Genomic DNA, 242749 nt, shown 5'->3' with positions numbered 1-242749 from the left:
TATTCCTGCCACCTCTTCTTGATGTCTTCTGCTTCTGTGAGGTCCCTCCCATTTTTGTCCTTTATTAAGTCCATCTTTGCGCAAAATGTTCCTTTAATAGCTCCAGTTTTCTTGAACAGATCTCTATTTTTTCCCTTTCTATTAATTTTCCTTTATTTCTTTGCACTGCTCATTTAAGAAGGCTCTCTTGTCTCTCCTTGTTAGTCTTTTGGAAGTAAGGGAAATCCTTACCCCACTATATCAGGAGTCCCCCCCATTCCACCTGGTGCCTGAATGGGCCCTTTCCCTCCCCAAAAAAGTCTCTCCCCCCCATCTGTTGCGTGAGGCACTTTTCCCCACCCTGCCCCGTCCTGCCCCACTTTGCCCGTATCTCGCTGGGATGACTCCACCATTGACCTCCCTGGCCCCCCACCCCGTCCCCTGATTCAGTCTGGATTTAAAAGGGTGGGGGTATATTATGGAGTGTGGGCAAAGAGGTCTTGGGGAGGGCAGGCCACGCCCTCTCCTCTAACCAGGCGCGTAGGCTAGCAGACTGGGCGCGTGAGAGCGGCAGTTGGGCCGCTGGATAGGGGAGGGGCACAGTGGGTATAGAAGGCCCCGCCCTTCTTTAGCTAGGAGCGAATGGAAGGAGTCGCTTTGGCAACGGAGGCGCCTCTGTTGCGATTCTGCCGTTGCTGTTGGTTCTTGCGTCTGATCGTTTGTGTGTGGCGGGTGTTAGACGGGCTCCCGCCTCGCCCCCCCCCCATAGAGGAAGGACAGGCAACAAGGCTTCTGCCCTTTTAAAGGCTTCGTGGCGGACGTTCAACAGGCTGTGGGAGAGCAACCGGAGGGGGCACCTTCACCCTATCGCGTCATTAGTATAGCATTGTTGTTGCTGCCTCTGTTGTGCGTAATAGAGATAAGAATTTACAGGTCAGGGCTTGACCTTCATCAAGTACCTGAACACCACAAAGGAGATTAAAATGTCTACATTTATTAAACAGGAAAAAGAGACACATTACCTAAATAAGAATCAACGAGGAAGAAAAAACACACACACTGAAGGACACGGGTGCAGCATGGACAGAGGCTGCCCTGTGTCTGCCTCTCTTCTCCCAAAGAATTTCTCTCTTCTCCCACAATATGTTTTTTTTTTTTACTATGGGTGCTCCCTATTAATCTCATTCACTGCCCCTTTAGGACACTAAGCTTTTATTTATTAAAAAAAACTCGCAGAGTCTTTGTATGTCTCTCCGCCTGCCTGCAAAATTTTCATCGCCATTCTTACACCTTAAAAGTCATCCCATGAGACTGGGACTAAATCTTCTTCGTCATGGCCTTAGAACTGCAGAACTGGAATGTATTTAACCCCCCCCCCCCCACATACATACATATAAAGTTTATTGTTTCTAGCCATACACCTTTACAATGTGCTGACTACTGTAGCATATAAAATCCAATTAAAACAGGTAATTACCTTAAAACCATTAAAACCCGGTCTAAGAATATTGTCATAACGCACAGTGGTGCCCCGCTTGACGATGATAATCCATTCCAACAAAATCGCTGTAGAGTGAAATCGTCAAGTGAAAAAAAAAAACCCATTGAAATGCATTGAAAACCGGTCAATGTGTTCCAATGGGGGGAAAACCTCACTGTCCAGCGAAGATCCTCCATAGGGCAGCCATTTTCTGATCCATGTCTTGCAAAGAATCCGTCCTGAACACAGCAGGGAGCCATTTTGCAACCCGCCGATCAGCTGTTTTGAATCTTTGTTAAGCAAAAAATCAGTTCCCGAAGCAGGGAACCAATCGTCATAAAGCGAAAAACCCTTGAATCATTTTGCGATCGCTATAGCGATTGTAAACTCATTGTGCTGCGGATTTGTCGTCAAGCGGGGTAATCGTCTAGTGGGGCACCACTGTATGTCAGTCCACTGTATTCAGCGTTTATGTGGCATTATGACCCTTGACAAATTGCAGCCTCAGGTTCTTAGCTGCTAGTGCAAATTGTGCTACAGAATATGTAATGTGCAACTATGTACAGTATCAGCAAGCAATCCTACTACTGTTTCAGTAGTGGTACAGTTAAAATATATCTGAATGATGGGTAACAGAAATCTTTCTCTAGAATTCTTATAGAGAGAACAGTAGATAATGAGTTAGAGCAGTGGTTCTTAACGTGGGCGATAATGCCCCCCAGGGGGCGATTTCATTTTTCAGGGGGGCGGTAGAATGAAAAGGGGCGGTGTGGGGGCGGTAGAGCAGAAGGGGGGCGGTAGGGGGCACTGGAGCAAGCCAAATCTGTGAAGATGGCTGCAGCCTTTTTACAATGTGCATGAATATATATTTTCCTCCAATCTTAATTTAGTTTCAGAGTTTTCATCTTGAAATTTTTAGTTCCTGCATTGCGGGGGGGTTTTATGCCCTTTTTATATTTCTTTTTGCGTCTTAAAATTCGCTTGCAACTAAATCATTAAATGTTACTTTTGGGGGGCTGTTCATTTTCTTGGAATTGAATTTTGTTTTCAGGGGTCATTGGATTTAAGTGTCTTAAATAAGTAAGTAAGTAAGTAAGTAAGTAAGTAAGTAAATAAATAAATAAATAGGATATCATCACCGCAGGGGGGGGCGATGATAACTTCTTCAATGGCTCAAGGGGGCGTTTCTTTCAAAAAGGTTAAAAACCACTGAGTTAGAGCCTCAATATGGATCCCCCCCCCCACGTAGTACCATGAAATGCCACAGTTCATGCCTCCTCTATCAGGAAATGCAAAATGGAACCTGAAGGGCACAATCCAGATCCTCTCTCCTTTAGTTTGGTCTGTGAATCAAAATAAGATGCCCAGGCATCACCTATATGTAACAAACACTGACTTCTGCAAGATACTCTTTTTCTCCTCTGGAGATATTAATCTTACAAAATTAATGTGCATATAAAGGACAAAATAAGTATGGATACCTCAGAGCATGAGGTATCTTGCTGTGGAGCCAGAGATTAGGGGTTCAGTTCTTGCCTCCTGCAAACAGAAGTTGCCTGTGTAGCTGTGGACAAGCTGCACGGCCCCAGGGCACCCACAAGGGAAAGTAAACTACTTCCGAGTACTTTCTATTGAGAAAATCATGGAAAGGATCAGCGTAAATTGGAATCAGCTTAATTACACACATTATTATATGGAAGCAACAGGAAAACATCTACAACTGTTTTTTTTAAAATTGTGTTTGGAAGCTGAAAAATAAGAGAATAGAACATTGTTAGATAATCTTTTTTATTTTAAACATTTGGAATAAATGGAAAAATGAATTAATAAAATATCCCCACTAATTCAATTTACACTAATCCCAAATTTTCAGATAAGATAGAAAGATATCAAATGGAAAGAAAAGGTAATTTACGGAACAGGAGATCTTTATGAGAATGGAACTTTTCTTACTTCAGTAGAATTAAAAGAAAAATTGTGGGGAGCAGAAATGTATTGCCTTCTACATCAACTCTATTACCATATTACAAATCCCAACGTAACACAAAGTTCAACGAGGACTATGACAAATTCTGAATGCATTTTAATAGAGCATCTGACTAACACAAAATGATTAATTTCTAAAATATATTCCCATTTAATTGAAATATATACAAGTCATGTCATATGGATTTAAAATGTTAAGGGAAGATGATATTGGGATAAAAATAAAACATATGGAACAAACTATGGGTGACTCCATCAAGGAAGACTATAATCAACTATCCTTAGGCAAAATTCTGCAAAAATTACTACAATGATATATTTCATCAGTACACCTTGTTAGAAGTAATACAAGCAGTACAAAGTGTCAGAGAAAAAGCAATGAGGAAGGTGTATACATTCACATATTATGGTCACATCCTTTAATGTCATCATTATGGTTTTTTTTATTTTTTATTTTTACAAAAATGGCAAATAGCACACATCAAACTATACATGCTACATCAGCACTGGCATTATTAACAATCTGAGAGGAACAAAATGAAAAAATGATCAGTGGTATTTGTTGATGACAGCCCGCAGGGTAATAGCAAAAGGCGGGAAACCATTGACCTCTTTTGCCATGGCAGAAAATCTGACAGATCAATTTAGAGAAGTTAAAGGTAAAACCCAAAATACCAGAATTCTATAAAACAGAACATGGCTTTATTTTACATATAGATCAAAAAGCTACTCGGCATATATTGAAGCCTTTCCTCAGATTATGGAAAAAGAATTCAAGGCAAATGATAACAAACTATGATAAAGAAAATCTACAAGTTATCAATGAAGCCCTCTTATATATATAATCACAAAATAAATTGGAAAAAAAGTCTTAAATATTGAGCCGTCAATAATTAAGACTGCGGTTTATGCATTTGTCTGGCGCTCTGGCATTTGTCTTTTTTTTTTAAGGGTGTGCCCATGTTGTGTTTCTTTGTTTTGGATCTAGTTTTTGCATTCGAAAAATTTCACGGAACGATTTGTTTAAAAACAAAGCAAAATGTTAAGACGCAGAGCCACCAAATTCTCATTCCCCTTTCAAAACAGAAACGGGAAGCTGGGGTGAACACGGAGAAACTAGTTTTGCATGAAAGGCGGCAGTGGGACACATCGATGGATCCTAAGATCACAGTTTTTGCCCCTGGGATCCTTCAGGAGCTGCATGGACCACAAAAGGAGGCAAAAACGGACTGGATATTCATTTCTAGTATTTTAAAACACGTTTTGGGGTAATAAACCCTGCAGTGGGACCATGTGAATTATTTAAAATGTGAAACAAAGTTCATTCCCCTCCTATGGGGAGAAGCATGCAGTAAATGAGCTTATGACCCACAAAAACTGACGACCCACTTTCTTCTGTCACATGGGGGTGGGTGGGAATCCTTTCCAAAGGCACACAGGAGTAACTATAGGTGAAAAACATGCCTGATTACTCAATCATTTTAGCAGGAAGGCCCACAACACTTTTTTAAAAAACAACATTCCTTATGTCTCAATTTCAGTTCGTACTTTGTCTACTCATATTTCATTCCAGGCCACAAAAAACCAGTTCCTCTGCTTGGAATTGGTAGCAAGACTTCCTCCTCTTGTCCACCGCCACCACTTTTTCCTGAGAAAGTGGGTTAAATCAAAATAAGGCCAAGTAGTAACCGAGCATTAGTTAATGGTTTAATTTTTAAGGTCAGGGTAAGGTAAAGATTCCCCTTGACAATTTTTGTACAGTCGTGTTTGACTCTAGGGGATGGTGCTCATCCCTGTTTCCAAGCCACAGAGCCAGGGTTTTGCCCGAAGACAATCTTCCGTGGTCACATGGCCAGTGCGACTTAGACACGGAACGCTGTTACCTTCCCACCTTGGTGGTCCCTATTTATCTACTCGCATTTGCATGCTTTCGAACCACTAGGTTGGTGGAAGCTGGGACAACTGATGGGCACTCACTCTGTCATGTGGGTTCGATCTTACAGCTGACGATCTACAGACCTTACAGCACAGAGGCTTCTGCAGTTTAACTCGCAGTGCCACCACAGTCCTAAGTTAGGGTAGAGAGCTATATTTGTCATGGTAGCCACCTGGGACCAAACTGGTGGCCTGAAGAATGCCACACTGTGTGGGCTCCTGCCTTAAGCCTGCCCCTCTTTGGCCATCAACTGACCCCCATTTTGACCTCTTCATGCAGAAAGAGGCATGGTGTCTTTTCCTTGAATCTGTGAGGCAAAGGATCTTGTTCTTTCCAAGCAGGATTAAGAGGGGCATTTCCCAAACCTTTTGCATTCCCAGCCTCTGACCTGAGATGCAGGGAACATTGTGGGCTCTTCCCACCCAGTTCAGGATCCCGCCCCTCCTCCGGACAAATGAACCTCAAATCACCGATAACTACAAGATTCCTCTGCATTTGTAGTTTTCCTATGGAAAGCTGAGAGGCACGGGGTGTGTGTGTGGAGTAGCCAAATCTGGGGATCTCTTGTGGGGTACTCTGGACAACTGGCAGGCTGAAACTAGACCACACAGAAGCTGGATTAGACTCACAAGCTCTAGGCTCACCTCCTGGGTTTTAGCTGGAGATAATCAAGGGTCAGTAACATATACTTAACTGGTTTAGACCTCTGGCTGCAGGGCCACAGCTGGGAATTTGATTCCCACTGTGCCTCTTGTGAGTAGAGCCAGCCTGTACAGCCTTGGACAACCTGCACAGACACAGGGCACCTCCCAGAAGAAGGGAAGGGGAAACCACTTCTCTGCCTAGAAAACCCTACAAAGGGTTGCCATAAGCACAGGGTTATCTATATATACTCCTTGGAAGAGGAAGAGCCCATGATTCTAATCTGTCTCGCTAAGGATCTGGATTGAGCCAAATTCCTCTGATGCTTTGAGCCTTTCCATTTGGCATGAGTGGGAGTAGGCTGGCGGTGATGAATTATGCCATATACCATATATGCCGGCGTACAAGATGACTTTTGGGGGCCCCAAAACATGCCTCCAAGTGGGGGGCCCGTCTTGTACGCCGGGTGCTAGGAAGGAGCCGCTGCTGCCGCTGAGTGAGTGACGCGGGGCGAGCTGCCCGGGGAGGAAGGCAGTCGGGCAGGCAGGCAGTCGGTCAGGATGGATGGAGGGAAGCAAAGCCTGCCATGCTCGCCCGCCACCCTGCGCCGCTGATCCAGCGGCGCACGCACTCGCCACCACCCACCCGGTTCCTTTTCCTCCTCCTCCCCCTGCCGCCGCCCCCAACAGCCTCTTCCTTGCCCTCCTCTTTTTGGGAGGTCGTCTTGTACAGTCGGTCGTGTTATACACCGGCATATACGGTATTTGCGAAGGCTTTCACAGCTGGGATCTAATGGTTGTTCTGGGTTTTTCAGGCTCTTTGGCCGTGTTCTGAAGGCTGTTCTTCCTGACGAAGGAAGAACAACCTTCAGAACACGGCCAAAGAGCCCGAAAAACCCAGAACAATAATTATGCCATAGTTCTCTCGGATCTTGGAACAATTTCTAATCTTCATGTCACCTCTGGTAGAAAAGATTGGGGCAAACAGGCTTGACCAGCAAGTAACAAGGACTCTTTGCTACATCGGCATCTTGGTTCTGTAATAATCTCCTTCAATTTCTCAATTTTAATTGAAAAAAAAAACCTGCTTTAAAAATTGCTCGACCTGTTGATGAGTGTTTGTGTATGTGGTTATTGTCAGATTCCCAGACTTTTTCTTTTAAGAGCATTAAATGTTTAAAATGTAACATGAAAACATAAAGTACAAACGGCATGCCTTCAGAATGTCTGAGTAAGGAAAATTTCTACCCACAACCTGCTTTTAAGTCTGCAATACATTTTCTCAAGAGAAACTGCTCCTGCTTTTCCAAAGCAGGAGTTGGTGATGCTGAGGGCAAACACTGAAACACACTAAGCAGGATTTGGGAAAGGGGTTAAGAAGGGCCTTCTGACCAAGAGTCACTCCCCTTCCTTTTATATCAAGAGTGGAGCAGAAGAGAAAACAGGTGCTTGAATATCCAGCAGGCCACTCCATTTTTGCCTTCAGGAAACAGGAGCCACAGACAAAAGAATCCTGATGTGAAGCAACACTGGACTCAAGAAGACAGAGAAGTATTCAATATTATTCTGTTCAATGAAAGTGCTCTGCCCATTTTGGCCATCACGAAGAAATCAGCACTATGTCTTCAACCCAGAATGTCAAGGAACAAATCAACGACAACATAAGGATCCACCAGGTGAAGTTTTTACTCTAATCCAAGGTGTTGTTGAAAGCCCTTCCCCACTCTGAGCACTGAAAAGGATCGCTCGTGTGAATCTAGCTTTTAAAGTGTGCAGTCTCTCTTTCCACACTCAAGAACATTTATACGGCTTCTCCTCAGCGTGAATTCTTTGATGGTTTTTAAGGTGTGCAATTTGGTTGAAACTCTTTCCACACTGCAAGCATTCATACGGCTTCTCCCCTGTGTGAATTCTTTGATGGTTTTTAAGATGAGCAGTTTGACTAAAGCTCTTTCCGCATACGGCACATTTATATGGTTTCTCCCCTGTGTGAATCCGTCGATGGTTTTTAAGGTGTGCGCTTTGATTGAAACTCTTTCCACATTCTGGGCATTTGTACGGCTTCTCTCCTGTGTGAGTTCTCTGGTGGTTCTTTAGGTGTGCACTTTGATTGAAGCTCTTTCCGCACTCGGAGCACTGATACGGCCTCTCTCCTGTGTGAATTCTCTGATGATTTATTAGGTGTGCCGTTTGATTGAAGCTCTTGCCACATGCTGAGCAAGAACAGGGCACGGATGGGCTTCTCATCTGGGTCAGTATTTTCTGGCAATCTAAGACTGACGGTCCTTCCATGGCCAAAGCTCTTATAAATTGACCTTTTGTCAATCCTTTAATGTCTCAGGTCTCTACACCCTTTCTGCACACTGTGAATTCTGTGATGATTCCTCAGGTCGCCTTTTCCACATTCTGAACAGTTAGTTTCTCACCATTCTTAATGTTCTTTTTGCTTCCTTCCTCGCACAGGTCTGTCCCTTCAAAAGCAACCCAAATGTCTGTTTTCCTTTTCTGGTGCTCCTTTTACTTTAGCACTTCCACACACATGGACTGAAAGAATCAAAGGAGAAATCCGATTAGGGTGGGACCAGAAAGAAAGTGAATGACTTGTTACTTTGCAGAACAGATTGAAAAATAACTAGCAGAAAGGCAGAATGTTACAAATTTGTCACAAAGATTGTAACAACCAAGAGAAGTAAAAACTAGGTATTTATAGAGATTTTTTTCCTGACCAAATGAACACTAGCATTAATACTTATTCTGTCCAAATGAAGGCGTGAAATATCTAGCAGTGTGAAATACAGTTAGCGTGTGATTTAAAGCAGTGGCCCCCAGCCTTTTCTGAACTGTGGACCGGTTGTGGGGGATGGGGTCTGTGTGTGGGGAGACACTCCGATGCTCACAGAGAGGTGGGGTGTGCTCGTGCACATGTGCAGAGGGGAGGGGAGCGCTCACAGAGGGGCGAGGCACCCGTATGTGTGGCAGGCTGTGTGTGAGGGGGCGGGGGGGGGGCAGGAGATCTGTCTCCACGGCCCAGTCCTGCCATGGCCACGGACTGCCACCAGGCCACGGACCGGGGGTTGGGAACCTCTGATTTAAAGGACAGAAAGGCCATAAAAGAACTCTGAAAAACAGAAATGTCTCACAAACGGACTTCCGTAGTGGAGGGGCCACAAGTGAAAAGGCCCTGCTTTTGCCATGCATACCAAGCTTCCTTATCTGAACACTGGGGTGGTAAAAAAAAGGGGAGGGGCATCATCAACTACATCCTCAAAGCATGGAGAGGCTCATGCTGGTACAGGCATTCCCTCTAGCAAACAAGACCCCAAAATTGTTTAAGTCACTAAGCTCATCACCTGGACTCTGAATGCCCTGACATTGGCCCTACCTCCCAATCCCTATAAGGATGCAGAAGAATCCTGGCAGGGTGGAGAGGGGTTTGTGTCCAAATTTGTTCAGAAGCACCCCTGAGATCCTAAAGAGCAGATTCCAGATTAGCTCCCATGACAATTTATCTGAGGGCCATAACAAATAACGTAAGTTATATATATAAATGCACATACACTGCACAGTGGCGTAATTGGAAATAAAAATACTTCAAATGAAAAAGAGCACACAACTATAATGGATAATTTTAAAACTTAGCAGTGGCTTGTTATTGTTTTTCTCCCAATAATAACCATGTCCTGTCAGGCCAGTTCAGACTTATTGTGACCTTTTTCAGGGGGTCTGAGACAGAAAGTAATCAGAGATGGTTTCCCATTTCCCTTTTCTGGAGGCCCTCTGGGATCCTGCAGCTGATTCAAGGCCACACAGGCTGGCTCTTCTGGAGTACACAACGGGGATCAAACTCCTTCCTTCTACCTCTGCAGCCAGGTACCTACCTTCCCTTCCCAAAATCCCACAGGCAGCATGATGATACCCGCTGGGGATTGACATCACAAACTCTCTCCCCCTCAAAGCATCTTTTCCCACCTCCTGCAAAAAAGAGTGTTTCATCTTCTCCAGCTTCCAGCATGAGAAAGGAGGAAAGATGCAGTTCAGCCCATCTCTCTCTCCCCCTCGCCTACCCCATGTCCTTTCCTCCCCCTAGAGAGGTAAAATTTCCCCAAAGGTCCATGTTTTCTTGAAAAAAACAACAGCAAATGGAAATTTCCAGAAAGTTTACATCTCTAGAGAGAACCTAAATACATAAAAGTCTCAGAAGTCTATCATGAAAGTCTTCATATCGTATAGTTTGAATACCGTGGCACAGACATATTATTTATCATCGTAAAAAACATAATCCACTCCCCATTCCCCCCCCCATTTTCCGGGGGGGGAAATCAAAAACCGACCTGGGCTGGTTGAAATGGGAAAAAAAGAGAAAACACTATGTTCCCTCCAATGTTTCCAATCGTCGTCCCCCTCCCCAACCAGGCCTTCCCATCGTGACACACACACCCCGACCCGCCCCTGCTCCCACCCCTTCCCACCCCGGTGTTCCCACCCTCCTGGGCGTTGGAGCGGCTGCCCTTTGCACCCAGATCTCCCTGCCTTGCCCTCCCATCGCCATTTCCACCCCCGGGGAACAAAGGCCTTGCTCTGCCAAGGACGCTTGCAACGCAATGGTTGGGAGTTTGCTGCTTATGGGGAGCCTGTGCATTCATCCCGGGGGGGGGCGCTTAACTCCCTCCCTCCCCACCCCCGGTTTTTTTTTCCTTGCCTTGAATCCCCGGCACCGGCCAGGAACCCCTTCTTCCAAGACCTTCGACGATGGGGCGCCGGAAAAGGGAGAGAGATCCCTCCTCTCTCTCTCTCCTCCCCCACCCCGCCCGCGTCCCACTTCCGGTTCCGGTTCCCCTTTGGGACAAGGCCCGGAGCAGCGCGATGCTTGGGGCTCCGCCTCCTGGAGCGCCACCGAGGCTTCCTTACCCCGGGGCGCGAAGGAAAAAGGCACCGGATTGGGCCGAACGGGGGAGACCGGGGAGGGTTCTAGAGCATTCGTAGCTCTATGTTTTCCTCCCGCCTCGCGGAGCTCCTCGCTTCCGTTGCTTGAGGCGGAAGCACTGCTGGAAACCGGAAGTGGTGCTTGCTTGGTGAATTTGTACTCTGTGTGTGTGTGTGTGTGTGTGTGTGTGTGTGTGTGTGTGTGTGTGTGTGTGTGTGTGTGTGTGAGTGAGAGAGAGAGAGAGAGAGTGAGAGAGAGGGCGTGAGTGAGTGAGTGTGTGTGTGTGTGTGTGAGAGAGAGGGAGGGAGTGTGTGTGTGAGAGGGAGGGAGTGTGTATGTGTGTGTGTGTGTTTAGAGAAGGAGGGAGGGAGTGTGTGTGTGTGTGTTTAGAGAGGGAGTGTGTGTGTGTTTTTAGAGAGGGAGGGAGTGTGTGTGTGTATGTGTGAGAGAGAGCTGCTACCCAGCCGTAAAAAAATGGGGTGCAAAGAGCAGCACCCCTCATTTGCAGGATCCTCTTTGCACTGCTTCTAGCAGGGCCACCAATTCTTTGCAGGAAAGAAAGGGAGAAAAAGGGGTCTCTACCCCCTCTTGCTGAGAAATCAAGTGTCATCCTGCTGCCCAGGGCCCCCTCTCCCCCTTGCATTGCACCAGCACCCTCACCCCTATTTCTTCAAGGAGGTCTATATGGTCTCCATAGGACTTGGGGGGAGGAGAGAAGAGAAGGATGCTACCCCCTTCAAAGGAAATAGTCTTTCAGGAAGGCTTGAGGAGGGGAGGGGTTAGTCCTGTATTCCGGCTGGAGGAGAAGATGGCCTGTGGGCTGTTTGCCCAGTTTGCTCCTCGGAGGAAGGAAAATGCGAAGAAAAATGAAGTGAGTAGATGTATTCATTCTCACAAATGAACTTTCACAGGAGTTTGACAATGGCCTTGTAAGGGAGGGAGGGTTGCTCTTCAGGCTTCCATCTCCTCCACCAGCTGTTCACAGGTGAGTGATATCTGCCTGTAGGAACTAGGAAGGGTGGCCAGCAGTTTCCCCAACAGTGGTGAGATGCATTTATAGGATGCTTAACAAGAAGGGGCTTCGCATTTCATCTCAAGTTTTTTTTTAATAATGATTTGGGATGCTAGACAAGTAAAACGATAAAAAAATGCAAGCCATTCCTGCAGCAGGTTCCCTTTTTGGCCCTCTGGTCTTCGGAACCACCTCCTTCAGCAGGACACACAAAAATTCGGCTCAAGCCACATTTTAGAATGAATGATCTGTCTGAAATAAGGGTATGTGTTGATGTTTATTGGTCGGGTCCATCTCTCAATTAAACAAAAGAGTTTACTTCTTTGTTTTTCTCCCCTTACAGGCAGTACCATGGAGGCACAATCTGGCTCCTCTCATCTTAATGCAGAGGAGGAAGGAGACCCAGTTCAGCGTCGGCAGGTAAGAGAGGGATCATAAATGCAGAGGGGCAGCCTGTCTCCTTGTATAGTACTTTTACCGTTAGACCTCTAGATGTCCAGGAATCTCAGCAAGAAGGCTGTCCTTACTTTTTTTTTTTTGAAGCTTTGAATCCACCAAAATAATAATAGAAAGGAAACACACATACAAAGAAACTCTGCTGTTTTGCAAACAGGGAACGAATGAATGTGCGGCAATCGTCTTTTTTTCTTTTCTTTTTCAGCTCCGAGTCTCTTTTGAGGAGATGACCATATATTTCTCCAGATTGTCCAGTGGGACCTCCTGAATCAGGGCCAAAGAGTTCTCAACAAGGAAATCAAGATGGAAATTTATGAGAATGTTTTCTCTCTAGGTAAGGGTCCCTTTGCCATTAGAGAATGGGGGCTAAAAACAAATGGATTTATGTTGTTAGCATTGCCATCTGCATTGCCCGGATGCAGTCTGGAGTGGGTCGCTAGACTGTATGCCCTCTTGTGCCACCCCATGCCAGTTTGGCTGGTCCCCCTTCAAATGCAACAGTGCCTGGTGTATGGATAAATCTTAGTTTTAGCTCTATTTTGGCCCAGGTCTCAGAAATGGCATCAGGTGAGGGTATATATTACAGATATTTAAACCATGGAATTTAATCCTCCACTTAAATGTGCCTATCTGCAATTAAAAGTGCTTCCTGGGGAGATGATTTCTGATTTGGTGGTCTCTCAGATGTGATAAGTGTGTGTATGTGTGTGAACGTTTCCTTTCATGTGGGTTTCACAGAAGAGGCATCCAAAACCGTAGACCCCCTTCATTTGCTGTTTGAAATGGTTCCGGTGTATCATTGGTTTCTTATTCCACCTGCATGCTTGTCTCTATTCAATCTTTTAACTTGTTTGTTGATGGGATAACCATGGCTCAGCCTGTATCCACTGCGTATATGTGTGAAAGAGAAGGAGAAAGAAAAGCTTTAATATGGGTTGAGACTTAGGAGTAGTTTTGGGTACAAGAGAGGATTTTTGTGTGAGCTAATTCTGGTTCTGAAGCTGAAGGACGACACTGCCCACAGGACAGCAGAACCCTGCATTTCTTGGTTCTAAAGAAAGATTGACAGTAAAGGGTAGGTTTTGAATGCCTCGGAAATTTGCGAAGAAAAGTAACTCACATCTTTGTTTCTGTGGAAGATTTCCCCAAACCAGACCTCATCTCCTTGCTGGAAGAAGGACACACAATCCATCTCTCCAGGGTTCTGAGGAACAAGAAAGATGGTCAGGTACCGGCTCAGATGGATGGTGGGAACATCCTGTGTTTCATGGTTAATCTCACTGAGGACAGGCCAGTCCATCAGGCCATGATTTCTCCTGGTGGGCTTCACCCTCCTACCTTATTTATTTATTTAAAATATTTTTATCCTTATTTATTTATTTATTTATTTATTTACTTACTTACTTACTTACTTACTTACTTACTTACTTACTTACTTACTTACTTACTTACTTACTTACTTACTTACTTACTTACTTACTTACTTATTTAACTTATACGCTGCCCACATTACCTGAAGGTCTCTGGGCAGCTTACAACAATTAAAATACAATTAAAAAGATAAAACAAATAAAATACAATTAAAATATATACTCTAAAAATTGCCATCAGGACCCACAGTTGATATTATTTCAATTAAATAAGACATAAGACATAAGAAATTTATTGTCATTGCACTCACTAGTGGGTGCAACGAAATGAGGTGCTCTTCCCCAAGGTAAAACTGGACAACACCACTACAAAAAAAAGTTAAAATATACACTACACTCACCATACCAATATAGATACCCCATTTCTCCCAGCAATTAAAATTCCACCAAAAACTTATGACCCCGCATTTAAACTCAATACTGCACTTGAACAAGAAGGTTTTGACCTGGCGCCGATGCCAGATGAATCTCAATTGGGATGGTGTTCCATAGTTTGGGGGCAGCTGCCGAGAAGGCCCTTTGTCTACAAGCCATCCCTCTTACCTCCTTGAGGGATGGCTCTTTCAAAAGGGCCCCCTGGCTAGATCTTAACTGCCGGGTAGGTTCATATGGAGGTTCAAAAGGACACAAGGTCACTTACATCAGTAAAAGACAATATTTAAAAACTAAAAACAGTGATTATACAAATATTTTAAGAGAATCAAACAAATATGACACTAAAAAAACCATATTCAAATCAAGGAAGCACAACAATCCATTTAAACACCTCTAAGGGAAAACCTGCCTAAAGAGAAAGGAGTTTGCTTCTGGAAGGATGGCAAAGATGGGGCTAGCCTAGCCTCCAGTGGGAGGGAGTTCCAGAGTTTGCCAATTGCATTTTAACTGACCAGGAGCACACCAGTCTTGTCTGGATTAAGTTTCAGTTTATTCATCCTCATCCACTCTATTACTGACACCAGACATTGATCTAGAGCTGGAACCGATTCCTTGGATTTAGATGGAAATGCTAGATAGAGGTGAGTGTCATCTGTGTACTGGGACACTGAACCACAAAACTCTGGACAACCTCTCCCAGCAGTTTCATGTAGATGTCAGAAAGCCTAGCTTATTTCTGTTTGGCCATTTGCTATCTTACCCCCCTCTCTTCCAAGAGTTATTTGCTTAGATTGAACCTTAAATGAGAGGTGGTGGAGGAAATGATTTGCCTTGTGTTTATTTCATTCATTCATTTAGTGCCCAGAATCCTGCTGGAATTCACACATAGGTGTCTGGGTAACTTGCCATGCCTAATTTTGGTTAATTGATGAGCTACTAATTCACATTTGTGTTGCATATCTGGTCACATGCCTGACTATATAGTCAAGATAACACCTGTTCAGTTAGCTGCAATTAACTGCTACAAGTTATGCAGACCTTACATGAATACTAGTAACCCTCCTGACATTCTATTGATGTCCCAGCTTTCTCCAAATAAAGAGACCCATATCCTGTTAACACTTTCATAACCATAAAAAGTAATTGGGGATACCATAAGACAGATGATTTTCACATTGGTCTTCCTGAAAACATCCTTATGCTTGAAGATCTTCCTTCCCACCTTCCCCCCCCCCCAAGCTTCCCTCGTCATTTGATTTCTGCTGCAGTTTCCATTTGTATTAATGATTGAAATAAAGTACACAAAATCTTCAGTGTCTACATGAGAGATCGTGAGAGATGTGTAGTTTTTCAGTCATCATGATTTTTGTTTTCTTAATGTTCATCTTTATTCAGCTATTTGGTTCCATGGTTGTATCTCAGGAGGAAAAGAATCACACTTATCTCTCACTTTTAAAATAAAATGGGAAATAGGCCAGAATGACATTTCTGTTGTTGGCTGAACATAAATGCCCTGCTGGGCCAGGCCAAGAGCCCATCTAATCCAGCTTCCTGTGTCTCACAGTGGCCTCACCAGATTCCTCTGGGAACACATGAGAGACCTGTCTCCTAATACCCACCTGGCTTTTTGAGGTACCTTCCTTTGAAAGCCTGGAGATTATACATCCCCATCATGGCTTGTAACCTGTTTTGGACTTTTCCTCCAGAAATCTGTCCAATTCACCTTTTAAAGGCCAGATGCCATCACCACATCTGGTGGCAAGCAGTTCCACAAATGAACAACATGCTGAGTAAAGAAAGATTTTCTTTTCTCTGTTCTCTCTCCTAACACTCAGTTGGAGTAGATGTGCCCTAGTTCTGGTGTTGCGTGAGAGGGAAAAAAGCTTCCCTCTATCCACATAACCCACTCCCTGCCTAATTTTATATGTCTCAATTGTGTCCCCCATTGGGCGCCTTTTCTCTAGACTCAAGAGCCCCAATTTAGTTGCACTCTTCTGCACCTTTTCCAGTTCCACTCTGGCTTTTTCTTGAGGTGCGGTGATCAGAACTGAACACAATACTCCAGGTGTGGCCTTCCCAGCATTTTATAAAATGGCATTATCATGTTGGTTGTTTTATTGATTAAATCCTTTAGCTCCACCTTTATTTCTTTATTTTTTCTTTCTTTCACTATATGCAGATGATGGGGAGCAAAATGAATATCCACAGCTACCTGCTGTGTCATTGAAGGAACACAAGCATGAGGAAGGAAGAAAATCAAAGATATCCATGTAGAGGAAAAACCATATAAATGCAAGGAATGTGGAAAGATTTACAGTAATAGAGGATTCCTTAAGAGTCATCAAAGAAGCCATATGGATAACTTGTATAAATGTACTGAGTGTGGAAAGAGCTTCAGCAGGAGTGGAGGCCTTAGGACACATCCATTAATCCACACAGGGCAGAAACCATTTACATTCAGGGAGTGTGGGAAAAGCTTCAGTGATACAGGAACACTCGTTAAACATGAAATAATCCACACAGCAAAGAGGCCATATTAATGTTTTCAGTGTGGGAAAAGCTTCAGTTATAGTGGAAGTTTGAACAGACATCATACAAGCCACACAGGGGAGAAACTTTATAATTGTAGGAAGTGTGGGAAGAACCTAATTTATCAGTTCACCCTCACTGTGCATTTAAAAACTTGCAGGGGACAGAAACCCTTGAAATATGAGGAGCATGGAAGGCCTGAGGTCAGCTCTCATACATCTGACATTCATGCATTGGGTTTTCCTATTGTCTTTGTGATATTGCCCACTAACATTCTGAATATGAAGTAATGCTACATAAATGTTAAAATACAGTTAAGGAAATACTGAAAATTTTGTCTGAAAAATGAAAGCACATTTAAAATTGTAGCTTGGCAATAGTTTACTATAGTCTTTGCAAAACATTTTCTAAGTGTACCGAAACAATTAACCAGCTCCAGCTGAGCAAGTTCACTGAATCATTATTCAATTGAATAATGTTCTGCTACAGCTTGGAGATGATGCATGCATCTCTCTCTCTATACATCCAATACTTTGTGCTGCAGTGTTTGAGTCTCCTAATAATTTAGTATTTTCAGACCTTTTATGCTTTTAAGGATCTGCAAAAATTGTTAATCAAATAAAAATCATCAGTATAATGGCAGCTCACTAGATTGTAAATTACGATTAGAGGTATATTCAACAGCAATACAGTTTCCCATTGAAATATGTATTTTTTGGATATTTAAGCATGGGAAATTATGAGACCTATGAAAAAGCCTTTTGTATATAGGGAAAAGAACAAAATAAATAGAATTTAAATAAATTTATTAAGTAAATAATAAATACTGAGAGATAAGACACACAAACTGGCATTCATCACATTTATTTGAAATATTTATATGCCATCTTTTTCAGTATCATCACAGACAGCAATATTCACCATGAGCTTTCCTCCATAAATTCAAATATTACTTAATTTTATAATACTTGTTACTTTTAAGAACTTCCATATTTTAAGAGATGTATTTATTTATTTATTTATTGTATTTATATCCCACCCATCTGATCAATTGACCACTCTTTGATGTACTCTTTGTCTTTCAGTTTCAATGTGCCACATTTTCAAATGTGCCTCTTTTAGGCTATAAACTATTTTTGCATGAATTTGTTTCTGCCTACAACTTAAGTTTTGTATTTGCGTGCAACTTCTCATACTTGTAATAAGTTGCAAGGAAATATTTTTAAGTATTTATGCTTACTTTTTTTCATAGCTGTAAGCCGTTTTTATCTTCCAAAACAACTCTGAAGAATGTTCCAGCTGCCAGAGAAATCAGCATTTAGAGCCAATATAGCAAAAGGAGCTGGAAGTTTTCTTTCTGACTGTGAAAAAAAAGATAGAGAATGGTTCATGCTTTTACAGGCAAGTGCTTCTGACTGAAAATACGTGGAGATAATTAAGAATAGAAAATGAAAAATTGTGAACTGGTTGGAGAACGAGAGGAATGTGCTGAACTTTAAATAAGCTTGGGGGGGGGCAATTCCCTCTTAAGACACACATTATATGCTCAGAGATTTAAAAACAAGGTAAGAAAGGAGGCAAAAAGGAAGAGAACTAGTAAATGTTTCTGATATAACAGACGATAGAGAACATTAGAGGGGAAGAAAACGCCATTTAGTGGTCCAGAGGACAATTGTATTTTATGATTATTTATATTTTATATTGTCCTATTTTATGTTGTAAGCCGCCCCGAGTAGACATGGTCTAGAGTGGCAGGGTATAAATTAAATAAATAAATAAATAAATAAATAAATAAATAGCAGGTGAAAAGCTAAAAGGACTCTGCTAATACAGACTGGGTGATTTGTGTATGTATTTATTTTATTTATACCCCACCTATCTGGTCCTATGACCACTCTAGGCTGCTTGCAACACAACATAAACAACATAAAAATAACAGACAATTTGTTACATAAAATATCTACCAATAACAATTTAACAAAGCAGGGAGATAGAGTAAAAATTAAATAAAGAAAAATAAATAAAGAAAAAAAAGGTCAGGTATCGACTGGAGGGAAGGCATGAATAAACATCCATGTTTTTAGTTGGTTTTTAAACAAACTCAGCGTAGGGGCCACGCGAATCTCGAGGGAGGTTGTTCCAAAGGCGAGGAGCTTCTGCCAAGAAGGCCTGGTTTTGTGTTTTTTTCCTTCTGGGCCTCTCTTGGCGTCAAGCTCCTCAGCCTCACCTCCTGACTTGCTCGGGTGATCCGGGTAGAGCTTGGTGGGAGTAGGCATTCCACCAAATATTGAGGTCCTAAACAGTTTAGGGCTTTGTAAGTAAGCATTAAAACTTTGAAGTCAATGTGGAACTGAATGGGCTGCCAATGCAATGTGGCCAGAATAGGAGAAATATGCTGGTACAGTGGTGCCTCGCTTAGCGAGCGCTCTGTTTTGTGACGAAATCACTTTGCGACAAACTTTTTGCAATTGCAAAACGATGTTTCCTATGGGGGAATTTCGCTCTGCGATGATCAGTTCCCTGCTTCGGGAACCGATCTTCGCAAAGCAACGATTTTAAAACAGCTGATCCGCGGTTTCAAAATGGCCACCGGGTAAACAAAATGGACGCATGCTGTTTTCTGGGATGGATTCCTCGCTCTACAGCCACCGAAAATGGCCGCGCTATGGAGGATCTTTGCTGAACTGTGAGTTTGAAGCCCATAGGAACGCATTAATCATGTTTTAATGTGTTTCTATGGGCTTTTTAATATCGCATTACGACGTTTTCGTTCAACAGCGATTTTGCTGGAACGAATTAACGTCGCAGTGCAAGGCACCACACTATTTTCTCAAAGGCAGCCTCATGTAGAGCACATTACAGTGGTCTAATCTTGAGACTACAAGTGCATGCACCAAGATAGTGAGCGCCCCCGTGTCGAGATAGGGTCGCAGCTGGGCTATCCACCAGAGATGGAAAGAGTAATTTCTATGAATAGAATGTTAACTTTATATTTTATTTTATAAATATATGTATTAATATTAATACATTAATTTAACCCAACTCCGGGAGGCAGTGGAGAATAGGGGGCCTGAGTTAACTTAATTATTGGGATAACTGTCAGTTGTGACAAACAGAGGCTTCTGATCCCCCCCAAGGTCTAATGCAGTTTTGTAGGACTCTTGCGAAGGATCAAGTATCAGTAATCTGATCTAACATATTGTACAGTACTTAATTTGGAAAAAAAAAAAACAGGTGTGTGTCCATCGTTTTGCGATGGGGGAAGGGTAGTGCTGGCAAGAGAAGCGTCAGAGTAAAAAGCTGAGGAAGGAGGGATGGAGAGAGGAAGAGGATGATGAAGAGGCAAAGGAAGAAAGGTGTAAATGACGGAAAGGGGGCAGAATTGGAAAAAGGAAGCCTGGAAAGACAGATGGAGGGGTAATCAGCAACAAGACAACACATAAAATGAGTGCCTAGCTTGCGCGGGGTGGGGCAATGTGTAGCCTGCATAATTAACTTTTAAACCCCCCAGAGAGTGCTTGAAGCGCTATGGGGCGGTATATAAGCAGCGCACTTTGAAAATGATTAAAATGTGCAGGTAATGAGAAGGTACGGGCAAGAGACTTCAACTTCTGCCTGCCATGAATCCTTCAAAGGGCAAGAAAAAGCTGCCCCGCTCCCTCCTCGTGAGAACGCGTTAAGGATAAAGAATAACGTGAGTTATTAATTTCAGGAGGCGCCTCAGTTGCCCAGAGAAACCGCCTGGTCCCGCCTGAGGCGAAAAGCCTCGTCCCCACACACCGCCGGTTCTTCTCTGCGCAGGCGCAACGGTTCCCCAAGTCCTTTCTCTCCCCCGTCCCCCTCGTGCGAGCTGTTCACGTTCTGAAGGCGAGCGAGCGGGCACAACGCAGGAGCGCGTTCTGACGCGACAGTGGTCTCTTGGGCGGAAGGAGAGGAAAGGAGGGCTGGCTTGTTTCTGAGGCGCGGGTTCCCTCTCTGTCCCAGCCTGAAGTTCGAGGCAGGAGCTGGCCCTGAGGGGAAATACCGCGGCCCGCCTTTTCTTTTTCTTTCCAGCCCCTTCCTTCCCTCTTTCTTGGACTGCCATCCCATCCCCCTCCTCTTCTCTGTCCCTCGTCATCCAGCCGCGGCCTCCCGACCAGCCTCCTCAGGCGGCCGCTCGGTTGCCAAGCAACGCCTCAGAGAAGCGGCACCAGGGAAACCGCCCCCCCCCCCGCGCACTTTGGAAGTTTTCTGAGGCAGTTCGGGCCTCTGGCCGCCTGGAGACGCCGAGGAAAGTGAGCGGAAGGAGAGTCGGCCTCGCAGTTCAGCCTCTGAAAGCCCGAAGGCATTTTCTGCCGCTGCTCGCCCCCCCCCCCGCCCCACATTTTGGAAAAAAAACCAGACCAAACAGGGCCTTCCCTTTTTAGCTCGGCAAAGGCTGACCCTACCAAGCTCTGCTCTGCCTTCCCACCTTCGGAAGCAGTTTGGGAGTGAAAATTCGTGAGTCCTTGGCAAACCTGGAAGCCAATCTTGCACCTCAGCCTTCTGTTTCTCTCCCCCCCCCACACACACACACACATTGCTGTAGACATCATATATCTTGACTTTAGCAAAATCTTTGACAAAGTGCCCCATTATATTCTGATTAACAAGCTGGGTTTGGGCTGAACAAGCTGAGTTTGGGCTGAATAACACAACTGTCAGATGGATACACAATTGGTTACCGAATTATACTCAGAGACTGATTATTTCCTTCTCAAGTAGGGTGCCACAAGGCTTAGTCCCAGGCCCTGTACTCTTCCACAATTTTGTTAATGAAATTTAACAGTGGTGAGTCCAAAGTTCTACACCTTGTGGGGTGGGGAACAGTTACAGGATGGGGGCTACTTGGCTCATTAACACTTTGGACAAGAAGGATCTTGGATTGTTGTGGATTACAAGCTAAATATGAGCCAACAGCGTAATGTGGCTGCAAAAAAAAAAAAAAGGCTTATGCTATTTCCTGTGAAATACTAGTTCCCCTACTTTCAGCACTAGTTAGGCCTTATCTTGAATACTGTTTAGGATATTGCACTTTCAAGAATGATGCCAAAAGATCTGGAGCAGTTTCAAAGGAGGGCAACAAGCGTGATCAGGGAACTGGAAACCAGGCCCATGAGGAAAGACTGAAATAAAGGATATGTTTAGTTTTGAGAAAAGAAGACAGAAGAGGGATATGATAGTATTTTTTTCAAATATTTGATAGATTGTCATACAGAGAAGAGGCAGGATTAGTTCTCAATCATCCCGGAGTACAGGATACACAACAGTGGGCTCTAGCTACAGGAAGGCAGATTCAGATGACTATCAAAAACTTCTTGTTAGAGTGGTGAGTACTCCAGCTCTGGAAGCATACAAGAGAAAATTAGGGAACCATCTGTCAGATCTACTTGGATATGGATTCCTGCATTGAGCAGAGAGTTGGACTTGATGGTCTTTTATGCATGCCCCCCCCAACTCCATTATTTTAAGATTCAAATGTCTTGTCTGCTTAAAGAGCTTTCCACACACTAAGCAGTTAAGCAGTGTCACCGCATATCCCTGTACTCATTGATGGGAAGCAAAGTCTGTGACCTGACGGAAGCCCTTTCTGAATTTCCTGATTTAAAAGATTTGTTCCCAACGTGAATTCTCATGTGAGATCTCATATGAGACGTAAGGTGTCCAGTCTGACGGAAGGTCTTTCCGCACTGTAAGCATTTAAAAGGTTTCTCTCCTGTGTGGATTCTCATATGGGAAGCAATTTTTCCACTTTGACTGAAGCTCTTTCCACATTCCAAGCATTTAAATGGTTTCTCTCCTGTGTGGATCCTCATATGGGAATCAAGGTTTGTGCTTCGACTGAAGGTATTTCCACATTCTAAACACTTAAATGGTTTCTCCCCTGTGTGAATTCTCATATGGGAAGCAAGATGTGTATTCTGACTGAAGCTCTTTCCACATTCTAAACACTTAAATGGTTTCTCTCCTGTGTGGATCCTCATATGGGAAGAAAGGTTTGCACTCTGACTGAAGCTCTTTCCACATTCCAAACACTTATATGGTTTCTCTCCTGTGTGGATTCTCATATGGCAAGCAAGGTGTGTGCTCTGACTGAAGTTCTTTCGGCATTTGGGGCATTTAAATGGTTTCTCACCTGTGTGGATTCTCATATGAGAAGCAAGAGTTGTGTTGTGACTGAAGGTCTTTCCACATTCCAAGCATTTAAATGGTTTTTCCCCTGTGTGGATTCTCATATGGGAATCAAGGACTGTGCTTCGGCTGAAGCTCTTTCTACATGCCATGCATTTAAACGGCTTCTCCCCGGTGTGAATTCTCAAATGGCAAGCAAGTTTTCCCCTCTGACGGAAGCTCTTTCCACATTCTGAACATTTAAAAGGTTTCTCCCCACTGTGGATTTTCATATGGGAAGCAAGGTCTGCAGTCTGACTGAAACTCTTTCCACATTCAAGACACTTAAAAGGTTTCTCCCCTGTGTGGATTCTCATATGGGAAACAAGTTTTCCACTCTGACGAAAGTTCTTTCCACATTCCGAACATTTAAAGGGTTTCTCCCCTGTGTGGATCCTCATATGGGAAGCAAGTTTTCCATTCTGACTGAAGCTCTTTCCACATTCCAAGCATTTAAATGGTTTCTCCCCTGTGTGGATCCTCATATGACGAGCAAAGTTTGAGCTGTGACGGATGTTCTTTCCACATTCCAAACATTTCAGTGGCTTTGCTGTGTGGAGGTTACTTCTACTAATGAAGCTTTTACTGTGCTCTAAGTATTGTTTCTGCTTTTTATCAATGGCTTTTCCCGAGGATATGCTCCCTTCTCCTTCTTCAGTTCTCTTCTCTCTCTTATTAGTAACTGAAAGAAGATGACAAAATGGAAAATTAGAGTCTCAGGTCAGGGATCAAAACTAACCGAATGTAAGAGAAAATACAATATTTACAGAATACAGTTGAGGTAAGAACTGTCATGCATGTGGCCTACCATCTTGAGTTTCAGTTGAATAATTGGTTTCACCAACCAAGGGTGGGGGGGCGGGGAGCCAAGCTTACCCAAAGAGATCAGACAGGCTAAATTTTCCTCCATGACCTCCTGATGCAAAGCCCTTTGGCCTGGATCCAGCACAGCCCACTCCTCCTCCATGAAACAAACAGCAATATCCTCACAGGTCAAAACTACACCCTAAGAGAAGAAGAAATGTTTTGATTTCATACAGCATGCTGTGATTCTATCACTATTAGAGGTGGGCATGAACCAGTTTGTCCCAATTTGTTCCGGTTCGTAAAGGCACTAGCAGAGGTGCTGCTGTTCCCCTCTCCAGCCAATCTAGCCACTCATGAAGCCTGGTTTGCTTGCTTTTCCCACCTCCTCAGCTAATCTCCCAGTAGAGCCCAGACTTCTCTACCCCACCCTTTTGTCTAAGTGGGAGATCAGCCAAGAGGACGAAGCAGAGAAGTCTGAGCTGTTGCTGGGACTGGAAAATCAGTTGAGGAGGTGTAGGAAGCTAGCACAGGCCTGGGGAGTGGCTGATTGATCCACAGGAATCAGGGCAGGGGAGCAGCACCACATCTGGCTCTGCCTTTATGAATTGGGACGAACCGGTTCCTGCCCATCTCTAATTACAATTCACTACTAGACAGAAGAAAATGGGGCAATGGCTGTTAGTGATGCTAAGATTAAGGGTTCAACCCACCACAGACAACATCTTAGCTTCCCTCATGGGCAATTCATACAAAAACAGAGGACAGATACCTTCAGGTTCAGAGAGAGGGCCAAGGGACAGACGCACACAGCACCTCTCCACTGCTTTGTACAAACTGAATCCAGTTGTGTAGAAGCTGTTTCCACTCCTTCAGAAAGAAGAGAAGACCAAGGATATGTTCCCACCATCATCTGAATGACTGCAAGGAAAAATAAAAGGGATGGGAAGGTATCTTCATTTTCATGAACTTTTTATATTGCACATAGGAAAGAGAGCTCTTTTCCTCTTTTTGACTACGCAACACTCCATATCTATATGCATGGAATGGGGCTAGGGCACCTCAGACAATATTCCCTGTCTGGGTGAAACGAGAAACTTATATCAGTTGAAGGAGATGAACACCCGCCACCTTCTCAGTTGGCAAGGTGCCTGCTCTGCTCTTTCCCAGGCTGTTCAACAGCAGTGGTGGCCAACCTTGAGTAACCCAAGTGTTCCTGGAGTACAGTTCCCAGAAACCCCAGCCAGCAGAGCTGGTGGTGAATTCTTCTGGGAACTGTAGTCTAAGAGCACCTGGGTTACCCAAGGTTGGGAACCACTGTATTACAGGAATGGGAGCTTCTGGCCTCTGTGCAGCTGAGCCCTTGCTGTTCTGTGCAGAAAAACAGGGGCTAATTCTTGAGGCCTTTGCACAGGAAACAGCAAAACCTGGGCACAGATATAAGAAAATGAATTACAAAACCCAAGATACAGCAAATGGCATCCAATGTAAGGAGAAGGAGACAGGCTTTGCTCTGGGCACGTTCAGAATGATGCCAACCCCTTGGGATGGGCCGCACATAAATCTCTTGGCATCAGCGGCATCGGGAGCAGCTTTTCCTCCTTTGCTTTGCTTAAGAGGAAACGTTCTGCCAGGGACACTAGCTGGGATATGACTTCACGTCTACATTTTCTGACCCTTCTCTCCATCTTAGGTGGAAGGAGAGCCCAAAACTGTTGGAGGATGATCAAGTCTAGGATTCCGGTCTTGGTGTGTTTAATGGCTTGAACTACTCATTTTTTTATTTTTTTTATTTTTTATTAAAAGAATACAAAATACACCTACTCTACAGAAAAAAAACCCTATAAAATACAAAACAAAACAGTACAATTACCCATGTGCACCCATCACCTTCAGGACTAGCATTACACTTCATTCCATCCATTTTCACTCCAAAATTTCATTGTTTCTTCCCTCGGTGTAAACCCTCTCCCTCTCCAAAATACATGTTCTAAAAATACATTCCATATTTTCTTAAAAACATTATTTTTCATTTGGCCTCTACTTATTTTCATATCACATGTCAGTTTATCATTAATAGCCATGTCCCATAATTCTCTATTTAAAATTTTTTATACTATTTTATGCTGTTAGCCGCCTAGAGTGGTCTTAACCGACCAGATAGGCGGGATATAAAATAAATAAAATAAATAAATAAAAATATACCATTCCTCCAGGTTAAATTGATTTTCATTTCTCCAATTCCTTGCCATAATTATCCTTGCTGCCGTTATCATTATTACTATGAAATCCTTATTTTCATTCGCCAGTTGATCTTTAATCATATTCAATAAAGCTATTATTGGAGACATTGGAGGCTTGAACCACTCATAGCAAAGATTAGAAAAGGTGGCTACCAATGTTTCAGGACAGTACATTCTTCCAGCACCAGAATCGTTTAACAAACTGGTGTCATACATCTGAGGCGCAGCCCTCCCTTACAGTTGTTTGTATAGTTCTTTCCCAGAATTTCTCCCTGCTCCCTATTGAGATGTCATTGGGTTCTTTCCTGGTTTCAGGACTTCCTGAGCCTTTCATTTTCCTCTCCAACCAGGGGTGCCTCCAAACAACCAAAAAGGATTGCAACAAACAAGTCTTTTGATTGTAAGGAGGGGGGGAAGCAAAGTATGCTGCTTATATGCCACCCCATAGCACTTAAAGTACTCTCTGGGTGGTTTACAAGTTAACTATGCAGGTTACACATTGCCTGCCTGCCCCCAGCGAGCTAAGCCACAACATATTTTATTTCTTTTTACACCTGTTATACTTCACAAAGTCATAAAAAGTGAAACACAACCCATTTCTGCCAGACAACTGATTTGGGGTGCAACTTATTAATTGGTTTTTATCAAGTAAACCTTAGTATCCCTCTTGTGTGCACACTTTAACAAGGTCAGAAGGTTTGAGTGTGTCAGAGAAGCTGATAACAATGCCATCAGGAAACTACACTCCATTACATGTCTGGACTTCTAGCAGAGTCTGTCAAGGTGGAATGGTCAAAGCTGAGATACCAGACAAAGATGCATCCACCTGTTCAGGAGGAACAGTGTCACCAGGAGATGAGAATTCATAGTTCCAATGGTAATGGGGGTGGAGAAACTCCAGAGGTACTGGGTTGCTGCCTAGCAGACACCAGCAGTGATACTCACTTTAACTTTTGTTATTAATGCACCAAAGAAGGAAACAATAAACCGCTTCGAAATATGTCATACCTTTAAAACCCTATGTTGAGACAAATAAAAATGAAACAAAAGATAATGTTGGAAGATGAGTCTCCGAGCTCAAAAGGCAAAGACTCTCAGGTCGGAAGGCACTCGGGAGGGCAAAGGACAAGTACAAACAGTACTGTTGCTAATCAAGCAACTGATTTAAATCCTAAAGGGCATCCGTTCCTAATGTTCACAGGGACCAAAGGAGTGTCCCTTCCTACAAATATTGCTAGAATGTAGAACCTGAGAAGTATGAATCCAGGTAAATTCAATACTGTAAAAGCAAGAAATGGAACTTTTCAATACTGCAGTATTTGGTGTGAACGAACTGAAGTGGACTGGAATAAGTCAAATAATAACAAAGTGATTTACCCTTGAAATAGCAAAACTCCAAGGGCTGCTGATGCGAGTGATCTTTTTGACATCTCTAATTCACAGGGTTGTCATAGGTCGGAAAGGACAGCACACGACCACATACTCTTCAAGAGTAACACTGTGACCTTGAAGGGTCACAATCTGGTTCTTCAGACACATGGATCTTGTGGATTGTAATCCGTAAAAGCAGAAAGTGAAATAAATCAGTAGATCTTAAAGTGCCACAATACTTCAGAGCCGGTTTTGCTTTGTCTTGTTTCTTATTCCTGCTGAAAAAAAAGACTGGAACGACTACCACTGTGAAAATGGCTCCAACAGAATGGATAAGAAAGCTTACCCAGAGACATCGTGTGGGCCCAATTCTCCTCCATGACTTCCCAGTGCAGAGCCTTTTGGCCCGGGTCCAGCAGGGCCCACTCTTCCTCGGAGAAAAGCACTGCAAGATCCTCAAAGGCTACAGGACCCTGAAATCAAAGGGAGCTTTTAAAATCCTCCTGGGCACCACAATTTTTCTACCATTTAAAAGTTTAGTCCAGAAGAAAATGGCATCAATGGGGTAGATGAGGGTAAGAGCACAGGATTCGTCTTGTCGTAGCCTGAGCCTTCTGATAGGGAGTAGTTTTGACAAAATAAAATGGAAGGTGGAAGTTTGGGGGGGGGGGCTCAAGGAAGTGGACAAGGAAGAGAAACACACATTCCTCCATTCCCCATTCATTCTCCTCTACCTGTTCTGGCTGCACAGATGCTGTGGCCATTCTTCCATCGAAAAGAGACGAGCAAGGGTGTGTTCCTTGTTGATTTCCAAGGTCTGCAAGGGGGATCAAGCGCATGAAAAAAACACTTATTTTTCAGATCGTTTTGTCCTTTATTTGTGTGAAAACAGCCTCACTCTCTTCTTGTTTTGGTTGAGATTCACCACCTACATGGATGGATGGATACATATCCAATATCATTCATCAAAAGGGGAAAGATACAGCAAAAGGGGGATCCAGGAAAAATAGATCGATCAGTTCCTTACCTATAAAGACAGCTTCTTCTTCCTTCCCTTGTGTGTTCCTCAGGAGGAGAGGCCGGTGTCCTGGGTGAGCAAATTCCGAGGTGACCAGTTCTGAAGACTCCTGCACCCAAAATTTGGACATTTATAACACAGCAAGGAACAAATTGACAAGACTAAAAATTACAGAAATGCGGATGAACGGTGGTCATGCTTCGCTCATACAATTTTTGTAAAAGAGTGGGCACTTTCTTGGCCCTTTGGGATGACAGGAACTCTCACCAGCTGCCCTTTCTTCTTGCCATCTGTTGCCAGGCTCAAGAGGAAAGCTTCTGCCAGGGATACCGCCTGAGACGTGGACTCCGGCTTACGTTTTCTGACCCAGCTCCCCATCGTTGGTGGAAGGACAGTGAGGAACTGTTCGAGGACTATCAGGTCCAGCATCTCTGTCTTGGTGTGTTTTTCTGGCTTCAGCCACTGATGGCAAAGACTGCGAAGGTGGTTACAGACTGCTCTGGGCCCCTTGTGCTCCTGGTAGCAGAACTCCCGGAAATGCTGGCGCTGGACGTCTGGGCTGAGAGAATCTCTGTCGAGGTTGGTCTGTGCAGCTCTTCCCAGGCATTCTTCAGTGCCCCAAACCTCCATGTCCCCAGGCTGCTTACCCAGCTTCAGAACCGCCAAACCCTTCCACTTTCCTCTCATTCAAAAGAGCCAACGCAACAAAACTAAATGGGTGCTCTTCTCTCTATAGAAAAGAAAAAAAACATGGGCGAAATTTAAGATTTGGGAAGGTTCTGTCATGGCTCCCAGTCTAGAGATACTTCTGGTTGACAACTGCCAGGGTTCTGCCCCTGATCTCTCTTACCTCTCTATATGCTTTCCCTGCCTTTTCAAGCATCTGCACCCCTGCTTCCAGAAATCACTTTCTCCATAATGCATATCTGGTTTACAAACAGAAACAGTTTCAAAGATGGTGGTCTGTCTCAAACAGACAAGGATTTCCAGAGAGGGAGAACACACTTCTCTTCGACCTATAGCAGGCAGGATTTCCCACCCTGAAAGCACCTCAGCCCACCAGGATTCCACCTGAGTAGGAAGAAATGTTTCTACCTGTCTTTCAGCAATGCAGAACCCTGTGATTTCCATCAGAGGTGGATCTGATCCTACTGTGTAGATGGAGAAAGAAATGCTTTAAATCCAGAGTAAGAGAAGTAGGGAGGGAGGGAGGAGAAAGAAGAAAGGAGAGAGAAACATAGCCTTGGAAAATACTGAACTAAAAAGAGGGGAGATGGATTAAGAATTAGGCTTAAAACTAAAAGTACATTTTACTGGAACTATAGGCTCATCTACACTGCTACTGCTGGCTAAATAGGGTTCCTTGAGATTGAATGGAGATGTAACATGCCATTTGGTGCAATCCTTGAATGCAAATGGCATCTCGGAGCTCAAGCAATCCTATATGGTTCAGCTCCTTCTGGTTTGAATTTCTAATACCATGACATGGCTTTATAAATAAGCCACTTCAGGATACTTAAGCAGAGGATACTTCCTCTGCTCTTCGGCAGAGGGGCAGGGGAAGTGTATTCCCCCCCAGGCTCTGTTATACCACTGCTGATGTGCTGTATTATTTATAAAGAAAGTTTAAATATATCTTTTTCTATTTGTTGTGTCTTAAGGGATTGATCAAGTAACTGCCCACATTGAAATCCATGAATTTGGTGGCAGGCAGTTTCTTGATAATACAAGGCAAAGAAAATTTTAAAATACTGCTTTATAGATGATGCAGAGCATCAGTGATGGTATACCAAAACCTGAAAAAAATCACTTCCTCTGCTCCTCCACTAAGCAGAGGAAGTGTTCAATTAGCCAACATCCTGAAGTGGCTCACTTATTCAGCCACTTCATGATATTGGAAACTCAAAATGGAAGGAGCCTTGACAGCGGAAGGTTCATTTTTGGTCCATTCCCAGTAATCACACATGCTGGAAAGAACCCAAAACAGAGTGATCCTATTCACACCAAAAGCGTAGAAGCCCCTGCCAGGGGCTCAGAAAGGTGTGGGAAGGGATGCTCTGAGGATGATTTGCTTTGCTCCAACAATTACATTGTGTTACACCAGAAAAATGAGCAAACCAACCCATCCCCACAGCAGAGCACAGACAGGGACAAGCACCCATCTGACTGCAATCCATTTCTGCAATAAAAGCTGCTTAATTTAGTTCAAGCCAAGAGGTGGATTGTGTTGAATACCTGAGAGTTGGCTATTCGGAGAGAATAGAAAATGCCAGAGAGAGGGGGGCATTAACTGACACATAGGAGCAACAAACGGTTGGTGGTAGTGACCGGTGGACCTTGTAAAAGAAAAGAACTTCAAAATATATGATTATTCTTGTGAGTTGTGGGCAAACCCCGTCTAACAGTTCAAGTGAAAGGTTAAAGAGTGAAGAGCAACATAAACCAAGCTTCTGATGTGACAGTCATCAGAGGTCAGAAGAAACCTGATAGTACCTGTTAAGATTCATTGCCCGAAGAGCATAAGAGTGGGGTGGGGGGGCAGATGCCCCAGCAAATCCGATGGGAATAGCTTTTGTAAGAACCTGGGAATGTCTCATGGAAAGACATTTTTTATGATCTTCCTTGTGGGATGGGAGGGAGACGGGAACTCTTGAAGGGGAAGACACGGGTTATAAATAAATATGGAGGTGTGCTTGCAGGAGGCTAATTTCAAAAAACATTACCACTTAGCCTATGTTTAACTGACAACAGTTGTATCTGTACATAATCATGTCCCCTGATTACCAAATTTATTATTGCATTTCATTGATTGCATTTCTTTCTCTGCATCTCTTAGGGCAGGATATCTTGAACAAGAGGGAAGGCATTTCCTTCCATCTGCTAGCAAAACCTTGTTAAAAAATACCCACCCACCCCAAAGGAATCGCCTTTCTTTACATGGAGAAGGGCAACAATCCTTTGCTTTTTTCGGTCTGACCCAGATAAACCCACGTGGATCCTCCAGGAAGGTCACCCCCTTTATCTCTGCAGACGGACGATGGGGGTCGCTTTCCTTAGCCCCCCTCCTCTTTCCACGCTACAGAGGCCTTTCCCTAAGTCCAACCCCCACGGATGCCGATGTGTCAAGCACTGGGAAAGCTGGGTGAACGGGGGAGGGGGCTCTCCCAGGTCAATGTGGGGCATGAGGGGGAAATCCGTGGGGAGGGGCTGGGCTTTGCAGGCTGGAAGGGAGGAGCCCCCCCCCCTCCATGGACTTTGGAGAGGAAGCAAGGAAGAAAGGAAGGGGCGCCCGGCTCTACCAAGGACTCCCCGCCTGGGCAGCCTCCCCCTCCCCCACCGCCACCTCTCCCCACAATCCAAGTTCCCCCCCCCCCCCATCATTTCAAGCTCACCTGCTCGCCCGAGAAGGCAGCAGCAGCCCCGCCCGGACCCTCCAAGAGGGGACTCGGAGGGAAAGAAATCAGCGGGACACCTTAGCTGCGGAAGCAGGAAGTGGGTGATCGCCCTCCCTTCTTTTCGTCCTGAGCGGCTCTCTAGGACTCGCTGCTTGATGACTTTGATTCTTGAGGGTTAAAACCGAACTTGGGAAGAGGTGCGTCAGAAGCCCAGGGGGCTCCAATGTCAAGCTGGGTTTTACCTTGATGTAAAATACTTACCCGTGACATGAGCTTTCCAGGGAGAGTTGATGCAATTTTAAAGCTCATTTTGCTTTTAATTCAGCTTTTTCACATAACGACATCAGCATACAAATGCAGAGCTGGAAGGGGAACCCTGTGGATCATCTAGTCCAGCCCCTTTCAAGGAGACACGGTGGGGGAATTGAACTCCCAACCTCTGGCTCCAGAGACCTAAATCACTGAGCTGTGCAGTAGCTCACCCAGTGTGGAGCAGTGGATAAAGAACAGGTTTCAAATCCCTCCTTAGCCACAGAAACTCAATGACAGTGGAACTGATTGGTTCTGATTTGACAACACATAATAACAACATCCAGTGGTTTGTTATTTTCTCTCGTATACACTGACTGAGTCCCCTGAGTCCTGCGTAAGTGGGGGCAACACAAATAAAGAAGATAAACCACCATTATATTATTTATTTCAGTCTCTCTCTCTCTCTCTCTCTCTCTCTCTCTCTTGTTTCTTTGTTTCTTTGTTTATTGTGTTAGAAGGTTCCTTGAGCCATGCGATTGCAAGGCAAGGAAAGAAGTCTGCCATTTTATTGAGTGAACTCCACAATTCCATCTATTTCTTTTTTTTTTCCTGGCTGTTTCTTGGAGGTGCCTCAAAAGTGACAGCAAAGGTATTGGGGTGAGAAATTGCCACTTCGATGTCTGTGATTGAAGGTTCCACTTTTGCTATCTTCAAAATCGTTGGGGGAAAAGCAAGGAGGTAGAGAAGAAACACTGGTGGAACAAGGCTGTATATTGTCACCCTGCTTATTTAACTTATATGCAGAATACATCATGCGAAAGGCTGGACTGGAGGAATCCCAAACTGGAATTAAGATTGCCAGAAGAAATACCAACAACCTCAGATATGCAAATGATACCACTCTGATGGCAGAAAGTGAGAAGGAATTAAAGAACCTTGTAATAAGGGCGAAAGAGGAGAGTGCAAAAAACGTTCTGAAACTCAACATCAAAAAAACTAAGATCATGGCCACTGGTCTCATCACCTCTTGGCAAATAGAAGGGGAAGATATGGAGGCAGTGACAGATTTTACTTTCTTGGGCTCCATGATCACTGCAGATGGTGGCAGTAGCAATGAAATTAAAAAGACACCTGCTTCTTGGGAGGAAAGCAATGACAAACCTAGACAGCATCCTAAAAAGCAGAGACATCACCTTGCCGACAAAGGTCCGAATAGTCAAAGCTATGACTTTTCCAGTGAGAGGTGGACCATAAAGAAGATTGACTGCCGAAGAATTGATGCTTTTGAATTGTGGTGCTGGAGGAGACTCTTGAGAGTCCCCTGGACTGCAAGGAGAGCAAACCTATCAATTCTAAAGGAAATCAACCCTGAGTGCTCACTGGAAGGACAGATCCTGAAGCTGAGGCTCCAATACTTTGGACATCTCATGAGAAGAGAAGACTCCCTGGAAAAGACCCTGATGTTAGGAAAGTGTGAAGGCAAGAGAAGAAGGGGACGTCAGAGGACAAGATGGTTGGACAGTGTCATCGAAGCTACCAACATGAATTTGACCCAACTCCAGGAGGCAGTGGAAGGCAGGAGGGCCTGGCGTGCTCTGGTCCATGGGATCACAAATAGTCGGACATAACTTAATGACTAAAGAACAAAAGGGAAGAAACCCATGGTGCCACAACAACAATTTGCGACAACCTGATACAAAGTGCTTTGTGCCCATCTGTGCAATAGCCTCTTGTACGTGCCTCTGCTCCCTCAACCACTTTTTAAGAGGAGAAGGACCCTGAGAGTCAGAGGAAGACAGTCGATATGCATCTTACAATTCTTTATTATTTTAATCTTCCTCTGGTTTATAGGAGGAAAAGAAACATCACAGACACTGGGTACATCCTGTTAAAAATTGCTAGGAAAAGCACAGAAGATTGTTCTTTAGATGATGATACCAATTCCTGTGACTTAGGAAAGCAGCTTCTAGGCATGAGGGGATCAGGGGTGGGGAAAGGCTGGTCCTCCTGAAACTGTTGTGCCTATAACTGCTTCTGGTCCTAACTGATGGTGGAGGATAATGGAAACTGTAGTCCAGCAATATCACAGGGGCTACATGTTCACTGTTAACTGCAGCAGACTTTATTAATTTATAAATGTATATATTTATTGTCATTGTAAGTATATACACAGTATATACATTCAACAAAATTCACACATCCAGAGACCAGACCCACATGCACACACATAAAAAAATCCTCAAACTCTCCCCACCCACTAAAAATCCCCCACTAAGAACACAAACATCTGCACTGCAGGCTAAATAACACTGTCCAACTGTTCACTGCTGGTGGCCTTTAAGTTCATTATTGAGTGCAATTATAGCTCTGATAAAAATTATTCAGAAAACGTGTGGTCCGAGTCTTAATTGTTCCTGTATCTTTTGCCAGACGGCAACAGTTCAAAAAAGTTGTGAGCAGGATGGGAAAAATCTTTAAGGATTTACACAGCAATGTTAGATCAAGCTCACCTGCTGATGTCTGCCTCATAATCCCGCCCCCCCAGTGTACATTTCTTTCCCTGAGGTATCTCATGCACTATTTATTTCTTTATTGTATTCGCGAAGGCTTTCACAGCCGGGATCTAATGGTTGTTGTGGGTTTTTCGGGCTCTTTGGCCATGTTCTGAAGGTTATTCTTCCTGACATTTCGCCAGTCTCTGTGGCCGGCATCTTCAGAGGACAGAGCACAATTTGCTGTCCTCTGAAGATGCTGGCCAGAGACTGGCGAAACGTCATGAAGAACAACCTTCAGAACACGGCCAAAGAGCCCAAAAAACCCCACAACAACCATTATTTCTTTATTTATTATATTTACAGTATACACTCTTCGTAGTGCACCTGGTACAATCACACTTCCCCAAAAGCCATCTCTCTCTCTCTCTCCCCCTCCCTCCCTTCCTCACTCACTCTCTCATATTTAAGCACACATCACACTCTGAGAGAACCACAACAGGCAACAAAAGAGGAATTCTGTTTATGGATCAGCAGACAGGTACTGAAGAATGGAGGGGAAGGCCGGCACCCCTCCAGAAGGCAAAGGAGCTGCCCTGTGGTGCCCAGATGAAAAAAGGATAGTGCACGCAGTGAGGAAGTAATGAAGCTGTGGAGCAGGCAAGGCAAGCATTCCCATTTCTTGCCTCTCAGCAAAGCAGTTACCCAGGAGCAGAGCAGCTTCTCTTTAAAGCACATTGAGTTGGACTTCCTTGGAAGACACTGGATTCTCTGTAGCCGTTTCTGTAAGGAAAGGGAAGGAAACTGGGAATTGCAGTGATACTCAAATGGAGTCTGTTAGGTGCTGGTTAGGATGAATTTAAAAGAGATGTTTTTCAGGAGCTTGTTGTACAGAGTTGTTTGCCTAATTCATGAGGTCGGACCATCCAGGAAAAGGAGAGGAAACAACAAACTGCTAAACTGAAGGAGAGAAGACACCTGGAGCCTGGACCATGAGAATTTTGGGCAGTGATTGGAGTGTTCTGAATTACTGTACACCTATTTGGACTTAATTGGTTGACAGCTTGAAAATGTAGTGAAGAAGGTGGTCCGAGAGAGATGTAAAATGAGAGGGTTTGTGTATTTAAAAGGGAAATTTGGTAAATGCTGTGGAATGTGAAACCTAGCAGCTTGTTTTTCTTTTAAAGAAGGGGGTGGGGAATAGCCCAGTTTCTAAATGCCAACATGTAGGGTCATAGAGCAAAGATGATGACCTAGCTGTTTTTATTTTAATTAGAAATCGTAAGTTTATTTAAACATTGTAACAGATGGATACCCTCAATGCTTATGCTTTAAAGCTACAACTGTGTTCTAATGAATCTACTTAATTTTCTTAATAAAAATATATATAATTCTTTAACAGAGGACTACTTGAGTATGTTGGTGTGTATTCTAAGGAAACACTTAGCCTATGTTTTATGGCTTTGGAAGCAATCAAGAAGATCCCGGCCGTGAAAGCCTTAAACATCAATCAAGAAGAGTTAATTTTTAAGGTTCAGGCTTCTCTATCGGCCGTGAACTATGCACTGCTGGGGTTTAGAGGATTTACCTCAGGGGATAAAGTGGTTTTGGGATAAAGTGGTTTTGGGCCCAGCGGGACTCCCTGACCGGGATCTTTGTGTCTTTAGGGAGAGCGGCTCTTTACAGTTTCTTCCTCCTTACAGCAGGTCTTGAAGGAGCTGGCCCCCCTCTGCTCAGACCCCCCCCCACATGGAGCAGACCCACAGGCTCATGCGGTTTCTTAAACCCCCTGTGATGGGGTCCAGGTTTCATCTTGGACGGTTCCCCTTTTTACTGTTTAACAAAAGGGGTCAGTCGGTGCCCTCAACCCCCCCCCCGTTTTTCTGCAGTTCCCCCGCCGGAGGGGAAGGGGGAGGAACATAAAGCTACGAAAACGAGGGAAGAGCTCCTCTCCTTGACTCAACCCGGAAGCGGGGATCGCTGCGCCTGCCTCTTCCCCTTCGGCCCAAGAAAGGCGCCTGGAGGAGAGAAGCGGGGCTTTTGGGGCGCCTCCCGGATCGGGACCTGGACGGAGGTGGGCGCTGGAGGGGGGGACAGGTCGGGGGTGGGGGAGAGGTGAGATTTGCAGCGAGGGGCGAGATGGCCAGCTCCCCGCCAGTCTCGGGGGAAAAAAATGGCGGCTCTCCAGGCATTGCCGATAGTGCCCCGTTGTGGCTTGACCTGCTCGACCTTTGTGCAAGGCAATCTTTTCCGCTGAGTCTCCTCTGGAGGAAAGGGGGGGGGGTTCAGAGGATCTCTGGGGTCCAGATCCCACCCCCAGGGGCAGGGAGACTAACGCCCCATGCCACCTCCCTGCAAGGCCCTAGGGCTTCAACAGCCTCTATTTGTGTGTTTGTGCTGTGTGTAGGTCTTTTTTCCTTCTCTCTGTGTGTAGGGCGGGGTTTGTCCTCTGCAAGGGGACCCTGCCCTCCCCCCCAAGGAACGAGAGAAAATAACTTGCCTTCCTTCTCACCCCCTCATTCCCCTCCTCGCTAATGACGAGGGCTTTGGAAGTATCTGTAAACAAACACATAAACACACACACAAACAAAAGCACACCTTGGCCAAAGCCCGGAAAGGCTCCCTTAAAGAAAAAAAGTCCCAGGTGGGGCCGGAGAGGCAAAGGGGGCGGCGATGGGGGGAACAGGCGGGAGGTGGAGGAGCCGCCAGGGCGACTTGGGGGGGGGGAGGAGAAATGGGGTTTGCGAGGCAGGGGGTCCTCCCTGCACCTTCCCTCTGAGGGGGAATATATGCCAGACCTCTCGCTCTTTTCTACACACCAGTGTGTGTGTGTGTGTGCGTGTGTGCGCGCGCGCGCCTGTATTTGTCTTTTCCTGGATGATCTGGCAGCGAGGAGGGCTAACCGGATCCCTCTCAAGACCAGATCCTGAGCTGAGGATCAACCGCTTGGCGGCTTCCTTGTTGTGCTGCTTGTGAACACAGACCGTCTTTTTCTGAAAGGGAGGCAGGAGAGAAAGCAGGAGAGAAGAAGGTGACGGACTTAAGTTCATTATTAAGTGCAATTATAGCTCTAGGATAAAAACTATTCAGAAAACGTGGGGGGTTGCAAGAGGGCAGGCGGTAAAAGTCCTGAGACCTGAACTCGGCCCGTCTTGGGTTGGCAACCCCACAGCACAGGGCCCTTGGCAAGGAGGCCGAGGAGCACCTTTGGAGACGCCCCTGCATTGGCATCCTTGGGGTGACAAAAATAACGGTGCTGTGACAAGAGGGCCTGGTCCAACCCTCGATCCCCTACATCACACAGGCTGTGGTGTTTTCTAGAGGATGATTTTGTTTACTATTTTTAGTGTAGCATTGGTTATCCCTAACCCCTTTTAAGGTTTATAGACTTGCTGTTTTAAACTTTTAAATGATGCTTTTTGGTGATGAAAGTAAGCTGCCTTGAGTCCTTTTAAAGGAGAAAGGCGGGGCAAATCAATGGTCCCCAACTGTTTTTAGACCATGGACCGGTTGGGGGTGTGTGGGCTCTGTGCACAAGGGGGCTGGACTGGGGGGGGTTTGCACTTCAGACCAATGGTGACCCTTAAGAGGGATCTGTGAGAGAAGTGAGATGGTTAGGGAGGTTTTCACCCTTGCTAGCCCACCCCCATGAGTTTCCTTGGTTGAGAGGACATTTGAACCCAGGTCCCAACCCTGCACATTTTATAAAGGACACTACCTTGCCCCTCATAAGAAGGCTCTTGAAGTATGTGAGCTGTTCAAGGAGGGGTTCACCCTTCTTCCCAACTCTCAAGTCGGCTTCCGTGACTGCAGAGATTTGAACCCAGGTCCAACCCTCAGTCCACTACATCACACAGGCTGTGGTGTATTTATTTATTTATTTATTTATTTATTTATTTATTTATTTATTTATTTATTTATACCCCGCTCCTCTGACCATGTCCACTTGGGGCGGCTTACATAAAGAAAACAGAACAATATAAAATATATAAAATCAAAAATTAAAATTAAATCAGTTAATTAGAAGAATACATTACCAAGATGGCATGGCTCAAAAGGGGAGAAAAACAAGAATCACTTAACTGACTGGGGGGGGGGGAGGCCTGCTTGAATAGCCAAGTTTTTAGCTGGCTTTTGAAAACACATTGATTTTTGTCTAGTATTTTTAGTGTAGCATTGTTTTTTTTTTCTTTTTAAGGTTTCTAGACTTCTGTTTTTAACTTTTTCAATGTTGGCTTTTCATGATGAAGGTAAGCTGTCTTGAGTTCTTTTTTAGGAGAAAGGTGGTGTAAAATTATTTTAAATAAATACAGTGGTGCCTCGCTTAGCGAGGTTAATCCGTTCCGGATTAACCCTCGCTCAGCGAATCCATCGTTAAGTGAAACAAAAAAGTCCATAGGAACGTATTAAAACTGACTTAATACGTTCCTATGGACTTAAAGCTCACCGTTCTGCGAGTTTTCTCCATTGCGGCGGCCATTTTGGATGCCTCGTTAGAGAGGCAAAACAGCGGTCGCCATTTTGTTTTAGCGGCGGCCATTTTGGAACCGCCGATCAGCTGTTCGCTATGCTTTGATCGCGTCCGCGCGGTCATCGCATAGCGAAAAAAGCCCATAGGGGCCATCGCTGAGCGAACGCTCCAGCGATGGCCCGGGACCCATCGTTGTGCAGTTTCATCGCATAGCGAAGCGTTCGCTATGAGAGGCACCACTGTAATGGGAAAAATACCATCTTGTATGCTGATGCTTTCATCGCATGTGTCAGCAGGAAACATGTCCTGTTGCTCTCTGGTTCTCTGCTGTTGCCCCCACCTCACTGGGATTGGGGGAGCTTTTATCTCTGATCCTGGCCTGAGATATGCCTGCCAGCTGCCTGCTTTTGTGTTCCCCTTGTTGTTCTGCTGCCTGAAGATGAGAGAAAGATGGGGATGGAGCCCCGTTCGATTGAAACATAATGAAGGCACATCCCGCAAGGAAACGTTTTTGATTTCCCTTATCCATGAAGCCTCAAGGCTGATCTTCTTTTTCTTTTCTGCTAGGAAGAGGGTGAGACTGACCTGATTTCTCTTTGCTGTTTTGGGGACCAAAAACAAAGAACCAAATCCCAGATACTTCCAACATTTGCACGGTAAGTAAGATTTCAAGAGGTGGCTTAAGTAGCCTTGCCACACACACTCTCTCCTCTCAGTTTCCTTGGCCCAGCAAGGGATTTGAATCCAGGCTTCCTGGTTTCCAGTCTGGTACTCCATCCACTACACCAGGGGTCCCCAACTCCCTGTCCGCGGCCTGGTGCCGATCCATGGACTTCCTCCAACTGGGCTGCGGAGTGGGATCTTCACACACACCCCGCACGCATGGTGGGTGTGTTGCACCTGCGGAGGGGAGTGTCATGCTTGTAGAGGGGTGTGTTATTCTCACGCACCCGTGAGCAGAACACGCCCCTCTGTGAGCAGGACACGCCCCTCTGCCTGCACTCCCCAACTGGTCCGCAGTCCCGAAAAGGTTGGGGACTGATGTACCACACCACATTTCTTCTTTGAACATGTGCAAAGTGTTGCTATTTTAGGTTATTGTTTTCTTTGTAGTTTATTTAAAAAAGATCTCAATACTGCTCACCCCAAACCCCATGCTCACCAAGGGTAGGTTCTCTTGATAAGAGGCAAACCTTTGTCATCCTTATTTGAGAGGTGGGAGTTCTTCTTCAAGGCTCCCTTCTTGTTACCCCTGAACAGACAAGCCAGACGGGGGAATTTTGCTTTGCACCATCCACCTGTACTTTGGACTCTTATGATAATTGATTAACAGGTAACATCATTTCTGTTCCCACTTTCTCCTGCAATCAGAGGATAAAAGGGACAATAGACTAAGGATGAACTCATGGGAATCCTCCAACTGGGTCCCCCTGATATCTCTGATTTGGGTGGTTCCCAACACACGCTGGGCATTCTTCTGGAGGCAACACTGTCAATGGACAACCAGATAGCACCCGTGCTCTGATCTCCCTACTTCCTTCTTAGACAGATTCTGCAGCTAACTTCAGAGTTTGTTGCAAGGAATTCATTAAATTGTCTATGTACTGGATCACTGTCTCTGGGTATTCTCCCTGTTGTTTTTCCCAATTTTGTCTGCATAAATCCAAGGGTCCCCGCACTTTCCGTCCAAATAGTTCAAATGGACTGAACTCAGACCTGTATGCACTCAGACCTGTATGCATATAACAAGGGTTGTATTTTGTAATCACAATCATTAGGGTTTTCAGCTGTATAAACTCTGATCATTTGCATTTGGGTCCCATTAAATTTCTCCCCTAATCCATTTGTATGAGTATGGTATGGGGATGATGTAATATGAGCTATGCCACAGCCTTTTCATGAGTGAGTGCTGTTCCCCTTCTAGTTACTTTAGGTAATGGTCCCACAATGCCTATGCATTGAAATAGGATAGATATAATTGGTAAAGGGCACAATTTAGCTTTAGTTTTGTCATTGCCAGTACCCTGCCTCTGACATATGTCATAGCTTTGACAATATGACCTTACAGTGGTGCCTCGCTTAGCGACGTTAATGCGTGCAGGAAAAAAGTTGCTAAGCGATTTTATCGCTAAGCGATTTTTAAAAGCTCATAGAAACGCATTAAAACGCGTTTAATGCATTCCTATGGGCTTAAAAACTCACCTGTAAGCGAAAATCCTCCATGGGGCGGCCATTTTCGGTGCCTCTAAAGCGAGGAAACACAGCGGGTGGCCATTTTGTTTTCCCGGCGGGCATTTTGAAACCACCGATCAGCTGGCCGAAAATGGGGGCTTTGCGATGATCGCTTCCCCGTGATCATCGCAAACTGAAATTTCCCCATAGGGACCATCGCAAAGCGATCGCTTTTGCGATGGCAAAAAGTCCATCGCTAAGCAATTTCGTCGCTCAACGGAGTGACCACTAAGCGAGGCACCACTGTATTTGCTTCCCCATCCCAGGCCAGTAAAAATTTTGTGCTATCCTCTGCTTTGTACGTGCGATCCCCAAATGTGCAGCAACAGTGTCCGTATGTCCCTTTTCTATTATCTTTTCTCTGTACTTAAAAGGGATGACCAGTTCTCTGTGGATGCTTTCCCCTCCCCTCTTTGGATTTAACAGGACCTTCCTATATAACAGGTATCTGTCCACAAAGTATCTTTCAGGGTACTCAGGGGTTATTGGTCCTTCTCTGGCCAGTTTAAAGCATTGTTGTAAAGTATAATCCTGTCTTTGTTATTATTTAAAACTGTTTTCATGAGGATTTCTTATATTCACTACCTCAGCTAGTTCATTTGCTTCATTTTCTCCTATTTCTTCATCAGATACCTCACATTTTCCTTCAGATGTTTCTATCTTTTCTATCTGGGAGCGAGTAGTTATCAAAACACTCTTAAAATGATCAGATAAATGTAACCCTATCAAACAAGGGGTAGGAATTTGATTTGTGATGGCTACCTTCCACATTCCATTCCACCCTTGATATTTTCCTCTTATTAGCACATATGCAAGAAATCTGCCCCATATATCATAAAATTTACTCTTTTCCTCTCCTTAACCTTTAAGTTACAGGCTAACTTATCATTATAGCAATGTTCCATATTTCATCACACCATTCTTCTATTTGAAATTCAGACTTTGATTTCCAATTCCCAGCTATTATTAATCTGGCTGATATTAATAAATTGGTAATCAACTCTCTAGTCGTCATATCATATTCCACATTCTCGAATATTGATAACAAGGCTATCTCAGGATTACATTCTATATCTTTTTCACATATGCCATTTAATTCTTTAAAGATTAGTTTCCAAAATTTTTGTACATTTTTACATTCTGTGAAGGAGCAGAATGTACTGAGCCGTCCGTGATAATAGAGGCCATAGAAGGAGGTGAAAAGGAGAAAAGGGAGGTAGAACAAAAAGATGAAGACTGATGAAGACAAAAAGACCATTATGAAAGACGCAAGAGAAATAGAATCAAAAGAAAAGGCGGGAAAGACGGAGGTTTGTCTAGCTGAAGAAGTGAGAGGGGAAAAGGGGTGGAGCAAGAAGTGACAGTTTGGGAGGAAGATATAAATGAGGAAGGGGTGCGCTGGTTCTGTTCAGTGGTGGCAGATTATGAGCGAAAGAGAGCTGAAACCCAAAGGATGGAGTTTGAAAGGATTTGAACCCAAGAACTGTTAAGAGACTTCCCTAACTTGAGGATTGGTGGATTGCTGCCCAAACCCAACTCCGGCGATCCAAAGCCGACAAGGTAGATGACAAAGGAATGGACAGTGATAGTGGCACCTCGTGAGCTGGAGTTACGAAGAGAGGCGGAGATAGCCTACAACAGGTTTTATGACAAACCATACGAAAGAGGCTGGACAAGGCAGGCATGCTGTGGGACGATCTGTGCCCTCCGAAGTACTCCTCTCCCAAGACCGGAATACAGGGAATGGTGCAGGGGACATCCCTGTTGAGTTCATGGGACTATGACAAGAGTTTCAGTTCTGTTAGTGGTGACCTGTTACTGGAGTTGAGTTTTTGATCCCATAAGTAATGTGCTGGAGGAGATAAGTGTTAATAAAGACGAAACTTTGAAAGTTATAAAGACGTCTCCGCTGTTATTTTTCGCCAAAGAAGGGTTGCCCCCCCAAATTAGAAGAACCCACTCACACATTCCCACCACATATGAAAGTATGTACCAATTTCCTTCTCACATTGCCAACAGACGTTCAGATAACTAGCGTTAATTTTATTCAATTTTCTCAGTGTCAAGTACCATCTTAAGCTCAATTTGAAAAAAAAGTTTTATTCTCACTGACAAATGGTAAAACCCTTATTTTCCACATCTTCCTTCATTCTTCGTCATTTATTCTTTTTCCTAAGTCTTGTTCCCACACTAACTTCGGTCCTTCTTTCTCAGTCTCTTTCTTATAGATCTAGCAGGAATCTTTAAATTTTATTCACTGCACCCTTTACTGAATCAGTTATCTGAATATCTTCGTATGATAATAGAAATTGTTCATTCTTTGTATATTCTCTACCTTTATTATACTTCTTTACCCATTCATTAGTCCATTTTATTAATTGCATATAAAAGATGTGTGTGTCCATCCCGTTGCGATGGGGGGAGGGAAGTGCTGGTGAGAGAAGCAGAAAAGTAAAATGCTGAGGAAGGAGGGATGGAGAGAGGAAGAAGATGATGAAGAGGAAAAGAAAGAAGGGTATAACTGACGAAAAGGGAGCAGAATTTTAAAGAGAAAGCCTGGAAAGATAGATGGAGGGGTAATCAGCAACAAGACAACCCAAATGATTAAAATGTGCAGGTAATGAGAAGATACCGGCAGGAGCCTTCAACTTCTGTCTGCCATGAAGCCTTCAAAGGGCAAAAATAGCTGCCCCGCTACCTCCTGCAGAAGTGAGAAAAAGTTAAGGATAAAGAATAACGTGAATCCGAAGCAGAATCTCAGGAGGCGCCTCCGTTGCCCAGAGAAACTGCCTCGTCCCTCCTGAGGGAAAAAGCCTCGTCCCCGCCCACAGCTGCTTCTCCTATGCGCAGGCGCAACGGTTCCCCAAGTCCTTTCTCTCCCCCGTCCCCCCACGTTCTGGAGGCGAGAGAGCGGGCACACGTAGGCGCGCGTTCTGACGCAACAACGGTCTCTTGAGAGAGAGTTGGGTGGAAGGAGAGGACAGGAGAGCGTTCTTCCCGGCTCGGGAGTTTGTGAGGCGAGGGTTCCCTCTCTGTCCTTCTCCAGCGCCCCCACCTGCCCTCCTGAGGCTGGAACTAGCCCTGAGGGGAACAACGGCGGCCCGCCTTTTCTTCTTCTTTCCAGCCCCTTCGTTCCCTTTCGTGGACCCCCATCCCACCCCCCTCCTCTTCTCTGCCCCTCGTCATCCAGCCGTGGCCTCCCGCCTAACCTCCTCAGCCGGCAGCCAAGCAACGCCTCAGAGAAGCGGCGCCAGGACCTGGAAGGACGGAGAAAGGGGGGGGAGTTTCCACGCAGGAAACCGCCCCCCCAACACGCAGATACTTTGGAAGTTTTCTGAGGCCTCTCAGAAGGTGGGGGGTGGGGGGAAAGGAGAGATGGACTCGCAGTTCAGCCTCCGAGAGCCTGGAGGCATTTTCTGCCGCCACCGCCCCTGCCCCACATTTTGGAAAACACCCAAACCAAACGAGGCCTCCTTCCCTTCTTAGCTCGGCAAAGGCTGAATCCTACCATGCTCTGCCTTCCCACCTTCGGAAGCAGTTTGGGGGTGAAACTTGTGAGCCCTTGCCAAACCTGGAAGCCAATCTTGCACCTCAGCCTTCTGTTTCTCTGCAGATGGCCATTCAAGAATGGAGAACAAAACATTGGGAGGGTGGCATTTTCTCTGTTCATGAAGTCCTTGTAGAGGGTGCCTCAAAAATGATTTATCATGTGCAGTTGGGTGCATGGCCAGACATATGATGATGCATCCCAGCAAATGGCAATTAATCCTGGCAGTTTTTGCTAAACGTATCCAAAGATCAATAAAGTTCTGGCCATTAAAAAAAGAGAGAGGCCGATTTACCCCTTCCTTGAAAATGCAGAGTTGATGGACTCTTCCTTCAAGACTTTGTTCTTGTAATGCCCAGCTCTCCCTAAAGAGAGTATGGGGTTTGAATAGGGAGTCACTTTGGACACAAATCCACCACCTTTCTCTGAGACGAGTCCTTCAATCATCTGAAGTGTGTGAGATCTGTTCCATGGACAAGCCTGACCTTAAAAGAACACTTCACTTTCCTTTTAAAGTATTTAAGCACAGGTTTTGTGTTTCCTGAGAACACACAACAGCTCCGTAAGGTAGGGCTTTTCAATGGTAGGAAGTTAAGTGACCTATTCCAATCCTCTGGATTTAAGTGCAACCTTGCTGTTCAAGAGACTAGTCCTCAGTTAAGTTTAAGAAAATATAGATTCATAGAAAGTTTGTTTGCAAAAGCAGTAGCATAAAATGTGTCCAAAGATTCCAATAGTTAAATAAAGCTGCTATTTCTTATTAAAATAAATACTAAGTTCTAAGCTATGGTGGGCTATGCCCACCTCCTCCTCCTTTCCATGTTACATTCTGTAAGCATTTCCTCACACAGCACAATCCATTCCGAAAACTCCCCAAAAGCTTGGGAAGCTAAGAGAAGCTTAAACACATCCCATCATCCATCTTTATCTTACATTCCTAACACCTTCTTCCTGACACTTCATAGCTGTAAAGCAATTAACTTCAAAGAGGCCTAACACAACTCTCCACCCTGAATTCTCATGATGTTCCAGGTGCCTTAACTTCTCCCAATTAGGATGGTATGCATGTTTGGTCTTCTAGGGCCTCCTCGTCCTTGCATGCTTATCTGAGTCCTCTCTGTACCAGGCAAATAGTGAACTGGAAAAAAAGTCTCACGGCCTATCACATTCCAATGCCTTTCAATTCATGTTACACAGAACCTGACTGAATCCATTTTCTCTGACTACAAATCTCACTCTCCTTCAGATCATCTCACACCTCCCCTTAAAATTCAAAAATCCAGGTTTACATTCTGCAGTCCCCCCCTTTGTGTAGGAGGGGAAGGGGAGGAACCTAGAGCTATGAAGGGGAGGGAAGAGCTCCTTCCCTTGACGCCCTCTGAACGGGAGCCGGAAGTGGGATTGCTGTGTCTGCCTCTTCCCCTTCTCAAGAAGGCACCTGGAGAGAAGGAGGACTCTTGGGGTGCCCCCAGGATCGGGATCTGGCTGGAGGTGGGTGTTGGAGGGGTAGATCAGGGGTGGGGTGAGAGATGAGATTTGCAGTGTGGGGTGACATGCCCAGTTCTCTGCCAGTCTCGGGGGAGGGGGGCTGCTTCTCCAGGCATTGCTGGTGGTGCCCCGTTGTGGTTTGCGCTGCTCGACCTTTGTGCAAGGCAATCTTTTCCTCTGAGTCTCCTCTGGAGGAAAGGGGGAGGGGGGTTCAAAGGGGAGAGAGGATCTCTGGGGTCCAGATCCCACCCCCAGGGGCAGGGAGACTAATGCCTCACACCACCTCCCAGCAAGGCCCTAGGGCTTCATCATCCTCTCTGTGTGTATTTGTGAGTGTAGGGTTTCCCCCCTTATCTCTGACTGTAGGGCAGGGTTCATCCCCTGCAAAGAGACCCTGTCTTCCCCCAAGGAACGTGAGAAAATAATTTGCCTTCCCTACCCCCCTCCCTTCCCCTCCCCATTAATGGGCTCTGGAACTAATTCTTAAACACACAAACACACACACAAACAAAAGCACACCTTCACCAAAGTCCGGAAAGGCTCTCATAAAGGGCCAAAGTCCCAAGTGAGAGGAAAAGGGGTGGCACAGGGGGAAGGTGGGAGGTGGGGGAGCCCCCTGGCGACTTATGGGGCAGGCAGGAGAAATAGGGTAGGTGAGGGAGGGGATCCTCCCTGCACTTTCCCTGCGAGGGTGAACAACTGCCTGACCTCTTACTCTTTTGTACACACCAGTCTCTCTCTCTTTCTCTCTGTATTTATGTTTGTCTTTTCCTGGATGATCTAGCAGAGAGGAGGGCTAACCTGATCCCTCTCAGGACCAGATCCTGAGCTGAGGATCAACTGCAGGATAACTCCCTCCCCCACCCCCACTTGGCGGCTTCCTTGTTTTGTTGCTTGTGAACACAGACCATGTTTTTCGGAAAGGCAGGCAGGAGAGAGAAGGGGGTGGACTTTCCTCCCTGGGATGTTTCCTAGCAGAGGCTGAAGGGGAGATCTCCCCAGGAAGGGTCTCCTGGTGGACGTTGTTCTTCTTCCTGCAGGGTCAAAACCGTTCTGGTCTTTGGGTCCTGAAGGGACAATTCAGGGCCATTGGCTCTGCAAAAGACCTGCCCCTCGCTCCTCCTTCCTAGGGATTCTCCCTCCTGCCTCCAATCCAGGCTCTCCATGGGGTGGAGCAAAGGGGCTTTGGAAAGAGGCTGAAGGAGCTCCGGTCCTTCCACATGGAGGGCAGCAAGAAGGGACTGGAAGTCAACCCAGCCCCAACTTCTGGGCCGTTCCCTCTCCCAGCAGGTCTTTTGTGGAGTGAATGGCTCTGAAGGGTCCGTTCCAGACGAAGTGATCATGACAAGCTTTGCTTTCCAGGAGGGCCAGCCAACACCACAACCCCTTCCCTCGGTTGCTGCCCCTCTAAGCCCCCTGTGAGGTTTGGAGTGAGTTCAAAGGGAAGAGCAAAGCCTGAGCAAGGTTGGGGGTTGGAAGACAGCAGGTGAGAAAAGTCCTGAGACCTGAACTTTGCCTGTCTTGGGTTGGCAACCCCATGGCACAGGGCACCTGGCACGGAGACCGAGGAGTGTCTTTGGAGATGCATGCTGTGTTAGAATCCTTGAAGTGACAAATGAGAACAGGGGGCCTGGTCCAACCGTAGGTGCAGTACATCAGCGTGTTGCACTTGTGGAGGGAAGTGAGATGGTTAATCAGATTTTCACCCTTGCTAGCCCAGCCCGATGTGTTTCCTTAGTTGAGAGGACATTTGAACCCAGGTCCCAACCCTGCACACTTTATATAGGACAGTACGTTGCTCTTGAAGTATGTGAGCTGTTCAAGGAGGTGTTCACCCTGGTTCCCAGCCTTCAAGTTAACTTCCATGACTGCAGAGATTTGAACCCAGGTCTCCCAGTGCCTAGTCCAACCCTCGGTCCACTACATCACACAGCCTCTGGTGTATTCTAGATGTTGATTTTGTCTACTATTTTTAGTGTAGCATTGGTTTGATTCTTTTTAAGGTTTCTAGACTTCTGTTTCTAACTTTTCAATGTTGGCCTTTCATGATGAAAGTCAGCTGCCTTTGGTCCTTATTTATTTATTTATTTATTTATTTATTTATTTATTTATTTATTTATTTATTTGCTTGCTTGCTTGCTTGCTTGCTTGCTTGCTTGCTTGCTTGCTTGCTTGCTTGCTTGCTTGCTTGCTTGCTTGCTTCCCACTCTACCCAAAGGTCTCTGGGTGGCTTACAACAATTAAAATGCAATTAAAATACTCTAAAAATTGCCATCAGGACCCACAATATTATTTCAATTAAAAGCCTGGAACAGGAAGGTTTTGACCTGGCACCGAAATGTCATCAGTGTCGATGCCAGACGAATCTCAGTCGGGAGGGTGTTCCATAGTTTGGGGGCAGCTGCCGAAAAGGCTTTTTGTCTACAAGCCATCCTTCTTACCTCCTTGAGGGACGGCTCTTTCAAAAGGGCCCCCTGGTTAGATCTTAACTGCCGGGTAGGCTCATATGGAAGGAGGTGGTCCTTCAAGTATCCAGGGCCCAAGCCGTTTAGGGCTTTATATGTCAAAACAAGCACTTTGAATTGGGCCCGGGCAGCAACTGGTAACCAATGTAAATTCAACAGAATCGGCTTGATGTGATCTCTAGCGGCTCCACCACTCACCAGCCACGCAGCTCGATTCTGGACCAGTTGCCGGACCGTCTTCAAAGGCAGCCCCACATAGAGCGCATTGCAATCTATGTGAGATGTTACCAGTGCGTATGTAACTGTCATGAGACTCTGCTCTTCCCGGTAGGGCCGTATCTGGTACAGTTTCCTCAGCTGAAGGAAGGTGCCCTTGGCCACCGAATCCACCTGGGCTTCCAGAGTTAGACTGGGGTCCAGGAGCACCCCAAGATGAGGACCCTGTCCATTAGGGGGAGTGTAAGCCATTCAGGGCAGGGAAATGGCCCTCTAGCCTGTCCGGCGAAGCATCCACTAACAGCACTTCCATCTTGTCTGGACTGAGTTTCAGTTTATTAACCCTCATCCGGTCCATTATCAGTTCCAGACATGAGTTCAGCACAGAAACTGCTTCACCTGGATTGGTGGAAAACGAGAGGTAGAGCTGAGTGTCGTCAGCATATTGCTGAGTCCTCAGCCCGAATGTCCTGATGACCTCTCCCAGCAGTTCCATGTAGATGTTAAACAGCATGGGAGACAGTATCGAGCTCTGAGTAACCCCATGGCATTTATATCAGAGCAACTTTCCCCCAGCACCACCCTCTGGACACAGTCAGCCAGGAAGGAGCGGAACCACCGTAAAGCGGTGCCCCCAACTCCCAACCCAGCCAGCCTATCCAGAAGAACACCATAGTCGATGGTGTCAAAAACCACTGAGAGGTCCAGGGGCATCAACAGGATCACACTCCCCATCTCTCTCCTGGCAAAGGTCATTGTACAGGGCGATATGCAATCATAAGATCTTTGAAATCAACGTGGAAACGAATGGGCAACCAATGCAAGGCAGCCAGCATGGGGGAAATATAATGGTAGCTTTACACCCCAGTTAGAAGTCTGGCCACCGCAATTTGAAATTTCCGCATCAGTCGCAAAGGCAGCCCCATGTAGAGCACATCACAGTAGTTTAATCTTGAGATTACAAGCGCATAGACCAAAGTGGTGAGCACCCCCACATCAAGATAGGGACGCAGGTGTGCAATCTGCCGAAGATGGAAATGTGTGGAATGGACCACTGACAACACCTGGTTCTCCATAGTGAGCGCCAGATCCAGATGTACACCCAAGCTGCGAACCTCACTTTTGGTGGTAAGAGTCACTCCCCCTAAAGGAAAGGGAGTTTCACAGACCACTGATGTCTGGGACACCCACCCAAAGGACCTCCGTCTTGCCCAGATTCAGCCTCAGTCTGTTCACCTGCATCGGTTGCTGAACAGCCCCTAGGCAGTGCTCAAGGGACGAGACAGCATCCACTGTTTTTGAGGAAAAAAAGGAAATGTAGAGCTGACGACACGAATCCCCACATATCATGATGACCCCTCCCAGCGGCCTCATATAGATGTTAAACAGCATTGGAGAGATAATCGAGCCCTATGGAACCCCAAAACTGAGGCTCCATGGGGCCGAGAAACTCTCCAATCTGCACTCTCTGGGAACGGTCCTCCAAGAAGGAACAGAGCCAGGCAAACGCCTGGCCACCGATTCCCAACTTGGATAGCCCCCCCAGGAGAATACCATGGTCGACAGTATCAAAGGTGGCTGAGATATTAAGGGGGACCAGCAGAGACATGTTGCCCCTGTCGGCCTCCGTCAGCAGGTCATCAAACAGGGCGACCAAGGCTGTTGCCGTGCTGTGGCACGGCCTGAAGCCCGACTGGAATGGATCAGGGGCATTGGTTTTTGGAGACAGGTGATGTAAAATTGTTTTAAATAAATTGTGGGAGAAATACCATCTTGTATGCTGATGCTTTCATCGCATGTGTTAGCAGGAAGCATGTCCTGTTGCTCTCTGGTTCTCTACTGTTGCCCCCACCTCACTGGCATGGGGGGAGCTTTTATTCTACCCTGACATACGCCTGCCTGCCTGCTTTTGTGTTCGTCTTGTTCTGCTGCCAGAAGATGAGAGAGAAATGGGGATGGAGCCCCATTCGATTGAAACATGACGAAGGCACATCCCATAAAGAAACGCTTTTGATTTGCCTTATCCATAAAGCCTCCAGGCTGATCTTTTTCTTTTCTGCTAGGAAGGGGTGAGACTGAGCTGATTTCTCTTCGCTGTTTTTTGGACCAAAAACGAAGAATCAAATCCCAGATCCCTCCAACATTTGCAAGGTAAGTGAGATTTCAAGAGGAGGCTTAAGTAGCCTTGCCACACATAATCCTCTCAGATTTGAATCCAAGTCTCCTGGTTTCCAGTCTGGTACTCCATCCACTACACCAGGGCTCCCCAACCCCCAGTCTGCGGCCCGGTACCAACTGGGCCGCAGAGTGGGATCTTCTCCCCCCACACACACGCACGGTGGGTATGTTGCACCTGCGGAAGGGAGTGTCATGCTTGCAGAGGGGCATGTTATTCTCATACACCTGTGAGCACAACACGCCCCTCTGTGAGCATGACATGCCTCACTTGCCTGCACCCCCCAACTGGCCTGCAGTCCTAAAAAGGTTGGGGACTGCTGTAGGACACCATACGTCTTCTTTGAACATGTGCAAAGTGTTGCTATTTGAGGTTATTGTTTTCTTTGCATTTTAAGTGTTTTTAAAAAATATCTCAATCCTGCTCACCCCAACCCCATGCTCCCCAAGGGCAGGTTCTCTTGATAAGAGGCTAACTTTGGTCATCCTGATTTGGGCTGTGGGGTTCCCCTTCAAGTCTCCCTTCTTGTTCTCCCTTAACGGACAAGCCAGACTGGGGATTTTGCTTTGCACCATCCACCTGTGTTTCGGACTCCTATGATAATTGATTAACAGGTAACATCATTTCTGTTCCCACCTTCTCCTTCAATGGGAGGATGAAAGGAACAATAGACTAAGGCTTGATCCCAAACAAGACTGGGTTCCTCCAGCTGGGTGCCCCTGATGTCTCTGATTTGGTTCCTAACACACGTTGGGGGTTCTTTTGGAGCCATTGCTGTCTATCGACAGCCAGATAGCGCCCATGCTCTGACCTGCCTACTTCCCAGATTACACAGCTGTGCCCCAGAATGCAATTGTCACTCCCCGGATTGGTCCAAGAATGGAGTACAGTATTTCTTTGTCTTCCATACCATCTTATTACATTTCTTTTGCCAGATTTTGTGTTCCTTTTTATTTTCCTCCTTTGGGAAAGCTTTGCATATACAGAGGTACCCCTCTTTTCCCTTTAAAGCCTCTGTAATTCAACCATGCTCGCACCTCCTTCGACTTAGCTGAGCCCCTCTTTCTTTGCGGTATACACTTACACTGGGCCTCTACTACCATTGTTTTAAAATGATTCCATGCACTCTGGACAGATTCCCCCCCCCCCCCCCCGTTCCCTTCCAACTTCTGTTTAACTAGTTTCTTCATCTGAGGGAAGTCCTCCCTTCAGAAATCAATGGTTTTTGTGTCTGGAGATTTGTTTGACACTCTCCCCCAAACCTGCAGGGCGAAAGAGATGGCAGCATGATCACTATTCCCTAGCGATTCTGTGACATTCATGTCCCTAACCAGATCCTGATTACCACAAAATTTTAAACCCAGAGTCACTTGTCCTCTCTTGGGCTCCATGAGAAATTGTTCCAAGGCACAATCCTTTAGCATGTCAAGAAGCCCGGCCTCTCTTTCTTGACCTGAGCACGCATTGACCCAGTCAACGTGAGGATAATTTTGGTTCCCCATGATTACAGTCCTGTCCCTCTTGGACTCCTCCCTGATTTCTCTCCACATTTCAAGGTCCCTCTCAAGTTTTTGATCTGGAGGATGATAGTACCCCCTCCCCACTATCACATTGCTCCTTGGCCTGGCAGTTTAACCCAGAGTGATTCTATGATGGAGTAAGGCTCTCTATCCATCTCCATTCTGCTGGATTCTACCCCTTCTTTGACCTAGATGGCCTCCCCACCTCCAACATGCCTCTTCCTATCCTTCCTCTAGAGTTTGTAGTCTGGGATTGCGGCATCCCACTATTTCTTTCAGTTCCACCAGAATTCTGTTATGGCCACTATATCAGTGTTTTCCTTAGCCACCAAATGTTCCAGCTGTCCCTTTTTTGCTCAGACACTTTGGGCATTTGCCTAGAAGCACCTGTGTATGGGGGTCCCCCACAAAGGGCTGCTTGTTTGCTTCTCCTTCCAGTGGACCAACAATCCCATCCCATCACACTCTCAGTCCTAATTCCTACACTGTCATCACTTTGTGGTTCTCTCCCCTCTCCACCCTCATTCCACAGGGATGAGGAGTCCCGAAATGAACGCCGCTCGGCTCCTGTCGGCTTTCCTTCAGGATTCAATTCAAAAGCTGCTCTTTTTAACTTTACACACCAGCAGTCTGGTTCCATGTTTGTTCAAGTGAAGCCCGTCCCTCTTGTACAAGCCCGGCTTGTCCCAAAACATTAATGAGTGCCAAAGGAATCTAAACGCCTCCCCTTGACACCACCATCTCATCCACAGGTTGAGACCCCTGAGCTCCGCCTGCCTAGCTGGACCTGCGCGTAGCACTTCTGAGAATGCTATCTTTGAGGTCCTGGCTTTGAGCTTCCTCCCTAACAACTGAAATTTGACCTCCAGGACTGCTCGGCTGCATTTCCCCATGTCGTTCATGCCGACATGCACCACCACTTGTCCCCAGCACTCTTTATCGGTGTAGTGTCTACAACCTTTGCACCAGGCAGGGAAGTCACGTCCATAAATCAACTCACAGAATGAAGTCCAGTGTCAAAGTCCAGGGTCCGATATACAGTGCAGTTCAGGATCAGAGTCCAGAATCCAATACCAGCGTAATCCAGAGCCAAAGTCCAGAGTTCAATACCAGCGTAGTCCAGGGTCAAAGTCCAGAGTTCAGAGACAGGAACATGATTCAAGAAGCATGGATGCAAGCCAAGGTTTTGACTCTTTGCTTCCACGAAGTTTCTGGCTTCACTGGAAACTGTTTTATAGTTTTATCGACTTCAAAGTCTTGATGCTTACTTACAAAGCCCTAAACGGTTTAGGACCTCGATACTTGATGGAACGCCTTCTCCCACCAAGATCTACCCGTGTCACTCGTGCAAGCCAGGAGGTGAGGCTGAGGAGCCTAACGCCGAGAGAGGCCTGGAAGGAAAAGACCAGAAATAGGGCCTTCTCGGCGGTGGCTCCTCGCCTCTGGAACAACTTACCTCCTGAGATTCGCGCGGCTCCCTCGCTGGGCATGTTCAAGAAACAACTAAAAACGCTATTGTATAAGCGGGCCTTTCCAACAGAAAACTCCTGACGATTTTCTCTCTATATCTTTTTAATTTCTATCTTTCTTAAATTGTAATGTTTTAAAATTTTGCTGTTGTTGTTTGTTGTAAGCCGCCTAGAGTGGTCTAGTACGACCAGATAGGCGGGATAGAAATAAAATAAATAAATAAATAAATAAATACTCAGGACTAGATGAATGTAAGTCTGTGGAAAGCCTTTGAGCGATCCTCTGATATTCTTGTCCTAAGTCTTTCCCGAAGCCTGGCCCGAAGCCTGTCTGCTGTGGAAGGAGAATCTGGAGGCGGTTCAGGTGTTTCTGATCTCTCCATATTCTCTTCAGCCACAATTAACCCTTCGGTTCCAGGTCTTCGGAAGCACTCATGACACTATCCCCCTCTCCAGGACTCCCCCCTTCAGATGGGCCGGGTCGATTGGGGTAAGTAGCATGGAACTGCTGTATCAAATCAGGGGCCTGTAGATTACTGGCGGGTTCCCACGATCGATCCTCAGGACCGTAACCCTCCCAATCCACAAAATACTGAAGGCCCCCTCGGTGGATTCGGGAGTCCAGGACCTGATGGGCCTCATATTCTTCCTCACCATCAATCAGAACAGGTGGAGGTGGAGCCGGGGGCGAGGGTCAAACAGGGTCCGGGGTTGAGACAGGAATAAGGAGGGATCAATGGAAAACGGGGTGGACATGGAGAGTATCTGGGAGTTGTAGCCGGAAGGCAACAGGGTTGATTTGTTCCATGATTACATAGGGTCCTATAAACTGAGGGTCCAACTTATGGGTTCGGCCAGGTCGGCGAAGGTGACGGGTGGAAAGCCAGACCTGGTCTCCTGGTTTCAGAGGTGGCCCTTCTTGTCGCTTCCGGTTGGCCTTTGTTTTATACGCTTCTTTAGCCTGCTGAAGCTGTTCCCGGAGTAAGTCTTGGAGGGCCTGCAATTCGCATATATGGGCATCGGCAGCAGGAACCATGGTCGAGGGTATAGTAGCCAGAAAAAAGCGAGGATGGTACCCATAGTTGGCTTCAAAGGGTGTCTGTTTATTTATTTATTTATTTATTTATTTGATTTCTATCCCGCCTATCTGGTCTTATTCGACCACTCTAGGCGGCTTACAATTCAACAACAATAGTTTTTAAAAACATTACATTACAAGTTAGCAAAGGCAAAGATCAAAGGAATATAAGAAGAAAAAAGATCGTCAGGGATAAGCTGTTAGGAAGGCCTGCCTATACATGAGTGTTTTTACTTGTTTCTTAAAAATACCCAGCGAGGGAGCCGCGCGAATCTCAGGAGGTAAGTTGTTCCACAGGCGAAGAGCCACCGCCGAGAAGGCCCGATTTCTAGTCTTTTCATTCCGGGCCTCTCTCGGCGTCAGGCTCCTCAGCCTCACCTCCTGGCTCGCACAAGTGACATGGGTAGATCTTAGTGGGAGAAGGCGTTCCACCAGGTATTGAGGTCCCTAAACCGTTTAGGGCTTTATAAGTAAGCATCAATACTTTGAAGTCGATGCGGAATCGGATGGGCAGCCAATGCAATGCGGCCAGAGTGGGGGAGATATGTTGATATTTTCTCACTCCACTGAGTAATCTGGCCGCAGCATTCTGCACCACCTGTAGTTTCCGCAGCAGCCTCAAAGGTAGCCCCATGTAGAGCGCATTACAGTGGTCTAATCTTGAGATTACAAGCGCATGTACCTCGCTGGGAGGGCAGGCCCCCCATACCATGACGAAAGAAAGAGTAAAAGGAAAAGAAAGAAAGGAGAGCTAATAACTTAATACAAATATACTAAAAAAAAGAGAAAATTATACAGTACAAAATTAAATTACAAAATTAAATTACCATACAAAATTAAATTAAATACATCAATACAAAATTACATCAATAAAAACATATAACTCAACAGTATCAAACCTAACAAAATTAAATAAAGTAGTCAAATAATCAAAATAATAATCAAAGTAATAAAATATAAAATAAGTAAAAAATCAATTAGAATACTAATAACAGCAAATCATAATAGCTATCCCCCCCCCCATATAGTCAGGTTTTTCAATCTTCCACCCTTTAGCCTTATCGTTAGTCTCAGTGTCTATAGAGCCTGTGTCCTAAGCACACTCCTGTACTGTAGTGAGTCCTGGACCATTTGTACACGGCAGGAGAGGAAGCTGAACACCTTCCATATGCGTTGCCTCCGACGGATTTTTGGTATCACCTGGCAGGACAAAGTTCCAAACAGAGTAGTCCTAGAACGAGCTGGAATTTTCAGCATGAACACATTACTGAAACAGCGACGTCTACGTTGGCTTGGGCACGTCGTGAGAATGGCTGATGGTCGGATTCCAAAGGATCTCCTCTATGGAGAATTAGTGCAGGGAAATCGCCCCAGAGGGAGACCACAGCTGCGATACAAGGATATCTGCAAGCGAGATCTGAAGGCCTTAGGAATGGACCTCAACAGATGGGAAACCCTGACATCTGAGCGTTCAGCCTGGAGGCATGCATTGCATCATGGCCTCTCCCAATTTGAAGCGACCCTTGCCCAGCAGGCTGAGGCAAAGAGGAAGTCACAAAAGCAGCAAAACCAGGGAGCTGGACAGGGGACCGATTGGATTTGTCTTCAGTGTGGAAGAGACTGTCACTCTCGAATCGGCCTCCTCAGCCACACTAGGCGCTGTTCCAAGTCCTCCATACAGAGCACGGTACCATAGTCTTTCGAGACTGAAGGATGCCTAAGTGAAGTCTCAGTGGTGGGGCTGATTTGTAGTTCTTGTTCATGGGGTGAGACTTACAGATTTTAACTATTATCTCTGAGCCCACGTTGATGTATTTTCCAAGCCTGGACTGAAACGCCAGAAGCCAAGGTGGCGAAAGTTTAGACCCTGTCGTTCCCGGCGCTTGAGAATCAGTTTGGTGAGCGCCTTTGTTGGATGTAGAGTAACAAGCGGGAAGACCAAACATAAGAGAGAGAACCGCCAACATGGCGCCAGGTCGCAAGAGCTCTAGCGTCTTAGCGAAAACCTGGTTCTCCCTAACTCCCAGGATGATGCCGAATTTTGCTTGGCTCCGGCCAGCTCTGATCCCCTTCTCCTCTGCTCGTTTGGGATCCCGTCGGCCTCCAGACCCCCGCAAGAAAGCACCACCAGATCTTCCAGAGCCGAGTAAAGGCAAACAGGGACCTCCAACTGCGGCAAGCCCGCGCCCGAGGTCCAGTCGCCACTGGCCTCCATCGGTCCGCTGGGCTCCAACCGCACCAGCCACTCCACAAGACCGGCTCCACCAGGCAGGAACAGGCTTCCCAGCTCCCAAACAGGCTTCCCAGCTCCCGAACCCTCCAGCGACAAACCGGCTGCGATCCGCTGCGGCTCCGCACCTCCTCGCCTCAAGCTTGCAGCCGCTCTGCATCCCGAACCACAGCCACCTCGCATCCAAGGGTCGAAGCAGCACAGCCCCACACTCCGCGATTCTCCCGGTGAGTTTTAGTGTCGGGAGGCACACGGAGACACCACAGGCATTCAGGGGGAGAGGAGGGGGAAAAAGAAAGGAAGAAAGAAGAAAGAAAGAAAGAAAAAGAATGAGAAGAAAAGAAAAAGTCCCAAGGGCGAACTGGGTCGGAGAGAGATAAACGCTAGTCGCCCAACTCCAGCGCCATCTTGTTCCACACACAGCTGGACTTAACCAGCTGTAGATGTGTGTACCGCGTTGTAAGCAAATTCTGCCAGGGGTAACAAGGTAGCCCAATTATCTTGTTGATAGCAGGTGTAGCAATGGAGATACTGTTCCAGGGTGGCATTGGTGTGTTCGGTCTGTCCATCTGTTTGAGGGTGATATGCGGATGACAAGTGCACTTGGGTACCCAAACTGGAGTGTAAGGCTTGCCAGAACCGGGAAGTGAACTGAGAACCACGATCAGAAATTGGGTGCATCGGGAGACCATGTAGGCGGAAAACATGCTGGAGGTACAGTTGGGCGGTGTCAGAAGCTGTGGGAGGTTTGGAACATGGGACAAAATGAGCCATCTTAGTAAACAGGTCCACTATTACCAAGATACAGGTATACCCTTGTGACCGTGGGAGATCTGTGATGAAATCCAAGGATACTGTGTCCCAAGGGCTGGCCGGTACAGGTAATGGTTGTAGCAGACCTGAAGGTTTAGCTGGTACGTCCTTGGCTCGATGACAAACTTCACAGGAGCCAACATATCGGGCGACGTCAGCTCGAACCTGGGTCCACCGAATTCTCGTGTGAGCAAGTGCAGAGTTTTGTATTGACCAAAATATCCTGCAGGAGGGGAGTCATGAGTCAGATGGAGGACCTGGGCTCGGAGGGGCCCCGGAGGAATATATACATGTCCACGATGTAATAGGAGGCCCTGGTGGTTGTAAAGTCATTGACCGAGCCCTCTTGAAGTTCCTGCAGACGTTGCTTGGCCCAGGAATCTCGAGCTTGGCTGGCTCGAATCTCTTCAGCCAGGGAGTGAGTGGTTATGGCTGCAAAGACTAAAGGAGGTATGAACTGATGGTAATAGTTTGCGAAGCCGAGGAACTGTTGCACATCCTTACGATCCCTAGGTTTCTGCCAGTCCAGTACCGTCTCAATCTTCTTCAGGTCCATCTGGATTCCTTGGGGAGATACAATGTGACCCAGGAACTCGACTTCTCGCAGGTTAAATTCACATTTCTCCAGCTTGGCGTAGAGTCGATGTTCTCATAACTGTTGTAGAACCTGGCGAACATGTTCCGTATGCCGAGTGGGGTCTCTGGAATAAATCAAAATGTCATCCAGGTAAACGATTACAAAGTGATTGAGCAAGTACCGAAAGATGACATTCGTGAATCGCTGGATCATCGCTGGAACGTTGGTTAATCCGAAAGGCATGACTAGATATTCATACTGGCCATAACATGTTCCAAAAGCCGTCTTCCACTCATCGCCATCACGAATTTGCACCAAATTATAGGCGCCACGGAGATCCAACTTGGTGTAGACTTGGGCCCCTTTAAGGTGATCCAGAAGCTCGCCGATCAAGGGTAGAGGGTAGCGGTCTCTAATAGTTATTTTGTTCAAATCTCTATAGTCATTGCAGGGGCGGAGCTCCCCACCCTTCTTTTTAACAAAGATGACAGGGGCAGACAGAGGTGACGTAGATGGCCTGATGAATCCCCGTTTCAGATTTTTATCCAGAAAGGCCCTCAAGGCTGCGAGTTCGGGTTCCGACATAGGGTAAATCCGTGCCACAGGAAGGGGTGCCCCAGACACCAAATTCATAGCACAGTCAAAGGGTCGGTGCAGAGGTAGTTGGTCAGCCCCCTTCTCGGAGACATCAGCAAAGTCCTCATACTCCAAGAGTATTACAGACTTGTCCGTTGACCCTGCTGCTGCCAAGGTAGCTGGCGGCTCCGGATGCGGACACAGGTCCCTGAAACTTAACTCTCCTTGTGCCCAGTCCCTTAGGGGGTTATGGGTTCGGAGCCAGGAAAGTCCCAAAATAAGTGGAAAACGGGGCATGCGGGCGATGTTGAACTGTAGTTGTTCTTGATGCTGTTGAACCTGAGGATGACCGGTTGGGTTTCTTGGGTCACAGGACCGGAGCAGAGGAGACATCCATCTTTATCCTGTACAGTGGGGTCTCTACTTAAGAACTTAATCCATATTGGAAGGTGGTTCTCAAGTTGAAAAGTTCTTATGTTGAATCTGCATTTCCCATAGGAATGCATTGAAAACCATTTAATCCGTATCTGCTCTTTTCCGTCCATAGAAACTACAGTGGAACCTCTACTTAAGAACTTAATCCATTTTGGAATGGTGTTCTTAAGTTGAAACGTTCTTAAGTTGAAGCAAGATTTCCCATAGGAATGGACTGAAAACCAATTAATCCGTTCTGGCTGTTTTTTTGTTATGTAGAGGTGCTTTCGTACATTGAAGCATTAGTTCCCATAGGAACTAATGCAAGGCTGGTTAATACGTACTCTACCACTAGGGGGAGAATTTTTTTTTTTAACCTAAGATGACCTAAGGTTAAAAAAAGAGCAGGAAAGGTTTTTTTCCCTGTTCTTATCTTGGATTTCTGTTCTCAAGTAGAAGAAAAATTTAGCAAATGGAGCTGTTCTTAAGTTGGATTGTTCTTAAGTAGAGACGTTCTTAAGTAGAGACCCCACTGTACAGGGATCCGGTGCTGTTTCACAAAAGCGGTGTCGATGAAACAGCGATCTGCCCCAGAGTCAACCATGGCATGGACAAACAACCAACATCCATATGGCAGGCAGAGTTTAATGGGTACAAGGAATGGTCCCGGGATGCTAAGGTATGGTTCAGGTGACCCAGCTAAGTGCCCCACATCTGAGGGTCCATTCAGACATGGGGCAGTTCTTTTACTGGCAACAGTTTCCTAGAGTCAAGGTTACGCCGCATCACCAAACAGCCAGAAGCAAAGTGTCCTGCTCCCCCACAATACAGACAAAGATTCTGCGAGCGGCATCGTGTTTTTTCCTCAGGGCTGAGGCGGGGCCGAGCTGCTCCCAATTGCATAGGTTCGGAATCCTCTAGTCTGATATTGGGGACTGGCAAGGGTGACTGCAGAAGGCGGGATCCGCCCTGTGCTAAACGTCGGCTCTCCAAGCGACCATCAATGCGTAAGCATAGAGTGATTAGCTCTTGCAGCGTGTTAGGTCGGTCTACATGTGCCAGCTCATCCAAGATCCCATCAGCTAACCCCTCCATATATTGGTCCATAAGAGCTGCCTCATTCCAGAGTAAATCTTGAGCCAAGAGTCTGAACTCGGTAGAATACTGGGAGACTGAAGCCTTTCCCTGTTTTAGAGCCCGAATCTTTCTGTTAGCTGTGGCAGCTTGCAAGGGGTTAGCAAACGCGGCTGAGATATGTTCCAGAAAACCCTGGTAATTATTTAGCAGGGGTGAAGGAGCAAGGAGCAGAGGAGTAGCCCATTTAGCTGCCTGACCCTTGAGTAAGCTGATTATAAAGCATACCTTGGTTTTGTCTGTGAGAAAGTCTCTGGTGCGCAGCTCAATGTACAGCTTACACTGTGCCAAGAATGCTGGAAACTCCTCCACACTTCAAATTTTTCAGGAGGAAGCACAGGACACTTAGCTTGAGAAGTAGCATCGGCTTGTAATGTATTTGTTGCTGTTGAAGCTGGCCAACTGTCTGAGTAAGAAACTGCACCTGAGCAAGCACAGCATTCAGCGGACCTGAGTGTTTGCTTTTCCCTCCACGTTGGGAAAAGTGTAGGGGTGGAAGCAATCTGTCACGTTCCCAGGGGTTACAATAGCCAAAGTCCGATAAGCCAGTCCAGGGTCAGGGATATCAAGAATGCAAAGCCAATGTCCATAAATCAACTCACAGAATGAAGTCCAGGGTCCAGTACACAGTGTAGTTCAGGATCAGAGTCCAGAGTCTAATACTAGCGTAGTCCAGCTCCAAAGTCCAGAGTTCAATACCAGCGTAGTCCAGGGTCAAAGTCCACAGTTCAGAGACAGGAACACGATTCAAGAAGCGTGGATGCAAGCCATTTTCCCCCTTTATTCAAAGTAAACGTCATTTCAGATTTATTCCAGTTCATTTTGTCCTTTCCACACTGATTATAACTACTGCTGATAATTGTGATTTCTCCTTAAGATGCATCTAGGGCAGTGTTTCCCAACCTTTTTTGAGTCATGACCCACTTGTATAATTGCTAAGTGATCTGTAATTCTCCCTGCCAAATTTTAATTTAAAAGGCATTTTAATGGGATAATGAAATCACATAAAAATAGACTTTTCAGAATAAGATTGTACCCTAATAATTAAAGGAGGGTTGTAAATCTGCCTCTACCAAATTAAATTCAAGAAGAAGAAAAATGAATATACTTTGAGTTTGACTTACTTTTTTGGGTGTGGAAATGATCTTCCCTCCATGATTCCTCCCCCCCAAAAGGTCCTCACTGAAGAGCCCTTCCAACCTCAAGCCCGAAAGAAAACTCTCTGCTCCGGACTCATCTCCTCCTCACCTTCTTTGCCTGTCTTTCTTTCCTGCTCTGTGACTCAGGTGGAGACTGAATGCATCTTTCCTTATCCCTACAGTGTTTGTTTCTCTTCTTTTTTAATCTACCAGATGATGAACAAGAGAAGAGGAATTACCCAGCAACATCTGGAGCAACCTGGGCAGCAACTCAAAAGCAAGCAGTAAAAAAGAGAATTGAAAATTCAAGTCGGCAGGAATAGATGTCAAATGAAAGAACTCACGCAGGGAAGAAACCACATAAATGCATGTCACCTCAGTAGACATCACAGAACGTGTGCAGGGAAGGGACTGTATCCATATATGGAATGTGCAAAGAGCTTCAGTCACAAGAAGAGCCTCCATATACACGATAGAACTCACACTGGGGAGAAACCGTATAAATGTATGGAATGTGGAAAGAGCTTTAGTCAGAGTAGTGAACTTAGGTCACATCAAAGAACTCATACTGGGGAGAAACCATATAAATGTATGGAATGTGGAAGGAGCTTTAGTCAGAGTTCTAACTTAAGGTCGCATCAAAGAACCCACACTGGAGAGAAACCGTATAAATGCATGGAATGTGGAAAGAGCTTTAGTCAGAGTGCTCACCTTAGTACACATCAAAGAACTCACACTGGGGAAAAACCTTATAAATGTATGGAATGTGGAAAGAGCTTTAGTCGCAACAACATGCTCCGTATACATCAAAGTACTCACACTGGGGAGAAACCGTATAAATGCATGGAATGTGGAAAGAGCTTTAGTCAAAGAGCTCACCTTAGTAGACATCAAAGAACTCACACTGGGGAGAAACCGTATAAATGCGTGGAATGTGAAAAGAGCTTTAGTCAGAGTGCTAAACTTAAGTCACATCAAAGAACTCACACTGGGGAGAAACCGTATGAATGCATGATATGTGAAAAGAGCTTTAGTCAGACTAGTGAACTAAGGTCACATCAAAGAACTCACACTGGCGAGAAACCGTATAAATGTATGGAATGTGGAAAGAGCTTTAGTCAGAGTTGTAACCTAAGGTCACATCAAAGAACTCATACTGGGGAGAAACCATATAAATGTATGGAATGTAGAAAGAGCTTTAGCCAGAGTGGTGACCTCAGGTCACATCAAAGAACTCACACTGGGGAGAAACCGTATAAATGCATGGAATGTGGAAAGAGCTTCAATCTGAATGCTCACCTTAGGTCACATCAAAGTACTCACACTGGAGAGAAACCGTATAAATGCATGGAATGTGGAAAGAGCTTTACTCAGCGTGCTAACCTTCGGTCACATCAAAGAACCCACACTGGAGAGAAACCGTATAAATGCATGTTATGTGAAAAGAGCTTCAATCTGAATGCTCACCTTAGGTCACATCAAAGTACTCACACTGGGGAGAAACCGTATAAATGCATGGAATGTGGAAAGAGCTTTAGTCAGAGTGCTAACCTTTGGTCACATCAAAGAACCCACACTGGAGAGAAACCGTATAAATGCATGATATGTGAAAAGAGCTTTAGTCGGAGTAGTGTACTATGGTCACATCAAAGAACCCACACTGGATAGAAACCGTATAAATGCATGCAATGTGAAAAGAGCTTTAGTCAGAGTAGTGAACTAAGGTCACATCAAAGAAGCAACACTGGGGAGAAACCTTATAAATGCATGGAATGTGATAAGAGCTTTAGTCAGAGTGCTCACCTTAGCAGACATCAGAGAACTCACACTGGGAAGAAACCCCATAAATGAATGGAACGTGGAAAGAGTTTCAGTAGGAGCAGTTACAGTGGTACCTCAACTTGAGAACGTCCCTACATAAGAACAATTTGAGTTAAGAATGGCTGCGTTCGAAAAAAGTTGCTTCGACATGAGAACGGAGCCTCGACTTAAGAACAGAAAGAAAAAGAAAAAAAATCCTGCTCTTTTTTTGACCTAAGTTCACCTTATGTCAAAAGAAGAATAAATAAATAAATAAATAAATGACCCCCTAGTGATAGATACGGATTAACCAGTTTTGGATTACTGATGCTTCGATTTAAGAACAGCACCTTGATTTAAGAACGAAAAACAGCAGATACGGATTAATCAGTTTTCAATGCATTCCTATGGGAAATGGTGCTTTGACTTAAGAACGCAGACCCAATACGGATTAAGTTCTTAAGTCGAGGTACCACTGCATCTTTCTTCATATCAAATGCATCCTAATACATCAAATATGGAAAGCTTGAACTAGACCAATAGCCCGAGTTCTCATCAAAGAACTCAGATGTAGGAGAAAGTAAAGAAATGATTGAGCTTCAGTAAAAGAGATAATCTTAGTTGGGTGAACTATGTAAAAAAATTAACTTTATGGGATGCAGATTTTTTGTAACTAAAAATGAAAACTGCTTTTCTAGAGGTCCTTTAGAGGTGTATTAAAAGTGAAAGCTTTTAGTAAAATTGCAGCTGGGGATATAGTTTACATTGCAGCCCCTTGTTTTAGTAGAAAAGTTTGTTGTTGTTTAGTCATTAAATTGTGAACAGCTCTCCTTTATTAAAAAAAGCACTTTTGCAAAACTGGATGTCCTAACCAGGTATGCACACCAATCAAGACTGAGAGCTCAATATTTCTTCCCTCTTCCCGGCCGCAGGGTCCCTCCCTTGTTTTCCCAGTATTAGGTACTCCAAGGTGTTGTTGTTGTTTAGTCGTTAAGTTGTGTCCGATTCTTCGTGACCCCATGGACCGCAGCACGCCAGGCCATCCTCTCTTCCACTGCTCCCTGGAGATGGGTCAAATTCATGTTGGTAGCTTTGGTGACACTGTCCAACTATCTCATCCTCTGTCGTCCCCTTCTCCTGTCTTCACACTTTCCCAACATCAGGGTCTTTTCAAGAGACTCTTCTCATGAGATGGCCAAAGTATTGGAGCCTCAGCTTCAGAATCTGTCCTTCCAGTGAGCACTCAGGGTTGATTTCCTTCAGAATGGATAGGTTTGTTCTCCTTGCAGTCCAGGGGACTCTCAAGAGTCTCCTCCAGCACCACAATTCAAAAGCATCAATTCTTTGGTGGTCAGTCTTCTTTATGGTCCAGCTCTCACTTCCATACATCGCTACTGGAAAAACCATAGCTTTGACTATGCGGACCTTTGTTGACAAGGTGATGTCTTTGCTTTTGAATTGTGGTGCTGGAGGAGACTCTTGAGAGTCCCATGGACTGCAAGGAGAAGAGTTGGACATGGCTGAATGACTAAACAACAAGATTAGTGTAAAGGCGGTGGCAGAAGCAAATATGAGTGAGAGCATGAGCAGGAGAAGAAGCAGACAAGCAGGAGAGAGGAAGAAGGACAGAAGCTGCAGCATGAAGCAACAGAATGAAAATATACTGCCCGATGATGTGAGTGGACTCTGCATGGATATTTCTTAATAGGTGAGAGAAAACAGAAAAGAAACTGTTAAAGGATTAACGAGCCCTGAAATTACAGAGGCTGTTGTTGTTAGTCATTTAGTCATGACCAACTCTTCATGACGCCATGGACCATATATATTACGGTGTGGTAAAACACTGAAGAGATTAGGAAAAACCACTGGGCCACTCAGGTATAATCTAAACCAAATCCCTTATGAATACACAGTGGAAGTAAAGAACAGATTTAAGGAACTAGATTTGGTGGACAGAGTGCCTGAAGAACTTTGGATAGAGGCTCGTAACATTGTCCAGGAGGCAGCAACGAAAACCATCCCAAAGAAAAGGAAATGCAAGAAAGCAAAGTGGCTGTCCAACGAGGCCTTAGAAATAGCAGAGAGGAGAAGGGAAGCAAAATGCAAGGGAGATAGGGAAAGTTACAGAAACTTGAATTCAGACTTCCAAAGAATAGCAAGGAGAGACAAGAGGGCCTTCTTAAATGAACAATGCAAAGAAATAGAGGAAGATAACAGAAAAGGAAAGACCAGAGATCTGTTCAGGAAAATTGGACATATTAGAGGAACATTTTGCGCAAAGATGAACATGATAAAAGACAAAAATGGGAGGGACCTAACAGAAGCAGAAGACGTCAAGAAGAGGTGGCAAGAATACACAGAGGAATTATATCAGAAAGATTTGGATATCCTGGACAACCCAGACAATGTAGTTGCTGACCTTGAGCCAGACATCCTGGAGAGCGAAGTCAAGTGGGCCTTAGAAAGCCTGGCTAACAACAAGGCCAGTGGAGGTGATGGCATTCCAGTTGAACTATTTAAAATCTTGAAAGATGATGCTGTTAAGGTGCTACATTCAATATGCCAGCAAGTTTGGAAAACTCAACAGTGGCCAGAGGATTGGAAAAGATCAGTCTACATTCCAATCCCAAAGAAAGGCAGTGCCAAAGAATGCTCCAACTACCGTACAATTGCACTCATTTCGCACGCTAGCAAGGTTATACTCAAAATCCTCCAAGGTAGGCTTCAGCAGTATGTGGACCGAGAACTCCCAGAAGTACAAGCTGGGTTCCGAAGAGGCAGAGGAACTCGAGACCAAATTGCTAACTTGCGCTGGATTATGGAGAAAGCCAGAGAGTTCCAGAAAAATATCTACTTCTGCTTCATTGACTATGCGAAAGCCTTTGACTGTGTGGACCACAGCAAACTATGGCAAGTTCTTAAAGAAATGGGAGTGCCTGACCACTTTATCTGTCTCCTGAGAAACCTATATGTGGGACAGGAAGCAACAGTTAGAACTGGTCATGGAACAACTGAGTGGTTCAAAATTGGGAAAGGAGTACGGCAAGGCTGTATATTGTCCCCCAGCTTATTTAACTTATATGCAGAATACATCATGCGGAAGGCTGGACTGGAAGAAACCCAAGCCGGAATTAAGATTGCCGGAAGAAATATCAACAACCTCCGATATGCAGATGATACCACTCTGATGGCAGAAAGTGAGGAGGAATTAAAGAACCTTGTAATGAGAGTGAAAGAGGAGAGTGCAAAAAACGGTCTGAAACTCAACATCAAAAAAACTAAGATCATGGCCACTGGTCCCATCAGCTCCTGGGAAATAGAAGGGGAAGATATGGAGGCAGTGTCAAATTTTATCTTCCTGGGCTCCATGATTACTTCAGATGGGGACAGCAGCCCTGAAATTAAAAGGCGCCTTCTTCTTGGGAGGAAAGCGATGACAAATCTTGACAGCATCTTGAAAAGCAGAGACATCACCTTGCCAACAAAAGTCCGAATAGTCAAAGCTATGGTTTTTCCTGTCGTGATGTATGGAAGTGAGAGCTGGACCATAAAGAAAGGAGACCGCCGAAGAATTGATGCCTTTGAATTGTGGTGCTGGAGGAGGCTCTTGAGAATCCCCTGGACTGCAAGGAGAACAAACCTATCAGTTCTAAAGGAAATCAACCCTGAGTGCTCACTTGAAGGACAGATCCTGAAGCTGAGGCTCCAGTACTTTGGCCATCTCATGAGAAGAAAAGAGTCCTTGGAAAAAACCTTGATGTTAGGAAGGTGTGATGGCAAGAGGAGAAGGGGACGACCAAGGATGAGATGGCTGGACAGTGTCTGCGAAGCAACCAACATGAACCTGACACAACTCCGGGAGGCAGTAGAAGACAGGAGGGCCTGGCGTGCTCTGGTCCATGGGGTCACGAAGAGTCGGACACGACTAAACGACTAAACACACACACACACAAAACACTGAGAGTAGAGCTAAGCACTAAGTATAGAAATGCATGAAATGAAGAAACAGATGTTTAATAAGTAAGATATGAATTATTGGGAAGCACTATCCAAGAACTCCTTGGTTCCCCAAGGTTGGGAACTACTAAGCAGAGAACTGACAGGGAATCCAAAGGTCATCTAGTCCAGCCCCCTTCTCATTGGCAGAAAGAAGCTGATGCTCCAGCATCCCTGATTGGGAGACCTTCAGGCTCTGCGTGGAGCAGGGGGGACTTGTATGAAGGAGGTGAGTTCTCCACCACTTCCTGAGGCTTCCCCAAATCTTTCTCTTGGACAACTGCCCTAGCCTCTTCGGTAACAGACCCTTATGGAGAAGAGACATTTGACCACGTTTCCTTGGACCGAGCTTCATGGTTTTATCAAACAGGCTGTGGTCAATACAGATCTGCACTCGTGGGGGTGCCCAGCCAACCGGAGACCCTGGGCTAAGGATCCTGATCCTTTCTATAATCATGGCAAAGCAAGCTTCTTTCAAACAAACTCCACCAGAGTATAAACAGAGTTTTGACTCCTGTCCTCTGAAGATGCCGGCCACAGATAGCCAAAGAGCCCGAAAAACCCACAACAATGATCAGATCCCAGCCGAGAAAGCCTTTGAGAATCCAAGCTTCTTTCCTTCCTTCCCCAGAAGCCTATTGTTCCATCCTCACAGACACTCCATTGGGACCAGGCCAGGTCACCCTCTTACAAGACCAGTTTGAAGCCCCACCCGGGTCATGCTCCGTCACCCTTCAGGCCGTCATCCATCTGGGAAGATTCTCCATCCTCCAGGTGAGTCCTCACTGGACGTCCTCCTGATTCAGTGGAGACGTCCAGCTGTCAGGATTGAAGTGCCTGATCAAGACCCCCCCCCCGTTTTCATGAGCCAAACAGGACAGTCTGTGTGGGGCCGAGAGGACCGTGAAGGAAGAGCCGGTCCAGGTTTTGATATTGTAATGCAGTTGGAATCTAATGACAAAAAAGAGGTGTGTGGTAAGCGCCAAGCTCGATGTGACGTCATTTCTCCTCGGCTGTTGTGACGGCTGTGATGATGTCACCTGCCTGCCACTGCTATGGCTGGAGTTTATCTACCTATGGCAGGACAGGAGGTGGGACTTCAGTGGGTGGAGTTAATGTATATAAGGGGGGAGTGAATGTGGTGAGCGGGAAATTGGGAGAATTGGGAGATGGGAAGATTGGGATGAGATAGGTTTGGTTAGGAACTTGGTTAGTGTGTTAGGGCCTGTTTATTCATGTTATGAGGTACTGTGCTAGTGTAGGTCTGAATGAGAGAGTGATTGAGGGGGGATACTTTATCACATTGATTGCCTTATTTAGTTTCCACAGTGATTTACTATTATTTATGTTTTCTCAATAAACAATCCTTTTTATTTTGAAATCCATACCATTGTCTGATGAATCAGATCAATAAGTGTGGTTGGTGGCAGTGTGTAAAGTGTGAATGAGAGTGACGTGACCATTGTGACGTGAAAGGAGGACGTCACAATAAAATTGGTGTCCAGCGTGTGGGATGCGACTTGTCCAGTAAAGCCTTGGCCAAAGTGACCAGAGCAAAAGGATTTCAGTTAGGGTCACCTGAAGTGTAAAGCGTGGGTAACTCTCTAGAATTTGACTCAAGGGGAGCAAATTTAGTGGAGAGGCGCTTGAGCTTCAGAGTTGGAGAACTGATATATGATCTCTGTGGTGTCCATTTTGTGAGGGAGAGTGGCCCAAAAGCGGAAGCTGTGGTGACTTGGTCAGAGTGTCCTGAGTTAGGTAAACTCTGAGGGGACAGACCAAGAGCAGCAAGCTGAGGGATCTCCATGGTAAATAGCACCTGAGAGAGGGTAGAGCTGTGGTGAAACTGGAGTCAGCCAAAGGCAGTAATATAAGATAAAGTATCCTTAGTGGGCAAGAGGCCCAGGGAAAAGGGTAGAAGGACACACCAGTGGAGCGTAGTTACAGTTAAAGGCCTAGCCAGATCAGCTGGTGTACACTGCTAATAAATATCAGACCTGAGCACAGAACAGAAAAATAGTATTTTTACACAGAGGCTTGAAAATAGTAAGGAGCCTTTTGTGATAGTAACATGCCTTTAACACGTAGCCAAATGGCTGAAAGTGAGCCAAAATCTCCCGAGATGTCTGTTGGGTATGGAGATGAGTTTAGTGGCGAGAAAGGATTCGCCTCAGTGCAGGAAGAATCTAATGGTGAACATATATAGAGAATGAAACAAAAAGAAATAGAAATGGAGAACTCAAAGGGGAAGGGCTCTATTGAGTTTAGCAAATGGGATCAACAAATAGATCCAACCTTGCAGCAGTGCTTTAAGATGGTTAGCAATTGTCCAGTAACCCCTGAGAACCATGAGAGATATTATTGTGAAGAAGGCCTTTTATGTAGAGAGATCTTAATAAACTCCAAGAAGGAAAAATTGCTTGTAGTTCCTTCTAAATATAGAAAGAAAGTAATGGAAAAATGTCATACAGACACCCTATCGGGACATTTAGGGATGGCAAAGACTAAGCAGAAAATATCCCAGAAGTACTACTGGCCAAAAATGGGAAAAGAAATAAAAGAATTTTGTCAAAGCTGCACCACTTGCCAAATGAAAATAAATAGTGAGGAAAAATCCAATAGGGATGATGACTGGGATAGGTATATGGAAGAGATAAAAAATATTGACAATATATTTAAGCAAATGGAAAATAGATATATTGAACAACTGAAAGAGAAACAGAGGTCTGGGTTTAGTCTATTAAGGCAAGTTTTTAAGGATGCATACGGCATAGAGTTTTCTGAGGGAAAAGGTTTACAATCCAAAGTGGAAGTGGATGAGGTTTATGAGTGTGAAAGAAAGATAAAGCCACAAACTATTCCGAAACCAAAAGAAGGTACACAGGTTAAGGCACAACTTCAAAACCTGAATTATTCTGAAGAAAACATGAGGGAAACATGGCAAGACTACCCTAAGTATTCCAAAGGGCTAGTTCAGAGCCAGCAGAAAGTGGGTGGCCATTTTGTTGAAAAGCCTTCAGGACAGAGCCAGGCCAAGAGCCAGGTTTTGGAGGGAAAAGAAGAATCAGAAAGATTTGCTGGCAAAAGCTCATGGGGAGAGAAAATTTGCTTCGCTTGTCAGGGGAGGGGACACATTGCTTCCCAGTGTTTTAATACAAAACAAAATAAAGAAATTTCTCCTAACAAAGTGAATTTAAAAGAGACCAAGTCTGTATATTGCATACAGAACAGTCAGATGACTTCCTCTAGAGGTAGCTCTGTAGCCATAGAAACAAAAGCAGAGGCAGCTAAGCTCTCTAAAATTGATACATTTAGAGGGTGATCTCAAGTTATGATGAAAATATTCCCATTGCTGCTGCATCAGTTCTTATAGGCACTGATCTCTCAAAACATGTCAAGAGTGCCTTTGTGATTACACAATCACTACCAGAACAAAATGAGGCAGCAGGAAAGATTACTGATTCTCAAGAGGAAGTTAGAAATCTACCCCAAGCTGAGGCAATTTCTCTGGAAATACCTCAGGAAAATATTTTTATCCAAGAGCAGCTAACAGATCCTATTTTAAAAGGCTGTTTTGGAAAAGTGGCTGGCAAAGGATTATCCCCTAAACAAGGGTTGCTATACAGAGAAAAACAGATAAATATTTCAAAAGGGGAACTTGAGATTAGAAGCCAGTTAATGGTACCAGATAAATATGATTCAATAATTTTGGAAAAGGGACATTCAGTCTTAGTTAATGCACATTTGGGTATAATTGAAACCAACCAGAGAATAACCCAGAAGTTTCATTGGCCTGAAATAGAAAAACAGGTTAGAAATTTCTGTCAGAAAGTTGATATGTGCCAGAAACAGAGTTATAACAGTGACCAAACTGAGGTTAAGATGTGCCCTTTACCAGAAATCTCTACACCTGTTAAAAGTATTGAAGCAGACCTTATAAAAACATCAGTTACTTCCAAACTTATGAAGAGATTGTGGCAGATTTGTGGAGTAAAACAATTAGAGAATTCTCCCTATCATCCGGAAAGTGATGGGTTGGCAGAGAGATTCAATGGAACCCTCATGAGGATGATTAAAGCTTATTTAGCTGAGAACCATAATAACTGGGACCAAAACTCACAGTTACCTTTATATGCCTACAGATCAGTCCCACAAGAGAGTACTTGTTTCAGCCCTTTTAAGCTATTATTTGAGAGACATGTGAGGGGTCTACTTGATCTAATTAAGCAAAATTGGGATCAGATTGTTAAAGAAGGCCCCCAAAATGTGATCACATGTATAGACTCTGTGGTAAACAGCCTCGAAAGAAATCTAGATTTGGCTGCTGAGAATCTAAGACCACAAAAAGTCAAACTGAAAATGTGGTATGACAAAAAGGCTAGGGAACTTCAGTTTATTCCTAGAGATGAGGTCTTTCTGGTGAGGCCCATCAAGGGGAACAAGTTACAACTGAACTGGAACAGTCCATATGGAGTTATTCATGAAATGAGTAACTTCAATGACATTCTTGAGGGAGTTGAACACCTAAACAAAGGGGTTGTTCATGTAAATGCCCTTAAGCCTTCTTATAGTGAAGAAAAAAATGTGCTGTTTGAAATGAAAGCAGCTGATAAAAGAGAACATGAGTTACCTTTCTGGAAAGGGAGGGGTCAGCAAAAGTTCATTTCAGAGGAGGTGCAGATCAGCCCTGCTCTATTCATAGAACAGCAGAGTGATCTAAGCCGCCCAGAGACCTTTGGGTAGAGTGGGCGGCATATAAATTAATTAAATAAATAAATAAAATAAATAAAACATTGGTTAATAAGTATCAGCCGGTTTTCTCCAGCAAACCTGATGTAGCCAAAGGAGTGTTACAACGAAATGATCCAGAGCTGATGAAAAAAAGGACCAGTAACCTTGTTCCATGGTCCTATGACTGCAAGGTGGCTTTTGGAAAGCTAAAAGAAACATCAACCAACCGCCCTGTGTTGCATGCTCCAGACTTAAATAAAGAATTCATCGTCCACATCAATACTTTGAAGGCCGGGGTAGGAGCCGTGCTGTACCAATGTGATGACTACGGAGACCAGCATCCTGTGTCCTACCTGATCCAGAAACTTCGAAAGGAAGAAAAGCATGTGTCGACCATCGGAAAAGAGTGTTGGGCCATCGTTTACGCGATCCAGAAAGTGAAGGCCTACATCTGGAAGAGACATTTCATTTGGTGCATGGACTACTCACCTTTTATATGGCTAAAGACTATGAAAGCCCAGAACTGTGAACTAATGAGGTGGGCTCGCATTTTGCAGGACTATGACTTAGAGGGTAAGGTTGTCAAATGGACAATGAACTTTGTTACTGACACCTTATCCTGAAGACCTGAAGACGCCAGATGAGTAAATATGGACTCTTTAAAAAAAATTAAGTGTAAAAAGTTGCAAATTGATACTGTGACTGTATTATTACTTATGTGTATATTTTTGCAGATGGGTATTTGGAAAGTAACCTGGGAAGGATAACATCCCTGCTGAAGTGCTGAAGTGCTGTAAGGAGATCATCACCACTGAACTGTATGAAGTCTTTTGTCTCTGTTGGAGGGAAGGTGGAGTACCACATGACATGAAGGACGCAAACATTGTCACATTGTACAAGAACAAAGGCGACAGGGGTGACTGCAATAACTACCGTGGCATCTCTCTTCTTAGCGTTGTAGGGAAGCTGCTTGCCCGTGTTGTGCTGAAGAGGCTCCAGGTTCTTGCAGACAGAGTCTATCCAGAATAACAGTGTGGATTCTGAGCTAATAGATGCACCACTGACATGGTATTCTCCCTCCGACAGCTGCAGGAGAAATGCAGGGAACAACAACAGCCACTCTTAGTGGCCTTCATAGACCTTACAAAAGCATTTGATCTGGTTAGCAGGGATGGCCTTTTTAAAATACTTCCCAAGATTGGATGTCCACCCCGTCTCCTCAACATCATCAGGTCCTTCCATGAGGGAATGAAAGGCACTGTAGTTTTTGACGGCTCAACATCAGACCCCTTTGACATCCGAAGCGGAGTGAAACAGGGCTGTGTTCTCGCACCAACACTTTTTGGGATCTTTTTTGCTGTCATGCTGAAGCATGCCTTTGGAACTGCAACCGAGGGTGTCTATCTCCGGACTAGATCAGACGGAAAGCTCTTTAATCTCTCTAGATTGAGAGCGAAGACCAAAGTCCAACTGAAATGTATGCGGGACTTCCTCTTCGCAGATGATGCAGCTGTTGTTGCCCACTCTGCTGAAGACCTCCAACAACTCATAAATCGATTCAGCAAGGCCTGCCAAGACTTTGGACTAACAATCAGCCTGAAGAAAACACAAGTCATGGGCTAGGGCGTGGACTCACCTCCTTCTATTACCATCTCCACACAAGAACTGGAGGTTGTTCATGACTTTGTGTACCTGGGCTCAACCATCTCTGACACCCTGTCTCTGGATGTCGAGCTGGATAAACACATTGGCAAAGCAGCTACCATGTTCTCTAGACTCACAAAGAGAGTATGGCTCAATAAGAAGCTGACGACACATACGAAGATCCAGGTCTATAGAGCCTGTGTCCTAAGCACACTCCTGTACTGTAGTGAGTCCTGGACCATTTGTGCACGGCAGGAGAGGAAGCTGAACACCTTCCATATGCGTTGCCTCCGACGGATTTTTGGTATCACCTGGCAGGACAAAGTTCCAAACAGAGTAGTCCTAGAACGAGCTGGAATTTTCAGCATGAACACATTACTGAAACAGCGACGTCTACGTTGGCTTGGGCACGTCGTGAGAATGGCTGATGGTCGGATTCCAAAGGATCTCCTGTATGGAGAATTAGTGCAGAGAAACCGCCCCAGAGGGAGACCACAGCTGCGATACAAGGATATCTGCAAGCGAGATCTGAAGGCCTTAGGAATGGACCTCAACAGTTGGGAAACCCTGACATCTGAGTGTTCAGCCTGGAGGCAGGCATTGCATCACGGCCTCTCCCAATTTGAAGCGACCCTTGCCCAGCAGGCTGAGGCAAAGAGGAAGTCACAAAAGCAGCAAAACCAGGGAGCTGGACAGGGGACCGATTGGATTTGTCTTCAGTGTGGAAGAGACTGTCACTCTCGAATCGGCCTCCTCAGCCACACTAGATGCTTCTCAAAGTCCTCCATACAGAGCACGGTACCATAGTCTTTCGAGACTGAAGGATGCCTAACTAATATTTAAGAAGATATGTTCATGCTTAAAAATGTTACGTGGTTATATTATGGTTATATGGGGGTATGTATTCGTATATTTCATGTGCAGTTGTTTTGGAATGAAAAGCACTTTAGCTTTTCATCGCAAAACAACTTTATAAGGGGGGGAGGTATGTAACGGCTGTGATGATGTCACCTGCCTGTCACTGCTATGGCTGGAGTTTATCTACCTATGGCAGGACAGGAGGTGGGACTTCAGTGGGTGGAGTTAATGTATATAAGGGGGGAGTGAATGTGGTGAGCGGAAAATTGGGAGAATTGGGAGATGGGAAGATTGGGATGAGATAGGGTTCGGTTAGGAACTTGGTTAGTGTGTTAGGGCCTGTTTATTCATGTTATGAGGTACTGTGCTAGTGTAGGTCTGAATGAGAGAGTGATTGAGGGGGATACTTTATCACATTGATTGCCTTATTTAGTTTCCACAGTGATTTACTATTATTTATGTTTTCTCAATAAACAATCCTTTTTATTTTGAAATCCATACCATTGTCTGATGAGTCAGATCAATAAGTGTGGTTGGTGGCAGTGTGTAAAGTGTGAATGAGAGTGACGTGACCATTGTGACGTGAAAGGAGGACGTCACAGCTGTTGTGAGTCTCCCTTTGGAAGGAGAGATGGACAATCCGGGTGGGTCTGAGAGCCTGAACTCCCTGCTCGTTTGTCTCCTTTTCTCTCTTCAAATATTTGTGAACAGACTCTGGTGACGGGAACTCCTGTGTCTCGTCTGCGTCTTTCCTTCCACCAGAAGTGAAAGAACTTGGGCCGCCCGGAGGAAGCTCCTCACTCCCGCCATTTTATTTTCGAGCCTTCCTACCCCTCCTTCCCTCCGTCCCTCCCTCCCTCTCTCTCTCTCTCTCTCTCTCACACACACACACACACACACACACACCCTACCTTTTGGTGCAGGAGGGGGAAGAGGAGGAACATAGAGCTACGAAGGCGAAGGAAGAGCCCCTCCCCTGGACGCCCTTTGAACGGGAGCCGGAAGAAGCGGGGATCGCTGCGCCTGCCTCTTCCCCTTCGGCCCAAGAAAGGCGCCTGGAGGAGAGACGCGGGGCTTTTGGGGCGCCTCCCGGATCGGGACCTGGACGGAGGTGGGCGCTGGAGAGGGGGGCAGATCGCGGGAGGTGGGGTGAGATTTGCAGGGTGGGGAGAGAGCCAGCTCCCTGCCCATGTCCTGGGAGGAGGGGGAGCTGCCTCTCCGGGCATTGCCGATGGTGCCCGGTTGTGTTTTGTCGCGCTCAACCTTCGTCTAAGGGAGGGGAAAGGGGATTTCTGGGGTCCAGATCCCCCCCCCCGAGACACGGAGACCGACGCCCCTGCAAGGCCCTAGGGCTTTGTGTGTGTGTGTGTGTGTGTGTGTGTGTGTGTGTGTGTGTGTGTGTGTGTGTGTGTGTGTGTGTGTGTGTGTGTGTGTGTGTGTGTGTGTGTGTGTGTGTGTGTGTGTGTGTGTGTGTGTGTGTGTGTGTGTGTGTGTGTGTGAGAGAGAGAGAGAGAGAGAGAGAGAGTGTCGGGAGGGGGGGATAAGGAGACCCTTTCCCTTGAATCCTGCGATCATCCGGTGGATGGAAACAAAGGAACGGGAGAGAAAGTAACTTGCCTCCCATCTCCCCCCCCTCCTCCCTCTAATGACATCCCCTCCCTATTTTAAAGGGTCAAAGTCCCAGGTGGGGCTGGAGAGGCAAAGGGGGCGGCGCTGGGGGGGGGCAAGGCGGGAGGTGGAAAAGGCGCCCCAGGGATTTGGGGGGGGCAATCAGAAGAAATGGGGTTTGCGAGGGAGGGGGGTCCGCCCTGCACCTTCCTTCTGAGGGGGAATGTCTGCCGGACTGCTTGCTCTTTTACACACACTGTGTGTCTGTTTTTGTGTTTTCCTGTATTAACTGGCAGAGAGGAGGGCTAACCGGATCTGCCTCAAATTGGAGGCAGGAGGAGGGGCTGCCTCTCCTTCCACTTGGAGGCTTCCTTGTTGTGTTGTTGCTTGTGAACACAGACCGTCTTTTTCCGAAAGGCAGGCAGGAGAGAAAGCAGGAGAGAGAAGGTGGTGAACTTTCCTCCCAGGGATGTTTCCTAGCAGAGGCTGAAAGGGAGATCTCCCCAGGAAGGGTCTCCTGGAGGACGTTGTTCTTCATCCTGTAGGGCCAAAACTGTTCTGGTCTTTGGGTCCTGAAGGCACAATTCAGGGCCATCGGCTGTGCAAAAGACCTGCCCCTCGCTCCTGCTTCCTAGGGATTCTCCCTCGTGCCTCCAATTTATGGCTGTACATGGGGTGGAGCGAAGGGGGCTTTGGAAAGAGGCCGAAGGAGCTCCGGTCATTTCCACATGGAGGGCAGGAGGGAAGAAGGACCAGAAGGAAACCCGGCCTCTCCTTCTATTGCGTTCCCTCTCCTGGCAGGTCTTTTGCGGAGTGAATGGCTCTGTAGGGTCTGTTCCAGAGAAAGTGGTCGCAAAATGCTTTCTTTTACAGCAGGGACAGCTGGCAACAAGACTCCCACCCACGGTTGCCGCCTTTCCCACCCCTACGAGGTTTAGAGTGAGGTCAGAGGGAAGAGCAAAGCCGAAGCAAGGTTGGGGATTGGAAAACAGCAGGTGAGAAAATTCCTGAGACCTGAACTCGGCCCACCTTGGGTTGGCAACCCTATGACACAGGGCACTTGGCACGGAGGCTGAGGAGTGCCTCTGGAGACGCTGCCTGTGTTAGGATCCTTGAAGTGACAAAAAATAAAAAATGGTCCTGTGAGAACAGGGCGCCTGGTTCAACTGTCCGTCCACTACATCATGCAGGCTGTGGTGTTTTCTAGATGTTGATTTTGTGTTTTAAAAATTTACATCAGCTGACTTGAGCCCTTTTAAAGGAGAAAGGTGGGGTAAAAATATTTTAAATGAATAGTGGGAAAAATACACTGTTGTTTGCTGGTGCTTTCATCGCAGGTCGTGTTGCTCTCTGGTTCCCTGCTGTTGCCCCCACCTCACTGGGACGGGAGGGAGCTTCTATCTCAGAGCCCAGCAATAGATGCTCGCTCCTTCCTTCCTTCCTTCCTTCCTTCCTTCCTTCCTTCCTTCCTTCCTTCCTTCCTTCCTTCCTTCCTTCCTTCCTTCCTTCCTTCCTTCCTTCCTTCCTGTGGTTTCTTTGTTGGCTGCCTTTCTGTTCCTCTTGTTCTGCTGCCCGAAGAAGAGAGAGAGATGGGAATGTGACCCTGGTCAACAGCAACATGACGAAGGCACATCCTGAAAGGAAACATTTTTGATTTGCTTTATCCATGAAGCCTCCAGGCTGATGTTTTTCTTTTGCTTTTCTCCTAGGAAGGGGTGAGAATGAGCTGAGTTGTCTTTGCTGTTTTTGGGACCTAAAACAAAAAGCCAAATCCCACAACCCTCCAACATTTGCAAGGTAAGTGGGATTTCAAGAGGTGGCTTAAGTAGCCTTGCCACACACTCTCTTCTCTCAGTTTCCCCGGCCCAGCAGGGACTTGAATCCAGATCTCCTGGTTTCCAGTCTGGTGCTCCACCCACAGCACCACACTTCTTGTTTGAACATGTGCAAAGTGTTCCTGTTTGACGGTATTGTTTTCATTGCATTTTATTTAAGTGTTGTTTTTTAAATAAGATTTCAATCCTGCTGACCTCAACCCCATGCTACATCACACGGGCTGTGGTGTTAATCTAGAGCAGGTTTGACCAACCTGCGGCCCAAGGGCCACATGCCGCCCAGGTCAGCTCGTAATGTGGCCCAGTGCAATTTTTTATTTTTAAAGAAATTCCAAAGTTTCAAGTTACACTGCCGGCGCTTGCGCCGGAATGTGGCCGGGACATGTCACAACAATAGAGGGGGAGAGAGGGAAGGAAGGAAGGAGCAGGAGGGAAGGGGAGGGGGGGCTGTGTGACTTCATTCCGCCATCCCCGTCAATAGCTGGACCCCCTCCCGGCCCCATAAAGCCACCGGAGTTGAAGCTGGCAGCCTCTGCTGTCTGGGATCGCAGCTGCTGGTAAGTGTGCTTGGAGCGGGGCTGCAGAGGACGGCTAGGGCTGCCCCCATGCGGCCCAAACCAAATTTTCATCATCTAATGTGGCCTAGGGAAGGTGAAAGGTTGGACACCCCTGTTCTAGAGGATGATTTTGTTTACTAATTTTAGTGTAGCATTGGTTATCCCTAAGCATTTTTAAGGTTTATAGGCTTGCTGCTTCAAACTTTTAAATGTTGCCTTTTGGTGAAGAAAGCAAGCTGCCTTGAGTCCTTTTAAAGGTGAAAGGCAGGGTAACAATATTTTAAATAAATAGTGGTAGAAATACCATCTTGTATGCTGCTGCCTTCATTGCCGGTGTCAACGAGAAGCAGGTCCTGTTGCTGGTTCCCTGCTGTTGCCCCCACCTCACTGGGACGGTGGGAGCTTTTCTCTTGGATCCCAGCATGAGATGCTCCTTCCTTCCCTCCCTCCCTTCCTGTGGTTTCTTTGTCGGCTGCCTTTCTGTTCTTCTTGTTCTTCTGCCAGAAGACCAGAGAGAGATGAGGATGTGACCCCGTTCAACAGAAACACGGCGAACGCACATTCTGCAAGGAAACATTTTGGATTTGCTTTATCCATGAAGCCTCCAGGCTGATCTTTTCTATTTTTCTTTTCTCCTAGGAAGGGATGAGACTGAGGTGATTGGTGGGGCTTTGGGATCATCGCTTCCCTGTGATCATCGCAAAGCGAATTTTCCCCATAGGGGCCATCGCAAAGCGATCGGTCAAAGCCTGAGAAACACCATCTTTCAGCCCTGTGCTGTCTCCATCGGCATTGTGGTGGCATCAGAGCCCTTACCCATGTCATCTCTTCTTTGGGGTGGAGTGGAAGGATGCAGCTTTTCCTGTTGAGAGGCTGTTGGCTCTGGAAATATAACATAATTAACAGAAGAGCCCTGCTGGATCAGGCCAAGGACCCATCTGATCCAACTTCCTATATCACACATTGGCTCTACCTGATGCCTTTGAGACCACACGAGATGACGAGAGACCTGTCTCCCAATACACCTTCCCTGCATCTGGCCTTTTGAAGTCTGTACCTTTTAAACCTTGAGATTGTATATTCCCTTCATGGCTTCTAACCTGTGTTGGACTTTTCCTCCAAAAATCTATCCCATCTTCTTTTGAAGGCATCTAGGCTAGATGCCACCACCGCATCCTGTGGCAAGGACTTAACAACACACTTGATAAGGAAATATTTTCTTTCTTCTCTTCTCACTCTTCGAACACTCCATTGGAGTAGATGTCCCCTGGTTCTGGTATTTTGTCAGAGGGAAAAGAGCTTCTCTCTATCCTTCCCCTTCAGAATTTTATACGTCTCAAGACAACTTTTCTCTAGACTAAAGAGCCCCAAACGCTGTTGTCTTTCCTCACCGGGGAGGTGCCCTAGACCCGTCATCTTTTAAGTCACTCTCTTCTGCACCTTTTCCAGTTCCACAATGTCTTTTCTGAGGTTTGGCGACCAGAATTGTACGTAATACTCCAGAGTTTAATGCCTTCCTATGGGGTTTTTTGCCCCGGATAGCGACGAATCCGAATAGCGACGATTTATCCGGAACGGATTATCATCGCTATGCGGGGCACCACTGTATTGTTGTTAAAGCCTTCTCATTTTGTTTTATCTGTTCTTCATTCAGGACAGCGGGGGGGGGGGATTGGAAACAATCTTCGCCAAATCCTCCCTTCTCAGCAGCATTTCAGCTTTAACTGACCAAGTCAGATAGTTCCGTTTATTTAGCTTTGTGAGAGGGAATACTCCCATTCCTGCTTCCAGACTAAGTGATTGTTAAATGCTTTCCTTTACAGCAGGGCCAGGCAACACCAAGACCCCCTCTCTCGGTTGCTGCTTTTCCAAGCTCCTGGGAAGTTTGGAGTGAGAGGGTTGGGGGTTGGAAGACAGCAGGCAAGAAAAGTCCTGAGGCCTGAACTCTGCCCACCATGGTTTGGCAACCCCACGACACAGGGCCCTTGGTAGGGAGGGAACGAAGGTTGGGGGTGCCTTTGGAGATGCTCCCTGTGTTGGGATCCTTGAGGTGACAAAAATAAGAAAAGCTCCTGTGAGAACATATAGCCTGGTCCACCCCCTGATCCACCACATCACACTTTCTCTGGTGTTTTCGAGATATTGATTTTGTTTAATATTTTTAGTGTAGCATTGGTTAACCCTAAACTTTTTAAAGGTTTATAGACTTGCTGTTTTTAACTTTTTAATGTTGCCTTTTGATGGATGAAACTAAGCTGCCTTGAGCCCTTTTAAATGAGAAAGGCGGGGTAAAAATATTTTAAATAAATAGTGGTAGAAATGCCATCATGTATGCTGCTGCCTTCATCGCAGGTGTCAGTGGGAAGCAGGTCCTGTTGCTCTCTGGTTCCCTGCTGTTGCCCCCTCCTCACTGGGACGTGGGACGCTTTGATCTCGGAGCCCAGCAATAGATGCTCCTTCCTTCCTCCCTCCCTTCCTGTGGTTTCTTTGTTGGCTGCATTTCTGTTCTTGTTCTTCTGCCAGAAAACCAGAGAGAGATGAGGATGTGACCCTGTTCAAAAGAAACATGATGAAGGCACATTTCGCAAGGAAACATTTTTTATTTGCTTTATCCATGAAGCCTCCAGGCTGATCTTTACTATTTTTCTTTTCTCCTAGAAAGGGGTGAGACTGAGGTGATTTCTCTTTGCTGTTTTTGGGACCGAAAAGGAAGAACGAAATCCCAGGTCCTTCCACCATTTGCAAGGTAAGCAAGATTTCAAGAGGTGGCTTAAATAGCCTTGCCACACACACTGTCCTCTCAGTTTCCCCAGCCCAATAGGGATTTGAATCCAGCTCTCCTAGTTTCCAGTCTGGCACTCCATCCACGACACCACACTTCTTTGAACATGTGCAAAGTTGTGCTGTTTGAGGGTATAGTTTTCTTTACATATTTCCCTCACTCTGGTGGCCTTATGCTGGTTACCCATTTGTTTCCGCATTGATTTCAAGGTATTAATCCTTACATTTTTTCTTTTTCTTTTTTCTTTTTAATTTCTACGGAAAAGACCATCCATCTTGTTACAAGTAATAAATACAAAGCTTAACATAGTAAACTGTCATCTTACTTGTTATATAATTTAACTGTTAACCAATTGCTATTCGTAGAGCTCGTCCAGCGCCCTGGTTTAACCAGGAGCTTCGAGCCCTGAAGCGACATAGGAGAAGGCTAGAGCGTAGATGGAGGAAGAACCTGACAGATTATAATAGGATAGCTGTCAGGGTCGCAACTAACCTTTACCTGTCTAAGATAAAGGCTGCTTGTCGAACTTACTTCGCTAACCGGATAAGCGAAGCGTCCAACCAGCAGGTGGAGTTATTCCGTATAGTGCGCGACCTATCCGGAACTGGTCTGGATGATAGGCCTCCCCCTAATTTTTCTCCTGACCATTTTGCAGCCTTTTTAAAATCTAAAGTTTTTGAACACGTGAGTCGAGCAGAGATGTCCAGCGCTCCGTCTTGCCCGGTCATTTTCGACTCCTTTCAGCCTGTCACGCCTGATTCTGTCGCCCGAGTGCTTGACCGCTGTCGAGCCACCAGCTCCTCCTTGGACCCTTGCCCGGCCTGGCTAATCAAAGCAGCCAGGCCGATTACAACAGAATGGGCCACTGCAATAATAAATGGGTCTTTCCTTGAGGGCAGGTTTCCCTCTGCCCTCAAGGAGACACTCATTAGGCCCATAAGAAAGAAACCTAATTTGGCGGCGGATGAAATTGGCAATTATAGGCCCATCGCCAATATTTCTTTCATGAGCAAAGTGGTCGAGAGGGTGGTGGCTGACCAGATTCAGACACATCTGGATGAAACAGATGCCCTGGATCCTTTTCAGTCGGGCTTCAGGCCATGCCACGGTACAGAGATGACTTGTTGAGGGAGGTCAACAGCAGTAAAATTTCTTTGTTGGTCCTCCTCAACATCTCAGCGGCCTTCGATACCATTGACCACGGTATGCTCCTGGGGAGGCTCTCTGAGTTGGGTATCGGTGGCTTGGCTCTGGCCTGGTTCCGTTCCTTCTTGGAGGACCGCCCCCAGAGAGTGCAGCTTGGGGAGAGTATTTCGGCCCCATGGAGTCTCAATTGTGGGGTTCCACAGGTGTCGATCATCTCCCCAATGCTGTTTAACATCTATATGAGACCACTGGGTGGGGTCATCAGGGGGTGTGGAGCATCGTGTCATCAATATGCTGATGACACCCAGCTCTATATTTCCTTTTCACCAACTGCAGATAATGCCGTCCTGTCCCTCCAGCGCTGCCTGGGGACTGTACAGCAATGGATGCAGGAGAATGGGCTGAGGCTGAACCCGTTCAAGATGGAAGTTCTGAGGGTGGGTGGCCCTGTGCATGGTGGCTTGGGAAACTCCCTCATGTTTGGGGGGGTGGCCCTGGCGGCGAAGAGTGGGGTCCGCAGCCTGGGGGTACACCTGGACCCGATGCTCACCATGGAAACACAGGTGGCATCGGTAGTCCGCATTGCCTTTTTCCACCTTTGGCGGATTGCCCGGCTGCAAACTTACCTAGACACAGGGGCGCTCACTACCTTAGTACATGCGTTCGTAATTTCTAGATTAGACTAATGTAACGCGCTCTACATGGGGCTTCCTTTGAAGCTGATGCAGAAACTTCAAGTGGTGCAGAATGCAGCAGCCAGACTCCTTACTAGAGTGAGAAAATACCAACATATCTCTCCTACTCTGGCCATGCTGCACTGGCTCCCCATCTGTTTCCGAATTGACTTCAAAGTGTTAATGCTTACATATAAAGCCCTAAACGGTTTAGGACCTCGATACTTGGCGGAACGCTTACTCCCAACTAGTTCTACCTGTGTCACCCGCGCGAGCCAGGAGGTGAGGCTGAGGAGCCTGACACCGAGGGAGACCCAGAAGGAAAGAAGTAGAAACCGGGCCTTCTCGGCGGTGGCTCCTCGCCTCTGGAATAACCTACCTCCGGAGATTTGTGCTGCACCCTCGCTGGGTACTTTTAAGTACCAACTGAAAACGTGGATGTATAGGCAGGCCTTCCCTTCCAGTTAATTCCTGTCCTCTTTCCTTTTTTTCTCTCTCTCTTTATTTGATTTATTTTGTGTTTTTCCCGTCTTGCAGAATCATTTAATTAATTAATTATTATAAATTTTTCTTGAATTTGTAATCCTGTATGTTGTAAGCCGACTAGAGTGGTCGAAATGACTAGATAGGCGGGGTATAAATACAATAAATAAATAAATATTCCCCACATTTCTAAAAATCAGATTTACATCATACCCTGTCTCATCTTAAAGAAATATCGACCAACAATCTAAATGCTCCAAATTGTTTTCCAAACCACATCTCGAGATTTATTTTATTGGCATATTTTAATAAAGGGTTCCACTTTTCAGTGAATTGACTATGAACATCATTATTAAGCATACCTTGATGCCTCCCCCTAACAGATGATCCAACAAATAGCTTGAGAGTTCAACACATCCTGATCCCATACCAGTCCTTTTGAGGCATCCTGGTACATACAACGTTTTTGATTTATATACGCACACAGGCTGCCATGATGCAAGGAGAACCCTATCAGTGGCTAACCTCTGTTGCAAAACCATATTCTTCAGGGATACTACTTCAGCCTTTAATTTTGCTTGTATCTCAGTTGTGACATTCTCTAAGAGATCTATGGCTCCTGAAATGTTATATACAAATTCTTCCAAGGTGTGAATGTGTCTATAGCTTTCTGCCGCCTCTACTGCTGGAAAAAGGCTCCTTCACATTTGAGTCCCTGTTGATCATTTCCAGGCCCCCGGAGAAGACCTCATGGTTGTGATGATTTGTGTTTTTATGTGTATTAGAATGGGATATGTAGTCCTAAGATTGTCCCAATAGCATCCATCTTGATTTAAAGTCTGCTCTGTAGTAGGAAAGTTTTTCATGCTGTTTCAGAGAAGCTTCGCTCTCTGGTTATCTCGTTGCTAAGATGAGCAGAGAGCAGAGACTTTCGTAGTCAAAATAAACCTGCTACAAAATATGATAACAACTGAAGCTCCATGAGAAAGTTAGGCGGGACAACAAGACCCAGGAGGGGGTGTTCCTTATGAAGAATTCTGGGAAGAAGAAGGAGATTGGTAAGGAGTTGGGAAAAGATGGAGTTGGACTGAGAAAGGTCAGACACGTGCTTTTTCCCATAATGGATTATAACTTTACTATGGACTATTTTTCCTACCATGGACTGATGGAAGTCAACTGGATTATTATTATTATTATTATTATTATTATTATTATTATTATTATTATTATTATTATTATTATTATTATTATTATTATTATTATTATTATTATTATTATTATTATTATTATTATTATTATTATTATTATTATTATTTTCCCCGCATTCCCCCTCCAGTTTTTGATCTGGAGGATGATAGCACCCCCCCTACTATCACATTGCTCCTTGGGCCTGGCAGTTTAACCCAGAGTGATTCTATGATGGAGTAAGGCTCTCTGTCCATCTCCATTCTGCTGGATTCTACTCCTTCTTTGACCTAGATGGCCTCCCCACCTCCAACACGCCCTTCCCTATCCCTCCTATAGAGTGTATAGTCTGGGATTGCGGCATCCACTGGTTCTCCGAATCCCACCACTTTCCCACCAGCTCTCCCATCTTCACTTAGACGCTTCAGGCATTTGCCTAGAAGCACTTGTGTATGGGGTCCCCGAAGAAGGGCTGCTTGTTTGCTTCTCCTTCCACTGGACCAACAATTCCATCTCATCACGTTCCCAGTGCGAATTCCTACATTGTCATCATTTTGTCGTTCTCTACCCTCTCCAACCTCATTCCACAGAGATGAGGAGTCCCAAAATGGACGCCGCTCGGCTCTTTTCGGCTGTACTCCAGGTTTCAGTTTAAAAGTTGAGCTGCCACCCTTTTAATGTTACGTGCCAGCAGTCCAGTTCCGTGTTCATTCAAGTGAAGCCTTTCTCGCTTGTACAATCCTGGCTTGTCCCTAAACATCACCCAGAGCCAAATGAATCTAAACCTCTCCCCTTGACACCACCATCTCATCCACAGGTTGAGACCCCTTAGCTCCGCCTGTCTACTTGGTCCAGTGTGTGGAACAGGTAGTACTTCTTTTTTAAAAACATTGTATTAGTTTTTCAATCAATCTACATTGGTTTGTGCTTGTCAAATATCGTGTTACATACTTTGCTTACAATTATTTGTTTTTTACATCTCAGTGTGTGGAACAGGTAGCACTTCTGAGAACGCTACCTTTGAGGTCCTGGCTTTGAGCTTCCTCCCTAACAACCAAAATTTGGCTTCCACAACCTCATGGCTACATTTCCCCACATCTTTGTTGCCAACATGCACCAGCAGTGCTACCTTGTCACCAGCACTCTTTCCCAGCCTCTCCAGACGAGACGTAACATCCGCAACCTTTGCACCAGGCAGGGAAGTCACTGTGCGCTCCTCACAACCGTCTGAAACACCACACTCTCTTTTCTTGACGATCGAGTTGCCTACTACTAGAAACTCCCTAATTCCCTCCCCATGAGGAGTATCCTCAATGTGACTGTGTACAGGTCCATTAACTGAAGAAGGGATCTCCTTGAGGGTGTCCTCTTGTCAAGATTGGTTTCCTCAAGCATTTAGAACTGATGAGCACACTGTGTCTTCTTCCCCTTACATTGCAACCAAGTGCAATGCGGCACTTAGTTGCTGCATCACATTCATCACTTTTACTTTTCCTTTCTAAAGACTCGCGATCAAAGAAAAGTGAAAGAATTTGCCCAAGCACTTGAGGAAGCCCTTCCAGGTCCAGCTACTGCAAATGCACCTGAACGATGGGAACACTTCAAGAACACTGTCTATAACACCGCCTTGTCCACCTTTGGCAAGAAGACCCAAAAGGTGGCTGACTGGTTCGAAGCCCATTCAGAGGAGTTAATGCCAGCCATCGAGGTTAAGAGAAGAGCACTAGCAGCATACAAAGCCTGTCCTAGCGAGTACAACTTGCAAGCTCTTCGAGCTGCTCGCAGCCAAGTCCAACAGGCTGCCAGGAGATGCTCCAACGACTATTGGCTCCAGCTCAGCTCTCATATACAGTTAGCAGCGGACACAGGTAACATCAAAGGAATGTATGACGGTATCAAGCAGGCCTTAGGTCCAATACAGAAGAAATCTGCTCCCTTGAAGTCTGCTACAGGTGTGCTCATCCAGGACCGAGCACAGCAGATGGAACGCTGGGTACAGCACTACTCTGAGCTATATTCCAGAGAGAATGTAGTAACCGAAGAAGCATTAAATAACATTGAGTGCCTACCTGTCTTGGAAGAGCTGGACAGCGAACCAACCCTAGCAGAAATAAAAGCGGCCTTGGACTCCCTCGCCTCCGGCAAGGCACCTGGAAAGGATAACATCCCTGCTGAAGTGCTGAAATGCTGTAAGGAGATCATCACCACTGAACTGTACGAAATCTTTTGTCTCTGCTGGAGGGAAGGTGGAGTACCACAGGACATGAAGGATGCAAACATTGTCACATTGTACAAGAACAAAGGAGACAGGGGTGACTGCAATAACTACCGTGGCATCTCTCTTCTTAGCGTTGTAGGGAAGCTGCTTGCCCGTGTTGTTCTGAAGAGGCTCCAGGTGCTTGCAGACAGAGTCTATCCAGAATCACAGTGCGGATTTCGAGCTAATAGATCCACCACTGACATGGTATTCTCCCTCCGACAGCTGCAGGAGAAATGCAGGGAACAACAACAGCCACTCTTAGTGGCCTTCATAGACCTTACAAAAGCATTTGATCTGGTTAGCAGGGATGGCCTTTTTAAAATACTTCCCAAGATTGGATGTCCACCTCGTCTCCTTAACATCATCAGATCTTTCCATGAGGGAATGAAAGGCACTGTAGTTTTTGACGGCTCAACATCAGACCCCTTTGACATCCGAAGCGGAGTGAAACAGGGCTGTGTCCTCGCACCAACACTTTTTGGGATCTTTTTTGCTGTCATGCTGAAGCATGCCTTTGGAACTGCAACCGAGGGTGTCTATCTCCGGACTAGATCAGACGGAAAGCTCTTTAATCTCTCCAGATTGAGAGCGAAGACCAAAGTCCAACTGAAATGCATGCGGGACTTCCTCTTCGCAGATGATGCAGCCATCGTTGCCCACTCTGCTGAAGACCTCCAACAACTCATGAATCGTTTCAGCACGGCCTGCCAAGACTTTGGACTAACAATCAGCCTGAAGAAAACGCAAGTCATGGGCCAGGGCGTGGACTCACCTCCTTCCATTACCATCTCTACACAAGAATTGGAGGTTGTTCATGACTTTGTGTACCTTGGCTCAACCATCTCTGACACCCTCTCTCTGGATGTCGAGCTGGATAAACGCATTGGCAAAGCAGCCACCATGTTCTCTAGACTCACAAAGAGAGTATGGCTCAATGAGAAGCTGACGACACATACAAAGATCCAAGTCTATAGAGCCTGTGTCCTAAGCACACTCCTGTACTGCAGCGAGTCCTGGACCCTTTGTGCACGGCAGGAGAGGAAGCTGAACACGTTCCATATGCGTTGCCTCCGACGGATTTTTGGCATCACCTGGCAGGACAAAGTCCCAAACAGAGTAGTCCTAGAACGAGCTGGAATTTTCAGCATGAATACATTGCTGAAACAGCGACGTCTACGTTGGCTTGGGCACGTCGTGAGAATGGCTGATGGTCGGATTCCAAAGGATCTCCTGTATGGAGAATTAGTGCAGGGAAATCGCCCCAGAGGGAGACCACAGCTGCGATACAAGGACGTCTGCAAGCGAGATCTGAAGGCCTTAGGAATAGACCTCAACAGATGGGAAACCCTGACATCTGAGCGTTCAGCCTGGAGGCAGGCACTGCATCGTGGCCTCTCCCAATTTGAAGCGACCCTTGCCCAGCAGGCCGAGGCAAAGAGGAAATCACAAAAGCAGCAAAACCAGGGAGCTGGACAGGGGACAGATTGGATTTGTCTTCAGTGTGGAAGGGATTGTCACTCTCGAATTGGCCTCCTCAGCCACACTAGACGCTGTTCCAAGTCCTCCACACAGAGCACGCTACCATAGTCTTTCGAGACTGAAGGATGCCTAACCTAACCTAACGCAGGCCTTCCCCCCTCCCCCAGTATTCATTTTTGCTAACCAATCCTTTAATTCAAATATTTGTTTCCTCTTTAACAAATTTTGATATATTCCTTTCAATTTTTCTGGAAACAAGTACAATCATTGGGGGAAATAAAAGAATGAAGATAAAAAAATAAAAAAATTGATCTTCAGTACATTCATTTTACATGAGACAATTCTATCAAAGTGTGATAGCTGATTGTATAATCATTTAATTTATTTTTAATTTCTAATTTCAACTCAAAATTTTGCTTTTTATAATCTTTTTATTTTATTAACATTTATTCTTTCTTACTCTATTATATATAGTAATACTATTTTTCCTCCTTATTCTAATTAAAGAAGGTCATCTCAGGTTCATTTTGTCCTTTCCACACTGAGTATAATTACTGCTGATAATGGTGATTGTTCTGTAAGAAGCATGTAGAAGACTGTTTTTAATGGGAGAATGAAATCACATCAAAATAAGACTTTTCAGAATAGAGTTCTACCCTAATGATTAAAGGAGGTCTGCAAATCTATCTGTATCAAATATTTATTCATTCATTATTTTCATAATATATAAGAAGAGCCTCGTGGCTCAGTGGTTAAAACGCTGTACTGCAGCTAAAACTGTGCTCACGACCTGGGGTTCAAATCCCAGGTAGCCGGCTCAAGGTTGACTCAGCCTTCCATCCTTCTGAGGTCGGTAAAATGAGTACCCAGCTTGCTGGGGGGGCAATGTGTAGCCTGTATAATTAAAAATTGTAAACCGCCCGGAGAGTGCTTGTAGCGCTATGGGGCGGTATATAAGTCAAATAAATAAATAAATAAATAAATAAATAAGATAAAAACAGTATAATTGTGATTGGGTTCTGTGTTGTGTGAATGCAACTCCAATTTTTGCACGGGAAAGTACCATGGAGACTCATTTTGAACAGTAACAGGTTTATTAAATTTAGCTTCAGGTGAAGCTAAAGTTAATAAACCTAGTGGTTTAGTGGGAATAAAACAACTTAGTGGGAATAAAACAACTTGGATCTGGTAACTGATCATAAAGTCCCAGTGTCATTTTTTTGAAAGTTATTGTCCGTCTTTATAAAGGAGATGGACCAAAGTGCTCCTTGTCATTTGGCTTCCTCAGAGGGGCACTCCTCACCGTGCAGATGGTGCCACAGCATGGGAGGCGTGCCCAGTCTCCCTCAGGTGGGGGTTTGTTGAAGGTTGCATCTGGCCAAATTACCTTCCTGAAGCGACCGTTGCCACTCGGGAATACCACCACCGTCCATTCCGTAGTCTTTGTGATCTTCATCTCTTTTCACTATTGGGTCAGGTGATAGTGGTCCTACTTTAAGATTTGGGAAATTTTCTATGAGACTGTGTGCCTTTCGCTCCGTATCCTTCATTTCTCCAGTTGTATTTCTTGGGACACTGAAAACTCTCTCTTCTTTAATCTCTTTTATTTCCTCCTCCCCGATAGGAAATTTCATCCCCTCCCCCTTTTCTCATTTCCCTTCCTCCACTAGACAAATTTCCATCTTTATCTCTTTATTCCTATCCACATCTTCTCCCCTCTCATCTATTCCTCCTTCTGACTTTTCTATTACTGTATTTCCTTCTAGTGGAGATGGTGTACTCTCTTTTCTCACTTCTTCACAATAATAAAATAGAAAATAAAAGTAATGATGTAGTTCAAAATGGGGAAAATAATCACGTGATAACAGGAGGGAAATCCTACCCAAAGAGCCAGTTCTTAAGTTTGCTCTTAAAAACACCCGGCAAGGGAGCCAGACAGATCTCTGGGGCCAGACTGTTCCAGAGGCAAGGGGCTACTGCTGAGAAGGCCCAGTTTCTTCTTCATTCTCTCTGGGCCTCCCTCAGCATTTGTCTCCTCAGCTGCTCTTCCTGGCTAGAACAAGGGGTTCGAGTAAATCTAGGTGGGAGCATGCATGCCACTAGATATCAAGGTCCTAAACCATTTAGGGCTTTATATGTCATCATTAAAACTTTGAAATCAATATGGAAACGAACGGGCAGCCAAGGCAAGGCAGCCAGAGTGGGGGAAATATACTGATGTTTTCTCACCACAATGAGAAGTCTGACTGCCGTGACTCAGGCTCAGACGGAATGGGTCTTTCCTTATCCCTGCAGATTTCTGATGTGGTTGCTTCACTTCTTTTTCTAATCTACCAGGTGATGACCAGGAGAAGAGGAATTTCCCAGCAACACCTGGGGCATCCTGGGCAGAAACTCATATTGAAACAAGAAAACAGAGAATTGAACATCCAAGTTGGTACGAATGGACGTCAAACTAAAGAACTCAAGCAAGGGAGAAACCACGTAAAAACATGTCACTTCAGTATAAGTCAAAGAGTTCATACAGGGGAGAAACCATATAAACGCATGGAATGTGGAAAAATCTTTGGTCACAGTGGTCAATTTCGGCCACATCAAATATCCCACCCTGGGGAGAAACCACATAAATGCATGGAGTGTGGAAAAAGCTTTAGTCGCAGTGATATCCTTAGGTTACATCAAACGACCCACACTGGGGCGAAACCACATAAATGCATGGAATGTGGAAAGAGCTTTAGTCACGTTGGTGGTCTTCGTTCACATCAAAGGACTCACACTGGGAAGAAACCATATAAATGCATGGAATGTGGAAAGAGCTTTAGTCGCAGTGATGGGCTTTCATTACATCAAAGAACCCATACTGGGGAGAAGCCATATATATGCATTAAATGTGGGAAAAGCTTTAATCAGAGTTCTAACCTTAGGTCACACCAAGTAATTCACACTGGGAAGAAGCCACATATATGCATGGAATGTGGAAAGACCTTTAGTCGGAGTGGTGCCCTTAAGTTACATCAAAGAACTCACACTGGGGAGAAATCATACAAATGCATGGAATGTGGAAAGACCTTTATTTCAATTAGTCAACTTAGGTTACATCAAAGAATTCACACTGGAGACAAACCATATGAATGCATGGAATGTGGGAAAAGGTTCAGTCAGAGTAGTGTCCTTAAGTCCCATCAAAGAACTCACACTGGGGAGAAACCACATATATGCATGGAATGTGGAAAGAGCTTTAGTCAGAGTTGCAACCTTAGGACACATCAAAAGACTCACACTGGAGAGAAACCACATAAATGCATGGAATGTGGAAAAAGCTTCAGTGAGAGTAGTAAACTTAGGTTACATCAAAGAACTCACACTGGGGAGAAACCACATAAATGTATGGAATGTGGAAAGAGCTTTAGTGAGAGTAGTGCCCTTAGGTTACATCAAAGAACTCACACAGGGGAGAAACCATATAAATGCATGGAATGTGGAAAGAGCTTCAGTCAGAGTGGTGCGCTTAGGTCACATCAAAGAACTCACACTGGGGAAAAACCACATATATGCATGGGATGTGGAAAATGCTTTAGTTACATTGGCAGTCTTAGGTTACATCAAAGGACTCACACTGGGGAGAAACCACATAAGTGCATAGAATGTGGAAAAAGCTTCAGTGAGAGCGGTAAACTTAGGTTACATCAGAGGACTCACACTGGGGAGAAACCACATAAATGCGTGGAATGTGGAAAGAGCTTCAGTCAGAATGGTCACCTTAGGTTACATCAGAGAACTCACACAGGAGAGAAACCATATAAATGCATGGAATGTGGAAACAGCTTCAGTGTGAGTAGTAAACTTAGGTTACATCAAAGAACTCACACTGGGGAGAAACCACATAAATGCATGGAATGTGGAAAGAGCTTTACTCGGCGTGATGAGCTTAGGTCACATGAAAGAACTCACACAGGAGAGAAGCCACATAAATGCATGGAATGTGGAAAAAGCTTTGGTCATAGTAGTAGCCTCAGGTTACATCAAAGAACTCACTGGAGAGAAACCACATAAATGTATGGAATGTGGAAAAAGCTTCAGTCAGAGTAGTAAAGGTAGGTTACATCAAAAAATTCACACTGGGGAGCAACCACATAAATGAGTGGAATTTTGAAAGAAATATGTAGAGTTCTCATCAAAGAACTCAAATGGGGGAGAAACCATAGATGTACACAGAATGTAGACGAAGCTTCAGTCGAGGAGATACTATTGTATAAATTTGTTTAAAAAATTATTTTTTGTGATGAAGACTTGTTGACCTAAAACTGTAAACTGCTTTTTCAGAGGTTCATCAGAGGTCTGTTAAAAGTGAAAGCTTTAGAAAAATTACAGCTGGGGATATAGTTTATATTACAGCACCTTGTTTTTGTAGAATAACTACTGATAAGAAGGCATAAGGAGCTGATTCAGTTTTGCGCTGGTTTCCACTAGAAAGAATAGACAACAAAATGCTGACGTAATGTTAAACAGAGACAGAAGTGAAAAACAAGTGAATTTTGAAGTGCCGCTTGTGATGTGTTTTACTTCTACTGTTAATTAAAATATATATATCAGTGAATGGATCGTTGTGTTAAACGAGTATAAAATACATTGTACAATGGAAGTGTTTACAAAATGAGTGTAAAAGGAGTAAACGAAGCATGTTCTAAGGCTATCAGATAAAAGGAAAACAAGTAGTGAAGACAAAAAAGCTCTTATTTGTTTTATAAGTCTTTACCCTCATAAACAATGATAGTAACTGAGTTCTGAAGAGGGTACCAATGAATATATATTCTGTATTAATTATGAACTAGGCATTTCTATGCTACTGTATTGAGAGTAGATTGCTTTGTAATGGCAGGGATTGAAAGGAGTGGAAATTTTGTTCAGACATTTTGAAGCTCTGGTCTCTTTGGGCCCTAGACTGCACTGGGTCAGAGGTGACCAAATCCTTTGATCCTCAGCATCTGTGCTTCTCAGAAGCTGGGAAACCCAAGCCTTGGGAAGGTTTGGTTTTGCTGACTGATGCAGAACAAAAGGATATAAATATTGTAGAGATCTCACACAAACCGTGTAGTTAGATCCTGTGTAGTCTAACATGATGATTGGTGGTGTTGTCAAGTACTTCTGTGTTTTGAAACAGGATTTCATGTCCAGCTTGTTTTACGGCATGTTCAACTACTACCGATTTTTTTGGTTTGTGTTTTTTCAAAAGTTTCCCCCTGCATCCATTACTCATTTGTATGGGAGAAATACTTCATTTGTCTACCAGAGATTTGATGCCTGTTTATTTGTTGTGGGTGGTGTTTGGAATTTTTGTATAAGTACTGGTCTGTGTGGGTGGGTTTTTCTGTAGACCTTGTGTCCCAATACGAAGTCAAACCACAGAAGTATTGGATAATGCCAGCAATCATTATATTAAGACTGCACAGGGAAGCCATTGAAATTCACAAACACCAGCAGAGCTTCAACAAAAAAGAAGAAAGTCTAAAACTCAAGTGTGGCTGCCAGAACTGAAAAATACAACCTTCAAAAAATCAACAGTTTACCCAACCACAAGGATCACTGCATACAAAAGACTAGCTAATGACACCCATGAATCACAGTGACAGATCATCTCCTCCCTTATCACAACAATACACTCCCACTAAAAAGACCTTGATCACCATAATCACTCATTCTCCTGAAAAGGAGAAAAAGCTGATCCACAGCTACAAATACTCAGGTATCCACCACAACACAGGCACAGTTCTAACTCCTATCTTCAGATGCCAGCCACAGAGACTGGCAAAATGTTAGGAAGAAAAACTTTCAGAACACGGTCAAACAGCCCAAAAAACCTACAACAACCATCAGATCCCAGCTGTGAAAGCCTTCAAGAGTATGTATTCGCAGAGGCTTTCCTCTGAAGATGCCGGCCACAGAGATTGGCAAAATGTTAGGAAGAACAACCTTCAGAACATGGCCAAAGAGCCCAAAAAACCCACAACAACCTTCAAAAATACTTAAGGGTGTTTGCTTTTTATGAAATGTTGAAGTATTCAGAACATGTAGTTTTTGTCTTTCTAGATTATGAACTCCAGTGTTTTAATGTGTTTTTATTTTTAATTCAAACATGTCTTAAATTTTAACTATAACCTAATTTTAAAATCCTGCATCTTTTTACAAGGTACAAGGATGCATTTTAAGTTAGCCTGCAGTTTTTGCGTAATTGTATGATTTTTGGATTTAAAGATCTGTCACTACAGTTTTTTCCTCTCATGTGTAAGACTGCCTTTCATTTTCTGGAATTACTATATTTAAGTATGGAATCTAGAAATGATGTAAATAAATAAAGTTGTAGAGTATTAAGAAATATTGGAATTGCCTGGAATCATTGCAACAATGAAAAGACTTCCTATGGGATACTCAGATGAGCTTAGAACACCTTGTCACTGGCTCTCTGTGTGAGGGAGAACGTCGGGCTGTACACACCCTGATGACTGGAGTGCCATCCTTTCCTGAAAAGAAGAGAGAGAAGCCCATGGAGTGCCAGAGGCAGAACATATGACCCATCAGAGAAGTGAAACCTCCATGGGGAGAATGGGAAGATAGAAAGATGAGAAGGTTCACAGAGAAAACAAGGTGGGTAGAGATAGTTCCGGGTTGAGGAATCAAAGGTCGAGACCAGTGAAGAGACTGGAGAGTCTGGAAATAAAGAGCCAGGGGTGTCTAAGGTGTACCTTCCAGTGAGAGAAGCAGAAGGCCCATCAGAGGAAAGGAAGGATCCACCAGATGAGGAACATTAGGAGCAGCAGAGGTGCAGGAGAAAAAAAAAAGGAATAAGACAGGATGAGGGTAGAGAAATATATTAGGGGGAACAATCAAGAAGGGGGAGAGGTAGAAGGGCAAAAGGAGGAGAGGATATTACCAGAAGGTTGGGAGTGAATATGAATGGAAAATCCCTAGACCAAACAGTGGGAGAACTTGATGATACATCACGAAGAGGCAGAAAGGAGTTGGAGAGAAGTAAGACCGGAGAAACCCTCCAATTGGGGAGAGAAAGAGGTGAGAGAGTGAGGCAGAGAGATCATGGAGGAGAGAGGCATGCTAGCTGAAAAGAAAAAGGGAGAGATGGATCAACCCCTCAGAGAGGGCTTTTGGCAGGACCCCGTTGGGTCAGTTGTTTTTATTGCAACCCACAGGAGAAATTGCACATTTCTAGATTTCTAAGAATATTGAACCTCCACAGTTTGGTTTCATTGTGAGAATGACCCTTTTTCTCCAATCGTGTCAGCTCTAAGGGTCTCCTGCCTTTGTGCACAGCAGGTGAGGAAGCTGAACACATTCCATATGCGTTGTCTCTGACACATTTTTGGCATCACCTGGCAGGACAAAGTTCCAAATAGAGATGACATGGAATTTTTAACATGTGTATATTACTGAAACACCACTGTCTACTTTGGCTCAGGCATGTTGTGAGAATAGCTGATGGTCAGATTCCAAAATACCCCTGTATGGATAATTAGTACAGGGAAATCGCCCCAGAGGGAGACCACAGCTGCGATACAAGAATATCTGCAAGTGGGATCTGAAGGCCTTAGGAATGGACCTCAATGGTTGGGAAACATTGAGATCTTTGTGTTCAGCCTGGAGGCAGGTGGTGCAGCATGGCCAATCCCAATTTGATGAGACCCTTGTCCAGCAGGCCAAGGCAAAGAGGCACTCCTGAAACCAGCAAAATCAGGGAGATAGACTGTGGACAGGTTGTATTTGTCTTCAGTGTGGAAGGCATTGTTACTCTCAAGTTGGCCTGAGCCACACTAGATTCTGTTCCAAGTCATTCAGAGCATGTTACCATAGTCTCTCGAGATTGAAGGATGCCTAATCTAAACACTCCAAAACTTGTATGCCCTAACTTTCTATCTAGGCTGTGTATGTATTTTTCATGTGGCCCTGCATTGCTGACTATGTATGTAGCAACTTTACTCACTTTACTCTGACTCATCAAGTAAAGGTGGTTTTTAGATAACCAATTGCCAGTTGTGCACTATTTTTCATAAGTTTGCAACTCCCTTTTTCATAAATTACTGTGTAGCTATCTTTATCTAGACTGGATACACTTTATAGGTTTTGCCTCTGATAAAAACACCAGCCAACTTGTCAAAATAAACACATAGAAACATGCCTTCTAAGAGAGTGAAAAAGTTAGCTATGGAGGGATCTGATGTGCAAAGTTTGCCTCATGAAGAGGAGAGCTCTCTTGAAATGGGAGAGCAAGAGGAGGCTCAGAAGGAGGCCTCAGGGGGAGAAACTGGGTTTATCTCCTAGGACTTTTAAAGGTGGAGATTTCAGCAGGAATTTAAATTAAAAGAATTAGAGATGAAAGAAAAAGCCGGAGCTGAGAAAAGACAACAATTACAGCTCAAAGCTGAGGCTGACGCCAGACAGTTAGAAATAAGGACTAGGACTGAGGCTGAAGTCAGACAGTTAGAAATAAAAGAAAGAGCTGAAGCAGAAAAAGACAAATGGAAATGAGAGCAAAAGAAATGGAATACCAATTAGAAATGAAAAAAAAAATAGAATTGGCATCTCTAAACGGTAACAACAACAATAATATAGCAGAGGGGATCTCAACATTGGACATTAAAAAATTCCCTCAATTTAGAAAGGGTGATTGCCCCAAATCCTTCTTGGTCCTGTTTGAACGAGCGTGCTGGGATTATAATGTGAGAGGAGAAGAGAAAATGGTCATTCTAAGAATGCAAAAAAGTGGAGAACTAGCTGAGATTTATTCTCAAATGCACAAGATCAAGCAAGAGAATACAGTGGGCCCTCTACTTACGAACTTAATCCGTTCCGGAAGGAAGTTTGTAGGCTGAAAATATTGTAAATCAAATCAGCATTCCCCATAGGAATGCACTGAAAACCATTTAATCCGTTCCGGCTGTTTCTGGTTCTTAAGTTGAGCAGCAGTTTGTAACTCGAATAATTAGTTCCCATAGGAACTAATGCAAAGCCGGTTAATCCGTTCCTACCACTAGGGGCAGATTTTTTTCTTTTTTTCCCTTTTAACCTAAGATGACAGGTTTTTTAAAAAGGAAATAAAAGAGGGAGGGAAGGAGGGAACAGACACCTTTTCAACAGAACACCTTGAAAAGCACATTTTCAGCCAAGACAAGCAACTTTTTTTGGGGGGGAAGGGACAGCAAACGAGAGAGGGAACAAGCACCTTTCAGACAACAGAACACCTTGAAAAACACTCCTCAGCCCAAAGAGAGACATGGCTCTGAATTCCATTTTTACCCTGCTTGCAAGCAAGCTTTCTTCCCAACAGAATTCCTCAGCTCAAAGAGACGTGGCTCTGAATTCCATTTTTACCCTGCTTGCAAGCAAGCTTTCTTCCCAACAGAATTCCTCAGCACAAAGAAAGACATGGCTCTGTATTCCATTTTTACCCTGCTTGCAAGCAAGCAAGCTTTCTTCCCAACAGAATTCCTCAGCACGGAGACATGGCTCTGAACTCCATTTTACCCTGCTTGCAAGCAAGCTTTCTTCCCAGCAGAATTCCTCAGCACAAAGAGAGACATGGGTCCACATTTTAACCAGACAGATTCAGAACACACACACACACCCAGAGACACACACAGCAAGGAAAGATTCCAGCAAGCATGCACCCATTTTAAAACTGTAAAATCTACCCATCAAGACCCATGCCTCCATTGCAAAAATGCCCTCTGGGTCCACATTTTAACCAGACAGATTCAGAACACACACACACACAGAGACACACACAGCAAGGAAAGATTCCAGCAAGCATGCAGCCACTTTAAAACTGTAAAATCTACCCAGCAAGAGCCATCAGAGCTCAGAACCCCCCCCCACCTAGCCCTACCCACCCAACAATGAGCTGCAAAAAACCCTGTACAGTAAAGTAAAAACATATAGTACTGTAGTGTACTCACCCAGAACAGGCAGTCTCTCTGTTTAAAAAAAAGAATGTCAAAAATAAAAAAATCCATTTTTTAAAAAAAAGCCAAAAATTTTACAACACTGTACTGTACTGTCCATACAACACTGTACCAGTACAAGGCAGTACCAGGCAGTCTGAAGACTGCCTCTCTATCCATTCTGTAAATGCTGGGAAGAGCAAGGAAGCAGACAACTACCCTCTTTGCTGGCCAACAGTTAGTTGAAAGTTCAAAGTTTGCTCTTTCCCCTCCTCCCTCACCGGTTTTTTTTGTTTGTAACTTGAACCACAGGTTCGTAAGTAGGGCCCACTATTTCTATGGATCAGGTTCGTAACTTGGGCAAAGTTCGTAAGTAGGTCCTGTTGTTTTCTATGAGGTTGGATTTGTATCTTGAAACATTCGTAACTAGGGTCGTTCGTAAGTAGAGGGCCCACTGTATGAGGCATTTAGAAAACTGAATGCCTCATATTTTTGCGAGATTTCAATCAATGCTGAGCACCTCAGAAGGAAATTTAGAGCATTGACCAAAAAAAACCCTGAGGAACCATATTCTCAGTTAAGAGCCAATCTGGACAGATATTTGGAAAAATGGCTAAAACAAGCTAATGTTGAAACTTTAGAGGACATGAAAAATACAGTGGTGCCTCGCTTAACGAGTGTACCGTTTAACGAGAAAATCGTATAGCGATCCGTTTTTTGGGGTCGCTAATGTGATCGCATACTGATGGTTGCAAGGGGCAAAAATCGCTTTGCGGCGATCGGTAAGCGTTTCGCTTACCGATCTTCACATAACGATTTTTAAAATCAGCTGTTCGGTGGTTCCAAAATGGCCACCGGACGCCCAAAATGGCCGCGTGCAGCGTTTTCGCGCCCTGCCCTCACTTACTGAGGGCGCGAAAATGGCGGCTGAATGGGGAAACTTCACTGAATGGTGAGTTTGGGCCCAGTTGGAACAGATTAACCTCGCTATGTGGGGCACCACTGTATTATTGGGCTAGAACAATTCTATTCGGTTCTGCCTGGAGAACTAAGATATTTAGTCAGAGATAAACAGCCTAAAACAGTACAGCAAGCGAGATGGCTGTTAATACATCAGAAATCAAAATCCTGAAATTTTCTGAGGTAGAATATGGTGGTAGCAGCTGGGAGGACAGAAAGAAAGAGCTCAGAGAAGCCCCCTTACTTTGAACAAACCCTCCAAAACTTGCTATGGGTGTGGAGAAAAAGTACACTTCATTTCTCAATGTCAGAGCTCAAAGAATAAAGAATTTATTCAGCTAAAAGGAGGGGGAAGTTTGCTCAAGAAAGTGTACTGTATACAACAGCAGAGAGAGAACAATGAGGCAGTTGAAAATGGCGCAGTGACTGCTAGAGCTGATGTCCAGGAAGAACAGCTGCCTTTAGCAAATGTGGTGCAATGTTATTTTATTGAAAGCAACCAGGAGCTGCTTCGTTGATCTGCAGTAATTATTTATATAAATCATACTAAGTATCTAGCTTTGAGAGAGTCATGCTCTAAAGGAACTTTGTGTCATTCTGATATTGACCTTCTGGGAGATTTCATGAAATATGAAAAAATAATCATAAACGGGATAGGGACTGAATTAACTACCCATGGCTAAAGTACACATGAAAAATCAAGTGTGGAATGGAATGTGAAAGGTAGCCATCACAAATCAAATTCCTGGCCTTTGTTTGATTGGGCTGGATTTATCTAAGCAAGTCAAGACTGTTTTGATAACTACCTGATGAAAATTGTGAGATCCCTGATGAAGAAATAGGAGAAAATGAAGCAAATGAACTAGCTGAGGTACTGGATATAAGGAATCCTCATGAAAACAGTTTTAGACAAGAATGAAGACAGGATTATACTTTACAACAATGCTTTAAGTTGGCCAGAGAAGGACCAATAACCCCTGAGTACCCTGAAAGATTCTTTGTGGACAGAGACCTGTTATATAGGAAGGTCTTGGTAAATCCTAAGAGGGGAGTGGAAAGCATCCACAAACAACTGGTCATCCCATTTAGGTACAGGGAAAAGATCATAGAAAAGGGACATACAGACACCTTTGCTGCTCATTTGGGAAACACACGCAAAAAGCAAGGCTATTATCACAAAATTTTTACTGGCCTGGGATGGGGAAACAAATAAGATCATATTGCCAAAGCTGTGATATATGTCAGAGGCAGAGTACTGGTAATGATAAAACTAAAGCTAAATTGTGCCCTTTACCAATTATATCAACCCCATTTCAACACATAGGCCTAGACATTGTGGGATCATTACCTAAAGCAGTGGTTCTTAACCTTTGTTACTTGGATGTTTTTGAACTGTAACTCCCAGAAACCCCAGCCAGCACAGTTGGTGGTGAAGGCTTCTGGGAGTTGCAGTCCAAAACTCCTGAGTAACCCAAGGTTAAGAAACAGTGACCTAAAGTAACTAGAAGGGGAAACTGTTTCATTTTAAAAATAATAGATTATGCCACCAGATATCCAGAAGCCGTTCCATTGTGTTATATAGTGACCGAACCTGTGGCAAATGCCTCATAGAACTACAGTGGTGCCCCGCATAGCAACGATAATCCGATTTCGTCGCTATGCAGTTTTAAAAAGCCCATAGGAATGCATTGAAACCCCGTCAATGCGTTCTTGTGGCCTTAAAACTCACCTTTAAGCAAAAATCCTCCATATGGCGGCTATTTTTGCTGCCCGGTAAGCGAGGAATCCGGGCGAAAATACAGCGGGTGGCCAATTTTTTTACCCCGCAGCCATTTTGGAACTGCCGATCAGCTGTTGGAAAATAATCGCTATACGATGATCGGTAAGCGAAACAGGGTACCGATCATCGCAAAGCGATTTTTTCCTATTTAAAACATCGCAATGCAATCGCTTTTGCGATCACAAAATCTTCATCGCTATGTGGATTCGTCATTAAACGGGGCGCCCGTTAAGCGAGGAACCACTGTATATGTGTCACATGGGCTTTGCTTCAGAAATTGTCACTGATTTAGGAACATCATTCACTTCCAGATTAATGAAAAGGCTGTGCCAACTTTGTGACATACCCCATACCATCCCCAGACAAATGGAGTAGTGGAGAAATTTAATGGGACCCTAATGCAAATGATCAGAGCTTATACAGCTGAAAACCCCAATGACTGGGATCACAAGATACAAGCTTTGTTATATGCAGACCGGTCTGTACCCCAGGGAAGCACGGGGTTCAGTCCATTTGAACTGTTATTTGGGTGGAAAGTGAGGGGACCCTTGAATTTACTCAGACAAAATTGGGAGGAATAAAAAGGAGAAGACCCTGAGACAGTGATCCAGTGCATAGACAGTGATCCAGTGCATAGACAATTTAATGAATTCCCTGCAACAATCTCTGAAGTTAGCTGCAGAAAACTTGCAGAGCCAGCAAGGGAAGCAAAAGTTATGGCAGGGAAAAAAGGTCAGAGAAAGATCGTTCAGTCCTGGAGAGGAAATCCTGATGTTGAGGCCTATAAAAGAGACTGAGCTGCAATAAAAATGGGCAGGTCCTTTTAGAATAAAATCCAAGATATAGGAAGTAAATTACATAATTCAGGAGGAGGGAGAAGAAGGTCGAAGAGTGGTCCATGTAAACTTAATCAGTTTTAGAGTATTCCCTGTAGCATTCATCAATGATGTAAGAAGCTATAGTCAAACGTGGACAGATCACCTCTACCACATTAAGAAAGTGCTACTAAGGTTAAATGAGGCCAGATTAACAGTGAGGGCTAGTAAATGCCAACTGGGTAACTCCGAGTTAAAATACTTAGGCCATAATGGTGGGGGAGGCATAATCAAACCCCTTACATTGAAGATTGAAGTAATCAGTAGCTGGCCAAGACCAACAATAAAGAAAAAGTCAGATCTTTCTTAGGGTTAGTTGGCTATGATAGGCACTCTATCCAGAACTTCAGCAAAATAGAGGCCCCTTTAGTGAACATAACCCATAAAAGAAAAGCTGACAAGATCCAGTGGTCGAACAACTGTGAGGAGGCCTTCGAGGAGCTAAAAACTGCACAGATGACCGGTCCTGTCCCGAGAGCACCAGATTTCCATTGAGCCGTGCTGAGCCAGGAGGACAACCTTCACCCAGTGACTTTCCCGAGCAAGAAGCTGAAGGCTGGTGAGAGACACCTTTGCATCATAGAAGGTGAGTGATTGTATGCTCTTTACAGAAGCTCAAACCGTACATATGGGGAAGACGTTTTGTTCTCTGCACAGATCATTCCCCACTGCTGTGTATCAGAGCGAACAATAATACAGTGATGCCTCTCTAGATGGTTATCCCGAATGATGTTTTTTTCACTGTACGATGGGTTTTTTGCGATTGCTACAATGCGTCTATGGGCTTTTTTCACTAGATGGCGATCGGTTCCCTGCTTCGGGAGCCAATTTTTCGCTTTACGACGATCAAAACAGCTGATTGCCGGGTTTCCAAAATATCCACCCGCTGTGCAAAATGGCTCCCCGCTGTGTTAGGGATGGACTCCTCGCTATACAGGGAGCAGAAAATGGCCGCTCTATGGAGGATCTTTGCTGGACGCTGAGGTATTTCACCCATTGGAATGCATTGAATGGTTTTCAATGCATTTCAGCAGGCTTTATTATTTCGCTTGATGAGGATTTCACTCTACAGCAATTTTGCTGGAATGGCTCATCCTCGTCAAGCGAGGCACCACTGTAAATTAATGAGGTGGGCCCTACTCCTACAAGACTTTGACTTTGAGATCCAGAGTGTTAAAGGAACTCAAAATGTGGTGGCCGATGCCTTGTCAAGAAGACTGACAAAAGGGAATGTTATAAAAACTATTCTAATTAAAAGTTCTAAGTGTATATTCTTTGAAAATTAACTAAAATGTAAGTTATATATGAATTAATGGTAAGTAAGGTTTGTATTGTAAGTAATAAAAATGTTGCTAAATGTAATTTAAATATAAAGTAATAATATTAATATGCTTTAAACTGTGTAATTGAATGAGTATATATGGCATAGGTTTAACTGAGATGTTTTAAAGAAGATATTTTAAATGTTGGTAGGTTATATCATACGTTGTTCATGAGGGTAACCTACTGTAAGTGTTACCCCATGATACAAACTTTCCAAGGGGGGAGGTATGTGACGGACAGACCACACATCACTCCTGTCAGTCATTTTTGAGCTCTACTGCAGGAGCCTATGAGAGGACAGGAGGGGTGGAGTCAACAGAACGGGGTGAGACAGGGAGTCAGTTAGTAAGTGGATTGTGAAGTGTTTAGACAAGATATTGGAAAGTTGGCGTGTTAGAGAATATAAAAGAGAAAAGTAATAAATACATAGACAGTAGGAATATATTGAGACCTTGATTAAAGTGAATGAGTACAAGCAAGCTTACATATAATCAAATCCACATTTATTGAATGAATAATAAAAAGAACACCCATGATTTTTCTTCTGTGATTTACCTACCAAACCATAAATAAACCTTGTTATATTTGGCAGCAATAGTCTGAGATTTATAATTGGTACAGTGAGGGTAAAACCCTCTGGTGGCAGCAAAAATGGGTGAAAAGAACAAGTTGTGTCTTAAGGTGAACCTGTGAGTGGGAAAGGAAACGGGACACTGGGGGTGCGTGACATATACAGAGAGCATAGATATTCAGCTGGCAGCATAACATAACATGATACAACATGTAGCATAGAAATAAGTGATCTGACTTACAGCAGATAAGATGTCCCCTTTACACATGCTTACATAAACTTACATCATTTTCTCCAGCTATACAACATTGAGTCTTAAACCTTGATACCTACACCTGAATCCACTCAGTAAATGACTCAGGTTAAAAACAGCCATTTTATTTTTTACTGTACAACATTTACAGTCATGGCCAAAATTTTTAGCAGCCTTGCAATTCTGCCAGAAAATGCAACCCTTCTGCCAGAAAATTGTTGGAGTTGCATATGTTTTGGTACTCACATGTTCATTTCTTTGGTTTGCATTGGAGCAACAGACACACAAACAAAAAACCAGAAGAAAAGTCAAATCTGATAGAAGTCAAATCTGATGCGCTGGTGGCATCTGTTCAAGATGGCGCTGGTGGCGGGCGGCTAGCATTTTTGCCGCTGCACCGGTTTGTCTTCTCCTTTTTCCTTTCTTTCATTTTTCATTTTTCTTTTTGTTTTCTGTCCTGTTCTGCTTTGTTTTTGTCCTGCTTGCCTCAATTGGGCTCTTTGCTTGTCTCACTTGATTGCATTGTGGTGGTGAGGGGGATTGTTTGGAGGCTTGGAGATTGTGCTGCGAGCTCGAGCTAGTGAGGTGAGCAGTGAGGCAAGTTTTTGGTGATTGCAGAGATGGAGGCAGACGAAAACTGACGCTGGAGCTCGGATTGTGGGGCCAACAGTGACTGACTATAGGGGCTCAGAGTGACATTGAGCAGTCCCGGAGCATCGCAACCATCGCTGGAGATTGCTGGGTCAGGAGCCTGGTGGGAGTCAGAGTCCAGTGAATGTCAGAGGACTGCTGAGTCATTGTGGTTGCGGGAGGACTCTGTAAAGCTCTGAAAGCATTGGGGGAGAGCAAGCCTCGAGAGAGCAAGGTGGTGTGTTTGAAGTTACAGCTGGGAAAGAGCTGAAAAGCCGCTGCGAGGTGATAAAGTTGCTCGTTGGGGGCCTCTGCTGTCTGACAAAACAACATGTTGGAAGGTACAACAACTATATTGCAAGGACTCATTTCCCCTGCTTGCTCCCCTAGCTTGGCCAGCGATGATTTAATAACTGCATTTTGTAGGAGTAAAATGGCAACAGCAGCACCATTTCCAGCTTCAATCCCTGTGCTGCTGTTGCTTCCCTTGCCTTCTGCTGCAACTTCCAATATCAGCCTCACCTGTAAGAACTGTAAGAACTGTATTTCAACATACCCAATAACATCTACCTTAATAACATTAGGAATGATAACATAATTAGACAAAGCAAGGTAGAACAGGACCATAGGTGTGTGTGTGTGTGGGTAATAATTGTGGGATATACAGTGGTGCCTCGCATAGCGAGGTTAATCCGGATTAACCGTCACTATAGCGAAACATCGCTAAACGGAAAAAAAGCCATAGAAACGCATTGAACTTTGTTCAATGCGTTCCTATGGCTTTAAAACTCACCGTTAAGCAATCTTCCTCCATAGCGCTGCCATTTTCGCGCCCTCGGTAAGCGAGGGCAGGGCGCGAAAATGCAGCACGGACCTTCCGGCGGCCATTTTGGAACCGCTGATCAGCTGTTCTCCCCCGCTTCGTTATGCGATATTTGCTAAGCGAATCGCTTAGCGAATATTGCAAAGCGAAAAAACACCATAGGGGCCATCGCTGAGCGAATGCTCCAGCGATGGCCCAGAGCCCCTCGTTAAGCAATTTAATCACTCAATGGGGCGCTCATTAAGCGAGGCACCACTGTATATACATTGTATATACATTATGTATATTATTTTTATAATATATTTTTGTATGTATTATTTGTGATTACAGTGGTGCCTCGCTTAACGGGTGCCCTGTTTAACGAATAATCCGCATACCAATGATGATTTTGCGATCACAAAAGCAATTGCAAAACGATGTTTTCAATGGGGGAAAGCGCTCTGCGATTTTCTCCCTACGCCCCATTTTCGCACAGCTGATGGGTGGGGCTTCGGGCGGATGGGGGGAAAGGGATTCCCCTCCCCATCCTCCAGAGCTGTGCTGAAATGCCGGCTTCAGCGTCGGCTTCAGGAGGGGAGGGGGAAGGGATTCCCCCCCCCGGAGCTGTGCTGAAATGCCAGCTTCGGGAGGATGGGGGTGGGGAGCCATCCCTTCACCGTACCTTCCCCCAGCTGACCGGCGGCGGCAGTGGAGGGGATGAGGAGGTGGCTGGGGGAAAGCCACGAGGCAAGGCAAGGCCCCGGTGTTCCGGTGGCCTTCCTCCTGGCGGCGGCAGGGGAGACTGGGGTGAGGGGTGCTTCGGGGAAAGCCGGGAGGCAGAGCAAGGCCCGAGTGTTCTGGCAGCCCTCCTCCCGCCGCTGCTGGCGGAGGCGGCTGAGACTGGGGTGAGGGGTGCTTTGGGGAGAGCCAGGAGGCAGGGCAAGGCCCGGGTGTTCCGGTGGCCCTCCTCCCAAGCCTTCGCTTGTCTGCTGCCCAAAGACGCTGGTGTCTCCCGGGCTGGCTAGCTGGCTAGTTGGCAGTGCTTTGTTATGATCGGTTCCCTGCTTGGGGAACCGATCATGGCAAAGCAATGCTTTTTTAACAGCTGATGGGTGGTTCCAAAATGGCTGCAGCAGTTTTCTGGATGGATTCCTCGCTTACCGAGGCAGCGAAAATGGCTGCCCCTATGGAGGATTTTCACTGAACGGTGAGTTTTTGCCCCATAGGAACGCATTAAACAGGATTCAATGCATTTCTATGGGGTTTTTTTGTTCCGTTTAGCGATGTTTTCGGATAGCGACGTTAATCCTGGAACGGATTAACGTTGCTATGCAGGGCACCACTGTATTAGTTTATTATAGTGCTCTTATTTTATTTATTTACTTTATTGTGTTATTCTTTTCTTTGTTTTGTTTAGTTTAATTGAAATGTCATTTAAATTTTCTAAATTAAATTTTATCTAAATTGTCAGTCTGATAAAATTTTTCAGTTGATAATTCGTTTAATCTAGAAAATTGTTTTATGTTTTAATGATTAATCAATATTGGATTAATTGGTTTAATTACTATCTTGTTATTATTGTCATTATTGTTTTATTGTATTAATTTAGTGTATTTTGTGGGTTCCGTTTTGTTTTCCTTTGTGACATGGAGTGGAAGACTTGCCCCCCCCAGCTGGAGTTTCTCGAACATCCGGGTGATTACGGGTAGAGGGAAATATGGCGTTGGCACAGCCACTACTCATGTTTGAAGAACAGTGAACAGATGATTGAAGGCTGTTCACTGTTCTGGGGCTGTGACCAACCACCAGTCTCAATGTAGTCAGATCAGCCGGCCCTCCACACTAAAACTGGTGCTGCTGAATGTCAGGTCCATGTCCAATAAATCCCAGATTATTCAAGATTCTGGAGAAGGATGCAGACTTGGCGTGTATAACTGAGACTTGGGTAGGTGGGGAAGAGGAAGTTCCCCTGACCCTTGCCTGTCTCCCAGTTATGCAGTCCAGCACCAGGGCAGACTGGAGGGGGGGGGAGTAGCCATTGTTAATAGAAACACTCTAGGGGTTACTAGGCGCTCCTCAATGGTGAAACCAGGTCTGGAGGCCCTCCATGTGTTTATCGGGGCCAGGGATGGTAAATGGATCTTGCTGGATTACTGCGCTCTCTGCAACCCAGCCGCCTCCTTACTGGCAGACTTTGTCTCTGTGGCACTGTTGGAGTCCCCGCAGCTTTTGGTCCTGGGTGACTTCAACATCCATGCAGAGGCAGGGGTTTCCGGTCCAGCTCTTGAGTTCTTGGAAACCATGGCTTCCTTGGACATGTCCCAACATGTCAACGGTCCCACACATGTGGGTGGCCATATGCTAGACCTGGTATTTTCCACTGAGTGGCGCGCGCGTGGTCTGATGGTGATTGACCTGGTGTCAGTCCCCTTGTCACGGTCAGATCATCACTTAATAAAATGTAACCTTTCAGTGCCACTCCCCCCTGCAGGGAGCAGGGACCTATTTTCATGGTCCGCCCTCAAAGGTTACTGGATCCGCTATGATTCCAGGATACCATGAGAGGCCTCTCTGTCTCAGAGCATGGCCAGGGGCCTGGTATAATCAGGAACTACGAGTTATGAAACAAAATTGGAGATGTCTAGAGTGCATTTGGAGAGGCAAACTGACTGATTATAATAAGGAAGCTGTCAGGATCGCGACTAACCATTACCTGGCTAAGGTGAAGGCTGCTAGATGATCACACTTCGCTGACTGGATAAGTGAAGCTTCAAATCAGCAGGCGGAACTTTTCTGTATAGTTTACAATCTATCCGGAATTGTTCTGGGTGATGGGCCACCCACTAACATCTCACCTGACCAATTTGCAGCATTTTAAAAATCTAAAGTGGAGACCATCCGCCGGGATCTCTCTTCTTTTTGAAAATCTCACCACCTTGCCCGATGAGACTCGAACTCTTTCAGCCTGTGATGCCAGATTTGGTGGACAAAGCACTTGATCGCTGTCAGGCCACCACCTCCTCCCTTGACCCTTGCCTGGCCTGGCTAATCAGAGCAGCCAGGCCTGTAACAACTGAATGGGCCCCTGTGATAATTAATGGGTCTCTCCTTGAGGGCAAGGTTCCTCCCACCCTCAAGGAGACATTAAGCCCATTAGGAAGAAACCAAATTTGGCGGTGGATGACATTGGCAAGTACAGACCCGTCACCAATGTTTCTTTCCTTAGCAAAGTGGTGGAGAGGGTGGTGGCTGATCAGCTGCAGGCTCTTGGATGAAATCAATGCACTGGACCCATTTCATTTGGGCTTCAGGCCGCGCCATGGTACGGAAATGGTGCTGGTCACACTGTTGGATGACCTTTTGAGGGAGGCTGACAGGGGCAATATGTCTTTGCTGGTCCTCCTCGACATTTCAGTGGCCTTTGATACCGTCGACCACGGCATCCTTCTGGGGAGGCTCTCGGAGTTAGGAATCAGTGTGTTTGCCTGGCTCCTATCCTTCTTGGAGGACTGCTCTCAGCGAGTCCAGCTTGGAGAGAGTGCTTCGGCCCTGTGGAGCAATTGTGGTGTTCCGCAGGGTTCGATCATCTCTCCAATGCTGTTTAACATGTATATGAAGCCGCAGGGGGGGGTCACCAGGGGGTGTGGGGCTTTGTGCCATCAATCCATTGATGACACCTATCTTTTCCACCTTCCTCAGTGGATGTTGTCCTGTTCCTTGAGTGCTGCCTGGAAGCTGTACTGCGATGGATGCAGGAGAATGGGCTGAGGCCAAACCCAGGCAAGATGGAGGTCCTGAGTGTCAGTGGCCCCTCCCCTCTATCTGCGGTTTGGGAAACTCCCTCTCTTTTGGGGTGTGTGACTCTCACAGCAAAGAGTGAGGTTCGCAGCCTGGGAGTGGACCTGGCGCTCACCACGGAGACCCAAGTGGTATCAGTGATCCGCTCTGACTATTTCCATCTGCAGCGGATAGCCCAGCTGCGTCTTTATCTTAATGTTGGGGCACTCACCACTCTGGTCCATCCGCTCGTAATCTCAAGATTAGACCACTATTTCTTGCTCAACCCCCTTATCATCAGCCAAGCAAACCTCTGTTGCTTGTCTCTCTATTTTCTTCTCCTGTTCTATCTCCACCAGCACCCCCTCTATACAACGTGATCTTCGTCGGGTGCTGATGCACTGGAGGACAGCACACTGATGTCTCTCTGCTCACACAGGTCCATTTCAAAGTTCTTTAAAGGTTCCCCTTGACAATTTTTGTCCAGTCATGTTCAACTCTAGGGGGCGGTGCTCATCCCCGTTTCCAAGCCATAGAGCCAGCGTTTGTCTGAAGACAATCTTCCATGGTCACATGGCCAGTGCAACTTAGACACGGAATGCTGTTACCTTCCCACTGAAGTGGTCCCTATTTATCTACTTGCATTTGCATGCTTTCAAACCGCTAGGTTGGTGTGAGCTGGGACAAGCGACGGGCGCTCACTCCGTCGCGTGGATTTGATCTTACGACTGCTTGGTCTTCTGACCCTGCAGCACAGGCTTCTGCGGTTTAGCCCGCAGCACCACTACGTCCCTTTCAAAGTTCTTTAGGCGGTCCAAAATATAATAGTAGATTATTTTTCAAGATTTGGATTTGTGTAGCTATTGAAAAACAAAGGAGAAACTTAAACAATCGTAATGGTTACGAGCAAAGTATAATGAGAAAATAGCTGAAATACTATCTGATAGAGGTGAATTTACTTCCATTTCTCTAGAGTTTTTTTATCTAATGGAGTAATTAAACATAAATTAACAGGACCTTATTCTCCGCAACAGAATGGGATAGCAGAAAGAAGAAATAGATATTAGCAAGATATACTCTTTCAAGAACATTTTGGAGAAAAGGCATTACATGTAGGCATCCTTCAGTCTTGAGATACTATGGTAACGTGCTCTGAATAGAGGTCTTTGAACAGTGTCTAGTGTGGTTGAGAAGGCCAATTTGAGAGTGACCATTCTTCCACATATAAGACAAATACAATCAGTCCACTGTCCAGCTCCCTGGTTTTGCTGCTTTTGGGACTGCCTCTTTGCCTCAGCCTGCTGGACAAGGGTCTCTTCAAATTGCCTCCGGGTTGAATGGTTAGACGTCAAGGTTTCCCATCTGTTGAGGTCCATTCCTAAGGCCTTCAGATCCTGCTTGCAGATATCCTTGTATCGCAGCTGTGGTCTCCATCTGGGGAGATTTCCCAGGACTAATTCTCCTTACAGGAGATATATTGGAATCCGACCGTCAGCCATTCTCATGACATACCCAAGCCAACATAGATACCACTTTTCCAGTAATGTATACATGCTAAAAATTCCAGCTTATTCTAGGATTACTCTATTTGGAACTTTGTCCTGCCAGGTGATTGCAAAAATGTGTTGGATACAATGTGTGTGGAAGGTGTTCAGCTTTCTCTCCTGCTGTGAACAAAGGGTCCAGGACTCGCTGCAGTACACGAGTGTGCTCAGGACACAGGCTCTATAGACCTGGATCTTGGTATATGCCATCAGCTTCTTATTAAGCCATACTTTCTTTGTGAGTCTAAAGAACATGGTAGCTGCTTTGCCAATGCGTTTATCCAGCTTGACATCCAGGGAGAGGGTGTCAGAGATTACACAAAGTCATGAACAACCTCCAATTCTTGTCTGGAGATGGTAATAGAGGGAGGTGAGTCCACACCCTAGGCCATGACTTGTGTTTTCTTCAGGCTGATTGTTAATTCAAAGTCTTGGCAGGCCTTGTTAAAATGCTTCGGCAGAATGGGAAACAACAGCTGCATCATCGGCAAAGAGGAAGTCCCGCATGCATTTCAGCTGGACTTTGATGTTGAGCCATACCTATGCTAATTATATTCAAAACAGAATCTACTCTAAAGCAGTAAATTCAACACCATTTGAAAAATTTCATGGCAGTATACCTAAAATTAATCATTTAAAGACATTTGGTTCTGAATATTAGATTCACATTCCTAAAGCACAAAGGAGGAGAAAATTAAGTTCGAGAGGGGGAAAGGGGGATTTTTTTGGGATTTCAGAATTCTTGTTACCATGTGTGGTTGCCAAAAAAAAAATACAGTGGTGCCCTGCTTGACAACAATAATCCGTTCCAGGAAAATCGCTGTTAAGCGAAATCGTCGTCAAGCGAAAAAACCCATTGGAATCCATTGAAAACCGGTTAATGCATTCCAGTGGGGGAAATACCTGCGTGTGCGGCGAAGATCCTCCATAGGGCAACCTAATCATCGTAAAGTGAAAAAACCCATAGGAACCGTCGTCAAGCGATTTTGTCATCGAGTGGGGTTGTTGTCAAGCAGGCACCTCTGTATAGAGTAACTGTAAGCAGAAGTGCTAAAGTAAATGAGCAGAATTTGAATTCAGAAGGAAAATTCATTAAATTAGACACAGGAATAAATGATTCACAATCAGCTTATGAAACTAGTTCACCAGAACATCAGCAAATGGAAATTAGAAAAGAAACACCTGTGGATAGCCAGTCAGAGGAAATAGAAAGTGAAGAACAAAAGGAAGAAATAGGAAGTCCACAACCAAGTCCATCACATGAAACACTCAGGAGATCAGAAAGATCAAATTTTGGGAAACCACCTGACTGATACCAAGTCAGTACCTTATACAGATATAGCTAAAGTAGCACCAAACATTGCTAGAAATTAGCAGAAAGGAATGCACCAGGAAATAGAAAGCATGAAAAAAATTCAACTTGGACTTTAACCACACTACCACCAGAGAGAAAATCAATAGGTTGTAAATGGGTTTATAAAATAAAAAAAGGTTCAGGAGTTATTGAAAGATATAGAGCAAGATTAGTAGCCAAAGGATAGAATCAAAAATATGGCAAAGATAATCATGCAATGTTTGCCCTAGTAGTAAAGCATGAAGAAATTAGATTATTGATAAAATTAGCTGCAATACATGGATTAAATCCTTTACAGTATGATATTAAAACTGCTTTTCTATATGGAGATTTAGAAGAAACATTATATATGGAACAACCTGCTGGATTCATTGAAAATCCAAACCTAGTGTGTAAACTAAGTAAATCTATCTATGGTTTAAAACAGAGTCCTAGATGTTGGAATGCAAAGGTTAATCAAATTTTAAAAATGCAAGGATTCAAACAAGCCATAGCTGATTCATGTTGATCTATAAAACAAAATGGTCAAAGGTTTGTATTTCGTCTAATTTATGTAGGTGAGATTCTTCTCATATGTAAAACCGAAAAGTGGAGCGAAGAACTTGAAAAACAAATAGAAAAATACTTTGAAGTAAAAGGTTTGGGGAATGTAATTCAGTTTTTAGGGATGGAAATCAAAAGGGATCCTGATGTTAATTTTTCTCTCACACACAAAAAACAAAATAGAACAACTGCTAGAAAAATATGGGATATTAGAAAGTAAACCTGCATGTGATTTTCAAAGGAGTGAAGAAAGTAAGCCCTTTGAACAACCAGAGTTGTATAGAAATGTAATTGACAGTTTGTTGTATATCACAAAGTGTGTAAAAGACTATATAAAACAGAATGTTGTCCTACTATGAAACAAGAAAGATGATTGGTGACATAGTAAGCCTTTCGTCATTGAAAAACATGAAGTTTTCTCTCTTCCCTTATCTGTGAACAGACTTTGGTGACGGAGAACTTGGGCAGCCCGGAGAAGCTCCGCACTCGGCCATTTTATTTTCGAGCCTTCCTACACTTCACACAATCACAAACACACGAACACACACGGTTGGTGCAAGAGGGGAACGGGGTGGAGCCTAGAGCTACGAAGGCGAGGAAAAAGCTCCTCCCCTTGACTCCACCCGGAAGTGGGAGTTTCCTTCGCGGAAGGAGGCACGTGGAGAGAAGCGGGGCTTTTGGGGCGCCTCCCGGATCGGGACCTGGACGGAGGTGGGTGCTGGAGGGGAAGATCGGGGTGGCGGTGAGGGGCGGCGGATGATATTTGCAGGGTGGGGAGAGAGAGAGAGCCAGCTCCCCGTCCGTATCCAGGGAGGAGGGGAGTTGCCTCTCCGGGCATTGCCAATGGTGCTTGGTTGTGTTTTGTCTTGCTCAACCTTCGTGTAAGACATTTTTTTCTCTGGGTCTCCTCTGGGGGGGATGGGAGGGGGAGGGGAATCAAAGGAAGGAGAGGATTTCTGGGGTACCGATCCCACCCACAGAGGCAGGGAGACCAAACCCCCTGCAAGGCCCTAGGGCTTCGTAGAGTGCGTGTGTGGGTGTAGGTGTGTGTTTGGGGGAGACCCTGCTTTCCCATGAATCCTGCGAGCATCTGGTGGATGGAAACAAAGGAACGCCAAAAAGTAATTTGCCTCCCATCTCCCCCCTCTAATGACAAAGGACACCCCCCCTTCCCTCCCTTAAAGGGCCAAAGTCCCAGGGGAGGCCAGAGAGGCAATGGGGCTGCACTGGGGGCAGACGAGAGGTGGCGGAGGCGCCTGGGGACTTGGGGAGCCATCAGGAATGGGATTTGCGAGGCAGGGGGTCCTCCCTGCACCTTCCCTCTGAGGAGGGACGTCTGCTGGACCTCTTGCTCTTTACACACACTCTGTGTGTCTGTGTCCCCCCCCCCTGTATTAACTGGCAGAGAGGAGGGCTAACCGGATCTGCCTCAAATTGGAGGCAGGAGGAGGGGCTGCCTCTACTTCCACTTGGCGGCTTCCTTGTTGTGTTGTTGCTTGTGAACACAGATCGTCTTTTTCTGAAAGGCAGGCAGGAGAGAAAGCAGGAGAGAGAAGGTGGTGGACTTTCCTCCCTGGGATGTTTCCTAGCAGAGGCTGAAAGGGAGATCTCCCCAGGAAGGGTCTCCTGGAAGACATTGTTCTTCTTCCTGTAGGGCCAAAACTGTTCTGATCTTTGGGTCCTAAAGGCACAATTTAGGGCCATTGGCTGTGCAAAAGACCTGTTCCTCGCTCATCCTTCCTAGGGATTCGCCCTCCTGCCTGCAATTCCTGGCTCTCCATGGGGTGGAGCAAAGGGGGCTTTGGAAAGAGGCCGAAGGAGCCCCGGTCCTTCCACATGGAGGGCAGGAGGAAAGAAGGACCGGAAGGCAACCCTGCCTTTCCTTCTGGGGCATTCCCTCTCCCGGCGGGTCTTTTGCAGAGTGAATGGCTCTGAAGGTTCCTTTCTCAACCATGTGATCATAAAACACTTTGCATTCCTGCAGGGGCAGCCAACACCAAGACCCCCACCCTTGACTACAGCCCCTCCAAGCCCGTGTGAGGTTGGAAGTGAGCTCAAAGGGAAGAGCGAAGCCTCTTCCTCTCTTGACCCTTGCCTGGCTAATCAAAGCAGCCAGGCCGATAACAACGGAATGGGCCACAGCGATAATTAATGGGTCTCTCCAGGAGGGCAAGGTTCCTCTTGCCCTCAAGGAGACACTCATTAGGCCCATTAGGAAGAAACCAAATTTGGTGGTGGACGAAATTGGCAATTATAGGCCCGTCACCAATGTTTCCTACCTTAGCAAAGTACTAGAGAGGGTGGTTGCTGATCAGCTTCAGGCGCTGTTTGATGAAACTAACGCTCTGGTCCTCCTCGATATCTCAGCCACCTTTGATACCGTCGGCCACGGTATCCTCCTGGGGAGGCTCTCTGAGCTGGGAATTGGTGGCCTGGCGCTTGCCTGGCTCCATTCCTTCTTGGAGGACCATCCCCAGAGAGTACAGCTTGGGGAGAGTGTCTCGGCCCCGTGGAGTCTCAATTGTGGGGTTCCACAGGGGTCGATTATCTCTCCAATGCTGTTTACTATCTATATGAGGCCGCTGGGTGGGGTCATTAGGGGGTGTGGGGCTTTGTGTCACCAGTACGCTGATGACACACAGCTCTACATCTCTTTTTCACCTTCTTCGTGTGTGTGTGTTTAGTCGTTTAGTCGTGTCCGACTCTTCGTGACCCCATGGACCAGAGCACGCCAGGCCCTCCTGTCTTCTACTGCCTCCCGGAGTTGTGTCAGGTTCATGTTGGTTGCTTCGCAGACGCTGTCCAGCCATCTCATCCTCTGTCGTCCCCTTCTCCTCTTGCCGTCACACCTTCCTAACATCAGGGTTTTTTCCAAGGCCTCTTTTCTTCTCATGAGATGGCCAAAGTACTGGAGCCTCAGCTTCAGGATCTGTCCTTCCAGTGAGCACTCAGGGTTGATTTCCTTTAGAACTGATAGGTTTGTTCTCCTTGCAGTCCAGGGGATTCTCAAGAGCCTCCTCCAGCACCACAATTCAAAGGCATCAATTCTTCGGCGGTCTGCTTTCTTTATGGTCCAGCTCTCACTTCCATACATCACGACAGGAAAAACCATAGCTTTGACTATTCGGACTTTTGTTGGCAAGGTGATGTCTCTGCTTTTCAAGATGCTGTCAAGATTTGTCATCGCTTTCCTCCCAAGAAGAAGGCGTCTTTTAATTTCAGGGCTGCTGTCTCCATCTGCAGTGATCATGGAGCCCAGGAAAATAAAATTTGACACTGCCTCCATATCTTCCCCTTCTATTTCCCAGGAGGTGATGGGACCAGTGGCCATGATCTTAGTTTTTTTGATGTTGAGTTTCAGACCGTTTTTGCACTCTCCTCTTTCACTCTCATTACAAGGTTCTTCAATTCCTCCTCACTTTCTGCCATCAGAGTGGTATCATCTGCATATCGGAGGTTGTTGATATTTCTTCCGGCAATCTTAATTCCGGCTTGGGCTTCTTCCAGTCCAGCCTTCCGCATGATGTATTCTGCATACAAGTTAAATAAGCTGGGGGACAGTATACAGCCTTGCCGTACTCCTTTCCCAATTTTGAACCACTCAGTTGTTCCATGACCAGTTCTGACTGTTGCTTCCTGTCCCACATATAGGTTTCTCAGGAGACAGATAAAGTGGTCAGGCACTCCCGTTTCTTTAAGAACTTGCCATATTTTGCTGTGGTCCACACAGTCAAAGGCTTTCGCATAGTCAATGAAGCAGAAGTAGATATTTTTCTGGAACTCTCTGGCTTTCTCCATAATCCAGCGCAAGTTAGCAATTTGGTCTCGAGTTCCTCTGCCTCTTCAGAATCCAGCTTGTACTTCTGGGAGTTCTCGGTCCACATACTGCTGAAGCCTACCTTGGAGGATTTTGAGCATAACCTTGCTAGCGTGTGAAATGAGTGCAATTGTGTGGTAGTTGGAGCATTCTTTGGCACTGCCTTTCTTTGGGATTGTCCATTCTGTCCATTCAGCGCTGCCTGGAGGCCGTGCTGAACCCAGATAAGATGGAGGTATTGAGAGCGGGCGGCCCCCTTGTTGGTGGTTTGTGACACTCCCTCTCTTTGTGGGGGGGGTCTCACTGCGCGGAGTGAGGTCTCCAGCTTGGGAATACATCTGGACCCGGTGCTTACTATGGAAACCCAGGTGGCATCCGTGGCCTGCTCCACCTATTTTCATTTGTAGTGGATTGCCCACCTGTGACCCTACCTTGATGGGGGGTCCCTCACTACTCTCGTCCACGTGCTCGTAATCTTACGATTAGACCACTGTAATGGGCTCTGTGTGGGGCTACCTTTGAGATTGATGACGCTTCAAATGGTGCAGAACGCGGTGGCCAGACTTCTTAGTGGGGTGAGAAAACACCAGCATATCTCCCCCACTCTGGCTGCCTTACACTGGCTGCCCATTCACTTCTGCATCAACTTCAAAGCGTTAATGATGAAGTATAAAGCCCTAAACGGTTTGGGACCTCGGTATTTGGCAGATCACCTTCTCCCACCCAGATCTACCCGAATTACTCGGCATAGCCAGGAGGGATGGTTGAGGGGCCTAACGCCGAGAGAGGCCCAGAAAGAAAGAACAAGAAACCGGGCCTTCTCAGCAGTGGCCCCTCGACCATGGAATGGCTTTCCATCAGAGATCTGCCTGGCTCCCTCGCTGGGTGTTTTTAAGAGCCATTTAAAAACTTGGCTCTTCAGGCAGGCTTTCGCTGCTGTCAGTTCTTGAATTCTATCTTTTCTGTTCTTTTATTCCCCATCTTGATCACACTATATTATTGTCCAAATGTTTTTATGATTATGAATGTTGTTTATTCTGATTGTGATATTTTTATTGTTATAATTTTATGATTTTGTAAGCTGCCCTGAATAGACGCTGTCTAGGGGGGTGGGGTATAAATTGAATGAATGAATGAATAAATAAATAAATAAAACAAGCAAGGTTGGAGATTGGAAGACAGGAGGCGAGAAAAGTCCTGAGACCTGAACTCTGCCCGCCTTGAGTTGGCAACCCCACGACACGGGACATTTGGCACGGAGGCTGAGGGGCGCCTTTGGCGATGCTGCCTGTGTTAGGATCCTTGAGGTGACAAAAAATAATAAATGTTCCCGTGAGAACAGGGCGCCTGGTCCAACCCTCGGTCCACTACATCACATGGTCTGTGGTGTTTTCTAGAGGTTGATTTTGTATACTATTTTTAGTGTAGCATTGGTTAACCCTAAACCTTTTTAAGGTTTATAGACTTGCTGTTTTAAACTTTTAAATGTTGCCTTTTGGTGATGAAAGTAAGCTGCCTTGAGTCCTTTTAAAGGAGAACGGCGGGGTAAAAATATTTTAAATAAATAGTGGTAGAAATACCATCTTGTATGCTGCTGCCTTCATTGCCGGTGTCAACGAGAAGCAGGTCCTGTTGCTGGTTCCCTGCTGTTGCCCCCTTCTCACTGGGACGGTGGGAGCTTTTCTCTTGGATCCCAGCATGAGATGCTCCTTCCTTCCTTCCTTCCTGTGGTTTCTTTGTCAGCTGCCTTTCTGTTCCTGTTGTTCTGCTGCCAGAAGACCAGAGAGAGATGAGGATGTGACCCCCTTCAACAGAAACATGATGAAAGCACATTTCGCAAGGAAACGTTTTTGATTTGCTTTATCCATGAAGCCTCCAGGCTGATCTTTTCTATTTTTCTTTTCTCCTAGGAAGGGGTGAGACTGAGGTGATTTCTCTTTGCTGTTTTTGGGACCGAAAAGGAAGTACGAAATCCCAGGTCCCTTCACCATTTGCAAGGTAAGTGAGATTTCAAGAGGTGGCTTAAATAGTCTTGCCACACACACTTTCTCCTCTCAGTTTCCCCGGCCCAGCAGGGATTTGAATCCAGCTCTCCTGGTTTCCAGTCTGGCACTCCATCCAGGACACCACACTTCTTCTTTGAACATGTGCAAAGTGTTGCTGTTTGAGGGTGTCACGCTCAGATCTCCTAAGAGATGCTTGACCGTTCGGACAGAGACTAATTAGAAGCCTGTGCTCCCTCGAGTCCTGGTAACTTCAGCCAAGGGCCGCTCCAACACTTCTGCTTACAAGTCTGCCCTAAAAAGATACTTCTGCAACCTTAGAAAATTCCAAAAAATAAATACACACGAGCTATGTAGTCAGTAGACTCACTTTGCTCAATCTGGGTAGGACTCAGTAGCAAAGTGTGGCCCTGTAATTCCCCCTCAGGGTAATACTAAGAAAGCTACACTGTTCAAGAAACCAATTGATTTTTATAATTATTATTTTATTAAGAAAAATATAGAAATTCACAAAATAAAGTCAGTTTAACGCATAAGCCAGCATTTTATCATTTTCAAGGCTTGATACAAAATATAAATGAAGCAACACTTCTCTTTAAATACAGAAACACTGAAAATCCTAGAAAATCTTTTAAAAAAATCTATTAGGGTGGGCAGAAGGCATAAAACCCCCCTTTCGACCTAATAACCTACATCTCTATCAGTCTGTTACCTGCACTGCACAGCAGGCAACAAGACCTAGAAAAAACTGTACAGTGGTGCCTCGCACAACGATGTTAATTGGTTCCAAAAAATTCATCGTGTGAATCATCGTTCTGCGAAACACCATTTCCCATAGGAATGCATTGAAAACCGGTTAATCCGTTCCAATTGGAACGGATTGCCGTCCTTAAGCGAAAATCCCCATAGGAAACATCGTTGTGTGAAACAATGTTTCCTCCATTCAAATGCATTGCAGCCTTTCCAATGCATTTTAATGGTTTAGCGAAGTCAATGTTTGCAAATTTAAGTGTGTCATAAAAGGGTCAAAAATGGTTTTAAATGCTTGGAATAGCTTCTGCACCCTCTAAAACGGATGCAAAAGTTAATTTGGCTTTGATCTGACTTTTTGTTAATTAATGGTGAATTTCCCCCCCCCCCAACTTTTGACAGCTGTCAAAATCTGACAGCTCCATTGTTTCCTATGGGGGAAGAAAAAATTCACAAAAAATTAACGAAAAGTCAGATCAACGGCAAATTAAGTATGCACCCATTTTAGAAGGTGCACTAACGATTCCAAGCATTTAAAACTGTTAACAGCCACCTTTCCTGCTCTTTTTTGCAAACATCGTTCAGTGAAACAGGGGACCCAAAATGCAATCGTTGTGTGAAGCATGGTCCCAAAATCGTTGTGCGAAAATTCCCCATAGGAAACATCGTTGTGTGAGGCGGCAAATTTTTCAGAAAAAGCCATCGTTGTGTGAATTCATCGTTGTGTGAGGCATTCGTTGTGCGAGGCACCACTGTAGTCCAAAAAGTCCAAGAATGAAAAATCAGGAAAGGTCAAAAGAAAAGATATTGTCCTTTTTCAAGCTTAGCTGTAACCCCCCTTCTTCTCCGTCTCTCATGCTGTCATCCAATCACGGCATGAAGTCAGGTAAACAGTCCCTCCTTATCTTCTCTCTTCTCATGGGAAACAGGTGTTGTTTTCTTCAGTATGTCTGCAATTCCGCCAAAACAAATGACCAGTCTTCTTATCTAGGAATGTCCTCCTTAGGCCTACAGGAAAACATTCCCACTTCCCTCTAGAAACACACTTTCAGCATGCAGAAATCATTTATACAGAGAACCAATATGGAATCCATCTTACATTGTTCATTACTACATATCCCATCCTCATTACAAGATTTAATCCACATAAATCATTCCATGACAGAGGGTATGGTTTTCTTTACATATTTCCCCCACACTGGCAGCCTTATACTGGTTACCCTTTCGTTTTCACATTAATGCTTACACTTTTTCTTTTTCTTTTTTCTTTTTAATTTCTAAAGAAAAGACAATCCATTGGGTTACAAGTAATAAATACAAAGATTAACATAGTAAACTGTCAATTAACTTGTTATATCATTTAACTGTTGACCAATTGCTATTCCCCACATTTCTAAAAATCACATTTACATCCTACCCGGTCTCATCTTAAAGAAATATCAACCAACAATCTAAATGCTCAAAGTTGTTTTCCAAACCACGTGTCTTGAGATTTATTTTATTGGCATATTTTAATAAAAGCTTCCAGTTTTCAGTGACTTGACAATGCCTTATTTCTCTTCTATATAGTCTAAGTTTATTAGTCATTTTTTCCATCAACATTGTATGTCATATTCATAAATGCTTGTAATGAGAGATCTTGAGCGTTTTTCCAATTTCTAGCGATCTCAGATTTGTGGTGCCTTTAAGATTTGCTACTCGTTCTTTATTTTCAAGTTTCTCATTTCCCCCTGTAAATAATGAAAATAACAATAATGTTACATTCATATCTGTTTTTTGATTGGTCAATGTCTCTACCCATCTAATTAGCTCTTGCCGGAATGCTTCTATTTTGGGTCAAGAAATCCACATATGTTTCAAAGTTCCTTTTTGTCCACAGTTCCTCCAACATTTATCCAATATATCTTTATTAATTTTGTGTAACTTTGTAGGACATAAATGCTTACATATAAATCCCTAAGCAGTATAGGGCCGCGATACCCGGTAGAGCGCCTGTCCCCACCTAGCTCTACTGGGGTCACTCGATCAAGCCAGACTGGGCGGCTGAATGGCTTAACCCCAATAGGGGCCTGGAAGGAGAGAACAAAAAACTGGGCTCTCTTCATCTCCTTCACATCCCACGGGGGGTGGGAGGTCCCCTTTTCTCCTTTGTCCCATTTCCTCTCTGCTGGCTCGGACTCCTACTTTCTTTGGGTGGAGGATAGTACCCTTTTGCCCCCTTTCTCTCAAGGGGCTTTTGTGAATCTCTTCTTCCCCCTTTTGGGATCCTTCAGATTAAACTGAAGAAGCCTCTTCTGCCTTGGGGAACTTTGGAAAGGGAAAACCAAATTAAAGATCTGATTATTAATCTCATTGACCTCGGAGTTGCCTTGACAAACTCCCACAGGCTGGCTGGTGGGTCTCCTCCATGTGGGACAAGCAAGGGAATGATTCCAAATTAAGAAATTTAAAATGATGTAAGGAAGGGAAATGGACATTTCAGCCTGGACTTCCCAAGACTTCTTTCACGAGCCTGAAACAGATGTCAGCTGATGGAAGGGAGGTAGGGCTATGCCTGGGGTTTTCCTGATGTCCTTGAGGAGGACAAGATGATTATCGGAAGAAGGAAAATAAAATGTTTGTGTAAGTTAGCAGAGTTTTGTTTCAGTCCAGGCAGTCCAGTTGAATCACACAAAGACAGCTTCTTCCAACACCAAGTGTATTTACGTTATATATAGAAGTTTAGCAGTACAAACCAGCAGCATGACATTCGTTAGAAGAGATCCATATATCTTGTCCACATGTTTACGCAGTTATACGCATGCACAGCCAATCAGTGTGGACATTGCATCATCCCAGATTGTATGGTTCAGCTTTTTGCACACCTGTTAAATATGGCTGCTGATTATCATAGGCCTTGTTCTGCCTCAGTGTGGAAATTATCCTTGACATCCTTCCTGGTTTACACCTGAACAGAACATACTCCCAACTCTTCAGTTAGTTCTCTGTGTCTTTGCACACTCAGTGGTTTAGTTAGAATGTCTGCCATGTTCTTTTCTGTTTCTGAAATAGTTTTTCTTTTACTGACTCTCTAACATTGTGATTCAACCCTGAGTGCTCACTGGAAGGACAGATCCTGAAGCTGAGGCTCCAGTACTTTGTCCATCTCATGGGAAGAGAAGACTCCCTGGAAAAGACCCTGATGTTAGGAAAGTGTGACGGCAAGAGGAGAAGGGGATGACCGAGGATGAGATGGCTGGACAGTGTCATCGAAACTACCAGCATGAATCTGACCAACCTCCGGGAGGCAGTGGAAGATAGGAGGGCCTGGCGTGCTCTGGTCCATGGGGTCACGAAGAGTCGGACACGACTAAACGACTAAACAACAACAACAACAACATTGTGATATTTAATACCAATGTGTTTGCTTCTGCTTCTCATTTTTTGTGGTTGTTATCTGTATGCATGCAGTGTTGTCCTCAAACACTGTTACAGCCTGATCCATTTTAATTTTCAGATCTATAAGCAATTGCTTATACCACACCAGCTCTGAACACACTTCTGAAAGAGCAGCAAACTCTGCCTCAGCAGTGGATGTGGCAACAGAACTTTGTTTCCTTGATTTCCATCCCACCGTCTCAACAAACTTTATTGTGAAACCTGATACTGATTTCCTTTCAGGTATGTTGTTTGCCTAATTACTATTTACATAAACCTTTAATTTTAAATCACTAGAAGGTTGCATTAACAAACATGTGTCAAGGGTACCTTTTAGGTACCTAAATATTCTTTTCACCCCCAACCAGTGTTTTTGTGTTGGCTTTGGAATACACAGCAATATCTGGCCTTGTCCAGTTTGCTAGATCTTGTAAACTTCCAATTGGTGCTTGGTCCATTTCTTGTTCTTCAAACTCTTTGCGTTCATTATCTGACTTTTGAAAATCTACTGTCATGGGAGTCTGTACACTTTTGCAGTCCTGCATGTTGTATGTTACAGCGTTGCCCCGCAAGACGATTGCCTCACGGGACGAAAAACTCGCTGGATGATTGGGTCCGGCGAGGGTTTTGGTGCCTCACAAGACAATTTTTCCTATGGCCCTGTTTCGCAAGATGAAACCCCGGGAGGCTTCTGGAAGTGGTGCTTTGCTGGGGGAGCGGGATGTGTGTGCTCTTCTCCACTCCCGCCCCCTCCCCACCTCAAAGCTCATTGGTGCAGGGTGTCAGAGGCTTCTCCGGGCTTTACCGGCAGGTAAACAGGCAGTGAAAATGCACCAGGGAAGCCTCTGAAGTGGTGCTTTGCCTTGTGGGGGTCAGTAGGTGGGTGGCAGGGGCAGGCCCACCCCCACCCCCTGTAGCAAAGCGCCGCTTTCAGAAGCCTCCCGGGGCTTGTTCAGCAGTGGAAAAGCACCCGGGAGGCTTCTGAAAGACATGCTTTGCCTGCGGGGGGGATGGGGGTGGCTGCTTGGTGCCAGCTCTGAGCTGTTTGGCGCTCTTTTTCCTGCTGTTCTGAGGCTACCAAGGCAGTATGAGGAGCCAGGCTCAGTCTACAGTCTATAGGTAAGTCTACCTAAAGGTCTCTGGGGAGCTTACAACTATCAAAATACAATAAAAAGATAAAACAATTAAAATCAAATTAAGATATATACTCTGAAAATTGCTATCAGGACCCATAGTTGATATTATTTCAATTAAAAGCCTTCTGGAACAGGAAGGTTTTCAGCTGGTGCCAAGATGTCATCAGCGTCGGCACCAGACGAATCTCAGTCGGGAGGGCGTTCCATAGTCTGGGGGCAGCTGCCGAAAAGGCCCTTTGTCTGCAAGCCCTCCCTCTTACCTCCTTGAGGGACGGCTCTTTCAAAAGGGCCTCCTGGCTAGACCTTAACTGCCGGGTAGGTTCTTATGGAAGGAGGCGGTCCTTCAGGTATCCAGGGCCCAAGCTGTTTAGGGCTTTATATGTAAAAACAAGCATTTTGAATTGGGCCTGGGCAGCAACTGGTAGCCAATGTAACTTAATATGTTCCCTAGTGGCACCACCACTCACCAGCTGCGCAGCTCAGTTCTGGACCAGTTGCAATCGCCGGACTGTCTTCAAAGTCAGCCCCATGTAGAGCGCATTGCAGTAATCTATGTGAGAGGTTACCAGTGCGTGTGTAACTGTCATGAGACTCTGCCCGTCCAGGTAGGGCCGCAGCTGGTATAATTTCTGCAGCTGAAGGAAGGTGCCTCTGGCCACTGAGTCCACCTGGGCTTCCAGTGTTAGACTGGGATCCAGGAGCACCCCCAAACTGCAGAACCTGTCCCTTAGGGGGAGTGTAAACCCATTCAGGGCAGAGAAATGGCCCTCAAGCCTGTCTGGTGAAGCACCCACTAACAGCATTTCCACCTTGTCTGGATTGAGTTTAAATTTATTAACTCTCATCCAGTCCATTATCAGGTCCAGATAGCTAGGAAGGAGCGGAACCACCGTAAAACAGTGCCCCCAACTCCCAACCCAGCCAGCCTAACCAGAAGGACACTATGGTTGATGGTGTCGAAAGCCACTGAGCGGTCCATGAGTATCAACAGAGTCACACTCCCCCTGTCTCTCCCAGCAAAGGTCATTGTGCATGGCGACCAAGGCAGTCTCAATGCCGAAACCCAGCCTGAAACCCGATTGAAATGGATCCAGAAAATCTGTTTCATCCAGCAGCGCCTGGAGTTGCCTGACCACAACCCGCTCCAACACTTTGCCCAAATAGGGGAGGTTTACAACTGAGAGGTAGTTTATTTATTTATTTATTTAATGTATATATTAATATATAACATGTAACTATAATACTGTATCTAGCTATATGTTATATATTAACTATAATATATGGTTAACCACCAGCCTTGGCTCCAGGTTAGGCTTTTTAAGGAGTGGCCGAATTACCACCTCTTTCAAGGCAGTAGGCACCACTCCCTCTCTCAAAGAGGCATTCGCAGCCTCCTGGACCCAAGTGCGAACCCCCTGGCAGTTCTGCCAATGAGCCAAGATGAGCAAGGGTCAAGCCGGGTGGTGGTAGAACAGACAGATCCAAGCACCCTGTCCACATCCTCACGTGTCAACAATTGAAACTCATCCATTAATATTTGACCTAAGCACGGCACACTGGACACGCCCTCTGATTCTGCACTAATGGTAGAGTCCAGCCCACTGTGAATCTGAGCGATTTCCCCCTCAAAATGAATGGCAAACTCATCACAGTGAGCTGATGAGCAGTCCAGGACCTCCATCGGTTTTCCCAGTTGAAGAAGACCCCGGACCACCCAAAACAGCTCTGCTGGATGACATTCTGAGGAAGCAATACGACTGGAGAAATATTGCCATTTCGCCAGCCGTATTGCCACGAAATAGATAATGGGCTCTAAGTCGTGTTCGATCGGACTCCCAGTGGGACTTCCTCCACCTGCACTCCAGCCGTCTCCCCTCTTGCTTCATCGCCCGCAGTTCAGAAGTATACCAAGGAGCTGTCTGGACTCTGCTTGCAGGGAGAGGGTGCTTAGGCTCAATCGTGTCAACCGCCAGGGTCATCTCCCTATTCCATAGGATGACCTGAGCTTTGACAGGAGTGCCGACCATATCAGACGGATAATCCCCCAGAGCATTCAGGAAACCATCTGGATCCATTAGCCTGCAAGGGCGGATCATCTTAATAGATCCCCCACTCTTGCAGAGGGAAGAAGAAGCTAATAGACTAAACTTGACCAGGAAGTGGTCTGACCACAACAATGGGGTCACAACCAGCCTCTCCACATACAAACCACTATCTTCCAGTTCGGTTGAGAAAACCAGGTCCAAGGTATGGCCCTTCTTATGTGTTGGGTCGATGACATATTGAGACAGCCCCATGGTTGTCATGGCGGCCATGAAGTCCTGAGGTGCCGCAGTCAAGGCAGCCTTGGCATGGAGGTTGAGGTCCCCAAGCACCAACAGCCTGGGAGTCCTCAACACCAGGTCCGAGACGACCTCCGTCAGCTCAGGCGGGGAGACTGTTGGTACGCAGCAGGGTGGGCGGTGCACCAACAGAATCTCTAATCTGTCTCATAAGCCCAGCAGACAATACAGGCCCTCAAGACCTCCTCTCAAAGGGACAGGAACCCTGGTCAAGGAGGTAGAACTCCTATAGACTATAACAACTCCTCCTCCCTGACCCTCCAAGCGACATTGGTGCTGGACTAAATGCCCAGGTGGACACATCTGGGAGAGATGTATACCACCCTCTTCTCCCACCCTGGTCTCAATGCACGCCAAGTCAGCATCCTCATCCAGAATTACATCATGGATGAGGGCAGTCTTATTTTGTACTGACCTGGCATTCATCAACAGTGGCTCAAGGGTTTGCTGGTGTGGTCACCTGATACCGTCTGGTTGGGGGTAGGACTAGAAGAGGGGATAGATTTAAGATATCTAACCTCTCTTCTCCTACGTGGGCATCACCATCATCATCATCATCATCATCATCATCATCATTATTATTATTATTATTATTATTATTATTATTATTATTATTATTATTATTATTATTATTATTATTATTATTATTATTATTATTATTATTATTATTATTATTATTATAGGAAAGACTTATAACCAGTAACTGCTAGTTCCTGTGTTATTTCGACACTGTATGCGAAGCTGGAGTGTCCTCTCCAGAGAATGAAGCCTGGGTAGAATAATATGCGGGATAGGCTGTTACCCAAGCAGCAAGTTGCCAGAATGGAACTCCGGTCCTGGATTTTGCCTTGAGGTTATCTTCTGAAGCCTTTTCCATCAGTGGATATACCCACAAGGCATCGGAGGTTTGAAATCAGTTTTCCTTCTCCTAGATGGGCTGTTTTCCATGGCTGACGAGCCCCACCTACCCACCCTGCTCCCTTATAGTGCAGAAGTATGATCCTGCTCCTAAACATTCCTGCCCCAAGGTATATGAAATGCTATTTGACTTTCCTGTTTAGCAGATTAGAGTCAAAAATAGAACCTCCTGCCTCTCCTTTCTCCTCAGGAAAGGGGCTTAGACCATCTGCCGGCACTAATTTAAGTCCAAAGCCCTGCCCCCTCAGACCATGCGGTCAGGGAGTACAAAGGTCAGCCTACCAGAAAAGATCTCACCAAATAAAATGTCCCCCAAGCACAGCTCCCTCCTGCCTCTGCTTCGTTCTCAGGAAAGGGGCTTAGAGCTTCTGCTGGCACTAATTTAAAGCCAAAGTCCTGCCCCCTCAGACAATGCAGTCAGGGAGTACTACTGTAATGTGCAGCATTTAGAACTGATGAGCACATTGTGTCTTCTTACCCTGCACTTGGTTGCTGCATCACATTCATCCACTTTTACTCTTCTTTTCTAACACTGGCCTCCCCCCCCCCGGTATTACTTTTTTCTAACAAATTCTTTAATTCAAATATTTGTTTCCTCTTTAGTAAACTCCTTTCTCATTTTCCGGAAACAAGTACAATCATTGGGGAAAATAGAAGAATGAGGGGGAAAAAATAAATTGATCTTCGGTACTGTACATTCATTTTAGATGAGACAATTCTACCAAAGTGTGATAGCTGATCTTCACATAATCATTTAATTTATTTTTAATTTCTAATTTCAACTTCTCAAAATACTGCTTTTTATAATCTTTTAGTTATAGTAATATTTATTCCTCCTTATTCGATTATATATAGTAATAGTATTTTTCCTCTTTTTTCTAATTAAAGAAGTTCATCTCAGGTTCATTCTAATTAAAGAAGTTCATCTCAGGTTCATTTTGTCCTTTCTCCACTGAGTATAATTACTGCTGATAATGGTGATCTCTTCTTAACATCCATGTAGAGCAGTGTTTCCCAACCTTTTTTTGAGTCGTGACCACCTTGTATAATCGCTAAGTGATCTGCAGTTCCCCCTCTCACATTTTTATTTAAACAGCTTTTTAATGGGAAAATGAAATCACATCAAATAGACTTTTCAGAATAGAGTTCTACTCTAATGATTAAAGGAGGTCTGCAGATCTACAGCTACCAAATATTTATTTATTCATTATATTCATAATACATAAAATAAAAACAGTATAATTGTGATTAGGTTCTGTGTTGTTTGAATGCAACTCCAATTTTTGCATGGGAAAGTACCATGGAGACTCATTTTAAACAGTAATAGGTTTATTAACTTTAGCTTCAAGAAAATCAGCAATAACTTCAGTGGGAATAAAACAATTTAGATCTGGTAACTGATCAGTGTCTGCGAAGCAACCAACATGAATTTGACACAACTCCTGGAGGCAGTGGAAGACAGGAGGGGCTGGTGTGCTCTGGTCCATGGGGTCACGAAGAGTCGGACACGACTAAACGAAAAACAAACTAATCATAAAGTCGCAGTGTCATTTTTTTGAAAAGTATTATCCCGCTTTAGAAAGGAGCTGGACCAAAGTGGTCCTTGTCGGTTGGCTTCCTCAGAGGGGCAATCCTCACCACACAGATTGTGCCACAGTATGGGTGGCGTGCCCAGTCTCCCTCAAGTGGGTGTTTGTTGAAAATTGCATCTGGCTGAATTACCTTTCTCAAGCGACCGTTGCCCCTTGGCAATACCACCATCAACCATTCTGTATTCTTTGTGATCTTTACTTCATCTCTTTTCACTATTGGGTCAGGTGATAGTCCCCCCACTTAAAGATTTGAGAAATCTTCTATGGGACTGTCACTCCTTATCTTTCTTTTCTATAGTTGGATTTCTTGTGACACTGAAAACCCTCTCTCCTGTAACCTCTTTTATTTCCTCCTCCTGGACAGGAAACTTCATCTCCTCCCCTTTTTCTGCTTTTCCTTCCTCCACTAGACAAATTTCCGTCTTTATCCCTTTATTCCTATCCACATCTTCTCCCCTCTCATCTATTCCTCCTCCTGACTTTTCTGTTACTGTATTTCCTTCTTGTGGAGATGGTGTACTCGCTTTTTTCACTTCTCCTTCACAATAATAAAATAGAAAATAACAGTAATGATGTCATTCAAGATGAGGAAAATAATCAGGTGATGACAGTTGGGAAATCCTGCCTAAAGAGCCAGGTCTTAGGTTTGCTCTAAAAAACACCCAGTGAGGGAGCCAGGCTGATCTCTGGGGGCAGACTGTTCGAGAGGCAAGGGGCCACTGCCAAGAATACACGGTTTCTTGTTCATTCTCTCCAGGCTTCCCTCAGCATTTGGCTCCTCATCCACCCTTCCTGGCTAGAATGAGGGATTTGAGTAAATCTAAGTGGGAGGAGGTGTTCCGCTATATATCAAGGTCCTAAACCATTTAGGGCTTTATATATCATCAATAAAACTTTGAAATCAATATGGAAACAAGCGGGCAGCCAAGGCAAGGCAGCCAGAGTGGGAGAAATATACAGTGGTGCCTCACACAATGAGTGCACCGTAGAACGGCGAATTCGCACAACGGGGCCGTTTTTGCGATCGCAAATGCGATCGCACACCGACGGCCCCTATGGCGGAAAATCACAGAGCGAAGGTTGGTAAGCGGTTTGCTTACCGACCTTCGCTTTGCGACCCGCCATTCAGCTGTTCGGCGGCTTCAAAATGGCCACCGGAAGCCCCAAAATGGCCACGTGCAGCATTTTCGTGCCCTCATTAAGTGAGGGGAGGGCGCGAAAATGGCTGCTGGCCATCGGAGAAGCATCGCTGTACGGTGAGTAAAGCTGCTATTGGAATGCATTAAACTAAGTTTAATGCGTTCCAATGGCTTCTTCCTTCCCGTACAACGATGCTTTCATACAGCGAGGGTTAATCTGGAACGGATTAACCTCGCTGTGCGAGGCATCACTGTACTGATGTTTTCTCATCCCAATGAGAAGTCTGGCTGCTGAATTCTGCACCATTTGGAGCTTCCGCATCAATCTCAAAGGCAGCCTCACATAGAGCGCATTACAGTTGTCTAATCTTGAGATTACAAGTGCTTGGAGTGTCTTTTCTTCCTCCTCTGTGACTCAGGCTCAGACGGAATGGGTCTTTCCTTATCGCTGCAGATTTCTGACGTGATTGTTTCACTTCCTTTTCTAATCTACTAGATGATGACCAGGAGAAGAGGAATTTCCCAGCAAAACCTGGGGCATTCTGGGCAGAAACTCATATTGAAGCAAGAAAACAGAGAATTGAACATCCAAGTTGGTAGGGATGGACATCAAATGAGAGAACTCACGGAGGGGAGAAACCATGTAAATACATGTCAAATCAGTACAAATCAAAGAGTTCATGCAGGGGAGAAACCGTATAAATGCATGGAATGTGGGAAGAGCTTTAGTCGCAGTGGTGGGCTTTCGTTGCATCACAGAACTCACACTGGGGAGAAACCATATAAATGCATGGAATGTGGAAAAAGCTTTAATCAGAGTTCTAACCTTAGGTCACATCAAATAATTCACACTGGGAAGAAACCACATGTATGCATGAAATGTGGAAAAAGGTTTAGTCAGAGTGATGGACTTAAGTCGCATCAAAGAACTCACACTGGGGAGAAATCATACAAATGCATGGAATGTGGAAAGACCTTTATTTCAAGTGGTAACCTTAGGTTACATTCAAGAATTCACACTGGGGAGAAACCATATAAATGCATGGATTGTGGAAAAAGCTTCAGTCAGAGTAGTGCCCTTAGGTCACATCAAAGAACTCACACTGGGGAGAAACCACATGTATGCATGGAATGTGGAAAGGCCTTTATTTCAAGTGGTAACCTTAGGTTACATTCACGAATTCACACTGGAGAGAAACCACATAAATGCATGGAATGTGGAAAAAGCTTCAGCGACAGCAGTAAACTTAGGCTGCATCAAAGGACTCACACTGGAGAGAAACCACATAAATGCATAGAATGTGGAAAGAGCTTTAGTCACAGTGGTGGCCTTAGGTTACATCAAAGAACACACACTGGGGAGAAACCATATAAATGCATGGAATGTGGAAAGAGGTTTATTGGGAGTGGTGCCCTTAAGGTACATCAAAGAACTCACACTGGGGAGAAACCATATAAATGCATGGAATGTGGAAAGAGCTTTAGTCACAGTGGTGGCCTGAGGTCACATCAAAGAACTCACACTGGAGAGAAACCACATAAATGCATGGAATGTGGAAAAAGCTTCAGTCAGAGTCGTTTTCTTAGGTTGCATCAAAGAACTCACACTGGAGAGAAACCACATAAATGCATGGAATGTGGGAAGAGCTTCAGTCAGAATGGTGGCCTGAGGTCACATGAAAGAACTCACACTGGGGAGAAACCACATAAATGCATCGAATGTGGAAAAAGCTTCAGTCGGAGTTGTAAACTTAGGTTACATGAAAGAACTCACACTGGGGAGAAATCACATAAATGCATGGAATGTGGAAAGAGCTTTAGTCGGAGTGATGTGCTTAGGACACATGAAAGAACTCACACTGGGGAGAAGCCATTTAAATGCATGGACTGTGGAAAAAGCTTTAGTCACAGTTTTACCCTCAGGTTACATCAAAGAACTCACTGGGGAGAAACCAGATAAATGCATGGAATGTCGAAAAAGCTTCAATCAGCGTAGAAAACCTAGATTACATCAAAGAATTCACACTGGGTAGCAACCACATAAATGAGTGGAATTTGGAAGGAAATGTGTAGAGCTTCAGTCAGAGTAGTAACAGTAAAGATAAAGTTTCCCCTTTATATTTATGACCTGTTGTGTCCAACTCCACATCACCATTTCCAAGCCATAGATCCAGCGTTTCACACTATTTTTTATGGACAAAGCTTTAGTCACAGTGGTAATCTTAGGTTACATGAAAGAATTCACAGTTGGGAGAAACCATAGAAATGTGTGGAATGTAAAAATAGTTTCAGTAGAAGCAGTTACCTTTGTTCATATCAAATACCGTATTTGCCGGTGCACAAGATGACTTTTTGGCCCTGAAAAACACGCCTCCAAGTGGGGGGGGGTCGTCTTGTATGCCGGGTGCATGTCCAGCAAACCCTCCCTGTCTCCCAGCAAAGTCACTTACCTGGTAGTAAGACCGAGTAGAGCCCTGCTCCTAGCCTGGGAACAGCTTGACTCTAGCGCTGAGCAGCTGACTGCCAGGAACAGCAGAGAGCCTGCTGCCTCTCAAAATGGCTGCTGCCTCCAAAATGGCTGCTGCCTCTCTGCTGTTCCTTATTCCAGCAAACCCTGGCTGTTTCCGAAAAGGAACCAAAAGGGACAAAAGGAACTGTCCCCATGATACAGCCAAAGCAGAATCACGCATGCGGAAGAGGGGGTAGTCTTATACAGCAAGTATATAACAAACTCTGCATTCTGAGTGGGAATGTTGGACAGTCGTCTTATACACCCAGTCACCTTATACACCGGCAAATACGGTAAATCATATCAATGCGTAAAATGTGGAAAGCTTGAATTAGACAAATAGCCTTAGTTCTCATCAAAGAGCTCAAAAGAGTCTACAGAATGTAGACTGAGCTTCAGTCGAAGAGATAATATTAGTTGTATGAATTCTTTTAAAAAATTATTTTTTGGGAGGTTGACTTCTTGACCTAAAACTGAAAACTGCTTTCTCAAAGGTGCATCAGAGGTCCATTAAAAGTGAAAGCCTTTAGAAAAATTATAGCTGGGGATATAGTTTATATTGCAGCACCTTGTTTTTGTAGAATAACTACTGGTAAGTTAAGAAGGCATAAGGAGCTGGTTCACTTTTGTGCTGGTTTCCACTGGAAAGAATAGATAACAAATTGCTGACGTAATGTTAAACAGAGAGAAAAGTGAAAAACTAGTGAATTTTGAAGTGCCACTTGTGACGTGCTTTACGTCTACCGTTAATTAACAAAATATGTATCAGTGAATGGAACCTTGTGTTAAACAAATGAGTATAAAAATATGTTGTACAGTGGAAGCTTTTACAAAATGAGTGTAAAAAGAGTAAAAGAAGTATGTTCTAAAGCTATCAGATAAAAGAAAAACAATTAGTGAAGACAGAAAAGCTGTCCCCCACAACACAGGTAGAGTTCTAACCCCTGTCCTCTTAAGATGCCAGCTATAGAGACTGACAAAACATCAGGAAGAAAAACTTTCAGAACACGGTCAAACAGCCCAAAAAACCTACATCAACCATCAGATACCAGCTGTGAAAGCCTTCAAGAATACTTAAGGGTGTTTGCTTTTTATCATTGAATTCTTAGGAATTTTGAAGTATTCAGAAGATGTAGTCTTTGTCTTTGTAGAATATGAACTCCAGTGTTTTAATGTGTTTTTATTTTTGATTCAAACATGTCTTAAATTTTGCTTATAACCTAATTTTAAATTCCTGCATCTTTTTACAAGGTATAAGGATGTATTTTAATATATTCGTGAAGGCTTTCATGGCCAGGATCTAATGGTTGTTGTGGGTTTTTTGGGCTCTTTGACCATGTTCTGAAAGTTGCTCTTCCTGACGTTTCACCAGTCTCTGTGGCCGGCATCTTCAGAGGACAGGAGTAGGAACTCTGTCTATGCTCTGTTGCTGTGGACAGAGTTCCTACTCCTGTCCTCTGAAGATGCCGGCCACAGAGACTGCCGAAACATCAGGAAGAACACCCTTCAGAACACGGCCAAAGAGCCTGAAAAACCCACAACAACCACTATTTTAAGTTAGTCTGAAGTTTTTACATAATTGTATGACTTTTGGATTTGAAGATCTATCGCTACAGTTTTTTCCTCTCACGTGTAAGACTGCCTTTCATATTTTTTTTGGAATTACTGTATTTAAATATGGAATCTAGAAATGATGTCAATAAATGAACTTGTAAAGAATTACACAATTTTGGAATTGCCTGGAATCATTGCAACAATGAAAATACTTTCTATGAGATTCCCATTAGAGCTTCGAACACCTTGTCACTGGCTGTCGTGTGAGGGAGAAAGTCGGGCTGTACCCATCCCAATGACTGGAGTGCCATCCTTTCCTGAGAAGAGGAGGGAGAAGCCCATGGAGCGCCGGAGGCAGAGTGTCTAAGGTGTAAGTTCCAGTGAGAGAAGCAGAAGGCCCATCACAGGAAAGAAAGGATCTACCAGATAAGGCACATTAGGAGCAGCAGAGGTTCAGGACAAAAAAGAGGAATAAGACAGGATGAGGGTAGAGAAATATATAAGGGGGAACAATCAAGAAGGGGGAGAGGTAGAAGGGGAAAAGGAGGAGAGCATATTACTAGAAGGCTGGGAGTGAATATGAGTGGAAAATCCTAGACCAAACAGTGGGAGAACTTGATGAAAGGGAGAGAAGTAAGACTGGAGAAACCCTCCTATTGGGGAGAGAAAGAGGTGAGAGTCAGAGAGATCATGGAGGAGAGAGGCATGCTAGCTGAAGAGAGAAAGGGAGAGATGGACCAACCCCTCAGAGAGGGCTTTTGGCAGGACACCGGTGGGTCAGTTGTCTTTATTGGAGCCCACAGGAGAAACCACACATCTCTAGATGTTTGGGAATATTGAACCTCCACGTCTGGTTTCATTGTGAGAATCACCCATTTTCTCCAGTTGCATGGAAGGAGAAGAAGCTGAACACATTCCATAAGCATTGTCTCCAATGCATTTTGGCATCACCTGGCAGGACAAAGTTCTAAATAGAGAAGTCCTAGAATGACATGGAATTTTTTAGCATGTATACATTACAGTGGGGTCTTGACTTGTAAACTTAATCCGTATCGGAAGGCGGTTTGCAAGTCAAAAAGTACACAGGTCAAGTCTGCATTTCCCATTGGAATGCATTGAAAACCATTTGATCCGTATATGCTCTTTTCCGTCCATAGAAACTACTGTTTCTATGGCGCGGGACCCTGAGGAAGGGAAGGGAAGGCGTGTCGTCAGTTGGGGCCCAGAAGGGGCAGCACAGGCAGAGCTGGTTGCGGGGCTGGACTTCAGAGGAGCCGGGCCACGGCGTGGGGCTCAAAAGTCCGCTGGAGCCCCTCCTGCGATGGGGATCAGCTCGGGCCGCGCGAAGGCTGCCCTCAGGAGCCAGCAGGGTCCTCCCAGGGACCAGGAAGAGGCGTGGCAGGCAGGGCAGGAGGGCTGCCTCCCTGGCTGGCAGGATCAGAGCGCGGAGCGGCAGCGCGGGCGGGCCCCACAGGAGGCTCACAATGATGAAGGCGCCCCTGCTGCCTTCCGCCCTCGGCCCTGCCAGCTCGGGCTGAGCCGCCAGCAGCGTCACCACAGCCACGTGGAGGCTGCCCTCGGGAGCCAGCAGGGTCCTCCCGGGGACCAGGAAAAGGCGTGGCAGGCCGGGCAGGATTGCTGCCTCCCCGGCCAGCGGGATCAGGGCGTGGAGCGGCAGCTTCTGCTGGGGGCTCTGCAGGATGGCCATCGTGATCACTGCTCCTGGGAGGGCAAGCGCCGGCTCCTTCGGGCACCCTTTCGCCGGGCAGGATCGCCGCCCTTCCTCGCGTGGGCCGAGCGGCGACCTCTCGCCTTGCTCCCGGCTCCTCCCCAGCGGCCCGAGGTTCATACGTCAATTCTCCGTTCGCAAATCAAAATGGATTTTTGCGGACGGAGAAGTACGTAACTCAAAAAGTACGTACCTCGGGCCTTTCGCAAGTCAAGACCCCACTGTACTGAAACAGCACCATCTACTTTGGCTCAGGCATGCTGCGAGAATAACTGTCGGATTCTGAAATATCCCCTGTATGGAGAATTAATGCAGGAAAATCACCCCAGTGGGAGACCACAGCTGTGATAGAAGAATATCTGCAAGCGGGTTAGGAATGGACCTCAATAGTTGGGAAATATTGGCATCTTAGTGTTCAGCCTGGAGGCAGGTGGTACAGCATGGCCTCTCCCAATTTGAGGAGACCCTTGTCAGCTGCAAGGCAGTGAAACTCAGCTGCATAGTCAGCCACTGATCAGCAGCCTTGTCTTAGTGACTGCAGAGCCAACGCTGCAGCTGAATGCTGCCGGTTCGTATCCCCAACCATCTGCTTAAGAGCCTGTAAAAACAGAGTCAGACCTCCCAAATGATGCATGGTCTGATTCCAGCAGAGGAGACACCCAGGGCCTGACAGCAAACTGGCCATCAGTGCCACCTTGCTTTGTTCACTAGGGTAGGCATCAGGACACATACAAAAAAGAAGCTGGCATTGGTTAATGAACCCCCTTAATTCCTTGCGATCCCCCAAAAAACAGATTGGCAAAGGGGGTGCTGGAGTCCGAACTGGTGGTGAAGGTGTTGATACATTCTGAAGTGCAGCAACCTGGGAACGCAGGGCCAGGACCTCTGCTTGTAGAGCCTGGATGACGTGGGTTACATCTGTGGACAGGATGACTGGATCATGGCACAAGTGGCCTCAGCAAACTGCCAGGGTCTAATAGAAAAGAGACCAGGACCCAGTCCAGAGCAAGACCACAGGAACAAGGTAGGAACAGCCCCACAGCCCAAGCACAGACCAACCAGCTGGGGTTTTGATTCCAAACAGCCGTCAAGTAGAAGGATGATGCAAATTGTAGTCAGACAGTCCAGGAGTCGAAGCCAGGGGGAACAGGATCAAGGCAGCAGGTCTAGGGATGCAAGGAGAATCAAGGCAGGAACAACAAGGTAGGCAGACATAGGAGAAACCACCAGGCAGGGCTGGGACAACGAAGCTGGCAGGCTAGGCAAGATAGGAATAACACCACAGCACGGCTAGATATCATTGTTGCTGAGGCAGAGATCTGCAGGGAAAGGCTGTTCTCATTTAGCCCAGTCCTCAGATTCCACCGGTGGCACTCCTGAGGAGCTGGGCAACAGCTGCAGGGAAAGAGCCCAATCCTGCAATCTCTAGAACAGTTTTCCCCCAGAGGGATGAGGCTGATCCTGCATTAACTAAGGTTGCATGGTTCCAGTCCTGACAGAATGTTTCCAAAAGTACCCTTCTTCACAAGCCCCACCACGGGTGATGTAAGTTACACTGGTGGGTAAGTTAGAGTGCTTTGTCAGTGCCGTGTGTAACATGGGTTCGATTTCCTATTCCATGAGCCTGACATGCTGGCCCACAGCTCTCTAAGGAGCAGACTGAACAGGTGGATGCTGTCCCGTCCCTACAGAATGTGTAGTCTGTGAAGTTCAGCCTAGCTAAGTGGAAAAGAGAGACTGAAATTGCTGCATTTCCCTTTTTTGTAGCCACATCACACTGTTGGCTCTACAGCAATCCCAAGATCTTTCTTGGTCCTGAAGTATCCTCCATTTTGTAACTGTGTGTTTGGCTTCTTTTTCTGCATTTTAGTTATTGTTGTTTAGTTGTTAAGTCATGTTCGACTCTTCGTGACCCCATGGATCAGAGCACATTTATCCATGTTGAATTTCATTTTGTTGTTTTCAGCCCACTGCTCAAAGTGATACTGCTAGATCAATTTTCAATGTAGTTTCTGTCTTCCAGGGTAATAGCTATTTGATCCAATTTTGTGTTATCTCCAGATGTGATTAACATTCCCAGTACCTCCTGATCCGGATCATTAATAAAAGTGCACGAAGCCCAGGACAGAGCCCTGGGGTAGCCCACTTGTTAACTCCTCCCAGTTGGAGAAGGAGGTGTTAATCACCCACTGAGTAGGGTTCTGTAGCCTGCCAGCTGTTCTATCCAGCCCACACCTAGTTTGCTTGCTAATCAGAATATCATGGGCACTTTAACAAAAGCTTTGGTGAAGTCAAGATATAAGATGTCTAAACTATTCCTCCTATCAGCGAGGTTACCCAATCAAACAGTGAGATCAGATTAGTCTGGCAGGATTTGTTTTTGACAAGTTCATATTGACTTCTAGTTATGACTGCTTTGTTTTGTAGATGTTTGTATTGTGGCCGCTTTATAATCAGTGGTTGAGAGTTCTTCAGCCGGTCCCTTCAACACTCTTGGATGCAGTTCAACAAGCTGATATGCATGATAGATATCTCGGAAACATCCTTATCTACCTGGATCTCCCAATAGCCTTTGATCAGATCAAATGCACTGATATATTGGGCCTTTGCCAGGGTCTCCATGAGGATATCCATCCATGGCATAATGAATCAATTTGAATCAATTTGAATGATCTGATTTAACTTACCTTTCTTCACAACCTCCACCATGGGTGATGCAAGTTACATTTGTGGGTAAATAAGAGTACTTTATCACAGTGGCTGGTTCATGGGTTCAGGTCACAAGACTTACCTTGCCCAGGGTGCTGGCAACCTACGCTACTTCATTGCACGAGGCGGCCTCTGTAGAATAATCAGGGGCATTCGTGGGGGTTTTTCTGTGACTTCCCCACACTCTTCTTTCCATCCTATTAGCTCTTCTCTCCCCTATCGCAGAGAGGGGGCAGCTTCCTTTCCCAAGACAAAAAGTTCCCTCACCTGATCCTCCTCCTCCTCAAGGGGGGAACTGATGAAGATCCTATGGCTTTTGCTCCTGTCATCCAAAAGACAGGACTAGAGCAGAAGGCTCGGCTTCAGAGATCAAGCACACACTCAGAAGAGTGCATCGATTTGCAGATGGAGGCATTGGACACCTTTCTATTTCTCTGAGGTTCTGGCTTCACCCAGATGACAGAGAACCCGCAAGAAGGATTTGGTCCTTCTATCCATTCTCTATCTTCAGGTAGAAACACTGGTGTCCTGACCCCTAACAGACACATACACTTTGGAGGGCCATGAGTGTCAAATTCCCCTCCCCTGACTGTGAGAAAGGTGGCCAGTGTGACTAGACATGGAACGCTGTTACCTTACCACCATAGTGGTACCTATTTATCTATTCACATTTTGACCTGGGAGGGACGTGGTGACGCTGTGGGCTAAACCACAGAAGCCTGTGTTGCAGGGTCAGAAGACCAAGCAGTCGTAAGATCGAATCCATGGAACGGAGTGAGCTCCCATCGCTTTGTCGCAGCTCCCACCAACCTAGCGGTTTGAAAGGAAGCAAATGCGAGTAGATTAATAGGGATCACCTTGGTGGGAAGGTAACAGCGTTCCATGTCTAAGTCGCACTGGCCATGTGACCACGGAAGATTGTCTTCGGACAAAAATGCTGGCTCCATGGCTTGGAAACGGGGATGAGCACCGCCCCCTAGAGTCGAACACGACTGGACAAAAATTGTCAAGGGGAACCTTTACCTTTACCTTTACTTTGACCTGCTAGGTTGGCAGGAACTGGGACAAGCAATGGGAGCTCCGTTGCGTGGGTTCAAACTGCTGATCTTTCAACCTTGCAGCCTAGAAGCTCTACGGTTTAACCCACAGCATCACTATGTCCCTCTTATTTATAAAGGGGGCAACCAAACCCATCAGGGTCATGGGCCCATTCAAGCCCAGAGCCTTGCCTTGAAAAACAAAACGACAAGTAAAATTAAAATTAAAAAGGAAGCCAGAAATTAACTCCAATGATGGCGATGTCTCTTAGCCCCAGTATGCCACTGGGAAGGCTGAATGAAAGAAACTATGTCAGTTGGAGTGTGAAGATGGAAATGTTCAGGAAGGACGAAACCTGTGATAAACAACTCCCCCACAGACATTCCTTCTTCTCATGGCTGCATAGAGAAGAAAAATCCAGAGCTACAATAATCCTTGGCTTGGAGGACAGCCAACTGCTTTAAAAAACTGTATGTAAGGAAAACAGCAGGAAGCAAAGTTTATTTGGCAAAAAAGATATATCAAACAAAGCTCAGTAAAGGAGGCTCAGTGCGTGAACATTTACAAACAATTAAAGGGCTCTGCAGAATTACAAGAAAGAGAGATGATGTTCACAGACCTAAACAAGGTTTATGTAATCCTATCCTCCCTTGATGAATCCTGGGATGGATTAATTGGTGCCATGGAAGCTATGGCTGAAGCTAATTTAACTTTTGGATTTGTTACTATGTTACTATGCCAAATGTTCCTTACTCTGTAAATAGGTATATATGTTTTGCCGTAATAAATATAATCTAAGTATTAAGAACTCTCTCATGTTGTTTTCTCCACATGTCCAAATCTCTAAGTCACTCAATCACTCAGTCTCTAAGTCTCTTTGCTCTGCTAACGTTAAAGTGGGATTTAACCAGCCTCTAGGACATTTTCTTGAGGTCTGTGCCTTATTAACACCCCAGAGTTCTGGCCCAACGCCAACAAATTTAACTTTTGAATTTTTTCTGGAAAACTGTGAGAGGAATGGGAGAGAAGACAGGAAGAAGAAATACAATTAAGGAAAGAAATAATCACAGATATACAGGAGAAGGTGTCGTGATACTTTAAAGATAAATGAAATAAAGAAGTGCTACAATCGTGGTTGTGAAAAACACATAAAAAGGAATTGTTCTATGTTGTATAAGAAGCGTAAGTCAAGAAGTCAAGAAAGAAATTACAGAAAAGGAACCGTATTGTAAAAGCAGAAAACAATAATGCAATTCAGTTTGTAGTGAAGGAAATCAAAAGGGATCCTTGATGGTAATTTTTCTCTCACTCACAGAAAAGCAAAATTGAACAACTGGTAGAAAAATATGAGATGTTAGAAAGTAAAGACTCCAACGGTATGTAATTTTCAACAGAGTGAAGAAAGTAAACCCTTTGAACAACCAGAGTTGTATAGAAATGTAATTGACAGTTTGTTGTATATCACAAAGTTAAGTGTGTAAAAGACTGCATAAAACAGAATGTTGTGCTGGTGTGAAACAGGAAAGATGATTGGTGACCTAGTTACTAAGTCTTTCGTCATTGAAAAACATGACGTTTTCTCTGTTCCCATATTCGTGAACAGACTCTGGTGATGGAGAATTTGGGCAGCCCGGAGAAGCTCCGCAATCGGCCATTTTATTTTCGAGCCTTCCTATCCTTCACACAATCACAAACAAACACACACACACACACACACCCCGTTGGTGCAAGAGGGGTCGGGGTGGAACCTAGAGGTACGACGGCGAAGGAAGAGCCCCTCCCCTTGACGCCCTCTGAACGGGAGCCGGAAGAGGCGGGGATCCTGCAGCGCCTGCCTCTTCCCCTTCGGCCCAAGAAAGGCGCCTGGAGGAGAGAAGCGGGGCTTTTGGGGCGCCTCCCGGATCGGGACCTGGACGGAGGTGGGCGCTGGAAGGGGCGGTTAAGGTGAAGGCAGCGGGGGTGAGATTCGCAGGGTGGGGGGGGGGGGAGAGAGAGAGCCAGCTTCCCGCCCGTGTCCGGGGAGGGGGGAGCTGCTTCTCCGGGCATTGCCGATGGTGCCCGATTTTGTCTTGCTCTACTTTTGTGCAAGGCAGTCTTTTCCTCTGGGTCTCCTCGGGAGGGAGGGGGAGGGGAATCAAAGGAGGGAGAGGATCTCTAGGGTCGATATCTCACTCCTAGATGCAGGGAGACCAAACCCCCCCTGCAAGGCCCTAGGGCTTCATCGAGTGTGTGTGTGTTTGTGTAGGTGTGTGTTTGGGGGGGGGGGAGTAAGGAGACCCTGCCTTCCCTTGAATCCCGCCAGCATCCGGTGGATGGAAACAAAGGAACGGGAGAGAAAGTAACTTGCCTCCCATCTCCCCCTCCCGCCTCCCTCTAATGACAGCCCCCTCCCTCCCTTAAAGGGCCAAAGTCCTGGGGGGGGGCAGAAAGGCAATGGGGCTGCCCTGGGGGGGGCAGGCGGGAAATGGAGGACTTGGAGGGCGGGCAGGAGAAATAGGATTTGCGAGGGTGGGGGTTCTCCCTGCACCTTTCCACTGGACCTCTTGCTCTTTTAAACACACTGTGTGTGTGTGTGTCTTTGTTTGCTGTTTTCCTGAGACCTGAAATTTGACCGCCTTGGGTTGACAGCCCCACAACACACAGGGCACTTGGCACGGAGGCTGAGGAGGGTCCTTGGAGACGCTGCCTGTCTTAGGATCCTTGAAGTGACAAAAAGTCACAAATGGTCCCATGAGAACAGGGCGCCTGGTCCAGCCTCTGTCCACTGCATCACACGGCCTGTGGTGTTTTCTAGAGGTTGATTTTGTTTACTATTTTTAGTGTAGCATTGGTTTACCCTAAAACTTTTTAAAGGTTTATAGACTTGCTGTTTTCAACTTTTAAATGTTGCCTTTTGGTGTTGAAAGTAAGCTGCCTTGAATCCTTTTAAACGAGAAAGGCGGGGTAAAAATATTTTAAATAAATAGTGGTAGAAATGCCATCATGTACGCTGCTGCCTTCATCGCAGGTGTCAACGAGAAGCAGGTCCTGTTGCTCTCTCGTTCCCTGCTGTTGCCCCCTTCTCACTGGGACGGTGGGAGCTTTTCTCTTGGATCCCAGCATGAGATGCTCCTTCCTTCCTTCCTGTGGTTTCTTTGTCAGCTGCCTTTCTGTTCTTCTTGTTCTGCTGCCAGAAGACCAGAGAGAGATGAGGATGTGACTCCCTTCAACAGAAACATGATGAAGGCACATTCCGCAAGGAAACGTTTTTGATTTGCTTTATCCATGAAGCCTCCAGGCTGATCTTTTCTATTTTTCTTTTCTCCTAGAAAGGGGTGAGACTGACGTGGTTTCTCTTTGCTGTTTTTGGGACCGAAAAGGAAGAACAAAATTCCTCCAACATTTACAAGGTAAGCGAGATTTCAAGAGGTGGCTTAAGTAGCCTTGACACACAACACTCTCTCCTCTCAGTTTCCCTGGTCCAGCAGGGAATTGAATCCAGCTCTCCTGGTTTCCAGTCTGGCAACTCCATCCACGAAACCACACTTCTTCTTTGAACATGTACAAAGTGTTGCTGTTTAACTTTTTTCTGTTTCTTTTTTTCTTTTTAATTTCTAATAAATTAAATACAAGACTTAACATAGTAAACTGTCATCTTACTTGTTATATAATTTAACTGTTGACCAATTGCTGTTCCCCACATTTCTAAAAATTACCTTTACATCATACCCCGTCTCATCTTACAGAAATAACGACCAACAATCTAAATGCTCCAAATTGTTTTCCAAACCACGTGTCTTGAGATTTAATTTATTGGCATATTTTAATATAGGCTTCCAGTTTTTAGTGAGTTGACTATGCATTATTTCTCCTCTATATAGTCTAACTTTATTAGTCATTTTTTCCATCAACATTGTATGTCATATCTTACTCATAAATGCTTGTAAAGAGAGATCTTGAGCATTTTTCCAATTTCTAGTGATCTCAGATCTTGCGGTGCCTGTAAGATTTGCTACTCATTCTTTATTTTCAAGTTTCTCATTTCCCCCTGTAAATAATGAAAATAACAATAACGTTTCATTCATATCTATTTTTTGATTGATCAGTGTCTCTATCCATCTAATTAGCTCATGCCAGAATGCTTCTGTTTTGGGGCAAGAAATCCACATACGTTCCTGTGGCGATCACCCTTTTGTTGTCCCTATTCCTTTGGGCTCCACACAGGTAAACACGCTGCCACCAGGTATTCTCCTAATACCAATTCATGTCTCACACAGGAGCTGCAACCCCAACGGGTCATATAACTTAGGAATCAGGGGTTTTGATTAAGTACTCTTTTATTATTGAACAAATAAAAAGTAAAATCACCAGAGAACTATTTCAGATGTTAAAGTATTTTGAATTACTTGCATTCTGAGCTGTTGTATGCTTAAAATCAATATCTTTCAAGTAGTGCTTGTGCATTCATTCCTCCTTGTACAGTGTGTGTTTTAACTTTTCAATTTCTTTTCCTAACCCCCTTAGATCTATTCCTAAACCCTCTCTCTGCATCTTCTGGTCCCTGACTCTTTCTATCTCTCTTTAACTTCAACTGTCTATCTGTCCTCTCAACCCCCCTAACTGTCACTCTAGCTCCGCCCCTCCTGCTCCATCCTTGGCTCCTCCCCCTTAGCTGCTGTGATGGACAGGGAGGAATGATGTCACCTTTTAGCATTCTGCTACAGTTCCAAAGTTCCATTTTGTCCACAGTTCCTCCAGCATTTATCCGATATATCTTTATTAATTCTATGTAACTTTATTTATTTATTTATTTATTTATTGGATTTTTACCCTGCCTCTCTAGACCATGTCTACTCTAGACCATCCTACTTTGTAGGATATAAATGGTTACATATAAAGCTCTAAGTGGCTTAAGGCCTCGATACCAAGTAGAGTGCTTGTCCCCACCTAGCTCTACTGGCGTCACTCAATCAAGCCAGACCGGGCGGCTGAGGGGCTTAACCCCAAGAGGGGCTTGGAAGGAGAGAACAAGAAACCGGGCCTTCTCAGCGGTGGTCCCTCGTCTTTGGAACACCTTGCCCCCAGAGATCCAAATGGTACCCTCGCTGAGAATTTTTAAAAACAAGCTGAAGACTTCGTTCTTCTCCCATTCCCCCTCTCATTACATAGCTTCCTTATCCCATCTTGGATCCTGTTTTCTTTATTGATCTTTATTGCTTGCATGAACAAAGTTACGGAATGCTGTTTTTAAGCCACCCAGAGTACATTCTTGAATCTAGATGGGCAGGGTAAAAATAGAAGACATTGATTGATTGATTGATTGATTGATTGATTGATTGATTGATTGATTACAGTATTTAATTTACATTTTGTTTAGTTTTTTGTTTTAAATATCTCAATGCTGCTCACTCCAAACCCATGGTCTCTAAGGGCAGGTCCTCTTGATAAGAAGCAAACCTGATCATCCTGATTTGGGTTGTGGGGTTCCCCTTCAAGGCTCCCTTCTTGTTCCCCCTGAACAGACAAGCCAGACTGGGGGATATTGCTTTGCACCATCCACCTGTACTTCGGACTCTTATGATAATGTCTTAACAGGTAACTACACGTGTTCCCACCTTCTCCCTCAATGGGAGGATAAAGGAACAATGGACTAAGGCTGAACTGGACCAAGATGGGGTCTTCCCAGTGGGTGCCCTCCTTCCTTTTCACTTCCCTTCATATCCCACGGGGGGAGGTCCCCTTTTCCCTTTTATCCCATTTCCTCTCTTTGCTGGTTTGGATTCCTACTTTCTTTGGGCGAAGGGTAGGACCCTTTTGCCTCCTTTCTCTCAAGGGGCTCTTTCCCCTTTCTGCATTTTTCTTTTGTAGACCTATTTGCTCCCAATTGCTTTGTGTTCTGGTGGCAATGTGGTTTCTGTAAGCACTCCATGGTCATCCATAGATTGTAACTCTTCTTTCATGACTTGTTGCAATTTCATTTTCTCTGCCTCAGGCAGAAGCAACAACTCTTGATAATTCTTACTTAGGTTCATGGAACACGTGACAAACTCTTATTTCCCCCACACCAAACCAGGCACTGCATCCAAACACTCATATGTTGCAGGGAATGTTCTTTGCCATATAACATGAAATATGGGGTCTGTTCTATGGCAGAAGACCAAATTCTATTAACTATATAGTTCAGCGTCTGAAATGCCGCACCCCAGTCCAAGTTACTCATGTTAGCATCTGCTAACAAGGTGTCTTCCTCGGTTTGCAGGACTCCATTCCTGTGTTCTGCCTCACCATTTTGAAATGGAGACTAGGGACTTTTTAAAATGATGTATCCCTATCTTTTTCAGTCACATCTGGAACTTTCCAGACATGAACTGAGGCCCTCTTGTCTGTCTGCAACTGGAGAACCTTTTGGCTATAACATCTTTCCACCAAGTTCACCGATGCCCTGATGAAATGGTCGAACACTTCTGCCTTATTTTTTATGAGAAAGCAGAATGAGAAACGTGTGTGGTCATCCACCAAGACTAAAACATATTTAGCTCTTCCCATATATGGCGCTAGAGGCCCTATAGCATCTGAATGGACCAACTGGGAAGGCCTCTGTGTTTGCCTGTTACTTTCCTTGCTTATTCTTTGGACCTTTGATTATGTAAGTTTGCATACATTGCAATCCAGAAAATTCTTACAGGGTTTCATTTTCAAACCTTTTGCCATCTTTTGCATTTTTTACCACCCTGTAATTAACATGACACAGGCTCCTGTGCATCAGATCAGCACACTGGTCATGTGATGGTGTGTTTTTGACTATGCCATGTGTTACATTGTTTTGTGTTCTTCCCTTCAGTACATATAAATTATTTTCAGGTTTTGCTGTGGCACACACCCTGTTCCCATGTGCTTTCAGCAAATGTAACTGTAAACCCCTTCTTGTCCAAACATGAGACACTTAGGATATTACAGTCTACATTGGGCACATGCAAAATGCCATGTAGTTCCCTTTGCAACCCTGGAACGTAAGTTGTTCCCTCTCCTGTTACTGACGATTTCTCTCCACTCGCCAGGCTTACATAGCTGTGTTTTGAAGCACCTAGGAAAGAAAATAGCTCTGATTTATGAGTCAAATGACAAACAGCTCCACTGTCAAGAATCCAGGTGATGACCTTGGAGTTGTTCTCAGAAGCCTGTACAAGAGAAATCTCCCTTAGTTCTTGCCTCTGCTTCTCCGGCTAGTTTCTTTTTTTCTGCAGTTCCTTTGCAAATGCTTTTCCGATCCACACTTGAAACAGCGTCTTACAGCAAGAGCATTTCCTGTCTGTTCTCCGTTGCTCCTGGAAACAGGTCTCCTCCGGTGTGGGATGTCATCTCTCATTCTGACTTGGAACCTCTCATTCCTTTTTTTCCTCTTCCTCCAACAATCTGCCTGTCAGATACTCCAGGATTAGGTCCCTCTCTGGCATAGATTGAAGGCTTGTTGCTAACATATCATAGTCTTCTGGAAGACTGCTCAGGATCACATACACTTTGTGATTCTCTGTGAACTGCATGCCCCTCTGCTCAAGCTCCACAAACAGATTTGTCATCTGCTGTAAGTGCTCTGACCTGCTTCCATCATGGTCAAGTCTTGCTCTGTATAATTTACATGTGAAAGCAAATTTGCTGCCAACAGAGCGTTCCGGCACTGCCTAGTTGAGGTCAGTCCACGCACGTGTACTAATTGGCTGTCCTCCAAGCACAGAACTATTGTTGTTAAAGCGTTCTCATTTTGCTTTATCTGTTCCTCATTCAGGACAGTGGGGGGGGGATTGGAAACAATCTTCCCCAAATCCTCCCTTCTCAGCAGCATTTCAGCTTTAACTGACCAAGTCAGATAGTTCCGTTCATTTAGCTTTGTGAGAGGGAATCCCCCCATTCCAGACCTAAGTGATTGTTAAATGCTTTCCTTTCCAGCAGGGGCAGCCAACACCAAGACCCCCTCCGTCGGTTGCTGCCTTTTCAAGCCCCTGGCAAGTTTGGAGTGAGGGGGTTGGGGGTTGGAAGACAGCAGGCAAGAAAAGTCCTGAGGCCTGAACTCTGCCCACCATGGTTTGGCAACCCCACGACACAGGGCCATTGGCAGGGAGGGAACGGAGGTCGGGGGGCACCTTTGGAAATGCTCCCTGCATTGGGATCCTTGAAGTGACAAAACTAAGGGATGGTCCCATGAGAACAGAGAGCCTGGTCCAACCGCCGGTCCACTACATCACACTTTCTTTGGTGTTTTCTAGATGTTGATTTTGTTTACTATTTTTAGTGTAGCATTGGTTAACCCTAAACCTTTTTAAAGTTTATAGACTTGCTGTTTTTAACTTTTAAATGTTGCCTTTTGGTGATGAAAGTAAGCTGCCTTGAGCCCTTTTAAAGGAGAAAGGTGGGATAAAAATATTTTAAATAAATAGTGGTAGAAATATCATATTATATGCTGCTGCCTTCATCACAGGTGTCAAGGAGAAGCAGGTCCTTTTGCTCTTTAGTTCCCTGTTGTCCCTTCCTCACTAGGACGCGGGGAGCTTTTATCTCGGAGCCCAGCATGAGATCCTTCTTCCTTCCTCCCTCCCTCCCTTCCTGTGGTTTCTTTGTTGGCTGCCTTTCTGTTCCTGTTGTTCTGCTGCCAGAAGACCAGAGAGAGATGACGATGTGACCCCGTTCAAGAGAAACATGACGAAGGCACATTCCGCAAGGAAACGTTTTTGATTTGCTTTATCCATGAAGTCCAGGTTGATCTTTTCTATTTTTCTTTTCTCCTAGGAAGGGGTGAGACTGACGTGGTTTCTCTTTGCTGTTTTTGGGACCGAAAAGGAAGAACAAAATTCCTCCAACATTTACAAGGTAAGCGAGATTTGAAGAAGTGGCTTAAATAGCCTTCCCACACACACTGTCCTCTCAGTTTCCCTGGCCCAGCAGGGATTTGAATCCAGCTCTCCTGGTTTCCAGTCTGGCACTCCATCCACGACACCACAGTTCTTCTTTGAACATGTGCAAAGTGGTGATATTTGAGGGTATGGTTTTCTTAACATATTTCCCTCCCCCTCTGGCAGCCTTATACTGGTTACCCATTTGTTTCCACATTGCCTTCAAGTTATTAATGATTACATATTTTTTTCGAGTCTAGATGTCACCACTGCATCCTGTGGCAAGGAGTTCTACAGACTTAACAACACTCTTAATAAGGAAATATTTTCTTTCTTCCCACTCTTCCAACACTCCACTTTACATTTTCTTAAAGTGAAACACATTTGCCATTTAACTCCCCCCCCCCCATTCTCCCAGTTTGGAGAGATGATTCAGGAGTTCTTCAGAATCCCTTCTGGTCTTCACCACCCAGAAAAGTGTCATTTGCAACCCTCACTGCTTATCACTGTCTCCAGATCATTTATAAACAGGTTAAAGAGCACCGGTCCCAGGACAGGTCCCTGGGGCACACCGCTCTTCACCTCTCTCCATGGTGAAAATTGCCTGCTGACAATTCTTTGTTTCCTAGTTCACAACCAATTCTCAGTGTATAAGAGGCCCTGTCCTCTTATCCCCCGACTGTGGCGTTTTCTCAGCAGCTTTTGGGGAGGGACTGCGTCAAATGCCTTCTGAAAATCCAGATAGACAATATCCACCAATTTGCCCGCATCCACATGCTTGTTGAGCTTTTCAACGAGATCTAAAAGGTTTGTGAGGCAAGACTTGCCCTTACAGAAGCCATGCTGATTCTCCCTCAGCAAGGCTTGTTGTTCTGTGTATTTTAAGATTTTATCTTGGACGAGGCTTTCCACTGTCTTCCCTGGAACAGACATTATAGAATTGGTCTGTAATTGCGGGTTCCCCCTCCTTCCCTTTTAAAGATTGGCGTGATATGTGCTATCCTCTGGCACTAGTGACCATCTTGTTATGGACCAAGCCCACTACCCAATATTTTAGCCCCAGCAAGAAGTCAACCAGCTGAACCAAAGTCCAATCAGGAACTAGATTTATGGCCTTCAGCCTCCAGCTCCTTGCTAGGTTTTATGTTTTGACTATTTTGGAGTGCTCCAACACTGGAAGCATTCAAGAAAAACATAGATCATCACTTGAGAGATATGCTTTGATTGTATTCCTGCACTGAGCAGGGGGTTGGACTTGTTGGCCTTCTAGGCCCTTTCCAACTACACTTTTCCAAGAGTCTCTGATTCTATCTCTTTGACCTCTGGGCGGCATTCCTAACTGGGTCATCTGCTAGTTGAAAGGTGAGGGGATGGAAGGTGTGAAATATAGGCATTTGACTTAATACAAAGCTCAAGAGAGAAGTAATGTTGCTAAGAACATAATATGTAGAATAAGGTTTTCTACTCCAAGACCAGGAATAAAACTAATTTCAGCCATATCCAGATATCATTCCGCCCTTTTAAAATTCTGACAATAGAAATAACACTGATTTTAAAGCTGCTCCTCTTTGTTTAGCCTTTCCTGGACTTGGAGTTGAACAAAAACCAACAGACAGAGGCAGAAGTCTAGATATAACACATGCAAATAATCCCAAAATAATAAGAACTACAATTCCATTTACAACATATCACAGGGTGAAGAAATCCAGCATCCATGAAGTTATCCAAGACTGGTCCCATGAACCTGAATTCAAATCTTCATAAGCTCTATCCCTGTCATCATGATTCCTGCAAACCAAGTCTGCTAACACACCATGATCCCATACTAGTCCTTTTGAGGCATCCTGGTACATACAACGTGTCTGATTTATATGTGCACACAGGCCGCCATGATGCAAGGAGAATCCTATCAGTGTTGTAAAACCATATTCTTCAGGGAAACCACTGTTATATACAAATTCAGCCAAGGTGGGAATGTCTCTATAGCTTTCTGCTGCCTCTACTGCTGGAAAAAAGCTCCTTCCCATTTGAGTCCCTGTTGATCATTTCCAGGTCCCCGGAGAAGACCTCCTGGTGACATCTGTGGTTCGAATAGAATAACTTGTATCTGATTTACTTCATTATTCAAAAAGGGGAGTTCGGGCAGCAGAATCAGATGAGAAGAACTCATTTAATTTCTCTGCAATCTCCAAGTCCCCCTTTCCCTCCCCATTCTGTCCTTGACCATCCAGAGGGCCAACCACTTCTCTGACAAGTTTCCTGCTTCTAACATATTTAAAGAAGTGTTCATTATTCCTCTTTATATTGCTGGCCATATGTTCCACAACATCTTTCTTTGCCTTCTGTACTATCTTCTAACATTTCTTTTGCCAGAGTTTCTGTTCCTTTTTATTTTTTATTTTTTATTTGGGAGGGATTTCCATTTACAGAAGGACCCCTCGTTCCCTTCAAAGCCTCTCTGCTCGTTAACCCTGCCAGTACTTTCTTGGACTTAGGTTTTTTTTGTGGCATACACTTCCACTCTGCCTACTACTGCTGTTTTAAAAAGACTCCATGCCTTTAGGAGAGATTCTTCTTTTTTACCTTTCCTTTCAACTTCTTTCTAACTAGCTTCCTCATCTGAGGGAAGTCCTCCCTTTGGAAATCAAGGGTTTTTGTGTCAGATTTGCTTGACACTCTCCCCCCAACATGCAAGGTGAAAGAGATGGCAGCATGGTCAGTATTCCCTAACAACTCTGTGACATTCCCATCCCTAACTCGGTCCTGAGAACCACACAATATGAGATCACCTCTCCTGAGGTGGGCTCCATGAGAAATTGTTCCAAGGCACAGTCGTTTAGCATGTCAAGAAGCACATATTGTCTTGTCAATGTGAGGATAATTGGAGTTTCCCATAATTACCATCCTGTCCTTTTTGGACACCACCCTGATTTCTCTGTGTATTTCAAACTTTTCCCCCTCACGTTTTTGATCTGGACGATGATGGTACTCCCCCCAACACATTGCTCCCTGTGCCTGGCAGTTTAACCCACAGTGATTCTATGATGGAGTCAGGCTTTCTGTCCATCTCCACTTTGCTGGATTCTACCCCTTCTTTGACCTAGATGGCCTCCCCACCTCCAACACGCCCTTCCCTATCCCTCCTATAGAATGTATAGTCTGGGATTGCGGCATCCACTGGTTCTCTGAATCCCACCAGGTTTCTGTTATGGCTACTATATCAATCTTATATCCTCCCCTCCAAATGTTCCAGCTCTCCCATCTTCGCTTAGACGCTTCAGGCATTTGCCTAACAGCACCTTCGTATGGGGTCCCCCAAGAAGAGTTGCTTGTTTGCTTCTCCTTCCAGTGGACCCAATTATTCCGTCCCATCACGTTCCCAGTCCTGATTCCTACACTGTCATCATTTTGTGGCTGTCTACCGTCTCCACCCTCATTTCACAGGGATGAGGAGTCCCAAAATGGACGCCGCTCAGCTCCTGTCGGCAATCCTCCAGGATTTAGTTTAAAAGCTGCAACATACAGTAGTTTATGTAATTTCTGGTTTACAAATGGAAATGAGTTCGAAATAATACCTCAGTTTACTTCCCCCCCATTTCTTCTGGTTTGCGAAGGACGCTTCCTCGCACCTGCAGGTTTTTAGCACTGCTGCCATCGCTATGGCAATCCGCGTTCCAGTTTATGTATTTTTTGAATGACATAACATCTCGGAGGACGCATTGATTTTGTAAAACAAGGTACTTGTGTGATGTGCAGCATTTAGAGCACACTGTGTCTTCTTACCCTACACTTGGTTGCTGCATCACATTCATCCACTTTTACTCTTCCTTTCTAACACTGTCCTCCCCCTCCCTCCCGGTATTCATTTTTGCTAACCAATCCTTTAATTCAAATATTTGTTTCCTCTTTAATAAACTTCAAGAAATCCCTTTCTAATTTTCTGGAAACAAGTACAATCATTGGGGAAATTAAAAGAATGAGGATAAAAAATAATTTAAAAATTGATCTTCGGTACATTCACTTTAGACGAGACAATTCTACAAAAGTTATATTCGTAATACATATATTCATAATACAGTCATTATATTCATAATGCATAAAGTAAAACAGTATAATTGTGACTGGGTTCTGTGTTGTTTGAATGCAACTACAATTTTTGCGTTGGAAAGTACCATGGAGACTCATTTTAAACAGTAACAGGTTTATTAACTTTAGCTTCAAGAGAATCAACAATAACTTTAGTGGGAATAAAACAACTTGGATCTGGTAACTGATCATAAAGTTCCGGTATCATTTTTTTGAAAATTCTTGTCCATCTTTATAAAGGAGCTGGACCAAAGTGCTCCTTGTTAGTTGGCTTCCTCAGAGGGGCACTCCTCATCGCGCAGATGATGTCACAGCATGGGTGGCGTGCCCAGTCTCCCTCAGGTGGGGGTTTATATTTTTATTTTTATTTTTAATACATATACACATATACATAAACATACATAGACACATATATACATGCATATGCCTAAGTCTCTGTCTACAAACAATACGTACTGTAAAGCTTAGCCTAAACGCCTTTTGTATAATAACCCATTTCTTTCAGCAGTGTCTTCTCCTCATTATTCATTTTGGTCACTTACTTTCTATTTATTACGAAGTTTTTATTTTCCACCATTCATAGAACATGTTCCAGCTTTCATAATAAGTTGATTTTTCTTGCCCTTTAGTCTCTTTGTAAGTCTGTCCATTTCTGCGCAGTATCAATTCGTCTTTTGGTGGGTCTCCCTCTTTCCATACTTGTGCCCATGCTAATCTAGCAGCTGCCAGGACATGTGATATTATATAATAACTTTGCTTATTTATATTATTTGGTATTAATCCCAATTAAAAAAATCCAGTTTAAATTGTATTCCTTGCTTAGTCATTTGTTTAATCCATGTATGAATTTTGACCCAATACTTCTTTGCAATCTCACATGTCCACCATGTGTGGTAATAGGTTCCATCTTGGTTTTTACATTTCCAGCACTTATTCGAAATATTAGCAGAAATGTTTGCAAGTCTGGTGGGGGTTTATTGAAGGTTGCATCTGGCTAAATTGCCTTCCTCGAGTGACCGTTGTCCCTTGGAAATACCACCACCGTCCATTTGATAGTCTCTGTGATTTTACTTCATCTCTTTTCGCTATTGGGTCAGGTGATAGTCCTCCCACTTAAAGATTTGCTAAATCTTCTATGAGACGGTGCGCCTTTCAGTCCCTATCCTTCTTTTCTCCAGTTGGATTTCTTGGGACACTGAAAACTCTCTCTTCTGTAACCTCTTTAATTTCCATCCTCCCAGATAGGAAACTTCATTTCCTCCTCTTTTTCTCCTTTTCCTTCCTCCACTAGACAAATTTCAATCTTTTTCCCTTTATTCCTATCCACATCTTATCCCCTCTCATCTATTCCTCCTTCTGACTTTTCTGTTACTGTATTTCCTTCTAGTGGAGATGGCACACTCTCTTTTCTCACTTCTCCTTCACAATAATAAAATAGAAAATAACAGTAATGGTGTAGTTCAAGTTGGGGAAAATAATCCAGTGATAACAGGGGAAATCCTGCTTAAAGAGCCAGGTCTTACGTTTGCTCTTAAAAACACCCGGCAAGGGAGCCAGACAGATCTCTGGGGGCAGACTGTTCCAGAGGCAAGGGGCTACTGCTGAGAAGGCCCAGTCACTTGTTGATTCTCTCCGGGCTGCCCTCAGCGTTTGGCTCCTCATCTAGAATGAGGGGTTCAAGTAAATCTAGGTGGGAGGAGGCATTCTACTAGATACCAAGGTGCTAAACCGTTTAGGGCTTTGTATGTCATTATTAAAACTTTTAAATCAATTTGGAAATGAATGGGCAGCCAAGGCAAGGCAGCCAGATTGGGGGAAATATACTGATGTTTTCTCACCCCAATGAGAAGTCTGGCTGCCACATTCTGCACCATTTGGACCTTCCGCATCAATTTCAAAGGCAGCCTCACATAGAATGCATAACAGTTGTCTAACCTCGAGATTACAAGTGCATGGACTCTTTCCGTCCTCCTCTGTGACTCTGGCTCAGACCAAATGGGTCTTTCCTTATCCCTGCAGATTTCTGACGTGGTTGCTTCACTTCTTTTTCTAATCTACCAGATGATGACCAGGAGAAGAGTAATTTCCCAGGAACACCTGGGGCATTCTGGGCAGGAACTCATATTGAATCAAGAAAACAGAACTGAACATCCAAGTTGGCAGGAATGGACATCAAATGAAAGAACTCACGGAGTGGAGAAACCACATAAAACCATGTCACGTCAGTACAAATCAAAGAGTTCATTCAGGGGAGAAACTCTATCAACACATGGAATGCGGAAGGATCTTGGTCACAGTGGTCACTTCAGGTCACATCAAATATCCAACACTGGGGAGAAACCACACAAATGCATTGAGTGTGGAAAGAGTTTTAATCGCAGTGATGTCCTTAGGTTACATCAAAGAACCCACACTGGGGAGAAACCACATGAATGCATGGAATGTGGAAAGAGCTTTAGTCACATTGGTGGTCTTAGGTCACATCAAAGGACTCACACTGGGAAGAAACCATATAAATGCATGGAATGTGGAAAGAGCTTTAGTCACAGTGGTGGGCTTTTGTTACATCAAAGAACTCATACTGGGGAGAAGCCATATAAATGCATGAAATGTGGGAAAAGCTTTAATCAGACTTCTAACCTTAGGTCACATCAAATAATTCACACTGGGAAGAAACCACATACATGCAAGGAATGTGGAAAGAGCTTTAGTCGGAGTGGTGAACTTAGGTTACATCAAAGAACTCACACTGGAGAGAAACCATATAAATGCATGGAATGTGGGAAAAGCTTCAGTCAGAGTAGTGCCCTTAGGTCCCATCAAAGAACTCACACTAGGGAGAAACCGCATATATGCATGGAATGTGGAAAAAGCTTTAGTCATAGTAGTGTCCTTAGGTTACATGAAAGGACCCACACTGGGGAGAAACCATATAAATGCATGGAATGTGGAAAGAGCTTTAGTCAGAGTAGTAACCTTAGGTCACATCAAAGAACTCACACTGGGGAGAAACCACATGAATGCACGGAATGTGGAAAAAGCTTCAGTCAGAATAGTAAACTTAGGTCCCATCAAAGAACTCACACTGGGGAGAAACCACATGAATGCATGGAATGTGGAAAAGGCTTTAGTAGGAGTGGTACCCTTAGGATACATCAACGGACTCACACTGGGGAGAAACCATATAAATGCATGGAATGTGGAAAGAGCTTTAGTGGAAGTAGTGTCCTTAGGTTGCATCAAAGAACTCACACTGGAGAGAAACCACATAAATGCATGAAATGTGGAAAGAGCTTCAGTTACATTGGTGGTCTTAGGTCACATCAAACAACTCACACTGGAGAGAAACCAAATAAATGCATGGTTTGTGGAAAAAGCTTCAGTGAGAGCAGTAAACTTAGGTTGCATCAAAGAACTCACACTGGAGAGAAACCACATAAATGCATGGAATGTGGAAAGAGCTTCAGACAGAATGGTCACCTTAGGTCACATCAAAGAACTCACACTGGAGAGAAACCACATAAATGCATGGAATGTGGAAAGAGCTTTAGTCGGACTGATGAGCTTAGGTTACATCAAAGAACTCACTCTGGGGAGAAACCATATAAATGTATGGAATGTGGGAAAAGCTTCAGTCAGAGTAGTGCCCTTAGGTCCCATCAAATAACTCACACTGGGGAGAAACCACATAAATGCATGAAATGTGGAAAGAGCTTTAGTCAGAGTTATAACCTTAGGTCACATCAAAGAATTCACACTGGAGAGAAAACACATGAATGCATAGAATGTGGAAAAAGCTTCAGTCAGAGTAGTCGACTTAGGTCACATGAAAGAACTCACACTGGGGAGAAACCACATAAATGCATGTAATGTGGAAAGAGCTTTAATCGGACTGATGAGCTTAGGTTACATCAAAGAACTCACACTGGGGAGGAACCATATAAATGCATGGAATGTGGAAAGAGCTTTAGTGGGAGTAGTGCCCTTAGGTCACATCAAAGAACTCACACTGGAGAGAAATCACATAAATGGGTGGAATGTGGATAGAGGTTCAATCTGAGTAGTAAACTTAGGTTACATCAAAGAACTCACAATGGGGGGAAACCACATATATGCATGGAATGTGGAAAAAACTTTAGTCACAGTTCTACCCTCAGGTTACATCAAAGAATTCACTGGAGAGAAACCATATAAATGCATGGAATGTGGAAAAAGCTTCAGTCAGAGAAGAAAACCTTAATTACATTAAAGAATTCACACTGGGGAGCAACCACATAGAGTGGAATTTGGAAAGAAATGTGCAGAGTTTCAGACAGAGTAGTAACCATAAAGATAAAGGTTCCCCTTTATATTTATATCCTGTTTTGTCCGACTCTACATCACCGTTTTCAATCCATAGAAACAGCGTTTCACAATATATTTCTACAGACCAAGCTTTAGTCACAGTAGTAACCTTTTGTTACATCAAGGAAATCACAGTTGGGAGAAACTATTGAAATATGTGGAATGTAAAAAGAGTTTTATTAGAAGCAGTTATCTTTGTTCATATCAAATAAATCATGTAAATGCATAAAATGTGGAATACTTGAATTAGACAAATAGCCTTAGTTCTCATCAAAGAACTCAAATGGGGGAGAAACCATAGAAATACACAGAATGTAGACTGAGCTTCAGTCAAAGAGAAAATATTCTCTGAATTTTTTGAAAAAATTATTTTATGGGAGGAAGACTTATCGACCTAAAACTGAAAACTGCTTTCTCAGAGGTGCATCAGAAGTCTATTAAAAGTGAAAGCTAGGAAACCCAAACTTTGGGAAGGTTTGGTTTTGCTGACTGATGCAGAACAACACTACATAGGCAACCTTCAGTCTCGAGAGACTATGGTAATGTGTTCAGAATCGAGAAGTGTCCTCTCCAGAGCACGAGGCCTGGGTAAAGTAATATGGATGATAGGCTGTTATCTAAGCAGCGAATCCCCCCTCTCCACGTTGCTGAAATGGTCCAATGAAATGGCAAGAACGAATACAAAAAAGGGATATAAATATTGGAGAGATCTCACACCAACTGTGTAGTTAGACCCTGTGTAGTCTAACATGATGATTGGTGGTGGTGTCCAGTACTTCGGTGTTTTGAAATAGGATTTCATGTCCAGCATGTTTTGCGGCATGGTCAGCTACTACCGATTTTTTTCGGTTTGTATTTTTTCAAAAGTTTCCCATGTGTCCATTACCCATTTATATGGCAGAAATACTTCATTTGTGGGTAGCTCTTTTTCAGTTTGATGTTGTTTTCTCAGTTTGAGAAACTTGTGATTTCTTTCTTAGAATGGGCATTTGCTTGTAGGGCCCACTTCAGATGGTTGAGTTCGGTGCTAAGAAATTGAGCTTCACAGTTCCGATTTGCACGGTCTACCAGTGTTTTGATTATGCCTCTTTTTTGCTGTGGGTAGTGGTTGGAGTGGTTGGTGGTTGAACCCTGATGAGAATTTGTTTTCATGTATTCTCAGGATATAAGCAGTTAGAAAATATCAGGTTGCAAAGACACTATAACACTGAGAAAATTCAACTTAGTCTTTTTACACATTGTCCCAGATAGCCCACACATCACTCCTGTCAGTCATTTTTGAACTCTAGTGCAGGAGCCTATGAAAGGACAGGAGGGGCAGAGTCAACAGAATGGGGTGAGACAGGGAGTCAGTTAGGGAGAGGATTATGAAGTATTTAGACAAGATATTGGAAAGTTGGTGTGTTAGAGAATATAAAAGAGAAAAGTAATAAATACATAGACAGTCGGAATATATTGAGACCTTGATCCACATTTATTGAATGAATAAAGAACATCCATGATTTTTCTTCTGTGATTTACCTACGAAACCATAAATAGAGCCTCGTGGCGCAGTGGTTAAAACACTGTACTGCAGCTAAAACTGTGCTCACGACCTGGGGTTCAAATCCCAGGTAGCCAGCTCAAGGTTGACTCAGCCTTCTATCCTTCCGAGGTCGGTAAAATGAGTACCCAGCTCACTGGGGGGGGGGCAATGTGTAGCCTGTATAATTAAATTGTAAACCGCCCGGAGAGTGCTTGTAGCGCTATGGGGCGGTATATAAGTCCAAAAAAAAAAAAATAAAATAAAATAAACCATGTTATATTTGGCAGCAATAGTCTGAGATTCATAATTGGTACAGTGAAAATAATACCCTCTGGTGGCAGCGAAAAAGGGTGAAAAGAAAAAGTCATGTTCGAAGGTGAACCTGTAAGTAGGAAAACAAACAGGGGACACTGGGGGTGTACGACAAAAGTGGTGGCAACAGTGGGATTCAAAATGAATGAATTCCAGTGAGCCTAAGTGAAGAGAAATCTTCTGAGTCTGAGGGACCTGATAGTCGAAGGTGGTGGAAGAAGGAGTAGGGAACCCTAGAGCTCTTAGTGAACAGCTTGGAAAGGGACTCCAGATCGTAGATGTTAGGAAAGGCTAAGGCAGGGAAAAGACTCTGAAGAGAAGTCTGGGTTTAAAAGTTTACCTCATGCATAGAAAGGAAGGACCTAGGGGCTAGCTTTAGATCCCAAAGCCCTGAGAAAAGGGAGCACTGAGGGGACCTAAGTGGAAGACAGGGTCAAGAGAAATAGCTGAGGTGACTGAAACTGAGATGTAAAGAAGAGAAATATTTCGAAAACAGCTGGTTGTCTAGAAGCTAAAAGAAGCAGGGTCTCAGACACAGGAACAGTGCCTAAAGAAATAAAGTAGCCAGCTGCAGCTGCCAACAGAGAGCTACATTGTCTCAGTCTCTCTAACACAGAAAAGGAAAAAAGATTTTAAACCTAGGCTTGCCTGTCAGCCTCTGGGGGGGAAAAACCAGACAACTTGTCAAAAGAAAAACATAGAAACATGTCTTCTAATAGAGAGAAAAAGTTAGCTATGGAGGGAGTTGATGTGCAAAGTTTACCTCATGAAGAGGAGAGCTCTCTTGAAATGAGAGAGCAAGAGGAGGCTCAGGAGAAGGCCTCAGGGGGAGAAACTGGGTTGACCTCCCAGGACTTTGAAAGGTGTATATTGCAGCAGAAATTTAAATTAAAAGAATTAGAGATGAGAGAAAAAGCCAGAGCTGAGAAAAGACAACAATTACAGCTCAAAGCTAAATCTGAAGCCAGACAGTTAGAAATAAGGACTAGGTATGAGGCTGAAGCCAGACAGAAATAAAAGAAAGAGCTAAAACAGAAAGGAGACAAATGGAAATGAGAGCAAAATAAATGGAATACCAATTAGAAATGAAAAAATTAGAATTGGCATCTCTAAACTGTAACAACAGTAATAATACAGCGGAGGGGATCTCAAAAGTGAACATTAAAAAATTCCCTCAATTTAGAAAGCATGATTGCCCCGAATCATTCTTGATCCTGTTTGAATGAGCATGCTGGGATTCTGACGTAAGAGGATAAGAGAAAATGGTCATTCTAAGAACTCTAAGTGCAGCTGAGAGTTATTCTCAAATGCACAAGATCAAGCAAGAGAATATGAGGCATTCAGAATACTGGGTTTTGCGAGATTTGGAATCAATGCTGAGCACCTCAGAAAGAAATTTAGAGCATTGACAAAAAAACCTGAGGAATCATATTCTCAGTTAGGAGCCAATCTGGTCAGATATTTGGAAAAGTGGCTAGAACAAGCTAATGTTGAAACTTTAGAGGACATGAAAAATATTATTGGGCTAGAACAATTCTATTCGGTTCTGCCTGGAGAACTAAGATATTTTGTCAGATGTAAATAGCTTAAAACAGTACATCAAGCAAGTGAGATGGCTGATTATATATCAGAAAACAAAGGCCCGAAATTTTCAGAGGTAAAATTTGATGGTAGAAGCTGGGAGGACACAAAGAGTTCAAGGATAACCACAGGAAGAAACAGACTACTAGAAGTCATTTTAGGGACAAACCCTCAGAGCAGAATCAACGGAAGTATAAAACCATTGAAGGGAAGACAAGCCCCCTTACTTTGAACAAAGCCCCAAAACTTGCTATGAGTGTGGAGAAAAAGGACACTTCATTTCTCAGTGTCAGACCTCAAAGAATAAAGAATTTAGTCAGCTAAAAGGAGGGGGAAGTGTAAAGGGGAGAAGGCAGGTGTGCCGTCCTCCACGGAACAGATTCCAGAGGGAAGTCGTGGCTGCGTTGAAGGCATATTGGTAGAGACAGACCAGGAGATGGAAGAATGGAAAGTGTCACTGGAGGTGTGTGTGACAAACACGGTTCCCTGGAGAATGCGTGAATACTCAGACAGAGAGTAATTAGGAGATTGGACACCCTAAAATGTGCTGAGGGAGTCCTAGAACTCAGCTAGGCGTGTCAAAGCTCCCTTTTACAAGTCTGCCCTAATAAGAACACCCTTGTACCTTTGTATATTACTGATAGAAAATCATGTGGGCTTTGTAGTCCTTAGACTCCTTATGCACCACAGGCAGGACTCCTTAAGTATGCTAGGCCAAGACAAGTTTACTGTTCAGGAAACCTATTGATTTTTATAATCATTATTTTATTAAAGAAAAAGTAAGCTTCTTAAAGTAAAGCTCAATTTATGCAAAAGCAAGCAAATAAGCATTATGCTGGTTAATTACCAAAATGTAGTGAGGCAAAGAAAACATGAAAAATATACCGGTGTCCAAAATCAGTAAAAGAATTCAAAAAGCCAATAAAATGAGTAGAAACAGTTCCAATAAGGTAATCCACTAGGAAAACAAAATAGCCCAATTATGTCAGAAAAAGTCCATAGTCCTTAATAATCCTGTAAATGCTGTAAATAATCCTGTAAATCCTGTAAATACTGTACAAAAGGAAAAATCCTGTAAAATCAAATATACCATTGTCCTGAGAATAATCCACAAGAATAGTCCATAGGAGTGGTCCATAAGAATAGTCCATGAAAAGAGGCAAGAATATTCCCTGTCTGCGTGTATGAGCAATCCATGCGTGTAGGCCATGAGTGACCTAAGAGTAGGTCATGAAAGACTTAAGGGTGGGTCACAAAAGACAATGTCCATAGGTAAAAGTTCCTTTTTCAAGAGTAACTTGTAACTCCTTATCTGCTCCTTCTCACTATGTCATCCAATCACAGTCCGTCGTTAGGCAAACAGTCCTGTTGTACCACCTGACTTTCTCTCTCATGGGTAATAGAGGTTATTTGGGTTTCTGTGGTTGGCAAAGAGTCATAACAATACCCATCTATCTTATCACAAAGTTCCTTCTCATGCTCTAGGAAAAGCATTCTCCTAGCTCTCACTATCAAACACCCTGTCAGCATAGCAAAGATCCTTTATACGGAGAAACAAGATGGAACCTCTCTTGCACATTTCTTAATTACAAAACCCATGTTCAATATAAGATTTTAATCACATATCCCATCTCATCACAGCATGTCTGGCTGAGGAGAAGGGGGAGGAGCTGGACCTAATTGTCTGGAAGGACGTTATAAAAGAGGGAGAAAATGCACAAAGTTTTAGAATTGTAACAGGCGGAGAGCAACCGGAGAGGAGAGACCAGGCTGTACAAACCGAGCTAAGCTATGGGCAGGAGGAATTACATGAATTAATGAAGGACTTTCTGAAGCTCCAGCTGGGAGGAGGTTTGTTGGCTGATCCTAAAGACTACCGCGCGAGGGGAGAAGAGCTAGAACCCATAGAATGTGTACCCACAGAATCAGTGTGGGGGGAGGAGGGTGATCCGTCCCAGTCCCTCTTTACTACATCCACCACGCAAGTGGCACTGGGTGAGGCACCCATGCTGTGCCATGAGGAGCACCCCACTGATTTCAATGACGGATCAAGAGCAGCTTGGTCCAGCCCCTCTATAAGGAGTGATCTGAGAACCCCTGATGTTAAAGTAAGAAGTTACAGAATTTTGCCTGAGTTAATTTTAATGGACCCGTTCGAGCAAGTTGATTTGAACTTGTTTAAAAATAAAAGGAATAATGTTGGAAATTCTGAACTGCCTCCGACTATCCTTCCTGTGCAAACCCAGGAGCCGCCTCCAGCAGAAGACACACCCAATCACAGTGGCACCCAACGTGGGGCAGCCCCTAAGGCAGGAAAGGAGGAACTGACTAAACTTCAAGAAGTCATTGAGAGGCAGGCAAAAATAATTGAAAACCTTACCAAACATCAGATACTATTAGCAAGGCAGATGCAAAGACAAGAGGTGGAAGAGGAAAGGGGACAGAGAAACCCGGTGTGTGTCAGAGGAGTGTTAGTCGCGGGACCTGCACCAATTAGGATACAGAAGATGAGTGCAGCAGATTACCCTGAGGCTTATTTGCATACGTTTGAAAGTGGCATTGGCAGCAGGTTGGCCAAAGGAACAGTGGATGCTAATTCTTATTCTGTGCCTCACTGGACTGCTGCAAGAGGTGGTAGACACGCTTAGTTCTGAAAAGATTACACAGTACGAGATGGTTAAAACTGCAATTCTGTGAACATTGGATCTCACTGAGGAAGCATATCGAAAACAGTTTAGGGAATTGCGGTGGAAACTGGGTGCACATCCTTGTATGTTGGCCCAATGCATGAGAGCGAAAGTGATGTGGTGGTTAAAGCCGGAGGGAAAGACCAAGGAGCAATTGGTGAACACCTTGGGAACAAATGTGAAGGGATGGGTTCAGAAGAACCCAAAGACTTTGGAGGAGGCACTCCACCTATTGGAGGATTACAGTACAGCAGAAGAGTCAATCAGGGAGAGCTCCACCCCGTGGGGGAAGCGAGGTAAAGTACATGGAGAAGCTCCTCCCTTGGGTGCAGGGCCTATTCTGCAGCATGGTGTCGAGATGAGCGGATAAGCAAAGACACGGGAAAAAGGGTTGGAGCCTATGGGCCCTAAACCTATGAGGCCCATTACTGTAGACCAGCGTATATATGGATGGGGGACCGGATAGCGCAAGGGCAAAAACAGGTGACCTATATGTTATGGATGTGGGGTTCCCGGCTGTGTAAGAAAAAATTGCCCAGGGACAGACTGTTTGTGGGTTGTGCAACAGGTTGCCTCGGCTCTGCCAAAATTGACAGCAGCGGAGCGCTGGAGGTGGACATGTGGGTTAATGTAGAAAGGAAAAAGGCACTGATTGATACTGGCTGCGGCAAGACACTTGTGTGAGACTTGGAAGGTGAAAAGAAAGATGAGGGGTTGGTGGTTAAATGCATATACGGGGATACCAAGAGGTATCAAACTATGTGGGCTAATGTGAAGATGGGAGATGATGAGAGAAGGATGAACATAGGGGTGGTACCAGGATTGTTGAGGGAAATGTTGTTGGGAAGGGATTGGGTCGGACAACGCGCGATAGAGACACTCAAGGACGGGCTGCAAGGAGATTGCAAGAGGGCTGAGGATGAGTTGGATTTTTTTGCAGGACGCGTCGCAAGAACAAATGAGAATGTGGCAGCAAGATGATTCTACATTGCAGAAGCACCTACAGGAGGCCAAATAAGCGGGAACTATAGTAAGGGGTCAATGGGGGCTTGAATTGTACGAGGGTTTGTTGTATTGTGTTGATGAGGACGGGGAAAAGAGGCTGGTGGTTCCCCAAAAGTGGAGAAAGAACATTCTCGAGTTGGCTCACGATATTCCCATGGCTGGTCATCTCGCAGAAAGGAAAATGAAAGTACGGGTGAAGCAGAGGTTCTGATGGCCAGGATTGGAAAGGGATGTAGCTGAATACTATATTACATGACCTCAGTGTCAGAAGACCCAGGCAAAGCGAATACTAGGGGCTGATTTGATTCCCATGCCTCTGATGGACCATCCCTTCCAGAGGATAGGTATAGACATAGTGGGACCTTTGATACGCTCAGCTGGGGGCCATACCCATATACTGGTCATTATTGATTATGCGACTAGATACCCGGAGGCTATACCTTTGAGATCAACCACACAGCTAAGGTCCTGGCTTGAGAATTGATGCAGGTTTTCTCCAGACTGGGTTTCCCCAAAGAGGTCCTTACAGATCAAGGGGCCAACTTTGACAGACTAGGACACCGGAGACTAGAGTTTGAATCCCCACTCTCTCAATGGAAACTCACTGTGGGGAAGTGGAACTGGTAAAAACAGTCTTTCAATACCTCCCTTACCTTGAAAGCTCTTTTACAGTCATTATATATAGGTGCGCTTGGACTTGATGGCACCTACTAATTAAGATAGGAGTTTGGGAGCCACTGGTGCTTTTCCCCCTCAGGAGAGAGTTGGCGGTACTTCCGGGTAATGGAGGTGCCTGTTGAGGTTCTGGCTTGGACTCACGTTATTCTTATGCTTCTATATCCTTGTGCGTACTTGTATCAGGCAAGCCACAAACAAACAAAAACAAAGCAAAACTAAAAAAAGTCAAAAAGATGTGGCATGTTAAAGACCAGCTGTTACATTTTAATGTGAGCTTTTGTGGATCTTGTCCACTTCTTCAGACATAAAAATGAAATGCAGAATGAAATATAGAAGCCACAAGTAAAAATGCAAAACATTATTTGGCTTTAAGAATCTGGGGTGTGTTAAGTCTCACATACATTTATGGCCTATGTTTAGTGTTCAGTTCTACTGTAAACATTCCCACAGAGGACAGAAAGGAGATAATCAAGCAATAGCAAAAGAGTGGGGAAGTGGGGTTGGTAGGATTGATAGACAGGGGGTTCTGGTATAACATATACAAAGTACTGGCTTTACAATTTAAGACAACACATGCTATTTGATTCACATGTACGTAGCATTCATAAACACATGCTATTTGATTCATATGTACTTAGCATTCATAATCAGCATTTTACAAAGTAATCATGCCTTATTCTATATGCATTTTTGTATATGTATATGTATTCTCTATAGCCAATGTATTTCGTATCCTCATTTCTCTCTTGGTGCTCCTGACCCATCCCGCTTGGCACACTCGTACATTATCACACAGATAACATTCACAGCGCTTCAGGCAAAAGACTGTAACATGTTTCAAAATACACAATGGTTCACACATTCACAAACCCTGGGATGCAAGCTGGATATTTTTCTCATGTCTACCACGGCCAGTGGGATGGCCCAGCGGGCACACATGGAGTTCAGGAGGCCAATGAGGGGATGCTGTGTTTTATTGTTCTTTGTATAAATTGCTTTTACCCATTAATGAGGGGGTTCGTTCCGTTTTTAGGAATGACGCCCAGTCATATGTATGTTTGAATAAAATTGGCTTATACATAGACTGATTGATGCACTATTTTATCTGTTTTTCCTGCCAGAGAATTAAAAGCTAAAATTGAATGGTAACAGGATCAGTGAAAAACCCAAGTGGGGGGAGAAGAAAATATAGGGGGAAAAATGAGAGCAGAGGATCCATATGAGGGAATATTTCATTCCCCCCCCCCGATATGTTTGAAGATCTGCAAAAGCTCACATTCAAATAGAATAGTCTCTAAAGTGCCACATCTTTTTGTCTGTTTTAGTTTTGTTTCCGTTTGCATTGTTTTCTTCCTTTGGACTTTGCCCGATGTACTTGCACAGATTAACATGGCTCCCTCTTCTCAAAGTAGAATGTTACATAGTGAGAGATTCGTCCTGCTTTCTGCTTTCCTCTGGAGGGAGTTTGGCAGCTTTTTCTGCCTTTTGAAGTTGGTGGTTGTGGCAGTGGTGGTTGGAAATATCAGGCACAGTCAATCTTTTATCGTTCACTGTCATGACCAAGTTTCCTGTGAGGGAGAACGTGGTTGGTTGGACAGAGAGTAATTGGAAATCTGAGCATCCCTATGCAGCTGGCTTGAGTCCTGGTGACCTCAGCCAGTGCGTACAACAAACTTCTTACAAGTCTGCCCTACAAAGATACTTGTTGACCCTTAGGAAAGATCAATAAGAAGTTACACATGAGCTTTGTAGTCCTAAGATCTACTTGGTTCAGTAGCTTAATGTGGCCTTGCTTCCCCCTCAGGGTATACTGTAGCTATGACAGCTTCACTGTTCAAGAGACCCAAAGATTTTATAATTATTTTTATTGAAAAAAATATAGATTTACAGAATAAAGTGAGATTGATGCAAAAGCATAGCAAACAAGGGTTTTCAAGGTTTATTACAAAGTACAATTAAAGCAATAGTTCTCTTTTAAATGCAATAGCTCTAAAAATCTCTAAAAGCTTCCTTAGGGTAGGCAAAAGGCACAAAGCCCCCCTTCTCTTCTTTCTTGACTCCCTGCATCTTCCCCAGTCCTTTCCCTGCACGGGGCAGAAGGCAAAAAGACCTAGCAAAATCTAAGGCTCCATCCAAAAAGGAAAAATAGGAACAAGATGGAAAAAAGATAGAAAAAAAGATGGAACACTGCACATAGTAAAAGTTCCTTTTTCAGTCTTCTTGGCACTGCCCTTCTTCTTTGTCTCTCACGCTGTCATCCAATCACGGCATAAGGTGATAGAAGCATTCCCCTCCTTCTCACGAGAAATAGGTGTTGTTTTTCTCAGTCCATTCTCCAATTTTACAATTATACACAGCAGATATAAGCTGGACTTTTTATTCAGAACATTATCTGGGCAATACCATGGAGAAGCTAAAAAGGGCTACATTTCCGAGGCAGGAAAACCCGAGCGTGAATGTCCGATGGGTGACAGCTGACAGGAGGTCTTCCATGCTCCTCATATTTCTGGGGGTTCAATTCCCTCTGGGATTTTAAATGGAGGTGTTTTGACTAGTTAAGTTTTCCCCACACCCCACACAATTATTCAGTTTCTGCTTTCTACAGTTCTGAAATATCTGTTTAAGGCAGAAACCTTTTGCATGGACTGAACATTTACTCTTCTCCTTTCTTTCATGACTGTCTAGAACCGAATGCTCAAGGATTCCAGCACCCTGAGAAGCTGAAGCTTGCTTTCTCTCCATTTGGGACAGCTGACTTGCATCTTTGCTGTTCTCTTTGCCCCCAAATTGGTTGTCTTCCTCCATTGTACTCATGTTTCTTCAGTAAAACATCAGGTGGCTTTTGATATTTGCTTTCCTTCCCAAAATCTGCATGCAGAAAAAAAAGGGGGGGGATAAGGAAAAGGGGAAATAAAGATGGAGTTTAAGGATTTCATACTGAATAAAACATTTTTATTTCCATTCCAAAATTCACCCTGTTCATCTCAAGATATCCAACTAGATCACTTGCAGGAAAGCGTTACTCTTTCAGACAATAACCCCAATCTCATTCTGGCCTGTTTCCCATTGCATTTTACAGGTGAGAGAAGGGTGTGATTCTTTTCCTTCAAGGTGACATACATGGAACCCAATTTCAGATTACATTGAACATGAAGAAGACAGAAATAATGTCAGGAAATTACGAGGATTATGATAGAAAACATTGACATCATAGGCTGGATGGATAAAGGAAGTTGTTTATCAGCCGTCTTGTGCAGCTGGGCATCAAGCTGAGACCTGCTGACAAGCAAGAAGGCTGAGGTGATTCATATGAGATCACCTGGGATGAGGTTAAGGTTACCTGATTGGTTGTTGTGTAACGGACTCTTCATGCGTCACAAAGGGGCTATTACGTCACACTCAATCACACTCAATTCACGCTGCCACCAACCTATCCCTCTAATAATACTTCAGGCCAATGTATGATTTCAAAATAAAAGAACTTGTGTTTATTGTGTACAACAAAAGGAATGGTAAATCACTTGAAGAAAAATAATAAGGCAATCACTATAATAAAGTAACACTCTCACACACACTCTCTCACAGACCCTCACTAGATAGCACAGTTCTTACTTCACAATATCTTCAAACCCTGTCTCCCTAGGCTAACCCTATCTGGTCCCTATCTCGTCCCAATCTAAAGCACTCACACCATTCACTCCCCTTATATACACTAGCTCCACCTCTTATGTCCCACCTTCTGTCACGCTATTGGCAGATGACATACAGATTCAGCAGTGATGGACAGGTGATGTCAATGTTACTGTAACAGGGGGCATGCTTGGTGAAGTGAACGGCAGACTCTCTGAGCCCTAGGAGTGAGAGAACTGAAGAGGTAGCCGGGGGAGCATGAGCTATTAGGTGTGGATTCTAAACGGCTTACCCTGGAGACTGTAATGTTGGAAACCTGGCTAGTAATGTCTTTCCCTGGACTTCCTCCCCCCGCTTGCTCCCCTAGGGAGATTAATGGCATCCTAACAGCTTCCTGAGGGAGGAAATGGCTGTGAGAAGCTCTCCATCTGGTCCTTGCTGCTTTTGCTATCCTCTGCCGATCCCTGTACCTTTATTGAGACCTCTGGGACTTTGGGGACTTGTCCTGGCAGTAGGACTTACAATCTATCACCACCAACATGACTAATATTTATAACATCAGGCTTAAGAATACTAAGCCTGACAACATCTAAAAAAACAGTACCACCTAAAAGGACAAGATTTGATGGTGGAGGAGGTCAGACCAAGGTTACATGTGGGGGTTAAACTTTGTGGGTTTTTCTTTTAAATGATTTTTTTCTCTTATTTATAACATGGTATTTGTTTTTATGTATTTTTGCGTTTAAAAATTGTGATATTATTTAGAGTAATTCCTCTCTTTTACTTTTTCCTCTTTAAACTGATATGGAGTGGAAGGCCTGTCTACCCAGTGAGGGGCCTCTGAACATCCCAGTGATCACAGGTAGAGGGACATACAGCGTTGGCACTGTAAGCACTCAGCTCTCCTAAGAGAATGCTGGGGCTCGAAATAGAGAGGTTCCAGAGTCCAGGGTACCCCTATTTAAGTTGAGATGAGTCCTTTTCTCCACTAGGCTGTCACTCCTGGCCCTCTTTTCCCAAGTCTGTTCCCATTTAACAATTAACTGAAAAAAACAAAGATAAAACCATGAGTCTCAGAGTCTGCCAAGACCGGCAAAACTCAGGTAATTAATTGGACTCAGTAGTATACTTGTGGCCTAAAAAGGAATTAAGTAATTAAGCAGGTTATCTGCTCAAAAGACCAAACATAAGTTTTTAAGTATTATTGTTTCATTAGAAAAATAAAGAATTTGAGATATTCAGTTTGTTGCAAAGCATAGCATTCCAAATACATTTGCATACACTAAGGTAGTTAGAAACACAGCAAATCTCAGCTATAAAAATAAAATAAGAACTACTAGCTAGAAAGGTGGGTAAGGCTGAGCCCCCCCATTCTCTATCCTTGCTATGAACTACATCCTAGCTATAGCAATGGGAACTCCAAAGTCCATACAAAAATCCATAATCCAAGGTAAAATCAAAAAAGGCTCTCTCTCTGTGTCAGCATCTCTCCATTTTCTTCTAATGCTGGAACACCCTCTTTCACTCTCCACTGATGTAAGCCAATCAGGACAAAGGACTGCTCATCTCTCTCCACCTCCCTTTCACATGGAATTGCAGTTGTTGTTGACATTCTTCCTCGATGTTATGTCTTTGGTCCTTAGTCTCTGGCCAAGGCTGCTACATGGGAAAATCCAACTAGCTCTCAGCAAAAACAGCTTCTAGAAGCATCTAGTTACATGACACACAGACTAGATGGATTCCTTCTACACAATTCCATGACTGCAAATCACATTTAGAAATTACATTCTAGTTTCAATAACCTATACCATGACAGACACAGCCCCTACTCGTGTCAGAAGAACACTGAACAGATGTTTGACTGCTGTTCATTGTTCTGAGATTGTGTCCAACCCTCAGTATTGAGGTAGCCAGCCCAGCCAGCCCTCCACTCTAACTCTGTTGCTGTTGAATGCCAGGTCTGTGTCCAATAAGCCCCAGGTGATTCATGACCTTATCCTGGAGGAGGATGCAGACCTGGCATGGAGAGACATGGATTAGTGGAGAGGGGGGTCCTCCTCTGGTTCTCATCTGCCTTCCCGGTTATGCCTTCCAGCACCAGGGTAGACTGGAGGGGCGGGGGTAATAGCTATTGTTTATAAATCCAGCTTGGAGTTTACTAGGCACTCCTCAATGGTAAAGCTGAGTCTAGAGGCACTCCACATATCAATTGGGGCCAGGGATGGTATTCGGATTTTGCTGGATTGCCATGCTCCCCACGACCCAGCCACTTCCGGAGCTGGCCAACTTTGTCTCCCCGGCACTGTTGGGATCCCCGAGGCTTTTGTTCTTGGGTGATTTCAACGTGCATGCGGGGCAGAGATTTCTGGGCCAGCTCTTGATTTCCTGGAAACCATGGCTTCCTTGAACATGTCCCAACATGTCAACAGCCGCACCCATGTGGGTGGTCACACACTGGACCTGGTTTTTTCCACCAGTTGGAGTGAGTGTGGTCTGATGGTAACTGACCTTGAGTCAGTCCCCTAGTCATGGTCAGATCACCGCATAATAAAATGTAACCTCACAGTGGCACTCTCCCCTCGCAGGGAGCAGGGACCAATTTCCATGGTCCGCCCTCGAAGGCTACTGGATCCTGTTGGATTCCAGAATGTCATTAGAGGGGTCATGGCAGACCTGGGTAGCGCTCCTGTCGATGCTCTGCTGGACATCTGGTCCACCGCTGCTACCAGGGCGATAGACATGATCGCGCCTAAACGCCCTCTCCTTCGTAGAGTTCGGCCAGTGCTCTCGTTTAACCAGGAACTTCAAGTGATGAAGCAAACAAGGAGAAGGCTAGAGCACGGGTGGAGGAAGAACCCGACGGAATATAATTTGATAGCTGTTAGGGTCACAACTAACCTTTACCTGAATAAGGCAAAGGTTGCTTTTCGATCATTCTTCACTAACTGGATAAGTGAAGCTTCAAATCAGCAGGCGGAGTTATTCCGTATAGTGTGTGACCTATCCAGAACTGGTCTGGGTGGTAGGCCTCCCCCTAGTTTTTCACCTGACTAGTTTGCAGCCTTTTAAAAATTTAAAGTGGAGGCCATCTGCCGGGAGGTCTCTCCTTTTTTGAATACAGCAAGTCGAGCAGAGATGTCCAGCGCTCCGTCTTGCCCAGTAACAATCGACTCCTTTCAGCTTGTGACGCCTGATTCTGTGGCCAGAGTGCTTGACCGCTGTCGAGCCACCAGTTCCTCCTTGGACCCTTGCCCGGCCTAGCTAATCAAAGCAACCAGGCCGAAAACAACAGAATGGGGCACAGCAATAATTAATGGGTCTTTCCTTGAAGGCAGGTTTCCATCTGCCCTCAAGGAGACACTCATTAGGCCCAATTAGAAAGAAACCTAATTTGGCAGCAGATGAAATTGGCAATTATAGGCCCATCGCCAATGTCTCTTTCATGAGCAAAGTGGTTGAGAGGGTGGTCGCTGACCAGCTTCAGGCCCACTTGGAGGAAACAGCTGCCCTGGACCCATTTCAGTCAGGCTTTAGGCCACGCCGCAGTACAGAGACAACATTGGTTGCCCTGTACAATGACCTGTTGAGGGAGGCTGATAGGGGTAAAGCATCTCTGTTGGTCCTCCTTCACATCTTGGCGGCCTTTGATACTGTCGACCACGGTATCCTCCTGTGGAGGCTCTCTGAGTTGGGGATCGGTAGTTTGGCTCTTGCCTGGCTCCCCTCCTTCTTGGAGGACCCTCCCCAGAGAATGCAGCTTGGGGAGAATGTTTCAGCCCCATGGACTCTTAATTGCAGGGTCCCACAGGGGTTGATTACCTCCCCAATGCTGTTCAACATCTATATGAGGCCATTGGGTGGGTCATCAGGGGGTGTGGAGCATCGTGTCATCAATATGCTGATGACACCCAGCTCTACATCGCCTTTTCACCAGCTTCAGGTGATGCCGTCCTGTCCCTCCAGCGCTGCTTGGAGACTGTACTGCAATGGATGCAGGAAAATGGGCTGTGACTGAATCCAGACAACTTGGAAGTTCTGAGGGTGGATGGCCCCGTGGATGGCAACTTGGGTGACTCTCATGTTTGGAGGGGGGTGGCCCTGGCCACAAAGAGTGGGGTCCACAGCTTGGGAGTACACCTGGACCCGACACTCTCCATGGAAACCCAGGTGGCGTTGGTAGTCCGCACCACCTTTTTCCATCTTTGGCGGATTGCCCGGCTGTGACCCTACCTCGACACGGGTCGCTCACTACCTTAGTACATGCACTCGTAATCTCAAGATTAGACCACTGTAATGTGTTCTACGTGGGGCTGCCTTTGAGGCTGATGCGGAAACTTCAGGTGGTGCAGAATGCAGCAGCCAGACTCCTTACTGGAGTGAGAAAATACCAAAATATTTCTCCTACCCTGGCCATGCTGCACTGGCTGCCCATCCATTTCTTTATTGACTTCAAAGTTTTAATGCTTATCTATAAGGCCCTAAATGGTTTAGGACCTCGATATTTGGCGGAACGCCTGCTCCCACCAAGATCTACCCAGATCACCCGTGTGAGCCAGGAGGTGAGGCTGAGGAGCTTAACGCGGAGGGAGGTCTGGAAGGAAAAAACACGAAATCAGGCCTTCTCGGTGGTAGCTCCTCACCTCTGGAATAACCTTCCTCCAGTGATTCATGCGGCCCCTATGCTGGGCACCTTTAAGAGATAACTTAAAACATGGATGAATACTCAGGCCTTCCCTCATGTTAATACCTAATTTTCCTTTATTCTTTTTCTATTTATTATTTGTATTGGTACTGTATTTCTTATGGATTGTTTATGAAAAATCTGTGTTTTTATTGTATATCTGTTTATTGGAAGCTACCCAGATGGGCGGGATATAAATCAAATAAATCAAATAAATCAAATAAATCAAATAAATAAATAAATAAATAAATAAATAAATAAATAAAACTGTAACAACAGTAATAATACAGCGGAGAGGATCTCAAAAGCGAACATTAAGAAATTCCCTGAATTTAGAAAGGGTGATTGTCCCGAATCATTCTTGATCCTGTTTGAATGAGCATGCTGGGATTGTAACGTGCGAGGAGAAGAGAAAATGGTCATTCTAAGAACACAAATAAATGGAGAACTAGCTGAGATTTATTCGCAAATGCCACAAGATCAAGCAAGAGAATATGAGGCATTCAGAAAATGGGTTTTCGTGAAATTTTGAATCAATGCTCAGCACCTCAGAAAGAAATTTAGAGCATTGACAAAAAAACCTGAGGAACCATATTCTCAGTTAGGAACCAGTCTGCTCAGATATTTGGAAAATGGCTAGAACAAGCTAATGTTGAAACTTTAAAGGACATGAAAAAATATTACAGTGGTGCCTTGCTTAACGACGATAATCCGTTCCAGGAAAATTGCCGTTAAGTGAAAACATTGTACAGCAAAAATACCCAATTGAAACACATTGAAACCCCTTCAATGTGTTCCAATGGTGTCAAAACTCACCGTCCAGCGAAGATCCTCCATAGGCAGCCATTTTCGCTGCCTGTCTTGCGAGGAATTTGTCCCTAAACACAGTGGGGAGCCATTTTGTTTACGCGGTGGCCATTTTGAAACAGCTGATCAGCTGTTGTAAAATCGTCATTTTGCGAAGAATTGGTTCCCGAAGCAGGGAACCGATCATCGCAAAGCGAAAAAAACATTTAAACCATTGTTTTGCGATCACAATTGTGATTGCAAAAAGATTGTTGTAATGTGGTTTCGTCATAATGCGGGGCATCGTAAAGTGAGGCACGATTGTATTGGGCTAGAACAATTCTTTTCAGTTCTGCCTGGAGAACTAAGATATTTTGTTTCATTTCGTTTAGTCGTGTCCGACTCTTCGTGACCCCATGGACCAGAGCACGCCAGGCCCTCCTGTTTTCCACTGCCTCCCGGAGTTGTGTCAAATTCATGTTGGTAGCTTCGCAGACACTGTCCAGCCATCTCATCCTCGATCGTCCCCTTCTCCTCTTGCCCTCACACTTTCCTAACATCAAGGTTTTTTCCAAGGAGTCTTTTCTTCTCATGAGATAGCCAAAGTACTGGAGCCTCAGCTTCAGGATCTGTCCTTCCAGTGAGCACTCAGGGTTGATTTCCTTTAGAATTGATAGGTTTGTTCTCCTTGCAGTCCAGGAGAGTGCTTGTAGCACTATGGGGTGGTATATAAGTCCAATAAATAAATAAAATAAATAAAGTTGTTCATGAGGGTAACCTACTGTAAGTGTTACCCCATGACACAAACTTTCCAAGGGGGGAGGTATGTGGCAGACAGCCCACACGACACTCCTGTCAGTCATTTTTGAGCTCTAGTGCAGGAGCCTATGAGAGGACAGGAGGGGTGGAATCAACAGAAAAATAATAAATACATAGACAGTCAGAATATAGTGAGACCTAGATTAAAGTGAATGAGTACAATCAAATCCACATTTATTGAATGAATAATAAAAAGAACACCCATGATTTTTGTTTTGTGATTTACCTACCAAACCATAAATAAACCTTGTTATATTTGGCAGCAATAGTCTGAGATTCATAATTGGTATAGTGAGGGTAAAACCCTCTGGTGGCAGCGAAAAAGGGTGAGAAGAACAAGTCATGTCTTAAGGTGAACCTGTGAATGGGAAAGCAAACAGGGGACACTGGGGGTGCACGACATATACAGAGAGCATAGATATTCAGCTGGCAGCATAACATGATACAACACGTAGCATAGAAATAAGTGATCTGACTTACACCATACAGTGGAACCTCTACTTACCGAATTAATCCATATTGTAACGATGACTGCAGGTTGAAAAGTCTGTAGGTCGAGTCTCCATTGACCTACAATGCACTGGAAACCATTTAATCCATAACCGGCTGTTTTTGTTCCATTTTTGTTCCATTTTGGGTTTTTTTCTGGTCTGTAGGTCAATTCTCCGGCTGCAAATTGAACCTAAATTTTGCGGCCAGAGAAGTCTGTAACTCGAAAAGTCTGTAAGTCGAGCTGTCTGTAAGTCGAGGGTCCACTGTACAGTGGTGCCCCGCATAGCGACAATAATCCGTTCCAGAGAAATCGTCGCTATCCGGAAACGTCGCTATACAGGGCAAAAAAAACCATAGGAGCGCATTAAACCCTGTTTAATGCATTCCTATGGGGACAAAACTCACTGTTAGGTGAATATTCCCCATACAGCTGCCATTTTCACCGCCTCAGTAAGCGAGGAATCGGCGCAAAAACGCTGCGGGCGGCCATTTTGGAACCGCCGATCAGCTGTTCCTCAAACATCGCAAAGCGAAGATCGGTAAACGAAATGCTTACCAATCATCACAATGTGATTTTCACCCATTAGAGTCATCACAATGCGATCACTTTTGCGATTGCTAAATCCGTATTGCTATGCGGATTCATCATTAAACGGGGCACTTGTTATGCAAGGCACCACTGTATAAGATGTCTCCTTTACACATGCTTTCATAAAGTTACATCATTTTCTCCAGCTATACAACATTAAGTCTTAAAAATTGATACCTACATCTGAATTCACTCAGTAAATGACTCAGGTTAAAAACAGCCATTTTACTTTTTACTATACAACATTTACAGTCATGGCCAAAAATTTTGGTACCCTTGCAATTCTGTCAGAAAATGCTACTCTTCTCTCAGAAAATTGTTGCAGTTTGAAATGTTTTGGTACTCACATGTTCATTTTTTTGGTTTGTGTTGGAACAACACAAAAAAAGAAAAGTCAAATCTGATACAATTCCACAAAGAAACCCAAAAATGCACTGGCCAAAATTATTGGAACCCTTAACTTAATATTTGCTAGCACCCCCCTTGTTACTGAGGAAGAGTAGAGGTCAAGTACAAGTAGCTCCAGAGCTAATGAAGTGGTTGGGCCAAACCCTAAAGGACACTCAGCTGTGGACGAGCCTGGAAGTGAAAGGAAATTCCGATGCTGCAAAGAAAAATACTGCACTTTTTTGTTTGTTTGTTTGTTTAGTCATTTAGTCGTGTCCGACTCTTCGTGACCCCATGGACCAAAGCACGCCAGGCCCTCCTATTCTCCACTGTCTCCCAGAGTTGTGTCAAATTCATGTTGGTGGCTTCACAGACACTGTCCAGCCATCTCATCCTCTGTCATCTCCTTCTCCTCTTGCCGTCACACTTTCCCAACATCAAGGTTTTTTCCAAGGAGTCTTCTCTTCTCATCAGATGGCCAAAGTACTGGAGCCTCAGCTTCAAGATCTGTCCTTCCAGTGAGCACTCAGGGTGGGTTTCATTTAGAATTGATAAGTTTGTTCTCCTTGCAGTCCAGGGGATTCTCAAGAGCCTCCTCCAGCACCACAACTCAAAGGCATCCATTCTTCGGCAGTCTGTTTTCTTTATGGTCCAGTTCTCACTTCCATACATCACAACAGGAGAAACCATAGCTTTGACTATTCGGACTTTTGTTGGCAAGGTGATGTCTCTGCTTTTTAAGATGCTGTCAAGATTTGTCATCGCTTTCCTCCCAAGAAGCAGGCTTTGTTTAATTTCGTGGCTGCTGACTCCATCTGCAGTGATCATGGAGCCCAGGAAAATAAAATCTGTCACTGCCTCCATGTCTCACCTTCTATTTCCCAGGAGGTTTATGGGACCAGTGGCCATAATCTTAGTTTTTTTGATGTTGAGTTTCAGACCGTTTTTTGCACTCTCCTCTTTCACTCTCATTACAAGGTTCTTTAATTCCTCCTCACTTTCTGCCATCAGAGTGGTATCACCTGCATATCGGAGGTTGTTGATATTTCTTCCAGCAATCTTATTTCCATCTTGGGATTCCTCCAGTCCAGCCTTCCGCATGATGTATTCTGCATACAAGTTAAATAAGCTGGGGGACAATATACAGACTTGTCGTACTCCTTTCCCAATTTTGAACCAATGAGTTGTTCCATAGCCAGTTCTACCTGTTGCTTCCTGTCCCACATATAGGTTTCTCAGGAGATAAATAAGGTGGTCAGGCACTCCCATTTCTTTAAGAACTTGCCATAGTTTGCTGTGGTCCACACAGTCAACGGCTTTTGGATAGTCAATGAAGCAGTAGTAGATATTGTTCTGGAACTCTCTCGCTTTCTCTATAATCCAGCACAGGTTAGCAATTTGGTCTCTAGTTCCTCTGCCTCTTCGGAATCCAGCTTGTACTTCTGGAAGTTCTCGGTCCACATACTGCTGAAGCCTACCTTGCAGGATTTTGAGCATAACCTTGCTAGCATGTGAGATGAGTGCAATTGTACGGTAGTTGGAGCGCCACTGCCTTTCTTTGGGATTGAGATGTAGACTGATCTTTTCCAATCCTCTGGCCACTGTTGGGTTTTCCAGACTTGCTGGCATATTGAATGTAGCACCTAGGAACCTGGAATGTAAGATCTATGAACCTTGGGAAGCTGGAGGTGGTCAAACAGGAGATGGAAAGAATAAATATTGACATCCTGGGCGTCAGTGAACTAAAATGAATGGTAATGGACAAATTCCATTCAGATTATTATCATATCTACTATTGTAGGCAAGAATCCCATAGAAGGAATGGAGTAGCCCTCATAGTCAACAAAAGAGTGGGAAAAGCTGTAATGGAATATAATTTCAAAAATAGAATGGTTTCAATACAAATCCAAGGCAGACTTTTCAGCATCACAGTCATCCAAGTTTATGCATCAACCACCAATGCTGAGGAGACTGAAATTGACCAATTCTATGAAGACTTAAAACACCTTCTAGAACTGACCCCAAAGAAAGATGTTCTTCTCATTCTAGGGGACTGGAATGCTAAAGTAGGGAGTCAAGAGATAAAAGGAACAACAGGAAAGTTTGGCCCTCCTGTCTTCCACTGCCTCCCGGAGTTGGGTTAAATTCATGTTGTTAGCTTCGATGACACTGTCCAACCATTTTGTCCTCTGTCGTCCCCTTCTCCTCTTGTCTTCACACTTTCTTAACATCAGGGTGTTTTCCAAGGAGTCTTCTCATGAGATGTCCAAAGTATTGGAGCCTCAGCTTCAGGATCTGTCCTTCCAGTGAGCAATCAGGGTTGATTTCCTTTAGAATGGATAGGTTTGTTCTCCTTGCAGTCCAGGGGACTCTCAAGAGTCTCCTCCTGCACCACAATTCAAAAGCATAAATTCTTTGGTGGTCAACTTTCTTTATGGTCCAGCTCTCACTTCCATACATCACTACAGGAAAAACCATAGCGTTGACAATGCAGACTTTTGTTGGCAAGGTGATGTCTCTGCTTTTTAAGATGCTGTCAAGGTTTGTCATTGCTTTCCTCCCAAGAAGCAGCTGTCTTTTAATTTCATGCCTGCTGTCACCATCTGCAGTGATCATGGAGCCCAAGAAAGTAAAATCTGTCACTGCCTCTATATCTTTCTCTTCTATTTGCCATGAGGTGACGGGACCTGATTGGTTACCTGTACTATATATTATACAGAGGGAGACAAATATATTGTGGAGAGTTGGAGAATTGCTAGACGACATGCTGTTGGAGTGTTTTGTACCAAGACTGTAAATACTGTAATATAAGCTTTGAGAAGAAGCTGTTGCCTCGTATTTTTCTTCTCTGAGAGGACTTTGGAGGCTGGTGGTACCCCTGCTTTGCTCTATGCACCCCACAAATACTTGACACCAGTTCTACGTCCAGCACGCTTCCGCTGAAGAAGAAAGCACATGAGGCACTCTTGAGTAACTTATGGGTCCTGAGAGAGTCCAGAAGTGCTGGGAGCTCTCAGGGGCCAGAGTTGGTCAGCGTACCTGCCTGTCAAGCCCAGGAGAGGTAAGAGGATGGCTAGAGACAGAAGGAAATGAATTTAATGTTCAAAGCTACAATCTTACTCAGCAGCAATGGGAGGAGATCCTCTAGTAAAGTTAAACGGTAAGAACTACATGTCATGGTCCATAAAAATGGAGGTGGTTTCAAAAAGAGACAAAACATGGACTGTGACAGAGCTGCAGTATTACCAGGAGACACTAGGTGGTACTGACCAGTGGAATTCCCCAGAGAGATGAAGACACCAGGCAATGAGACAGGGTTGATAGCAGAAAAGTTGTATTAACTCAATTAATACAACTGTCATGGTCCAGACCCCCATCAATTGGGGAAGCTTCTCCGTCCTCCAGGTGAGGTTCTCGGGCAGGTGAGTCCTGGCAAATGGGTCTCATCCTGATTCAGTGGAGAAGAAGTCCAGCTGCCAGGATCGAAGTGCCCGATACACCCCCCCCAACCCAATGTTTCACGAGCTGAACAGGACAGGTCTGCGCGGGACCAATGAGGACCGTGAAGAAAGAGCCGGTCGAGGTTGCGATATTGTAATGCAGTTGGAATTTATTAACAACAACAAAAAAGACATTTGCAGTAAAGCTCAGGAGGTGGAATAAATGAGGGCAAAGTGCAGAGTCCTGCTGTGCAGGCAGATGATGGAAGAAGCTGATGTGACGTCATTTCTCCTCGGCTGTTTTGAGTCTCCCTTTGGAAGGAGAGAAACACAATCCGGGTCGGTCTGAGAGCCTGAACTCCCTGCTCGTTTGTCTCCTTTTCTCTCTTCAAATATTTGTGAACAGACTCTGGTGACGGAGAACTCTTGTGTCTCGTCTGAGTCTTTCCTTCCACCAGAAGTGGAGAAGGAGGCAGCTCCGCACTTCCGCCATTTTCCTCTTTGGAGCCTTCCTGCCCTTCAACCGCCCCCCCCCGCCTTGTTTCTGCCTTTCCCTCTCTCCCTCCCCCCCCCGCCCGCCCCCCGTTCGTGCAGAGGGGAAGAGGAGGAACCTAGAGGTACGAAAAAGAAGAATGAGCTCCTCCCCTTGACGTGCTTCGAACAGGAACCGGAAGCCGGACCGCTGGGTCCGCCTCTTCCCCTTCGGCCCAAGAAAGGCGCCTGGAGGAGAGAAGCGGGGTTTTTGGGGCGCCTCCCGGATCGGGACCTGGACGGAGGTGGGCGCTGGAAGGGAGGGAGATGGAGGGGTTGAGAATTGCATGGGGGCGGGATGAGATGGCCGGCTCCCCGCCAGTCTCGGGGGAGGGGGGAGTCTGCTTCTCCTGGCTTTGCCGATGGTGCCCGGTTGTGTTTTGTCTTGCTCGACTTTAGTGCAATGCAGTTTTTTTTCCTCTGGGTCTCCTCCGGAGGGAGGAGGAGGGTGATTCAAAGGGGGGGGGGAGAGCAGATCTCTGTTCCTGGATTAAGGGGCAGAGAGGAGGAGACCAGATCCTGCGCTGAGGATCGACTTTAGGAGGGGGGGGATGACTTCCACCCCCTTTCTTGGCGGCTTCCTTGTTGTGCTGTTTGTGAACACAGACCGTCTTTTTCCGAAAGGAAGGCAGGACAGAGAAGGGGGTGGGTTTTCCTCCCTGGGATGGTTCCTAGCAGAGGCCGAAAAGGAGATCTCCCCAGGAAGGGTCTCATGGGGGACGTTGTTCTTCTTCCTGCAGGGCCAGTTGTGGTCTTTGGAAAAGGCACAATTCAGGGCCATCGGCTGTGCAAAAGACCTGCCCCTCGCTCCTTCTGCCTAGAGATTCCCCCTCCTGCCTCCAATTCGTGGCTCTCCATGGGGTGGAGCAAAGGGGCTTTGGAAAGAGGCTGAAGGAGCTCCCGTCATTTCCACATGGAAGGCAGGAGGAAAGAAGGACAGGAAGGCAGCCCGGCCTCTCCTTATCAGGCGTTCCATCTCCTGGCAGGTCTTTTGCGGAGTGAATGGCTCTGAAGGGTCCATTCCAGACCAAGTGATCGTATAAAGGCTTTCTTTTACACCAATACCAAGACCCCCCCCCACCCTCGGTTGCCGCCTTTCCCAGCACCTGTGAAGTTTTGAGTTAGCTCAAGGGGAAGACTGAAGCCTAAGCAAGGTTGCGGGTTGGAAGACAGCAGTCAAGAAAAGTCCGGAGACCTGAACCCTGCCCATCTTGGGTTGGCAACCCCACGACATGGGGCCCTTGGCACGGAGACTGAGGGGCACCTTTGCACCACGTGCGTTGGGATCCTTGTAGTAAGAAAAATAAGGGGTGGTCCCATGAGAACAGAGGGCCTGGTCCAACCCTAAGTCTGGTACATCACACTGGCTGTGGTGTTTTCTAGATGATGATTTTGTTTACCATTCTTAGTATAGTATTGGATTGATTCTTTTTAAGATTTCTAGACTTCCTGTTTTTAACATTTAAATCTTGTGTTTTAAGAATTTACATAAGCTGCCTTGGGTCCATTTAAAGGAGAAAGGTGGGGTAAAATATTTTAAATAAATAGTGGGAAAAATACACTGTTTTTTGCTGCTGCTTTCATCACAGGTCCTGTTGCTCTCTGGTTCCCTGCTGTTGCCCCCACCTCACTGGGACGGGGGGAGCTTTTATCTCAGAGCCCAGCATGAGATGCTCCTTCCTTCCTGTTTATTGAATTTGTTTAAATTTTTTAGTGTAGTATTTGATTCTTTTAAAGGTTTGTAGACTTACTGTTTTTCACTTTTAAATGTTGCATTTTCATGATGTACGTACTCCGCTTTGGGTCCTTATTAATGAGAAAGGTGGGGTAAAAATATTTTAAATTAATAGTGGGAGACTGTGAGAGGGTTCACTTTGTAAAACTAGCAGTTCCCTCTTTTCTCTTTGAGTGACGACAAAAGACAATAGTTCTTTAACCAAACCATTCTTATTGGGAGACGGAGAGTAGCGCATTTCAAATTCTGTGGGTCTATTTAACAGGTCTTTTTGACAGTGGTAAACCATTCCACCTGGTGTCAGAGTCTTTTGTCATAATAGTTTCCCTTAACGCGGTGCCATTCCAAATCTCTCCAGGTCAGTTGGTTTCCACACAAGGGTGCTCCGAATTGCACAGAGGGTCCCTCAGCATGGGGTCTTCCCCAGTCCCCCTCACGCTGGGTCACTCCACCTTCTTCCAAGGACCCTTCCCCCTTGGAGAAACGTACATTGTCCCACTTGGACTTCTATCCCTGTTGGAACTGGCCCTAGAGTAGACCTCCTTCCTTCCTTCCTTCCTTCCTTCCTTCCTTCCTTCCTTCCTTCCTTCCTTCCTTCCTTCCTTCCTTCCTTCCTTCCTTCCTTCCTTCCTTCCTTCCTTCCCATATGTTGATTTTGTTTACTATTCTTAGTGTAGTATTTAATTCTTTTAAAATTTTGTAGACTTACTGTTTTTCACTTTTAAATGTTCCCTTTTCATGTTGTGCATACTCTGCTTTGGGTCCTTTATAATGAGAAAGGCAAGGCAAAAATATTCTAAATAAACAATGAGAGACATGCCATCTTGTACGCTGATGCTTTAATTGCATGTGTCCGCGGGAAGATATGCCTGCCTGCTTTTGTGTTCCTCTTGTTCTGCTGCCTGAAGAAGGGAGAGAGAGATGGGGATGTAGCCCCATTCAGTAGAAACATGAGGAAGGCACATCCAGGAAGGAAACATTTTTGATTTGCTTTATCCATGAAGCCTCCCGGCTGATCTTTTTCCTTTTCTTCTAGGAAGGGGTGAGACTGAGCTGATTTCTCTTTGCTTTTTTTGGGGGGACCAGAAACGAAGAACCAAATCCCAGATCCTTCCACCATTTGCAAGGTAAGCGAGATTTCAAGAGGTGCCCTTAAGTAGCCTTGCCACACACTCACTCTCCTCTCAGTTTCCCTGGCCCAGCAAGGATTTGAATCCAGGTCTCTTGGTTTCCAGTCTGGTACTCCATCCACTACACCACAGTTCCTCTCTGAAGATGTGCAAAGTGGTGGCGTCTGGTTTTCTTTGCATTTTATTTAAGTGTCGGGTTTTTTTGTTTATGTTAAACATGTGAATCCTGCTCACCCCAAACCCCATGGTCAGCAAGGGCAGATCCTGTTGATTAAAGGCTAACTTTGGTCAACCTGATTTGCGATGTGCGGATTCTCCTTCAAGGCTCCCTTCTTGTTCCCCCTTAACAGACAATCCAGACTGGGGTTTTTTTTTTTGCTTTACACCATCCACCTTTGCTTCGGATTCCTATGATAATTGATTAACAGGTAATGTCATTTCTGTTCCCACCTTCTCCTTCAATGGGGGGATAAAAGGGACAATAGACTAAGGCTGAACCAAAAGAAGAAGGGGGTCCTCCGACTGGGTGTCCCTGATGTCTGTGGTTTGGGTGGTTCCCAACGCATGCTGGCATTGGTCCCAATGCTGGCAGTGGATAACTAGATGGCGCCCGTGGTCCAATTCACCTATTTCCCTCTTAGACGGCTTGTGCTGCTGGGCCCCTGCCTGGATGCCCTCTTACTCCCCGGATTGGTCCATGCACAGAGAGTCTCAAGAATAGACTACAGTAATTCTCTTTATGTGGGACTTCCCTTGAGGCTGACATGCGCCATCCTCCAGTCCTCTGGCACTGTGACCATTTTGTTATGAACCAAGCTTGCTATCCAATATTTTAGCTCCAGCAAGAGGTCAGACAAGACGCCATGAGCTGAACCAAAGTACAATTTTTTAGTATACATTGAAAAATCATCTGGGACTTTTCTTAAAGGCAGAGAAGACCCCGAAAATACAGTGTACAGGAACATTATATCATAACAAAGAATCTTAAAGTTCTACAAACTCATTGGCTAAAATCTAATTAATATTTGGATCCTACACCTAATTGGATACAAACATGTGGAAAACAAACAAATGGGTTCCCTTATAGATGTTTGGGATGTGCTCACCTCCCCGTGATGACCTTCTTTTAGAACACGCCACTCTGTCTGGAAGAAAGTGTATACCAACTTCCCTACCTTATTAATATGTTTAGGTTACGAAGCAGGTCCCAGATTTATGGACTTCAGCCTCCAGCTCTATGCTGGGTTTTATGTTTTGACTATTTTGAAGTGCTCCAACACCGGAGGCATTCAAGGAAAACTTAGATCATCACCTGGCAGATCTGCTTTGACTGTATTCCTGCGCTGAGTAGGGGTTTGGACTTGATGGCCTTCTAAGCCCCTTCCAACTGGACTTTTCCATGAGTCTCTGATTCTATCTGTGTTTGGCGTCTGGGTGGCATTCTTAAATGGGCCATCTGCTAGTTGAAAGGTGAGGGGGGTGGAAGTTGTGAAATATAGGCATTTTACTTAATACAAAGCTCAAGAGAGAAGTAATGTTGGAAAAAATAGAATATGTAGAATAAGATTTTGTACCCCAAAACTAGGAATAAAACTAATTTCGGCCATATCCAGGTAACACTCCCTCGTTTTTAAATTCTGACAGTAGAAACAATGTTAAATTTAAATCTGCTCATTTTTGTTTACCCATCTGCTCATTTTTGTTTACCCTTTCCTGGGTAATAAAAAGCAACGCACAGAGGCAAAAGTCTAGATACAATGGCCCCTCGACTTACAGACGGCTCGACTTACAGACTTTTCGAGTTACAGACTTCTCTGGCCGCAAAATTTAGATTCGACTTGCAGCCAGAGAATCGACTTACAGACCAGAAAAAAAAACAAAATGGAACAAAAATAGAATAAAAACTGCCAGTTATGGGATTAATCGGTTTTCAATGCATTGTAGGTCAATGGAGATTCGACCTACAGACTTTTCGACTTGCAGCCACCGTTCCAATACGGATTAATTCCGTAAGTAGAGGGTCCACTGTATAGCAAATGCAAATAATCCCAAAATAGTGAGAACCACAATTCCAATTACAATGTATAGTAAGGTGAAGAAATCCGGCATCCATGAAGTTATCCAAGACCGATCCCATGAACCTGAATTCAGCTCTTCATAAGTTCTATCCCTATCATCACGATTCCTGCCAATCAAGTCTGTTAACAGACAAACAGACAAACCTTTATTGGCATGAAAGAGCATAAAACATAAGCGAACTGGTTCATTAAGTGCCCCAAGCATACAAAATCCAGAAGGTAGGAAAGCAGAAGCCCGATCCCCCAAAAACATTTTATTGAAAGCAAGACTTTGCTTTCTCACAATTGAATTGAAGAAATCCGCTATTATATATTCACGAAGGCTTTCACGGCTGGGATCTAATGGTTGTTCTGGGTTTTTCGGGCTCTTTGGCCGTGTTCTGAAGGTGGTTCTTCCTGATGTTTCGCCAGTCTCTGTGGCCAGCATCTTCCACAGATGCCGGAAGATGCCGGCCACAGAGACTGGCGAAACGTCAGGAAGAACAACCTTCAGAACACGGCCAAAGAGCCCGAAAAACCCAGAACAACCATTAAATCTGTTATTCTTTCCAGAATGCTTGGCACTTCCACAGAAAAAAATAAAACAGGCTTTGTCCACATTAGATTTCCCCTCCAATATTGACAGGATCGGTGCCACGAATTTGGAGCAATCCCGCTGGTGGAGTGGACAGCACAGAAACACGTGGGCAAGAGTTTCCAGTGCACCCTGCGCGCATGAGCAGTGTCTTTCGAGGTACAGGATTCCTTTGAACCTACCATATAGCAAGGCTGCAGGCATGACATTGCATCTGGCTAGGGAGAAGGAGCTGCATTTTTGTGGACACTTAAGCAGGGAAAGGAAAGCAGCTGGTTCAAAGGGGATGTGGGAAGACAGTGGTGAAGAGGTCTTATTGGCTGCATTCCATAGTTCCTGGAATTCTATGTCCAAAATTCTTCTTTTGATCATTGGGAGGGCTTGCCCTTGATTTAGTGAGCCCAAGGAGGCGCTATCTAAGCCAATCCATTCCAGTTTTTTAAAAAGGGCAGTCGACCCAAAGGGAGGTTTAGAGTCCAGAAATAGTTGATATAATAAACTATCTGGGTCAGAGTTTTAGAAAAGTTTTAGCCAAAATTGAAATGATTTCAGCCAAGCCATCGTTTCCAAAGAGGAAAATCTGGTCTCTAGACAAAGCACCGAGTAGGGAACACAGTTTGGTAGCCCCAGCTATTTACATAAGAATTGAGATTGTATCAGTTTATTTGTGATATCCATGGCATTTAACCAGATTGGGATGCCATATGATAGTTGTGCGATAATTTTGGATTTAAAAACCTGTAAAGCGATAACAACTGTCAGGATTATAATAGAAATGAAGTATCGCCTAACCAGTGAACCTAGTTACATTTATAACCCATTTGCTATATAGAGACCAGAAATGTTTGTAATGGAACAGGATGCCTAGATATTTATACTCTTTCACCTGTTCTATTTTGTGCCCATTCAGATTCCATTGAAATGGCTTCCACAACTTTGAGAAAGCCAAAGTTTTGAATTTGTTATAATTTAGTTGCATTTTGTTTTTGTCCAGGTACAGTGGGGTCTCTACTTAAGAACGTCCCTACTTAAGAACAATCCACCTTAAGAACAGCTCCATTTGCTAAATTTTGCTTGTACTTGAGAACAGAAATCCAAGATAAGAACAGGGAAAAAAACCTTTCCTGCTCTTTTTTTAACCTTAGGTCATCTTAGGTTAAAAAAATTCTCCCCCTAGTGGTAGAGTATGTATTAACCAGCTTTGCATTAGTTCCTATGGGAACTAATGCTTCAATGTACGAACGCACCTCTACATAACAAAAAAACAGCCAGAACGGATTAATTGGTTTTCAGTCCATTCCTATGGGAAATTTTGCTTCAACTTAAGAACGTTTCAACTTAAGAACACCATTCCAAAACGGATTAAGTTCTTAAGTAGAGGTTCCACTGTAGTTTCTATGGACGGAAAAGAGCAGATACGGATTAAATGGTTTTCAATGCATTCCTATGGGAAATGCAGATTCAACATAAGAACTTTTCAACTTGAGAACCACCTTCCAATACGGATTAAGTTCTTAAGTAGAGACCCCACTGTATTCCACAGTTCTGTTAATTAAGCGTTTCAAACCTGGTCGGGCACGAGAGATGATAACAGCATTGTCGGCATAAAGCAATAACGGGACACGATGCGTCCCCAGTTTTGGTGGATGACCACAAAGGGGGCTGGATCATTCGTAAATAGGTTGATTAAGGAGGGAGCAAGAATGCAGCCTTGCTTCCACTCCCTTGTTGGTTAGAAACTGATTAAATAACTCACATTTCCAAGCGGCATGAACCTGGCATGTTGTCCCAGAGTATAAAATTCTTATGAGGGAAAGGAGTCTTTTTATCTATGCCCATATTTTCATGTTTTTTGCAGAGAAACTCTCTGTCTACTGACTTGAAGCTCCCTTTAAATCAAGGAAAGCCACATAAAATTTAGAATTTTCATGCTTAACTGTTTTGTTAATAAGATGCGAAAGTATGAAGCAGTTATCTACTGTGGCCTTACCTTTCCTGAAACCAGCTTGCTCAGGGCCAAGCAATGCCTGATTATTGATCCTGGAATTAAGTTTAATTAGTAGCTGTTTTGCATAGAGTTTCCTAATTACAGTGGTGCCTCACATAGCGAGGTTAATTGGTTCCAAAAAAAACATCGCTATGGGAAAACATCGTTAAGTGAAACGCGTTTTCCCATAGAGATGCATTGAAAACCGGATAATCTGTTCCAATAGGAATGGATTATCCGGTTTTCTCCCCCACTATCGGGCGCAGCCCTTTGGGAGAAGCCTCGGGGGAGGGGGGAAAGACGGCATCGGCTCCTGCCGTCTCCCCCACCACCTGGCTTCTCCCAAAGGGCTGCCCTGACTGTGCTTGCAGCAGTGGAGGAGGTGCCCGGTGGAGGAGAAGGCAGGAGCCGATCTGTCATTTCTCCTCCACCGGGCACCTCTTCCGCTGCTGCAAGCAACTTCGGTATAGTCCTTTGGGAGGAGCCGGGCTGTGGAGAAGAAAGGCAGAAGCCGATCTGATCTCCCCTCCCAACCATCGGGAGCAGCGGGAGAAGCTGCCCGGTGTGTGGGGGGGAGATCGGAAGTCCGGCCATGGCTGGGGTAACCGCAGCGGCTCGGATCCAAGCTGTGAGAGGAGGGTGGGAGGGTGGGGTGATCCGGATGCCTTTCAGGCATCCCGGGCTTGGATCCCACCCGCCGCCGGTTACCCATGGCTTGGGTAACCGGCGGCGGGTGGGATCCAAGCCCGGGATGCCTGAAAGGCATCCGGATCCCACCACCCTCCCCCCGTGGCTTGGATCCAAGCCGCGGGGGGAGGGTGGGAGGCATGGCTGGACTCTTTGGCAGCCACCGCGGCTTGGATCCGAGCCGCGGTGGCTGCCGAGGAGTCTGGCCATGCCTCCCACCCTTCTCAAGCCGCAGGAGATGGGGGGTGGGAGGCATGGCCGGACTCTTCGGCAGCCGCCGCGGCTCGGATCCGAGCCATGGTGGCTGCCGAGGAGTCCGGCCATGCCTCCCACCCTTCTCAAGCCGCAGGAGATGGGGGGTGGGAGGGATGGCCGGACTCTTCGGCAGCTGCCGCGGCTCAGATCCGAGCCGCGGTGGCTGCTGAGGAGTCCGGCCATGCCTCCCACCCTTCTCAAGCCACAGGAGGTGGGGGGGTGGGAGGCATGGCCGGACTCTTCGGCAGCTGCCACGGCTCGAATCCGAGCCGCGGTGGCTGCCGAAGAGTCCAGCCATCGCTCCCACCCTCCTCAGGCCGCGGGGGGAGGGTGGTGAGATCCGGATCCTTTCAGGCATCCAGATCCCCCCACCCTCTCCCCGTGGCTTAGATCCGACCGGCGGCAGGCTACCCCATGCATGGTCGGACTCCTGAGAGTCTGACCATGGCCGGGGAAGCTGGCCGCAGGGAAGGGGAATCCCAGTGGTGGCCTCGGAAGGACCCTTTGGAAGGGTCCTTCCGAGGCCACCGCAGGCATTTTCCCCCAGCTGAGCGGCGGGAGCACTCCTTCGGAGGCTCCCGCCGCTCAGCTGGGGGAAAATGGTGCATATGGGGAAAACATCGCAAAGCGATTTTTCCCCATAGGCAACATCGGTATGCAATCGCAAAAGCGATGGCAAAAATGCTATGCGAATTCATCGTTAAATGGGGCACTCGTTATACGAGGCACCACTGTACTGAGAATTATTGGAGTTGAGGGTTCCTTTTTTTAACCAATAGGGGCAAGAATTGCATTGGTCCAGAATTTTGGCAAGATCCCAGAATTAGCTATAGCTGTGAAAAGGGAAGCCCACCAGTCCAGTTTGCATTTCAGTAAGTCCGGTGGGACGGCATCGGGGCCGGCTGCTTTTCCAGCTTGTAACTGAGTGATTAGATCTTTGGTCTCTTCTATGGTTAGTGGTGGCCAAACAGGAAGATCAGAGAGAACAAAAGAGTATAGAGCAATGGTTCTTAACTTTTGTTACTCGGATGTTTTTGAACTGCAACTCCCAGAAACCCCAGCCAGCACAGTTGGTGGTGAAGGCTTCTGGGAGTTGCAGTCCAAAACTCCTGAGTAACCCAAGGTTAAGAACCAGTGGTATAGAGGGTCTAACAGTAAATCTTTGTCAAAAAGACGGTCTCAAAAATATTGGACCCATCTTGGTGGAGATATTATGGCCGGGTCTTGTACTTCCAGCCTGGAGGAGCTGGCCACAATAGCCCAAAATAGTTTATTGTTTTTCTGGGCACTGCCTGCTGGAGCTTGCAGTATTGCTCCAAAATAAATTTTTCTATACAATTCCTTCATTGAGTTTTTAGAGAGATATATTTCTGCCGATCTTGGGCAGAGTCAGTCTTCCTATATTCAATATATGAATGGGGAATTTGTACTTTCAGATCCCTATAATCAGGATCAAACTCAAGTTCTTTGTTTTTAAGGATTGCTGCACTTTTGGGCTGAAGGGGTTCGTCATAATTCACAGTGGAGATGTTCCATTAATTCATCAAATTCTTTAATTTTATTAAAATGGCTCGATGGATTTTGTGATGGAAATCTGAAGGTCCTAACACTTCTCCCTTAATAGCAGATTTTAGAACCTGCTAACACATCATGATCCCATACTAGTCCTTTTGAGGCATCTTGGTAAATACAACATGTCTGATTTATATATGCACACAGACCGCCATGATGCAGGAGCATCCTATCAGTGGCTAACTTTTGTTGCAAATGTTGTAATATTCAATATGTAACGTGTCTTTCTATTTAATGGATAACCTTGGAAGGAACCTCATGTGTTCCCTGTAGTTAATCAGCCTCATAAATGTAGTTTGTTTCACCCTCACATCCACACCCTCCTTCGGACGGTGCAAAGCTACGTGCAAGGTAGAACCTTTTGAGTTTGCCTACTTATTGGCGTTACCTGGAATGCTGTTGCATATTTTGCTCAATTGTATATGGTATGTAATATGTTTTTAGATGTTATGTTTATTTACTAGGGATCCCCGTGTACCTTTTCCCTAAGAGGCTTAGATAAAGTATATATTTAAAACAACTTATCTCGGTGTCTCGCAAGCTCCTTTATATATTTTTCACAACAGCAAAAACCATATTCTTCAGGGAAACTACTTCAGCCTTTAATTTTGCTTGTATCTCCATAGTGACATTCTCCAATGTCACTATGGAGATTCTCTATGGCTTTTCAAGTGTTATATACAAATTCTGCCAAGTGTTATATACAAATTCTGCCAAGCTGTACTACAGCTTTCTGTAGTACACTCCCATTTTTTCAGACTGCAGGTAGACATCGTGCTGGGAGGATAATAGCAGTTTATGTCCAAATGAAGGAGCTGTAGATGAAAACATTTCCCCAGCAGTGTGTCATTATTTCAAAGACCACTCTGAACAGAGGTCACAATGAGGGCATTTCTGTTTACAAGCCCAGGGAAGCCCATTCACCCCCTCCTTCCTGTCAGCTATGTCTCTTAAAGATCTTTAGGGGAGTGTCTGCTTCCAGGACACTCCCATCCTCCTCCTTCTGTATATTCTATGTACCCACCTTCCTCCTCCATCCTCCACCCCCATGTTGTTATGCAGAGCATCTATGTTATGTAGAGCAGTAGATAAGTGCAGCATCTAGTATGAGTCCTCCCTCCGCAAGCAGTGAAGTGTGTCTCAGCTCAGAAGGGCAGTATTTTCAAAAGGCTTTAACCTACTGATGCCTCAATTAATGTAATTTTATTGGTATCTATTTTTATTTTTGAAATTTACCAGTAGGTGCAGCATTTTCCACCCTCAGCTTATACTCGAGTATAAGCCCGTCCCACTTGCCACCATGACTGTGGCAAGATTGTTTATTATTTTTTGCATGATGTGACATCCTAGAAGATACATTGATTTCATAAACTGATATACTATAATATATCACATTTATAATTTGAAATATTTAATTTTGCTGGGATCAAATACCTTCTCAATTTCATACATTTTTCCTTTTATTCTCACAGAGGTGGTTTATCAAATTCATCCCCCCGCCCTTTCCATACACATTGGTTAAGGTTTCTAAGTCTGGAGCCAGAGGTTGGGAGTTCACTTCCCATTTATCTCTGCAGTTCTAAGATTCTATTACCTCAGTATCTTTTTCCTTGACCAGGTCTGCTTTCTATCCTGTTTTCAGAAATTCCTGATGTTTCTCTTCCCTCACCTTTTTTGTCTGTCTTTCTTTCCTCCTCCTTGACTCAGTTAGAGCCTGAACACATCAGTCTTTATTTCTGCATATTTTGGAAGTGTTTGTTTCTTTTCTTTTTCTAATCTAGCATATGATGAACAGGAGAAGAGGAATTGCCCAGCAACATCTGGAATAACCTGGGCAGGAACTCAAAATCAAGCAAGAAAAGAGAGAATTGAAAATCGGAATGGACAGGCATGGACTTCCCATGAAAGGACTGATGAAGGGGAGAAACCACATAAATGCATGTCACCTCAGTAGACATCAAAGAACACACACAGCGGAGAACCTGTATCCATTTATGGAACTTGGAAAGAGCTTTAATCAGAACAAGAGCCTCCATATACACAAAAGAACTCAAAATGGGGAGAAACCTCATAAATGCATGGAATGTGGAAAGAGTTTCATTCACAATGGTAACCTTAGATCACATGAAAGAATTCACACTGGGGAGAAACCTTATAAATGCATAGAATGTGGAAAGAGCTTTAGATACAGTGGTGTCCTTAGGTTACATGAAAGAACTCACACTGGGGAGAAACCACATAAATGCATGGAATGTGGAAAGAGCTTTAGTCGCAGTGGTACCCTTAGATCACATGAAAGAACTCACACTGGGGAGAAACCACATAAATGCATGGAATGTGGAAAGAGCTTTAGTCACAGTGGTAACCTTAGATCACATGAAAGAACGCACACTGGAGAGAAACCACATAAATGCAAAGAATGTGGAAAGAGCTTTAGTCACAGTGGTGTCCTTAGGTTACATGAGAGAACTCACACTGGGGAGAAACCACATGAATGCATGGAATGTGGAAAGAGCTTTAGTCTGAGTAGTCACCTTAGGTCACATGAAAGAATTCACACTGGGGAGAAGCCACATAAATGCATGGAATGTGGAAAGAGCTTTCGTCTGAGTAGTCATCTTAGGTCACATGAAAGAACTCACACCGGGGAGAAACCACATACATGCATGGAATGTGGAAAGAGCTTTAGTCTGAGTAGTCACCTAAGGTTACATCAAAGAACTCACACTGGGGAGAAACCATATAAATGCATAGAATGTGGAAAGAGCTTTAGTCAGAGTGGTGTCCTTAATTTACATCAAAGAACTCACACTGGGGAGAAACCACATAAATGCATGGAATGTGGAAAGAGTTTTAGTCGCGGTGATGTCCTTCGGTTACATGGAAGAACTCACACTGGGGAGAAACCACATCAGTGTATGGAATGTGGAAAGAGCTTCAGTCGAAAAGATCACCTTAGTTTCCATGAAAGAACTCACACTGGGGAGAAACCGTATAAATGCATGGAATGTGGAAAGAGCTTTAGTCGGCGTGATGAGCTTAGGTCACATGAAAGAACTCACACTGGAGAGAAACCATATGAATGCATTGAATGTGGAAAGAGCTTTAGTCATAGTAGTCACCTTCGGTCACATGAAAGAACTCACACTGGGGAGAAGCCACATAAATGCATGGAATGTGGAAAGAGGTTCAGTCACAGTGGTGCCCTTAGGATACATGAAAGAACTCACACTGGAGAGAAACCGTATAAATGCGTGGAATGTGGAAAGAGCTTTAGTAACATTGGTGACCTTAGAAAACATGAAAGAACTCACAGTGGGGAGAAACCTTATAAATGCATGGAATGTGGAAAAAGCTTTAGTCACAGTGGTAACTTTGGGTCACATCAAAGAATTCACACTGGGGAGAAACCGTATAAATGCATAGACTGTGGAAAGAGCTTTAGTGACAGTGGTAACCTTAGAAAACATGAAAGAACACACATGGGAGAAACCACAGAAATGCATGGAATGTGGAAGGAGCTTTATTCAGAGGTCCTGACAAGTTAAGAAGGCATAAGGAGCTCATTCAGTTTTGTGCTGGTTTCCTTTGAAAAGAAGAAGCAACCAAATGCTGACATAATGCAAAACAGAGAGAAAAGAGAAAAAATGAAGTCCATTTTGAAGCGCCACTTGTAATGTATTTTCTATTGTTAATTAAAAGAGAGATACTACAAAATAGATGTGAAATGTTATAAAGATGTTCTAAGGCTAACTGATTAAATAAAAGGAAGTAGTGAAGAGAGAAAAGCTGTCATTTGTTTTATAAGGCTTTACTCTTAAATAGTAATTGAGTTTTAAAAAGAATACAAATGAATATATATTATGTGTTATTTATGAGGCTGAGAACCCCAAGCCTTGGGAAGATTTGGTTTTTCTAACTGATGCAGAACAAAGGGATATAAATATTGGGAGAGATCTCACACAAAGTGTTATTAGAAGGGAACAGAGATCTATAGATGTTTGGTTTCATGGAGTAGAACAGACAACGGAACTGATGCCGAGTGAAAGTCCTTGGCAGAGCGGCAAAATAACCATGAACGAGTGACAGCCAGCAATGGATTTTACACATGGCTGGGTGAGAAAAAAAGTTCTGTTTGTTAACAACACACTTAGAACCAAATAGTGTTTTTACTTTGTATATATTTATTTTTAAAGTTTAAATACTTTTGCATGTCTTTCATTGAAAATAATAAGGGTTTTTGCTTTTTATCATTGTATTCTTAGGAAAATTGAAATGTTCTCTGTGTTTGTATTTTAGATTCAAACATGCCTTAAATTTTCCCTATTATCTTAATTTCAATTCCTGCATCTTTTTATAAGTCTTTTTATAATTTATTTCTAATTCCTTCTTTCTGCAGAAGTCTGCAAATTTCTTAAGGGCTCTCTTTAGGCCAATTGGCGTTCTCGCTAGAAGCATGGCGTCATCCGCATAGAGAAGGATAGAAATATGTCTTTGGTGTAATTTTGGAGAATGAAGACTAGGAGAATTCACATGTTCTACTATGTCATTTATATATAAATTAAACAATGAGGGGGCCAGTAAGCAGCCCTGTCTGACTCCTCTATAGGTATTAATCGGTTCTGTTAAATTCCCTTTCCTATTGAGCCTGACCTTAAGATTGGTATTATTGTGTAGCACACGCAACAATAGAAGTAATCGTTTATCTATTGAGGTGGCTTCTAAACTGCCCCATAGTTGCTGTCTCGAGATTGAATCGAAAGCCATTTTCAAGTCGACGAATGCAGCATATAATGAGGTTGGACCTTTTGTCGCATATTTTTCTATAAGATGTTGAATAATAAGACATTGGTCCATGGTGGATCTACCCTCTCTAAAACCGGCTTGCTCTACAGCAATCCTATTTTCTTCGATCAATCAGGTCTCGAATTTGTCCTGCAGATGCCTAGCATATAGTTTACCGCATATATTTAAGAGACTAATAGGGGGTCGTTATATTCCAGCAGCCCAAAAACTTTTTCAAGCAAAGGTGGTCAGCCAGATGCTCTATGGCACCTTTAAGGGGCCTTCACCCAGTAGTTTTGACCCGATAGAGCGGGTTCAGTCAAAATTCCTTAGAGCAATACTTGAAGTCCCTAGATGCGTAACGAATGCACAAATCCGATTAGAGACCGGCTCACTAAAAATGGTAGCCAAAATTGTACTACCCTCCCTTCAGTACTGGCTTAAAATAAACTTTCAATCACAGGGATTAACACACCTACTCCTAGAAGACAACTTCCAATCGAGCTGGTTAAAAGCGGTCCTAAATAAATTGCAAGTAATGGGATTCTCTCCACGAACAATATTAAGTATGCAATGGGATGAAGCAAAATCAGCCCTTACACAGAGATTAACGGATATGGAGAGACAGGTAGATCTCAGTAGATGCCCCAATTTCAGAGCAATAGACACGCATATATATCGTCCACTCCCTATGGCCTATCTATCACAGCTGGAAACGTATATTTATTTATTTATTTATTTATTTATTTATTTATTTATTTATTTATTTATTTATTTATTTATTTATTTATTTAATATCCCGCCTATTTAGTCACGGTGGACTACTCTAGGCGGCCAACAACAGAGATAAAATACAATAACATAAAACAGCATAATTACAACAACAATTAAAAGTAGGGAAACAATAAAGGAGAGAAGAAAATCAAGAGTAATCTGGTGAGAAGGCCTGCCGAAACATCCAAATCTTTAATAGGTTCTTAAAGGTGCCCAGCGAGGGAACTCCACGAATACCAGGAGGTAAGTTATTCCAAAGGTGAGGAGCCACCGCCGAGAAGGCCCTATTTCTTGTTTTCTCTTTTCGGGCCTCCCTCGGCGTTAAGCTCCTCAGCCTCACCTCCTGGCTCACCCGTGTGACCCGGGTAGAACTTGGTGGGAGTAGGCGTTCCGCCAGGTATCGAGGTATAAGTTTAGGAAAGACTTTACTCTGGCTAGATGTGAGGCTTTCATTTCCGCAATGCTGGAAGGCAGATTTAAGAAAATCCCGAGGGAACAGAGATTCTGTCCTTGTGGCTCTGGTGAGATAGAATCTATCGAGCACATGATGCTCAGGTGTAACAGGCATAATAAGATCCGAGGAAAATATATTACACCACTCTTAAAAGATATGGCAGGCCAATCGCATTCAGACTACTGTAATCAATTGTTAACCGACCAAAATCGGACTACTACAGAACTGGTAGCAAAATTTTGGGCGGCATGCTATAGCAGACAGACTAGACAGCTAAATCCTTAGACCTTGGCCTTACATTGCTATATTTGCTGTTTTAGATATTTTACCTTTTGTATGACTTTGTAGTGCATGCCAGTCTTTGAAGTTTTGTATTCAATTTTGTATGGCTTGATGCCGTAACAATAAATTAAGTATCTTTTTATAAGTGCAATCATATCATTTTCACAAATTATAGTCTCTTCCTTGCATGGGAGGTCTTTAAATTTCTGTAGGATTCCTGTGAAGTCAGGTATCCTAATGATGTTCTGACCTGTAGATATCAAAGATATCATACAGGGCAAAGGCCATAGAAATATACGGAATGTAAGACAATATTTAATAAAAGCACTCATCTTCCTATTCATCCAATATCTCATACAAAGTGGCAACCTTTGAAATGGACAGAATGTGGGAACAGCTTCAGTCTGAGCAGAAACGTAAGGATACATAAAAAAATCCACATGGGAGTAATTTTAAAAGTGGTTTGTGGAAAGGTTTTGAGTGACAGTGGCGCACATATGAAATGTTGAATAGCTGAGGGATGGGGAAAATTCCCTCCATATCACCTGCCTGCCAGGGAAGTAAGATTTGAGAAGATCCCAAGGAAACAGTAGACAAACTCCATGCTTCCTTACATGGATAAGAGTTGAACGAATAAGTGACAGAAGTACCCGTTAGTTAGAGCAGAGAACAACATGGCTCAAAAATCAAAGTGCATGCAGTAAAAGGGAGAAAATGATGGAAAGGGGAGCAAAAGTGAAGTTTAAGGATTTCATACTGAATAAACTATCTTTCGAGGCTTCTCTTCCTTTCCGTTCCAAGATTCTACCAGTTTATCTCAAGATGTCCAGCTAGATCACCTGTAGGAAAACGTTACTCTTTCAGCCAATAACCCCAATCTCATTCTGGCCTGTTTCCTTTTGCATTTTACAGGTGAGAGATGGGTGTGATTCTTTTCCTCCCGGGTGACATACCATGGAACCCAACATCAGGTTACCATTTGTCACACACACACCCAGTTCCCCTGTTTCTCTACAAACCAGGTTCCCTTTCGGTCATGACATATAGTTTTCAACCCTTTTTGCTGCCACCAGAGGATCTGTTCCTCTCTATATCACATATGACTTATATACATATTCTCCAAGTTATATTTTAATACAGTTCTCCGTAGTTCTTTCTTCAATCTTCTGTTCTTCTGATAACACGTCTCATTGCTTTCTGTTATCCACTGGGTCATCAAGACTATGCGTCTGCAATCTTATTCTGAGTCTTTCTTTTGCTTGAGTTGTCAATTAAATGTCTTTCACCTGCTCGGTCTTTCTTGTTGTCCACCTGGCTCAGCACGGCTCCTGGTTCGACTCTGGACACACCAGCAATGAGGATGAAGTTACTCCAGAACTCTGGACCTCTCTCGACATGACCTCTCTGGACACAGCGACGTCTCTGGATACGATGATCTCTCTGGATACTATGCCGACCTCTCTTTAATGTAGTCTGCAGCTTTTCTAAGATCTTGTTACATCTGCTCGACCTCTGGATTTTCTTATCTTTTAGATTTTATTATTTTTAAAGGAGAGGTTATATATCTGGAATTTCTTTCCCAGCGACAACTATAGCCTGCCATCCTTATCATAGCTTTTACTCTAGCTTTTTTCATTTTTTCTGGGGCTAGAGTAAATTTGCTTAATACTCATTGAAATATAAAATATGGCACACCTCTTCCTTCTCAATATTTCAAGTAATATTTTTTTCCTATTCACTTCTTTCATTCGGTTTAGGACCATATTTTCTTTTCTATAGTTCAGCTTCATCACGTTAACTTGAACTACTCTCCTAACCTCTTTTACATCTCTGGATTTTTCTTTATTTACAAAGCTAAAGTTTACGCCTTTCTTCTTGCCCATAAATTCACCCAGTTTCTTTCTAGTTGGGAAAACACTATACTGGGTCACCTTCAGATTCAAAGGCAAATTTCCTTGAGATGCAATATTAACTCCTTGATTAATTTCGGACGTACACATAGTCTCCTCTAGTTCTACAGTGGTGCCTCACTTAACGAGCGCTTAGTTTAACGACGAATGCGCATAGTGATGAAGATTTTGTGATCGCAAAAGCGGTTGCATTGCGATGTTTTAAATAGTAAAAAATCGCTTTGCGATGATTGGTACGCTGTTTCGCTTACCAATTATCACATAGCAATGATTTCCCAACAGCTGATCGGCGGTTCCAAAATGGCCACTGGATTAAAAAAATGGCCACTCGCTGTGTTTTCCCCTGGATTCCTCGCTTATCGGGCAGCGAAAATGGCCGCCGTATGGAGGATTTTCATTTAAAGGTGAGTTTTTTGCCCATAGGAACGCATTAAACGGGTTTGCAGCTATTTTTGCTGCACGGATTATCGTTGCTATGCAGGGCACCACTGTATTTCTTTATTATGCAGTTTCTTATATAGGGATTTGCATTGCAGGATTTCAGAGGCTTGTGCAGATACAGAGTTACCCAGCTTCTCAGACCTCTGGTTTAGTTGCACCAGTTCCCTAGGTACTGACTCTGCTAACTGCAATTTACTTCTAACTAAAGTTTTCAGTTTTGCAACCTCAGGATAATATGTTTCCTGAGCCGCCTGTAAGTTTTTCCCTTTTTCAGGATTCAATTTTAAGTTAGGCTCTGTCATTGCTAAGGACTTTTCTTTAGTTACAAGTTCCTTGTCCGTACAGAGTTTCTCAGTACTTTCAGAGAACAATAGAGTGGGATTTTCGAACACTTTTAAACAACCCTCCAAATTATTGTTCTCCTTTATCTCCTGGGCAAAACTCTTTTCCTTGGGTTTTTCCATAATCTTATAACCCTCTTCAAACCAATTATTAATCTGACCCTGCATGAAATTTTTTTCTCCCCAACTTTCTTCTGTTGCTGTAGTGGGTGCTTTCTGACTTCCTTGTGAGCGTGTATATATAAAACTACCCTTAACATGTTTTATCCAGTTCCAATCATCTATATCAACTGTAGACCTCTCTAAGTGTTCATGAGTCAGTGAATTGAGGGTTTTATTAATGTTTTCCATATACTTATTGCAATTATAATTTTTCTTCTTTTCTTCACTATTGGGTTTATCACTAAAGTTTTTCACTAAGTTTTCTTTAATTATTCCCACTACTATAGGTCTCATTTTTAAATCAGGATCCCCCTGTCTTTGGTAGATTTCATGGCTTTGACCATATTCTTTTATTTCTTTCTCCATCTCTGTACTCAAAAGGGATAACCATTTGTTTGTGGATACTTCTGTCTATAAAGAATCTTTTAGGGGATTCTGGAATTACTGTTTTTTCTTTGACTGCATTAAAAGATTATTGCATTGTATAATCATTTTCTTCTTGTTTAAAAATCTTTTTCTGAGACTTTATGACAGCTACACCTTCTGGAAGTTCAGGTGATTGACAGAAACATATATCTTCATCAGGAACTGATAGATAGGGGGCAAGGATGAGGTTCTGATATAATATATACGAAGTACTGGATTTACAATTTAAGATAACACATGCTATTTGATTCACATGTACTTACACAAGTAATCATACCTGTACCTGTAACTGAAATATGATTTCACTATTTCCTTACTATAATGATACTCTATATGCATTTTTGCATCTCCATTTATATGTATTCTCTATAGCCAATGTATTTTGTATCCTCATTTCTCTCTTGGTGCTCCTGATCCATCCCGCTTGGCACTCACAGAAACTTTCCTACGTTATCACACAGATAACATTCACAGTGCTTCAGGCAAAAGACTGTAACATGTTTCTAACTACACAATGGTTCACTCAAATTCACAAACATGGCAGCCACTAACCCTGGGATGCAATTTGGATATTTTTCTCACATCTACCATGGCCAATAGGATGACCCAACAGGCGCACATAAGATTCAGGAGACCAATATGGGGGATGCTGTGCTTATTGTATTTAGTGTAAGAATCTTATTAAAATGTTGTTTTCCATTAATGATGGGACATCCGATCTGCCTTTTAAGACAGGAGTCCAGCTATATGTTTAATAAAATAACAATTGATTCACATATAGTCTGACTGATGCACTATCTTTATCTGTTATTCCCTGCCGGAGAACTAAAATCAACTGAAACCTAAAATTGGGTGCTAACAGAACCTCACTATTATAATCAGAATTTTCTATCTTTTCTGTCTGTGAGCGTGTAGTGATTAAAACACTTTTGACATGCTTTGTTAAGTCTAACCCAATCAAACATGGAGTATGAATCTGATTTGTAATGTCTACTTTAAATATACCAGTCCACTCTTTATATTTTATATGCGCTTTAGCCATGGGTAGCTTAATTAATTCTGTCCCAATTCCTCCTATATGTATGGCATATAGTTATCTGAGAGCAAGAGTCTCTCAATGCTAGATATTTGATGTTATTAATATTAACATTTTCTCCAGATGATTTCATCAATTCCATATTGATTTTAATGTAATAGCAGTGGGCAATCTCTGCTAGAGGAGGCAGTTGCTCCTGCCTCACTGTTTTGTCAGTTAAACTGTCATTCTGGCTTACCTCAGAATTTTCATCCTGCTTTGTATATAGTACATCATTTTAGGTACAACTCCCACTGTTTTCTATTGTCCCATTTCTTTGTTTTTAATAAATTCACAATTTAAAATAAAATGACCTGCTTTTTCACAACCAAAACAAGTTTTTAAATTTCTTTGTTCATTATAAGGGGGTTTGTCTCCCTTTTCTTCAAAGCTTTTACCCTTCGGTTGGTACTGCTCTGAGGGTCTCTCTCTAAAATGGCTTCCATCTCTCTATTTGTTTTTGTGGAAATCTTTGGGTTCTCTTTTTCTTTCTTCAAAGTTTCTGCCCAATTTCACTTCAGAATATTTTGAACTCCTAATCTCTTATATTAAATCTGCAGATTCATTAGCCTGTTGTACTGTTTTAGGTTGTTTGTCTCTAAATATCTTATTTCAATTGTTCCAATCCTATGAGGTTCTGCATGTTCTCTAAAGTTTCTATCCATTTCTGTAAATGTCTAACTAGATTTGCCCCCGATTGTGAATATAATTCGTCAGGCTTCTTACTTAACTGTCTAAATTTGCATCTGAGGTTTTCAGTAGTTATTTCAAATCTTAACAAAACTAATTTCTTAAAGGTCTCATAATCTCTAGCTTGGTCTAATGACATGTTAGTGTAAATTTCAGATAATTCACCACTAATTAAATACCTTAGTACTAGCATGTGTTCTGTTCCCCGAATGTCATAATCCCAGCACGTTTTCTCAAATGAAATTAGAAAAGATTCAGGACAATCTTTTTAAGTTGAGGGAATTTCTTAAGATCTGCTCTTGAGACCCCTTCATTTGTACTGTTACTGTTATTAGTGTTTAGAGATGGCATTTCCATTTTTTCATCTCTAGTTGATGTTGATGTTCCATCTCTTTCCCCCTGCATTTCCATCTGTCTGGCTTCTGCCCTTTCTTTTGCTCTTTCTTGTTCTTTGACCATCTCCCTTTCTCTGGCCTCTGCCTTTTCTCTCATTTCCAGCTGTCTGGCTTCAGCCCTTTCTCTGGCCTCTGCTTCCAGCTGTAATTTTCTTAACTGAAATTCCTGTTCTTTCTCAAATTTCCATTTTTGAAACTCAAGGGAGGTTAAATCAGTTTCTCTCCCTGAGCCATCTCCTTTCTCCTGACTCTCCTGGACAGAAAGCCCCCCTTCCTGAGGTAAAGTCTGACTCTCAGCTAGTTCCATAACTGCCTTCTTCACTCTCTTGGAAGGCATACCCAACCGTTTTTATTTTGAATAAGTTGACAGGTTGTTTTCTTCCAGATTCAAATACGTAGACATGCCTCGCTTTTAAAAAGGACCTCTTTTTTCTTTTCTTCGGTGTTAGAGAAATTGATACTTTGTAGCTTTCCCTGAAAGCCTAGGATTGCTACTTTTTTACTTTAGGCACCAACTTCTCCGCTCCATGTGCCTGATACTTTGTTTCTTTTGGCCTCCAGCCACTCAGCTGTTTCAGAAATACTGTATTTCTCTTCTGTAAGCCTCACTTATATTCACCTCAGCTATTCCTTTAGACCTTGGCTTCCACTTTTGATTCCCTCAGTGCTCCCTTTCTCAGAGCTTTGGGATCTAAAGTTAGCCCTCTTGGTTCTTACCGAGCCTTGTGGCGCAGTGGTTAAACTGCTGTACTGCAGCTAAAACTGTGCTCATGACCTGGGGTTCAAATCCCAGGTAGCAGGCTCAAGGTTGACTTCCTTCTATCCTTCCGAGGTCGGTATAATGAGTACCCAGCTCACTGGGGGGGGGGCAATGTGTAGCCTGCATAATTAAATTGTAAACCACCCAGAGAGTGCTTGAGGTGCTATGGGGCAGTATATAAGCAGCACGCTTTTTTGCTTTTGCTTACACTCTCAGCTTGAGGTAAAATTTTAACTACAGAAATCTCCTCAGAGTCTTCTTCCTGCCTTTGTCTTTCCACAATCAGGAGTCCCTACTAAGTTATTCACAGTGAGCTTTAGGGTTTCCTACTCCTTCACTTGGACTATTGACAACCAGGTTTCTTAGAGGATTTCTTTTCCTTTTGGCTTACTGGCATTCATTCACTTTGAATCCCAGAACCAGAAAATTTCTTTATTTTGGCTTACTGGATTTCTTTCTCGTCGAATCCCGCCGCTACTCACAAATTTATTTTGGCTCACTGGATTTATTTTTCATTCGTATCCCACCGCTAAGCTGCCACTTTATGTCACACACAACCAGTTCCCCTGTTTCTTTCTCTACAAACCCAGGTTCCCTTTCGGGCATGACATGTACTTTTCAACCCTTTTTCGCTGCCACCAGAGGATCTGTTCCTCTCTATATCAAATATGACTATTAGATCAGTGTGGTCCAAAATAACAATGTTTATTTATGTGTTTGTATGTAAATCATATACAGAAAATCAAGGATGGTCTCTTATTATTGATTAAAAAAACGTTGCTTTGGATACATTTATATTTGCTTATTTAGATTCACTTTAACCAAGGTATTAAAATATTTATTTCTTAACATGTTTAACTCTGTCTAATCTTAATCGCATAAACTTTCCAATACTTGTCCTATTCTTATCTCTTTCTCTCTCTATTATTATTCTCTCTAACACAACTCTGGCCCTAACTGCCTAAAACTGTCTCCTCACTAGTTCTAACTGAATATAACTGTCGCTCTGTCCCCTTTTATTTCCTTGATTCCGCCCTCCTGTACTGTCATTGCTTCTCACATCAGTGTTCTATTGTGATGGCCAGGTATGGTTTTCTGGCCTGTCTATCACATCGTTGAACATAAAGAAGACAAAATCATGCCAGGAAATTACAAGGATTGTAATAGAAAACATTGACATTGTAGGCTGGATGGATAAGGGATTTTATTTATCAGGCATCTTGTGCAGCTGAGCATCAAGCAAAGTCCTGCTGATGTGGCAGAAGGCTGAGGTGATTCATATGAGATCACCTCGTATGAGGTATGATTGGTTACCTGTACTATATACTGTGCAGAGAGACACAAATATATTGTGGAGAGTTGGAGAATTGCTAGACAACATGCTGTTGGAATATTTAATATAAGCTTTGAGGAACAAGCTGTTGCCTCATATTTTTCTTCTCTGAGAGGACCTTGGAGGCTGGTTTTACCCCTGCTTTGCTCAGCTCACCCCACAAATACTTGACACAAGTTCTGTATCCAGCACACTTCCGCTGCTCAAGGAAGCTTGTGAGTCGCTGGTGAGTGACTTGCGAGTCCTGAGGGAGTCCAGAGGTGCTGGGAGCTCTCAGGGGCACAGAGTTGGTCAGCGTTCCTGCCTGTCAAGCCCAGGAGAGGTAAGAGGATGGCTAGAGACAGAAGGAAATGAATTTAATGTTCAAAGCTGCAATCTAACTCAGCAGCAATGGGAGGATTTCCTCTAGTAAAGTTAAATGGTAAGAATTCCATGTCATGGTCCATAAAAATGGAGATGGTTTCAAAAAGAGACAAAATATGAACTGTTGCTGAAACTCCACCAGATGACCCTGATGAACAAGAGTAGGAATTGTGAGGGTGTCATCTAGTTTTATTTTGTACTTGGAGAACATTCAGTTCATGCATGTCCAAGGAAAGAACTCAGCAGATGATTGTTGGCAGGCTTTGAAAAAGGTTTACTTCAGAGTGACAGCTGCCAGTAAAGTCCACCTAACCCGATGTCTTTATCACAAACAGACCCACACAATTGCTCACAGATCACGTTCCACGCAGGAATGCTGTCCTGTGGGAGCAACACTCCCTCCACAGCCTCATTCCTTGGCACTAGTGCAAAGGTAAACAGCTGAGTTAAAATTCATACGCATGATTGGCACTCATGTATGTGGACTGAATATCAGCCTAGGTTTTGAAAGCCATTACCGAATGTAAAACTTTTAACTGTTAACTACTGCCCCTCTTATTTCTTTCACAACTACTAGAGCCATCTCACTTCAGGAGTCTAAAATATTCTCTTCACATGGTTCCTCCTCTGATATCTTCTTCTTTTATGTACAGTGGTGCCTTGCTTAACGGGCACCCCATTTAACGATGAATCTGCATAGCGATTAAGTTTTTGCAATCGCAAAAACGATCAAATTGCGATGTTTTGGATAGGAAAAAAATCGCTTTGCGATGATCGGTACGCTGTTTCGCTTACCGATTTTAGCATAGCTATGATTTTCCAACAGCTGATCAGTGGTTCCAAAATGCCCACCGGGTAAAAAAATGGCCACCCGCTGTGTTCTCGTGCCGATTCCTCGCTTACTGGGCAGCGAAAATACCAACATATCTCTCCTACTCTGGCCATGCTGCACTGGCTGCCCATCCGTTTCTGCATTGACTTCAAAGTGTTAATGCTTACATATAAGGCCCTAAATGGTTTAGGACCCCGATACTTGGCAGAACGCCTGCTCCCACCTAGATCTATTCGGACCATCCGCACGAGCCAGGAGGTGAGGCTGAGGAGCCTAACGCTGAGGGAGGCCCGGAGGGAAAAGATACGAAACCGGGCCTTCTCAGCAGTGGCTCCTTGCCTCTAGAATAACCTTCCTCTGGTTATTCATGCGGCCCCTACACTGGGCACTTTTAAGAGTCAACTAAAAACATGGTTGTATATTCAGGCCTTCCCTCCTGTCAATATTTATTATTTATTATTTTTTATTTATTTATTTATTTGATTTGTATCCTACCCATCTGGTCTGGTCGACCACATTCTTTCTTTCTTTTTTCTTTCATTTATTATTTGTGTTATTATTGTATATGTTATGGACTGTTTTAAAATTCTTATTGGAAGCCGCCCAGCGTGGTCAACCAGACCAGATGGGCAGGATATAAATAAATAAATAAATAAATAAATAAATAAATAAATAAATAAATAAATAAATAAATAAATAAATAAATAAATAAAATGGCCGCCATGTGGAGAGTTTTTGCTTAAAGGTGTGGTTTTTGCCAATAGGAACGCATTGAACAGGTTTTAAAGCATTCCTATGGGCTTTTTATTTTCACATAGCGACGAAATAGCTGTGCAGCGATTTTTGGTGCACAGATTATCATTGCTATGCGGGGCACCACTGTACTCTTATACCCCTACCTTGAGTTTTTAACAGTCTTTACACTCCCACCCCTCTTCTTCTAACTCCCTTTCGCTCACACCTGTCATCTCTTCTCTGTCTCCTGTAGGAATGTTTATGGTAGAATCTACTGCCAAACATTGACCAGAAATCATTGCATGTGAAATGTAACATTGGCCTGAGCCAATGGCTTTAAGCAAGAAAAAATATATGCACAGAAAGACATTCTGGAGAACATCTGTCTCAAAAAATATTCCACTAGTTTCTATCCACTTATACACCAGGGGAAGGGTGTCTGGAAAAAGGTGTAGGAGCCAGTATAAATGCTAGAGAAGGGAGATCATGACCCTGGCACAAGACAAGAAAGGGAATAAATAAAAGTGGGGAAGAAAGCGAAGAGGAAAACAGCCAACATTATCTTCCGTGGGGGGGAAGAGAAATGCAGCATTTGGGCTAAAGGAAACCTGAATGGGCCATGTAATCAGCATAATCAGCAACCAAGCAGGACAGGGCACATTCTTTGATAAAGAAAAAAAATCACTCTGTCCCCCACCAGGTTCCCCTGTGATTGAGCTCGCTGGGGTTGTGAGCTGCTAATATTTTAAAGTTTATATAAAAGGTCTATTGCAATTTTATTATTTTGATGTTATTCCTTAGATTTCTTAGAAAAATTTGTATTTCTCAATGGAGTGGTAAAAACAATTTGAGCTACATCGGGTGGGATACAAATCAAAATAGGGAAAAACAATTTGAGGTGTGTTTGGATGATGATTTTGTTTATATCATGCTGCAGTAAAACACTGACAGTAGCACTAAGTCAGCAGTATAGAGATGCATGAAATATATGAAAACATTTTAAACAACTAAGATGTGAGTATTGTGTTGTGTTTTGTTTGAAGAATTTAGCAGATGTCCAGCAGTAAGAAGCACAATGAACGAAGTCAGTCCTTCTTTAGAGGTATTTTACTTGAGATGATAAGCAGTAGTAGTAGAAAATAACAGTAGATATACAGCAGTTAACAGCAAACGAACACTCCTACACACGTAACTCTTCACCAACATTAACCCACACCAAGTACTGGCGTTTTTGCCTTATATACAATGTCTCTTATCAGCTACAGCTGTGATGTCTTGCAGCTGTTCTTTTAGTAAGTCTTTCCAGAATCTCAGGGAACAAATGCCGGTTTAACCATACCACGACACTCCTCCCATTTGTCTCTGAGTTTCTGGTTCTTATTTATATATATATTGTTTTACATTTTAATTTTACATGTATACAGACCTTCATTTGGTTATTGTATACTGTACATATACATTTCATTTATACAGTGTACATTTTACATGTTTGTTAGACATATACATATTACATATTCATTTCATTCCCATCATTTGTACACCTTTAATGAATTTTGGTTCTGACAGAGGCTTCGTCAGTATATCTGCCAGATTTTCTTCTGTTGGGCAATAATTTAGGGTAATTATCCCTTATTGTACCGCTTGCCTCACATTGTGATATCTGATGTCCACATGTTTGCTTCTTGTTTTAACCTTTTCAGAGTTGGCTAATTTTATACATGCCATATTATCTTCATATACAGTAATTGGATCATTTTGGTCTATTCCCAAATCTTTCATCAATTGTTTAATCCATACCAGACTTGTACATAGTTGTGAAATTGATGCAAATTCTGATTCGCAGGTTGATAATGCTAGGTATGCTTGTTTCTTTACTGACCAATCTACCAAAGTGTTTCCAAATATTATGGCATTACCTGATGTGGACTTTCTATCTTCTGCATCATTTGCCCAGTCACTATCCACATAACATTTAATTGTTAGTTCACCCACTGGTGTAATGTTAAGTTTCAGATCTGTTGTGCCTTTTAGATATCTTAACACTCTCTTTAGATCTGTCCAGTTTTTGTGGCTTGAATTATTTGAATATCTACTTAGAATGTTAATTGCATTACATATGTCAGGCCTTGTCCATAAGGCTATGTGTTGCAAACTTCCTAACAATGATTTGTATTGTTCTACATGAGGATATTGTTCAGTATTTTCTTCTGCAATTTGGCTTCCTACAGTCATAGGAAACCTTCCCAACCAGCTCTGCTGGCCTGGGTTTGTGGGAAGAGCCATCCAGGAACTCCTGGGTTCCCCAAGGTGGAGAACTACCAACAAGAGAACCGTCGGGGAATCCAAAGGTAATCTAGTCCAACCCCCTTCCCATTGGCAGAAAGCTCCTGCTGCTCCAGCGTCCCTGACAGGGAGACCTTCAGACTCTGCATGGAACAGGGGGGACTTGCATGGAGGAGATGACTTCTCCACCACCGCCTGAGGGTTCTCCAATTATTTCCCCTATATGGTGCATTTAGTCCTTTCTTCTAACCTCTTCCATGAAGTGCTTTTGTGTAAGAGACACCAGATGAAGTTTCCTGGTTTCATGAAACAGGGCGGAGTAAATATGTAGCCACACCAGGAGACCGTGGGCTAAGGATCCCAACCCTTTTCTAGAGTCATGGCAAAGCGAGTTTGTTTCCTTCCTTCCCCAAAAACCCATTGTCCCTTCCTCACGGCCGCTCCCTTTGGGAACAGACCAGGTGCCCCATTGCAAGAGCACTTCGAGCCCTCACCTGGGTCAAGCACCCTGTCATGGTCCAGACCCCCATCGATTGGGGAAGATTCTCCATCCTCCAGGTGAGGTTCTCGGGCAGGTGAGTCCTGGCAAATGGGCCTCATCCTGATTTAGTGGAGAAGAAGTCCAGCTGCCAGGTTGAAGTGCCCGATTCCCCTCCCCATACTCCCTCCCAACGTTTCCTGAGCCAAACAGGACAGGTTTGCCCTGGGCTTACAAGGACCGGGAAGGAAGAGACGGTCAAGGTTTTGAAATTGTAGTGGAGTTGGAATTTATTGATGAAAAAAAGATGTGCGGTAAAGGCCAAACAGAGCCTGAACTCCCTGCTCTGAGCGATCTTGAACTCAAGACGCAGGAAAGGTTCTGCCCGTTTGTCTCGTTTTCTCTCCTCGCGTTATTTGTGAACAGACTCTGGTGACGGGAACTCTTGCGTCTCGTCTGAGTCTTTCCTTCCACGAGAAGTGGAAGAACTTGGGCCGCCCAGAGGAAGCTCCGCACTCTGGCCATTTTCCTCCTCTTTGGAGCCTTTGTACCCTTCAACGCCCCCCCTCACGCCAGGAAAGACTCCCACGTGCAAAGGAGAGCTTGAGCGTGTAGCATAACCCTTCACTTCCCCCCCCATTCTGCCATTCTTTCTCCTCCCCCTAGAGCTACCAAGGCGAAGGAAGGGCCCCTCCCCTGGACGCCCTTCGAACGGGAGCCGGAAGAGGCGGGTTTCTTAAGCCATTACCAAATGTTAAAAGGTATACCGTTAAGTATGGCTCCTCTTATTTCGTTCATCACTACCAGGGCCATCTCTCATCACGTTTCTCATAGAAAAACAGTCAATGTTCTCTATATTTTCATTCATGGTTCTCCTCCTCTCTTCTTGTAAATACTGTTACCCCACTCTCCCTTGAGATTTTAACACTCTTCACCCCCACCTCTTTCCCCCACTCCCTTTTGCTCGTGCCTGTCATCTCTTCTCTGTCTCCTGTAGGAATGTTTATGATACAACCGAGCACCAAACATAGCCCAGAAACCACTGCATATGAGATGTAACTGCATACCCATGAGTATTTGTTATTCTTGACTTGTGAAATGATTATTTCATCCAGGATTTCATAGGTTCCCTATATGTTTGACGGAGCAGAAAGGGGCCACATGTTTTTGCCTTGTTTCATTTCTTTGGATTTTACCTGATATGCTTTGCACTGGCGCTGAACTGACACCAACTTTTCTGGAGAACACTGCGGGAATTCTAGCATGAGACCCACCGGTGCTAGATATTCAGTGAAATGAGGGCTAAAGTCCCTGAAGTCTAGATGTTCTGTGTTCTGCTGAGAAACTGATCAGCAAGATCCATGCTATAATGTGGGTGGATGTTTTTGAAAGCCTGAACCAATGGCTACATGCAAGACAAGCAAGAAATACATGCATGGAAATACATTGTGGAGAACCCCTGTCTCCACAAAATCTGGTAGTTTATACCCACTTACACATCAGGGGAAGGTCTAGAAAAGGGTGTGAGTGCAAGTATAAAGATTAGAGAAGAGAGATCATGATTCTGTCAGAGGAGGAGAAAGGGGATAAATAAAGTTGGGGATGAAAAGAGAAGAGGAAAACAGCCAACATGATCTTCTCTGGGGGTAGGAGAAACGCAGCATCTTGAGCTAAAGGAGACCTGAACGGGTCATGTGATCAGCATAATCAGCAACCAAAAAGGTGGGAGTGCATTCATTGAGAAAGGGAAAATAATCACTCTGTCCCCCACAAACTTCCCCACTGATTGAGCTTGCTGGGTTTTGAGCTGTTACTATTTTAAATTTTATATGAAAGGTGTATTGCAATTTACTTATTTTGATGTCCCTCCTTAGATCCCTTAGCGATGTGAGAAACAATTTGATCTACTTTGGGAGATAGAATTCAAAATAATGGAAAACAATTTGAGATGTTTCACGACGTGTCTTGGAATTTATTAACAAAAAAAAGATGTGCGGTCAAGGCGGGACAGAGCAGTTGGTATTAATGAGGACAAAGTGGAGCGTCCTGCTGTGCAGGCAGATGATGGAAGAAGCTGATGTGACCTCATTTCTCCTCGGCTGTTGTGAGTCTCCCTTTGGAAGGAGAGAAACAAAATCTGGGTCGGTCGGAGAGCCTGAACTCCCTGCTCGTTTGCCTCCTTTTCTCTCTTCAAATATTTGTGAAAAGACTCTGGTGACGGGAACTCTTGTGTCTCGTCTGAGTTTTTCCTTCCACCAGAAGTGGGAGAACTTGGGCCGCCCGGAAGAAGCTCCGCACTCCCGCCATTTTCCTCCTCTTTGGAGCCTTCAACCCCCCCCCCGCCTTGTTCCTGCCTTTCCCCCCGAGTTCATGCAGGAGGGGGAAGGGGAGGAACATAGAGCTACGAAGGCGAAGGAAGAGCCCCTCCCCTTGACGCCCTTTGAACGGGAGCCGGAAGAGGCGGGGATCGCTGCGCCTGCCTCTTCCCCTTCGGCCCAAGAAAGGCGCCTGGAGGAGAGAAGCGGGGCTTTTGGGGCGCCTCCCGGATCGGGACCTGGACGAGGTGGGCGCTGGATTGGGGGGGCAGATCGGGGTTGGGTTAGGGGGTGAGATTTGCATGGGGAAGGAGAGATATATCCAGATTCCCGCCAGTCTCGACGGAAGGGGGGGGAGGTGCTTCCCCAGGTACTGCCGATGCTGCCCCGTTGTGGTTTGCCCTGCTCGACGTGCGTGCAGGGCAGTTTTTTCCTCTGGGTCACCTCTGGAGGGAGAGGAAGGGGAATTCAAACGGGAGAGGATCTCTGGTTTGGATATCTCCCTCCTAGACGCAGGGAGACCAAAACCCCCTGCCCTATGGCTTCAATATCTCGTGTGGGGGGGTGCGTGGGGGGGTGTATGTATATGTGTGCCGGGGGGGGGGGTAAGGAGACTCTGCCTTCCCTTCAATCCTGCGAGCATCCGGTGGATGGAAACAAAGGAACGGGAGAGAAAGTAACTTGCCTCCCATCTCCCCACCCCTCCCGCCTCCCTCTAATGACGAAGGACACCCCCCCTCCCTTCCCTCCCTTAAAGGCTCAGCCCCAGGTGGGGCTGGAGAGGCAAAGGGGGCTGCGATGGGGGGCAGGCGGGAGGTGGAGGACTTGGGGGGCGAGCAGGAGAAGTGGGGTTTGCAAGGTAGGGAGTCCACCCTGTGCCTTCCTGCGAGGGGAATGTCTGCCAGACCTCTTGCTCTTTTGCACACACTTTGTGTGTTTGTTTCTCTGAGTCTCTCTGTGTGTTGTGTGAGTGTGTATTTGTATTTTCCTGGATGATCCAGCAGAGAGAAGGGCTACTCCAGTCCATCTCAAGACCAGATCCTGAGCTGAGGATGAACTTTAGGAGGGGGGGATGACTTCCACCCCTTTTCTTGGCGGCTTCCTTGTTGTGTTGTTTGTGAACAGAGACTGCCTTTTTACGGAAATCAGTCAGGAGAGAAAGCAGGAGAGAGAAGGTGGTGGACTTTCCTCCCTCGGATGTTTCCTAGCGAAGGATGAAAGGAAGGGTCTCCTGGTCGATGTTGTTCTTCCTGCAGGGCCAAAACTGTTCTGGTCTTTAGGTCCTGAAGGCACAATTCAGGGCCATTGGCTGTGCAAAAGACCTGCCCCTCGCTCCTCCTTCCTAGGGAATTCTCCCTCTTACCTCCAACCCTCTCCCTCAGTTGCTGCCCCTATAAGCCCCTGTGAGGTATCCAGTGAGCTCAAAGGGAAGAGCGAAGCCTCAGCAAGGTTGGGGGTTGGAAGACAGGAGGGGAGAAAAGTCCTGAGACCTGAACTCTGCCTGAGGCCGAGGAGCCCCTTTGGAGACGCCCCCTGCGTTGGGATCCTTGGGGTGACAAAAATAACAAATGCTCCCCTGAGAACAGAGGGCCTGGTGCAACCCTCAGTCCACTACATCACACAGGCTATGGTGTTTTCTAAATGTTGATTTTCTGTTTTAAAAATTTACATAAGCTGCCTTGGGCTGTTTTAAAGGAGAAAGTTGAGGTAAAAATATTTTAAATAAATAGTGGGAAAAATACACTGTTGTTTGCTGCTGCTTTCATCACATGTGCCAGTAGGAAGCAGGTCCTGTTGCTCTCTGGTTCTCTGCTGTTGCCCCCTCCTCACTGGGATTGGGGGCCTATTATCTCGGAGCCCAGCAATAGATGCTTTTCCCTCCTTCCTTCCTTCCTTCCTTCCTTCCTTCCTTCCTTCCTTCCTTCCTTCCTTCCTTCCTTCCTGTCTGTCTGTCTGTCTGTCTGTCTGTCTGTCTGTCTGTGGTTTCTTTGTCAGCTGCCTTTCTGTTCCTCTTTTCTGCTGCCTGAAGAAGAGAAAGAGAGGGGATGGAGCCTCATTCAATATAAACATGACAAAATCACATCCAGGAAGGAAACATTTTTGATTTGCTTTATCCATAAAGCGTCCAGGCTGATATTTTTCTTTTCTCCTAGGAAGGGGTGAGACTGAGCTGAGTTTTCTTTGCTGTTTTTGAGACGAAAAACAAAAAGCCAAACTCCAGATCCCTCCAGCATTTGCAAGGTAAGTGAGATTTCAAGAGGTGGCTTAATTAGAAGTGGGTTTTACAAGGCAGGGGAAAGGTGGGGTAAAATATTTTAAATAAATAGTTGGAAATATTTGCTCTTGTTTCCTACTGCTTTCATCACATGTGGTAGAAATACTATCTCGTATGCTGCTTCCTTCATTACAGGTGTTAACGAGAAGCAGGTCCTGTCGCTCTCTTGTTCCGTGCTGTTGCCCCCTCCTCACTGGGATGGAGGAGCTTTTATTTCGGAGCCCAGCATGAGATGCTCCTGCCTTGCCTTGCCTTGCCTTGCCTTGCCTTGCCTTGCCTTGCCTTGCCTTGCCTTGCCTTGCCCTGCCCTGCCCTGCCCTGCCCTGCCCTGCCCTGCCCTGCCCTGCCTCCCTGCCTGCCGTTTCTTTGTTGGCTCCCTTTCTGTTCCTCTTGTTCTGCTGCCGGAAGAAGAGAGAGAGATGGGGATGTAGTCCCATTCAATATAAACATGACAAAGTCACATTCAGGAAGGAAACATTTCAACCTGAGAACTGCCTTCCAATACGGATTAAGTTCGTAAGTCGAGACCCCACTGTAATTGTTTATCTTTAATGTCATTTCTGTTCTGCCCTTCTCCTTCAGTGTCACTCTCCAGATTGGTCCACACACAGATAGTCTCAATAATAGACTACCGTAATTCTCTTTATGTGGGGCTTCCCTTGAGGCTGACACCAGCAGAAGCAAGAGGTGCAGCGTCTCCTCAGTCCACGTCTCCTCTGGGAAGGTTCCTCCATTCCACATTCTCTCTTTTCTCCTTTCCTGTTTGCATCTGCACTTCCCTTATCTTTCGGCTCCATCCTCTTCTCTCCTGTTTACCCCAGTAGAAAGGTTTCCCAGCTGTATAATGGTCTCTTCTCTTGATGCTCTTGGGAGGGAGAAGACAATTATGGGAAGAGGGAAAATAAAACACAACCTAACTTTTCTTGTTTGGTTTGAGCATCCAGAATTCTGAGCACTCTGTGAACGTCATTGTTAAGCACACTTTGGTGCCTCCCCATAACAGATGATCCAAGAAATAGCTGGAGAGTTAAAAATACTCCTTTACTTTGACCCTGGCCTTCTCCTTTTATTGCTGTTGCTGCTTCATTTGGCTAGTAGGGCCTTGATCAGACTCACTGAAATAAACAAAATGAAGAAATATACTCACTTCATTCTTGTCCAAACTCCCTTTAGCACAACTAGGGAAAGACCCGATCTGTAGGTTGGAATTCTAAATCTTTTACTAGAAGTAAGTCCCTGTGATCATCTTGAAAGGGGTTACTGGGCATTTGTAGTTTTTGATTTAAAAGCAAAACAAAAACACCCTGCTAACCCTCTGGAAAAGAAAGCAAAGCAGGAAAGTGAATAAGTGGCCCATCGGCCCATCCCGCAAAGGACGGGGCAACTTTTATTTCTTTTATTTTCAGGGCTATGAACTCCAGATGTGTAGAAAATGCCATTGTGGTGGCATCAGAGCCCTTACCCATATCATCTCTTCTTCGGGGTGGAGTGGAAGCTGGCAGCTTTTGCCTGTTCAGAGGCTGTTGGCTCTGAGGATATAATATAATGTAATTAACAGAAGAGCCCTGGTCATGTGGTCACATGGCCATCGCGACTAGACACGGAATGCCGTTACCTTCCCACGGAGATGCTACCTATTTATCTACTCGCATTTTAACATGCTTTTGAACTGCTGGGCTGGCAGGAGCTGGGACAAGTGACGGGACCTCACTCGCATGGATTTGATCTTACGACGGCTGTTCTTCTGACCTTGCAGCACAGAGGCTTCTTCAGTTTAACCCGCAGTGCCACCACTGGCCTTTTGACGTACCTTTCTTTTAAACCTCGAAATTATACATCCCTACATGGCTGGTAACTTGTGATGGACTTTTCTTCCAGAAATCTCTCCAATCCCATTTTCAAGGCATCTAGTCCAAATGTCCTCACCACATTCTGTGGCAAGCAGTTCTACAGACTAACGGCACAGTTGATAAGGAAATATGATCCCTAGGATGATCCTTGGAGCCATCGAATTGGCCTTTTTCACTGGTGCCAGACACTGGGTGGACACTTTGTTCGAGCTGTCCACCAGAACTCCAAGATCTATTTCCTGATCTGTCACAGACTGTTCAGAAAGCATTAGCTCATGAAAAAAAGATTTAATTTCATACCCCAGTGTGCATTCCTTTACATTTTCTTAAATTTTCTTATATTGAAACGTATTTGCTATTTTACTGCCCATTCTCCTAGTTTGGAGAGATCCTTCTGGGGTTCTTCGCAATCCCTTGTGGGCTTCACTGCCTGGAAAAGCTTCGTGTCATCTGCCAACTTGTCGACCTGACTGCTTATCCCTGTCTCCAGATCATTTATGAACAGGTTGAAAAGCACGGATCCCAGGACAGATCCCAGGGGCACACTGCTGTCACCCTCTCTCCCTTTTGAAAATTGCCCATTGACAATTCTCTCTTTCCTGGTTCTCAACCAATTCTCAGTCTATAAGAGGACTTGCCCTCTTATCCCCTGACTGTGGTGTTTTCTCAGCAGCCTTTGGCGAGTGATCGTGTCAAACGTCTTCTGAAAATCCAGGTAGACAATATCCACCGATTTGTTCACATCCACATGCCTGTTGGGATTTTCAAAGAGTTCTAAAAAGTTTGTGAGGCAAGACTTGCCCTTAGAGAAGCCATTCTGATTCTCCCTCAGCAAGGCTTGTCCTGTGTATTTTAAGATTCTTATCTTGGATAAGGCTTTCCACTGACTCCTAGGGCAAAGACGTTAGGCTTACCAGCCTGCGGTTTCCCAGCTCCCCCCTCCATTCCTTTTTAAAGATTGGTGTGACGTGTGCTATCCTCCAGTCCTCTGGCACTACGACTGTTTTGTTATGGACCAAGCCCGCTACCCAATATTTTAGCTCCAGCAAGAGGTCAGACAAGATGCAACAAGCTGTACCAAAGTCCAAACAGGATCCCGATGTATGGCCTTCAGCCTCTGGCTCCCTGCTGGGTTTTATGTTTTGACTCCTTTGGATCATCACCTGGCAGATCTGCTTTGACTGTATTTCTGCGTTGAGCTGTAGGCCCCTTCCAACTTCACTTTTCCATGATTCTCTGGTTCTATCTGTGTTTGGCTTCCAGGCAGCATTCCTGGATCGGCCCTCTACTAATTGAAAGGTAAAAGGGTGGAAAGTGTGCAATATAGGCATTTGACTTAATACAAATCTCAAGTGAGAAGTAATGTTGGAAGAAACAGAATCTGTAGAATAATACAGGATTCAATACATAAATCACAGTTGAAGTCCTTGTAAATTAGTCCAGAGTTCATTTACCAGATGATCAGTCCTGAAGCCAAAGTTCTTCTCCCATTATGTAGCATGAAGACAGGCTTCTCCCAGGATCTCTCCAACAGTCACAATCAACTCAGCTGTATTCTAGCTATACATATTTTGTAGCTCAGATCCTGTCAATACTTATAGAATTGTATTCAACAATTCCCTCAGTTTTGACTTAAACCTCTCAATCCACTTTTACTCTTTCTAACACTGACCTGTTTTCCCTCTTATTATTCATTTTTGCTAAACAATCCTTTAATTCAGATATTTGTTTCCTCTTTAATCAACTTTGATTGATTCTTTAATCAACTTTCCTCTTTAATCAACTTCTATTTTTCTGGAAACTAAAGTTACAATCATTGGGGAGAATTTGAGAAGGAAAAAAAATCAATATACTTTGAATTTCATGTACTTCTTTGGTTGTGGAAACGACCATCCCTTCATTACACCTCCCTCCAAAAGGTCCCTCAGTGGAGAGCCCTTCCAACCTCAAGCCCAAAGTAAAACTCTCTGGTCCGGCCTCATCTCCTCCCTCGTTCTCTTTCCCCACCTTATTGCCTGCCTTTCCTTCCTCCTCCATGACTCAACATCTGGGGCAACCTGGGCAGGAACTCATAACCAAACAAGAAAACAGAGAATTGAAAATCCAAGTGGGCAGGAACGGACATCACGTGAAAGAATTCAAACAATGGAGAAACCACATAAATCATGGGTCAGGGAACTGGGGTAAATTACCCCAAATGGGGTAAAAGTGAAAATCCTGGGGGTAATGAGCAGGCTGGTACTCCCCTCCCTCCCACCCACCCCCACCCTCTGCAGCCAAGCTCAGATTGTAATCTACCTTGTCCTGTTACTTCCTTCCTTGAAGCAGCGGACTTCTAAATGCTCCATTTGTTTTTGAGATCAGGGAGATAAGCTTCCCTAATAGTTTGCAGCTGGGGATTAGTCCAGGCAATCAATCAATCAATCCGGGGCTTCTGAATGAGTGCTTCATCCGGAAGTGAATGCAAGCAAGCAGAAGGCGGGAAAGGAGCAAGCAAGGGAAGGAAAGGAAAGGAAAGGAAAGCAAGGTGCGAGAGACCAAGGACTTCATCAGGCTTATTTAAATGTATGTAATTGGAGAAAATGGAGGGAGGGAGGAAATGGAGTGTATGTGTGTGTCTGTGTCTGTGTCTGTGTCTGTCTGCCTGTCTGTGAGAGAGACAGACAGACAGACAGACTGACTGACTCAAAACTGAAAATGAACAGCCAGTCAAGCAAAAGCGAAACTGAATTAAGGCAGGGAGAGGGTGGTTTTTTAAGGTGCTGTCTGGGTTTATCATTGCTTTGCTTCCAAGAAGCAGGCATCTTTGAATTTCGTGGCTGTTGTCACCCTCTGCAGTGATCATGCAGCTCAAGAAAGTAAAATCTGTCACTGCCTCCATATCTTCCCCTTCTGTTTGCCAGGAGGTGATGGGACCGGTGGCCAGGATCTTGGTTTTTTTTTTTCTATGTTGAGCTTCAGAGCATTTTTTGCGTTCTCCTCTTTCACCCTCATTAAGAGCTTCTTTAAGTCCTCACTTTCTGCCATGCTTTTGCATAGTCAATGAAGTAGAAGTAGATGTTTTTCTGGAACTCTCTGGCTTTCTCTATAATCCAGGGCATGTTAGCAATTTGGTCTCTAGTTCCTCTGCCCCTTTGAAATCCAGCTTGTATTTCTGGGAGTTCTCGGTCCCCATACTGCTGAAGCTTACCTTGGAGGATTTTGAGCATAACCTTGCTAGCGTGTGAAATGAGTGCAATTGTATGGTAGTTAGAGCATTCTTTGGCACTGTCCTTCTTTGGGATTGGGATGTAGACTGATCTTTTCTAGTCCTCTGGCCACTGTTGAGTTTTCCATTGATGATGATAAAAAAAGCACACTGGTCCTTTGATACTGGGTTGTGGCACCAGGGTGGGTAACATGAACTTTAGCCTGGTTTGTTCCTTTTCGCACACCACACATAGAATGATTAAAGTGGTAGGGAAAGCCTCCCCCCCCCAAAAAAAAATTCTGTGTTGGCTGTCTCTAGCAAGCATGTCATTGCTAGCACCACTCTGGCAGCCACTAATGATCCTCTGCCAGCTAGCAAAAATTTAATGCAACTTGCTAGGCATGTTGGACACCTTACTACTCCCTATACCACACCATGGCTGGAGTGCAATGTGTTCCAGCAAAAATAGTGCACACCTTTATCAAATTTGGTGCATCCTGCTAGTTCGGTACACAGCCTGTGTAGATTCAATAATATTTTTAATTCAAATAATGTATGATTTCCTTCCTTTCGAATCATGAGGGTAATGTCAGTGTATATAAATTTTTTGGGGGGTAAAAGGTAAAAAAATTCCCTGACCCCTAACATAAATGCATATAATCTCAGTGGACATCATGTAACTCACAAAGGGAAGAAACTGTATCCATGTATAGAATGCGGAAAGAGCTTCAATCAGAGTTATACACTTAGGTTGCACCAAAGGCTAACACTGGGGGAAAACCACATCAATGCATGGAATGTGGAAAGGGCTTTAGTCAGAGTAGTCACCTTAGGTCACATCAAAGGGCTCAAACTGGGGACAAACCACATAAATGCATGGAATGTGGAAAGAGCTTTAGTCAGAGTGTTAATCTTAGGACACATGAAAGTACTCACACTGGGGAGAAACCACATAAATGCATGGAATGTGGAAAGAGCTTTAGTCGAAGTTGTCATCTTAAGTTACATCAAAGGATTCACACTGAATAGAAACCATAGAAACACATGGAATGTGGAAAGAGCTATATTCAGAGCTCCTGATAAGAAGGCATGAGGAGCTCATTTTGGCCATATTCGTATATCAGTCCCCCCCCTTTTTAAATTCTGACAATAGAAACAATTCTGAATTTAAATCTGCTCCTCTTTGTTTAGCCTTTCGCACAGAGGCAAAGGTCTAGATTGTAGGCATCCTTCAGTCTCGAGAGACTATGGTATCGTGCTCTGTGTGGAGGTCTTGGAACAGTGTCTTGTGTGGCTGAGAAGGCCAATTCGAGAGTGACAATCCCTTCCACACTGGAGACAAATCCAATCTGTCCCCTGTCCAGCTCCCTGGTTTTGCTTGTTTCGGGACTGCCTCTTTGCCTCGGTCTGCTGTACAAGTGTCTCTTCAAATTGGGAGAGGCCATGATGCACCGCCTGCCTCCAGGCTGAACGCTCAGATGTCAGGGTTTCCCATCTGTTGAGGTCCATTCCTAAGGCCTTCAGATCCCGCTTGCAGATGTCCTTGTAACGCAGCTGTGGTCTCCCTCGGGGGCGGCTTCCCTTCACTAATTCTCCATACAGGAGATCTTTTGGAATCCGGCCATCAGCCATTCTCACGACGTGCCCAAGCCAACGTAGACGGCGCTGTTTCAATATTGTATACATGCTGAAAATTCCAGCTCGTTCTAGGACTACTCTATTTGGAACTTTGTCCTGCCAGGTGATACCAAAAATGCGTCGGAGACAACGCATATGGAAGGTGTTCAGCTTTCTCTCCTGCCGTGCACAAAGGGTCCAGGACTCGCTGCAGTATAGGAGTGTGCTCAAGACACAGGCTCTATACACCTGTATTTTGGTGTATGCCATCAACTTCTTATTAAGCCATACTCTCTTTGTGAGTCTAGAGAACATGGTAGCTGCTTTCCCAATGCGTTTATCCAGCTCGACATCTAGGGAGAGAGTGTCAGAGATTGTTGAGCCAAGGTACACAAATTCATGAACAACCTCCAGTTCTTGCATGGAGATAGTAATAGAGGGAGGTGAGTCCACGCCCTGGCACATGACTTGTGTTTTCTTCAGGCTGATAGTTAGTCCAAAGTCTTGGCAGGCCTTGCTAAAATGATTTATGAGTTGTTGGAGGTCTTCAGCAGAGTGGGCAACAATGGCTGCATCATCAGCAAAGAGGAAGTCCCGCATGCATTTCAGTTGGACTTTGGTCTTCGCTCTCAATCTAGTGAGATTAAAGAGCTTTCCATCTGATCTAGTCCGGAGATAGACACCTTCTGTTGCAGTTCCAAAGGCCTGCTTCAGCATGACAGCAAAGAAGATCCCAAACAGGGTCGGCGCAAGGACACAGCCTTGTTTTACTCCACTTCGGATGTCAAAGGGATCTGATGTTGAGCCATCGAAAACTACAGTGCCCTTCATTTCCTCATGAAAGGACCTGATGATATTAAGGAGTTGAGGTGGACATCCAATCTTGGGAAGTATTTTAAAAAGTCCATCCCTGCTAACCAAGTCAAAGGCCTTTGTGAGATCTATGAAGGCCACAAAGAGTGGCTGTTGTTGTTCCCTGCATTTCTCCTGCAACTGTCGGAGGGAAAATATCATGTCGGTGGTGGATCTATTAGCTCGAAAACCACACTGTGATTCTGGATACACTCTGTCTGCAAGCACCTGAAGTCTCTTCAGCACAACACGGGCCAGCAGCTTCCCTACCACGCTGAGAAGAGAGATACCACGGTAGTTATTGCAGTCACCCCTGTCGCCTTTGTTCTTATACAATGTGACGATGTTTGCGTCCTTCATGTCCTGTGGTACTCCACCTTCTCTCCAGCAAAGACAAAAGAGTTCATACAGCTCAGTGGTGATGATCTCTTTACAGCACTTCAAAACTTCAACGGGGATGTTGTCCTTTCCAGGTGCCTTGCCAGAGGCAAGGGAATCCAAGGCCGCTTTTATTTCTGCTAAAGTTGGTTCACTGTCCAGCTCTTCCAAGAGAGGCAGGCACTCAATGTTATTTAGTGCCTCTTCCGTTACTACATTCTCTTTAGAATATAGCTCAGAGTAGTGCTGCACCCAGCGTTCCATCTGCTGTGCTCGGTCCTGGATGATCACGCCTGTAGTAGACTTCAAGGGAGCGGATTTCTTCTGTATTGGACCTAAAGCCTGCTTGATACCGTCATACATTCCCTTGATGTTACCTGTGTCCGCTGCTATCTGTATCTGAGAGCAGAGCTGAAGCCAATAATCATTTGAACATCTCCTGGCAGTCTGTTGGACTTGGCTACGAGCAGCTCGAAGAGCCTGCAAGTTGTACTCACTAGGACAGGCTTTGTATGCTGCTAGAGCTCTCCTCTTATCCTCGATGGCTGGAATCAGCTCCTCCGAATGGGCTTCGAACCAGTCAGCCATCTTTTTGGTCTTCTTGCCAAATGTGGACAGGGCAGTGTTATAAACAGCGTTCTTGAAGTGTTCCCATCGTTTAGGTGCATTCGCATCAGCCGGGCCTGGAAGGGTTTCCTGAAGCGCTTGGGCAAATTCCTCCACTTTTCTTTGATTGTGAATCTTGTTGATATCTATACGTGGCCCTCCTTCCTTTTTAGTGTGATACAATCTCTTTGTTTGCAGTTTTATTCTGCTACATACCAGGGAATGATCAGTATCACAATCAGCACTCTGGTAACTGCGTGTGATCGTAATACTAGATAGGCTAGAACGTCTAGTGAGGATCAAATCAAGCTGATGCCAATGCTTCGATCTTGGATGTCTCCAGGAAACTTTGTGTTGAGGCTTTGTATTAAAGAACGTGTTGGTGACACAAAGACCATAATAACAGCAAAACTCCAGCAAGCGTTGGCCATTTTCATTCATCTTCCCAATGCCAAAACGGCCTAGGCAGGTGGGCCAAGAGTTGTGATCAGCACCAACTCTAGCGTTAAAGTCTCCGAGAATGAACAGCGGCTCTCTCTCAGGGACTTTTTTGATAGCAGCTGCCAAATCATCATAGAATTTGTCTTTGACTTCTGTTGTGGATGACAGTGTTGGTGCATATGCACTGATGAGGGTGACCAGTCCCGCTGATGACTGGAGCTGCAGAGACAGGATTCTTTCACTCCCCACAGTAGGTGGAACAATGGATCTCAGCAGAGTATTTCTGACCGCAAAGCCAACACCATATTCCCTGGTCTCGTTCAATGGTTTTCCCTGCCAGAAGAATGAGAAGTTTTTTTCCTTGACAGATCCCATGTCTGGCAATCTCGTCTCTTGCAGGGCAACAATGTCCATCCGCAGTCTACTCAGTTCAATGTCGATAACAGCTGTCTTGCGCACGTCGTCTATTTCCTGCAGGTTGTCAGAAAAGCCAGGGGTCATTGTCCGAACATTCCAGGTTCCCAGCTTTAGGGCAGATGTTTTCTTCTGATTGTTGCATGGTGCAGGGTTATTGATCTGTTTTTCGGCTCTCCCACCATCAGAAGTAGCCCCTGGCATCATGCTCTATGCCAATCGAGCAAAACGTATAACCAGTAACTGCTAGTTCCTGTGTTATTTCGACACTGTATGCAAAGCTGGAGTGTCCTCTCCAGAGCACGAAGCCTGGGTAGAATAATATGGAGGATAGGCTGTTACCCAAGCAGCAAATCCCCCCTCTCCACGTCACTGAAATAGTCCAATGGAGAGGCAAGAGCCAATACAACTGGTTCCAGCGACGTCGCAGGAGTTGGCAGAACAACACGAACTGTCTACGGGACTCCGGCTCCGGATTTTGCCTCGAGGTTATCTCCTGAAGACTTTTCCATGAGTGGATATAGCCACAAGGCAGTGGAGGTTTGAAATCAGAGTTTTCCTTCTCTTAGATGGGCTGCCTTACATGGCTGACGAGTCCCACCTACCCGCTCTGCTCCCTAATAGTGTGGAAGTATGACCCTACTCCTGAAACATTCCTGCCACCAGGTGTATGAAATGCTATTTGGCTCCGCTTCCTCTTCAGGAAAGGCAAAGGTCTAGATATAGCACATACAAATAATCGTCAAATAATAAGAACCACAGTTTGAATTACAAATGGTCCCGTGACAACAGAGTCCGGTCCAACCCTCATTGCACTACATCACATGGACTCTGCTGTTTTCTAGATGTTGATTTTGTTTACCATTTTTAGTGTACAGTAGCTTTAGTTTGATTCATTTTAATGTTTGTAGTCTTGCTGTTTTTTACTGTGAAATATTGCCTTTTTCTGATGCACATATGCTCCCTTGCGTCCTTTTTAAAGAGAAAGTCAGGGTAAAAATATTTTCAGTAAACAGTGGGAGACATACCATGTTGTATGCTACTATTTTCATCGCATGTGTCAGAGGGAAGATACAGCTGCCTGCCTGCCTGCTTTTGTGTTTGTCTTGTTCTGCTGCCTGAAGAAGGGAGAGAGATGGGGATGGAGCCCCGTTCAATTGAAACATGACGAACATCCCGCAAGGAAACGTTTTTGATTTGATGTATTCGTGAAGGCTTTTGATTTGCTTTACCCATGAAGCCTCCAGGCTGACCTTTTTCTTTTCTCCGAGGAAGGGGTGAGACTGAGCTGAGTCGTCTGCTGTTTTGGTGACCAAAAACAAAGAACCAAATCCCACATCCCTCCAGGATTTGCAAGGTAAGCAAGGTTTCAAGAGGTGGCTTAAGTAGCCTTGCCACACACTGTTGTCTCAGTTTCCCTGGCCCAGCAGGGATTTGAATCCAGGTCTCCTGGTTTCCAGTCTGGTACTCCATCCACAACACCACACTTCTTCTTTGAACATGTGCAGAGTGTTGATTTTCGGGGTATGGTTTTCTTTGCATCTTATTTAGTTTTATTTCAATCCTGCTCAACCCAAACCCCATGGTCACCAATGGCAGGTCCTCTTGATAAGAGGCAAACCTTCCCTGGAACAGACATTAGGCTAACCGGCCTGTGGTTTCCCACTGGAATGCCATCACCTCCACTGGCCTTGTTGTTAGCCACACTTTCTAAGGCCCACTTGACTTCCCTCTCCAGGATGTCTGGCTTAAGGTCAGCAACCACACTATCTGGCATGTCCAAAACATCCATATCTTTCTGGTAGAATTCCTCTGTGTACTCTTGCCACCTCTTCTTGATGTCTTCTGCTTCTATAAGATATCTACCATTTTTGTCCTTTATCATGTGCATCTTTGCACAAAATGTTCCTTTCATATCTTCAGTTTTTTCGAACAGATCTCTAATTTTTCCCTTTCTATTATTTTCCTCTATTTATTTGCCCTGTTGATTTAAGAAGGCCCTCTTGTCTCTCCTTGCTATTCTTGGGAAGTCTGCATTCCATTTTCTGTAAGCTTCCCTGTCTCCCTTGCATTTGGTTTCCCTTCTCTTCTCTGCTGTTTGTTAAGGCCTCGTTAGACAACCACTTTGCTTTCTTCCGTTTGCTATTTCTTTAGGATGGTTTTTGTTGCTGTCTGCTTTACAAAGTTATGAGCCTTGTGGCGATCCCCCTTTGTGCCCCTTTATTTCTTTCGGCTCCACAAAGGTAAACACGCCTTTTTTCTTCTTTTGGCTGCCACCAGGTATTCTCCTAATACCGCTTCAATTCCCACACACGAGAGCTGTCACCCCAAAGGGTCATATAATTTTAGGAAGCAGGGGTTTTAAATAAATATTATTTTATTATTGAACAAATCATAAGGAGAATAAAATATAACTGTTTCATGTCTGCATATATTAGATCATGTATTCAATCACTGGTATTTCTCATGTTATGCTTATGTGTTCATTCCTGCTTGTTCAATATGTTTTACTCTTTCAAATTCCTTTCTTAACCCTTTTTTTAGCTATTCCTAAAACCCCTAACACTCTCTCCACATCTTCTGGTCCCTAACTCTCTCTATCCCTATCTGTTTCCAATTGTCTCTATCTCTTCCAGCTGTCTAACTGTCATTCTGACTCCGCCCCCTCCTGCTTGACATGCAGGAATGACATCATCTTTTGGGTTCCGGTACATACCTCTCCCCTTAGCAAGTTTGTTCCAAGGAGTAAACCTATAGTGGTTTGCAACATAGAAGCAGTATAATATTTCCACCAGATTTTAAATTCACCTTCATACTTACTCCACATATTTAACTTCACTCTAACATCTGCAGTCAACACTTTCAATTCCTTTGTTATTATACTTTTCCATTGCTTACCATTTTTTCCATTTACAGTACTTTTATCAATTAATATTTTCCCCCCATTTAAAACATCGCAATGCGATCACTTTTATGATTGCAAAAACTCAATCGGTATGCGGATTCATCGTTAAACGGGGCGCCCATTAAACGAGGCACCACTGTGCTTATTTTTATGTTTACATACGTGGAACAATGAATTCGCGAAGGCTTTCACGGCCGGGATCTAATGGTTGTTGTGGGTTTTTCGGGCTCTTTGGCCGTGTTCTGAAGGTTGTTTTTCCTAACGGTTCGCCAGTCTCTGTGGCCTGCATCTTCAGAGGACAGCAACCTGTGCTTTGGTGTAGTTGGCTAGGGAGTGGAGTATTTATGGCTGTGAGATGGGTGATTAGTGTGTCTTGTTGTGATTGTATTGTTTTCTGTGGATGGGTGATTAGTGTGTTTTGTTGGGGGTGTATTGTTTTCTGTGGATGGGTGATTAGTGTGTCTTGTTGTGGGTGTATTGTTTTCTGTGGATGGGTGATTAGTGTGTTTTGTTGTGGGTGTATTATTTTCTGTCCATGGGTGATTAGTGTGTCTTCTTGTGGGTGTATTGTTTTCTGTGGATGGGTGATTAGTGTCTTATGTTGTGGGTGTATTGTGATAAAGAGGAGAGATTATCTGTCATTGTGGTTGTCATTAGCTGGTCACTGTGTGTAGTGATCCCCTGTCATTGTGGCTGGGTAGAGTTCGTGACCTTTTGCATGCTGTATTTTTTAGAGCTGGGAGCCAAGTTTTATTAAGTTTTGTTAACTTTCCTCTTTTTTGTTGAAGTTCTGCTGGTGCTTGTGGATTTCAGTGGGTTCCCTGTGCAGTCTGACGTAATGATTGCTGGTGTTGTCCAGTATTTTGTTTTAGGGCATGTTCAGCTATTGCAGATTTTTCTGGCTGTTTTAGTCTGCAGTGTCTCTCATGTTCTTTGATTCTGGTGTGAATGCTTTGTTTTGTGGTTCCAATATATACCTGGCCACAACTGCAAGATATCCGGTATACTCCTGCGGTGGTGAGGGGGTCCCTTCTGTCCTTTGCTGACTGTAACATTTGTTGTATTTTTGTGGTGGGCTTGAATACAGTTTGTAGGTTGTGTTTTTTCAAAAGTTTCCCCATGCGGTCTGTGACCCATTTGATGTATGGCAGAAATACTTTATTTATGCCTGGCTGTTTTTCTTCCTGAGTTCGTTGTTCTTTTCTAGGTTTGATGGCTCTTGTGATTTCTTTTTTGGAGTAGCCCTTTGCCTGTAGGGCCCAATTCAGCTGGTTGAGTTCAGTGTTGAGAAACTGAGCTTCACAGTTCCGATTTGCACGGTCTACCAGTGTTTTGATTATGCCTCTTTTTTGCTGTGGGTGGTGGTTGGAGTTTTTGTGTAGGTACCGGTCTGTGTGGGTGGGTTTTCTGTAGACCTTGTATCCCAGTCGGAGGTCAGTTTTGCATAGGACCATGACATCTAGGAACAGGAGTTGGCCCTCTATTTCTTTTTCCATGGTAAACTGCATATTTGGGTGGGTGCTGTTGAGATGTTTGAGAAATTATTCCAATTTTTCTTTACCGTGGCTCCAAGTTGCAAAGGTGTCATCCACAGTCTGGTTCCGATATTGTTTCCTGTCTTCTTTTTGAATTTGTATAGACAAAATTAACCTATTTTACCTCCTCCCCACTCTTTCTAAGTACTGACACCTCTCTGTGTTCCTTTTTCAGTTGATTAAAAATATTATTAACATCCTCCATGTAATTACTCTGATCATCCCTATTCTTTTCCTCCCTTTTGGATTTATCTTCACTATTTCTTTTCCTTTGACATATGTCACAACTCTGACAAAATTCTTTTATCTCCTTTCCCATTTTTGGCCAGTAATACTTCTGAGATATTCTCTGCTTAGTCCCTGTAATACTTAAATATCCAGATATCTATTATTTTCTTTCTGTATTTAGCAGGAACCACTAGTAGTTTCTGAAGGCTCTCCCCTTTTCTCCTGGGATTTATTAAGATCTCTCTATAAAAAAAGGCCTTTTTTCTCAAGTTACCTCTCAAGGTTCTCAGGTGATACTGTTTCTTTACTAATTATTTTAAAGCAGTGTTCTAATGTTGGGTCTTCCTCTTGGTACTTTTTAAATGTACTTTCATTTAGATTTCTCATTCTGGTCCCTAACTTGCTCTATCCCTATCTGGTTCCAACTGTCTCTAACTGTCTCTTCCAGCTGTCTGTCATTCTGACCCCGCCCCTCCTGCTCTATCCGCTGATTGACATGCAGGAATAACGTCCTCTTTGGGGCTCCACTACAAGCCTCCATTCATTGTTATTCAGGCACTAGTTCCTGAATAACTAGTTCCTTAAATCTGTTCTTCCCTACCATTTTTGTCCTTTATCACTGTATTCATAAGGGATTTAGTTTAGATTATACCTGACTAGCCCACTAGTTTTTTTTACTTTCTTCAGTTTAAGCTTGAATTTTCTTATAAGAAGCTGATGATGAGGAGCCACAATCAGTTCTAGATCTTGTTTTTGCTGTCTGTATAGAGCTTTTCCAGCGTTGGCTGGAAAGAATATAATCAATCTGATTGTGGTATTGCCCATCTGGTGTAGTCCATGTGTAGAGTCGCCTCTTATGTTGTTGGAAAAGTGTATTTGTGATGACCAGCTTGTTTTCTTGACAAAACTGTATTACCCTTTGCCCTGCTTTGTTTTGAACTTTAAGGTCAATCTTACTTGTTGTTCCTTTTATCTCTTGACTCCCTACTTTGGCATTCCAATCCCCTAGAATGAGAAGAACATCTTTCTTTGTTGTCACCTCTAGAAGGTGTTGTAGATCTTCATAGAATTGAACAATTTCAGCTTCTTCAGCATTGATGGTTGGTGCATAAACCTGGATTACTGTGATGCTGAAAGGTCTGCCTTGGATTCATACTGAAATGATTCTGTCATTTTTGAGATAGTTTTAGGGTGATCACCAGATAATTTGGATAGCAAAGAGTCCTAGAGAGAAATGTTAAAGAAGTCAACCACACACACAAGGATGTCTGTCAGCAGAGTCTTCCATACATACCTCCGGATCCAGCTCTCTCGGAGTTCTCTCTTTTCATAAACATACAAGCTCACAGATAGTTGACAGAATACAGATAGGACAATGGTTGCATAATGCCATTAGGATTGGCCAAAGAGAGGCTTTGAAGCTAGCTCACTATCACTATGAGAAAGAGGAAGGATGGGTAGACACGGCTCCTCTCAGAAGCAGCTGTGACATCATCCAAGAGAGTGTGCTCTATGACTGTAAAATCAGTCAAGAGCTTAGCAACCTTGGGAAGCCCCCCACACACACATTTTCCCTTTTTCTTTTTTCCTTACGAGAAGGAATGTGAGCTGTAAAAAAAGCTGTGAGTTAACAGCAGGAAAGTTTTTCAAGGTCAGAAAAGGATTGAAGTGCATGTCAAGAATGCAATCTGAATCAACAGTGTGAATAATTAGTGAGCCAGTCTTGAAGATAGGCACGTAACAACACAGGAACTTCAATTTGTGAAGTGCTTGATACGCTGGCTTCCCTTTGTCACATGGTCTGCAATCGCAGAGTAAACATTCCCAGCAGAAGTGTTAAAGAAGTCAAGCAATTTAGGTATCACAGTGCTTTGAGAAGTGTCTGAACTGTACGTGTGATGAGCAGCTGCAAAGATTTTTTTAAAAGAGGAAGTTGCCCCTTCATGAATTTGAGTTACGGATGATTTTATAGGAATTTGAGTCTCCTGAATTGCATCAAACGGGTTAGAAATCATGCATCCTAAGGCTCATGAATGCACGAGCCCAATTCAATTTTCAAGAAATTGCTGCCTTTCTAGCAATGCAAATTGTGATGGAGTTTGTAGTCCTGGTAAAAACATGGAACATGTAGTCTCTAGGAACTGGTTTGCCAAATAAAAATTTGGAGATGCTGTGTGCACCTGCTCTGAAGCCATGTAAAGACCTGTTTGCCGTAAGCAATTACCATATTTTCCATATATAAGACTATATAGAATGAATAGATGGCAAACGATGAGCTGCGGATTGCCATGTGGCAATGTTAATTTTTCCTTTCTTTGAAGCTTCAGTTGAAGTCAGTCTTCCTATATTCCCTCCATCAATGACAGATTTGTACTTTCAGATCCCTATAGTCAGGATCAAATCCAAGGGATTTGAGGGATTGCTGGACCTTTGGGCTGAAGGAGCTTGTCCTAATTCCCAGTGGAGATGTTCCATTAATTCATCAAATGCTTTTATTTTATCAAGTGGTTCGATGGATGTTGTGATGGAAATCTGAAGGTCCTAATACTTCTCCCTTAATAGCAGATTTTAGAACCTGCTAACACATCATGATCCCATACTAGTCCTTTTGAGGCATTCTGGTACATACAACGTGTTTGATTTACATACGCACGCGGGCCACCACAATGTAGGAGCATCCTGTCAGTGGCTAACCTCTGTTGCAAAACCATATTCTTCAGAGAAACTACTTCAGCCTTTAATTTTGTTTGTATCTCCATAGTGACATTCTCCAAGAGGTCTATGGCTCCTGAAGTGTTATATACAAATTCTACCAAGGTGGAAATGTCCTCATACCTTTCTGCCACCTCTACTGCTGGAAAAAGGCTCCTTCCCATTTGAGTCCCTGTTGACCATTTCCAGTCCTCCGGAGATGATCTGGTGACATCTGTGGCTTGAGTAGAACAACTTGTATCTGATTTAATTCATTATTCAAGGAGGGCCATTCGGGCAGCGGAATTTGCCCAAAGTCATATGCAAAAAACTCATCTAATTTCTCTGCAATCTCTCTCTGGTTTCCCTCTCTCACCATCCAGAGGGCCAGCTGCTTCTGTGGCAAGTGTTCTGCTTCTAAACTACAGTGGGGTCTTGACTTAAGAACGGTTCGAGTTAAGAACATTTTGACTTAAGAACCACTCTCATAGGAAAATATTGACTTGACTTACATACTTAGATTTGAGTTACGAACTGAAAAAAACCCACGTGGGAGGCAGGGAAAGTGCAAAATTTGAACTTTCAGTTAACTGTTGCCCAGTGAAAAGGGTGCCTGTCTGCTTCCTCACTCCTCCCAGCATGTAGAGAGTGGATTGGGAGACAATCTTCAAACTGCCTGGTACTGTACTGCCTAGACTGTATTTTCCCTGCCTTCCCTGAACCTTTCTTGACCTAAGAAAAAAAGAAACAAAAGATCCCCCTCCAGTGGTCGAAGGCGGAATAGCAGCTTCCCATTAGTTTCTATGGATGGAAAAGAGCAGATACGGATCAAATGGTTTTCAATGCATTCCTATGGGAAATGCAGATTTGACCTGAGAACTTTTTGACTTGAGAACCGCCTTCCAATACGGATTAAGTTCTCAAGTCAAGACCCCACTGTATTTAAAGAAGCTTTTTTAATTCCCCCTTATATTGCTGGCCATACGTTCCACAAAGTCTTTCTTTGCCCTTCGTATAATCTTAGTCTATTTCTTTTGTCAGAGTTTGTGAACCTTTTAATTTTCCTCATTTGGAAAGAATTTCCATTTATGGAAGGGTCCCTTCTTTCCTGTTAACGCCTCTGTAACTTTAGTAGTTAACAATTCTGGCACTTTCTTGGACTTAGTTCAGCCCTCCCCCTTTTTTTGCGGTATACACTACCACAGGGCCTCTACCAGAGTGGTCCGTTTGGACCAGATAGGCGGGGTATAAATCAAATAAATAAATAAATAAATAAATACTACTCTTCGTTTAAAGAGACTCCATGGACTCTGGAGATTTTTAAAAAAACCTTTCCTTTCAACTTCTTTCTAACTTCCTTCCTCATCTGAGGGAAGTCCACTCTTTGGAAATCAAGGGTTTTTGTTTCAGATTTGCTTGACGCTCTCCCCCCAACATGCAGGGCAAATGAGATGGCCGCATGGTCACTATTCCGAATCGATCCAGTGAAATTCCCGTCCCTAACTAGGTCCTGACTACTGTACAATAATAGATCCAGAGTCACCTGTCCTCTTTTAGGCTCCGTGAGAAATTGCTCCTTTAGCATGTCAGGAAACCCAGTCACTCTTTCTCGACTCCAGCACACATTGACCCCATTGATGTGAGGAGAATTTGTGTTCCCCATAATTACAATCTTGTCCCTTTTGGACATGTCCCTGATTTCTCTGCATTTCAAGGTCCACCTCAAGTATTTGGTCTGGAGGATAATAGCACACACACACACACACGACACACTATCTCATTCCTCCTTAGACTGGTAGTTTAACCCACAGTGAATCTATGATGGAATCAGACCCACCATTCATGTCCATTTGACCTAGATGGCCAGCCCACCTCCAACACACCCCTCCCTATACCTCCTATAGAGTTGATAGTCTGGGATTGCATCATCCCACTGGTTCTCCAAATCCCACCAGGTTTCCATTATGGCCACTATATCGATGTTATCTCTAGCCACCAAATGTTCCAGCTCTCCCATCTTTGCTCAGATGCTTTGGGCATTTACATAAAAGCACCTGCTTGTTTGCGTCTCCTTCCAGTGGACCAATAATTCCATCCCATTATGCTCTCAGTCCTAATTACTGCACTATCATCACTTTGTTGTTCTTGATATGTTCTTAATAATCTCTGCAGACTTTGTCAATTCCCGCCATTGACCACTAACTGCTCTTTACCCGTTCTCAATTCATCCACTTTTACTCTTCCATTCTAACACTGATCTGTTTTCCCCCTATTATTTATTTTTGCTAAACAATCCTTTAATTCAAATATTTGTTTCCTCTTTAATCAACTTTGATTGCTCTTTAATCAACTTTCCTCTTTACTCAACTTCTAATTTTCTAGAAATTAAAGTTACAATCATTGGAGAGAATATGAGAAGGAAAAGAAATCAATGTACTTTGAATTTCACATATTTCTTTGGTTGTGGAAATGACCATCCCTTCATTACACCTCCCTCCAAAAGGTCCCTCAGTGGAGAGCCCTTCCAGCCTAAAGGCCAAAGTAAAATTCTCTGGACCAGCCTCATCTCCTCCCTGGTTCTCTTCTCTCACCTTCTTGCCTGTGTTTCCTTCCTTTTCCGTGACTCAGGCAGAGCCCGAACACACCATTCGTTATTCCTGCAGATTTTGGAAGTGGTTGTTTCTCTTTTTCTAATCTACCAGATGATGAAGAGGAGAAGAATTGCCCAGCAACATCTGGAGCAACCTGGGCAGGAACTCATAACCAAAAAAGAAAACAGAGAATTGAAAATCCAAGTGGGCAGGAGTGGAGATCACGTGAAAGAACTCACGCAGCGGAGAAACCACATAAACGCATGTAATCTCAGTAGACATCATATAACTCACAAAGGGAAGGAACTGTATCCATGTATGGAATGCGGAAAGAGCTACAATCAGAGTGGTACCCTGAGGTTACATCAAAGGACTCACACTGGGGATAAACCACATAAATGCATGGAATGTGGAAAGAGCTTTAGTCAGAGTAGTCACCTTAGGTCACATCAAAGGACTCACACTGGGGAGGAACCACATAAATGCATGGAATGTGGAAAGACCTTCATTCACAGTGGTGCACTTAGGTTACATCAAAGGACTCACACTGGGGAGAAACCACATAAATGCATGGAATGTGGAAAGAGCTTTAGTCAGAGCATTAATCTTAGATCACATCAAAGGACTCACACTGGGGAGAAACCACATAAATGCATGGAATGTGGAAAAAGCTTTAGTCAGAGCGTTAATCTAAGAAGACATCAAAGGACTCACACTGGAGAGAAACCACATAAATGCATGGAATGTGGAAAGAGCTTTACTGTAAATGGTAACCTTAGGTTACATCAAAGGACTCACACTGGAGAGAAACCACATAAATGCATGGAATGTGGAAAGAGCTTTAGTCACAGTGGTGTCCTGAGGTCACATGAAAGAACTCACACTGGGGAGAAACCACATAAATGCATGGAATGTGGAAAGAGCTTTAGTCAGAGCATTAATCTTAGAACACATCAAAGGACTCACACTAGGGAGAAACCACATAAATGCATGGAATGTGGAAAGAGCTTTAGTCAGAGTGGTAACCTTAGGTCACATCAAAGGACTCACACTGGGGAGAAACCACATAAATGTATGGAATGTGGAAAGAGCTTCATTCACAGTGGTGCACTTAGGTTACATCAAAGGACTCACACTGGGGAAAAATCACATAAATGCATGGAATGTGGAAAGAGCTTCACTGTAAATGGTAACCTTAGGTTACATCAAAGGACTCACACTGGGGAGAAACCACATACATGCATGGAATGTGGAAAGAGCTTCACTGTAAAAGGTAACCTCAGGTTGCATCAAAGGACTCACACTGGGGAGAAACCACATAAATGCATGAAATGTGGAAAGAGCTTTAGTCGGACTGCTGATCTTAGGTTACATCAAAGGACTCACACTGGGGAGAAACCACATAAATGCATGGAATGTGGAAAGAGCTTTAGTCGGAGTGGTAACCTTAGGTTACATCAAAGGACTCACACTGGGGAGAAACCACATAAATGTATGGAATGTGGAAAGAGCTTCATTCACAGTGGTGCACTTAGGTTACATCAAAGAACTCACACTGGGGAGAAACCACATAAATGCATAGAATGTGGAAAGAGCTTCACTGTCAATGGTAACCTTAGGTTACATCAAAGGACTCACACTGGGGAGAAACCGCATAAATGCATGGAATGTGGAAAGAGCTTCACTGTAAATGGTAACCTTAGGTTGCATCAAAGGACTCACACTGGGGAGAAACTACATACATGCATGGAATGTGGAAAGAGCTTTAGTCGGACTGCTCATCTTAGGTTACATCAAAGGACTCACACTGGGGAGAAACCACATACATGCATGGAATGTGGAAAGAGCTTTAGTCAGACTGGTGTCCTGAGGTCACATGAAAGAACTCACACTGGGGAGAAACCACATAAATGCATGGAATGTGGAAAGAACTTTAGTCACAGTGGTAACCTTAGGTTACATCAAAGGACTCACACTGGGGAGAAACCACATAAATGCATGGAATGTGGAAAGAGCTTTAGTACAAGTGGTAACCTTAGGTTACATCAAAGGACTCACACTGGGGAGAAACCACATAAATGCATGGAATGTGGAAAGAGCTTTAGTCGGACTGATCATCTTAGGTCACATCAAAGGACTCACACTGGGGAGAAACCACATAAATGTATGGAATGTGGAAAGAGCTTTAGTACAAGTGGTAACCTTAGGTTACATCAAAAGACTCACACTGGGGAGAAACCACATAAATGATGGAAAGTGAAAGAGCTTCAGTCACATTGGTGCACTTAGGTTACATCAAAGGACTCACACTGGGGAGAAACCACATAAATGCATGGAATGTGGAAAGAGCTTTAGTCTGAGTTTTAATCTTAGGACACATCAAAGGACTCACACTGGGGAGAAACCGCATAAATGCATGGAATGTAGAAATAGCTTTAATAGCAGTGGTACCCTTAGGAAACATGAAAAGAACTGACACTGAGGAGAAACCACATAAATGCTTGGCATGTGGAAAGAGCTATATTCAGAGCTCCTGATAAGAAGGCATGAGGAGCTCATTGAGTTTTGTGCTGGTTTCCACTTTAAAGAATAAGCAACAAAATGCTGAAAACCGAGAGAAAAGAGAAAAATGAAGTGTAGTTTGAAGTACCACTTGTGACGTGTTTTACTTCTATCGTTAATTAGCCGAGAGATATCACAAAATAAACGTGGAACTATCTGCTAAAAAATTGAAAATAAACACATATATTTTGCAATAGGCACTTTTTCAAAATTAGTGTAAAAATAGAAAAGGATGGATGTTCTAAGGCTAACCGACGAAAGAAATGCAAGTAGTGAAGAGAGAGTAGCTGTCATTTGTTTCAGAAAGCTTTACCCTCATAAATAATAACGGTTATTGATTTTTGAGAGGGTACCCATGAATTTCTATTCTCCATTTTTTTATGAACAAATATATATATATTCTGTATTGTTCATGAAGAACTAGGTGTTTCAATGCTATTGTATTGAGAGTATATTGCTCTGTAATGATAGGGATTGTTGGAAGGAGTGGAAATTTTGGTTTTTCAGGCTCTCCTCTCCTCAGGCCCTGGACTGCACTGCGTGGGTGGTGACCAAATCTTTTGATCCTTAACATCTGAGCCTTGGAAAGATTTGGTTTTTCTGACTGATGAAGAACCAAGGGAATATAAATATTGGAAGAGCTCTCACACAAAGTGTTATTAGAAAGGAATGGAGAACCGTAGATTTTTGGCTTCATGAATTACAACAGAACATTGGAACTGATGCCGGGTGAAAGTCCTTGGAGGAGTGGAAAGATAACTATCAGGCAGGGATAGCCAGCAATGGATTTTACACATGCCTGGGTGAGAATTTTTTTCTCTATTTTAACAACACAGAGCCAAGTATTTTTTTTTCTTTGTATACATTTATTTTTAATGTTTAAATACTTTTACATGTCTTTCATTAAAAATTATAAACTTTTTTCCATTTTCGATTGTATTTTTAGAGAATTTGAAGTCTTCTGAAGATGTATTCTCTGTCTTTCTAGATTATGTCCTCCAGTGTATTAATATGTTTGTATTTTAGATTCAAGCACATATCAAGTTTTCCCTATTATCTAAAATTAAATTCCTGCATCTTTTTACAAGCTGAAAGGACATATTTTAAGTAAGCCTGTAGTTTTTGTATAACAGTATGATGTTTGGATTGAAAAATCTTTACCGACAGTTTCTTCCTCATGACTGTAAGACTGCCTTACATACTTTTCTGGATTTAGTATATTTAAGTATGGATGCAAGAAATGATCTAAATAAATGAACTTGTACAGAATTAAGAAATTTTGGAATTACCTGGAATCATTGCAACAATGAAAAGACTTCTTATGAGATACCCAGATGAGCTTCAAACCCCTTGTCACTGGTTGTCTGTATGAGGGAGAGATATGGGCTGAACGCATCCTGACTGGATTGCCGTCCTTTCCCCAGGAGAGGAGGGAGAAGTCCACGGAGCCCTACAGACAACATATGACCCGTCAGAGAACATATGGTCCCTGTGACTAGTTGAAGCCTACAATCTAGCTGCTCCATTTTAGATCCACTGAAGCTTCTTGACATTGTGGACTGAAAAAGTGATATAGGTGTGTGAACTGTGTTCCGTTCAGTATCCCACCATGAGAAACTGAGGTGTGCACAGTTGAATTAGAAACGCATTTGTTAGCAGCGTTTGAGAAACACACCTGTTGTCTCCAGCACACTTCTGTTCCCAAAAGCGGATGAGGGCTGCCTGTCCGTCTTTTTGTTTCATCTCCACGCTGTAAGAATTTTAAAAGAGCTCAAAATGGAAGACAGACCCGTTTCTCTACATTCTCAGCCCAACACTCTCCAATGAAAGGTATATGTAAAGCACTTGTTTAGAAAACAAGGGGGGGCATCCAAAGGAAAGGACTAAACCTCTGTGAGATGTGGGAAAGACTTTATTAATGGATGGAGGAAAACTGGCAAGGAACCAAGGAGAACTCAGAGGTGGGTGATGTGTTAAACAGGGAAATGGCTTGGGACCCTTCCATGGGTCTACTCCAGGTGATTCCAGCGGTTGTTGGGATGTGTTCCCTTATCTCAAAGTCCTTCATGGCACTGCACAGAGATCAGAGTGTGCAAGTATACAAGGCAGCAATCCTTCATGGATTGCTGCCTTGTCGTGGCGAAGGGGCTTGAGTAACTCAGAGAAGCTATGGGCTATGCCATGCAGGGACACCCAAGACGGACAGGACATAGTGGAGAGTTCCGACTAAACGCAATCCACCTGGAGTAGGAAATGGCAAGCCACTCCAGTATCTTTGCCAAGAACGCCCCATGATCAGAAACAAAAGGCTAAAAGATATGACGCTGGAAGATGGGCCCCTCAGGTCGGAAGGCGTCCAACATGCTACTGAGGAAGAGCGGAGGACAAGTACAAGTAGCTCCAGAGCTAATGAAGTGGTTGGGCCAAAGCCGAAAGGACGCTCAGCTGTGGACGTGCCTGGAAGTGAAAGGAAAGTCCAATGCTGCAAAGAAAAATACTGCATAGGAACCTGGAATGTAAGATCTATGAACGTTGGGAAGCTGGAGGTGGTCAAACAGGAGATGGCAAGAATAAACATCGACATCCTGGGCATCAGTGAACTAAAATGGACAGGAATAGGCGAATTCAGCTCAGATGATTATCATATCTACTATTGTGGGCAAGAATCCCGTAGAAGGAATGGAGTGGCCCTCATAGTCAACAAAAGAGCGGGAAAAGCTGTAATGGGATACAATCTCAAAAATGATAGAATGATGTCAATACGAATCCAAGGCAGACCATTCAACATCACAATAATCCAAGTTTATGCACCAACCAGCATTGCTAAGGAGACTGAAATTGAACAGTTCTATGAAGATTTACAACACCTTCTAGAACTGACACCAAAGAAAGATGTTCTTCTCATTCTAGGGGACTGGAATGCTAAAGTAGGGAGCCAAGAGATAAAAGGAACAACAGGGAAGTTTGGCCTTGGAGTTCAGAACGAAGCAGGACAAAGGCTAATAGAGTTTTGTCAAGAGAATAAGCTGGTCATCACAAACACTCTTTTCCAACAACACAAGAGGCGACTCTATACATGGAAATCACCAGATGGGCAATATCGAAATCAGATTGATTATATTCTCTGCAGCCAAAGATGGAGAAGCTCTATACAGTCAGCAAAAACAAGACCTGGAGCTGACTGCGGTTCTGATCATCAGCTTCTCATAGCAAAATTCAAGCTTAGACTGAAGAGATTAGGAAAAACCACTGGGCCACTCAGGTATAATCTAAACCAAATCCCTTATGAATACACAGTGGAAGTAAAGAACAGATTTAAGGAACTAGATTTGGTGGACAGAGTGCCTGAAGAACTTTGGATAGAGGCTCGTAACATTGTCCAGGAGGCAGCAACGACAACCATCCCAAAGAAAAGGAAATGCAAGAAAGCAAAGTGGCTGTCCAACGAGGCCTTAGAAATAGCAGAGAGGAGAAGGGAAGCAAAATGCAAGGGAGATAGGGAAAGTTACAGAAACTTGAATGCAGACTTCCAAAGAATAGCAAGGAGAGACAAGAGGGCCTTCTTAAATGAACAATGCAAAGAAATAGAGGAAGAAAACAGAAAAGGAAAGACCAGAGATCTGTTCAGGAAAATTGGACATATTAGAGGAACATTTTGCGCAAAGATGAACATGATAAAAGACAAAAATGGAAGGGACCTCACAGAAGCAGAAGACGTCAAGAAGAGGTGGCAAGAATACACAGAGGAATTATATCAGAAAGATTTGGATATCCCGGACAACCCAGACAATGTAGTTGCTGACCTTGAGCCAGACATCCTGGAGAGCGAAGTCAAGTGGGCCTTAGAAAGCCTGGCTAACAACAAGGCCAGTGGAAGCGATGGCATTCCAGTTGAACTATTTAAAATCTTGAAAGAAGATGCTGTTAAGGTGCTACATTCAATATGCCAGCAAGTTTGGAAAACTCAACAGTGGCCAGAGGATTGGAAAAGATCAGTCTACATCCCAATCCCAAAGAAAGGCAGTGCCAAAGAATGCTCCAACTACCGTACAATTGCACTCATTTCGCACGCTAGCAAGGTTATGCTCAAAATCCTACAAGGTAGGCTTCAGCAGTATGTGGACCGAGAACTCCCAGAAGTACAAGCTGGATTCCGAAGAGGCAGAGGAACTCGAGACCAAATTGCTAACTTGCGCTGGATTATGGAGAAAGCCAGAGAGTTCCAGAAAAATATCTACTTCTGCTTCATTGACTATGCGAAAGCCTTTGACTGTGTGGACCACAGCAAACTATGGCAAGTTCTTAAAGAAATGGGAGTGCCTGACCACTTTATCTGTCTCCTGAGAAACCTATATGTGGGACAGGAAGCAACAGTTAGAACTGGTCATGGAACAACTGAGTGGTTCAAAATTGGGAAAGGAGTACGGCAAGGCTGTATATTGTCCCCCAGCTTATTTAACTTATATGCAGAATACATCATGCGGAAGGCTGGACTGGAAGAAACCCAAGCCGGAATTAAGATTGCCGGAAGAAATATCAACAACCTCCGATATGCAGATGATACCACTCTGATGGCAGAAAGTGAGGAGGAATTAAAGAACCTTGTAATGAGAGTGAAAGAGGAGAGTGCAAAAAACGGTCCAAAACTCAACATCAAAAAAACTAAGATCATGGCCACTGGTCCCATCACCTCCTGGGAAATAGAAGGGGAAGATATGGAGGCAGTGTCAAATTTTAACTTCCTGGGCTCCATGATCAATGCAGATGGAGACAGCAGCCACGAAATTAAAAGGCGCCTTCTTCTTGGGAGGAAAGTGATGACAAATCTTGACAGCATCTTGAAAAGCAGAGACATCACCTTGCCAACAAAAGTCCGAATAGTCAAAGCTATGGTTTTTCCTGTTGTGATGTATGGAAGTGAGAGCTGGACCATAAAGAAAGCAGACCGCCGAAGAATTGATGCCTTTGAATTGTGGTGCTGGAGGAGACTCTTGAGAATCCCCTGGACTGCAAGGAGAACAAACCTATCAGTTCTAAAGGAAATCAACCCTGAATGCTCACTTGAAGGACAGATCCTGAAGCTGAGGCTCCAGTACTTTGGCCATCTCATGAGAAGAAAAGAGTCCTTGGAAAAAACCTTGATGTTAGGAAGGTGTGATGGCAAGAGGAGAAGGGGACGACCGAGGATGAGATGGCTGGACAGTGTCTGCGAAGCAACCAACATGAACCTGACACAACTCAGGGAGGCAGTAAAAGACAGGAGGGCCTGGCCTGCTCTGGTCCATGGGGTCACGAAGAGTCGGACACGACTAAACGACTAAACACACACAAGTATACAGATGAGTTTTTGATTGAGTTCCAGGGGGAAGGAAGTTTCACCTTGCCCTCACCCTGAGGGGACACGTGATTCTTTCAGGCTCTGTGGAACAGCAGGCTCGCGATCCCTTTGCCACTCATCAAGTCCAACCCCCTGCTGAGTGCAGGAACACAAATCAAAGGATATCTACCAGGCAGCTGTCAAAATTTCTCTTCACTGCCTCCACTGTTGGAGCACTCACCACCTCTCGAGGTCATTGGTTTCCCTGCTATTCAACCAAAATCTGGCTTCTTGTAATATGTGCCCATGGTTGTGAGTCCTGCACTTTGGGTTGATCGAGAACAGGTCCTGATCCTCCTCTGAATGAGAGCCTTTCAAGTTTTTGAAAAGTGCTATCAGATCTCCCCTCAGTGTTCTTTTCTGAAGCCTAAACAAGCTCAGGGTTTTTTTTCAGTTCTTCTTCGTGGCCTCTGTGAATGCACACTAATTGGTTAAGTCTGCGCATGTGCAGAGGCCTCGGATATCTGGAGCTAACAAGATCGTTAGGACTGCCTTTCCTAGCAATTAACTTAGTTCCTTTTCTTTCTGTTGCTGCAAGGAGGTCTCTTTTGACGGAGCTCTCTTCTTTTCACTGTGAGAAACAACAAACAGAATTGTAGATCGGTAGTTCTTCAGTCAATCGTTTGTATTGGCCTTTCCTTTTCTCCTTGTTGAAAAAAAGAACTCTAGACTGTTCAGGTTACTTAGGAACTATTCGCCCCCCTGTTCCCCCCATTTCCCCCTTTTATGGCCCCTAAAGTCTCATTTAAAACTTGTCCTTCCTGTGATAAGAAGATCCTGACTTTGGACAGACACAGACTTTGCCTGATCTGTTTAGGAGAATCTCGTCGTCCTGCAACTTGCAACCACTGCAGAAACTTCACCAGACAGGTGCTTAAACTCAGAAAACTTAGACTAAGGTCTGCTCTCAGGGAGAAGTCTCTTAGACCTCCCACTATGGACACTCCAGAGTCCACTCAGCACTCTACGGCCTCCATTCTCCCCATGCCCTCACAATCTCCAAGATCTTAGGTGCTGAAGGGAAAATCGAGTGCCCAGGGGACTGCACTTTCTAAACCAAAGGCAAAATTGTCTAAATCCAAAAAGACCAAGTCATTGTCTCCAGTATGCCAGCCCTCTCTTTTGCGCACGCCTCTCATCCCTCTGACTGAGGAAACCTGGTACAGGGCATACAGGCTTAACCGCCATCCTCTCTGCTGTCGGTACCACCTCCTCCCACTGCATTGGAGGCAGGGATGGGACCCTCGCCAGTACCAGCCACTCCTAGATCGCTGTCACATTCGCGATCTCTGACTGCCTCTCAGTCTCCTCCTAGAGACCCCTCTGCTGGCAGAAAGAAGGGACACCATATCGAGGCCTCTGATTCGTCTGCCTCTCGGTCTGGCTCTCCTATAGACCCCTCTGCTGGCAGAAAGAAAAAGAGGAAGTGGCACCATATCTAGGCTTCTGATTCCAATGATAGCCAGCCTCCTAGGCATTCGGGGCTAAATGGCTACCACGGCTCCAGGGATTGTAAATATCAGCCCAAACAATGCAGGGAGCGTGGTCGGCATCATCTGGTATAGCATCAATCCAAACGAATTCGTCATTGGTACTGTGACTGGGACAGATACTATGGTCCCCAGATGGACTTGGATCTTCCAGATTCATCAGATTCTTCTAGTTCCTCCTCGCCCTCCTCTTCTGGTAGCAAGACTCCTCTTTGGCGTACACCCCCCGGTACCCCAACACCACAAGAAGCATCGTCGACGGCTCTCCCCTGTACCCAGGAAACATGGTACCAGGAAGAGTCCAGTACCGAGGCACAAGTCTTCAACTAAGGCTTCAAACAAGTAGGCTCC

The 242749-nt window shown here is 44.5% G+C and overlaps 7 protein-coding genes and 1 long non-coding RNA gene across 25 annotated transcripts; 7 read left to right on the top strand and 1 right to left on the bottom strand.

The window, feature by feature from the left end:
• Positions 1 to 3230: 3230 nt before the first annotated feature.
• Positions 3231 to 36080, bottom strand: LOC110070195 (uncharacterized). 9 transcript variants are annotated; one of them, XM_078387512.1, is made up of 9 exons: positions 31766 to 31855; positions 29469 to 29524; positions 28641 to 29103; positions 28383 to 28482; positions 28090 to 28172; positions 27362 to 27828; positions 24514 to 24662; positions 23814 to 23943; positions 21942 to 23619 (listed from the first exon to the last, which is right to left on the bottom strand). In XM_078387512.1, the coding sequence occupies exons 7-9, from the start codon at positions 24652 to 24654 to the stop codon at positions 22295 to 22297; spliced, it is 1596 nt and encodes a 531-aa protein (XP_078243638.1). In that variant the 5' UTR covers positions 24655 to 24662; positions 27362 to 27828; positions 28090 to 28172; positions 28383 to 28482; positions 28641 to 29103; positions 29469 to 29524; positions 31766 to 31855; the 3' UTR covers positions 21942 to 22294. The 9 variants fall into 9 exon arrangements, with proteins under 9 accessions (XP_072843357.2, XP_078243638.1, XP_078243633.1 ...); XM_078387507.1 differs by having other exon boundaries at positions 27702 to 27828; positions 31766 to 31815; XM_078387508.1 differs by lacking the exon at positions 31766 to 31855 and adding an exon at positions 30609 to 31618 and having other exon boundaries at positions 27702 to 27828.
• On the top strand, positions 10836 to 17893 carry LOC144587413 (uncharacterized). Of its 3 annotated transcripts, none has more exons than XR_013542560.1 (5): positions 10836 to 11094; positions 12302 to 12378; positions 12620 to 12748; positions 13554 to 13642; positions 16399 to 17893. It is a non-coding gene; the product is annotated as an uncharacterized LOC144587413 (long non-coding RNA). The 3 variants fall into 3 exon arrangements; XR_013542559.1 differs by having other exon boundaries at positions 10836 to 11817; XR_013542558.1 differs by having other exon boundaries at positions 10836 to 11931.
• Positions 36081 to 36457: 377 nt separating the features above from the next.
• Positions 36458 to 69238, top strand: LOC110070793 (uncharacterized). The gene is made up of 4 exons (XM_072987753.2): positions 36458 to 36586; positions 39551 to 39639; positions 50995 to 51082; positions 62271 to 69238. Exon 4 carries the CDS (start codon positions 62388 to 62390, stop codon positions 63723 to 63725), a length of 1338 nt encoding a protein of 445 aa, XP_072843854.2. The 5' UTR covers positions 36458 to 36586; positions 39551 to 39639; positions 50995 to 51082; positions 62271 to 62387; the 3' UTR covers positions 63726 to 69238.
• Positions 69239 to 75987: 6749 nt separating this feature from the next.
• LOC140703786 (uncharacterized) lies at positions 75988 to 95468 on the top strand. The gene is given in 5 exon segments (XM_078387725.1): positions 75988 to 76197; positions 78404 to 78491; positions 81745 to 81832; positions 91433 to 93132; positions 93134 to 95468. Coding segments are annotated over 2 exon segments (1800 nt in total). The 5' UTR covers positions 75988 to 76197; positions 78404 to 78491; positions 81745 to 81832; positions 91433 to 91435; the 3' UTR covers positions 93237 to 95468.
• A 14637-nt stretch (positions 95469 to 110105) lies between these two features.
• Positions 110106 to 134804, top strand: LOC140703823 (uncharacterized). 3 transcript variants are annotated; one of them, XM_078387849.1, is made up of 5 exons: positions 114037 to 114165; positions 119182 to 119269; positions 123521 to 123684; positions 125595 to 125761; positions 131065 to 134804. In XM_078387849.1, exon 5 carries the CDS (start codon positions 131065 to 131067, stop codon positions 132526 to 132528), a length of 1464 nt encoding a protein of 487 aa, XP_078243975.1. In that variant the 5' UTR covers positions 114037 to 114165; positions 119182 to 119269; positions 123521 to 123684; positions 125595 to 125761; the 3' UTR covers positions 132529 to 134804. The 3 variants fall into 3 exon arrangements, with proteins under 3 accessions (XP_078243974.1, XP_078243975.1, XP_078243976.1); XM_078387848.1 differs by lacking the exons at positions 114037 to 114165; positions 125595 to 125761 and adding an exon at positions 110106 to 112876; XM_078387850.1 differs by lacking the exon at positions 125595 to 125761 and having other exon boundaries at positions 114038 to 114165.
• A 7106-nt stretch (positions 134805 to 141910) lies between these two features.
• Positions 141911 to 236808, top strand: LOC144583045 (uncharacterized). 5 transcript variants are annotated; one of them, XM_078387532.1, is made up of 4 exons: positions 141911 to 142026; positions 213550 to 213637; positions 224291 to 224376; positions 233081 to 236808. In XM_078387532.1, exon 4 carries the CDS (start codon positions 233081 to 233083, stop codon positions 235217 to 235219), a length of 2139 nt encoding a protein of 712 aa, XP_078243658.1. In that variant the 5' UTR covers positions 141911 to 142026; positions 213550 to 213637; positions 224291 to 224376; the 3' UTR covers positions 235220 to 236808. The 5 variants fall into 5 exon arrangements, with proteins under 5 accessions (XP_078243658.1, XP_078243661.1, XP_078243660.1 ...); XM_078387534.1 differs by lacking the exon at positions 141911 to 142026 and adding an exon at positions 211487 to 211644 and having other exon boundaries at positions 224295 to 224376; XM_078387533.1 differs by lacking the exon at positions 141911 to 142026 and adding an exon at positions 211487 to 211644.
• Positions 141923 to 175367, top strand: LOC110070858 (uncharacterized). The gene is given in 4 exon segments (XM_072987272.2): positions 141923 to 142026; positions 143416 to 143496; positions 148868 to 148948; positions 155119 to 175367. A coding segment is annotated over 1 exon segment (2133 nt). The 5' UTR covers positions 141923 to 142026; positions 143416 to 143496; positions 148868 to 148948; the 3' UTR covers positions 157252 to 175367.
• On the top strand, positions 180658 to 194350 carry LOC140703776 (uncharacterized). 2 transcript variants are annotated; one of them, XM_078387768.1, is made up of 4 exons: positions 180658 to 180789; positions 183316 to 183406; positions 186113 to 186220; positions 192344 to 194350. In XM_078387768.1, exon 4 carries the CDS (start codon positions 192443 to 192445, stop codon positions 194108 to 194110), a length of 1668 nt encoding a protein of 555 aa, XP_078243894.1. In that variant the 5' UTR covers positions 180658 to 180789; positions 183316 to 183406; positions 186113 to 186220; positions 192344 to 192442; the 3' UTR covers positions 194111 to 194350. The 2 variants fall into 2 exon arrangements, with proteins under 2 accessions (XP_078243894.1, XP_078243895.1); XM_078387769.1 differs by lacking the exon at positions 186113 to 186220.
• Positions 236809 to 242749: the final 5941 nt, after the last annotated feature.

The sequence above is a fragment of the Pogona vitticeps genome, chromosome 2, assembly GCF_051106095.1.
Source record: "Pogona vitticeps strain Pit_001003342236 chromosome 2, PviZW2.1, whole genome shotgun sequence".
In the NCBI taxonomy this organism is placed as follows: Eukaryota; Metazoa; Chordata; class Lepidosauria; order Squamata; family Agamidae; genus Pogona; species Pogona vitticeps.
The sequence above is the reverse complement of the archived record's forward strand: the minus strand, read 5'-3'. Positions and strand labels throughout refer to the sequence as shown.

What these genes read in the sequence shown, in the direction of transcription:
- LOC110070195 (XM_072987256.2), bottom strand. Translation starts at nt 29,060, where the DNA reads ATGAGAGGAAAGTGGAAGGGTTTGGCGGTTCTGAAGCTGGGTAAGCAG. An exon ending in GGCCCACACGATGTCTCTGG is followed by an intron (nt 24,663 to 27,701) that starts GTAAGCTTTCTT and finishes TTTTCCTTGCAG; the next exon opens with TCATTCAGATGATGGTGGGA. An exon ending in AGCCTGTCTGATCTCTTTGG is followed by an intron (nt 23,620 to 23,813) that starts GTAAGCTTGGCT and finishes ATCTTCTTTCAG; the next exon opens with TTACTAATAAGAGAGAGAAG.
- LOC110070793 (XM_072987753.2), top strand. Translation starts at nt 62,388, where the DNA reads ATGAAAGAACTCACGCAGGGAAGAAACCACATAAATGCATGTCACCTC.
- LOC140703823 (XM_078387848.1), top strand. Translation starts at nt 131,065, where the DNA reads ATGATGACCAGGAGAAGAGGAATTTCCCAGCAAAACCTGGGGCATTCT.
- LOC140703776 (XM_078387769.1), top strand. Translation starts at nt 192,443, where the DNA reads ATGGACAGGCATGGACTTCCCATGAAAGGACTGATGAAGGGGAGAAAC.
- LOC144583045 (XM_078387535.1), top strand. Translation starts at nt 233,081, where the DNA reads ATGATGAAGAGGAGAAGAATTGCCCAGCAACATCTGGAGCAACCTGGG.